At 40.7% G+C, this 288358-nt stretch overlaps 5 protein-coding genes and 3 long non-coding RNA genes across 14 annotated transcripts; 5 read left to right on the top strand and 3 right to left on the bottom strand.

Moving 5' to 3' along the window:
* The first annotated feature begins 29791 nt into the window (after positions 1-29791).
* MYH2 (myosin heavy chain 2) lies at positions 29792-58418 on the top strand. Of its 2 annotated transcripts, none has more exons than XM_019013357.4 (40): positions 29792-29865; positions 30083-30125; positions 31560-31783; positions 31882-32025; positions 34025-34181; positions 35396-35423; positions 35507-35621; positions 35720-35812; positions 36362-36425; positions 36550-36648; positions 38831-38934; positions 39460-39598; positions 39964-40082; positions 40172-40321; positions 41694-41864; positions 41987-42296; positions 42923-42999; positions 44166-44253; positions 44341-44458; positions 45900-46023; positions 46111-46247; positions 47645-47900; positions 49478-49720; positions 49812-49988; positions 50071-50216; positions 50300-50390; positions 50473-50862; positions 51676-51802; positions 52494-52612; positions 52755-52951; positions 53682-53865; positions 53942-54107; positions 54210-54334; positions 54492-54800; positions 54888-55091; positions 55672-55797; positions 55896-56066; positions 56150-56254; positions 56377-56472; positions 58134-58418. In XM_019013357.4, the coding sequence occupies exons 3-40, from the start codon at positions 31580-31582 to the stop codon at positions 58284-58286; spliced, it is 5826 nt and encodes a 1941-aa protein (XP_018868902.2). In that variant the 5' UTR covers positions 29792-29865; positions 30083-30125; positions 31560-31579; the 3' UTR covers positions 58287-58418. The 2 variants fall into 2 exon arrangements, with proteins under 2 accessions (XP_018868902.2, XP_018868903.2); XM_019013358.3 differs by having other exon boundaries at positions 29843-29942.
* On the bottom strand, positions 41667-53728 carry LOC129527855 (uncharacterized). Its single transcript, XR_008672955.2, has 3 exons — positions 53453-53728; positions 46045-46208; positions 41667-41879 (listed from the first exon to the last, which is right to left on the bottom strand). It is a non-coding gene; the product is annotated as an uncharacterized lncRNA (long non-coding RNA).
* Positions 58419-62923: 4505 nt separating the features above from the next.
* Positions 62924-87271, top strand: MYH1 (myosin heavy chain 1). Its single transcript, XM_063700631.1, has 38 exons — positions 62924-63127; positions 63224-63367; positions 63484-63640; positions 64670-64697; positions 65442-65556; positions 65655-65747; positions 65879-65942; positions 66603-66701; positions 66784-66887; positions 67022-67160; positions 67376-67494; positions 67580-67729; positions 69912-70082; positions 70883-71192; positions 71586-71656; positions 73443-73530; positions 73613-73730; positions 74031-74154; positions 74243-74379; positions 74477-74732; positions 76290-76532; positions 76624-76800; positions 77623-77768; positions 77854-77944; positions 78039-78428; positions 78786-78912; positions 80494-80612; positions 80764-80960; positions 81674-81857; positions 82141-82306; positions 82400-82524; positions 83044-83352; positions 83440-83643; positions 84287-84412; positions 84503-84673; positions 84930-85034; positions 85154-85249; positions 87014-87271. Exons 1-38 carry the CDS (start codon positions 62924-62926, stop codon positions 87164-87166), a joined length of 5820 nt encoding a protein of 1939 aa, XP_063556701.1. The 3' UTR covers positions 87167-87271.
* Positions 81713-196177, bottom strand: LOC129527856 (uncharacterized). 2 transcript variants are annotated; one of them, XR_008672956.2, is made up of 4 exons: positions 196096-196177; positions 173010-173139; positions 86958-87115; positions 81713-81827 (listed from the first exon to the last, which is right to left on the bottom strand). It is a non-coding gene; the product is annotated as an uncharacterized lncRNA (long non-coding RNA). The 2 variants fall into 2 exon arrangements; XR_008672957.2 differs by lacking the exon at positions 81713-81827 and adding an exon at positions 86649-86710.
* On the top strand, positions 110024-136020 carry MYH4 (myosin-4). 3 transcript variants are annotated; one of them, XM_004058586.4, is made up of 40 exons: positions 110024-110046; positions 110247-110295; positions 112797-113039; positions 113165-113308; positions 113671-113827; positions 114561-114588; positions 114683-114797; positions 115626-115718; positions 115868-115931; positions 116082-116180; positions 116302-116405; positions 118214-118352; positions 118949-119067; positions 119169-119318; positions 119872-120042; positions 121560-121869; positions 122734-122804; positions 123388-123475; positions 123558-123675; positions 123995-124118; positions 124213-124349; positions 124480-124735; positions 125405-125647; positions 125962-126138; positions 126358-126503; positions 126784-126874; positions 126960-127349; positions 127839-127965; positions 128396-128514; positions 128642-128838; positions 130237-130420; positions 130500-130665; positions 130763-130887; positions 131157-131465; positions 132067-132270; positions 133924-134049; positions 134140-134310; positions 134387-134491; positions 134587-134682; positions 135761-136020. In XM_004058586.4, the coding sequence occupies exons 3-40, from the start codon at positions 112836-112838 to the stop codon at positions 135911-135913; spliced, it is 5820 nt and encodes a 1939-aa protein (XP_004058634.3). In that variant the 5' UTR covers positions 110024-110046; positions 110247-110295; positions 112797-112835; the 3' UTR covers positions 135914-136020. The 3 variants fall into 3 exon arrangements, with proteins under 3 accessions (XP_004058634.3, XP_018868908.3, XP_018868907.3); XM_019013363.3 differs by lacking the exons at positions 110024-110046; positions 110247-110295 and having other exon boundaries at positions 112836-113039; positions 114683-114790; positions 115622-115718; positions 135761-135949; XM_019013362.3 differs by lacking the exons at positions 110024-110046; positions 110247-110295 and having other exon boundaries at positions 112836-113039; positions 121560-121874; positions 122736-122804; positions 135761-135949.
* Positions 157308-188978, top strand: MYH8 (myosin heavy chain 8). Of its 3 annotated transcripts, XM_019013364.4 has the most exons (40): positions 157308-157328; positions 157552-157595; positions 159006-159245; positions 160234-160377; positions 160463-160619; positions 163559-163586; positions 163687-163795; positions 163883-163975; positions 164088-164151; positions 164783-164881; positions 164972-165075; positions 165227-165365; positions 166544-166662; positions 166753-166902; positions 168328-168498; positions 169699-170008; positions 170121-170188; positions 172308-172395; positions 172480-172597; positions 172890-173013; positions 173110-173246; positions 174708-174963; positions 177509-177751; positions 177843-178019; positions 178104-178249; positions 178336-178426; positions 178517-178906; positions 179628-179754; positions 180422-180540; positions 180668-180864; positions 182325-182508; positions 182593-182758; positions 182857-182981; positions 183870-184178; positions 184859-185062; positions 186090-186215; positions 186299-186469; positions 186654-186758; positions 187323-187418; positions 188697-188978. In XM_019013364.4, the coding sequence occupies exons 3-40, from the start codon at positions 159036-159038 to the stop codon at positions 188844-188846; spliced, it is 5814 nt and encodes a 1937-aa protein (XP_018868909.3). In that variant the 5' UTR covers positions 157308-157328; positions 157552-157595; positions 159006-159035; the 3' UTR covers positions 188847-188978. The 3 variants fall into 3 exon arrangements, with proteins under 3 accessions (XP_018868909.3, XP_063556700.1, XP_063556699.1); XM_063700630.1 differs by lacking the exons at positions 157308-157328; positions 157552-157595 and having other exon boundaries at positions 159036-159245; positions 169699-170003; positions 170113-170188; positions 188697-188870; XM_063700629.1 differs by lacking the exons at positions 157308-157328; positions 157552-157595 and having other exon boundaries at positions 159036-159245; positions 169699-170017; positions 188697-188870.
* Positions 196178-206357: 10180 nt separating the features above from the next.
* MYH13 (myosin heavy chain 13) lies at positions 206358-278370 on the top strand. The gene is made up of 41 exons (XM_019013356.4): positions 206358-206385; positions 208106-208156; positions 215156-215371; positions 217198-217341; positions 217427-217583; positions 219513-219540; positions 219630-219741; positions 221875-221967; positions 224535-224598; positions 224689-224787; positions 224902-225005; positions 228948-229086; positions 232805-232923; positions 233980-234129; positions 234224-234394; positions 235484-235793; positions 239201-239274; positions 239365-239452; positions 246411-246528; positions 247375-247498; positions 249069-249205; positions 251476-251731; positions 254998-255240; positions 257529-257705; positions 258743-258888; positions 258995-259085; positions 260069-260458; positions 263222-263348; positions 263437-263555; positions 265894-266090; positions 266492-266675; positions 267173-267338; positions 268022-268146; positions 269417-269725; positions 269810-270013; positions 272178-272303; positions 272614-272784; positions 275738-275842; positions 275945-276040; positions 277533-277667; positions 278270-278370. The coding sequence occupies exons 3-41, from the start codon at positions 215168-215170 to the stop codon at positions 278282-278284; spliced, it is 5817 nt and encodes a 1938-aa protein (XP_018868901.3). The 5' UTR covers positions 206358-206385; positions 208106-208156; positions 215156-215167; the 3' UTR covers positions 278285-278370.
* LOC129527854 (uncharacterized) lies at positions 238237-287204 on the bottom strand. The gene is made up of 3 exons (XR_008672954.1): positions 287091-287204; positions 258727-258847; positions 238237-238537 (listed from the first exon to the last, which is right to left on the bottom strand). It is a non-coding gene; the product is annotated as an uncharacterized lncRNA (long non-coding RNA).
* Positions 287205-288358: the final 1154 nt, after the last annotated feature.

Here is a 288358-nt window from a genome sequence, read left to right as displayed (position 1 = left end):
CGTTCATCTATCAGGCAGTTCAAGTTCAGGATACCAGAGCCAGTTGCCACAATCTAGTTACCAAGCCACACACCCACTGTCTCTCTCTGTCTAAATCCTTTCTCTTCCCCTCCTCCTCCAGGACGTCTCTAATGAGTTCTAGACGTCAACTCACCCCATCCCCACTTTTCTGCCCTCAAACACACACATATACTCTCTATCTAAAACAAACATTAAAAGCTTACCTCCTTTCAATGGCTTCTCCCCTTGTCTTTGTCAAATGCTTCCCTCTGCACCAGCCAATCCCTCTTCCCCCTTCTCAATACCCTCAGATTTCTGTTTGGGCATCTATACAGTCCCAAGGAAGGTGACTTTCCTCTTGTTACCTCCAGGGATGGATGGGGCATATGGCCTAAGCTACGGTCTTCAGTTTTGTTTTTCCTGCTCATGTGCACCTAAAAGTATAAGTTACAGGACAGAGCTGAGAGGCCAAAAGGATCTGAGCTCTTGATAGTATCACTGAGCTTCCAGATCAAGCCTTGCCTTATGCTAGTCTTCTCTCTGATCCTTCCAGATACATTAGCTGACACATTTAATGTTTTAGCTTCTTTGAGTTGGAATTCCTGGTGCTTTTAACAAAAACATAGCAATTGAAACATTTTAATACGTTTATTTTCTTTTATGTTTTTAGACTGAGTTTCACTCTCGTTGCCCAGGCTGGAGTGCAATGGCACGATCTCTGCTTACTGAAATCTCTGCCTCCTGGATTCAAGCGATTCTCCTGCCTCAGCCTCCCGAGTAGCTGGGATTACAGGCATGTGCCACCACACCCAGCTAATTTTGTATTCTTAGTAGAGACGGGGTTTCTCCATGTTGGTCAGGCTGGTCTCGAACTCCTGACCTCAGGTGATCCGCCTGCCTCAGCCTCCCAAAGTCCTGGGATTACAGGAGTGAGCCACCGTGCCCCGCCATAAATTTCTCATACAAATAGTCCATGCCACTGGCTCCATTCCCTTATCACTTCCTCTTGACCTATCTAAAATCAGCTTAGCTAAGGGGTAAAGATATGAATCAATTGCCTCTCTACGGGCCCATAGCCTTTCATTTTTTTTCTTTTCTTTTTTTTTTTTTTTTGAGATGGAGTTTCACTCTGTCACCCAGGCTGGAGTGCAGTGGTGCAATTTCAGCTCACTGCAACCTCCGCCTCCCAGGTTCAAGTGATTCTCCTGCCTCAGCCTCCTGAGTAGCTGGGATTATAGGCACACACCACCACACCAAGCTGATTTTTGTATTTTTGGTAGAGACGGAGTTTCATCATGTTGGTCAGGCTGGTCTCCTGACCTCATGTGATCCGCCTGCCTTGGCCTCCCAAAGTGTTGGGATTACAGGCGTGAGCCACAGAGCCCGGCCGTTTTTTTTCTTTTTTTTTCTTTTTTTTTTTTGAGACAGGGTCCCACTCTGTTGCCCAGGCTGGAGTGCCATAGTCTTTTTTACAGTGGCATTTATATCACTTTGTCATGTGTTGTCTAGGTCCACCATCCCTCATCTACAATTCTGAAATCCAAAATGCTTTGAAAAGACAAAATCTTTTTTTTTAAGAAAATAAGTTTTCCCTTTCACCACAAAACTTGACTGAAAGTGGTGTAGAGATATTTATCTCTCTTTATTCCACTTAGTGTGAGTATTTATGTGCAGAGACTCTTTCACTGCAGAAATATGAAGTTGTTTGATTCTGAGGTCCTCTCCCAGATCCTGCTGGGGATACTAGGGAGTATAGATCCACAACTCCAAATCCACAACCTTTGGGGCCAGGTGCATTTGGAACTCAGTATTTTAATAACTTTTGGAAAGTTTTACAGTGCACATCACATATATTACCCTGCTGGGAGTATGACATAATATTCAGTAGTTCTTTAGGGAGAAACTGCCTGCAAAGCAGGAAGAACATTCAAAGCTTCTGGCAGAACAGTGGGAATCCACTGATAACATTACAGAAACAGATATCTGGTAGTCAAAGAAAATTCCTTCATTGATACAGCATTAGTCTACACTGTCTCTGAAAAAGAAATTGATATCTATGTGATACTGTAATGGTGGATGTATGACATTAGTCAAAATCCATAGAATGACCAACACAGAGTGAACTCTAATGTAAGCTATGGACTGTTAAATGTAGACATATCGTATTGGGTAGTATATTGGATCAGATAACTTCAAAGATACCATCTAGCCTGTCCACGATTCCTCTCTGTAAGCCCCCCACTCCTTTAGAATATCTCAGAGTCGGCCGGGCACGGTGGCTCACGCCTGTAATCCCAGCACTTTGGGAGGCCTAGGTGGATGGATCACAAGGTCAGGAGATCGAGACCATCCTGGCAAACACAGTGAAACCCCGTCTCTACTAAAAATACAAAAAATTAGCTGGGCGTGGTGGCGGTCGCCTGTAGTCCCAGCTACTCGGGAGGCTGAGGCAGGAGAACGGCGTGAACCCGGGAGGCGGAGCTTGCAGTGAGCCAAGATCACGCCACTACATTCCAGCCTGGGCGACACAGTGAGACTCCGTCTCAAAAAAAAAAAAAAAAAAAAAAAAAAAAGAATATCTCAGAGTCATCTCATATCTGTAAGCCCTGCCCACACATTCAGTCGAAACTCACACATGCCTCTAATCGCCAGCGTGAACTCTTCTCCCACAGTCTACACTATACTTCCATATTTGCTTCTCTAACCTACGGCATTCTTCTCCCTCCTTTTTCCTCAAGACCTTCAGTGACTTCTATTGCTTACTAAGCCAAGGCCAGAGAGTTCCCCTGGGCATTCAAGGTCTTACTGAATTCAACAGGTATTCCTTTACCCATGCAAACTTTTAGATCACTCTTCCTCCACAGGGGCCCTCTAGTAAGAGAAAATACCTGAGAGAATATTTATCAAAGGGGCCCTGACCCCTTTTCCTCTCACACCTCTCCACCATTTACCACTGACTGATTTGAAATGTGTCCCTTTAGGTTCTTTTTGTCATTAGCACAGTCACTCAATTCTTATGCATTAATCTTCTCTTAGCTCCTCCGAATTGCTCTACCCTTTCAAAAACTTTTTGGTTCTAATCTAACATTTCTCTCATGATCATTGTACTTAACCTAATTAGTGCTCTCTGAGCTTTTAAACATCATTTTCCAAAGGGGAATCCTTGGTGAATTATACTCCCTCTGAGTATCTGATCTGTATAAGAAACTCTAAATTTGCGTTCCACACATTTAACAGTGCCTATTATCAGATTCATCAGTAGGAAAAATTAATTGTCTCATTGTTTTTAATAGAAGATCAGGAAGAGAAGGGATCATTTTCTTGACGTATAAAAGCACCATTCAATCATGAACAATTTAGCTAAAAGAAAAGAATTAACTTGTATTTGAAATATGTCATTTTCTGTCATTCCTGGAACATAGAGAGGGGACTTGTTCTCTGAGATCAAAACTCAGAATGCCATTTTTCTTGATGTTGGTCTATTTTATCTTTCATCTTTGTTACCTATATGTTTTGTTTGCTTTTTGTCAAAGCACATGCCAATAGACTAATATGAAGCTTCAGGCTACTGCAGTGTCTCATCTAAGCATAAACCTAAGATTTCAAAGAGGAATCAACATCCCTCTAGTGTTTAGTTTTTTTTGTTTGTTTGTTTTTGTTTTTGTTTGTTTGTTTGCTTGAGACAAGGTCTTGCTCTATCAACCAGTCTGGAGTGCAGTGGTGTAATCATGGCTCAATGCAGCCTTGAACTGCTAGGCTCAAGCAGTACTCCTGCCTCAGCCTCCCGAGTAGCTAGGACTTCAGACATGAGCCATCGTGTCTGACTCTTTTTTTTTTTTTTTTTGTAGAAATAGGGTCTTGCTTTGTTGCCCAGGTTGGTCTCATATTCTTGGCCTCCAGTGATCCTCCTGCCCTGGCTTGCCAAAGCGCTAGGATTACAGGTGTTAGCCACCATGCCCAGTCCCCAGTCTGTGATTCTATTTATTTTGATTGCCAAAAATAAGCCAGAGGAAAATTACTGTGAAATTTCTTTTAAAGGTCAATCCATTTCTTGAGTGACTTGCTACAGAAGAAGACTTCAGGATTATTCACATCCAATAGCCTCAAGAGAAAAAGAACTTTTCTATAAAATAGCCTGGGCCTTCAGCAATTATCACCGAAACTTTTCCAAGCAAATAAAACCAATGTATTAAGAATTTTGACAATATTGAAGGAAGATCTGACAATGATATACATTGACACAATTAGACGTAAAGTAATGACTTCCTAGATGGGATGGTTAATTTTACGGGTCAGCTTGGCCAGGACCCAGTACCCAGTTTTGGGTCAAGCACCAGTCTAGACATTGTTGTGAAGGGATTTTTATTTTTTGAGACAGTGTCTTGCTCTGTCACCCAGTCTGGAGTGTACTGGTGCAATCATAGCTCACTGAAACCTCAACTTCTTAGGCTCAAGTGATCCTCCTGCCTCAGCCTCCCAAGTAACTGGGACCACAGGCATGTGCACCATGCCTGGGGCTAAAATTTTTTGTTTTGTAAGGACGGGGTCTCACTATGTTGCCCAGGCTGGTCTCTAACTCCTAGGCTCAAGCTATCCTCCCACCTTTGCCTCCCAAAGTGCTGGAATTATAGGCAGCAGCCCCCATGCCGAGCCAAAGAGATTTTTTAAGGATGTGATTAATATTTAAATCAGTAGACTTCAAGTAAAGCAGATTACTCTCTATTATGTGGGAGGGCCTCATTCAATCAGTTGAAGGTCTCAAAAGACTGAAGTCACCAAAGGACTTAAGACTACAACATCAACTGTTTCCTGGCTCTTCAGCCTGCTAACCCTGCTCTGCTGATTTCAAATTGCCAGCCTCACAACAGTGTGAGCCAATTCCTTCAAATAAATCTCTCGCTTTCCCTCTGTGTGTGTGTGTGTGCACACGTGCGTTTGACTCCTTGGAGAATCGTGACTAATAAAGCAGATATGCATATTTACAGTTGAGGCATACAAGTGAGAACATGGCAATGTGATACAGAACAAACAAATAGTAGTGCTTACAAATAGGAAAATTTCTTGAACTCATCCCCTTCTCCTCCAGCGAAGGTCCAAACTTTGCTACTATGACAGTACATTAGTTCATAAAATAATAAGTATATGAAATTATTATAAAAACTGGAAAGATCTCTTCAAATCAGCAAATCTGCTGCATCTCAATTTCCAGGTTCATATTGCTTGCTCAGATACTGCCCCAAGTCACCTTTGGGCTAGCACTAGACTGTCACTGAGTCAAATTTTGCAGCTTCTGGAATGTAGGAATTTACTTGGTGAGACACAAGTCTGGGTTTTCAAGTTGTGGATTAATGGACCAAAGGAAAATCAAGAAATGAAAGAACACCAAACTTGTAAATTCAATAACTAGAGGTGAGAGGAATGGAGACAAAATCTGTTGTCAGTAATTGGCAGTTTGTCAAAAAAATACGCATTTGGAAGTGAAGGTGATTATCTCAGTTTTTAACATGAGATAGATGTCCTGGAAAAGTCTACACAAAATTGGGAGTACAGGCAGAAACAGCAAGTATAGTAGGCACAAGCTTTTTATCTGCTCAGGATTTCTTTAGGCAACTACCCTTCCCCCATTCCCAGTCCCCATCATTCTGAGACTGACTCAATCTCCAGGATTCAGGAGTCTGTCATCCTTTTGGCCACAGGTGGTTGGCATAGGAATTAGGTTGCCAAGTTCAGCAAATAAAAATACAGGATGTTCAGTTACATTTTAATTTCAGATAAATACAATTTTTTTAGTATAAGCATGTCTCAAATATTGCATAAGGCATACTTACAGTAAAAAAAAATTTGTTTTTCTGAAATTCACATATAACTGGGAGTTCTCTATTTTATCTGGGATTCCTATTTAGTGATGAAAATGTGACATTAACCCGGCCAATCAGAGCCCTTCCAGAATTGGTACCGGAACTCCTGGGAAAAGTCTTTCTCTTTTCCTTAGACTATCAGGACAGTGAAAACCTAGAGCTGCCACGGACTAGATTTCCCACCACAGAGAGGGAGCTTGTTGCAGGTATGAAGCCAATACAGAGAAAAGCACAGTCAAGAAATGGAGAAAAAGAGCAATTCCTGGAGGTGTCATTTTAATCCCAAGATTGAAGCCAGAATACATTTTGTTTGTTTGCATTACATTGATTTGAGTTTCCATCACAACCAAGATGTCCTAACTGCAGGGTAAGAAGCCAGGGTTAGAAAAGATTTTAAAACTCATTGATGTTGATGGAAGCTGCCAGGCATAGCAAGTTCTTGAACTGAAAGAGCCCTTGGGCTTCTAGATCTGGGAGTGGTTGCCTTTGGGGATGGCTATTGTAGGTCTATACCAGGAAAAAATATAAATGCTTTCTGTCTCTGGTGGGCTTCTCAAGAACTTCATGGTCTTTTCACCTCTGAGTGTATGTTTCTCTTTCCTGATTTTATAGCCCTGCTCTGTCTTGACCTTCAGCTTTTGGGGATTCACTGGCTTCCAGTTTTTGTCCTGGCTATACACAAACTCTTCTCAGCTTGCTTTGGAACCCTCTTCCCACCTTTTAAACATTTTTTTGGTTCTCCTTATCCTGGATTATTGCCATTTTTATGAATGCACTGTAGGGGTGAAAGGAATTTTCCTTCTCTGTCCCCCCCACCTTAAAGTTTTGGTAATTTAAATCTACAAAACAAAATTATAATAGATAAACGGGAGAAAAGGCATACAAATTTACTATAAGCACGTGTACACAGAAGCCACTCAAAATATGAGACTCAAGGGAGGGTCAGATGACTGAAGTTTTTTTTTTGTTTTTTGTTTTTTGTTTTTGAGACGGAGTCTGGCTTTGTTGCCCAGGCTGGAGTGCAGTGGCGCTGTCTCGGCTCACTCCAAGCTCCGCCTCCCCGGTTCACGCCATTCTCCTGCCTCAGCCTCCCGAGTAGCTGGGGCTACAGGCACCTGCCGCCGCGCCCGGCTAATTTTTTTGTATTTTTAGTAGAAAAGGGGTTTCACCGTGTTAGCCAGGATGGTCTCAATCTCCTGACCTCGTGATCTGCCCGCCTCGGCCTCCCAAAGTGCTGGGATTACAGGCGTGAGCCACCGCGCCCGGCCGACTGAAGGTTTTATACTGTACAGAAAGGGACAGGGGCTTGGGGCTCCCAGAAGGAGGTGACAGTAGGTCATGGGATGGTGAGGGAGGAAATACACTGTAAACAAAAGTAGTTGTCTTATGCAAATGAAGCCACTCGGCTGACAGTCCTCAGAAAGAATAGATGGTAGGCTATGTACAAGTTTCTCTGTCAGACCTTTAAAATGTCAGAGTTCCGTCTCCTTTTCCTCTGAGTTAATCTCTCCTAGATCCGGATAAGGAGAACTCAGAGAAAGCCTCTGCATCCGCTGTTTACTTCACTAATGTAGATTTCCTCTACAGATGCAAATCTCCCCCACAAAAGGATAGCTTTTCAGAGCTATTCCTGTGTCTGCGGCCCCTCTGAATAGCCATCTTGAAATATGCCAAAAGAAGCGTACTTTGGGTGTCAGATTTTAATCTCCCACACCAGAGTTCCCTATAATCTAATTCAGGGGCATATTAAAGGACTAGTTAGTTCCTTATTAGAAATTAATCAGGACTAAGCAGCTAGCCCTAATTCAAGGACAGATTAAGATTCTAGAGGCTAAGCATTGAAAAAAAATAGAAGTCCTTTCTATATAATTTAAATAAAAGGAAAAACAGAGGGCACCCAATATAAGTGTGCTTCTTTTAAGGGGAAGGATTCACACAGACCCCTTTGAATCCTAGCTCTGCCTCTTTAAACTGGGCAGCATTGAACAAGTTATTGAACCTCTCTAGGCTTTAGTAGCATAGTGAAAAAAATCAAGAAAATGATGCCCGGCAGAGTGAAAATCAGGGGAAAGCCTGGGTCTGAAGGACCTGCTATCTGGTAGTTATTCAGTAAATGTCAGTTTGACTTGAGTCTCACAGTTTGCTTCAACCTTATTGGCTTTTCTTCATTTAAGTGATTGCTCCTTGCAAAACATGTATCTGACAGAGAACTTAGTGTGTGTATATATATATATATATATATGTGTGTATATATATATATGTATACACATATACATATATATGCCATTTAAAAAAATAGACAAAGATTTTAAAAGAGAACTTCCTAAAAAAAGATAAACAAATGGCCAAGAGTGCCTTAAAAGATGCTCAACATAATGAGTCTACAGGGAAATGCAAATTAAAACCACAATGAGATACTTCTTTAAGCCTAGCAGATAAAGCTAAAGCTGAAATTAGTAAGACTAACAGTTCTTAGTGTTGGTGAGGATGTGGAGAAACTGGAGTTCTCATACCTTGGAGGTGCAACTATAAAATGACAAAATCAGTTTAAAAAGGTGTTTGACAACTTATTATAAAGGTAAATATATACATACCCTATGACCCAGCAATTCCACTCTATTTATCCCAAAGAAATAAAAATATAAGTCCATACAAAGACTCTTACATATATGTTCATAGACTCTTTCTATAATAGTAACAAATTAGAAACAACCCAAATGTCTGTCAACAGGAGAATGAATAAACAAACTGTGTTCTTTTTTGTTTTTTTGGGAAGAAGTCTCACTCTGTCACCCAGGGTGGAGCGCAGTGGCGCGATCTCAGCTCACCGCAACCTCCGCCTCCTGGGTTCAAGCCATTCTCCTGCCTCAGCCTCCCGAGTAGCTGGGATTACAGGTACATGCCACCGTGCCTGGCTAATTTTTTGTATTTTTAGTAGAGACGCGGTTTCACCATGTTGGCCAGGCTGGTCTTGAACGCCTGACCTCAGGTGATCCACCTGCCTTGGCCTCCCAAAGTGCTGGGATTACAGGCGTGGGCCACCGTGCCCGGCCCAATCTTGTTATATTTTTAAAATAGAATGCTACTCAATGATTTTTAAGAAGATCAAAGTACTGATATATGCCACGACATGGGTAAATCTCAAAAACATTATGCTGAATTACCAGAGGTTGGGAAGGGAAGTGGGGATAAAGAGAAGTTGGTTTAAGAGAATAAAAATATAGTTAAAAGGATTAAGTTCCACTATTCAATAATACAGTAGGGAAATTATAATTAACAATTTATTGTATATTTCAAAATAGCTAGAGAGAAGAACTGTAATGTTCCTAACATACAGAAATGATCAATGTTTGAGGTGATGGATATCCATCCCAATTACCCTATTTGATCGTTATACATTGTAATACATACAACTATGATAAATTAATTAAAAAGTGTTTTTCCTTCACCTTACTCCAATACCATTTGATTCATTTACTCACTACATATTTACTGAGCACCTACTATGTGCCAAATATTAACCAGATAAAGATTCTTACCATGAGCAATCTTACATTCTAGGGAAAGGAAGAGAAACATATGATACATAATAAACATAATAAATAAGTAAATATATAAAATGTAAGAAGACATTAAGTGCTATGAAAAATGAAAATGCAGAACAGGGGAACGAGATGAGTAACATGGAGGGGAAGGAGCAAGTGACAATTTTCAAACATGGAGGTCTAGGTTGGCCTGTTCATAGCTCCCCATTTCAGTACGCTGTCCTTACATGTAATATACATAGGAACACACTTATAGATACAGACTACTTGTGGTTTTTTAAACAAAAATGATAATACTCTTTCAATTGTTTTGATAACTTGCTTTTTTCTCCCTTAACAATGTATCCTGGACATAAGAAAAAAAAAAAGGGAGTCAGACACAAAAGAGAAGAAAGTGAATGATTCCATTTATATAAATCCCAGAACAAATAAAGCTAATTTGTGGTGAAAAAATTCAGAGAGTGGTCACTTCTGTGAATAGAGATTAAGTGGGACAGGACACAAGAAAATTATGAGATAGCAAAATGTTTTAAATCTTAATCTGGATGATGATTACATAGGTGTATACATAAGTGGAATTTCATTGATCTTATTACTCACTGATTTTATTATAACTCAATAAAACAATTTTTAAAAATGATTGTGACACAGAATCAAAACTTTACTTGTATTATATAATTAAAAATTAAAATACCATATTTCATCAATATCAAGACAAAATTTTTTCCACATTCTAACATTTCTAAAGTCAGGATGTGCCTTAGAATCAATGGCATTTCAGAGTTTAATTGGCACATTTTTTCTTTTTTAAAAGTATGTCAAATAATGTAAAATAAAATGATTTTCATTAAAAATTGGCAGCTTCTTTCTAAACATTTTTTTATTTTGAAAAATTCTTGTTAAATTCACCAGAACTCAATGTTTCTTGTAGAGTCATTGCTTTGGTAATGCTCTAAACTTATACTTAAGCTACTCAGTAGTCTAGGATTATCCTGATTTTAGAATTTATGTCCTGTTAAATGCATTCTCTCTCGGAGTCTCACTCTGTCACCCAGGCTGGAGTGCAGTGGCACGATCTTGGCTCACTGCAACCTCCATCACCCCGGTTCAAGTGATTCTTCTGCCTCAGCCTCCCAAGTAGCTGGGATTACAGGCATGTGCCACCACGCCCAGATAATTTTTGCATTTTTAGTAGAGACAGGGTTTCACCATATCGGCCAGGCTGGCTGGTGGCCAGGCTCCTGATCTCAAGTGATCCACCTGCCTTGGCCTCTCAAAGTGCCGGGATTACAGGAGTGAGCCACCATACCCGGCCTGAAATGCATTCTTTAATAACTACATCTTTGAGTCATTGAAGTCAAATTAAAACGGCTCTCTGGCTGCAGCCCCACATTGTTCCAGCACCTACAGCTGGAGCCTTAGCCTCCACTCTTAGGCCCAGCCAGGTCCCAGCCTTAGGCATCACCAAGCCAGAGGCAGGAGAACACAAGTGCTGCTATGGCATGGCCATTCAGTAGTTATTCCACCAGTCCCACTCTCTTCCCTAAGGACTGGTTTCACAGAATGGAGAAATGTATCAAGTGAAGTTTCTCTTTTCCCCAAGTTAGTGTGAACGATACTCTATGTTGGCTCACTCCACATCTATTCCCAACCTCATCATCCCATGTCATCCTCAATTATGGAGGTTGGAAAGCCAAATGCTAGCTTTTCCAACCTCTCTTGGTACTTGTGGTATCCACGTGATACAATTCTGACCAGTGAGATACAGCTGGAAGTCGGGTTGTAAGGGTAAGGGGCAAAAGGATCTGGGAAACCTCTTGCTTTTTGCTATCCTGCCTCCCAGTGTTTGGCCTTGAGCTTAGATGTGATGGCTGAAGACAGAGAAGCTCTCTCACAACTGTTAGCAAGGATAAAGAGCCACATGCCGAAAAGGGCAGAGTGGGAAAATACAAATAGCCTTGAAAATATAGCCAAGGATTTTACGAGTGCTAATGATATTGTGCCTACTTTTCTAGGAGTCTTTATCTTTTCGTGATCCATACTGAAATATTTATAGATTAAATGTAATGTTTACAACTTGCTTCAAAATAGCCCAGGGGTGCTACTGGGAAAGTAGATGGAGGTATAGATGAAATAAAATCAATAATTGTTGAAACTGGATATAGATACATAGGGGTTAACTATATTGTTTTCTCTACTTTTGTGCATGTTTCAAATTCTCCATAATAAAAAGACTAAAAGATCAGTGATCAAGTTTAACATTACCAGCTGACTATCACAAGGTTAACATCACTAGTGATAAGTCCTTCTGATAGCAGGACACCTGGCAATGAGTAGGGCACTCCACCCCAGTGGTATTCCCTGCCAACCCACAACTCCAGTCTAATTATGAGAAATCACCAGATGAGCTCAAACTGAAGGACATTCTACAAAATACCTGAGCAGTAGTCCTCAAAAGTGTCAAGACCATGAAAATCAAGTGAAGATCAAGAAACTGTCACAGCCAAGGGATGCCTATGGAGACATTAGAACGAATTGGTACCCTGGATTAGATTCTGAAACAGGACAAGGATAAGAGAGGAACAATGGATGAAATCCCAATGAAGTCTGTACTTTAGTTAATAGTAATGTACCAATATTAATTTCCACTTTTGACACATGTACCAAAGTTATGTAAGATGTTAACATGAGAAAAAAACTGGGTGAAGGGTATGTGAGATGCCTGTACTGTCTTTGCAACTTTCCTATGGATCTAAAGTTATTCCAAAATAAAAAGTTTGCTTGGAAAAAAAGTCTGAAAGAAAAGAAAAACTTGGGTTCCTAGTGGCATTACTGAACCACTGAGCTGACATCAGCAATGGTCTACCCCAAGATTTCTTGTTATGTGAAAAAAATAAAACACATTTTTAAAAGCAAATGTCACTAAACTAGTCTGTTACTTGCAGCTGAATGAGTATCTACTGATAAAATGTGTTTATCTTTATCTTATTTTTTTTCTGATGCAATTAGCTCTTAAAACCCACAGCTGAGAACAATGGCACCAAGTACCTAACAGCAAATGGTACCCTTTTCCTACCCTCAGGCTGTCCAGAGGGGTCATTTCAGCAGAACTCTCATAACTGACCACCACTCCACTCCAATCCCCTAGTTTTTATAAGGGAAAGGCAGGAAGTGAGGAGGAAAGCACGGTCTCTTCCAGAACCTGCCTAAAAGCAAACAGTTTGTAAGACCCTTTAGTAACGAGTTCTATACAAAATCAACACCCCAAAGCAACAGTTTTCTTTTCAACCTCAATTCATCTTCAGTTATTTCTTTTCAACTTCAATCTACTACAATGAATTAGTAAATACAATAGAAAACAAATCTCGTTCAAATAGCAAAAAAAGGTACAAAATACCTAGGAATAAACCAGGACAAAAGTGCAAGAAATATAGGAATAAAACCATAAACTTTATAGGACACAAAAGACTTGAATAAATAAAAAAAGTATTATCATGTTTCTAGACATAAAGATGCTACATTGTAAAAATGTCAGTTCTTCCTAAATTAATCTATAACTTAAATCTCTTGCCAATCAAAGTTTCAATGTAAAACCTAAATCTCATAAACGATACAAAAATTAACTCCAAATGGATGATATATCTTAATGTGAAACAAAGCAGTAACAATTTTACAAGAAAACAGGAGTGAAAATCTTCATGATCAAAGAGTTCTTGGACATGACACCAAAAGTGCAATCCAACAAAGAAAAAATTGATAAACTGGACCTTATCAAAGTTGAAAACTTTGTTCTGGGAAAAACACTACTAAGGGTATGGAAAGACAAGCTAGCACTGTGAACGTATATTTGCAAATTGCATATCCAACAGACAGGACCAGCTACGTAATTTATGGGGCTAAGTACAAAATGAAAATGTGGGACCTCCTTGTTGAAAAATTATTAAGAATTTCAAGACTGCAACTGTAGAACATTGAACAAAGCTCTGGGTCCCTTTGAGTGTGGAACCCTGTACAGCTGCACAGGTCACACTCCCATGAAGATGTCCCTGCTCACAAAGGATTTGTATCCAGAATATATAAAAGACTCTCAAAGTTCAAAAGTAAAAAACAAATAGCCCCTTTTAATAATGCACAAAGGATTTGAACAGACACTTTACCAAATGAAAACATGTTTAACATTATTAGCCATTAGAGAAATGCATATTAAAATCAACATGAGACACGACTATACACTGCTCAGAATGATAAAATTAAAAATATACTGACCATATTGAGTGCTGTTAAGGATATCGAGGAGCTGGCACTCTTATACACCTCTGGGGGAATGCAAAATTGTACAGCTACTCTAAAAATGTTTTGCAGTTTCTTATGAAGTTATATCTATGCTTATCATTTAACCCAGCAACCCCACTCCTTGGAATTTACTCAAGAAAAATGAACTTGCATTCATACAAAAACCTGTACATGAATGTTTAAGACAGCTCTATTCATAATGATCCAACGCTGCAGAAACCTAAGTGTCCTTCAGCAGGAGAGAATGAATAAACTGTGGGACCTCCATACAGTGCAATACTACTTACCAAAAAAAAATAGGAACTACTGATACTGTCAAGAACTTGGACGAATCTCAGGGCATTTTGCTGAGTGAAAGAACAGTCTCGGCCAGGTGCGGTGGCTCACTCCTGTAATCCCAGCACGATCTCGGCTCGCTGCAACCTCCGCCTCCTGGGTTCAAGCGATTCTCCTGCCTCAGCCTCCCAAGCAGCTGGGATTACAGGTGCCTGCCACCACACGTGGCTAATTTTTGTATTTTTGGTAGAGACGGAGTTTCACCATGTTGGCCAGGCTGGTCTCAAGCTCCTGACCTCAGGTGATCCGCCCACCTTGGCCTCCCAAAGTGCTGAGATTACAGGGGTAAGCCACCTCGCCTGGCCTAGATATCCGTTTTTTAAAGTAAAGTTAAATTTTTACATCACGTTACATATAAAAATAAATTTTACCTGCATTAAACAACCAATTGTATAAAACAAGATTATAAAAGTATCCTCCAGATATATATGTGCATATGTGTATGTGTTTGAGTATAGAACAGAGTGTTTGTTGGTGCATTGTTTGTAATAGCAAAAAAAGAGAGAAGAAGAGAAAGAAAGGAATGTTCATCGGAAGTTAAATAACATATTTATATTACGGAATAGATATATCAATATATGTTCGGACATGAAAAGATTTTTGAGATGTAGAACAAAATGTACAGAATGATCTCTTTATTACATTTTTTTGTATGTGCATATTAAAACTGCATACAAATTGATCCGAAAGGCCATGCTCCAAACTGCTAAGAGTGGCATGAAGGGGAGAGAGGGAAAGGAGGACGTTCACTTTTTAACTCTATATGCTTATATACTTAATTTTTACAATGTTATCACTGCATATAGCAAGGTATTATTTATTGCAAAAAACCCTAAGTAACTTCCCCACCACATAATCCCAGAAAGAGGTCTGAATAAAGGGCCATGTCCGACTGGAGAAAGGCTTAGTGGAGTCTGTGAGAGGCTGTCACAAGAGAAGGGACATTTGTGCTAGGTCACTGCCAGATCCCTCTTGGACAGCAGGGCATTTTGCTCAGACCTGTCCTTTTGCCATCCAAGGCTCCAGTTCCCCAGTTAAGAAATAGTTGTCAAGGAATAAGAGGATTCTTCTAGCTAAAATTCAGAGTCAGTAAGTGTTTACCAATTTGTATTTTCCAATACTTTCTATTAAAAAAGAAAAGCAAAAAGCAAGACAGTGTTAAACTGTGAAAAGAATATCTTTGCTTTCAAATATGAAGACCAATCATATTCAGTCTTACTAGCAGAGGCTTAGAGAGTGAATAACTAATGACTAGGTCCACTGAAATGCTTTGATAACCATTTCCTGTGGGATTTATAAAAGCAAGCCATTAAAGAATATCAGCAGCAATAACTTACATATATGCATATATTATATAATATAGATATGTATACAGTCATGCACCACATAACGTTTCAGTCAACAATGGACCACATATACAGTGGTGGTCCCATAAGATTATAATGGTGCTGGCCGGGCAGGGTGGCTCATGCCTGTAATCCCAGCACCTTGGGAGACCGAGGCAGGTGGATCACAAAGTCAGAAGTTTAAGACCAGCCTGACCAACATAGTGAAACCCCGTCTCTACTAAAAATACCAAAAAAAAAAAAAAAAAAAATTAGCCACACGTGGTTGTGCATGCCTGTAATCCCAGCTACTCAGGAGGCTGAGGAAGGAGAATCACTTGAACCCGGGAGGCAGAGGTTGCAGTGAGCTGAGATTGTACCACTGCACTCCAGCCTGGGCAATAGAGCCAGACTCCATCTCAGAAAAAAAAAAAAAAGATTATAATGGCACTGACAAATTTGTATTGCCTAGTGACATTGTAGACCTTCTAGTGGGACAAGATGTGGAGATGGCAGACAGTGATACTAATGATCCTGTGTAGGCCTAGGCTAATGTGTGGGTTTATGTCTCAGTATTCAACAAAAAAGTTTTAAAAGTCAAAAGAAATTAATTTTAAAAATAGAAAAAAGCTTTAAGAAAATATTTTTTTTCAAAGCTATACAATGTGTTTTGTGTTTTAAGCTGTGCTATTACCAAATAATACAATGTGTTTTGTGTTTTAAGCTGTGCTATTACCAAATAGTCAAAAAATTATAAAGTAAAAATGTTATGGTGAGTTAAGGTTAATTTATAACTGGAGAAAAATACGTTTTTATAAATTTTATGTAGCATAAGTGTAGAGTGTTTATAAAGTCTGCAATAGTATACAGTAATGTCCTAGGCCTTCACGTTCACTCCTACTCACTCATTGACTCACCCAGGGCGACTTCCGGTCCTGCAAGCTCCATTCATGTAAGTATCCTATATTGGTCTGCCATTTTTAAATCTTTTATATCATATTTTTACTGTACTGTTTCTACATTTAGATGTTTACATACATGAATATTTCCCATTGTGTTACAATTGCCTCCAGTATTCAGTATCGTAACATGCACGTAACAGGTTTGTAGCCTAGGAGCAATAGGCTAGACCATATAGCCTAGGCATGTAGTAGGCTATACCATCTAGGTTTGTGTAAGTACACTCTATGATGTTTGCACAGTGAAGAAATTGCCTAATGACATATTTATCAGAATGTATCCCCATTGTTAAGTGATGCATGGCTGTATATGTATATATATACTTATACATATATAGTGTTTAGTGTTATGCTGATAGAGTGCTACTATATATATATATATATATATATATATATATATATATATGCTGTTATACATACACACATGCATAGGTATATATAGTTTTTCCACTTACGAAACCCTTTGTCTTTTGCTGTTTCATGTTATAACAGTATATCCCAGATTGGATAATTTATGAATAAGAGAAATTTATTTTTCACAGTTCTAGAGGCTGTGAAGTTCAATATCAAAGCACTAGCATCTACTGAAAATCTTCTTGCTTGTCATTCCATTGTGGAAGACAGAAGTGGAGGAAATCAGGAGAGAAGAAGGGAAGAAGATGTCCAACTTATCTCATTCTTTTATTAGGAACCCACTCTTGCAATAACAGCGTGAATCCATTCATGAAGGAAGGGCCCTCGTGTCCTAATCACCTCTTAAATATCCCACTTCTCAATCCTGTTGCACTGGGAATTAGGTTTCCAATACATGAACTTTGGAGGACACAGTCAAATCACAGCACCCTTATACACAATTTTTTATTTGATCTGTAAGCAGGACAGGTGTTACAATTCTGACCTTACATATAGGGCATTGGAAGCTTGGAGAGTTTCATGATTTAGCAATTCTCTCACCAGGTCTCATGGCTGTCCCAGGTGGGTGGCTAGGCATCTCACCACCAGAAGATACATCTCCCAGAACACATGAGAAAGAACCTTGCAGCTTATTTAGAAAAACTCATAGAAAAGACCATCTCATCTCAGCAATGGGAAGAAAAAGTTTGAAAAACATGGTTCTAAAAATATTTATTTAGTGACTATATAAATATAACATATATATTTATACATACACATAAAAACTTTTTGTTAGAATTATTGAAGCCTAAAATAATAAGAATGGAATTTAAAATTACTTCAACTGACTAATCAATAATACTAGTAAGGTAAATAAGTCTTGCCTTGTGTTTTGAAGTTATTCTCAGTCACTTTAATTTTACTTGTAAACCCAAGGAGGAAATTCCTTTAGCTGTGCTCCTAATTTTAAAAGTCCTTTAATAATGCTTGGGTAAATTGGAGCTATATTTGGAAGTCATGGTGAGTTAATTATCACAAGGTTGTTGGGTAAAATTATCCTCTTATGAAAAGTTAGTTTACCACTTTGAGGGAGCTAACACAGCTTTCTACAAAAATAACAATAAGAAAATAAATTTAATGTAACATGTATAGTTTCTCATAAAAATATTTGTAATTTCAAGGTTATAAGCGAGCAGTCCTTGGAATTAGTAAAATATATTTTTCAATATTACGGGACATTTTTTGGCTTATCTTAAATAATAGACTTAGAGAGAAATTAAACTTCAGGTGAGGCAATACAGAGTTAAGTATCACGATGGAGGGGCAGCAGAAACTGTCAAAAGTTAAGCAATGTGGTTAAAAGCACACAGCCGCAAGTTTCAGAACCAAGACTTGAACCCCGCAGATCCATGTGAATCCAGAGCATGGGTCCTCATCAGAGAACACGAAAATAAATGCCTCAGAGTGGGATCTAATTTTTTTTTTTTTTTTTTTTTTTTTTTTTTTGAGATGGAGTGTCGCTCTGTCGCCCAGGCTGGAATGCAGTGGCACGATCTTGGCTGACTGCAATCTCTGCCTCCTGGATTCAAGTGATTCTCCTGCTTCAGCCTCTGGAGTAGCTGGGACTACAGGCACGTGCCACCAGGTCCGGCTAATTTTTGTATTTTTAGTAGAGACGGGGTTTCACCATATTGGTCAGGCTGGTCTTGAACTCCTGACCTCATGATCTGCCTGCCTTGGCCTCCCAAAGTGCTGGGATTACAGGCGTGAGCCACCACGCCCGGTGGGATCTAATATTTTCAAAGTAGTAATTCATGTGTTTAACTTTGTGTTTCCTTCCCCAGCATTCCATTTAAGAAATATTTATTGCGTCCACCAGCACCAGGAAATATCCTCAGTGCCAGTCAGATGTGGTGGTAAATGAGATTTCCTTGACTTATGTTCTAGTGAGGAGGGAAGACAACAGATAAATAAAGAAAAACATTGGAAAGGGCTCTGTCGAGTACTAAAGAGGATAAAGAGGGACTGCAGTTATTTGTATTCCCTGCTCTCGTTTCTCTTCTGTGTTGTGAGCTCTTTGAGAGAAGGAACACTTTTCAGCATTCTCTGTTTTGTCTTTACACCACAATTTGCACGTAGTAGAATCAATGCATCGATGGCACGCTATTTAAAGAGCAAAGTACACTATCTGACAACTTGCTATTTGAATATACATAATGGTCTTTTGGAAATCGTAGTCTGCTGTAGCTTTAGTTTATTCTACCTATATTTTGAAGGTGAAATGCAGAAGAATTTTCTTTCTTTATTCTGTAGAGTATAAGAGCTCATATTGTCCTCCCCGTAGTCAAGAAGATCAGAAAACCCCAAAATGCTCAACGCGGCAAGTGCTCCTGATAGAACAAAAAAATGCAGGCCGGGCAGGGTGGCTCACGTCTGTAATCCCAGCACTTTGGGAGGCCAAGGTGGGTGGATCCTCTGAGGTCAGGAGTTTGAGACCAGGCTGGCCAACATGGTGAAACCCTGTCTCTAGTAATAATACAAATAATACAGGTGGTGGGCACCTGTAATCCCAGGTACTCAGGAGGCTGAGGCAGGAGAATTGCTTGAACCCAGGAGGTGGAGGTTGCAATGAGCTGAGATCGTGCCACTGCATTCCAGCCTGGCCAACAAGAGTGAAACTCTGTCAAAAAGAGAGAGAAAAAAGCAAAGTTTCCTTTAATTTGGTAAAGGCATTTAGGTTTCTAAACGCTGACCTTTTTGCTTGTTTTACAAAACTCTCTCATAAGCCAAATCACTAGTTGGAGCTACTAGATGAACAACAAGTGCATCATTTGTTAAATAATTGATGTCTTGCAATAAATGGCACCTTCAAAGGGAATATTTATCTTCCAAAGGACTTGTATCTAATTTCTATAAAAGTCAGCAGACACTGAAAAATACAGTTGCACAATACGTAGGCCTCACAAATTGCATTTCTTTCTTTTCATTCAACAAATAGTTTCTAGTCCAGACCATCTGTCAGGCACTAAGACAGGCCCTTGAGGTATAACGGTGAGCAAAATTGGACCCTACCTTTGACCTCATGGAATTTACCAGATAATGGTACTTTTTCCATGAAGTTTTCTGAATTCCGCTCCATTTCTTCAGAATCAGAGTCCTTAGGGCAGTGATTCTGAAATTTTAGTGCATTCCAAAATCATAGACTGTGGGGCCCTACCCCCAGAGTTTCTGATTGTGTTGGCTGTAGGTAGGGCTTGATAAGTTGCATTTCTAAGAAATTCTCAGGTGATACTGAAGCTGCTGGTCTGGGGATCACACTTAACGAACCACTGGCATGGGAAATAGAACCCAAGCATCTGCAGGTTATTCTGATGTGTGTTCAGGGTTGAGAACCACTGGAATACCAGGCTCCCATCAGTATGCCGGTTGCAGTTGAGGCAGGGAATTTCAAAATAAGCAGAAGTCCAGTCCCTGCTTCCAAGAAACCTACACCGATAAAGGAGAGATGAAACACAAAGTTGAAATGTTATGAACAATTGAAGCAGCTTGCTGGGTGTTATTATTATATGGACACAAATGCTTCAGAAATGTGGAGTCTCAGTGGGGATTGTAATGGGTGGAGAAATCTGCTGGTTCTTGAAAAGTGAGCAGCCTTTGGACTGGGAAAATATGAAGTTATTAAGAAACAATTAACCTGCAGTTCATTTCCTTCAAATATGGTGTGGGAAACAAACCCAAGTACTAGTAGTAGTGCTTGTGACTTTGTCACTTTATCAGTCACGGTTCTCCAGAGAAACAGAAACAACTGAATATATGTGTGTGTGTATATATCTATATCTGTATCTCCTTGGCCCCGTCAATTTGACGCATTAAATTAACCATCACAGTCACCAAGATAGATATTCATATCATATTTCAGTAGTTGTAAATATTTTATTTTATTTTTTTGATAGAGCCTTGCTCTGTTGCCTAGGCTGGAGTACAGTGGCATGATCTCAGCTCACTGCAGCCTGTGCCTCCTGGGTTTAAGCGATTCTCCTGCCTCAGCCTCCCAAGTAGCTGAGATTACAGTGCCCACCACCATGCCCGGCTAATTTTTGTATTTTTAGTAAAGACAGGATTTTACCATGTTGGCCAGGCTGATCTTCAACTCCTGACCTCAAGTGATCCACCCACCTTGGCTTCCCAAAGTGCTGGGATTACAGGCGTGCCCAGCCAGTAGTTGTAGATATTTAAAAATATTATTTATAGGCATCAACACTTTGAAACTATAATACAGTCATGCACCAAGCAATGGCACTTCAGTCAGCTGATAAAAACTTTCTGTTCCTAAGTTTTTGCCTGCGGGATCTGAGTAGCTCAGCCAACATCACGAGATTCAATTGAAGATAATTTCCAGAAATTCAGTTTCTTTATTTCACTTATTGATTTTCCTGAATGCCAAGTTAGAATCGTTTGCTTTGGTAAGATCTTAGCAGGGAGCACTTATCTATCTAAACACCCAGCTACCCCCTGATGAGTCTGAATCATCCAAGAACAGTAAGTAGCTCCACCGTTCCTGCCTTTCTCCTAATTGCAAAGGGCACTTTTAGTTAAGTACATGTATGAATGCTAGGCACACATAAACACACAGTGCACCCACATGAAGTACATGCATGAATGCTGGGCACACATAAACACACAGTGCACCCACATGTACACACGCCAGCATCTGATCTTTGTTTCATCCATTCTTCCCATAATTTTTACTTTGAAGACTGTTCAAGATTGGCCAGCTAATATTTTCCTACAAGGATATGATATATCTTGGAGGTTTCCAATGATCATTTTTGTTCTTATTGCTCAAAGAAGAAATAATTTAGAACATTAAGCTAGAGTCTTCCACAGGGCAATCAAAACAAAGCAAATGCCTGTGTTCATGAAGGTTTATAAAAGGGGCAAACGATGAGAAAATCCATGAAAATGTCTGCCATCATGTTTTTCAAATAGACCAGAAGAACAACTGGGTCTCCAGCATTTGGCTTCCTGAAGCTTGGCCTTTGGCCGCATTCCTTTTGAAGTGCTTCTTGAGACATGCCAAGTAGCAGCTTCTGCACAGGACTAGTACTTTGGATGACATTACCATCCTTTCCTTCAAAAAAAAAAAATTCTTCCTCAAGATCTAAAAATACTCTTCAGCCTTGGAACACAGCCTTGTTTTAATCAACTCCTGTCCACTGGACCAGTTGCTTGACCTGGGACAAGCCAAAACCACAAAGAAAAAGCAGCAGTTTTGAGGAAGTTGATCCACATTTGGGTTTCTTTAAAATGTCCAGCTCACAGAATAGCAAAAATCTTTCCTCCCTCAACTATGAGAATTCCATTCCCACCCTAATTCATACTTCTATTTTTCTTTTCTCTTTTGAGATTTGGGTTTGCACTTGTTTGTTTGTTTGTTTGTGGGGGCATAATTTTGGCAGGACAAGATGAAAATTATTTTAATCCAGTTTTTATTCTTGCAACTGAGAGAAGGAAAACAGAATTGGGTTAATTGAATACTTTTTCCATTCCTAAAAATTGACTTTAAAAAGCATCATAGTCAAGTAAAATTAAAATTCCTCAAAAAATGTTGGTAGATTTTATTTTAAAGTAAGCATGAGATAATTTTGGTCCTCAATGATACAGCATTCTAAATTCATGGAAGTGTTGTTTTGGCTAATAGCCCCATATTTATGGGTTAACTTTTAATTTTAATTTTTGTAGAGATTGGGGTCTCATTATGTTGCCCAGGCTGGTCTTGAACTCCTGGACTCAAACAATCCTCCCACCTTGGTCTTCCAGAGTGCTGGAATTACAGATGTCAGTCACCGTGCCCAAGCCAAGAGGGTTAAATATTTTATTCAAGTCAAACCCTGGTGCCAAGCATTCAAGGCTCGTTGTTGTCACAAGCTGAGTGGGCTTGGCAGGGCAGGAAAAACAACCCATAACTGTTTCCAGCTTCCACAGGCATCAGCAGGAGGAAGGACGTTGGTCACAGAAGTAGGAGAGGGGTTAAGTGCCCTGACTAATAGGATCAAGTATGGTCAAGGGTGGGAGATCATGAGCAAAAGGAGGCCAAAGGAGGAGGCCAAAGTGGCCGTGTGGATATGGGGGATGGAAAACTAATCTGAGAGTGTAGAACCGAGTGAAAAATAAGGAAAGAAGGGGTCTGTGGTCTGAGAACAAAGATAAAAAGAAGCTGCTGTGGTCAGCCTCATTTGGAGTTCTGGGCCAGAACATTCCTTCTTAATGAGTGAGGCCTGACAACAGCTTCTGATGCATCTGGTTCCAACTGTCTCCCTAGACTTCTTCCTTACACTTATGTTAGACTCCAGTCAGACAAGACTGCTCTCTCCTCCTCAAACAGACTTCAAATTTTCTTCCTGCCACTTCAGTTCTTTCAGTTTCTGTTCTTGCACCTAGAACTTCTTTCTTCCTGGATCTCCATCTGTTAAATCCTACCCATTCCTTCATGGACCATCTCAGATGACACTTCTACAAGGCCTTCCCTGATCCTTCAACAAAATGCTACTTCTTCGTTAAAGAAATCTGCCTATACTCTCACAGTCAGTGTGCTAATTTTGAAGAGACTGAGCAAACAGGATAGCAAAGGGTTTGTGGGGAATGCCCTCTCCTTTGGGGATTTACACTTAATATTTTCTACATCCTGGAATAACTATTGGCATATTTATCATTTTATCTTCCTCACAATATTGTAAGAAGCCTGAGTAAGGCTAGCAGTTTATGAATGCACATCCTAATAGTCAACCTAAAGGCGTTAGAGCAATTCTGGAGTGAACAGTACTCAGGGTTAAATATATTAGGCATTAAAATCAATGGAGAATGGGGCAAGAAATCTTTGAGCTCCGCCCTGATTAGGTAAGCCGTATAATACCCCTTTAGATCATGGTTTCTTAGAAAACAAAGAAGAGAAGAGAATTTATCTGTGCTATCCGTACTTCAGAGCTGTTGAAAGAGGCTCACTTTACAGGCTATAAAATGCCAGGTAAGTAGTGGCATTATCAGAATAACGCTTATTCCTTTGTCATCCAACCAACACGTATTGATGCCTAATATTTGACAGGCATGAGGACTATAGAGTTTATATACATACTGATTGTGCCTCTTAATTACATAATCAAATTAACCTAATGAAAGATGGTAAGCAAATGTTGAAATGTGCAGAAATGAATGCATTTTTTTCTACACTCACTAGTAAGAAATCATTTCTCTTAACTTTCATTCTTTTGTTGTGCTTTTTCCAAATTTCTAGAATATCCATGTACCAATTTTACTTTTGTGGATAGAAAAACAAACACACGTTAATTTAGTCTTAAGGGAGTTAGTTTTGCTTCTCCCAAATTTTTCCATGAAGGATCACCAAACTCCCTTATTTACATGCAGATTATGTGCTTTGTGCTGGTGGAACTGCTGAGAGCTAGGCCCATCTTCCTCTCTCCTAAGCACTTAATAGAATGCTTTACATACAGCAAGTCTTTGGATTCTTGGATTTTGATATAGCACCCCCTCCAGCAACTTCCTGTACAATTCTACCCATGAGTGCAAACAAATTTTCCTTTTTCCACTTATTTCAAATTAGGACTAAATAATGTATTCTTTGAAAGCTAAATCTGGAACTAAAAAGAGTAATGTAATATATGATAAAAATTATATTTGTAATTTATATATAAATATATTTAAATAAGTACATAAATTTGAATATGTGTATATATTTTTATTCAAATTATAAATGGCTCTGAATTATGTCTCTCAATAACTTCAAATTATGAGCTCTCCTACAGGCCCCTTACTAGCCAATTTTTTTCTTTATAAAGCAAATTTTCAGAAAGTTCTATGACTAGACATTTGGAAGTAGAGCTCTCTATCGATGGGGCTTTATACGTGTGGGTTACTGGTGCAAAGGTACCAAGTTTGAAACAGAAAACCAATGCATTCCTAGAAAACAATATCAACACTCATTAACAATGTGGATTGATGGGCCTGGAGTTTAGTCCATGGAAAAAACACAGAAGCGGTCACTGGGAAACTTTCATCTTGAGTCCTGACTCTTCTAGGGCTTAATCTGGCATCTCTTTAATTCTTCTTTTAATCCCATCTGTTCTTTTCTTCCAATGTTTAGAGGAGATCCTGTTTTGGCAAATCATCACTTTTAATTTTTAAAGCAATAATACATGCACCCAGCATAAAATTCTGAAAATACAAAAATGGTATGGTATGAAACGTCAGTCTCCCCTCCACCAAGTTACCTAACACTCAGTTCCCCTCTCCAAAGATCACCTGTTAACCAATTTCTTGATCAGTTATCTACTTCCACCACCAACTACCTAGCCTGGGCCCTCATTTCTTCATATCTTTCTTTTTTTTTTTTTGAGACGGATCTCACTCTGTCACCAGGCTGGAGTGCAATGGCGCCATCTTGGTTCACTGCAACCTCCACCCCCTGGGTTCAAAAGTGATTCTCAAAGAAGACATTTATGCAGCCAAAAAACACATGAAAAAATGCTCATCATCACTGGTCATCAGAGAAATGCAAATCAAAACCACAATGAGATACCATCTCACACCAGTTAGAATGGCAATCATTAAAAAGTCAGGAAACAACAGGTGCTGGAGAGGATGTGGAGAAATAGGAACACTTTTACACTGTTGGTGGGACTGTAAACTAGTTCAACCATTGTGGAAGTCAGTGTGGTGATTCCTCAGGGATCTAGAACTAGAAATACCATTTGACCCAGCCATCCCATTACTGGATATAAACACAAAGGATTATAAATCATGCTGCTATAAAGACACATGCACACGTATGTTTATTGCGGCACTATTCACAATAGCAAAGACTTGGAACCAACCCAAATGTCCAACAATGATAGACTGGATTAAGAAAATGTGGCACATATACACCATGGAATACTATGCAGCCATAAAAAATGTAGAGTTCATGTCCTTTGTAGGGACATGGATGAAACTGGAAACCATCATTCTCAGCAAACTATCGCAAGGACAAAAAACCAAACACCGCATATTCTCACTCATAGGTGGGAATTGAACAATGAGAACACATGGACACAGGAAGGGGAACATCACACTCTGGGGAGTGTTGTGGGGTGGGGGGAGTGGGGAGGGATAGCATTAGGAGATATACCTAATGCTAAATGACGAGTTAATGGGTGCGGCACACCAACATGGCACATGTATACATATGTAACAAACCTGCATGTTGTGCACATGTACCCTAAAACTTAAAGTATAATAATAATAAAATTTTAAAAAAATTAAAAAAAAAAAGTGATTCTCCTGCCTCAGCCTTCCGAATAGCTGGGATTACAGGCGCCAGCGATCACACCCGGCTCATTTTTGTATTTTTAGTAGAGACGGGGTTTCACCATGTTGGCCAGGCTGGTCTCAAACTCCTGACCTCAGGTGATCCACCCATCTCAATCTCCCAAAGTGCTGGGATTACACGTGTGAGCCACCACGACCAGCCTCTTCTTACACCACACCTTTCTTCATGTAACAGCTAATGCCAGTTTGTCTCTCTGCGCAGGCCAAACTGTCTTTTCTCTATCTGATGGAATAACTGAGAAAATGTCTGAATAAGAGCTGAGCTGGATTTTGATATAATTAAACAATAATATGAAAGAGAGGAGGGCATTCCATGGTGGCAGTGGGGAGTTTACCCGAGAGCCTGCCGTATAGTCATGCTGTGCAAATGTGTATTGAGTAACTGAAATGATCAAGGGAGCATGTCTTGTTATAGAGATCAGAAAGAAAACTAGCTTCACTTCTGCAGAGACTTCAGAATAAGAACTAACAAACTGTGGGGGGCAATAGTAATCACAGTTGTTAATATCAGTTGAATGAGTGATGGGTACCAGGCACTGTTTTCAGCTTCTAAGCACTTTCGTGTCTTGTTTACTCCTCACAAACCCCTATGAGGTAGCACTTATCCCTTTTATAGAGCAGGAAGCTGAGTCTTGAGAAGGTTTAGTAAATTTCCAAGGATATCCAGCTGGTATGCAGCCAAAAATTAAATCCAGGTCCCAATTTCAGTTATTGGGGACAAGAATGATTAGGATAAAGAAACCCAGGGCATCTGAGAATTTATAAACTAGAATTTCAGAGCACTTTCTACATGTCAGCACTATCCTAAGTGTTGATGAGGATCAAGTAGATGCAGAAAATATGGATCCTTTTCTGCAAAGGATTTACACACTGTAACTTTTAAAGGCCGCCGTCATGTTGTTCTGAAGGTGACTTGAGCCATCTATTAGTGCTCTCCCGATTTCTCAGATTGTAACCTTCCTGAAGACCAGATCAGTGGCTGCTACTCTCTCTGAATCTCCTTGCATGGCATAGACAATGCAAGGAGATTCAGAGAGAGTATCAGCACTCTTTAACTAGCTCATTCCCAAGCTGTCACCACACCAAAACGTGACAGATAGTCCCAGGTGTGAGCAATGCAAAGTAGAAAGCCTCTGACTTATTGCAGCAGTGGTAAAAATACAATGAAATCAAGAAAAGGACACAAAGTGAATGTATGTCTTTGACCTGTTTACATAGTGGAAAAGATGATCCCGAATGACATATTCCTTAAGCTCTCGTTCTCAGAGAACATTTAACAGTCACAGATCCTGAGCCAAGTGGCATGGGAACAATTAAGGTGTGTCTCTTAATTACTGGGAACAAGGCTTTGCATTTTCTTCTTTATAGTCAAAAACAATGTATTAGACAGCGGCTACCTATAGAACACAGTATTCACTGAAGGAGTTTACCAAATGAGGAAACAGAATATAGAACCATGGATTGACTTAAAATTGAAGATCAGGCTGGGCGCGGTAGCTCACACCAGTAATCCCAGCACTTTGGGAGGCCGAGGCGGGTGTATCACGAGGTCAGGAGATTGAGACCATCCTGGCTAACATGGTGAAACCCCATCTCTACTAAAAATACAAAAAAATTAGCCGGGCGTGGTGGCATGTGCCTGTAGTCCCACCTACTTGGGAGGCTGAGGCAGGAGAATTGCTTGAACCCGGGAGGCAGAGGTTGCAGTGAGCCGGGATCATGCCACTGCATTCCAGCCTGGGTGACAGAGTGAGACTCCGTCTCAAAAAAAAAAAAAAAAAAAAAAAAGTGGAGATCATTTTGTAAATAACATAAAATAAGAAATATTTAATAAAACATAAGGAAAATGCCCATTGGCAGCAGAGATGGAACAAGAGAATATTAAACTATTGCTGTGGGCACTAAAAATGGCTGTTTAGTTTGAAAAAACAGCTCAACAGCTCACCTTAAAACAGAGCTTCCCAACCACTGTGTCTTGGCATCAAAAAGGTAACTGATGTGCCATAAAATGTTGATCTCTTCAGTCTCAGAATGGCTGGATGGGCAGGGGGGACCACAGCCTTGGGAGGTGTCTCCTAGCTGGGAGAAGGCTGACTAAGGGTTCCTCAGAGTGTTGACTGGGCTGCATTCGAGTTTGACAGTATAACCTATGATCCCTACAGGAGGCAAGCACAATGGTGGTATTTGCCATGTGCTGGATGGAACCAAGAAGGACTTCAGCAGCCAGCTGAGAATGTAATGCTGTCTTCTGCAGTCAAGAGACCCCTGGAATTGCTGGGAGGGTTGGTGTTCCAGGATGCCTGGGACAAGGCATGCAGCCCAGAGAGCATCCAGCCAGAGTAAAGGTGCCAGAAGGCTAAGCAGGTTGTACTGGAAGAGGTAGCTCACAGTAATAGCTCCAAACCTTAGACTTTGAATAGATCAGGTACTTGTGTGTATTTGTGACTGGTGTGCTCTTTGACCAATGCTGATGACTCCTTTAACCCATGAAGTTTTTGAAGACTAGAGCTTCATTATCCTTTGAAATATTTGATATGAAAGAGAGAGTTTAAATGGATTAAAAACTTATTTTCACTGTATGAGAATATTCAACATTATATTTTTCATTGAAGGAGAAAGAAGAACTGGTGAATTTTTAAAATACTCCAACAGTTGTAAATTACTTGGTTTTCCATTTTCATCCCTCCTTCTTGGACAAAAATCCCCGCTATGGTAATTATCAAGAACACAGATACTGTTTGTATCATTTTTGAAAATTTGATCTGGAAATTCATGTCATATTTCAAGAATAAAGTCAGAAACAAACAAGTTTTATTTGTAGGATATAGCTCAAATTTTTCCTTAGGATTTTCAAGAAGATATTATTTGTAAGTTTCTGACATATTCAGTATTTAATATTTTCCTTAATGCTATGTGTATCATAGTTATTATATTTATATTACATAAAGGAATGTAAAAAAATTAAAAATATTCTCCCCAAGCCCTTTACAGATATAGACAAATCCCTTCCCCATTACTCTAGCATGCTACACTAATATTGTCATTTTTTTCTCAGCGGGCTATGACACGAAAAAATGTTGAAAAGTACTCTCTAAAAACACCTCTGCTACTAGAAAATATTCAACCTTTTTTATTGCAGGCAAGTCAAATGGGTAGGGGGACAGGAAATGGTGTGCTAAGTAGAGGGAACAACTTTGGCAAAAGCAAAAAGGTGAGCGAGCAAGGAAATTCCTGAAACTACAGGAATATTGGAATAACAGAGAGGACCTTCTGTCTCTTTAAGTTGTTGAAGGCACATTGCTTAATTTTGCAGGGCTGGAAAGAAAGGATCAACAGGTAAAAATTAACTGTCACAAAATTAAAATACATATTTGTATTTTATTTATGTGACTTAACACGTGAAATATGCGAAGGTGATGCGAGGCAAGCCCGAATGGTGTGCCCAGCAAAGCCAAAAAGAATTTCCGAGGGAAGCCAGGTATCCTGGCTGCCCAGCCACTGCCTTTATCCACCAGCTTGACTCTTTCAGATCATCTTCTCAAATTATCCATAGGAGATTTATCCACATACTCAATAAGAAAAATATTTCTAATTATATCCAACCATTCTTAATATGAATGAGAATTATGCGGGGACGCTAGATTGCCAAGAGGTATTTTGCCAAACAATTCCTTTTGACTTAAGAAAGAAGAGGCAGCTGCATTGTTTCCATAGCTATCCATATAAAAGAGCCCTTGGAATGAGGCTGACTCGTCCTGCTTTAAAAAGCTCCAAGGTAAGTGGGAGCAGGACGGGCCTTTCAAGAGGGACACTGGTCACACCGCCCAGTGTCAGCAGCAGCTGCTAGTTCTGGTACTGCTCCTTCTGGAACTGCACGTTTTACCTCTATGAATTTTGTTACTTCTGTTTACAATAGCAAGCCATGCCATAAATGGGATTTTTCCCCCTCTTTTTGGTCAACTAATCAAGTGCTTTTCCCTTTTCTTTTATAGAACTGTCTCACTCCCAGGCTACATCTTCTCACTTGCTAACAAGGTAAGATTTGGACTAACCAGTTCCTGGAGGAGAATGCAAGAGGCTCTGGGATGGATTTCTGTCACTTAGCAACCTTTCAGAAAGTGCTTGTCTCAGTAAATACCCTTTAACAACTGTGCTTCAGGAAAGCGGTGAGAAAGGGAGGACTGTCCTTTCAGGACAATGCACACATCCTCATTTACGGCTCAAGCATTGGTGGGGTGACATTTGAGCAGGGGAATCGCTTTGAATAAATATATTGTCTGTGCAGGAAAAAAAGAGTCTACCCTCAGATTCCCTGGCTAAAAATCTCAAATTTGATAAAAATGTATCCTGCTGTTAGAATTCATTTAGTAAACATAATATCCAACAATGTAAAATGGAAGTAAGACAATCCTTCCTTTAAACTTCTTAAAGCCCTCGTAAAAAGTCACCTTACACAATGCTGAGTGCTGTGGCATTTTTCTTATATATAATAGAGGTATTAATCTGCCCTCCCACTACTTACTGCATTTCTAAAGGGAGAGACTAGGAGAGATGATTCAAATGAGTTTCAAGTTATTTGATCATGTAATGACTGCGGTAGAATTATTTGCCAAACCTTTCATTCTACTGATACCACTGGCAACCTACAGATCACATAGAATGGAGCAAACAGGGCCTGCATGCTTCAAAGGAAAATTTGGAATAGTAAAGGGAGCCCTTAGATGTAGAAGAATGAGGTTAACGTTGGCTACTGTTTTTATCCCTAATTAGTTTAAGGGGGTTAAACTGATGAACTGTATTTAATATGCAAAAAATTATGTCAGAGAAACTATACTAAGCACCTAACCTAAAAGAAAAAAAGGTAAACAAAATTATAATCTCCAATAAGCCACTGAACTTCAACAAATCTGGCTGAACAGGTAAAGGAGGAAATAAAGTTCTTCTACATTACATTCAAGACATGGAATTTTGTGACATGATAATTCATGACATCTCATATATAAATGGTGGCCTGAACAATTTCAAATTACTTTCTCAGTCATCATTTAAACCTCTTTTTCGAAGTATCTTCACATATATCATGGGCTGTGAATTTAGATAGGCAGAATTTATAATCCCTATTCTAAAGATGGAGTCACTTAGGCTCAAAAATATCAAGTGACATACCCAAGGTCACAAGCTACTTGACAGCAGCACTGGACTGTAATTCAGTTCCCAATGAGAATGTGAGTCCTGGAGGATGAAATAAGACAATGGATGCAAAGCCCTAAATACGGCATTGGGTACACAGAGACCACCTGATGCATTTTCGTTCTTGTGATTATGTTTGTCTCAGTAACTATAGTATGGTGAACAGCAGACCTGTCTAGTGGAATTTCCAACTGGGCCTATGAAATACAATAAATATTAAGATTTATTGGTATACATGGCAATCCAGACTCTCTAATGTGAAAGTTTTATCTCCTTTAGGACCTCTGAGTTCAGCAGCCATGAGTTCAGACTCAGAATTGGCTGTTTTTGGGGAGGCTGCTCCTTTCCTCCGAAAGTCTGAAAGGGAGCGCATTGAGGCCCAGAATAGGCCCTTTGATGCCAAAACATCTGTCTTTGTGGCGGAGCCCAAAGAATCCTTTGTCAAAGGGACCATCCAGAGCAGAGAAGGAGGAAAAGTGACGGTGAAGACTGAGGGAGGAGCAGTGAGTAGAATCCCAGGAGCTTGCCACATTTTATTGATTTTTGTTGTTGTTGTTTGGTCACTCAATTAATGTAAACGGTTATCTTTCCCGTTTACCAGACTCTGACAGTGAAGGATGATCAGGTCTTCCCCATGAACCCTCCCAAATATGACAAGATCGAGGACATGGCCATGATGACTCATCTGCATGAGCCTGCTGTGCTGTACAACCTCAAAGAGCGTTATGCAGCCTGGATGATCTACGTGAGTGTCCCCTGCCAGTGCTCTGTATAATCATCCTCATGTACCCTACCATCCTGCTTCTTCCACTGAGCATAAATAGGTCACAGGTAGTGACCCATTTCACTTTCATTGCAGCATAACTAGTTAAAAGGCTTCATGATTGCTATCGTAAAGCACAGCTCAACAGCCAGCACTTCCTTGTTTTCCCATCCAAAGCTGGGGAAGGCCGCTGTCCACGTTGACTGGGTTTGCCCAGAAACCCTTCAACAGGCATTTGAGCAGTTACTGCTTATATTTCAATCACATGTAATTTTCCCCATTCCTTTTCCCCACTCCAGCCGCAGAATCATCCAGAGTGAAAAGATAAACATGTTTTAACACTTTAAACTATTTTAATTTTTTTTTTTTTGAGACAGAGTCTTGCTCCGTGTCCCAGGCTGGAGTGCAGTGGTGCGATCTCGGCTCACTGCAACCTCTGCCTCGTGGGTTCAAGCGATTCTTGTGCCTCAGCCTCCAGAGTAGCTGGGATTACAGGCATGTGCCACCATGCCCGGCTATTTTTTGTTGTTGTTGTATTTTTTTTTTAAGCAGAGACAGAGTTTCACTATGTTGCCCAGACTGGTCTTGAACTCCTGGGCTCAAACGATCCACCTGCCTTGGCCTCCCAAAGTGCTGGGATTACAGGCATAAGCCATCATGCCTGGCCTAAATTTTTTTTTTTTTTTAAACAAATTTCACTCATTTTCACTCCCCTGAAATAACAGCAATTTGTATCTCTGTGTTCCGGTCCCTTCTATCTGGAATGTCACCTCCTCGATGAAACCTCTCCCACTTCCCCAAGCAGTGAGATGTTCTGTCCTTTCATTTCTGTCCCTGCCTTAACACTAACCATGTTTCTCCTTGATCATTCATTTACATGACTGTCTCCTACATAGACTGGGGATTCCTCAAGGGATATCATCTCATTTATCTGGTCTCATTTATATACTGTCTGGCAAAGGCCTGCACATAATAAACATGCAGTAAATATTTTTAAATCAAATTTATTATACTATATTCATATTTTTGCGTAGTTTAGCCAGTGCTGTTATTTAGCTAGGCAACACCTATACAAGTGTACCTAGAGTTGATGGTCAGCATCCAGTTTAACTAGTTGGTGCTTGTCTTGAACCAATTGTCAAAGATTTTTTAAATCCCCCTATTGTAATCATGATGTATATATATATATATATATATATATATATATATATATATATATATATATATCATTTCGTGTCCTGTTTCCTTATAACTTAAAAACGTTTTGTAAATATTTCCTGAGTGTTGCTGTATACTTTCATGTTTACTTTTTTAAATGCCTGCATCAAATTGTCTTAGAAGATTTACCATAGTTCACCTAACCATTCCCTTACTGTTGGCCACTTAGCTTATGTCCAAATTTATGTTCTCATAAATTTGAATTATCTTAATGCTGCAAAGAAAATATAAACCATTTCCATAAAACAATAAAAGTTTCACAGCACATGTGTTTAATAACATGTACTTCTTCTTCTGCTATGTAAAAATCACTGTGAAAAGCCCTGAGGAGAGCAATAAGAAAGCTGAATTGTAGTCACTTCCCTCAGGATTCTGCTATCACATTGTTGAACTTGCCAACTAGTTTTCACGCTGATGCCTTGAAGAAATAAGAGTACTCACTTAAAGTGCTCCTTTTTGTTAAAATTCAATTAATTTCCAGACCAGCCTGGGCAACAAAGTGAGACTTTAGCTCTACAAAAAGCACGTACAAAATTAGCTGGGCATGGTGATGCATGCCTGTAGTACCAGCTACTTGGAAGGGTGAGGTGGGAGGATTGCTTGAGCCCGGGAGATTGGGGCTGCAGGGAGCTGAGGTAGCACCACTGCACTCCAGCCTGGGTGACAGAGCAAGACCCTGTCTCAAAAAAACATTCAATTAATAAGTTAATTTCACAAATAACAGGAAAGGTCTTTGGGTACTTATTCTTTTTCCTTCTCATAGACCTATTCAGGTCTCTTCTGTGTCACTGTCAACCCCTACAAGTGGCTGCCAGTGTACAAGCACGAGGTGGTGACAGCCTACCGAGGCAAAAAGCGCCAGGAGGCCCCGCCCCACATCTTCTCCATCTCTGACAACGCCTATCAGTTCATGCTGACTGGTGAGTGAGCCGAATGCTTTGCAAGTGTGGAAACCTTTAGAGCAGAACCATAGGAGAAAGAGACTCGAGGCAATCTCAACACATTCCTTGAGATCGTCCCATTTAGTTGAGGCTGGTGTATTTATGAAGGAGAAGGTCCAGGAAGGGGAGAAAGGCTGATTTGTAATGCGTAATATTACATAATTGCTAATGATCTCTTAAATTTTGAAAAGTTCAACAGAGGCTGGCCATGGTTAGTTAGTATACTTTTGAATGACTCAGAAACTCAAATAAATATGAGCAAAAATACAAATATTTCTGTGTATGTATACACACACACACACACACACTCATGCACACACAATCACACATACAAACTGTGTCTCCGTTACTATGAGCCAAAAAATGGAAGAGTAAAACTTGTCTCTGTAGTTTCAGCCTCAGCATCCTAAACTGTGACAGATTAAACAGTCTCTATATGAAGGACGGCACAATGCTATCGCCCTTTGCCCAGAACCAACCTGAACAGGCTCCAGATTTAAGGTGTATTTGGTATTAAAACAGTTAGATGTTGAATCTGCTTCCTACAATATTGTCTTGGCTAGACCAATCTAAACTACTTGTGGCATCTTGAGAAGGGGCTTAGAGAATTCCTCTTCAGAGACAGTAAAACATCAAAACAAAATTTTACCTTTTCCTAAAAATATGACCAAAGCCGTATTTCTAAAACTATCACCTTTACTGTACTTACTCCTTTTCACACATTAAAAATATCTCTAATGCTCATTCTTCATTATGTCTTGCACCCACAGTATATATGTCCCTAACTTAAATCAGCAACTAAACCTAACCAAAGAGCCAAGTCTACTTTTGGTGTTTATTTAGTGATAGAGTATTAAAAAGAAAAAGTCTGGTGCTTCAGGAATACACAGCCACGTGGTCATCACTTATAGAGTGGCATTCAAACATTTTCCTTCCTCTTAGAATTTTTTTCCTCGAAGGAAATATTTCTTGGAAGATTTGAATATAAAACCAATAAAAGTAGTGGTGTTCTGTTTAAATGGGTGGATGTGTGCTAAGGTTGGGGAGGGAGAAAGTGGTAGGTCTAAAGCCTGCCAAGCCCTAAAGGTTGCAAAGTCCAGACTGAATAATACTAAGTTCATTCCATTTTACTTTACTTATCATTTACAAATATGTAAGAAAACAGTATTAAATGTCTACAATTTCTTTTGTAGACCGAGAGAATCAGTCAATCCTGATCACGTAAGTAGATTTTATGCTTTCTTTACATGGCTGTGATAGCTGCTAGGTTTGAGACCACATCTGATTGAGTTTTGATTTGACAGTGGAGAATCTGGTGCAGGGAAGACTGTGAACACCAAGCGTGTCATCCAGTACTTTGCAACAATTGCAGTTACCGGGGAGAAGAAGAAGGAAGAAATTACTTCTGGCAAAATACAGGTGAGTCTGATTGTCACAGTCAGAATCCAGACTCTGTCGGGACTCTCAGGTAGGAAATTCCCAAGCCCCAGATGCAAGGACTGCTCTTGCCTTTGCAGGGGACTCTGGAAGATCAAATCATCAGTGCCAACCCCCTACTGGAGGCCTTTGGCAACGCCAAGACCGTGAGGAATGACAACTCCTCTCGCTTTGTAAGTCTCTTGGACACGCTAATAGATGCTGTTCACTGGTCAAAATTTATGAGATGTTTGTAATTACATTCTCTGAATCTTTTTCATTCCCATTCTATTACATCATTGTTCTTTCCTTTTCCTCTGAGCGTGTAATAACATGGATCAAAGCCCCATCTTGAAGGATATATGGCCTTTTTCCTGAGTTCTTTCTTATCTGTCATGATCTACACTTACTCACAATTTTAAAAATTTTATTTTTAATTTACAAATAATAATTGTACTTACAAAATACAATGTGATGTTTTGATATATGTTATGTGTATATTATGGAATGATTAACATGCTAATTAACATATCCATTACTTCACATACTTAATAAATATTTACAATTTTTAAATGAAAGATAAAACTCTTCTACTTATAAAATAGGAGATACACCTTTTTCTACCTGATACAAATACTCTCTGAATTGATTTAATATTAAAGTACCAGCATCAAATGTTTGGAATTTCTCAAAGATTTAATATTATATAAAAACAAGGTAGTAATATTAGCTTTTATTTCAAGGGTAAATTCATCAGAATCCACTTTGGCACTACTGGAAAACTGGCATCTGCTGATATTGAAACATGTAAGTGTTCAGATATCTTTAAAATCATTTCTGATTCAAATGACCTAAAAAACTGACCAAAAATCAAATTCGCATGTCACATGAATTTTTACAATTTTCTTATTTGTTATTTGTTTCCTTCCAGATCTGCTAGAGAAGTCTAGAGTTGTTTTCCAGCTTAAGGCTGAGAGAAGTTATCATATTTTTTACCAGATTACATCAAATAAGAAACCAGAACTTATTGGTAAGAAATGTCATAATTCTTTTCCAGAATTACTGCATCAGTACCTATCAATGCACAGTCCAACCTAGTATTCTATGACTGAATTTTGTCAAGTTTATGTGCCTTTTTATTTTTTAAATAGCTTTGTGAGTTTGGTAAAAATTTATATGTGCTCATTAGAAAAATTCAAAGGAAATCAAAAGGAAAACTGAAAATAACATCTCTAATTCCTACTACTATGAAATAACCACCATGAACACTTGGATGAATATCTCTCTAGTCATTTTCTGTATACATATCTCTACATATAGATACATACATACAATTTTCATAACTGAAATCATGGTTACCTGCTCTCCTGTAATCTACTTTTTTACTGAGCAATTATGTATCATAGCTTTTTCCATGTCACTAAATATAGCTCCACATCATTATTTCCAATGGTTGCATAGTGTTCTATTCTAGAAATAAGCACAATTTACTTAACCATACCCTCTTTACAGATAGATTATTTCCAATTCTGGATTGTATATAATCAACACTATAGTGATACAACTTTTCCCATTATGTGATTATCCTCTTTGGATTACAATAGTTTTGTTTGTTTGTTTGTTTGTTTGTTTGTTTGTTGAGATGGAGTCTCACTTTGTCACCCAGGCCAGAGTGCAATGGCGAAATCTCAGCTCACAGCTACCTCCACCTCCCAGGTTCAAGCGATTCTCCCTGCCCCAGCCTCCCAAGTAGCTGGGATTACAGGCATGCGCCACCATGCCTGGCTAATATTTGTGTTTTAGTAGAGATGGGGTTTCACCATGTTGTCCAGGCTGGTCTCGAACTCCTGACCTCAGGTGATCTGCCCACCTTGGCCTCTCAAAGTGATGGGATTATGGGCAAGAGACACTGTGCCCGGCCATTTTTTTTTAATAAGGATTTATAAGAGCACCATGACATCAACTTCAAGGTGTTTGCGATGGTGCCTAATATCCTTTAAACGCCTCTCCAGTGCCCATCAGTCATCAACCAAGCATCATGTGATATCGGGGGAACCCACCCCCAATAATTCAATGTTATTTCACATAGGTTCTTTTCTATTTCCTAAGTGCTGGCTGGTCTGAGAAATAAAGGGGAAGAGTACAAAAGAGAGAAATTTTAAAGCTGGGTATCTGGGGGAGACATCATATGTCGGCAGATTCTGTGATGCCCCCCAAGCCACAAAACCAGCAAGTTTTTATTAGTGATTTTCAAAGGGGAGGGAGTGTACGAATAGGGTGTGGGTCACAGAGATCACATGCTTCACAAGGTAATAAAATATTACAAGGCAAATGGAGGCAGGGCGAGATCACAGGATCGGGGTGAAATTAAAATTGCTAATAAAGTTTTGGGCACCCATTGTCAGTGATAACATCTTATCACGAGGCAGGGTTTGAGAGCAGACAACCGGTCTGATTAAAATTTACTAGGCGGGATTTCCTCGTCCTAATAGGCCTGGGAGCGCTAAAGGAGACCAGACTTATTTCAACCCTTATCTACAACTGTGAAAGACAACATTCCCAGAGCAGCCATTTTAGAGACCTCCCCCTAGGAACGCATACTCTTTCTCAGGGCTGTTCCTTGCTGAGAAAAAGAATTCAGTGATATTTCTTCTATTTGCTTTTGAAAGAGAGAAATATGGCTGTGTTCCACCCGGCTCTCAGGCAGCCAGACCTAATGGTTATCTCCCTTGTTCCCTGAACACCGCTGTTATCCTGTTCTTTTTTCAAGGTGCCCAGATTTCATATTGTTTAAACACACATGCTTTACGAACAATTTGTGCAGTTAACGCAGTCATCACAGGGTCCTGAGGCAACATTCATCCTCAGTTTATGAAGATGACAGGATTAAGAGATTAAAGTAAAGACAGGCATAGGAAATCACAAGAGTATTGATTGGGGAAGTGATAAATGTCCATGAAATCGTCATAATTTATGTTCAGAGAATGCAGTAAAGACAGGCGTAAGAAATTATAAAAGTATTAATTTGGGGAACTAATAAATGTCCATGAAATCTTCACAACTTATGTTCTTCCACCATGGCTTCAGCCGGTCCCTCTGTTTGGGGTCCCTGAGTTCCCACAACAATATAGTGCCTCACAATTTGTCTAGAAAGCTCTTGTTTTAATGAAGAAGATAATTATGCTTATCTTTGTTCTGTTTCCTGTACTTAGAAATGCTTCTGATTACCACGAACCCATATGATTACCCATTTGTCAGTCAAGGGGAGATCAGTGTGGCCAGCATCGATGATCAGGAAGAACTGATGGCCACAGATGTAAGTAGAACACAAGAAAATTGGAATTATTATGGTGGGTCAGAGTAATGGTGATCCAGATAAATATTCAGTGTCTAGTAGAAATGGCAAAGGAAGATTCCAGGATGCAAATGGACATGCCCCTTGGAGTCAAATGAAAAGAGTATGATGTGCCCCTATAGCATTTTACTTACCCCTTACATTCTTCTAAAGATCTATCATTTCTGAAAATTTCTAAACTATTTTTTTTTTTGCAATTGACTTGCATTAGATTCCTACCATCTCTCAAAATAACAAGTTCCTTAGATTTACTATCTTTGTTCTCTGTTCTAAGTTCCCGTTTTGAATCTTCAGAGGGTATGCACCTATAATTCTAATGCTCTGTGCTGGCCTTTGGTTGACCAACTCTCTATATACCCAATCTAAGGGGTTCCTTGTCTCCCATTAGCACTGGTAGTTTCCTCAGGCCAGCAATGGGAATGTGCAGTATTAACAGTAAGCGTGTGGATCACAACCTAACAGCTATCCTATTGGTTATATTGACAGAGTGCTATTGATATTTTGGGCTTTACTAATGAAGAAAAGGTCTCCATTTACAAGCTCACGGGGGCTGTGATGCATTATGGGAACCTAAAATTTAAGCAAAAGCAGCGTGAGGAGCAAGCAGAGCCAGATGGCACAGAAGGTATCAACTAAGTCACTCCCATGATTTTGCATTTGTTTGAAAATCACATTCTTAACTTGTTACCCAGGAATTTTCCTAGGGAAGGTAAATTCACTTTTAAGAATTAAGTTTTAAAGTATCTGTATACCTAAATAATGTGCAATGGGAAACGTAAGCACTAGGTAGGTGTTTCCTATAATTATTGAAGTTCTTCAGGGCAAACTACCCCACAATCAAAAACTTGAACTTAATGAACAAATGGGTAAGGATACTCAGAAAGAGATATTTGAAACACTGCACAAAATACTTGCAGTTTAAAAAATATTTTTAAGGAAGTGGGTTTCTTTGGGCCACAATAACATTGCTCTACTCTTTCTTCTTTTTAGTTGCTGACAAGGCGGCCTACCTCCAGAGTCTGAACTCTGCAGATCTGCTCAAAGCTCTCTGCTACCCCAGGGTCAAGGTCGGCAATGAGTATGTCACCAAAGGCCAGACTGTAGAACAGGTAGGTGCATAATTCAAATTAACTGCCAGGGATGAAAGCATTTTCACAGGCCTCTAATAACTTCGAGAGTTATAATTTTGTCTTTTAAGGTGACCAACGCAGTAGGTGCTCTGGCCAAAGCCGTCTACGAGAAGATGTTCCTGTGGATGGTCGCCCGCATCAACCAGCAGCTGGACACCAAGCAGCCCAGGCAGTACTTCATCGGGGTCTTGGACATTGCTGGTTTTGAGATTTTTGATGTGAGTTTGTAGCTGGTTGGTGAGAGGATTTTACAGTAAGGCAATGGAAATATCTATATGAAGGAATTAGTGAAGACTACGACCTTTTCTTACCACTGTCAAAATTATTTTAAGCCTTAAAAGAGAGTAACTGGGCAGTTATTGTAGTACCAATTCCACTTCTATAAAAAACAACAATGCACTTAATAAGGACTCCCCAACTTGTTATTGATACAAAGGGAGTTCTGAATTAGCTTAGTACAGTGGGATTGAAGGTCTATTTTAAGAAATACTTAGAGACAATAAGAGCTGAGAAACGTTAACAATTTAGAGTCAGCAGTAACAAATGCAATTAGCTTTTAAGACTCATTAGTATGATATCATGAAATAAAAATTCATATTTGATTACGAAATATATTTTTCTTGATTATAGTTTTCAAGAAGTTTAATTGTTTTTTTCTAATTATACAAGCAAAACTTAGGGCATTGCAGAGGATATAGAAGGTCCCAAGGAAAAAGATTCCACATAATTCTACTATTTATATATAATGTTAACATTTTGGTGATTTTTTTTTTTTTTTTTTTGAGACGGAGTCTCACTCTGTTGCCCAGGCTGGAGTGCAGCGGCATGATCTCGGCTCACTGCAAGCTCCACCTCCTGGGTTCACGCCATTCTCCTGCCTCAGCCTCCTGAATAGCTGGGACTACAGGTGCCTGCCACCACACCCGGCTAATGTTTTTGTATTTTTTTTAGTAGAGACGAGGTTTCACCGTGTTAGCCAGAATGGTCTCGATCTTCTGACCTTGTGATCCACCCACCTCGGCCTCTCAAAGTGCTGTTTGGGGAATTTTTAAAAATACAAATGTATATTGTCATACTTTATATAATACTTGGTATCTTGATCTTTTTTTTTTTCATTTCACATTAAAGAATAACAGGGGTGGCAAATTATTGTTCACTTGCCATGCTGACCATGTGATTGCCACGCAAGATAGACTCCTCCCAGCCAGCTTCTCATGGGTTGCAAGTTGGCTCCTAAATGAGTCAACAGAAAACTGTAAACCTTCTGGAAAATGTAGAAGATAGTGGGAATAAACACAGGATGATTAAGTAGGTACTCAGGAAAATACCTGAATAAACTTAAGCAAATGCAGGAAAAGAATATCATAATGGTAGGATTTTCTACAAAATGACAGCAGAAAAATAGTAGCTTCCACATGCCCTCAAACCTTCCATACTTTTCACCTTTTATTTCAAAGTCTCTTTAACCCAGTGATTTTAACATCTGTAATATAAAGGCTCTTGGACACATATTTTTAAAATGGAAAAGTTCTGTATTTTAAAAAATACTCAATTTGCTTAAGAGAGAAGTAAACATATCTATTTATTTAGTTCAACAGCCTGGAGCAGCTGTGCATCAACTTCACCAATGAGAAACTGCAACAGTTTTTCAACCACCACATGTTCGTGCTGGAGCAGGAGGAGTACAAGAAGGAAGGCATCGAGTGGACGTTCATCGACTTCGGGATGGACCTGGCTGCCTGCATCGAGCTCATCGAGAAGGTTGGTTTTGCATTTCTGAAACCATATTTTGCGGCAACTATATTATTCACTGCTTTTTATTTTAATTCTATAGACAGAAAAAAAAATAGAAGTACAATTTTGTGTTGTGGTCTGCTTTTTAGCCTATGGGCATCTTCTCCATCCTGGAAGAGGAGTGCATGTTCCCTAAGGCAACAGACACCTCCTTCAAGAACAAGCTGTATGACCAGCACCTGGGCAAGTCTGCCAACTTCCAGAAGCCCAAGGTGGTCAAAGGCAAGGCCGAGGCCCATTTCTCTCTGATTCACTATGCTGGTGTTGTGGACTACAACATTACTGGCTGGCTGGAGAAGAACAAGGACCCCCTGAATGAGACCGTGGTTGGACTGTACCAGAAGTCTGCAATGAAAACTCTAGCTCACCTCTTCTCTGGGACTCAAACTGCTGAAGGAGGTAATGCTCAAATGTTAATAATACTCTCTAGGTATTACAAAATGTGATGTTAAATTGAAGCTAGTGATCTCTTAGGTCTGGCAGAAGGGTTGCAGACCAAGCCCCTAGTTCCTCCAAGTATTGAATAGATAGGCAGCCTTGTAATTACACATTTGCGGCTCACTCCACTACTGACAGGAGCCCTATTGCAGAGTCAGAGAGGATTATCAGGCTCTCGACCAATGAAAAGCCTCAGCTTCTATGATTCTCTCCTACTTCTTCCTCCACATCTGCAGGATATATAGAGTATCTGAGGGTATAAATCTTAGGCAACAGAGTGACAAACTTCCACCTCTCAGTACTAGCTTCTATTGATGATTTTTGAAGTTAGCTCCTCACATGTCCTAATATTAGGGAATCCCTCTCTATACGGTCAGGTGAATATCCCTGGCCCCATTTCCCACTGGAGAAAGAATCACAGATAAGTGGCTGCAAACTTAGTTGAAAAATAAGATTCATTCAGGCTCAATCAGAGAGGCCAGCTGGGTAGAAAAAAGGCTCCACTCGATGAACACAGAAATCAGCAAATACGCAAGAAGTAGCCCTGCCAATTCAAAACTGCATTTCTTTTCTTCCTTTTTCTTCAGAGGGAGCTGGTGGAGGGGCCAAGAAAGGTGGTAAGAAGAAGGGCTCTTCTTTCCAGACAGTGTCTGCCCTTTTCAGAGTAAGGAAGAAATTGTTTTTGACATTCTCCAATTACTTTGGGATTTTTTTTTAACATGGGTCTGTTTTTCTGAACTTCTATTTTTGTTCTAAGGATATATTTATCTATTCATATACTAATGTCACATTACATTTATTAAAATTACTTTGTAATATGCTTTGACATCTCGCTGGGCAAAATTCCCCTCGTCTTTTCTTTTTTAAAATTTATTTTTTATTTCAATAGGTTTTGGGGAACAGGTGGTGTTGGGTTACATGCATAAGTTCTTTAGTGGTGATTTCTGAGATTTTGGTGCACCCATTACCAGAGCAGTGTACACTGTACCCAATGCATAAAATTTGCTTTTAAAAGTACAAGATCATTCCATGAGTAGTTTAGAAAAGGACTGATAGTAACTAGTGACTCTGTTGATCTAACTTTGGAAAGAAGGGATTTAAATTACTCAGAAATTATTAGTTCACTTTTCATGCTAAGTCAAATAATGAGAAATATTTTATAGAAAATCTTATAGACCATAATACTCTGCCATTCATAATCTAGCTGAGCCATGAAAAAGAGCAATGACATGAACTCAGAGAGACTAAAAGACATCAGTATGGCTAATGAACTCATGAATTCTAGCAGCAAATCTGCAGTGCAGCTAATATGGTATCCTTGCTCTTAATTGAGTCAATTTTCAATTATAATTGGTAGGATTATGCCCCTGTAGATAATCTCTATCCCCTAAAAATTGATAGAGCTGGAAAAGAGGAGCTGTATTATAAGGAAAACGTCCAAATGTGGTGCAGGCTTCCATTTCCTTATTGGAGAACTATGGAATTTAGTAGAAGAAAGAGCGATCATCTCGCATGGGAAGCCAATGGCCTTGTAAATGTATGTGTATGGCCAGGGACCAGGGTAGAAAGGATGGTGTTGGCATAAACTGAAAAGAAGCACATGCCAGGGTGCTTTCCTTGTTCTGTGTGTAACTCTCGGAAACTCAAGTGCAGAAAGATCTATTGAGGAGGAAAAAGCATCTCAGAAGAAGCATTCAAAGTGTTGCCTTATATGAACTCAGTCCATACTGGTCATTCAACTCAGCTATAGATATTGATTTTATAGACACCAATGACTGCTCATATCCATGTCTAGAGCCTAAAATGACAGGATTTTTCCTGATTTTACAGGAGAATTTGAACAAGCTGATGACCAACCTCAGGAGTACCCATCCTCACTTTGTGAGGTGTATCATCCCCAATGAGACAAAAACTCCTGGTAAGAAATTCTATAATTAAAGTGCAAAGGATGACTGCCACACCTCCTTTTCAACAGCTCTGCAGTGAAATAAATATGCATTTTTAGGTGCCATGGAGCATGAGCTTGTCCTGCACCAGCTGAGGTGTAACGGTGTGCTGGAAGGCATCCGCATCTGTAGGAAAGGATTTCCAAGCAGAATCCTTTATGCAGACTTCAAACAGAGGTCAGTTTCTCCTGATTATGGTGTATTCTGAAGTTTAATATGAACAAGTTTAATGCAAGCAAAACAATTTAGTGAAACATATGCCTCTACTTGTTAGTTTTGTCACAAAAAGAAGTAAAAAAATTACAAGTCTCAAGTCTCGAACACTTTTGTTTTGAGACAAAGTCTTGCTCTGTCACCCAGGCTGGAGTGCAATGGCGTGATCTCAGCTCACTGCAACCTCTGCCTCCTGGGTTCAAGCGATTCTCCTGCCTCAGCCTCCCAAGTAGCTGGGACTACAGGCATATGCCACCACGCCCAGCTAATTTTTGCATTTTTAGTACAGATGGGGTTTCACCATGTTGGCCAGGCTAGTCTCAAACTCCTGACCTCAGGTCATCCGCCAGCCTCGGCCTCCAAAAGTTTTGGGATTACAGGCATGAGCCACCATGCCCAGCCTCAAATACTTTTAAAATATAAATATACAACATTTTAAGCACCTTGTGGAATTTTCATTGGATTTATCAGGCACTTAGCTTAGCTCATAGATGTACACGTTAACTCCAATAATAATTAAGAACGACCTTTTTGAGTGCTTAATATGTTTAGATTATCTTGTTTAATCCTCGCAAAAACACAGTAGAGGTAGGTACTATTAAGACTTCACTTTATAGATGAATAAGCTGAGGCTCAGGGAAATTAAGGTACTTGCCCAAAGTCACAGTTATTAAGTGGTTGAGTTAGAAACTCTTCCATACAAACATAGCTATTCATTTTCTCTCATTTCCTTTGGTATCATCTATGTTCGCCTTTTTCTCCCACATATTAGACTCCCAGGGTTTCCTGGAGGCAGAGGGAACATGTCACAATGACTGTTCCTCAGGTCCCTTTTCTCCTCTCTAGAATAAGCCCATCTTGAGAATCAAAGAAAAGGCAGAGGTGGGGAAGGACTGGGTAGCAGCTGCTAGGAGCTGATCTCTCCCAGGTCTGGGTCAGGTGGCACTGACAGAGGATTCCAGGGCTCAAGATCCAAAGCATGTCTAAGTTTGATTTTAGGTGATTAGGATAGTTCTGAATACCTAAAGTGTACTGTCTACCAAATTCTTCAATGAAAAGTAGCTCTCTTGGATTCAGGGCCTTAAAAAGCAAATGCATCTAGTAAAGATAACAGATTACATTTTATTGGTTAGGCACACCATAATGTGTGCCTTTCTTAAGGCAGAACCCTTTTCTAAGAACAGGGTCTGATGAGACAGAAAGGAAAGTTGCAACTGCGAGGGAAAGGCAAATGGAATAAAAATTGGTTGCCAAAGCGTTGACCATTCAAATAAACAATGTTCTCCTTGTGAACAAAGAATAATATTTTTTTAAAGCTCTGCTTTAAAAAATGAATCATTTAATGTTTAGCTAGTATTTGTGTCATCAGTAAACTAGTTGTTAAAAGCTATATGTACTTCAACAGATACAAGGTATTAAATGCAAGTGCAATCCCTGAAGGGCAATTCATTGATAGCAAGAAGGCCTCTGAGAAGCTCCTTGCATCCATCGACATTGACCACACCCAGTATAAATTTGGGCACACCAAGGTAATTTTCTGTAAATCCTACCTGATGCTATTCCTGTCCCTTTGAACTTTATTAAAGCTTGTGATCTGCAACTCTTTCCATTCACAGGTCTTTTTCAAAGCTGGTCTTCTGGGGCTCCTAGAGGAGATGCGAGATGACAAGCTGGCCCAGCTGATTACCCGAACCCAGGCCAGGTGCAGAGGGTTCTTGGCAAGAGTGGAGTACCAGAGGATGGTGGAGAGAAGGTATAAAAAATATGTTTATTCACATATTCCATCTTCAAAAACATATTTGAAATGGCTTACAGTTAAGACTCAGCTTATGATAAGGACACTAAAGAAGAAATGAATAAGAGTCCTATAATGAAGTGGGAATATACATGTACCAGAAAACTTAAGGAAGGAACCATCACCATCTGATTGTATGGGTAAAAACTTGAGAAGTTAGGTAAGAAGTGTGTACTTCTTATCTAATAAGATAAAATACACCAGTGAGTAAGCAGAAGCAAACTTTTGCCCTAGCACCTGTTTCTGATATGAATTTATTGGACAGATCATTAGATAAGGGACATTGACCTGCAAAACAGACAGTATACTCAAGAGTGGTTTTACACAGGCTGTAGAGACAACTTTTTCCCTCTGATCATTTATATTATCAAACTATCATGATTTAAAATATTAGGGGCCATTTATCTGTGAAATACTTTTTGCAGTAAGTTAACACAATGCATCAGGGAATGTAGCTATTTGGTGATCTAATTTGATGCAAGGACAGAGTTCAAAGACTATAGAGCCAGGTATCTCAAAGTACAGGATGTATGTGATCAGGACCATTTCTCCATGTTGAGAAAGGCATTTTACATTGCCACCTATACATCTACACATATACATATGTGTATGCAGATATATAAATAATTTACATGAAGAAAATTTTATTTTTACCACTTGTAATTATGCTAATATTTTCAACTATATTCCATTTCATTAAAAATAATAAATTTTGGTCATGATCCACGATATATATATATTTGGGTAATTGTCTATATATGGGGTAATTAGCTGTAAAAATCATTTAGATGAAAACAAAAGTGGTATTAGAGAATAGAATACAAAATTCACACAACATTAACATATAAAGCCAGAGATTTTCTAAGAAATTCTGAGTTTTTAATATCTCATGCCCCATATACCCCTAAAGAGCTGTGTTCCCCCTTCACTGCCCTTAGTGGTGTTTTACTAGCAATGTTTGAGAAGCACTGACATACAGCAAGGCTTCTCAAAGGGTGCTCATTGGACTTGCAACATCAGCATTTCTTGCAAACTTGTTAAAAGTGCCAATTTTCAGGCTCCACCCTAGATCTTCTGAATCTGAATCTGAATCTATGGAGGTGAGGTTCAGGAGTCAGTATTTTAACAAGCCCTTCAGGTGATTCTTATGCATGCCAAAGTTTGAGAAGCAGTGATGTAGAGAAATGAGTGACCTTAGCAAGACCTTGACCATCATCCCGAAATAGAATTTTTTTCATCTGCGTGTTTGAAAGCAGAGTAGGAACAAGGTGAAGCAGAACGTCCAACTCTCACTGTCAAGGTTTCATCCCATTGCATCAACCACACAATACTAATTTGCATCAATTAAATTTCAGGGAGGCCATCTTCTGTATCCAGTACAATATCAGATCCTTCATGAATGTCAAGCACTGGCCCTGGATGAAACTCTTCTTCAAGATCAAGCCTCTGCTGAAGAGTGCAGAAACTGAGAAGGAGATGGCCACCATGAAGGAAGAATTTCAGAAAATTAAAGACGAACTTGCCAAGTCAGAGGCAAAAAGGAAGGAACTGGAAGAAAAGATGGTGACGCTGTTGAAAGAAAAAAATGACTTGCAGCTCCAAGTTCAGGCTGTGAGTTGGAATATCACCCTTGGTATCACTAACCAGGATGCAGGGGCTAGAACTTTGGCCATTGTGGGCCATGAGTTGGGTAATCGCAAGGGAGACACTCATTGGAAGGAAAAGGTTAAAACACTCCAATGGCACAAAAAGGTCTAAACATTCCTCCATTGCCCAATAACCCTCAACAAACCAGCACCAGGGCAGTGAGGTAGAAATATCCCTCATTTTCCATTGTACACAATTTCATCAAACTACAAGATTTTTGACTTATTTTCTCTTTAAATACAGTCCATAAAAATGATTTTAATATGACACAATCCCAAATAAAATATGAAGGGGAGGATAGCATGGAGAGAGTAATATTTTTCTGAAACTTCCTTGAACTTCTAGATGTCCACGGGTCTTAAATTATAATAGGAACAGCTGACACATGACAGCACTCTCATCAAATTTTACTGAATTATCATGTGATATTGATCTCAAAAACTCAGACTCCCTCTTTCTAACCTGTCTCCACAGTCAGTGTCCCATCATGTCACACCCACATTGCTGCATCAGCACCAAAGTTGCTCAGCCTACTTCCCAATTGTCTCTTCTTCCATCCAGCCTGCTCACTGCCCTCTCCTGAACCAATCATTTTAGAACTGCTTCCATCAACTTCAGACTATAATTTATAAGACTATGTTTTATTTGGAGTGAATTGAATTGGTCTACTTATCATAAAGTCATATTTTTTTCTGTTAAGACTGGTCTCTCTGTCAACGTTGAGCAGTGTAATAACTCCGAGCAGTGTAATAACTCCTTCTAGATTACAGAAGGAAAAAGCCCTCCAAATCTACCCTGTATTCTCTTCTGTTATCCCCAGAGATTTATGCAGAATCTGTACTAAACCACTGTATTCATTACACAGTTATATACAGCACCCTGCATTCCTTAATGTAGTCAAAGGCTGATATGGAGGATTACTGATGAGTATATATTCCAGTGTCTCCTTCATTTCCTGCCTGCCCTGACCCCCTTAATTGGAAACAGCAGGTTGCCAGGAATTTCTTGATTACTTTATGTTTCAACTTGAATTTAGTACATCATAATCAGGAGCATCCTCCAGTACTACAAAAAAAAAAAAATAAGTAGCAGCTGTATCTTGAATTTGTCCTGCTAGAATGCTTCCCCACAACCCTCCTGCTCCTCTCCACAATAAGTTGATTTCTGCAAAAGCAAATCCTACCCCTCTCTCAAGGCCCAAATCAAATAGCAATTCTTTCATGAAACCATCTCTGATCCAACTTCTCTGATCTGTTATGTCACTAATTGCTTTCTACATTAATGGTAGCTTTTGGGAAATAGGTTTTCTAATCTACTGTAGAATACATTCTTTTAGGGGAACAAAACGACAACTGGTACATTTTGGCTTACCCACATGTGGAAAATGTACACAGTAGGGTGGTTCATGAAACAAAAATTTGTGAAGGAGTAAACAAATGAATATAGGAAATTCAAAAGATCAAATGCAGAAACATACACTCTTATCCGTTGTGAAGTATTTCATTCTTTCTTCCCAATTTTGATCTTGTTTCCAACTTAAGGAAGCTGAAGGCTTGGCTGATGCAGAGGAAAGGTGTGACCAGCTAATCAAAACCAAAATCCAGCTAGAGGCCAAAATCAAAGAGGTGACTGAGAGAGCTGAGGATGAGGAAGAGATCAATGCTGAGCTGACAGCCAAGAAGAGGAAACTGGAGGATGAATGTTCAGAACTCAAGAAAGACATTGATGACCTTGAGCTGACACTGGCCAAGGTTGAGAAGGAGAAACATGCCACAGAAAACAAGGTATCAATCATATTCTACAGTACTGTATAGAGGTTCTGCCACCCAACAAAGGTGCTTTATAGCAACTAAGCTGCTTTCTTCACCTTTGTAGGTGAAAAACCTCACAGAAGAGATGGCAGGTCTGGATGAAACCATTGCTAAGCTGACCAAGGAGAAGAAGGCTCTCCAGGAGGCCCACCAGCAGACCCTGGATGACCTGCAGGCAGAGGAGGACAAAGTCAACACCCTGACCAAAGCTAAAATCAAACTTGAACAACAAGTGGATGATGTAAGTCTCGTATCATCAAGGACATTCTTTTCTTCTAAAGGAAGATAAGCATTCCTTCTGATTCAACATTATTTATATTTAGCTCGAAGGGTCCTTGGAGCAAGAAAAGAAACTTCGCATGGACCTAGAAAGGGCTAAGAGGAAACTTGAGGGTGACTTGAAGTTGGCCCAAGAATCCATAATGGACATTGAAAATGAGAAACAGCAACTTGATGAAAAGCTCAAAAAGTAAGTAAGAAAGAATTGCTTATGGATTTGCTTCCAACATTAGATACGGACTAAATTGTTGTCCTTTGCTACTTTTCTAAAAGGAAAGAGTTTGAAATCAGCAATCTGCAAAGCAAGATTGAAGATGAACAGGCACTTGGCATTCAATTGCAGAAGAAAATTAAAGAATTGCAAGTAAGTACATGATTTTCATCAGTCTGGCTCGGAGGCAGTTATGACACAAAGAAGCTGAGTTTGTATTTTCCACCATTCCCAGGCCCGCATTGAGGAGCTGGAGGAGGAAATCGAGGCAGAGCGGGCCTCCCGGGCCAAAGCAGAGAAGCAGCGCTCTGACCTCTCCCGGGAGCTGGAGGAGATCAGCGAGAGGCTGGAAGAAGCCGGTGGGGCCACTTCAGCCCAGATTGAGATGAACAAGAAGCGGGAGGCTGAGTTCCAGAAAATGCGCAGGGACCTGGAGGAGGCCACCCTACAGCATGAAGCCACAGCGGCCACCCTGAGGAAGAAGCATGCAGATAGTGTGGCCGAGCTTGGGGAGCAGATTGACAACCTGCAGCGAGTGAAGCAGAAGCTGGAGAAGGAGAAGAGTGAGATGAAGATGGAGATTGATGACCTTGCTAGTAATGTAGAAACGGTCTCCAAAGCCAAGGTACTACAAATTCTGGGAAATTGTTATTGAAAATAATGCATTATGGACACATCATAGTTTGCACAGGGCACTTTTTACACATTAAGTCATTTGTTACCTGCAGTAATTCAGGGAAGTAAGCACAAAAAATCAGCATTTTTTATTATTTCAGCTTAACAAATAAAGGATCAGAAATTCAAAGAGGCCAAGCACTTTGACCCATCATGCCATTAATAAACGACAAAACCAGCTTTTGAACATAAGCCATCTGTGTTCTCCAAGTCTCCAGTTATAGAACAAAGGTCTCCAATTATTTCAAGGAAATTGAAATAAGGAAAGTTTCATCATACATAAAGGCAATGAAGTATTTTAGAACATGCTTTTAGAAAATGTACACTATACAATTCTAACAAAATATTAAAATTAGAATATAACCTTAACATTTTCATATTAATATTGAACAGAGCTTCATGATTAGCTTTCATAAAATATAAGAAAAATCAGCCAGGCGTGGTGGCGCGCACCTATAGTCCCAGCTATTCAGGAGGCTGAGGCAAGAGAATTGCTTGAACCCGGGAGGCGGAGGTTGCAGTGAGTCGAGATCATGCCACTGCACTCCAGCCTGGGGACAGAGCAAGACTCTGTCTCAAAAAAAAAAAAAAAAAGAAAGAAAAATTTTTATGCATTACATTACATATAAGATAATTTGGTTTATTTTCTATATTAAGATAAATATTGTATTTTTTATTTTGGGGAGAAGTTACAGCAACTGCAAAGGTGATTATTATTCGCTTAAAAGGTCTCTGTTTTCTTCTTTTACTTTTTCTTCTATAGGGAAACCTAGAGAAAATGTGCCGGACTCTAGAGGACCAACTGAGTGAACTGAAATCAAAGGAAGAGGAGCAGCAGCGGCTGATCAATGACCTGACTGCGCAGAGGGGGCGCCTGCAGACTGAATCCGGTAACTCTCCCCTATTCTGTGCAGCTTCAGGGTGGAGAGGATGTGATTAAGAACAATGGACTGATTTGGTGATGTGGGAGCCTAATAAAACAGCTGAGAACATGTCTGATTCACTGAACAGCTCAGACACCTGACCTATGTGCAAGGTCATCTTGGGACAATGCTGGAGATAAAGGTTTCAATAGGACAAAATCAAGCTCTGTTCCAGAATGGCCTTGAGTATTTGCTCATTGTGAGGATGCTGGGATTAGCGGTTAATCCAGCATGAGTTCAGGGCTTCTCTTTCAGGCCAAGTTTCTCTTTATTTATATGAGGGCCAACTGACTTCCAGAATGGGGCAATGAATATCCCAGTCTCTCAAAAGTCCTATGGAATGGGGACTCTGTAGAATTAGACATTTTAGCTTACTCATTTGACAGTCCTCACCAGATTTTGCACAATATCATATAATTCTGAAAGAATTAGTTATGGAAAGGACAAAAGGAATTTAAGCTGTATTTATTCATTCCGATTGATCTGAAAGTTTCACCATAAAAACTGAAAACCTGCATTGAGCATGAAGATATCAGTATAGAATTCAACCATCTGAGCACTCAGTTTGGGAAAATAAGAGTCAAAATTTCTTTCTAACATGGGCTTGCAGAATCTTGTTTTTCACTTAAAAAATGGTGCCATTTCTTTTGTCCATCAGGTGAGTTTTCACGCCAGCTTGATGAAAAGGAAGCTCTGGTGTCTCAGTTATCAAGAGGCAAACAAGCCTTTACTCAACAGATTGAAGAATTAAAGAGGCAACTTGAAGAGGAGATAAAAGTAATTATGATTCTAAGACTGATTTTTTCCCTCATGAGCTGATTCTACATGGAGCCTGTTATACCAGCTTTCAAAAGGTTTTGAAAGTTAAGAGTTAAATATTTAAATATCCAGTAAAATGAAGGTGTAACTGCCTCCATAGGCCAAGAATGCCCTGGCGCATGCCCTGCAGTCTTCCCGCCACGACTGTGACCTGCTGCGGGAACAGTATGAGGAGGAGCAGGAATCCAAGGCCGAGCTGCAGAGGGCACTGTCCAAGGCCAACACCGAGGTTGCCCAGTGGAGGACCAAATACGAGACGGACGCCATCCAGCGCACAGAGGAGCTGGAGGAGGCCAAGTATGTGCACAGATATGAGAGAATGAGCAGAAAACTTTGCATATTGAATCAGAAAGACATGACCTTTGAAGATTCAGTGAATTAGTCCACAAATGCTCATTAATCTGCTTTTATGTGCCAGTCACAATCAGGCCCTGAGAATAAGACATGAATAAATCAAATATGGTCCCTGCCTTACGATCCTAAAATCTAGTTAAGAAAACAAAGAAGAGCAAATAATTACACTGATAATTAGGGGCCTCATTGCTGTTTGTCAAGCACAATGAGCTCATCGCTGCATCAGGGGCTTGTACCTGCTGTTCTCTCTGTCTGAAATACCCTCTCCACAGACTTCCCTTTGGCTCTCTGACTTCTTTTAGCTCTTGACTCAAATATCTCTTCATGGAGGCCTTCACTGAATATCTAGAGTAGTTGCCCACCATTTACTCTATTTTATTTTGCTTCATTGCACTTGTATCTGTAAGGTATTATTACGGATGTTCTGATTTACTTATTGTTTACCTCTCTCACTTGTTTGTGGTCTTCATGAAGCAGAGATCTTTTTTGTCTTGGTCACTGCTGCGTCGCCAGTGTCTGGTTCATAAAAGGGGCTCATCAATATTTGTTGAAAGAATGAAAGGTGGCTGGGCAGCATTAATGTGAAGTTTCTAATACTCTTCATCGTGTGTGGTAATAGCTCATAATTCATACTATGGTTCACTTCTCTCTGAAAACATGTATAATATTCAAGGAAGAAGTTGGCCCAGCGGCTGCAGGCGGCTGAGGAACATGTAGAAGCTGTGAACGCCAAATGTGCTTCCCTCGAAAAGACGAAGCAGCGGCTGCAGAATGAGGTCGAGGACCTCATGCTTGACGTGGAGAGGACAAATGCCGCCTGTGCTGCCCTTGACAAAAAGCAAAGGAACTTCGATAAGGTAATTCCTCCAGCATCTTCTGCTCTTTACTCTACTCTTTTGTCTTTGCAGCAGGTAACAGGTCTTGGTTTTTCAGATCCTGGCAGAATGGAAACAGAAATGTGAGGAAACGCATGCTGAGCTTGAGGCCTCCCAGAAGGAGGCCCGTTCCCTTGGCACTGAGCTGTTCAAGATAAAGAATGCCTACGAGGAATCTTTGGATCAGCTAGAAACCCTGAAGCGAGAGAACAAAAACTTACAGCGTGAGTCCCTATCATATTCAATAATATTCATAACTTGGAAGAATCTCTCCCTTACGTCACATGTTTAACCAAATCCCTACCTGTCTTTTACTCAAACAACAGAGGAGATTTCTGACCTCACGGAGCAGATTGCAGAAGGAGGGAAACGTATCCATGAACTGGAGAAAATAAAGAAACAAGTGGAACAAGAAAAGTGTGAACTTCAGGCTGCTTTAGAAGAAGCAGAGGTACATGTAAAATTGTGCATTATAAAAAATTTGGAAAATAATTAGGTACATCTGCACAGAGTGAATAAAAAGACACATGGCACAAAATTATTGCTGTGCAGAAAAACTTCATAAAGCTTTTGGTTCCTTGCTAATGTCACCTCTTGCTGTCATTAAGGCATCTCTTGAACATGAAGAGGGAAAGATCCTGCGCATCCAGCTTGAGTTGAACCAAGTCAAGTCTGAGGTTGATAGGAAAATTGCTGAAAAAGATGAGGAAATTGACCAGATGAAGAGAAACCACATTAGAATCGTGGAGTCCATGCAGAGCACGCTGGATGCTGAGATCAGGAGCAGGAATGATGCCATTAGGCTCAAGAAGAAGATGGAGGGAGACCTCAATGAAATGGAAATCCAGCTGAACCATGCCAACCGCATGGCTGCTGAGGCCCTGAGGAACTACAGGAACACCCAAGGCATCCTCAAGGTAAATATGTCCAAGAGATGGTCCCAGGACTATTGGGGTGCCTGCAACCCTGAGAACATGATGTCTCAATGATGGTTTGTTTCACAGGATACCCAGATCCACCTGGATGATGCTCTCCGGAGCCAGGAGGACCTGAAGGAGCAGCTGGCCATGGTGGAGCGCAGAGCCAACCTGCTGCAGGCTGAGATCGAGGAGCTGCGGGCCACTCTGGAACAGACAGAGAGGAGCAGGAAAATCGCAGAACAGGAGCTCCTGGATGCCAGTGAGCGTGTTCAGCTCCTGCACACCCAGGTGGGAGTCAGCACAAAGAACTCTCCTTAGTAAATTTTATATGTCCCAGAATAGATAAGCCTGAGTTTTCATAAGACAGCTAGACCTAATATGTCTATCAAATTTTCTTTTCAAATAATACAGAATAGTAATTCTGCATTATTGAGAAAGCTTTCACTGTTTTGCTTTGAAAAACTATTGTTGATTTGCTTCATATAATATTCTAAGGCTGCCCGCATATTCTATTGTGTTAATATCTTTATTGGCCCTCATTATCAGTATTCACATTTCATTCTGGAGAAATGGAATGTTATGAGAAAGTCCATTATACTTTTATCCCTGTGAATGGTCTATTGGTAAATGATAATTATAAAATTATAGAGCTACTTGGTCTGCTTGTGACCTATACACTTGAAGATGCTGAATATTCTATAACATTTCTATTTTATTTAATCATATTACATAACACAATCCTTTAATTCTTTAATATTAAAAGGCATTTTTGACTTGCAAATTTTTATCTGAATTTTTTTCAAGAAGTGGTTACCAATAAATACTTTGGTAACACAATTTTTTAAATGTACAAATTCTTTTTAAACAGAACACCAGCCTGATCAACACCAAGAAGAAGCTGGAGACAGATATTTCCCAAATGCAAGGAGAGATGGAGGACATTCTCCAGGAAGCCCGCAATGCAGAAGAAAAGGCCAAGAAGGCCATCACTGATGTGAGTCCGAGTGGCAGGCACACTTGTCCACTGATTTAGCAGTAAGATTTCCTGACATCTATAACTTTCTTGGTTTTCTTGATTTATTTGTTATTTAGGCCGCCATGATGGCTGAGGAGCTGAAGAAGGAGCAGGACACCAGCGCCCACCTTGAGCGGATGAAGAAGAACATGGAGCAGACCGTGAAGGACCTGCAGCTCCGTCTGGATGAGGCTGAGCAGCTGGCCCTGAAGGGTGGGAAGAAGCAGATCCAGAAACTGGAGGCCAGGGTGGGTCTCCCAATATCTGTCTATTTCCATCTGCTTTCAGTGCCTTATTGGATCAAAGTTCTTAAGAGCCTACTTATTTGCAGGTACGGGAGCTGGAAGGAGAGGTTGAGAGTGAGCAAAAGCGTAATGCTGAGGCTGTCAAAGGTCTGCGCAAACATGAGAGGCGAGTGAAGGAACTCACTTACCAGGTACAGCCAGTAGTTTTTAGCGGCTAAGCACTGGTCGAAGTCTATGTGAAATACTCATATTCAATGATGCAATAGTCATGTGCTTTAGTAATTAAGGTCCTGGACTTTTTATAATCTTTCAGACGGAAGAAGATAGAAAGAATATTCTCAGGCTTCAAGATTTGGTAGATAAACTTCAGGCAAAAGTGAAATCTTATAAGAGACAAGCTGAGGAGGCTGTAAGTATTTTTAAGATTGAAGTCCTCAAATTAAGCTAATAAATAATTACTACCTCTTGTAGTAGTAAACAAGCTGTTTGCTTTATAGACTACTGCATGCGTATTTAACATTTGTTTTTGTACAATAATTATTGTGTATCATTTGTAATATCAGTAGCTTCATTTTAAAAGTAAACTTTCAATCCACCAAGAAACCTGAAAAAAATTAAAAGCAGAAATAATACAGGCCATATTCTCCGGCCACAGTATGACGGAGTTGTAAAGTGATGACAAAATATAAGCAAAAATTCTTGGGTACTTAAATATTAAAAAACCTAACTTTCTTAAATAACTCTTGGTTTAAAGTAAAAATAAAAACATAATTACTAAATAATTATTAATTATAAGTAAAATCACAAGGAAGATGCACCTTTTACAAACCTACAGAATGTAGTCAAAGCTGTGCTTGGAGGCTAATTCGTTGCTTTAAATGCTTTCATTATGAACCAAAAGTAAAAATAAACAGACAGTCCAATAAATAAATTATAAATAATAATAAAACAGTAGAAGTAAGAAGTACTGTTAAAAATAAAAGTAGAAATTGGTGAATTAGAGTATAATATTTTCTATTTGATAACTTCAGTAATATTTGTAACTTCTGGGGAATTAATAAAATAATGTATTATAACTAGTTTAATCAAGGAAAATAAGAGAGAAAATATAAACAACATTAGAAATGAGAAAGGGAATAAGCTATATACATAGAGGATTATTTTTTAATATAAAACACATCTATCAATAGAGTTGAAACCCTGAAAAAAATTGATGATTTTTCTAGGAGGATATAAATTACTAAGTTGGCTGAATTACTTCTGGAAATGGACCCAAGTCCAGATAGTTCTTTCAAAATTTCAAGGAACAGATAATCCCCCAGCTATGTAGCTGTTCAAGAGCATGGGAAAAGATGGAAAGCTGTCCAGTTCATTTTAAGAAGCTCACATAACCCTCATACCAAAGCCTGCCCAAGAGAGGACAGAGGGAGAAAAACTAAAGGCAATTTTACTCATAAAGACAGTTACAGCAAAGATAAATTACTAAGTAGTAAAAGTCTTACTTTTTTAAAGGAATTGTCTTCCAGTGATTAAATAAGGTTAATTCTTACAATGTAAAGATTACCTAATATTAGGTTATCTGTCAACAGAATCATTACATCCAATGCAGGAGGAAAAAAGTAACCATTTTGAAATGTGCCAGAATGATACATGACAAAATCCAATATTTATTTCAATTTTTAAAAACTTAATAAGTTCATTCTTAATATGATAAAAAAATCTAACTCAAGGGAAAATCATCATCTTATAGCAAGCATTAACAACTATGACTTTAATATTCTTGCCTTCCTCTCTAAGCTTATATTTTTCTTCTTATTCTACTTGTGGTACATATATTTTATGTGTTTTGGTTGCCAAAATAGGAATGTGAGATTATGTATGTGTGTGTGTGTGTGTGTGTGTGTGTGTGTATATATATATATGACATCAATAAACAAATCTTAAAATTAATTTCAAAGGTAATCCCTAGATGTTGCTTCTCCATAGATGCCAAGTCCTTTCTTCTATTAGGTCTAAAGAGTCTAGAAAGATGCAAGTATGAGTTCCTTACAATTCCATTTTTATTCTCAGGAGGAACAATCCAACACCAATCTAGCTAAATTCCGCAAGCTCCAGCATGAGCTGGAGGAGGCCGAGGAACGGGCTGACATTGCTGAGTCCCAGGTCAACAAACTGCGGGTGAAGAGCCGGGAGGTTCACACAAAAGTCATAAGTGAAGAGTGATCATGTCCTGATGCCATGGAATGACTGAAGACAGGCACAAAATGTGACATCTTTGGTCATTTCCCTCTGTAATTATTGTGTATTCTACCCTGTTGCAAAGGAAATAAAGCATAGGGTAGTTTGCAAACAATATCCTTAGACTGGTCTTGTCTTTTCTCTTTCCTGAAGCCATGTCAAAGTGTGAATAGTCACAGAGTTGTCAAACAATCACATTCAATTGGCGACTTTTTGGGGGGTCTACGGCAACACTTTAAGGCTGTAAAGATGTCACTTATCCAGAAAGACTGTTCTAATGAACAGAAATCTGGAAGTCTATTTTATTTCTTTCTAACCTTTCCTGATATCTGAGTACAGTAAAATCTTAGAAAGCTCCTGCTTCCCCTAACATGAACCTTTTTCAGGATAGTACTAGCTATATTCTCACATAGGGGATTCAAACTGAATTGTATCATTAATTCTCTTTGTTGAATAACTGTTATCAAGAATATAAATACAAAATATTCTTAATTAGCCCATGGATATTTACATTATCAATTCCAATGTACCATATGCCCACAGTAGGTGCACTGGGTAATGGGTTTGACATGACCTTGTTCTTCATGAAGCAAGTTGCAAAATTAAATTAAATATGACTCTTCTCCCTATGAAAACTACAGGGTGTCTATCAAATCTGGAGACATAGAGAATACTATTTTTACGTTATAATGTAGTATCCATGAGCTATTAGCTTATGTTTCCAATCTTTATGGTCTCCCGTATAATCATATAAAGAGCCAAAATAAATGACTAAAAGTGTCAAGAAAATATGATCTCAAAGTAGGTTATTCAAATCTATATTCAACACACATAATGATGGGTATGAGTTTGGTACAAAAAGTAGATATCATAGCAATCTGGACCACTCAGAGACGTTTTCCTAGAGGATCAAGATTTTTAAACTGGATGCAGCTGAGATGCATAGCCAAAAATATAACCTTCCTCGACAGAATAAAGGAAGAGCTAAATGGTAACTTCCCATCAAATAGAAAGCAAGAGTATCTTGGTCTAAATGACACTGTGTGAAAATGATGTAAATTAGACATGGTAGTTTAACAGGTAAGTTGGATTCACACTGTCGCACTGGCCTTAGAAAGGGTGTGGAATTGCTCTTCTCGCTGCATAAGCCCCTCTTTCACTTTGTTCCTGTATCACCTGGAATTGCTTAAGTGCTTTATAACGTGGCAGTAATAAACAAAAACAATATCTTACTTCCTACTTATTGAAAAGTTTATCCAGAGCAAGACAAAAGGTTGTCTGAAGATTCCCATCAAATCCTATCGAGAGCATTATTAAAATGTTCTATCTTCCTGAAAATCATTACCCACATTTTGCAGGTGCCTAGTAAAGAAACAGACATGTAAGAAAGTAAAATTAGGTACCTGTGGCAACAAAGCAGGCTAATAGATGGCTAGGAAAGGCCCTCTCAGATGCACATCCCTGCAATACCCTTCCTGATGGCTTTAATCTACCCCAGGTAGAAGAGTGTCACAAGTGAGTACGATGGACCGCAAGTCAGATGACCAGAGTCTAAACTGCTGTGTGATTTGCGGAGATTCTCTTCTATTTTTTGGATCTCAGTTGCTTTATTAGTAAAATGAGAAAGATGAATTAGATGATCCCTTATGGTAATAAAACTATGTGACCTTTACAACTAGTATATCCAGATATCTCCTTTCATAAGGCAAGCTATAGCCATTAAATCAATTGAGATATAAGTACAATAATACAGATGTGGGTGCAAAACCAGGTATATTAAGCAAATATTGTCCCAGTCCTAGCCAGACAATGCTGACAGACAGAGACGTGAGGCCACAAAGACAGTAAAATAAACTTTTTTAAAAAATTAAAATAGAAAACAATATTCAGGTATTGTTTGTAAGCAAAATACTGAATATATCCCATGGACTGCTGATAGAGGAAAAATCATCGATGCTGCATATTAGACAGAGAAATACCCTGTTTCCAATATTTTCTTATGTTGAGTTTCATAGAGGAAACAAGATTTCACAAGCAACTTGGGCACCAAAAAAATATGAGAGAAGCAGGACATCTCTGTTTGGAAGGCAATGCAATTTCGGAGCAAGTCCGAAGTGCCGGTGGAATGATTTGACAATGAATAAGAGGCGACTGATTGAAGGAAACAAAAGAAGCTATCTTTGGCTGCTCTTCATGAAGCAAGTTTCAAAATTAAATTTCCAAGCAACTTTGAAAAAGCACAATAAATTGCAAAAAAAAAAAAAAAAGGAAATCTTTTTGAGAGAAAGCAACGTTTTTATAACCCTCTGCTAAAGTGCTAAAGAGCAGAAGTTTTCCTCCCGAGTACACTATCTGTAACTGTGCAGGCAGTTGAAAAGACTTCACACAGGCGACTCTGTGAAACAGAAGAGCAGTAGGCAACAAAGTCCAGGGATTCCAGAACTTAGCTGTCTTTGAAACAACACCTTACATTCCAAAGGCCAACAACTTTAAGATTGCCAACGACTCAAATTATTTATAGGAGATTGATTCATATACTTAACCCAATATGAGAGGAAATATTTCTAATTATATCCAAACATCTTTAATATGAGGGGAATTAGGCTTGGAGACCTTCAATGCCAAAAACATGTTTTGCCAAATATGTTTTAAGAAAGAGGAGGAGGTTACGTGTTTTCCATATTTGAGCCTATAAAAGTACCCTTGGAATGAGTATGACTTGTCTCTCCTCATAAAGCTTCAAGGTAAGTGTGTGTGAGGACAGGGCTCTGTCTGGAGGACGGTAAGGGATGTCTGGCTGCCCGCGTGCATGCCACACATCCTGGCTCCCACTGTCCCTGGCAGCCCTGCCAGTGAAGCACCAGCTTACTCCGTAGCAATTTTAATTAGATGTTGTAGTCTTCCCAGTCATTTCCTGGTTCTCAGTTAAGAATTATTCTATAATCGGGAATTGTTATAATTTAATCAGAAGAGGTTTGCTCTTTTTCTTACAGTTCTGATCCACTTTAAGGTCGCATCTCTACGGTAAGATTCTGATTTTTTTTTTTTTCTCATTCCTCACAGAGTGCAAGGAATCTTCTGCAGTGGTTTGGACAGTGGTGGGGGGCGGGGTGAGGGGAGTGACAAAAAAACATTTCCATTTCATGGTTGATCACGCTTCTCTTAAAAAATGGAGAATGACTTTAGAAACTGGTTCTCCTTAACTCATATCCCTTGCAATATATGAAAATGCTTTCTCAGAGTCTTTGGGAATTTTATTCACAATAGTGAATTTCATTCATTATTTCCAGCATTGTAGTTTATCTTTTAAATGACTGCATTACAATATGCAGTGTAACATTTCAAAGTGTTACTCAATTATAGAGAAAATTTAAATTTTCTATACCATGGCTTTTCCTCAGCACTATAAATATAAAAACCTATGAGAGATGATGTCTAATTGGATAAATAGAATGGTCTGAATCTTTGCCTTGGAAAAAGTTGCTTAACTGCATGTTGTTTCACAATCTATAAAATAAAAATTAACAAATATATATATATACACACACACACACACGTATATATACGCACACACAATACGAAACATGATTGTCAGCATATTCAGCAAGATGAAGCATTTTAATTATGTTATCTGAGTCAACATAGTTTCAGTGGGAGAAATGTATCCAAATGAGCTTCCCTGGAAAAGGTATCTTTATTATTACAAAGTAGAATATACATGAAGATTATTGACAGCATTAATGAATGCTAGCTAATGTGGCAAGAGGGGGATCCTGAAAAGAACAAGTTTTGTGAAATTGTTATAAAAATGTTAATAATAGAGCAAGAAAACATAGGTAATAATGTTTTATAATAAATATTTAAGAAATGCTAAGATCAGTGAAGAAGTTGAGTTTGTCAAAATTATTATACAGAGACAACAGAAATTGATGGATAACAGAACATTTTTTAACAATGCAAAACAAAAAGCCACACATTTCTGCTTTCCTGTATATTAGGAAGTCTTCGTAACTCCCAAGTTTATAATGAAAATATTTCTGTCATGTACAGAATAGTTCCTAAAATTATAGCAACATATTCCTATTGTTCTTTCAATTCACCAAGCCAGCTTTGAGCCTTTCTCTGTGTCCAGCATTTGTTCTAAGAGGTGTGAAGGATACCATAAAAAGAAGAGTGCTCCCTGCCTGCAAGGTGCTTATAATCCAGTTGGGAAGATAAAAGCTATAAGTGAAAGAACTGGAGACTATCCTGCCACCATTATAGCTTTATGTTCTCCATAAGCCAATGATAGGCAGCTTATAAAGATTAATATACCTAACAAATGAAACAGAGAAAGCAGCTAAGAGACTGCAATAGGTGAGCCAGAAACAACAGTCTCTTTCCAAATGCATGATTAAGTGTCTGTCAGCACTGGCACAGAACAAGGAGACTGACATTTTATCCTCAACCAAGCCAGGGAGGTGGTCATACCCAATGCAATGTTAAGCACTCAATTGGTCAGTAAATTTTTTTTTAAAGTTTTAAATGTGAATCTAATGGTCCAGTTTCTTAATTTCTACAATTTCTTTTCTTCCTCTCCCAGCCAGGGTCCTTAACTGGGCTGCCATCAATAACCTGCAGCCATGAGTTCCGACTCTGAGATGGCCATTTTTGGGGAGGCTGCTCCTTTCCTCCGAAAGTCTGAAAGGGAGCGAATTGAAGCCCAGAACAAGCCTTTTGATGCCAAGACATCAGTCTTTGTGGTGGACCCTAAGGAGTCCTTTGTGAAAGCAACAGTGCAGAGCAGGGAAGGGGGGAAGGTGACAGCTAAGACCGAAGCTGGAGCTGTGAGTAAAAACACCTGGAGCTGATTAGACTCTGCCTCATTTTGGGTTAAGTTAGCACTTACTTTTTGATCTGGCCTCTCTTGTTTGACTGGACAGACTGTAACAGTGAAAGATGACCAAGTCTTCCCCATGAACCCTCCCAAATATGACAAGATCGAGGACATGGCCATGATGACTCATCTACACGAGCCTGCTGTGCTGTACAACCTCAAAGAGCGCTACGCAGCCTGGATGATCTACGTGAGTTCTTTCTCACGGTCTTCTACTCATGAGAGTAGTTAATAGTTTTTGAAAAGTAGTAGATGATTAAGGTCCCCATCAAATAATTCTGTTCCTCCCTTTTGTTTTGGGTGCAGACCTACTCAGGCTTGTTCTGTGTCACTGTCAACCCCTACAAGTGGTTGCCAGTGTATAATGCAGAGGTGGTGACAGCCTACCGAGGCAAAAAGCGTCAGGAGGCCCCACCCCACATCTTCTCCATCTCTGACAATGCCTATCAGTTCATGCTGACTGGTGAGTGGCTCAGCTGGTTTTCATATGAATTATTTTACCATCCATAATCACAAAACATTAGAACTAAAAAAAGGCCTTTAGAAAAAAACCAATTCACGCCCCTGGTTGTTCAGCAGAGGTGACTAAAGCACAGAGAAGTATATACTGTCAAAGCTCGTATTAAAACACAGCTCTCCTGATTACACCTCCCTGACTTTACTAGGCCATGCTATTACTCCATCCCATTAAGTTTAATTTGTTTATGGTCTCCTTGCTTGGAAACACACAATTTATTTTATATATTTAAGTAATAAGAGCCAAGATTAAGTAATAACTGAATCATATAAATCATGTATTATCTGAATAGAAATGAAAAATAGGAGTTCAATCCTTTTGGTGCCTCAGTTTCTTGTTAATTATAAATTAGATTCTTTTACAAGTACTGCCATCTCTTTAAAGTTATCAGAGTACATCTCAGAGACAATATCCTCTGTTTGAATGAAGATGATGTTTTGGGGCTACACACATATAAACAGAAATTGTTTTCCCCCCTTAGAAAGATTTTATTTTGATTGAGACATCCTCTCTTACCTCATCTTTCTTTAACACAATGGTACACTTTGGGGAAGGCTGATCGAAGTTAGGGCTATATTGAAGTTAGTCTGTGGCCATAAGATAGTAAATTTTTTCTCTTTGTGAAGTCATCTGACACATTTAGAAACAAAATCTCAGTCATGGCTTGATTAACACTATTTCAATCTATTAAATGACAGTCCAAGCCTTTAGCATATTATGCATTTTTCAGCTATATGCATTAATTAGCAGATAGCATGCCATTGAAATCTACAGATGATAACTACGGAATGTATCTAGCTTTGGAGAATACTGCTCTTTATATTAAACCAACAGGACACACCCATAACTTTACCATAATATATTGAAAAACCCCACTGAATACATAACACTTATACTCAAATGCCCTGTTTCCCTATAGAAAGTTTTGTTTGTGTAACTGATACATATGCTGATTTTCCACTGTTTTTCTTCTAGATCGGGAGAATCAGTCTATCTTGATCACGTATGTATTCCTATTCTGAGATTTATTGGCAGTTTGTTCTTACTGGAAAAATGACAAACCAAAAAAAGAAATTAGTTAATGTTCCCTACTAAAGCACTGAATGATCAACCTGGAACTAGATATTGGTTTAGCTTTATTATAAGGTTTACATTGCATTAGAATGTAAAAAAATAATGTTCTAAATCACCTCATTTGCTGGTCTTGAAAGTTCCACAGAACTTTTTGGTGTGTAGAAAGTGTAAAATGAGCTGGGCTGGAACCCAGTATAGTGCAATGAGCAGCATACAGCCTTCAAAAGGTACAACAGTTTGGAAATATTACTAGCGGTTCATTTTTAAGGCCCACTTAGAGAATGTCTGTTCCTTCAAAGACCAAACTTGAGCCATGTCTCTAGTCCGAGGAAACGGAAAAACACATGCACGTTTCATAGAGTTTCCTACTAATTGTTCCATTCACTACAGAGGTGCTGAGTAGCTGCTTTTCAGACCCCTCAAGCCCAGGCCTCAGCACCCAGAAAAAAAGCTGACACATTATAAACACTCAAGAAATACGTGTTAAATGAATAATGACTGATTTTTTCTACTTCTTGCCAGTGCAAAGCAAAAGAAATAATACGAGCTATATGTAGGCTGAAAAGAAAGATGTTAAAAGGCTCTCTAATAGAGATATAAAGACAAAGTCATGAGGTAGTTGTAGTTTCATTTGTCACAGTGCTTAATTTCTCATATGTTTGGTCTTTGACAGCGGAGAATCTGGTGCAGGGAAGACTGTGAACACCAAGCGTGTCATCCAGTACTTTGCAACAATTGCAGTTACTGGGGAGAAGAAGAAGGAAGAAGTTACTTCTGGCAAAATGCAGGTGAGTCTGATTGTTACAGTCAGAATCCAGGCTCTGTCGGGACTCTCAGGTAGGAAATTCCCAAGCCCCAGATGCAAGGACTGCTCTTGCCTTTGCAGGGGACTCTGGAAGATCAAATCATCAGTGCCAACCCCCTACTGGAGGCCTTTGGCAACGCCAAGACCGTGAGGAATGACAACTCCTCTCGCTTTGTAAGTCTCTTGGTTGCCAAAGGGTCTTCTCTGCCTTTAGATGCCAGAGAAAGCATGTCTGAATTATTTCAGTGGCATCCCCACTACGTACTTCAAGCTTTGGGTATAACATCATTTTTTTTACTTACAAGGGTAAATTCATCAGGATCCACTTCGGTACCACAGGGAAACTGGCTTCTGCTGATATTGAAACATGTGAGTAACAGGACCTCCTAAATAGAATCCAAGAATGACAAATATTGGTTTGGAGGAACACTTTGCAGCTCCTGCTGAACATGGAGCTTGTAAAGCACCAGTCTGCTGCCAAACATGCTTCTGGTTAATGTCAGTCTTATCCATAGCCCACAGTATGCTTTACCCACTCCAGTCATGAGGTAATGCTTCTGTGGGAACTGCCAGGAACTGCTGGGCATGTCCAAAGTATTCTAGCCTCAGAATGATTTCAATTTTTTTTTTAAGAAAAAACTAACACTAGAAGTAAACAAGTTGTCCAGGGATTGAGGATATGTGATTTATTCCTAGTCTGAGCTTTAATACTGTTGCTTTTAGTAGTCCCTCTATTATATGGCAACAGGACCCTGCAGAGGGAGTCTCAGGACTCAATTATATTCCAAATGTCAAGGATCTTCTGTATGAGAAGTGAATATCTTGAGCCAAGTATATTTCACTTTTTTCCCAGGAGGCAGGAGGAACTGCAATAGTGTTTGTAGAGACATAATATGTGGTACTTCACAGGAACATTCAGTTGAAATCTCAAGAGGCCAGTGAGATTTAGCTAATGATCCCAAGTCCCCAAATCACTCCAGGACATTGTGTAATTTTTCCCCATAATCTGATGTCTACTATCCGTTGCAGATCTTCTGGAGAAGTCTAGAGTTACTTTCCAGCTAAAGGCTGAAAGAAGCTATCATATTTTTTATCAGATCATGTCTAACAAGAAGCCAGATCTAATTGGTAAGAAATAAATTCATAGCTAGAAGATTGTCCCTGTACTATCTTCTAATGTAAAACACATGCCCTGAATTCTGTGACCCAGAAATGCTCCTGATCACCACCAACCCATACGACTATGCCTTCGTCAGTCAAGGGGAGATCACAGTGCCCAGCATTGATGACCAAGAAGAGTTGATGGCTACAGATGTAAGTTATACATGAATTTTAATTTAAAATCCATTATGCATGGGAATGGCAATAACAGCCATCTATATGTGTGTAAAGGATACAGTATAAATTCTCTTGTGCCCTAATCTTTGTCTTCTCATCTCTCATGGTAGAGTGCCATTGAAATTCTGGGCTTCACTTCAGATGAAAGAGTGTCCATCTATAAGCTCACAGGGGCTGTGATGCATTATGGGAACATGAAATTCAAGCAAAAGCAGCGTGAGGAGCAAGCTGAGCCAGATGGCACTGAAGGTACCAAATGAATCTCCATCTGGGTTTAATGAGAGAATATAGGCAAAAATGTCCATTCCAAAACTCAAGTCTTCTTTACAGCTGAGCTCCTGATGGACATACTCAGATGTACCCACACACAGACTTTCTACAAAGTTATTTACTCAATACCATGCCCCTTTGAACTGTGGGTCCCAGAGTAAGTCATATTAGGTATCTGAATTATGTTTCTGCAGTTGCTGACAAGGCAGCCTATCTCCAAAATCTGAACTCTGCAGATCTGCTCAAAGCCCTCTGCTACCCTAGGGTCAAGGTCGGCAATGAGTATGTCACCAAAGGTCAAACCGTGCAGCAGGTAAGTGCATGACCTCAATGAATCACACGCATCCCAGGCCTTCATGACATGTCTTTAATAACACCAACAAACTTTATCTGTGAAGGTGTACAATGCAGTGGGTGCTCTGGCCAAAGCTGTCTACGATAAGATGTTCTTGTGGATGGTCACCCGCATCAACCAGCAGCTGGACACCAAGCAGCCCAGGCAGTACTTCATTGGGGTCTTGGACATTGCTGGCTTTGAGATCTTTGATGTGAGTTAGCAGAAAAATTGTACCAAAAAAGTTTCCAACAAGCAAGCTTGTTGCTGCAGTCATACAGCATACCTGTAGTCACTTATGGAAGGGTCTATGAAAAATAGCTGCACTATAAACTTAACTGACACATGAAAGAGCACCAAAAGACCGTGAAAGGAAGTGAACTTTGGAATGAGACAGGCCTGGATTCAAACTCCTGCTCTGCCAATTACTAGCTGTGTAATAATGAGAATTGTACCTGATTGATCATTGGGCAAATTCAACTAGGACCCGTAGGTAAAGCACTTAACATTCCAGATCACAGACTCACTTCTGAGATCTGTCTGCTAGTTTCAAGATTTCTGAGTTTTCAGCCCTTAACACAGTCCCCAAGCATGCAGGCAGCACTCAGTAAACAGTAAGATACTGAGGGCAACGATAGAATCAAAGATAGCAGTGGAGAAGACAAAGTCTTTAAAAGAAAGACTTTGAGATTCTGTTTGCCGAGAAATGAAATGTGTTTAATTATTAGGATAACCTCTGCAATACCCAGGTATTGAGTATAGAAATGGCATCGTAAATAAACTCAAATTTGTCTGCCTAAGAAAGAATACCTGCTACACAGCTTAGGAAATAGGGCTACTGCAATCCTCCACTTGACAGCAGTATCTCGGATGTGTCTCATTTAGAGGTCCCAATTCTAAACTTTTATCTGTGTACGGACTGATTGAAACTGGATGAAATTTTAGAAACGGAAGCACTTCCAGACATTTCCAAGCCAACGTGGAAAGAAAGGAATAATCTGTCATCAAGCAGGAACAGAAAAAGCAATCCACACTTTTTAAAATAAGAGAACTAATGACAGGGTACTTGCAATCATTTTGAGCTTCTTTTTTTTTTTTTTTTTGAAGTAACAGCTTTATCGAGATATAGTTAACATATCATACAATTCACCTATTTAAAGTATAAAATTCAATGGTTTTTAGTATATTCACAGGTACATGCTATCATCATAACAATTTCAGAACATTTTCATCATCCCAACAGGAAATTCTATTTTGTCCTCCCCCTAGGCCACAGAAACCCCTAATCTACTTTCTGTCTCTGGTTTTGGCTGTTCTGGACATGTCTTATAATGGAATCGGATAATATGTGGTCTTTGTGACTGGCTTCTTGCACTTCGCATATGCTTGCCAGATTCATCCCCCTCATAGAATTCCTTTGACTTTTGTGTATGGTGATAGTGCCCTTAAACAAGGGCATCCTCAATTGTGTTTCTATGTAGGTGTCCCGAATAATAAAGCAGGGCAGGTCTACTCAAGTTCTAGGAGTAGTTACAAACACTGGCTCTGGCATCAAAATGTTGGGGTTCCTGCCATGACCCTTACTACCATGGTCTTACACAAGTTACTTAGCCTCCCTCATAGTGTTTCCTCACCCATGAAATGAGCAAATGATACCACCTACAAAGGTAGCTGTGAGGATTAAATGCAGTAACTTATACAAGGCACTCAGAATAGTGTCTACTGTAGAGTAAATGTTCACCAAATATTAGCTGTTGAATTTTTATTATTAAGGACAACATACAGACCATAATGGCTCAGATCTAGCAAATTTAGCTAGTTTACAACATAATCATAATCATTAAGAAATCTCTGACTAACAAAAACAAATACTATAAAAACCAAACAACTTTTTTAAAAAAACTTTTAAGTTCAGGGGTCCATGTGAAGGTTTGTGACATAGGTAAGCTGTGTCGCCCACGTATGAAGCCTAGTACCCATAAGTTATTTTTTCTGATCCCCTCCCTCCTCCCACTCTCCACCCTCCAATAGGCCCCAGTGTGTGCTGTTTCCCTCTATGTGTCCATGTGTTCTCATCATTTAGCTCCCACTTATATGTGAGAACATACAGTATTTGGTTTTCTGTTCCTGCGTTAGTTTGCTAAGAATAATGGCCTCCAGCTCCAAACAACTTTTTTTTACTGCATAGGAAAGCATCATTCAGAGCTTGTTGACAGGTGTTGAAGAGACAATTTTAACAAGTATGCTAACAGCAGCAAAAACTTCATTGTGTAGGTATAGGTAGGACAAAACGATACCATCCTAAGAGGGCAATTTGGCTAACTAAAAAAACACCCCTTTCAAAGAGAAGATTTCATTATAAATTGAATGCTAATTTGTATTTTCAACTCATTTAGTTCAACAGCCTGGAGCAGCTGTGCATCAACTTCACCAATGAGAAACTGCAACAGTTTTTCAACCACCACATGTTCGTGCTGGAGCAGGAGGAGTACAAGAAGGAAGGCATTGAGTGGACGTTCATTGACTTTGGGATGGACCTGGCTGCCTGCATCGAGCTCATCGAGAAGGTTGGCTTGCTTTTTGCAGACCACAGTACAGTATTTAAAAGAAAATCATAAAATATTGATATAGGCAATGGCTAAATATTTCTACTTGTGAAAAACATGAGGAGAATTCCTTATTTTGCCAACTCTGAAGTAGATATTCTGTTAAAAGGAGATTAAATATTTTCTATAGAGTCCAGAACACAACACTTACCCACAGTTTGCAATACAAAGTCTTACATTTAAAGTCATCTTTCCTTACAAAAAGTGCACTGACTAGAATATTTTTTACTTACTGTTTTTTGTCATCCTAAAGTCATTATTACTGCATTCGAAGTATGAATTTCTACTACTGTACGTTAAAGCAGAGGCTTTTAAAATCCAGTGTTTGAAAGACTCACCAAGAATACTTGGTACAATTGCAGGTTTCCCTTGTCTCACCCCTAGAAATATTTTCTGGTAAGTGTAGGATGAAACATCGGAATCCTCATTTTGAGCAAGTGATTCTGATGCAGCTAATTCGCAAGTCACACTTGGAGAAATATTGCTTTCAGGTCTTTGGGGTAAAGACACAAACTCCACAGGAGCACAGCCCTCATCTGTCTTACTCTGTCATATCCCAGAGCCTGACACAGCACGTGGCTCCTGATCAGCACCCAATAAATATTTGTGAAGTTAATGACTTCTGACCAAAGGAACGAGTTTTCGTTAACTCTGTAGAATTAAAGGATGAATTTACTCAGATGGGATAATTATTAATGTTAAATGTTATTTCTATAAGCAGACAGAATTCAAGTGGCATTTATTTCTTTTCATTCTTCCAGCCTATGGGCATCTTCTCCATCCTGGAAGAGGAGTGCATGTTCCCCAAGGCGACAGACACCTCCTTCAAGAACAAGTTGTATGAACAACATCTTGGAAAATCCAATAACTTCCAGAAGCCCAAGCCTGCCAAAGGCAAGCCTGAGGCCCACTTCTCTTTGATTCACTATGCTGGCACCGTGGACTACAACATTGCCGGCTGGCTCGACAAGAACAAGGACCCCCTGAATGAGACTGTGGTGGGGCTGTACCAGAAGTCTGCAATGAAGACTCTGGCTCTCCTCTTTGTTGGGGCAACGGGAGCGGAAGCAGGTAATTATCAATATAATTAATCTTTTACCTAATGTATAAAACATAACCAGAGGCCAGACACGGTGCCTGTAATCCCAGCATTTTGGGAGGCCAAGGTGGGTAGATTGCCTGAGGTCAGGAGTTCAAGACCAGCCCGGTCAACATAGCAAAACCCCGTCTCTACTAAAAATGCAAAAATTAGCCGGGCATGGTGGCAGGTGCCTATAATCCCAGCTACTCGGGAGGCTGAGGCAGGAGAATCGCTTGAACCCGGGAGGTGGAGGTTGCAGTGAGCCGAGATCATGCCACTGCACTCCAGTCTGGGCAACCAAGAGTGAAACTTCGTCAAAAAAAAAAAAAAAAAACCATAACCAGAGAAAGGCTGTCCTATGATTGCTTTCTTTTTCCCCTCAGAGGCTGGCGGTGGAAAGAAAGGTGGTAAGAAGAAGGGTTCTTCTTTCCAGACTGTGTCTGCTCTCTTCAGGGTACAAACTTCATTTTCTCTGTCTAATTAGATTTAGGATATTAAATGTACTCTATGGTGTGGGGGAAAAAACTAACCTTGCAAGGATTCTAGAACTGATGTGACTCAACGAGATAGTTCAGCTGGTAGTGGTAAAACTGAGTTTTAGGGAGCTTGAGGATAGTTTGGAAGAGGGGATAGTTTGGAAGAGATACCTCACTATTCAGAAGACACAGGACTCAGGAGAGATGAAAGCGAATTGCAGAAGTCAGTATTAGACGGCAAAATTCGATTCTGGGGCCTGAGAATGAGGTCATTTAACACTTAAAAGACTCCAGTGGGATAGGATTAAGTAAAGCTGAGACTTGCTTGAGGCTTTGGGAGCCTCCAAGTGATTTAGGTGCTTAAAGATACATTGGTATAGAACCGAAATGAGTAGATTTTGAAAGCTAAAGATAGAACAGTGGTGGGAATTGGAGCCCGAGTCAAAAGAAGGAAATAAGAAACCAGATGTGATAATAAATAGCACTTAAAAAAAAATTACGGCCAAGCACAGTTGCTCACGCCTGTAATCCCAGCAATTTGAGAAGCCAAGGAAGGCAGATCACTTGAGGCCAGGAGTTCGAGACTAGCCTGGCCAACATGATGAAACCCCGTCTCTACCAAAAATATAAAAATTAGCCAGGCATGGTGGTGCACACCTGTAATCCCAGCTACTCAGGAGGCTGGGCATGAGAATCGCTTGAACCCACGAGGCGGAGGTTGCCGTGAGCTGAGATCATGTCACTGTACTCCAGCCTGGGTGACAGAGCAAGACTCCATCTCAAGGAAAAAAAGAAAAGTCTATTTTTCTTTTGGCAATCCCATTTCTGATTCCATCTCTAATAACTGATGCTGTAGATATTCAGAAAAACCAGGATTTTCAAAAGATGGAAAACTTTACACGCTTGGTAACATGGCTGTCAGTTTTCTACCAATTCCCAGAATAGGCATTAATAAAGGCCACTTTCTGTGGAATAAGCAGGAGGACACAGCTCTGTATCTATGGCAAGGAATACACATTTGATAGACACACAGATACAAGTGAAAGTCAGGTAAAGAAAGAAGTGAGTGTGACTGGGCACCATGGCTCATGCCTGTAATCCCAGCACTTTGGGAGGCTAAGGCGGGTGGATCACTTGAGGTCAGGAGTTCGAGACCAGCCTGGCCAACATGGTGAAACCCCGTCTCTACCAAAAATACAAAAATTAGCTGGGGGTGGTGGCATGTGCCTGTAATCCCAGCTACTCAGGAGGCTAAGGCAGGAGAATTGTTTGAACCCGGGAGGCAGAGGTTACCGTGAGCCAAGATTGCGCCACTGTACTTCAGCCTGGGCAACAGAGCAAGACTCCATCTCAGAAAAGAAAAAAAAGAAGAAGAAGAAAAGACAAAGAAAAAAGTGGGAGAATTAGAGGAAGGCATTGATTAGTAGTAAAATCAGACCATGTATCTAGGCAAAAAAAGAATGGGTAGAGTATTTCCATATATTTAGAGTGTCATAATGAATTTAAAACATATACTAGGAAATTAAACAGCAGCGAACAGTCACTTCAACAGCAAGTAGAAAACTATGCTTCTAATGCACACCAACAGAAAACAGGGGGACATATTAGGAATGTGGAAATTCCAGAGATGACTCTTTGAAAATTTTCATCTTGATACTATTCATTAGAATTAAACCACTGTCATAGATCTCAATAATTATGTCTATAAATATGAATGTAGAAAACAGTACATTTTTTAAAGTATAAACTCACATGGTTCCACAGGAGAATTTGAATAAGCTGATGACCAACTTGAGGAGCACTCACCCCCACTTTGTGCGGTGCATCATCCCCAATGAAACTAAAACTCCTGGTAAGACATTTCTGATATCCAGACAAGCTCCACTGTGTGTGTGATAGACCACGAAGTATGGCATGTGGATTCATTCTTTTAGGTGCCATGGAGCATGAGCTTGTCCTGCATCAGCTGAGGTGTAACGGTGTGCTGGAAGGCATCCGCATCTGCAGGAAAGGCTTCCCAAGCAGAATCCTTTATGCAGACTTCAAACAGAGGTCAGACATTTTTGCTGTAAATTATTTTAAGAGGGTTTTATTACTTTTTAAACATTTTTCAATGAAAGAATCCTTTATACCTCCTCTTAAAATTGAAGAGAAGATAAACGCACTTAACAAACTCCATATTGACATAAGAAAACTCTGAAGTCCTTTGAATAAACAGAGGATAGATAAAGGGGTAGATATGATTTCTTGTTTATTTCAGATTACCCAGTGGCTATGTTGTTTCTATAGCCAGACAGGAAGATTTCTTGTCTGTGACAACAGCCATATCATTTTTTTGTCTGGCTTAAACAGATACAAGGTGTTAAATGCAAGTGCTATCCCTGAAGGACAATTCATCGATAGCAAGAAGGCTTCAGAGAAGCTCCTGGGGTCCATTGACATTGACCACACCCAGTATAAATTTGGTCACACCAAGGTAATATTCTGTAAATCCTACCTGATGCTATTCCTGTCCCTTTGAACTTTATGTAAATTTTCTGATCTGAAATTCTTCCCACACATAGGTCTTTTTCAAAGCTGGTCTTCTGGGGCTCCTAGAGGAGATGCGAGATGAGAAGCTGGCCCAGCTGATTACCCGAACCCAGGCCATGTGCAGAGGGTTCTTGGCAAGAGTGGAGTACCAGAAAATGGTGGAAAGAAGGTATTAATAAGAATTCTTTACTTAACCTCATCATCTTAGGTGTTTTAATTCTGCTTCTTATTATAATCTGATTTGGACATTTCTGTTCCTATGACAGAGAGTCCATCTTCTGCATCCAGTACAATGTCCGTGCCTTCATGAATGTGAAGCACTGGCCCTGGATGAAGCTGTATTTCAAGATCAAACCCCTCCTCAAAAGTGCAGAGACAGAGAAGGAGATGGCCAACATGAAGGAAGAATTTGAGAAAACCAAAGAAGAGCTGGCTAAGACCGAGGCAAAAAGGAAAGAGCTGGAAGAAAAAATGGTTACTCTGATGCAAGAAAAAAATGACTTGCAACTCCAGGTTCAAGCTGTGAGTATCCCGAAGTCATTTCCTGCAATCTGATGCTAAAACTTCAGCTCAGTGGTCACTAAGGAGAGATCTAGATTCTACCAAATAAGGGACAGATTATGAATCTTTAATAATCCACAACTCCTTAGAATGTTCCATAGAATTCCCTACACAATATTACTAAAAATCACTGTGGTAGGATTCTTTGATGTCAAGAAGGGAAAAATAAAAGCATTTTTCCTTCCCCTCTGTTGTTTTCCACAACAGAATGTGAACAGGAAATAAAGTGAGCTTTGCTCCCTAAATTCTCCCTACTGAAAAATGCAAATAAGAGCTGTGAAAAAGAAAAATATTGTCAGTGAAGAGGAAGGAGACTTTGATGAAAACACATTAACTTGAAATCAATATTCTGAGTTTTGTATCTACAATCCCCGAGCAACTTTGTGCTCAACTTTATTTTTAGAAACTTTTAGTACCTGAAAGAGTAGGATTATGGCAAGAATAATGGCAATGCTTTCTGTAAGGATAATGGCAATGCCTTCCACAGATAATGTCTATTTTTATGCAAAGTATGAGAGATAGGGTTGATATTCTTATTCTAATGTCCCAGTAACTATCCAGAGGCTTGGAGAGAAATATTTGATCAAAAGCCACTATCTAACCCATTTTTGTAACCCAAATAACAAGACAGTTCAATTGCTGCCACCAAAACCAACAGCAGAAACATTAAAAGTTACCCTCCCAGTTCTCTGAATTCAGAAAGGGAATTGACTAGTCCCATTGTGCCTACAAGTTTGGGACACATATTTAGAAAATCTAAAGAATGATGAATTGCAAATACCTAGGTTGGTACTGTGACTTTCCTGTACTTTGTATAGATCAGGGTTTTCCACATTGAGGAGTGGTTCATCGTGCCTTCAAGAAACAGGAGATACTCTATCCAAGAATACTCCTCTCCTTTGAGGATAGTATTATAAAACTTCTGTTTAACAATATTCTATCAACGATCCACTAATAAATATTGGGTGAAGTCCCAGACGGGGATGTAAGTTTGAATGAGAGACATGGTCCTTCCCTCACAGTTTATCTCAACTCCTATTTCTTCTTATGAGAAATATGCTTGCTACTTCTCTAAGCATCACCTTGAACATGTTCCATTCCGTTTGTCTACTCTGTCACTGGATGACATTTCTTCCTGTTAAGGCACTTTTCTGATAGTACCCTTCTCTCCCAGCAACCTGCTAGAAACCCAATCCTTTTGTCTATTGGTTTTTCATATATTGAATGCTCCTGAAAATAAATATTAAATAAAGAAAATTGGCTGACCCGAAATTATATACCAACATATTATATATGTTATAACAAATATAATTGTAACATAATTTCACCAGGAACTATGACTTAAGTTCCTTTTTTTATTACCAGACTCATAAGTGCCCAATATTTACTGAATGGTAGAAAGCTAATAAAAATTAACCTGAAGCCTTAAAACAATTTACTTGTTTGGTTTCAAAATATTAATAAAATCTGAAAATGTCTAGGAAACTAAAATCTAAAATATCTATTGCCTCTTCTCAGGAAGCTGACAGCTTGGCTGATGCAGAGGAAAGGTGTGACCAGCTAATCAAAACCAAAATCCAGCTAGAGGCCAAAATCAAAGAGGTGACTGAGAGAGCTGAGGATGAGGAAGAGATCAATGCTGAGCTGACAGCCAAGAAGAGGAAACTGGAGGATGAATGTTCAGAACTCAAGAAAGACATTGATGACCTTGAGCTGACACTGGCCAAGGTTGAGAAGGAGAAACATGCCACAGAAAACAAGGTATCAGTCATATTCTACAGTACTGTATAGAGGTTCTGCCACCCAACAAAGGTGCTTTATAGCAACTAAGCTGCTTTCTTCACCTTTGTAGGTGAAAAACCTCACAGAAGAGATGGCAGGTCTGGATGAAACCATTGCTAAGCTGACCAAGGAGAAGAAGGCTCTCCAGGAGGCCCACCAGCAGACCCTGGATGACCTGCAGGCAGAGGAGGACAAAGTCAACACCCTGACCAAAGCTAAAATCAAACTTGAACAACAAGTGGATGATGTAAGCCTAACATTATATAAAAATGATTTTTTAAATTTTGTAACAAACTAAGCATAAGTTTATGTTGTTATGATATAGTGAGTACTTATCAAGTGCCTCCTATCAATGAGGAATATGGAACATCATCCCTATTACAAGGTCTAAGATGTACACACAATAAAGTTTTTAAAATCAATAAAGAAAGTTAACTGTGAATAATAGACAATATGGGTAAAAAGAATTGATGGAAAGGAAGGTTAATGTGTTCACAAAGAAAAGCTATACAAGCAAAACAGGTCTTTCGCTGGGCTTGAAAGACAAGGGGCTATGTGCAAAAAGAAAGAAGAGGGAGGGTGTTCTAAGAAGGCAGCATAGCAGCAGCAAAGAAGTTGTAATGATCAATAAGGTTTTCTCTCACAGAAACAAAGGACACTCAGAATTAGGAATGTGGAAGATAAATTTGGCTTTAAACATGATCTGATATCTAATAGAGAACCCACTGAAAATGCCTGAGTAAGGGAGGCATTAAAAAAGTTCATGGTTTGGAAGTATTAGCATGGTGTCCATCCCAGCTGGAAAAGTATTGGATTCCAGTGGGGAGATGCAGAAGGCATAATGTCTCACTAGTAACTTATTGTAACAACGTGACAAAGAGGCACATTTTACCTTTTAAACAATGACTTTTTCGACTAGGTAAATACCAAGGAGAATGGAATCAATGGGACAAATCTGCCTAATTCATAGAAAAATAGTTTGCTGAATAGATATAATGTTTAAAAATTTCATCTGGGACAAAAGGTGCTACCATTCTAAGAACCATATTCATGGATTATTAACTTTTAGCTTGAAGGATCTTTGGAACAAGAAAAGAAAATCCGGATGGATCTAGAAAGAGCAAAGAGAAAACTAGAGGGAGACCTAAAATTGGCTCAAGAATCTACAATGGATATAGAAAATGACAAACAACAACTTGATGAAAAGCTTAAAAAGTAAGCAGTTTTATTTAGGTCAACAGTTTTGTGGGGAAATTACTCTTAATATTTCTGAGACTGACATAAAGGGCTTTTCTAATAGGAAAGAGTTTGAAATGAGCGGTCTGCAAAGCAAGATTGAAGATGAACAAGCCCTTGGTATGCAGCTGCAGAAGAAAATCAAGGAGTTACAAGTACGTTAAATGATTTTCGCCAGGCTAATTTAACATCGAAAAGTTACTGACACCAAGAAGTTGAGTTCGTATTAATATTTTTCACCATTCCCAGGCCCGCATTGAGGAGCTGGAGGAGGAAATCGAGGCAGAGCGGGCCTCCCGGGCCAAAGCAGAGAAGCAGCGCTCTGACCTCTCCCGGGAGCTGGAGGAGATCAGCGAGAGGCTGGAAGAAGCCGGTGGGGCCACCTCAGCCCAGATTGAGATGAACAAGAAGCGGGAGGCTGAGTTCCAGAAAATGCGCAGGGACCTGGAGGAGGCCACCCTACAGCATGAAGCCACGGCGGCCACTCTGAGGAAGAAGCATGCAGATAGTGTGGCCGAGCTTGGGGAGCAGATTGACAACCTGCAGCGAGTGAAGCAGAAGCTGGAGAAGGAGAAGAGTGAGATGAAGATGGAGATCGATGACCTTGCTAGTAACATGGAGACTGTCTCCAAAGCCAAGGTACAATCAACACTTCACATTGATTATTTGGTTTTTTGTTTTTCCCTTTAGCACAAATATGATTTGTATCTCAAAAACGTCTCATGAACTAAATCAGGCACCCTTTTTCTCGTATCACAGATAGTACAACTTAGTAAAGTAGTTAGATTAACAAGTAATTCAGTGGCTGTATGCTTGGACTATGTATCTTATTAGTCTTTCCATTCACAATCTAAGACCTTTGCTGGTTTTGTTTGTAAAGATAGTTTCTTCTCAAAATAAATGAGTACTGCAGCTCATATGGAATGTTTAGATTACTGAAACTTTCTTTGGTCCAACTACTTACTTGAGATGCCTTCTACCACTTTTTGAATGCAGGGAAACCTTGAAAAGATGTGCCGCACTCTAGAAGATCAACTGAGTGAAATTAAGACCAAGGAAGAGGAGCAGCAGCGGCTGATCAATGACCTCACAGCACAGAGAGCACGCCTGCAGACAGAATCAGGTGGGCCATGTACCAGTACTGACCTTGAATGACAAATTCACCATGCATGTGTAATCCGCTGAAAAACTCTGCATTTATTTAGTTGAGGTCATATACTACCTCCCTGGGAGATCCCCACTAACATGAACACATTATTGACCACTGGCATGAGGTTGCTTTCTTTCATATATATACGAGAGAAATACATGTGTATATATATGAAACATATATATACATATATATAATATATTATATATATCCATATATAATATATGTATATATATCCATATATATATTATATATATATCCATATATATATAATATATATATATATAGAGAGAGAGAGAGATAAATAGAATCAGGCCCTTTTATTTTTGAAGACTTTAAGGGAGACTTGGCTTTAATCAAAAAGTTATCAAAAACAAAGTGCATCCTTACAGTACCTCTTTTCACTTTTCAAAATGCTTTCGCAAGCTATGTATTACTTTATTTTCCTCATTAGTCTGTGTAATACTATCCCCATTTTAAAGACAGTGGATTATGGTAGTGATGAAGCGACTTGTCCAAGAATGTTTACTCCAGTCTTTTTCCTGAAGTCTTGCCAATTACTGGTAACTAACACGGTTAAGTAGGGAAATATTCAAGACCACAATCCAGCTGAGAAGCATTCAAGTAAGATTTGTAGATTTTTGATTAGAGAAATTGGAAAGTCTCGCATTTATTCCCCCTCCTACTGACTTGTCCAACTTTCTACCAAAGTTGTATCTCCCCAAGTAGAGGTAACAAAATGGAAATTGTTTTATGGGTAATTTAGGCTATTAAAGTAATAGGCAGGTTAAAGTGTTGGAAAATCACTCTACACTTTTGGTATTCAAATACTGTTCTTTCTATAACAAAGTTCAGAATAAATATTTATTATAATTCTTATTAAATGCCAGAGATAAAGTTCAAGATAACTAGTATAAAAATGGTGTGGAAAAGTTTTACTATCTTTCTAACATAATGTAGTGCATTTTCTGCATTATGGTGCTTAAAAAATTGAAGACATGTGTAAATGCCATTTAGTTTGGAAAGTACTTATCCAGAAACCAATTCATTCTGGGGATGGGAGACCACTTAATCATTTCTTAATATAAAAATCTTTCCAGAATTTCTCTTGACTATCATTTCTGCTTACAGAAGACATTGCCCAAAGTCTCTTATTTTCCACAGTATAAATCCTTTGTTTCAACCAACTTTCAATGGAAGGCAAATTAGACAACACTACTGCCTTACATAAAATAAAAAGTACTAGAATATTTTGTTGGCTTGATTTACATTTTTTTCACGTTTCTTCATCAATTTTGACTATGATCAAATAATCGTAAATATCTCTTGAAATCTTTTGTGCTGTTCACAAGCATGTAATCTGCCTCAAATTTCTCCGTGCTTCTAATTTTTACATGGATCTGCTTATCAGGGTTAAAGTGGATGTTGGTGGTTTGTTGTCACCCATGCCCTCCATCAAGTTTCAAACTCGGCTCCCTTTCCCTGCTCAAGTTTTTATTTTAGAGTTTTAATTTCCAAAGTAAGGTTGAGTTTTCTGGACTTGGTCTTTTATAGGTGAATATTCACGCCAGCTAGATGAAAAGGACACACTAGTTTCACAGCTCTCGAGGGGCAAACAAGCCTTTACACAACAGATTGAGGAACTGAAAAGGCAACTTGAAGAGGAGATAAAGGTAAGCTCCACTTGTCGTTCTTGTCATTATTGTTCTTGTTAATTGTTTTTCGCTTACTTTTACAGACTTTCTTCTGGTGGCCTATAGGAGATCAGGAATCAAACATCACTTTAAATATATAAAATTAAGTCATCAATCTCTATGTTCTCAGGCCAAGAGTGCCCTGGCACATGCCCTGCAGTCCTCCCGCCATGACTGTGACCTGCTGCGGGAACAGTATGAGGAGGAGCAGGAAGCCAAGGCCGAGCTACAGAGAGCAATGTCCAAGGCCAACAGTGAGGTTGCCCAGTGGAGGACCAAATACGAGACAGACGCCATCCAGCGCACAGAGGAGCTGGAGGAGGCCAAGTATGTTCCAGACTTAGTCAAAATGGAACTATAAGTTTGCTTGCTCCCAAAACATATGAAAAACTAGGGAAAAAACATTCTGGGACCATATACAGCCATATTGTTGGAATTAATGTTTTGGTAGATGCCTTAGAAGAGATTCTGAGAGGAGTTCTCGATGCAAAATGTATATTGATGTGGGAAAGCTTCTTTATTATTAATGGATTAATTAAAAACTAGCACAAATAAGGGATACAATTAGACAGACAAAATCAAGTATATTTCATTTGAATTCAATTTATCCAACATTTGAGCCCTTAATATGTTGGACAGCCTACAAGAATACAAAGATTAGTACAGTACAGACTCTCCCTCTGGGGATTAAAATTATGTGGAGACACAGAAAAACAAACCAGTAATTCAAGGTAGATATTAATATTCTATGGAAGAGGAATAAGCCAGCTACCTGGAAGGGTAAAGTGTTAGTTCATGCTTGTCATGGATGGCCTTAAAGCCACTCTATGAAGTATGGCAATACCAAAACTGGGGTTGTTTTTGGTATTTGGTGGTAGGATAATGGGAATGAGTTAATATAGAACTGGACCTACAAAACAAGCTTGAGAAGCAAAGTATTAAAGAAGTCTGATTGTGGAATTCACTCTCTTGTACCCACTTTGAAACACCCAATTCAGTTGACAGCCATTCACTTTTATTGCCCATATTTCACTTTTTAGGAAGAAGCTGGCTCAGCGTCTGCAGGATGCTGAGGAACACGTAGAAGCTGTGAATGCCAAATGTGCTTCCCTTGAGAAGACGAAGCAGAGGCTCCAGAATGAAGTTGAGGACCTCATGATTGATGTTGAGAGGACAAATGCTGCCTGTGCCGCCCTGGACAAAAAGCAAAGGAACTTTGATAAGGTATTCTCTCCAGTTTTTGCTTCAACTTTCAACACAGAATTAACAATAGCCTGCTACCTTCAGTGTGCCCAATTCAAACCATCTGAGAGCTGTTCTCAGTAGCTCTTAACCCATCAGCAGCTGTCTGTGGAGAGGGGAAGTGCTCCTATGGTTTCTATTCTTCTCATTCGTAATTTTTTTTTTCAGTCCCAGAACACCTCAACTCTGAGAAGTGCTAGAATAGATGGTTTTTATCTCATCAAATTTTGTCCACTAAATTTCTTGTCCATTCCTTGACCTTCAGATCCTAGCAGAATGGAAACAGAAGTGTGAAGAAACTCATGCTGAACTTGAAGCTTCTCAAAAGGAATCCCGCTCACTCAGCACAGAACTATTTAAGATTAAGAATGCTTATGAGGAATCTTTAGACCAACTTGAAACCTTGAAGCGGGAAAATAAGAATTTGCAACGTGAGAACATTTTACCTTTTCTTTAACAATAAAAGATTTGAAAGAATCTTTTCCATCTATAAACAAATTTCTATGTTTTTTGTTCACCAACAGAGGAGATTTCTGATCTCACTGAACAGATTGCAGAAGGAGGAAAGCGTATCCATGAACTGGAAAAAATAAAGAAGCAAGTTGAGCAAGAAAAGTCTGAACTTCAGGCTGCTTTAGAGGAGGCAGAGGTAAGCATTTTATTGCATACTCTAAAACAATTAGAAGAGGAATTGGGGTCTATTAAATGTAAGGAATGGTGAATCAAGAGAAACGAAAAATAATTTTTGCTCCATGAACTAGGGATGAGAATGGAGAACTGATCATGCATACAACCAACATAACCATATGTCAGGAACTGTGCTACACACTGAGCAAACAAAGATGAATCAGTTAAAGGCCCTGCTTTCAAGGGCACAATCTACCTAGGGAGATAAAAGCATATAAAATCAACAATAACATTCAATAATTTGTAGAAATGTCTAAAACAACAAAATAAAAATGTATGATGGCAGCACAAAGGCAGACAGTGTGTGTGTTAGAGAATAGCAAGAAAATGCAAACGCATGAAAATGACACTCTTGCTTGAATCTTACTACTACTTAGAAATCTATTTATAAATAAGGTTTCATGAACGATAAATCATTCTTATCTCTAGAATACTACACACTTCCATTACCCTACTAATGTCACCTCTTGCTGTCATTAAGGCATCTCTTGAACATGAAGAGGGAAAGATCCTGCGCATCCAGCTTGAGTTGAACCAAGTCAAGTCTGAGGTTGATAGGAAAATTGCTGAAAAAGATGAGGAAATTGACCAGATGAAGAGAAACCACATAAGAATCGTGGAGTCCATGCAGAGCACGCTGGATGCTGAGATCAGGAGCAGGAATGATGCCATTAGGCTCAAGAAGAAGATGGAGGGAGACCTCAATGAAATGGAAATCCAGCTGAACCATGCCAACCGCATGGCTGCTGAGGCCCTGAGGAACTATAGGAACACCCAAGCCATCCTCAAGGTAAATATGTCCAACAGATGATCCCAGGACAATTGGGGTGACTGCAACCCTGAATACATGGTGTCTCAATGACGATTTGTTCCACAGGATACCCAGCTCCACCTGGATGATGCTCTCCGGAGCCAGGAGGACCTGAAGGAGCAGCTGGCTATGGTGGAGCGCAGAGCCAACCTGCTGCAGGCTGAGATCGAGGAGCTGCGGGCCACTCTGGAACAGACAGAGAGGAGCAGGAAAATCGCAGAACAGGAGCTCCTGGATGCCAGTGAGCGTGTTCAGCTCCTGCACACCCAGGTGCATGTAATAGAATAGTAACAAATACAAGGGTATGAAAATGACATTCTTGCTGAAATCGTGGTACTATTAAGAAATCTATTTATAAGATTTCATGAAGGATAAAGTTTAAAACATTTTATTTTTTTGATTATCTATATTTTTGTTTATCTGAACTATAACATCCATAGTTGATTGTATTTTTTTTTTTTTTTTTTTTTGAGACGGAGTCTCGCTCTGTCGCTCAGGGTGGAGTGCAGTGGCGCAACCTCGGCTCGCTGCAAGCTCCACCTCCCTGGTTCATGCCATTCTCCTGCCTCAGTCTCCGGAGTACCTGGGACTACAGGCGCCCGCCACCACGCCCGGCTAATTTTTTGTATTTTTAGTGGAGATGGGGTTTCACCGTGTTAGCCAGGATGGTCTTGATCTCCTGATCTCGTAATCCACTCGCCTCGGCCTCCCATAGTGCTGGGATTACAAGCATGAGCCACCGCGCCCGGCCAGTTGATTGTCTTTTAAACATATGTCAACTCAGATAATTTATGAAACAAGGAGGAATATTAATGAATTCATTTAGTTAATTAGTTTATGGTTCATTAGAACATGAGGTTTCCTAATTTTTCTCTCATGTGCCTAATATTTCTAAATTTCACATTTTAAACAGAACACCAGCCTGATCAACACCAAGAAGAAGCTGGAGACAGACATTTCCCAAATCCAGGGAGAGATGGAAGACATCATCCAGGAAGCCCGCAATGCAGAAGAGAAGGCCAAGAAGGCCATCACTGATGTGAGTGAAGGGTAACACAGTGGTGGTCAAACTTAAATCTTCATATGCTGTCTTAGCTGTCTTAACCCACTCTGTTTTACTGCTAATTAGGCTGCCATGATGGCTGAGGAGCTGAAGAAGGAACAGGACACCAGCGCCCATCTGGAGCGGATGAAGAAGAACCTGGAACAGACGGTGAAGGACCTGCAGCATCGTCTGGATGAGGCTGAGCAGCTGGCCCTGAAGGGCGGGAAGAAGCAGATCCAGAAACTGGAGGCCAGGGTGGGTCTCCTAATCAGCATGTATTCCTATCTCATTCCAATCCAACACACGATTCTGAATACCTAGCACTGCTAGATGATGTGGGGCATACTGAGATGAGGGAGAGCTATTCCCTCATGCCCAAAAGCTCATAATAAGGAAAACTGAACTAGGGCATTAAAAACTACATATAAAGCAGAGTAAAAAAGTATGTGGGTCATGTGAAGAAGTAGAAATTCGTCAAATGAATGTCCTTAAAATGTCCATCTTCTTGTAGGTTCGTGAACTTGAAGGTGAAGTTGAAAGTGAACAGAAGCGCAATGTTGAAGCTGTCAAGGGTCTACGCAAACATGAGAGAAAAGTGAAGGAACTCACTTACCAAGTAAGGAAAATGGCCTGTCTAGGTTTTCACTTTAGTCTACATGGGATTAAAAGTCATATGTATGACAAAATGTAATATTTGTACTTTCAAGAAACTTACTCTTGAAAACATTATTTCAGACTGAGGAAGACCGCAAGAATATTCTCAGGCTCCAGGACCTGGTGGACAAACTGCAAGCAAAGGTGAAATCCTACAAAAGACAAGCTGAAGAAGCGGTGAGTTCACAACCCCTTGGGGTGATTTTTCTCAGACATGACCAGGCCAGTTTAGTTAAAGTGACAAAAGAAAAGATGAGTAAAATGAGGAAGGATCAAAAGAAAACAAATGGCTACATGGAGGTCCAAGGCTGAGGTAAAACCAACCACCTGACAAGCCAGCAGAAGATGTTCTAGAGATGTGGAAGAGCAAATGCAAAGCTTTTGAGTGGGAAAGAGTCTGGCTCAAGAAGCAGACAAAAAAAGGAGGAAAGCACCACAACAGGGACTGGAGAGCCAGGCAGGAGGCAGCTCATAGGGTCTTCTAGGCCATGGTAAGAACAATAAGGTACTGGGAAGCCAGGGTGGGTCAGTCACTACCTGATCTATATTTTTTAAAAAGAGCATTTGGGATACTATGTAAAGAATCGGTTACTGGGTAACACAAGTGGGTGCAGAGAGACATGTTAGGAAGCTTTTCAGGTCGGTTCTGTGGCTTGGATAAGAGAGTGGAGCAGAGAGAAGTGGAGAAATTCAGGACATATTTTGGAGGTAGAAACTACAAGATTGCTAATAGGTTGCACTTGGGAGATGAAAGAAAGGCAATTAAGAGTAATTTATCAAGTTTATGGTTTGAGTAACCAAGTGGATGATGTAACACTTAAGTGGGGAACAAAGGGAAGAACAGAATTGCAGGGCAAGAAAGAAACAGGAATTCTGTTTTAGATACATAATACCATATATACACAAGTGAACATGTCAAGTAAATAGTTAAATATAAGATTCTGAAACTCAGAAGGTCTTGGTTATGTTCAAATCAGTAGATTCTTAACACTCCACTTTATCTCATTTCCGTATCCCATGATTCATCTGGATTAATAATCAAATAGTTTCAACTTCCTACATATAAATATTCATAGTTACATATCACAAATGAGTTCCTCTGTTCATTGATGATTTTTATTTTACCCCTGACATCTAAGGTAAGAGAGAGAGAAAGATGGGAATGGAGGGGAATGAGGGAGGGAGAGAAAACAAACACACTTGTGTGCACGGACACACACACACACTACTGTCCATACCTCGGACAAATTGCTTAATCTTTCTCCAGTTCCTACTTTCCTCATCTGTAAGAGGAAAAGCTGAGGTTTTTTCTCAAGCTATACTATTTAATGATTCTAAGCTTTATGTCTGTTCTAAATTTGAATGCCACATTTTGGAGGTTCTTACTGAGACTTTTAAATAAGAATGATTACCAGAGACTAAACTAGAACTGACCTGCTCAAATTCTCTGCTATATATTTAAGTATAATCAGAGACAGCTCAGACTATTTTGGGAAACAAACTTCTTGCTTAATTTCTAAACTTAAGTGGCAATAATTTATACTCACAGGGCAATAACTTATATTCAAGCTTAATGGTTTGGTTTGGTATAGATTGCATACTTGCACTCTTAAAAGGTTTGGTTCCATTCTCAGGATTCTGAAAAAAACAAACAAACAAACAAAAAAGCTGGACACCTGGCATATTTAGTAGTAGCTCTAGGATGTTCTGCTGTTCTAAAAGTTCAGATACAAAGGTCACCTGTCCTTCCTTGTTATCTATGAGTTCAAGAAGCTAATGCAAAAATAAAAAAAAATAAAAATTCAAGAGCATTTCTCTAGGTTTCTTAAAATATCTGCTAGAGTGAATCATTTTTAAGTAAAAAGGAAATTCAAGATCCACTGACCTAAGAATGGAAAAATTCTGAACTTTCTTCCCTCATAAATGGATTTCCATTCACAGGAGGAACAATCCAACGTCAACCTCTCCAAATTCCGCAGGATCCAGCACGAGCTGGAGGAGGCCGAGGAACGGGCTGACATTGCTGAGTCCCAGGTCAACAAGCTGAGGGTGAAGAGCAGGGAGGTTCACACAAAAATCATAAGTGAAGAGTAATTTATCTAACTGCTGAAAGGTGACCAAAGAAATGCACAAAATGTGAAAATCTTTGTCACTCCATTTTGTACTTATGACTTTTGGAGATAAAAAATTTATCTGCCAAAAACTTGTGAGTCTCTTTTTCCCCTCTATGTCAATTTGTCTTTAGAAGTACCGAGAAAAGAAAAACGTCTCAACATTTTGGTTACATTTTACAGAAAAGTGCTTAGTCACCAATATTAAGACATGATAGAGAGCAGCTAGGCAGACCCGGTAAGTGCCACCATATGCGTCCCTATAGGAAGTAGGTGAACCTAAAGGTATACCACAGGCCATAAAACATAGAATATTTGGTAAACCTTACTTGACAAAACATAGCTAGTTTCTGTCAATGAAATTATTGATTTTCTTCATAAAATGATAGGAAATCCTTCATCCTAAGGCTGAGTAAAAATAAATTAAAACATGTTATTTACATAAAATGAGAAAAATTTAAAAATTAGGTTTAAGTACTGTCAAAAATATTTAAAATGCAAACTCTTCACTATAACTATATGAACCATTTAATTGGGATTAGAATCCCTTGAGAGGGAAGCATGTTCTGTAGGTTTTCTGGCCCTTTGTAAATACAAGAGATTTTTAGTTTTTTGTTATCTACAGATGTTTAGTTTGCTGGATTGTGCCCCCTCCTTGGTTATCACAATCAAATGGTAACCAGGAGTTAAAAATTGTTAAGAAATATGTTTCTATTATGTCTTCTATCTCTTTGGCTACTTCTGTATTTTACAAAGATTTCTTCCTTGTAAGTGTATTGATAGCAATAGGTCACTTCATATTTTTTAAAGTCACTACCCTACTCTCATTACTTTATATTTAGATGTCTGTATTGTGCCTTTCCACAGTGCTATGGCAATTATTGTCATCATTGTTGTAACCGTGGTATTACTACTACAGGTTTACCTGTACTGAGGGTAGCATGGGCCTTCCACCTGTGTCAATTTTTCATACAACATGAGCAAGTAAAATAGCAAGTATCTCATCCATTAAAGACATAACAAAGGTCTTGGAGAATAGTACCCAGTCTACTTAAAAGGAACAATATACAATTAAATGTTTCTAATCTTATGATCCAGTAGGTTAAAATATCCAGTCATACATCTCTGGACCTCAGTTCCTGGGGAAGATTCTCTCTGGGTCATTATGCACCTCCACTTATTTTCTATTGATTATTGGAAACAACTCGCTATTGTAATGCTATATCTTGGGTTGGACTTTAAAATAATTTTAATAGACTTTAATATCCAGTTTTCTCCCAAACTTTATATCCTAATATTCGAATTACACATTGCCATTTCCTTTGGTTATTCACAATGAGAAAAACGATAAATAAATGGGCATATGTTAAGCAAAGGGTCAGGAAAAGACGGAAGGATCTGATTATGGTAGCAAATCTTAGCTGTACCCTCACTTAATATTTACCCTCCTGGAAAACATGAGATCTCTTATGCTCTTTGGAATATTCCCCTCAACCCATTTCTTGGTTTAAATTGAAATCTGCCTCCCCCTGATAAAAATCCTTCCCTGTAAGTCTTCTTAAGAGGTGGCCATTATTCTCTCATGGTTCAAGAACTCCTTAGTCCTAAGCTAGAAATAATACCCCTCTCAATTCCCCTTGTTGCTTATCCTCCTATAGAAGACTCTTCCTTCTTTGAAGTTCATATTATTTAGCTATTCCACATACCTACTGTGGTCATTTACTAACTTTTCATTCATCAAAGATTTTGGCACCTGCTTTTCCTTTCCACCCAATCCTTACCACATTCCTGGGAGATTTCAATGTCCACACGGATGATTCATAGAATATACTGACTTCCACCTCGACTACCTTCTCTGCCACTACCCCTCTTCCATAGTCTCATCTCACTCTAGAAAATATCACAAAACTGCCCAATCTCCATTCTCCAAACTAACTACATAAAGCATCTCCTTTCTGATTTTCTACCTTACTTGTTGGACTATTCCCGACATAACATTTCTTCAACCCCATTAGCACCTGAATATTTGGTCTCTTTACTTCTTAACTAAATCAGCCTCTTTTTTATCTTTATTTCTCTTCCCATTTAAGGAAAAATTCATAACCTATCTTTATAGCCATTCTCTTGACAACTCCCTAAATTTCTCTGCCATTCTCTATACCCTATTACATTTGAGTGGACAGAACTAAACCTGAATAAACTCAGACACCAATGCAGGACTACACAGATAACAAAGGATCATGTAAACACGACACCACCAAATGAAACTAATAAAGCTCCAATAACCAACCCCAAAGAAATGGAGATCTATAAACTGCATGAAAAAGAATTCAAATAATAATATTAAAGAAGCTCAATGAGAAGCAAGAAAACCAAAATAGACAACTAAACAAAATTAGGAAAATAATATGAACAAAGTGAAAAGTTTAACAAAGAAATAGAAATCATAGTAAAGACAAAAAAAAAACCCAGAAATCCTGGAGCTGAATAATACAATAAAAGATAGAAAAATTCAATAAAAAGTTTCAACAACTGACTCAATCATGCAAAAGAAAGAATTAGTGAATTCAAAGATCTGTCATCAGAAATTAGTCAATTAGAGGATCAAAAAAGGAAAAAGAAAAAGCATAAAGGACTATGGACACCATCAAGCATACAAATATATAAATTATGAGAATGTCAGAAGGAGAAGAGAGAAAAAGGGACAAAAAGCTTATTTAAAGAAATACTAGCTAAAAATTCCCAAATCTTGAAAAGGATATACATATCCAGATTCATGAAACTCAAAGAATCACAAGACAAATTAACCCAAAAAAAGAATATTCCAAGATATTGTAATAAAATTGTGAAAGTCAAAGATGGAAAATTTTGAAAGAAGCAAGAGAAAAGCAGCTCATCACATACAAGGGAACCTACATAAAGCTAACAGTGGACTTCTCAACAGAAACCCTGCAAGTCAGAAAGGAGTGGGATGACATATTCAAAGTGCTGAAATAAAACACTACAAGCAAAAATACTGTACTTGGCAAAGGTATCCTTCAGAAATGAAAAAGCAATAAAGACATTCCCAGACAAACAAGAGCTCAGAGAGCTCACCACTACAAGACCTGCCTAACAAAAAATGCTAAAGGGAATTCTTCAGATTGAAATGAAAGAATGCTAAGTACGACATGAAAACATATGAGGTCGGAGATGGTGGTTCACGCTGGTAATCTCAGCATTTTAGGAGGCCAAGGCAAGTGGATCAATTGAGGGCAGGAGTTTGAGACCAGCCTAGCCAACAAGTTGAAACCCCATTTTGTGCCTATAGTCCCAGCTACTCAGCAGAATTGCTTGATTCTCCCTCAGGCAGGAGAATCGCTTGAACCCAGGAGGCAGAGGTTACAGTGAGCTGAGATCATGCCACTTCACTCCAGCCTAGGCAGCAGAGCAAGACAAGAAAGAAAGAAAGATAAGAAAGAAAGAAAGAAAGAAAGAAAGAAAGAAAGAAAGAAAGAAAGAAAGAGAAGAGAAGGAAAGAAAGAAAAGAAAAGAAGGAAGAGAGAGAGAGAAAGAAAGAAAGAAAAGAAAAGAAAAAGAAAGAAAGAAAATAGGAGAGAGGAAGGAAGGAAGGAAAAGAGAAAACATATGAAAGTATAAAACTCATAGGGAAAGTTAAATACACAGTCAAAATCAGAATACTCTAATATTGTAATAGTGGTGTGTATTTCACTTCCAATTCTAGTATAAAAGCTAAAATACAAAAAGATTTTAAAACTATAGCTATAATAATTTAATATAAACTAATATATATAAATTTTATACACAACATAAAAATATGTAAACTGTGGCATAAAACATGGAGAAAAATAAAAGTGTAGAGTTTTTGTATATGATTAAAGTTGTTATCCACTAAAAAGAGAAGGTTATGTAAGCCCCACGTTAACCACAAAAATAACCCCTATGGTAGATGCACAAAAGATAAATAGAAAAAAAATCAACATGTACCACTAAGAAAACCCAAAAAATCACAAAGACAGCAAGAAAGAAGAAGGAAACAAAAGATCTACAAAACAATCAGAAAACAATTAACAATTAAAAGGCAATAGTAAGTCCTTTCAATAATTACTTACAATGTAAATAGACTAAATTCTCCAATCGAAAGAAACAGAGTGGCTGAATGGATTTAAAAGACAAGATCCAAAAATATGCTGTCTACAAGAGACTCACTTTTGTCTGAAGGACATAGGTAGACAGAAAGTAGAGATAGACAAAGTTATTCCATGCAAATGGTAACCAAAAAATAACATGAGTGGCTACACTTATATTAATTTCAGTCAAATTCTGTCATGAAACAAAGTAGGTCACTATGTAATGATAAAAGAATCAATCCATTAAGAGGATATAATTGTAATTATATATGCACCCAACATTAGAGCACCTAAATACATAAAGTAAATATTAACAAAACTAAGGGAAGAAATAGACAGCAATATAATAGTAGAAGACTTCAATATCCCACTTTTAACAATGGAGAGACCATCCAGACAGAAAATCAGAAGGGAAACTGCAGACTTAATAACAATATAGACCAAATGGGTCTAACAGACATATATGGACCATTCCATCCCAAAACAACAGAATATATATTCTTCTTAAATGCACCTGAACATTTTCTAGGACAGATTACATATTTGGCCACAAAACAAGTCTTAACAAGTTTAAAAATATTAAGATCAAGTATTATTTCTAACCACAATGGTATAATACTAAAAATAAATAACAAGAACATTTTGAAAAATTCACAAATATGTGAAAGTTAAACAACACACTCCTGAACAACCAATGGATCAAAAAAGAAATCAAAGAGGGAAATAAAAAAAATCTTGAGACAAATAAAAATGAAAATACAACATACTCAAATTTATGGGATGCTGAAAAAGCAGTTATAAGAGGGAAATTTATAGTGATAAATACCAACATTAAGAAAAAAAAAGACTTCAAATAAACTACCTAACTTCACACCCCAAGAAATCAGAAAAAAATAAACTAAGGTCAAAGTCAGAAGAAGGAATGAGAAAGAAATAAAGATTAGGGCAGAAATAAATGAATCAGAGACTATAAAGAGAGTAGAAAAGGTCAACAAAACTATGACTTGGTTTTGTCAAAAGATAAAAAACATTGGCAATTCTTCAGCTAAACTAACCAAGAAAAAAAGAGGACTCAGATACATAAAATTATAAATGAAAAAGAAACATTACAACTCATATTACAGAAATATAAAGGATCATAGGGACTATTATGAACAGCTATAGTCAATACATTGAATAACCTAGAAGAAATAGATAAATTCCTAGAAATAGACAACCTACCAAGACTGAAGCATAAATAAAAAGTCTGAACAGACCAATAATGAGCAAGGAAAATGAATCAGTAATCAAAAAGTCCCAACAAAGAATAGCCCATGACCAGATGGCTTCACAAGTGAATTCCACCAAGCAATGAAACAATTAATGGCAATAATTCTCAAACTATTCCAAAAGAATGAAGAGAAGAGAACATTTCCAATCTCATTTGTTTGAAACCAGCCTTACTCTCATACCAAAGCCAGATATGAACACTATAAGAAAATAGAATCACAGGTCAATATCCCTGATGAACACAGATACAAAAATCCTCAAGAAAATACTAGCAAACTGAATTCAACAACACATTAAAAGGATCATATGCCATGATCAACTGAGATTTATTCCTATAATTCAAGGATGGTTCAATATATACATATCAATAAATGTAGCATACTACATTAACAGAAAGAAGGATGGATTAAAATCATATTATCATCTCAGTCATGCAGAAAAAGCATTTAATATAATTCAAAATTCTTTCATAATAAAAACAACGACATAGATATAGACAGAAGGAATGTTCTTCAACACAATTAAGACCATATATGACAACCCCACAGCTAACATACTCAATGGTGAAAAGTTGAAGGTTTTTGCTCTAAGATCAAGAGCGAGATAAGGTTACCCACTCTCACTACTTCTTTTCAACATAGTGCTGGAAGTCCTAGCCAGAACAATTATGCAAGTAAAAAAAAAATAAAAAGCCATCTAAATAAAAAAGGAAAAAGTGAAATTGTCTCTGTTTGCTGATGACATAATCTTATATATAAAAAGCCCTAAGGATACCACCAAAAAACTGTTAGAACTAGCAAAGAAATTCTGCTAAGTTGCAAGATACGAAATTAACATACAAAAATCAGCAGTGTATACCACTGATTCTGTACACAAACAACTATCTTTTAAAAATTAGGAAATAATCCCATTTACAATAGCATCTAAAAACAAATACACATAGAAGTTAATATGGTTTCTGTTGTGGGAAGTCAGGGACCCCAAATGGAGGGACCGGCTGAAGCCATGGCAGAACATAAATTGTGAAGATTTCATGGACATTTATTAGTTCCCCAAATTAATACTTTTATAATTTCTTACACCTGTCTTTACTGCAATCTCTGAACATAAATTGTGATGATTTCATGGACATTTATCACTTCCCCAATCAATACTCTTGTGATTTCCTATGCCTGTCTTTACTTTAATCTCTTAATCCCATCATCTTCGTAAACTGAGGATGTATGTCACCTCAGGACCCTGTGATGATTGCATTAACTGCACAAATTGTTTGTAGAGCATGTGTGTTTGAACAATATGAAATCTGGGCACCTTAAGAACAGGATTAACAGCGATTTTCAGGGAAAAAGGAAGATAACCTTAAAGTCTGGCTGCTTGTGGGCTGAGCAGGACAGAGCCATATTTCTCTTATTACCAAAAACGGGTAAGAGAAATATCGCTGAATTCTTTTCCCAGTAAGGAATATTAATAATTAACAGCCCTGGGAAAAGAATGCACTCCCAGGGTGGGGCCTCTAAAATGGCTGCCCTGGGAATGTCTGCCTTATGCAGATGTAGACAGGGATGAAACACGCCCTAGTCTCCTGCAGCACCCCCAGGCTTGCTAGGATTAGGAAATTCCAGCCTGGCAAATTCTAGTCAGATCGGTCCTCTGCTCTTGAACCCTGTTAAGATGTCTATCAATGACAATGCATACACAGTGGGATGTGGAAGTTCATTAGTGATTCTAGTTTCCCCCTGACCTTGTGATCTCACCCTGACCTTCTGCCTTGTGATCTTTTGTTGCCCTTAAAGCATATGATCTCTGTGACCTACGCCCTATTCGTACACTCCCTCCCCTTTGAAAATTGCTAATAAAAACTTGCTGGTTTTACGGCTCAGGGGGCATCACGGAACCTGCCGACATGTGATGTCTCCCCCAGACACCCAGCTTTAAAATTTCTCTCTCATACTCTTTCCCTTTATTTCTCAGACCAGCCGACACTTAGAGAAAATAGAAAAGAACCTATGTTGACTTATCGGGGGCTGGTTCCCCTGATAGGTTTCAATCTGTGTCCCCACCCAGATCTCATGTTCAATTGTAATACCCCAGTGTCAGAGGTGGGGCCTGCTGGGGGAGGGGTGGATCCTTCATAAATGGTTTAGCACTATCCCCTTGGTGTTGTTTTGTAATAGAGTTCTCACAATATCTGGTCATTTAAAAATGTGTAGCACCTCCCCACCTCTCTCTTCCTCTTGCTCCAGCCATGTAAGACGCTCTTGCTTCCCCATCACCTTCTGCCATGATTGTAAATTTCCTGAGGCCTCCTCAAAAGAAGCCACTATACTTCCTGTACAGCCTGTGAAAGTATAAGCCAATTAAACCTCTTTTCTTTATAAATTACCCAGTCTCAGGTATTTCTTTATAGCAGAGTGAGAACAGACTAATACAGGAGTAAATTTAACCAACAAAGTGAAATATGTGTTTACCAAAAACCATAAAACATTAATGAAAGAAATTGAAGATGACACAAATAGATGGAATGATATCTTATGTTCATAGATTGGAAGAATAAATTTTGTTAAAATGTCCATACTACCCAAAGTGATCTACAGAGTCGATGCAATTCCTATAAAAATTCCAATGTCATTCTTTATAGAAATAGAAAAAAAAATCCTAAAATTTGTATGGAAGCACAAAAGACCCCAAATAGTCACAGCAATTTTGATCAAAATGAACAACGTTGAAGGCATCACACTACCACATTTCAAAATACATTACAGAGTTATATGATATGGTTTGGATTTGTGTCCCTGCCCAAATCTCATGTCAAATTGGATGAGGGAGCTGGTGGGAGGTGACTGGATCATGGGGGCGGATTTCCACTTTGCTGTTCTCATGATAGTGAGTGAGTTCTCATGATATCTGATAGTTTAAAAGTGTGTTGGATCATGGGGGTGGATTTACCCTTTGCTGTTCTTGTGATAATAAGTGAGTTCTCATGAGATCTGATGGCTTAAAAGTGTGTGGCACTTTCTCTCTCTCTCTCTCTCTCTGTCTCTCTGTCTCCCTCCTACCACTGTGTAAAAAAGGTCCTTGCTTCCCCTTTGCCTTCTGCCATGATTGTAAGTTTCCTGAGGCCTCCCAGCCATGCTTCCTAAGCCTATGGAGCTGAGTCAATTAAACCTCTTTTCTTCATAAATTGCCCAGTTCCAGGTAGTTCTTTATAGCAGTGTGAAAATGAACAAATACACTATAGTAATCAAAATAGCATGGTAGTTACATGAAAACAGATGCACTGACCAATGGAATAAGAATAGAAAGCCCAGAAATAAACTTGCACATCTACAGTCAATTGATTTTTGACAAAGATGCCAAGAATACACAATAGGGAAAGGATAGTCTCTTCAATAGTGGTGGAAAAATTGAGTACCCACATGCATAAGAGTGAAATAGACCCTTATCTCATCATTTATAGAAGAACTAACTCAAAATGGAATAAAGACTTAAACATAATACCTGAAGCTGTAAAACTACTAGAAGAAAACATGGGGAAAAAATCTCCATGACAATGGTATGGGCAGTGATTTCTTTGGTATGACCCCAAGAGCATGGAAAACAAAAGCAAAAATAAACAAATGAGACTGCATCAAGTTAAAAGGCTTTTCTGTACAGCAAAGGAAAGTTAATGGCGTGAAGAGCCAACCCACAGATTGGGAGTGATATGCTTTGACTGTGTCCCCACCCAAATCTCATCTTGCATTGTAGTTCCCATAATCCCCACACGTCATGGAAGGCACCCAGTGGGAGGTGACTGAATCACAGGGGCAGTTACCTTCATGCTGTTCTCATGATAGTGAGTTCTCATGAGATCTGATGGTTTCATAAGCGAATTTTCCACCTTTTGCTTGGTACTTCTTGCTGCTAGCATGTGAAGAAGCACGTGTTTGCTTCCCCTTCAGCCATGACTGTAAGTTTCCTGAGGTCTCCCCAGCCATGCTGAACTGTGAGTCAATTAAACCTCTTTCCTTTATAAATCACCCAGTCTCAGGTATGTCTTTATTAGCAGTGTAAGAATTGACTAATACAGTAAATTGGTACCACAGAGAGTGGGGTGCTGCTGTAAGGATGTCGAAAAATGTGAAAGCAACTTTGGAAATCGGTAACAGGCAGAGGTTGGAACAGTTTAGAGGGCTCAGAACAAGACAGGAAAATGTGGGAAAGTCTGGAACTTCCTAGAGACTTGGAGGGCTCAGAAGACAGGAAGATGTGAGAAGTTTGGAACTTCCTAGAGACTTGTTGAATGGCTTTGACTAAAATGCTGATAGTGATATGGACAATGAAGTCCAGGCTGAGGTGGTCTCAGATGGAGATGAGAAACTTGTTGGGAACTGGATTAAAGGTGAATCTTGCTATGGAAAGAGACTAGTGGCATTTTGACCCTGCCTTAGAGATCTGTGGAACTTTGAACTTGAGAGAGATGACTTAGGGTATCTGGTGGAAGAAATTTTTAAGCAGCAAAGCATTCAAGAGGAAGCAGAGCATAAAAGTTTGGAAAATTTGCAACCTGATGATGCAATAGTAAAGAAAACTCCATTTTCTGGAGAGAAATTCAAGCTGGCTGCAGAAATTTGCAAAAGTAATAAGAAGCCAAATGTTAATCACTAAGACATTGGGTAAAATGTCTCCATGGAAGGTCAGAGACCTTCACACCAGCTCCTCCCATCACAGGCCTGGAGGCCTAGGAGGGAAAAAATGGTTTTGTGGGGTGGGCTCAGGCCCCCCTGCTCTATGCAGCCTTAGGACATGGTGCACTGCATTCCAGCTGCTTCAGCTCCAGCCATGACTAAACAGGGAACAGGGCCAAGGTACAGCTTGGCCATTGCTTCAGAGGATGCAAGCCCCAAGTCTTGGCAGCTGACTCATGGTGTCAGGCTTGCAAGTGCACAGAAGTCAAGAATTGAAATTGGGGAACCTCTGCCTGGATTTCAGAAGATGTATGGAAATGCCTGGGTGTCCAGGCAGAAGTTTGCTGCAGGGGCAGAGCCCTCATAGAGAACCTCTACTAGGGCAGCATGGAAAGGAAATGGGGGTGCAGAGCCCACACAGAGTTCCCACTGGGGCACTGCCTAGTGGAGCTGTGAGAAGAGGGCCATTGTCCTCCAGACCCCAGAATGGTAGATCCACCAACAGCTTGCACCATGCCCCTGGAAAAGCTGCAGACACTCAATGCCAAGCCATGAATGCAGCCAGGTGGCAGGCTGTATCCTGCAAAGCCATGGGGGCAAAGCTGCCTAAAGCCATGGGGGCCTACCACTTATATCAGCATGACCTGATATAAGTCTCACTTATATCTGTGAGACATGGAGTCAAAAGAGATTATTTCAAAGCTTTAAGATTTAATTCCTGCCCTATTGGATTTCAGACTTGCATGGGACCAGTAGCCCCCATTTTTTGGCCGATTTCTCCTGTTTGGAACAGATATACTTACCCAATCCATGTACCTCCATTGTATCAAGGAAGTAACTAACTTGCTTTTGATTTTACACGCTGATCGGCAGAAGGGAGCTGCCTTGTCTCAGATGAGACTTTGGACTTGGACTTTGGAGTTAATGCTGGAATAAGTTAAGACTTTGGGGGACTGTTGGAAGGGCATGATTTTGGTTTGAAATGTGAAGACATGAGATTTGGGAGGGGCCAGGAACAGAATGACATGGTTTGGCTGTGTCCCCACCCAAATCTCATCTTGAATTGTAGTTCCCATAATCCCCACATGTCATGGGAGAAACCTGGCGAGAAGTAATTTAATCATAAGGGTGGTTACCCTATGCTGTTCTTGTGATAGTGAGTGAGTTCTCATGAGATCTGATGGTTTTATAAGGGGCTTTTCCCCCTTTTGCTCAGCACTTCTCCTTGCTGCCACCACGCAAAGAAGAACATGTTTGCTTCCCCTTCTGCCATGATTGTAAGTTTCCTGAGGCCTTGCCAGCCATGCTGAACTGAGTCAATTAAACCGTTTTCCTTTATAACTTACCCAGTCTCGGGTATGTCTTTATTAGGAGTGTAAGAATGGACTAATACAGGGATAAAATGTTTACAAATCATAAATTGGATAGGGAGCTAATATCCAAAATGTAAAAGGAACTCAAACTACTCAAAAACAAGAAAACAAATAACCCTATTTAAAAATGGGCAAAGGACTTAAATTTCTTAAAAGAAGACATACAAATGGCCAGCCAATATATGAAAAGGTGCTCAATATCTCTAATCAGAAAAATTCAAATCAAAACCACAATGTCACTTCACGTGTGTTAGGATGGCTATTATCAAAAAGAGAAGAGATAGTAAGTATTTGGCAAGGCTATAGAGAACAGGGAACCCTTGTATATTGTTCCTGGGCATGCGAATTGGTATAGCCATTTTGGAAAACAGTATTGAGGTCCTTTAAAGAATTAAAAATAAAACAGCAATTCCACTTCTGAGCATACAAAGGAGATTAAATCAGTATCTTAAAGAGACACCAGCACTCCCATATTTACTGCAGAATTATTCACAACAGCCAAGATATGGAAACAACCTAAGTGTCTATCAATGGGTGAGTGGATAAAGAAAATGTAACACACACACATACACACACAAATGTTATTCAACCATATAAAAGAAGATAATCTTGCCATTTACAATGACATGGATGAACCATAAGGACATTATGCTAAGTGAAATAAGCCAGTCTCAGAAAACCAAATACCACATGATCTCATTTATATGGTGGAATCCAAAAAGTTGAACTCACAGAAGCAGAGAGTAAAACAGTGGTTGCCAGGGGCTGAGAGTGGGGGGAATCAAAAAGATGTTGATTAAAGGGTAAAAAATTTCACATATAAGAGAACTAAATGCTGGAGATCTAACATACAGCATGGGTAGTGATGGATGTGTTAATTTAATTGATGTAATCATTACACAATGTATATGTATAGCAAATCATCAAGCTGTACACCTTGAAAATATACAATTTGTCAATTAAATATTTTAAATTAAAAAAAGAAAAAAATAGATGTCACCAAAAGGAAATGGGCTCACGTTTATACTGCCAAGCCATCTTGCTCAAAAGGAAATGGACTCACATTTACACTGTCAAACCATCTTCCTCCTTCCAGTGAGGAGGTGTCTCCTCCAATTTAAGGCCATCTTCTCTGCTTGGAACTAAATCTCCCTCCCTCCCTCCTTTCTTTTTTGGAAGATTTATGTAATAGACTACTTCTCTTTCATTTTCATCCCCAATATCTCCCACTGTACTGGATCCTTTCTTAAACTCTCTCTTGATCCTATTTCTTTCTCCAGATTTTGTCTCACTTCTCAACTTTACAACAAAGTGTCTGAAAAGAATTGTGTATACACGCTGTTTTCATTTCCTCACCTCCCACCTACTCTTTAATTCATTTCAAAATAGTTTTTGCTCCCTCACTGAAATGGATCTCACTATGATTCAGTGATTCATTTGTTGCTAAATCAAATGGACACTTCTCAAGCCTTAACTAACATAACCTTCCAATTACATTTTATACATCTGACAATTCTTTCTTTCTGAAATTGATCTCTTCACCTGATTTCCAAGACTTTTTCCTGCCCTGGTTTTCTTCAGAGCTTTGGCTCTCTAGTCTCTCCTTCTCTCTCCTTTGTCAGTTCAACTTCCTCTCTGTAACCTTCAAGTGTTTATGTGAGCTCAATGTGATATGACTCAAGGTCCCATCTTAGACCCCCATCTCTTCTCACTTAACATTTTCTCCCTAAATGATTTCATCTACTCCCTTAGCTTCTATTGCCATTCATAACCTATGAATTCCAACTTTATATCCCAAGCCTAATTCTCTCCCCTGAGAGTCAGACTCAATCTCACTACTAATAGGCACTTCAAACACAACACAGCCAAGATGAATTCATGACCTTCCCCTCCTCTCTTTAAAACTTGCTTTTGTTCCCATACCACTCTATCATAGTGGATGGCAACATTATCTACATAGTTGGCTCAAGCTAAAAGCTAGGAATCAGCCTTGAAATCTACATGTCCTTCATTCCCCCATATCCAATCAATCATTAACTTTTTTTTACTACTCCTAAACATCTTTCAAGACCATCGATTTCTCTTTATCTTTACTGTCATCTTCCTTGTCCAAACAACTATCATCTACTGCCTGGTCTTCCACATACCTATTCTTACTTCACAAATCTATTCTAAACTGCAGGCAGAGAGAGCTTTTTAAAAATAATAGGCTGATCACATCACTCTGTAGCTTAAAGCCATCCCTTTGCTCTTAGCATAAAGGCCAAAACCCTAAAGAAGTCCTTTCGCACCTTGGAAGCTTCGCCTTGTGATACTCTTCACTTCCTAGTCCCTCCAGAACAGTTAAGATGTCCCTGTTATATGATATCATCATTTATTACTTATAATAACTATAATAATGTCTTTCTCTCTGATTAAAATACAAGCTACATGAGTGTAACTTGGGGGTCTTACTTGTTCATCCTTGTATCCTTCCACTTGGGATTGTGCCTTGAACAGTTTATGCTCAATGCTTGTATTTTGAAAGTATAAGTAAATGAATATCTCCAATTTTTACCCAACTTTCATGCTTTCTTTAGGCATCAAAGTATTCACTTTTATAAATTCGATGATACCCAGGTAGACTGAAGTGCTGCCTTTCCCATATTTTAATATCACAGTCATATTCTTCTTTCTCCTGTTGTAATGCTTTTTCTCCTCTTTGCAAGTCCACCCTACTCATCCTTCAATGTTACCAGCTTCAGAAAGCATTCCCTAGTAGGAAGGAGAATCAGTCTGTAATAAGCTAATATTTTCCCCCTTTCAGTTATTACTTCCTATCTTACATCTCCTATTGATTTACTCCATCCTGATTATCTTTCCTGTTCAGTTATTGCATCCAGTCTTATGTCTCCTGCTTAGTTATTGCATCCTGTCTTAACTTTCCAATCCAGATATTCCACTCTTTCTTATTTCTCCTGCCCTTTTATTGCATCCTATCTTATCTTTCCATTTCACTTACTGCATCCTGTCTTATCTCTTCTGACCAGTTACTCCTGCTTGTCTTATCTTTCCTATTTAGTTATTTCATCCTGTCTTATCTTTCCTGCTCATTTACTACATGCATCCTGTCTTATCACTCCAGTTCACTTACTGTATCCTGTCTTATCTCTCTTTTTCATTTATTGTGTCATGTTATCTTTTGCATTGAGTTATTCCATCTTGTCTCTTCCACTCATTTTGTACCCTGTGTTATCTCACCTGCTCATGTACTGCATCCTGTCTCACCTCTCATATCCATTTATTGCATCCTGTCTTCTCTCTCTTTCTCTCTCATTTGTTGTACCTGTCTGATCTCTCCCTCTCATTTATTACATCCTGTCTTGTCTTTTTCATTTATCACATCCTTTCTTCTCTCTCCTCTCCAATCCCTGTATCTTGTCTTATCTCTCCCATTCAATTATTATATCCTGTCTTATCCCTCGTGTTCAGTTATTCCATCCTGTCTTATCTTTTACCTTCAGTTATTGCATCCTGACTTGCCTCTCCTCTTCAATTATTGCATCCTGTCTTATTTCTCCTGTTATTCAAAGCAAATCCAGATTTCAGATTGATACATTCATTTTACTTGTTCAAAGAAAAATATCTGTATTTATCCACATTTTACTTCTGCATTTTCCCCAGCTACAACCTATGTTTAAGAAACAATTATTTTTTCAATCTTTTCTCTTAGTTTCAACACTGTCAAAATCAACAGGCTACTGTTTACCCAGTAAAATTTATAAAAATCCAAAGTACTCACAAACAACTAGTACATGAAAAAGAAAACATTTAATCCATTTTCCCAACATAACTGCCTCTTATCTTTTTACAGTTATCTTTCATTGCTATTCCACAACTTGGAAACAGAGTGTATTCTCTTCCTATCTCTAATGCCAACTCTACAGGAGATGCTAGCTGTTGGCAGGAACAGCAGTGACTTCCCGGTACTTCTTTTCTTGATTAAAGGTATCTTAGCGCCATACCCAAAACTTGAACACAAATAAAATTCCTGAAAGGAAGCATGACTTTTAACATAAAAGTCCACCTCCTGGAGCAAGATGCCTAAGCAAGTCTTGCTCTCTAACTGGAACTGAGGAAGAGGTGAGAATTTAAGGAAATCGAAGATATAATTAAATTTGTCCACTGATTTATTTGTACTACTGTTCATCAATACTTGGAAAATCAGATTCTCAAATAGTAAGTATTAATGTTGCCTGAGCAGTGGAGCTAGCATATGATTTTTCATACCTTAGGGTAGAAATGTCAGATAACAACAAGGAAGGAAAATAAGAGTAAGCCGCACAAATAAGTATCGACCCTTGGGAATCCAGGTCCTAAATAATAACACGGAATAACTAGAAAGAGTTGAAAGATTCTCTCTCTCCAATTTTTTTCCCATTGAGACTTGCTTGCCCAAGAAAATGAGTGCCTCTGAGTTATTATAACATCACATTTACACTTCTCTATTCATACAATGGAAGAAGTAAGAGGAAAGGTGTAGACAGCCAGGAGGGGTAAGTGGTGAGTGAGCAAAACTGTTTCGTGTATTGGGGCCAAATGATGAATATGTCACCAAGATAGAATTTTTGAAAAACAGGTTCAAGTCTCTACTTATATCCTGTAGTAAAGAAAACATAAGTCTCTATACGTTTCTATCTTTCAGAGTCATGTAATTTCCATATTTCTATGTGTCATGATTTTAATTTATTTGTGGCATCCTGGTTTTGAATATGTCTGCTTCTGGTGGATAAGAATTATGGTATGTTCAACAACCGGATACCATAACATCACATGAAGTTCCCATACATGTAGGTTTTCATAAAGTGTAAGTCATTTTACAGGAGGTCCCTCACTTATTATCCTGTTAGCTTTTTACTTCTGGCATTGCCTTTACTGTGTCAATAAAATACCACATTAGATAAATATAGAATCTTTGAGTTGGAAGGGCCCTTAGAGGCCATACAGTAAAAGGATAGGCAATGCACCAGGCATGGTGGCTCACACCTGTAATCTCAGCACTTTGGGAGACTGAGGCATGTGGATTGCCTGAGCTCAGGAGTTCAAGACCAGCCTGGGAAACTTGGCAAAACCCTGTCTCTACCAAAAATACAAACAATTAGCTGGGCATGGTGGTGCGTGCCTGTGGTCAGCTACTCAGGAGACTGAGGTGGGAGGATAGCGTGAACCTGGGAGGCAGAGGTTGCAGTGAGCCGAGATAGTGCCACTGCACTCAAACCTGGGTAACAGAGTGAGAGCCCATCTCAGAAAAAAAGTGAGGGGAAGGGAAGGGAAGGGGAGGGAAGGAAAGGAGAGGCAAGGGGAGGCAAAGGGAGGGGAGGGGAGGGGAGGGGAGGGAAAAAAGGATATGCCATGGTCTCTGGGGTAAACCTGCCTGAGCTGAGCACTAACTCTACCACACACCAGAGTTATGTGGCCTGGGCAATTTACTTACTCAGACTGTGGCTCAATTCCTTTTCAGTATATGGTAATAATAGTACTTTCTACTCTTCGGGTTTGTGTGAGGATAACATGAAGCAACGTATATCAAATGTTTAGAATACACACATGGTTTGTAGTAGGCATTCAAAACACGGAGCTATTTTTTTCTCACTCACTTCCCCCAAATTTTCCCTACCTGGAATGCTCTTCATTTAGATTTTTGCATGGCTAATTATTTCACATTATTCAAGTCACAGCTGAAAGAAGCCTACCTCTTGTGGTCCTCTCCCCACATCAATCTCTATCTCGTTACTCTAATTTATACCTTCCATGGTCTAGCACTTGGAATATGAAATTCTTCTTTAAGTATTTTTATGAGCATATTGTCTCCACTACCACCCCCATCAAAATGTAAATTCTATCAGAGCAAGCACTTTGGTTTTTAAACCATTGTATATCTGCTCAATAAATACCAATTGAACGAGTGAATACTAACATGGAAAGAAGCTCAAAATACAGTATAATGAAAAAAAAACATCCGTATAATACAATCCCATTTGTATAACACAATCCCATTTGTATAAACACCATCCGTATAATACAATCCCATTTGTATAAATATATACACTATATATGTGTGCACAAAAATGTGTTTGCATGTATAGAAAATGGCCTCTGGGACTCCCCAGAGTTTAGATTCAGCACATAGTCATCCTTGACTTAATCATCATCACTGTGTGTGTACCTTCTCCAAAACCTCAATTTCAATCATACTATTCAGCCTCTGCACAAACTTGCATAAGGAGAAGCAGATAATCTAAATAGGACTATATCTATTGCGGAAGTTGAATCAAGAATTCCCTAAAAAAGCACCAAGCTCAGATGGTTTCACTGGTGAATTCCACGAAACATTTAAGGAAGAAATAATACTAATTATCCACAATAATTTCAGGAACATAAAAGCAGAGAAAATATTTTCTGACTTATTCTTTGAGGCCAGCATGACCCATACCAAAACCAAATAAAGATGTTATAAGAAAGAAAAAATACACACCAATATCTCTCATAAACATAGATGCAAAAATCCTCAACAAAATCTTAGCAAATCAAATCCAACAGTGTATAAAAAGAGTTACACATCACAACCAATTGGGACTTATTACAATCAATCTCTATCCAATACCTTCTGTTCTTCCAGCTCACCTACTCCAGATTTTCCTCCCTACAATTTCTTTGATATCATCAAGACCTTCTATCCATTGATGCCCCTCCACTTTTTCATTGTTCTGGTGTGTCCCCTCATATTCTCACTTCCTTCCTTATTCAAGCTTAAATTTTATGGCACATTATTACAATTACACACTTGAAAAGATTCTTAGCTCCCTTGCCCATCTCTCCCTCTATTGCACTTACCCGATAAACTCTTACCTTGGTTAAACCCAAATATTCATCTTTTCTGTGGACACATCCAAGCAAACAAAGTTGTGGGAAAAAAGCAGGTAACTTTGCTAAACAGGACTCACTTTAATTTCATGATAATCACTCAGTACTCTGGGGACATGTAGTATACCTCTCACTCTCCAAAATGAACACTTCACATCTTCTCTCTATATACCCACTACATCTCCTCCCCTGCCTTCCACTCAGTCAATGACTTTGCTGCATACGTCACTGAGAAAACAGAATCAAGCAGAATTCCTTCCTAAAATTCTCAATGGCTTCCCATATCACTCAGATTAAAAGCCAAAGTCCCTATTGTCCCATAAGTACCAACTCCCTCATCTTTTCAGCATCAAATCTACTAAGCTAAAACTTGCCTTCACTCTCAGTCTTCTTTCCTAATACACAAAGTGTTCCTGTTCCCATCAGAGTCCAACCCTTCCATTTAGCCTCTGGATTCTAGCCCCTCCATCTTTTGCATTATCAATTTGTTTAACTCACAGAATTTTTCTCCCCAACACAAATATATTTAATCTTGCCCATCTTTTAACAATATGCTTAGTTTCTCCTATCTTGACCCCATGTCTGCCTCCAGATACCACTTCATTTATTTGTTATCCTTCTCAACAATCCTTTTTTTCTCTAACCATTATTATAAGACAAAGTACTTGTCCCTAGGTGTTGAATCACCCCCCGGGATTTGGGATCTTAGGGGCCCCAGATACTGGAGAACAGAGAGAACACTGTGTCCTTTCCAAATTATTGACCCACAGAATGCATGTGCCTACTAAAATGGCTGTTTTAATCCACCATATTTGGGGTAATTTGTTATGCAGCTATAGTTACTAGGACACAGTCCAAGCCATTACTCTATTCCATCTGCATTGTGGCAATGCCTATCTATCCTTGGCCCTGCTGCCCACTGTTGGCCTACCCTTGATGCCTGCAGTCTACACTCAACATAGAAAGCAGAGTGATTTTTACATTCTGTCAGATTTTATTGCTTCTCTTCCTAAAATTCTCACTGGCTTCCCATATTACTCAGATTAAAAGCCAAAAAGTCCCTATAGTCCCATAAGGACCTACGTTACCTGACCCTTCCTAACTCATCTCCTGCCACTCTCCTCTTTTCCCATTTTGCTCCTGTTACAGGTTTTCTTGCTGCTTTTTTTAATTGACAAATAAAAATTATATATATTTACACATATCATGGTGTACAACATGATGTTTTAAAATAAGTATACATTCTGGAATAGCTAAATTTAACTAATTAACATATGCATTACCTCACATACTTATTTGTTGTGGTGATAACACTTAAAATCAACTTTCTTACCAATTTTCAAGTATACATTGTTATTAATTATAGTTATGATGCAGTACAATAGATCTCTTGAACTTATTCCTCCTAACTGAAATTGTATATCGTTTAACCAACATCTAATTCCTTCTCCCAACCCTCAATCCCTGGTAATCACTATTCTATTCTGCTTCCGTGAATTCAACTTCAGATTCTACTTATAGGTGAAATCATGTTGTATGTGTCTTTCTGTGCCTGGCTTATTTCATTAATATAATATTCTCAAGGTTCATATGTGTTATCACAAATCAGACACTTTAGGCGTACTCCTACTTTAGAGACTTGGTACTTTGTGCTCCCTCTGTCTGAAAATTCTTCTTCCAGATATTCATATGGCCTGCTCCTTCACTTCTCTCAAACTTCTACTCAAATGACACCTTAATACAGAAGCCCATCCAGGTCACTCCCCTTGGTGCAGTATTCCCTTTACTCCTTACTCTGCTTTATTGTTCCTTTTATAGTAGTTAATACCATCTGACATGCTACATATTTACTTGTTTATTTGTTTATGTATATCCACCCCTGCTGACTGAAATTGCCATAAGGGCAGGGCTTTGCCAGTTTTTTGCATTATCCCCTGTGCTATAACAACAGCTGACACATAGCGGACACTCTGTAAGTATGTATTGAGCAAACAAGTAAGTCAATGACCTACCCACATGATGAAATATAACTATGTAGAATGTAATAAAAGTAGTTGACTTGAAAGTGACTATACAACCTCTTTTCAGTAGTGATGGCCCTTTGGAGTCTCAGAGAAATTTAAAAGAAGACAAACACCAGTCTGACTTGCTGAATCTTAAGGGTTTTTTTAATTAATGTCATGCTGCCACGCTGGACACTATAGAAGCTAAGACATGAACATCTCCAACCTAGGTCCCAACTGTATTTTTAAACAAAATTTATAAAAGAAAAAAATAATCTTGTTCATTAGACATTTCCTATCTACCATCTATCTTCAGCTCTTTACTACCACTTTAACTCCCTGGGTATATTTGGGAGAAATACCAGCAAGCCATTGTGACCTTCATCTCTAGTGAAGAAATGTTTGCTTCAGCTGCCCCTGGTGACACTATCCTAAGCAGTTTACATACGTGAGTGTATGAATTACATAAGATTACATATAATAAAGTATATATAATCTCCCATATGTGATATAATAATATAATTTCTGATACCTATATATATAAAATCTAATTTAATTCATACAACCCCGTAAGGTGAAGGCAGTATTTGATTTTCACCACATTTATGTTTTTAATAGATAAGGAAATGCAAGGTTATAGAAGCCTATAATATTTCTTAATCTGAGGAAAATAGAGAGTGAGCAGCTTTTACACAGACTGCTTAAAGACAGTTTCCAAAATAATTCTCCTTATTTAGATTGGAGCCATTCTTCCCACTCATATCTAATCACAAAGAACCATACAAATACAAAAGCCTTCGCATTAATCTCCTGTGTTTTCTATGTAGACAATCCTTTAAGAAGCAAGTCTAAGGGAAATGTGTACTCCCTCACTCAGTGCTGCTTCTCTTCTTTCCTTGTCCAAGCTCTGCAAGGTTCTCTGATCCACTCCTGGTGGCCCATAATAGGGGTCCCACTAGAATATTATGGTCTTGTTTCAGAGCTTTCAAAATCTGAGTGATCAGTCTATCTGTAATTGATCAGAGTTTTAACTATTATGTAAAGAGTCCTCACTATCTGTAATCCTATAACTCATCCTATGTATCTTGGTCTCATTCATATTTTCTTCTTTCATCTTTCAACTTCAAATACAGTAAATATAATACATACTTATAATGTCTGCAAGTCAGATGTTAAGTTCCAAAAGAAGTAAAAATAAATGAGTTGTGAAAATCTGAGAGAAAAAATAGAACAAGTTTCCTTCTGGCCTAGAGCCTAGCACTTTGGGTAAGTCGCTAGACTTCGGTGAGTTATTTTCATGGAGATTTTGTTTTTAACGCTTGACGACCTATTTCATAGGATTTTATCAAAATAAATTTTTAAAGTATAAAAGATTCAATCTATCAATGTGTCAAAGATAAATTCTAAGTCAACAGAATTATAAAAACAGTGATCTCATTAATTAGTAATTTAAGCCAGCTAATGATAGTTGAAAATATCTCACCAGAGCTCAGTTAGGGTCACACTTAGAGTAGGTATATTTCCTGCCATATTCAGTAACAGCTGTGTATGTAGCAAAACCATCAAAAGCCAATTTATGAGTATTATGGGCATATGTGATGGCCCACCCATCTTTTCAATCCACAGGGAGAATATTGTGGATACCATGACTTTCCTCCCACCTTAAATAAAAATATGCGGTACCCACCTCATTAGAGCTATAGCTAGTCATGAGAGTCTGCCCATGAACTAGGAATGCATGTTTGTGTCTCCTTCCATTATGCAGAGGAAACATGCATGGAACATCACACAGCATCCTGTTGTTCCTTCAGTGAAAACATACAAGCTGGAGATATCCATGGAAAGTCCTCCAGAAAAAGAACAGAAGCGTTTATATCTATTCTAAATCCCTTATGCCTCCCCCAGTGGTCCATCACCACTGCCTAATCTGAGAATTCACTTTCACCTTCATATTTAGACTTTCAGACTTTAAAAGAATCTATCGCCAGTCTTTCTAAAATCCAGACTGTGGCTAGGAATGTTGTCTTAATATCCATCGCTCACTGCTTCCAATCATAGTGTCAGGTCTAAAATTCATTCCAGGCTCCTTAACGGCTCTAAGAACCAACAAATTTATTAATCCTAAATTCCTCACATCAGACTCATTCTGTTGGACCAATTTTATAGGCAGAGGAGTAAGTGGGAATCTGGCTTTGAATTCTGTGATGAATGATGCAACAGCCAAACTGGAGAAACAGTGTTAGAAGCCCTGAATCCCCCCCTTCCATCCCCTATCAAATGCCTATAAAGAACCCTAGATCATCCTCTGTTAAATTATTTATGGGTGTCAAGAAATATTTCTAATTATATCCATTCACAGCCACAGTCAGTGAATATTGTGCAAAGAGATTGCCAAAAACGGTTTTGCCAAGTAGGTTCCCAGCTAGGACAGCTGAGGTGGCTGCTGTGTTTGCAGAATGGTCTCTATAAAAGTGGAGCTGAGATGCCTCTGTCCCATCCTTCCTCAAAATTCTTGAAGGTATGTATATGTGGAAGAACACTTACTTTTACATTCCTGATGATGACGATTTTTCATTTAAGGGATATCTACTGCTTCCCAAATTTTAATTATTCTTTCCAACATTCTTAAGGACGACATTGTACACAACATAGTTACTAGTATTTTGTGATTAAATGGGGAAAAAAAAGCATCCCACATTCTCTTTTTTCTTTCAACAGTAGTTGTCTGCTTTGAGCCTGCCACCTTCTTCATCTGATAATACAAGAGGTAAGAATAATTTATTATTACACTCTAAAGAACAAAGGAATCTCTATATTGCTACATCTTAATGAGCTACCATTTTATTTCCTAGTTTAGTATTGGGAATAGGATATCGGGGCAGCTGTTCTTTAAAAATGCCTTCTCATAAAATTTTGACTTTTCAGGCCACTTAATCAAACAAAGCTTAATGAAACTTCTCTTTCACATGTTGTTAGAACTTCAGAAAGAATGCAGCCATCATATGTAATATTTAATGTGAACTACTACTCCAACTTAACCCATAAAGATATATCAGAGAGACCGCATGATAAAATCAAGGTGTGTTTATCTGGAAGTCGATATTTCTAGGTGCCAATCCAGGCTTTTCACTGATTCTATTTGCCTGGGTCAAGCCAGTTAGCCTTTATGTGTCTCGAAATACAGTGTGTTGCAGTGGAATTAACAAACCTGCATTTAGCGGAACAGGACTCATGTCCCAGTACCGCCACTTATCACCCACCTCTATGACACTGAATGACCCTTAACCTTTCTAGGCCTTAGTTTCCTCATCAGTAAACGAGGAGGCTGGATTCTATTGACTGCTAAGGTCCTGCCAGCTCTTGCCAACTGTGATTGAAGTCAGTGGTTTTCAAGGACTCCTCCACAGAATCAAAACATTTAATGGAACCCTGCTAATGGAGAATCAAAACTAATGGAATCCTGCTAATTGTTCATGTGGAGACATGTACTTTTAGTATTATGTTAAGGATATATATAATCATGAAAACCTATTCTACACTTAAGAATTATTTTAAATGAGTTTATATTTAACATAGCAGCTATATTCATTTAGAAAAGAAAAGAAAACACTGTTCATGTGGAAATGTTCCTTCCTTAAACTTGAGGCAATGATCACTGTGTGGGTGGATTCAAGAACCCCCTGCAACAACCTGAGGCTCTATGGGGGCTTGATCCCCAAGTTGGGAAACAATTAATCTATAATAAGACAGGAGATGGGAAGGGTAGCAATCATCTTTCTGTGTTTCCTGGATACACTGCATTATAGTAACCTCCACGTGGTAGTGTGTTGTTAATTCAAGTTGCCTGGTGTAAAAACAAACAAAGAAACAAAATATAATGTAATATAAATAACATTTCTTCTTCAAAGAAAAAAAACCTGACATTAAATGTTCCAATATATATCCCCTGAAAATATGTCTAAGTTTCACAGTGTCATCAGGACACTGTTACAGGTAAGACTGATTTTGAAAACAGAGTATGTGGAAATTCCATAGCTAACATTTTAAGTTGAGGGAAAGTTAATGCTGATGACAAAAGATCAAGACTCTGGAAAGCCTACAGAAGGTGGTGGCTATTGCTGTTGTTGTCGCCATCATTGCTGTCATTGTCATTGGCAACCAAGACACTTCTGCTCCACAGAGGTCACCTTCTTTTATTCTGGCCACTCACCCTGTCCTTGCCATCAGGACAGCAGGACTTATTTTATTTTCTCATAATTAATTTGTCAGTAGGGAAAATTTTTTAAGTTCATTTTGGCTTGAAACTTTATACTGGCTATCCATTTCAGAAAAATATTTAGAAGACTGGTTGGTATTTTTAAAAAGAGGAGAAGAAAGAACGAGATTATAAACCTAAGAAAATAAGAATCAGATTTTAAAATATGTTAGGTTGAAATCCAACTAAAAACAAAGAGAAATACAGACTCAACACATACAATCACTATAAAATTTTATTAAAAATTAAGAAGTTCTTTTTCTCCAAGAATCTTTTAAAGATGTTTTTGGTTTAGATACTACTTCTGACTTTCAAACAACTTCAAAACTAATAAAGGAGATTTTAATTTTAACTTAGGGCAAAATTATATGTTGGATATTCAGCTTTCATTGTAGTTATTTTTTCCTTTACTTACCTAATACCTGTCAGTTAACTAGGTGTTTATTTGTAATGATTAGATCTGGACTTATGTCCTGAAAGAACAGGTGTATCTGTCTACATTCAATTTTAGTAAATCTGACATCCAATTTTAATAATTTGGGATGAGAGGAAAATTTGCCTAAAGATCTGTATTTGAGTTTTTAAGACAGGTTCATTTATATTGTAAAGCCAGTGGAAACAGTTATTGTCCATTTCTTTGTATCATCACGATGTTAAGAGGGGGAAGTTGGAAATAAGAAAGAAAAGCAGCAAGAAAAAGAAAAAATTCTGAACATGCTTGGAGCATCACAAATGTTGCTGATTGAATGTTGATTCCTCCACATTTCTCAACTAAGGTTTACAACATAGAGGATGGAACTTAGGCTTAAAGTATCACAAAAATTAAGCTATCAACATAGTGCTTTCAAATCAATGAGCTGATCTCTCAGCTCCTTGACATAGTACACAGGAGTGGTCCCTAAAGGCAGGAGTGAGGAAACAAGCATGGAAAATTAAGCACATTAATATGAAATCAACAGAACAATTCTCCACCCCAACCCTGAATCATCATTTGGCTCTGTTTCTTCCTCTAGGTATACCTAGTCCAGTATTGCCATCAATAACCTGCAGCCATGAGTTCCGACTCTGAGATGGCCATTTTTGGGGAGGCTGCTCCTTTCCTCCGAAAGTCTGAAAAGGAGCGAATTGAAGCTCAGAACAAGCCTTTTGATGCCAAGACATCAGTCTTTGTGGTGGACCCTAAGGAGTCCTATGTGAAAGCAGTAGTGCAGAGCAGGGAAGAGGGGAAGGTGACAGCCAAGACCGAAGCTGGAGCTGTGAGTAAAAACACCTGGAGCTGATTAGACTCTGCCTCATTTTGGGTTAATTTAGGTGACATTTTTTTGACCTTGCCTTTTCTGCTACTTATTTGATATGCACTGGCTCTTTCTTTTCTTAACAGACTGTAACTGTGAAAGAAGACCAAGTCTTCTCCATGAACCCTCCCAAATATGACAAGATCGAGGACATGGCCATGATGACTCACCTGCATGAGCCTGCTGTGCTGTATAACCTCAAAGAGCGTTACGCAGCCTGGATGATCTACGTGAGCACCCTTTCAACGCTATTTCTCACTCACTCCACATTCTACACATGTTAGCTAAAATAAATTAAGGGCTTTCAATACATTTGGCTATTGCACTGTTCTTTTATGACCAATTGTTTGGTTAATGTTGTAAACTCTGATATGTTTTAAAATGTACATGTGGAAAACCATTTACTTAACTGAATTAGTTGAAAAACTGAAGCATTTTGTGCAGCAGCAATGATGGAGGGAGGCAACAAATGAATGAAACTTTATGAGAACTAACACAGTACTTAGGTCCTGCTCTACTTGCCCTTAAACAGTATTTCCAAGATAGATAAACAAGGTGATTGCTGATCAAGCAACCCCATCCTTTCCCACAGACCTACTCGGGCCTCTTCTGTGTCACCGTCAACCCCTACAAGTGGCTGCCGGTGTACAACCCTGAGGTGGTGACAGCCTACCGAGGCAAAAAGCGCCAGGAGGCCCCACCCCATATCTTCTCCATCTCTGACAATGCCTATCAGTTCATGCTAACTGGTGAGTGAGAATTACAATTTCCATAGCCGTTTGTAAAATAGTTGTATACTGATATCAGAAAAAACATAGGGCTAGTATTCTGAGAATAAATGTTCAGCACAAACATGATAACAGAAATAATAAAATTAGGGAAATATATTTAGAATAAAATGTACTAGTTCCAAACATAGAAGAAGTTTTGCTTAGATTTCTATGCTAAGCACTAGTTCCAAAAATAGAGGAAATTTTGCTTAGATTTCTATGCTAAAATCCAAATTAACTAATGCTAGCTCCACCTCAAAATTAATTAAATTTAGGCATCAACTCTGCATTTGAATTATAGATAATACATAATCTCTCCTAAAAAGTAAGTTTTGAAGACTCACAGTGACAAGTTATCACAAGCACAGTACAAAACTTTAAATTGGACATTGACATAATTTTGTACTATGAACCAGGTGACTGGATGGGACACAAAATTGTTATTAATCTGATATTGATAGATTATTCTCATGGATAAAATGGTAAAATGATGCATTACATAGTCTATACATTAGAAAGGTAATGGGATTATTAATTAGCACATCTTTGATACTTATTTTTAGAAAAACCTTATGAGAAGCAAAGCACAAATTCATATAGTTATTTTTGCAAATGGGGAGTTTTAAAAGACAATTTTGAGTTTATAAGTACTGCGTTGACCTATGTGTTAAGTGTGTTTTTCTAAATATTATCTTTGGCTTCTCTTTTACAGATCGTGAAAACCAGTCAATCCTGATTACGTATGTAGATTTCGTTACTTTCTTTCTGTTTTGATCATTGTAGTAGCTACTACTACCTTAGATTCTGACCTTTTCTTCTGTTTGAACTTGATAGTGGAGAATCTGGTGCAGGGAAGACTGTGAACACAAAGCGTGTCATCCAGTACTTTGCAACAATTGCAGTTACTGGAGAGAAGAAAAAAGAGGAACCTGCCTCTGGCAAAATGCAGGTGGGCATGATATTCATCTAAGGACAGAATAACATATTTTAAAATCTAACCACGTGCACATCAACAGTAGACTGTATAAAGAAAATGTAGTATGTATACACCATGGAATACTATGCAGCCTTAAAAAAGATCAAAATCATATTTTTTGCAGCAACATGAGGAGGCCATTGTCCTAAGCGAATTAATGCAGGAACAGAAAACCAAATACAGCATGTTCTGTTATAAGTGAGAGCTAGACATTGAGCATGAATGGGCATAAAGATGGGAAGAATAGACACTGGAGACTACTAGATGGGGAAGGGTAGGAGGGAGGCAAGAGCCAAAAAACTACCTATTGGGTACTATCTATGCTCATTACCTGGATGACAGGATCATCCATACCCTAAATCTCAGTGTCATGCAATATACCCACGTACAAACTTGCACATGTATCCCCTGAATCCAAAATAAAGGTTAATTTTTTTAATTGACTGTGGTGCTTCAAAATCATAGCAGCCAATTGCAAGTGATGCCAGAATTTGGAAAATAACTCTTGGAAGAGCTCATGAGAATGAGATGAATAGGGCAATGTATTGGCAAGTATAATAGGCAAAAATTCTCACAATCATTTTTTAGGTGCTTTTCTGGGCCTGGGGGATGCAGAAATCAAGACCACATCACTGGAGTGTCCCACTCTCCTTCCCAGTTTACCTTCTTTTTAACTCATTTTAGAATGCCTTTCCCAAAGTTACAGAATACTGTGCAGGGGCAATGGGGAAGGGAAAGAGGTCAATGGGAAATTATTTACTGCAACTTTTTTCTTTGTCTGTCTTATTCATTTCTCTTAAGGGGACCCTTGAAGATCAAATCATCAGTGCTAACCCCCTACTGGAAGCCTTCGGCAATGCCAAGACCGTGAGGAATGACAACTCCTCACGCTTTGTAAGTCTCTTGATCTTCATTTTCATGAGGATCAGCACTGACTCTTGTGTGCATGTGGTGTCAATATTTTTTCCACCTGTTTGGTCCACAGCTAAAGAAATAGTTTCTGATTTTAATGTGTACAATAATCCCTCCTTTTCTTTTTTAAGGGTAAATTCATCAGGATCCATTTTGGTGCCACAGGCAAACTGGCTTCTGCAGATATTGAAACATGTAAGTTAATAAATATTAGTGATTGAGAATCTTTTTCTTTGTGGGTACATATTAGAAAATCTTGTACTTATTTCTGTTGTGTGAAATTTTCAAACACTTAATTTTTCACTGTGGTATCTTCTTTTAAATGAGCTTAATCTGACTTTCCAGATCTGCTAGAGAAGTCCCGAGTTACTTTTCAGCTAAAGGCTGAAAGAAGCTACCACATATTTTATCAAATCATGTCCAATAAGAAACCAGAGCTCATTGGTAAGACACGTCTTTGATTTATTTCTACCAAAGAATAACAGCCCTTCTAAGAAGCCTCTCTGAAATGTTTTTGATGACCAAAGCAATGCTGTCTATATATTGTTCTTTTCCATGTGTTCAGAAATGCTTCTGATCACCACCAACCCATACGACTTCGCATTTGTCAGCCAAGGGGAAATTACTGTGCCCAGCATTGATGACCAGGAAGAGCTGATGGCCACAGATGTAAGTAATAGGTACAAAGTAGTAAAAAGTAAATTCATTTTCCAGTGTACAACACTCTCCTCTATTAGGGTGGAAAGCAGTGGCAGAAAGACTATAAATAGGTAATACAACCCTTTGGGCTTTCTTACTTTTGGAAAAAAATTGTAGGATATTTCAATACCCTCCCCCTACATGTGTTAAAAAGCTTTCACTGCCTGTAATAAATGTTGGGTCTTTAGTATTCCTTAGCTAGTGGGCTCCTTTCATTCTATCTTTCTTATTAGTCATTTTTGGTTGATATTTATGCTCCAATATTACTGTTTCTCTGCTATTTTATGCCAGACCTCACACCCAAGATTCTGGGAAGGAACTGCAATATTATTACAACTAAACATGGAACTCCCACTGTTCTTCTACAGTCACACGTAAACATAAGCCTTATTTTGAATAAACCTCTGTAGGCTAATGATATATCCCTCTCTACTCCCTAAGCAGCATTAGAAGAAGTGGGTTGTCTACTTCAAAAACACTCATTTTGGGGACTCCATAAGCCTTTATATTTATTTTTGAAACAACGCACTCTCTCCCCACCATCACCTCTTTTTTAAGGATTATTGCTTTTTGGCTTACTTTCTTTATATGTAAACTTTATGTATATTTCATGTTTTCTTTTGATTTCTGAATAATCTTCCTTATTTTTAACTTTAATATCAGTGGTACTATCCCAATACCCCCAAGTTAGGGTTGACAGTGCTTGCAAAACTGCTTTTTCTATTAAAATATTATTTTCAAGAAGTCAATAATTCATTTGTGTGGCTTTATATTATAAATATCAGCTTGTACTCTCTACAACTTATTATTATCTTTGTATGTCCAAAAGTGATAGGGAGTTAAGAAACACACCCTGGTCTGCGAGGTTAAAAAAATGTAGCAGTCTTGCTCTAAGACTTCCGTAATAATGTCTAGTTTCTGTAAATAGGTAGAGTTAGTGAGCTGGAAGTGGAAGTCAATAATCTGGGAAAAGAGTCTTAGGTAAGAATGGTATAAACATACTTTCCTCTGCCTGCTCTGAATCCTGCCCCCATTTATAAGCCTTTTCAAAGCCTATGTGGGCAACTAAAAAGGTAATCAAAATTTGATAGAGAAAAAAGACACAGAAATATTACACTAAACGGCAAAATTCCTTCTTTTCATAAATGTCTCTTCTCTGCATGAGAAATAAATGACTAGGTAAAGTTTGCTACCCCAGGCATCTTGTGGTCACTGAGCTGTGGCTTGCTATCAGAGAGGCATGTGGAGAAAGACTCACAACCATTGCTGTTCTCCTCATACCCTCTTTCCAACTTTATCACTCATGCCCATTAGCAGGGGAAGGTAGACTGGGATTATGTATTAGGATAGGACAAATAGGAGAAGAAGGAGCAACAGAGAGACTCGTGAGACTGGAGAAAAGAAACAAAAATAGCCAAAAGACCAAGAGGAGCATGTGCCTGAGAAGCAAAGGGGGGCTGGGGTGGAGAAAAGGGGCAAAGCACTGGCCTTGGCATCAAAAGTCATGGCTCTTAGTCCTGGTTCAGTGAGTGTGGACAAGTCACATCATATGCTGTAACCAAATGGACTCATGACTCAAATGGAAAGACTGATGCATACCTCTTGGTGTTGCCATGTGGATCAAAAGGTAAAGCATATGAGTACCTTTTGAAGATGGCAAAGTGCTAGTCAAATATAAGGCAAGGCGTAATGAGAAAAAAGTGGGAGACAGTCCCAGTGTTCTGAGGGATTCTTCCATGGTGCTAATTGGGGATGAGCAAATTCAACTCTTTTGACAGAGTGCTGTGGACATCCTGGGTTTCACTGCTGATGAAAAGGTGGCCATTTACAAGCTCACTGGAGCCGTGATGCATTACGGGAACATGAAATTCAAGCAAAAGCAAAGGGAAGAGCAGGCAGAGCCAGATGGCACGGAAGGTACCACCCCCTGTTGGTATCTTCCACTTGACAAAGCTGACATAGTGAACTTTTCAGAGGCAGGGACCATGTTTTTACTTTCTCTGACCTAGCTTGTGAAGGGCAAAAGTATTACGAGAAGGAAATTACACACTGCCTGATGTTTTACATTATTGAGCAGATTTGTGATTTCTGCTCATTCCATTATTCGTTGGCTTTTCGTAAGCTCATATTTGCTATTTGACTAAAACATATTTTATTTCAGTGGATAATCTGTGTGCCCACAGGCACTGAAAGAAACAGAGATCTGAATATTTCTGTCACTACTCCTGTAGGTTAGGGTTTCTCAAATTATTTTTATCTGTGGTCTACTTTTGCCAGGTTAAATATCACAGACAGCATCAATTCCCCAACCTCCAATTTATCATCACAAGAAATGACTAAAATTAGTGCAAGTGGTGGCAATGCTTTTGAGGCAATATGAACAAATGAAAAGGTTTCAATGACATTTGCACATCTTACTTTTTGAGTGAAACCTTTTTTCTTTGTCATCATCATTTACATTTTAAATTGTGTAAGCCATGGTCAGTTTCACCATTCTCACCTTGTTCACACAGTTGCTGACAAAGCTGCTTATCTGACAAGTCTGAACTCTGCTGACCTGCTCAAATCTCTCTGCTATCCCAGAGTCAAGGTCGGCAATGAGTTCGTCACCAAAGGCCAGACTGTGCGGCAGGTAAACATGACTTAAATTCTCTGATTTATTTGAACTGCAAGTGACTCAGGAGTTCATCACTGTTTTCAATTTAAAAAACTAAACTATCACTTCTGTTGAAGGTGTACAACGCAGTGGGTGCTCTGGCCAAAGCCATCTACGAGAAGATGTTCCTGTGGATGGTCACCCGCATCAACCAGCAGCTGGACACCAAGCAGCCCAGGCAGTACTTCATCGGGGTCTTGGACATTGCTGGCTTTGAGATCTTTGATGTGAGTAGTGAACTGACAGAAAATTAGCAAGTGCAAATCCTCAGTCATTTTATCAATCTTGTTAGAGCCTACAAAATCACATTTACAAAATGTACCTTACAAAATATACAAATGTAATTAATTCCTACTGAAAAGAGTCTTTGAAAAAGATATGAAAAGTAAACAGGTATAAATAGGAAAAGAGAAAATTCTATTCTTTTGAGTCTAGAAGTCTCAAAATTTGATCCCTGAGAGGTTAAAATAGTCAAAATCTATCCTGGATCCAAGCAGATGAGCATGAAAACACCTTTTTAAAATTACTCTAAGGAAATATTTCAGAGTCCTCATTTAACAGTATTTTGCCTAGTATGCATGATCTCATGCAGTTACTTGGAAAATAAGTATTCAAAGAATCAATTCTACTTTGTTTACAACTATATAATAGGAAAACAATCTGAAGGTTTATAATTTAATAAACCAAAATGCCTTAAATTCAGAAGAAAATACTAATAGATACTCTGTAGATAGAATACTTAAGTTATGTGTAATTTCCTATATTTATCTTGTCCTGTAGTTCAACAGCCTGGAGCAGCTGTGCATCAACTTCACCAACGAGAAACTGCAACAGTTTTTCAACCACCACATGTTTGTGCTGGAGCAGGAGGAGTACAAGAAGGAAGGCATTGAGTGGGAGTTCATTGACTTCGGGATGGACCTGGCTGCCTGCATCGAGCTCATCGAGAAGGTTCATATCACTTTTCTAGCTTTCAAAACATGAAAACCAAATTGCTTGCCTCCCTGTGCTTAATCACACTCCCTGTTCTCAAAGAACAAGCAGTGCCGTTTCCTGACACACTCATATATTCTGATTGGTTGTGAGGTATGTTCCAAGTGATCTATTAATAAGTAGAGCAGTTTGTAGAAAAATGTTTATCACTCACACACATATGGATTCGCATTTATCCCTCTAAAAACTTAATTCTCTCCCACTTTTCTTCCTACACGATTTCATGCATATGGGAGAAAGGGATGAAATTACAGCTATTCCTCTGGGTTGTGTAATTAACCCTGGTGTACCCATGACAGTGTATTGTGCATTTATCATCATCCCTCATGTGTAACAAGGCAGGCTATGTCAACATGTCTTAAAGATTGGAAGGTTAGTCCTTCAACTGTTGCAGTCATTAAGTCTTTCTCCGTTCATGATAACTACTGAATAAACACCAAACCTCTGTATCACTTACCTAGAAAATGGGCCCTGAATTCCCCATTACTAAGCGGGTGGAGCAACAGTTACATCAGATCTAGATATGTTAACACTCATCAAGCAATCGTTAAACACTTCCAAAAGTATCTTGGGAGCTTGTCATATACTTATTGATATCAATAAAGTGTAGTGTGAACCTTACCCTAAACAGTGGGAAGGGAAGAGTAAATGCAATTGCCACCTAGGAAAACTTAAAATACTCAGGTTAAAATTCACAAAAATATGAAAGATAAGAGTTTAAAACCAGACTAGGTCTGCACAATTTGGGGAAAAGATATGTTAATTTGGTGATATAATATCTCTACTATTCATGAAAACTTTATGGTCCTCAGAAAAGGCATTTATTTTATTCTCTAGTATTTCAGTTTCTGTATCACCAAAATAGTCTTAGGGGTACAATTTGTGAATTTGTTAAATCATCAATGTTGAATTTTCTTTCAGTCTTTCCTATCAAATACATTAAGAAAAAAGCCAAACTCTTAGAAAGCAAAACCAAATTACTATCACTTCACTCCACAGTGGTAGAGAATATAGGTTAAAGTACAGAATTTTAATGATACAATATAAGACGCAATTTTCTCCTAGGAATGCATCATTTTTAGTCCTTACACATAATCTCTCTTCCCTTCATACTTCTGTCACCTCTAGATTCGAGGTAAAGGAAGTTATATTGTCAGTAGGAAAGAAAGTAGTCAGATATATACATTTATGGAATAAAGAATTCAATTGTGAAGTGATGTTTTCAGAATCTGATTTTATACACTGAACATAAAGTGTGCCAAATAGCTCAGATGTATTTTTTTTAACTGAGTCTTTCTAGCAAGTATATTTCCCATATGTTCTGGGTACATAATGATTGCTTCACATGTCATGCCTATTTAATTTATCATTCAAAGTCTTCTTCTGAAACATTGTATTTTCAGTTTTCCATCAATTACATGGAGCATAACTTTCTGAGGGACTCATCATTATTATCCCTTTTTTCCTCTTCTTAGCCTATGGGCATCTTCTCCATCCTAGAAGAGGAGTGCATGTTCCCCAAGGCAACAGACACCTCCTTCAAGAACAAGCTGTATGAACAACATCTTGGAAAATCCAACAACTTCCAGAAGCCCAAGCCTGCCAAAGGCAAGCCTGAGGCTCACTTCTCACTGGTGCACTATGCCGGCACCGTGGACTACAACATCGCCGGCTGGCTGGACAAAAACAAGGACCCCCTGAATGAGACTGTGGTGGGGCTGTACCAGAAGTCTGCAATGAAGACTCTGGCTTTCCTCTTCTCTGGGGCACAAACTGCTGAAGCAGGTCATGTTTAATAGCATTAATATGTTACAAGAGTCACAAAATAGATATACACTGTTCAACAGAGACAAATGTAGTTACAGCAAAACCTGACACGAAAACACTGGCCAATACATGCCTAATGAAAGAAAGTGTATTTAACAACTGTGATACAGTCTTACAGTCACAGACTTTCAGAGCTAAGTGACACTATGGAGTATTTAGCCCACAGCCTGATTTCACTCATGAGAAAACAAGAATCTCAGAGAGGTTAAGTGATTTGCTCAGGATCATAAAACTCATTTCTATCATTTTAATAGTATTGGTTCTTTCAAGGTTCTCCAGCTAGGCTGGAGATAAGGAAATCCTTTGTCAGGGCCCTAGTGCTTGGGGAACTGAAGTTCTGTTCTCTTAAGTGTTCTAAGACCAGATGTGCAAGTAACACCATGGAAGCACAGGCAAATGGGAGCCACGATTTCCCTGCAGGTGAGCAGAGGCTCACCTACCTGGGACCAAGTGTGCAACTCTGCCTGTTGTCCAAGTGAGGCCTGCACTAACAAGGCATTACTACTCTGTCTCCTTGGCCCTTCCTTCAGAGAACAGACATTGCTGACTTGGAGTAGGGGAGTCCCATCCCCTACCCACGTCTACCCCTTACACTCACAATTCTTTTGTTGTTGGTTTTTTCCTGAATGCCTATAAAGTCAGCCAAATCTTAGACTTTCTTAATCTACAATTGAGGGAGGAGAGATACGGAAAGAATAGGAATGATGCAAGTGAATGAGTGCAAATTTAAATTCTAAAGGGAATTTTGGCAGTCCTGATGTTTATGGATAGTACTTAAAAGGCAGTTGCAAATAACTTTATTTTTTCCATTTTGTTTTTTAGAGGGTGGTGGTGGAAAGAAAGGTGGCAAAAAGAAGGGTTCTTCTTTCCAGACAGTGTCAGCTCTTTTCAGGGTACAGTATATTCTTGAATTACAGATAAATACTTTCATTAAAAAACTAAACTATCAAAACAGAAAAATTTTTTAAAGATATTTATGGTGAAAGTGAATAAAGTAGTATAGTATACTTTTTAGTATACTACTAAAGGTTTTGTAAACTTTTTAAATGGCTTAGGAAAAAAAATTAGCACAAAAAAACAAACTATGTATCTCTTCACATCAATCTTTATGATACGTGAACCATTGCCCCTGAGCCCTACATCCAAGAGATGTGGTATTGTACAAATTTCACATGAAATCAAATGCTCTTTTAAAAATAACCACTGTATTCAATTACATCTCCTTCATGTGACAAAAATCTCAATACAAAGTTTCTCTGACTGGTGGTGCTTGAGAATAACAAACTGAAATTAACTGATTTTGTGTAATCTGTAATTTCCTACCTGTGTCTCACTTATATGATTCCTCTCTGTTATGATAATTTGTTTTTCCTTGAGACAGCTCATTAAAATGTGAAATGAAAGACAAACATTGATAGGGACTCTCATGTCGATGCAACTAGAAATGATTTTAAAACTTTTCATATGGTTCCACAGGAGAATTTGAATAAGCTGATGACCAACTTGAGGAGCACTCACCCCCACTTTGTGCGGTGCATCATCCCCAATGAAACTAAAACTCCTGGTAAGACATTTCTGATATCCAGACAAGCTCCAGTGTGTGTGTGATAGACCACGAAGTATGGCATGTGGATTCATTCTTTTAGGTGCCATGGAGCATGAGCTTGTCCTGCATCAGCTGAGGTGTAACGGTGTGCTGGAAGGCATCCGCATCTGTAGGAAAGGCTTCCCAAGCAGAATCCTTTATGCAGACTTCAAACAGAGGTTTGTGTCTCATTATTTTTCCCTTCCAATGTCTTAGTCTACACAAAATCACTATATAATTGCAACATTTTTAAACTTTTCCTTGAAAAATGACATGTAATTATTTGAAAATTGGTCATAAAGAAAGAAGCTTAGGTTTATATTATCATAAGTTTTTCATCATATCTTCCGAAGTTTTAAATAAAGCACTGACTTTTTAAATGGCATTTTGTTCACCAAAACTTAATCTATCATCTTTTCAATGATAGCTACCAAATGTTCTACTGTTTTTTTTTCAGTGAAGAAAAACCACATTTTTATATTCTTTTTATTCTGACAGATACAAGGTTCTAAATGCGAGTGCTATCCCAGAGGGTCAGTTCATTGACAGCAAGAAGGCTTCTGAGAAACTTCTAGGGTCTATTGAAATTGACCACACCCAGTACAAATTCGGTCATACCAAGGTATCACCAGTCCAAATTTCTATCTGTCATAATTCTATCACTTTCAGACTTTGCTGTAAGTGGAAATAACATATTTAACTTGTTCTTTCATAAGGTTTTCTTTAAAGCTGGCCTGCTGGGAACTCTAGAGGAAATGCGAGATGAAAAGCTAGCTCAACTCATCACGCGCACTCAAGCCATATGCAGAGGGTTCCTGATGAGAGTGGAGTTCAGAAAGATGATGGAGAGGAGGTGAGAGCCCACACACAAGTCTTCCTGCTCCACACTTTCATAAATGAATCCACTGCAGTCATTACTTTTGTTGAGTGATGATCACTTTCCACATTATTCTCCATTTGCATCTTTTTTTCTTTTCCTACAGAGAGTCCATCTTCTGCATTCAGTACAACATCCGTGCTTTCATGAATGTGAAGCACTGGCCCTGGATGAAGCTGTATTTCAAGATCAAGCCCCTCCTCAAGAGTGCAGAGACAGAGAAGGAGATGGCCAACATGAAGGAAGAATTTGAGAAAACCAAAGAAGAGCTGGCTAAGACAGAGGCAAAAAGGAAAGAACTAGAAGAAAAGATGGTGACACTAATGCAAGAGAAAAATGACTTACAACTCCAAGTTCAAGCTGTAAGTATTATACATTGCAGTTCAGCCACATCTTATTACTTTTAACGTTTTAAAATGAATGGTTTCCACTGAAACATTTATTCTGATTGTTTGCTGTTCAAAAACACCAAGACTCGGGCATAAAGAAGCAATAGATGCAAAGTCACATATCATGCTGCACACATTCATATGTGCATTCACACACAGTTTGGTCATCAGTGAGCAAATTCATAAAAATATCAGTAGACATTTTCCTTTATTTATGGAACTTTCTCTCAGATCAGATTATTCTTTCTTTAGTGTATTTTTGTGCATAAAATAGAAGTTATGTTGTTTTTATCAGGGCAGAGAAATGGCTAAGTTAATCCCCTCTTAAATGTGAGAAAACTGAGTCCTACAATGAACAAGTGACTTTTCCAAAGTTGCAAAGGTTAGTAAAGTGGCAGATTTTTGCCAAAGGGCTAGTTTTCCTGATTTGGCCTTCCACACATGAATATCTGAAGGAAATTTGTTATTATACTTGATCAGTAGATAACAGTATTAACATTTTGTCTGTTTCATTTTAAAAGTTAGCAACTGGTATACATGTTGACCAAACTGGTAGTCACTGAAATTTCCACCTTATAATAAATTATTGTGTGCTTGTAGATATAGCTCAGACAAATGAAAATGCTTAATTTCTCCCTTTAGGAAGCAGATGCCTTGGCTGATGCAGAGGAAAGATGTGATCAGTTGATTAAAACCAAAATCCAACTTGAGGCCAAAATCAAAGAGGTAACTGAAAGAGCTGAGGATGAGGAAGAGATCAATGCTGAGCTGACAGCCAAGAAGAGGAAACTGGAGGATGAATGTTCAGAGCTCAAGAAAGACATCGATGACCTTGAGCTGACACTGGCCAAGGTTGAGAAGGAGAAACATGCCACAGAGAACAAGGTACAAATTATGATCCATTTTAGAATATTTATAAGTACCTTCATACTGAAGTATTTTAATTAAAAATTTAATCTTAAGATGATTGAATATAAAAAATACCACTGTCATAACTATGTCATCTCTTTAGTCTTCACCACCTCAATCTACTTACTTGACCTTTACCTCCTATTTTTTCAGCCATTATAGGCCTGGGTTAGCTCCTGGTTCTCATTTTCCATCTTAGGCTGACATTATCCTAAGATACTACAGCATCATGTTTTTCATCAAGATAATAGGTTGTCATTGGCATTCCGGTCATCTGTTCTAATCTAAAGGTGAAAAACCTCACAGAAGAGATGGCAGGCCTGGATGAAAACATTGCAAAGCTGACCAAGGAGAAGAAGGCTCTCCAGGAGGCCCACCAGCAGACCCTGGATGACCTGCAGGTGGAGGAGGACAAAGTCAACACCCTGACCAAAGCTAAAACCAAGCTAGAACAGCAAGTGGATGATGTAGGTGTGAAAAAGAAAATGTTTCCCCTTGCAATGAAATAAACAATTGTGACATGAAACCAGCACTGATAGTCATAAGCCTTTAACGCTTGGTCTGTGAATAAAGTTTTTGTGCTATTTGTTGTATCTTTAAATTTTTTTCTTATGTATCTTTGAAGGCTACTAGCATAGGGTTCAGTGCTTAAGAGCTGAAATAAATAAAATGCATCATAAATTTAGCTTGAAGGATCTCTGGAACAAGAAAAGAAACTTCGCATGGACTTAGAAAGAGCCAAGAGAAAACTGGAGGGTGACCTAAAATTGGCCCAAGAATCCACAATGGATATAGAAAATGACAAACAGCAACTTAATGAGAAACTCAAAAAGTAAGTATGGTATAATTCAGCTATAACCTGCTTGTTGTATGTCAATGCAAATGAAACATACGCTAAAAAGATCTCCAAAATGTTACATCATGACATATGGAAAAAAATAATGACATCTTTGACCTTTTTATTTAATTAAACTAATACAATTATTAATCTGTAAAACATTGTACTACTCACTCCTTCAACACCAGCAGTATAAAAAAAGTCTTAGATTATACATAGAAAAGAAGATTGGTAAGAGAAGTGATTATAAGCTAATGTGTTGCTCTTCTAATAGGAAAGAGTTTGAAATGAGCAATCTGCAAGGCAAGATTGAAGATGAACAAGCCCTTGCAATGCAGCTACAAAAGAAGATCAAAGAGTTACAGGTAAGTTATAACCTCCACCTTTTCTGGGCATTACAGGAAACAAAACTGACATAAATTCACATTAATGTTGACATATCACAACCAGGCCCGCATTGAGGAGCTGGAGGAGGAAACCGAGGCAGAGCGGGCCTCCCGGGCCAAAGCAGAGAAGCAGCGCTCTGACCTCTCCCGGGAGCTGGAGGAGATCAGTGAGAGGCTGGAAGAAGCCGGTGGGGCCACCTCAGCCCAGATTGAGATGAACAAGAAGCGGGAGGCTGAGTTCCAGAAAATGCGCAGGGACCTGGAAGAGTCCACCCTGCAGCACGAAGCCACGGCAGCTGCTCTTCGGAAGAAGCACGCAGATAGTGTGGCTGAGCTTGGGGAGCAGATTGACAACCTTCAGCGGGTCAAGCAGAAGCTGGAGAAGGAAAAGAGTGAGCTGAAGATGGAGATCGATGACCTTGCTAGTAACATGGAGACTGTCTCCAAAGCCAAGGTCTTCATTAACTTGTGCCCTTTTCATCTTTATTTGCAACAATTCAAAATGACCAAGTTTATATATGACTATTTTTAGCCAAATTACACAAACATTAGATGGCATCTGAAGCTTAAACTTACTCCTAGTACACATTATTGTATTGAATCACTTAAGTTCTCTTAACTTCTTTGTAGAAAACACTTTAACCTTTGATACTATTACCATGAAAAAAATATGTAATTACAAAAAAGGTTTATCTAAAAACCATACTCTAAATGATGCAGAATTTAAATGATGTTCACACTTTCAAAGAGAATATAATTTTGATAATCATGTGTTCATTATTTAGCCAAATTAAATGCCTCTACTACTTTATAGCCACCATGCAAGATTGATAGAAAAGTAAATAAAAATCAGCCCCTTTCCACAGGTAGTTACAGATCTCTAAATCCCAGCCTCTGGAATAAAAATGTATTCTCTCTTCCTGTTTTCTACCTCTCACCCCAGGCAAACTTTGAGAAAATGTGCCGCACCCTAGAGGACCAGCTTAGTGAAATAAAAACAAAGGAAGAAGAGCAACAACGCTTAATAAATGAGTTGTCAGCCCAGAAGGCACGTTTACACACAGAATCAGGTCAGTAAATAAATAGCATCAGCCTTCGGAGAGGTGACGAATGAAAGACAAGCCTTTACCTACCTATCAAATACAAGTAATTTCTCAAGCTCTGTACATTCATTTATCATGTCTTACTTATTCCTCCATCTTTTTATTATGAGACAGTAAAATGCAATGATTCTAAGCTACAATTGGGGAAAAGAATTAAGCTCCCTGGGCTCAGGAGATTTTTTGTGACTCAGCATTACTCAAAAGTTCTCGAATTCTAAAATATCAAAGAAAACTCATACATTTTTTAAAAAGCAAGAAATAACCTTCTCAACAGCACTGAAAATCTTGAGGGGTTTTTTCATCATATGAAATAAGAGGGTTACAATGTCATTCCATTCTTTAAATTATTGTTTACCTAGACAACAGAACTAAATCATTGATGTTTTGTCTTCCACAGGTGAGTTTTCACGACAGCTAGATGAAAAAGATGCTATGGTTTCTCAGCTATCCCGAGGCAAACAAGCATTTACACAACAGATTGAAGAATTAAAGAGGCAGCTAGAAGAGGAGACTAAGGTGAGAATTCTCCAGCTGATACTTTCAATCACTTGAACTGTGCAACATAACACACTATTGAACTTTGCATAGAGAATTTCAATGATCAGAAGATAAACTTATATCACATAGTTTTTGGTTGGTCTAGGCCAAGAGCACTCTGGCCCATGCCCTGCAGTCAGCCCGCCATGACTGTGACCTGCTGCGGGAACAGTATGAGGAGGATCAGGAAGCCAAGGCTGAGCTGCAGAGGGGAATGTCCAAGGCCAACAGTGAGGTTGCCCAGTGGAGGACCAAGTACGAGACGGACGCCATCCAGCGCACAGAGGAGCTGGAGGAGGCCAAGTATGCGCTTTTAGTGCAGGGGGGCAGGAAGAAATAAAAGTAAAGGCAGTGAAGGAAAAATAGAAGAAAGAGAATATTCCAGGCTTGGGGACACATGAAAGACTTCAGCTTATTTTATTATAGGTTGGTGGATTCCACCATATTCTTCTTCTTAAAGCCCAGTGTATGTCCACTGGAGAATGGAATGAGACCAGATCCCTCCACCCATTCTGGTCCAGAAGCATCTTAAATTTCTTTCCACCAAGATGGATTATTAATTATCAGAATATTATTTATGAATTAAATAGAATTAGTATCTTTTAATAGAAGGAAAAATTGAGACATTGAGACTCTCTGGTAAATTACTATGAGTATTACAATTAACAATAATCAGTTTTTCCTTACCTGGAGTATTGAATGTTTATATTAAGGTTGTCATATGCTGTCATTATTTCAACTAACAACCTATATCAATGGATGTATTCACTAATTACACGTACTGTTTGTGGACTACAAGTCATGAGATTCACAGATTTACACACAGAAGGAAAAAAAGCATTATACTCCTAGTGAAAGAAGCCTTTCTAAATTTAATTTATCTCAGTAGTTGTTAAGAGTTAAACAGGATGAAAGAGTTTGTAGCAAGCATTTCCAGAGAGAGTTCTAGATAAGAGTGTGGGCTGGGAAAGGTCATGAATTACATAGGTTGGTGAAGAGTAGCAGATAAGATTTTAGAGGAAATTTGGGAAATGCAATAATGCAGTAATATTTATTATCAAAGGCCACCAAATCCAGAAAGTTACTGATTGATTGTATGACCCTGAACATATCACTCTGGGCCGCAGTTTCCTCATTTGCAAAATAAACAGAACCATACTAGAAAATGCTTAAAGATACTACTCAATGCTACCATTCCTTGGTGATATGCTTCCTGTTTATGGTTGCCATTTCTTCCTCAAAGTAAATAAAACTCAGCCCTTTTCCTCAAGTAGTTACAGATCTCTAAATCCCAGGTTTCAAAAGAGAAATGTATTGTCTCTTCCTGTTTTCTACTTCTCACCCCAGGCAAAGTTCAAGAAAATGTGCCACACTATAAAGGACCAGCTTAGTGAAATAAAAACAAAGAAAGAGGAGCAAATTTTCACATTGCTCACTCAGCTCTAGTGCTAACTTATATTCTCTTTCTCTCATACACACACATACACGTGCTTCGTAAATATGTTTGGCAATACCTGAGATGGATAAAAATAAGAACTCAACAGGGAAAACAGAATTCTAAGAGAGTGAAAATGTTTAGAAAAATTCAACAACTTGTAGACAACTCTTGGGGAAATATGCTTTCCTAGTCAGCAGTTTTATAAAGGGCACTGTGGTGACTCTGAGTCTGCTCTTGGTCACTCATACTGACCTAATTTTCAGGAAGAAGCTGGCCCAGCGTCTGCAGGATGCAGAAGAACATGTAGAAGCTGTGAATTCCAAATGTGCTTCTCTTGAAAAGACAAAGCAGAGGCTACAGAATGAAGTAGAGGACCTCATGATTGATGTGGAACAATCTAATGCTGCCTGCATAGCTCTCGATAAGAAGCAAAGAAACTTTGACAAGGTGGTCCACAGTACCAGCTCCCCCGGGGGAAACTGACATCATTCTTGGTTTCAGAGGCTTATTTTCTATATACTTCCAGGTTCTGGCAGAATGGAAACAGAAGTATGAGGAAACTCAGGCTGAACTTGAGGCCTCCCAGAAGGAGTCGCGTTCTCTCAGCACTGAGCTGTTCAAGGTGAAGAATGCCTACGAGGAATCCCTGGATCATCTTGAAACTCTAAAGCGAGAGAATAAGAACTTACAACGTGAGTCACTGTAATCATTCTATTTCAAAAATGGTAGGGAGATATCTTTTCAATTTTTCTTTCTACTCAACTGAAATTTCGTACTTTATTATTACAGAGGAGATTTCTGACCTGACAGAGCAAATTGCAGAGGGTGGAAAGCATATCCACGAACTGGAGAAAGTAAAGAAACAACTTGATCATGAGAAGAGTGAACTACAGACTTCCCTAGAGGAAGCAGAGGTACATTTTTCATTTGCTTAGCTCTGCATTATAAATAAATTGAAAATTAATAGCAACTGAGATCTCTATCATGTTGCAAATCTTTAGGGAATAACACATGTAATTCAGTGAAAAATACTGAATTGTACCTTGAGAATGCAGAGCTAATAGGCTACATTAAGACGTATGATAGTTTATGGGTTTTTTAATGCCTTCTTGGGGAAATTATCATAATGTGAAAGAAATAAAAAGCTCTTTAGGTAACCTAAATAAATGTTGCTTTTATTAAGGCATCTCTTGAGCATGAAGAAGGCAAAATTCTTCGCATTCAACTTGAGCTAAATCAGGTGAAATCTGAGATTGACCGAAAAATTGCTGAAAAAGATGAAGAACTCGATCAGCTAAAGAGGAACCATCTCAGAGTTGTGGAGTCAATGCAGAGTACACTGGATGCTGAGATCAGGAGCAGAAATGATGCTCTGAGGATCAAGAAGAAGATGGAGGGAGATCTTAATGAAATGGAAATCCAGCTGAACCATGCCAACCGCCAGGCTGCTGAGGCACTAAGGAATCTTAGAAACACACAAGGAATACTGAAGGTATGCTGGGGTAAATACACATAGTGTTGTACAGTCTCAGTGCTACTGTGTAACTCAAATTTTAATGTTTTACGAGGACTATGTGTCATAAATCACCTAAGCAACATGGTAATCAGTTCAAAGTTCAAAGTTATACACACACAACTGAAAAAGAGCTTAATTCTGGAAGGCCCAGGACAGAGTTTGCTTTGCTATCTGCAGAGAAGCACTGTGGTGAGGGGTAGGGAGATAGAGGAAGTGATGAAAGAGTTTGGCTACATGCCACTGCTTAAATCACTTCATTAATCTGGACTTCATTTGCTTAATATGTAAAATAGCACCACTGGATTCGCTGAAGTCTAAGGATACTTTCCTGATCCAAAATTTTGTAGAGCTAGCCATGGTATTTTTTAATGATTCAGGGTCTAAAATAATAAAACACCATGTTCTTTTGAGTAGAACTGCAACCCTCAGCTACAAAGAATTTATTATTAAAGGTACTTGCCGATTGCTTCTATCTAATTATACTCTAAGTCATTAAGATCAAAGAGTGTACATGACCATAAGTTTGCATTTGCTTTAAGTGCAGCATGAGTAAGAGGCTTTTTCTCTTTCTGTGTAGGACACTCAGCTACATTTGGATGATGCCATCAGAGGCCAAGATGACCTTAAGGAACAACTGGCAATGGTTGAGCGCAGAGCTAACCTGATGCAGGCTGAAGTTGAAGAGCTCAGGGCATCCCTGGAACAGACTGAGAGAAGCAGGAAAATGGCAGAGCAAGAGCTTCTGGATGCCAGTGAACGTGTGCAACTTCTGCACACTCAGGTGAGGTTCTAGACTATGGTTTAGAAAATGTACTCCCTGAAGCTGAAGATAATTTGAGAAGATAAGCTTGTTTATAAAGTAAAAAGTAGTCTTCGTCCCTTCCTGGAGCTCTGGAAAATGTACAGGGTGCTGTAAGGATTTACTGGGACCTAGCTGGTTCACAAGTATATTTATGGGCTGGCATAATCATGTTGAGTTGAAATAATCTGGAATTCTAGAAACTTTTATTTAAAAAGCACAGAAGACCATCTACAAATAAACATACACACAACATTTGTAGCTGTCTTGTCTTATGCAACTCTAAGCTACAAAAAGATAGGCAAATAAAATAGAGGAGAAAAACAAAAAGCCACTAAATAATATTTACGTATCACATATGCACAGAATGCTAACCTCATGGGATACAAAGAGAAGCTCTTTAGTTCAAATTCATGGAGGCCATTATTAATACTAGTTAGCATTTGTTGTATATAGTGAATTTGTTAAATAAATGGTGGTATATCCTCACAATGGCTAATATGTAACCACTGTAGTATGAATTTATTGCCATGGGAAGATGTTTATATTATAGTAAGTTAAAAAAGCAACTTAAAAATAATATAGGCTGTGTGATCTTTTTTCCCGTATAAACATATAGGAAACATCCAGAAGGATAAATAGAAGTTTATCCTTTATTTCTGGTGAGAGCACAGTAATTATTTTTTGTTTCTTGTCTGCTAATTTGTATGTTCTACTATCTTTTACAATAAATATATAGTACTGTATACTTCAGAAAGTTGCACTATATAAACATAACTATTGTAGAAGTGTTAAAATCACATGCTTTATATAATTTTAAAATCAAATTAATATGCAACATTTTTCTTATTAACAGTATCTGAAGTTGACTATTCCAAACACCATCAACTTGCCAAAAACAGAAGGGATTCTTGGCTCATTTTTATCCCAACAAGACTACTATTTTTTTTTTTTTTTTTTTTTTTTTTTTGAGAAGGGGTCTCACTCTGTCGCCCAGGCTGGAGTGCAGTGGTGCGATCTCGGCTCACAGCAAGCTCTGACTCCCGGGTTCACGCCATTCTCCTGCCTCAGCCTCCTGAGTAGCTGGGACTACAGGCGCCCGCCACCACACTCGACTAATTTTTTGTATTTTTAGTAGAGACGGGGTTTCACCGTGTTAGCCAGGATGGTCTCGATCTCCTGACCCCGTGATCTGCCCACCTCGGCCTCCCAAAGTGCTGGGATTACAGGCATGAGCCACTGCGCCCAGCCAACAAGACAACTATTTATGCATTTATAAATATGGAGCCAACCAACATGAGTTAATAGCTAAAAATTACTGATTCATTTTAAATGAGCTGTGGTGTGGTGCTCCATGGTACAGCACTTTGAGTTTTGTGGGCTGTGTTTCATGCTTACAAATGGCAATGGTAATAGTTGAATATGTTTGACATCAAAAATTAAATTTAGAAGTTTGATTAAAGAGCTATATATAGAAAGGAGAAAAGGCATAAACTTAGAATTATCTTCTAATTTGGTTTTTATTCTAAACATTTCTTATGATCAATAATTTTTGCCTGTGTACACTAGGTAAAATGACAATGTGAATTGTTATAAGTAAATGTGCTTCTCTTCTCTTTCATTAATTTGAAACAGAACACCAGCCTGATCAACACCAAGAAGAAGCTGGAAACAGACATTTCCCAAATCCAGGGAGAGATGGAGGACATCGTCCAGGAAGCCCACAATGCAGAGGAGAAGGCCAAGAAGGCCATCACTGATGTAAGCAAGATGAGCATTTGTCTTACTGACACATGCATGCTGCCTGCTATTATCAGAATTCATTATTTTCAAAATTTATTTGCTAACTAGGCTGCCATGATGGCTGAGGAGCTGAAGAAGGAACAGGACACCAGCGCCCACCTGGAGCGGATGAAGAAGAACATGGAGCAGACCGTGAAGGACCTGCAGCACCGTCTGGATGAGGCTGAGCAGCTGGCGCTGAAGGGTGGGAAGAAGCAGATCCAGAAACTGGAGGCCAGGGTGGGTCTCCACAACCTCACTCAATTCCTTGTGGCCAGTTACAGCCAAACTGGTAAACATCTTTGTTCCCTTCCAGGTGAGAGAGCTTGAAAGTGAGGTGGAAAGTGAACAGAAGCGCAATGTTGAGGCTGTCAAGGGTCTTCGCAAACATGAGAGAAGAGTGAAGGAACTCACTTACCAGGTGACCAGTGTTTTCATATCTTCCAGGCCTATAGTTTTCAAGAAAATCATGAGTTGTTTTAAAATAATGGCACTATCTACTTGCACCTCTTTCAGACTGAGGAGGACCGCAAGAATATTCTCAGGCTGCAGGACTTGGTGGACAAATTGCAAACCAAAGTCAAAGCTTACAAGAGACAAGCTGAAGAGGCTGTGAGTATCTCCACAGTGGAAATGAAAGGTTCAGATGCACATCCAGGTTTTTTGGGGCCTAAAGTTTATAGAATTTAGGGGGGTTTCTTTAAATTGGGAATACATAATTAGGTATGAACATGAATATTTAGAATGAGAAAAATGAACCAAAAATTACTGGAGCCTTACAGATTTGAGTTTATTTCTTCTGAGACCTCTTTAAGCAATTTTCCAGACATGTTAACATACAAATGTTTCTTGGTTGCAATCCACTTCCCTCCCTATCTAGAACATTCTACAACCCCCAGCACTCATATGGACCTGTGCAAATGAGAGTATGAATTCTAAGCTTCATTTAACTTCATGATAAATCCATCTTGGGACTTTTTTTTTTCAATTCGGCTGCAGTTATCTTTTTCATTCTGTTAATTCTGAAACCTTCTTTAGGGTTCTTGGCACCAAATGCCACTACTGCACCTATTTTTTTAAAGTTTCTTTTTTAGAAACAAGATTGAATTCAGATCCCTGCTACTTTGTTCTTCCAGTTATCGCTGCAGCCTCTTCAGTTTGCCAGAAAGAGAGTCAAGTGAGAGAGAGACTTGAGGAGGGTCATAAGCACATTCATTTACATAGGCGAGTTTGTGGGATGCCTTGCTCTCAAATAACTATGTTACTAAATAATAATGCCTTTTTCTCTTCTTTTTTTTTTTTTCGAGGCAGAGTTTCGCTCTTGTTGCCCAGGCTGGAGTGCAATGGCACAATCTCAGCTCACTGCAATCTCTGCCTCCTGGGTCCAAGAGATTCTCCTGCCTCAGCCTCCTGAGTAGCTGGAATTACAGGCATCCACCACTACGCTGGGCTAATTTTAGTAAAGACGGGGGTGTCACCATGTTGGCCAGGCTGGTCTCGAATTCCTGACCTCAGGTGATCCACCCGCCTCAGCCTCCCAGAGTGCTGGGATTACAGGTGTGAGCCACCATGCCTGGACAACGGAGCCTTTTTCTTTCTCATTCATGAGGCAAATCCTGAAGTAACAAAAGCAATAACAATCAGGAAATGTCCAATTTTCTTGTTATCTCAAATGCATCTCTGTTTTCAGGAGGAACAATCCAATGTCAACCTTGCCAAGTTCCGCAAGCTCCAGCACGAGCTGGAGGAGGCTGAGGAACGGGCTGACATTGCTGAGTCCCAAGTCAACAAGCTGAGAGTGAAGAGTCGGCAGGTTCACACAAAAGTCATAAGTGAAGAGTAATTCATTCTAATGAAAGAAAATGTGACCAAAGAAATGCACAAAATGTGAAGTTCTTTGTCACTGTCCTGTATATCAAGGAAATAAAATCTTTAGATAATTTTGCATCTAAAAATACATTTGTCTCTTAATTATAAGCTCTTTAGTGCTATTAGAACTAATTCCTTTATTCAACATTTGTGGAGTTCCTAATATGTGCAATCAGAGATAATAACAAAAATGAATGTAGGCAGTGAACCCAACTTTAATAGAAGGTAAATGAAATAAGGTGCTCTGAGAAGACATGAAGGTGACAAATGCACTCTCAATTCCATTCAACCAATTTTACTGAGTATCAACTATATGTCTGGTACAGAAATGGACACGAAAGATGTGACAGTTATCCCTGTCTTTGAGAAGTTCAATCCAGTGTGGAAGACGGCAGTTCAAAAAGATATATGCTGTATGTATGTGCAACATACATACTCTGACATAAGTGTGAAAAACAAATGTGGCAATAACATAGAGTGAGCTGCTAACTTTGGAAATCCAGAAAGCCTTCTCAAAGGAGACTATGAGCTGATTCCTAAAAGAGGACCAGACAGTTATCAGGTGAAAGAGAAAAAAAATTATGATCATTCTAAGAAAAGAAAACAAGCATGAGATTTCAGCATAGTTTTAGCACAGGCTTCATGAGCAAACGGGAGCAGATGAGGCCAGATATGGAAGTTAAGGCCTGATTGTGAAGGGTATGTCCTCGTATGTAGTGCTAAGGAACAAGGACACACATCAAATTGGTCCAATTTCTTGAAGAGGAGAATTGACACAATTATGGCAGCAGTATGGAGGAATGAGTAAGGTGGGAAAGATCAAAGCCTTCAAAGACTGTTTAGGAGGCTATTAAAATGGTCAAAATTAGAGATGATGGTGATGGAAATAAACAAGAATGCAGAAGGAAAGCACAGTTCTAACACAGTATAAAGAAAAGGGCTTGAAAGAATGGAAGAAGTTAAACAGTTTCACAGCATTCAAACATCCCAGTTACTTTGTGGTTACAGATTTCATTTCCTTTCGGAAGAAGTTATTTTCCTCTGAACTTTCTCCTTCTACAAGAAAAACAGAACTTTTTAGATAAATCTTTCTGTTGACCTTCTAATTCTACATACAGTTCTGCTTACTTATGAGGAATACTTCACCTAGGCCATGATGAAGATGAAGTTCTGTTTACTGTAAGGTCAACAGAAAGATTTATCCAAAAATCTAACGGTATGTAGAATTAGAAGGTCAACAGAAAGATTTATCCAAAAAGTTCTGTCCATTTTTGCTCCAGAAAAGGAGCCTGACTTTTCTCAGTATCTTGCATATTTTAAGGAGGAACCATAAAGGAAATCTAATTCTTAATTTCAAAAACAGTATTTCCAAAATTTTATCATAGCCATTGCCATAGTGTTCTTTTCTTTGATATTTTCTTAGTTTAAAATTTTGCTTCTTCCAAAAATAAGAGAATACCAATTTATTCTTTATAGTGGTGCTGTCTTTTCAAACTTAGTCTTTTCTAGTGGAGGAGCTGCTTTGGGAAATCTTCTTCCCCATTGTGGGAATCCTAACTAGTAGTGAGAAGTTTGCTTCGTAAGAGGAGAATTTTAAAGGAGTAGAAAATAATTATCAGGAATACTTCACCTAGGCCATGATGAAGACTAATGAAATATCCTCCCTAGAGCAAGCATTTATTATCGCTTTTTAATTAAGCTCTGTAGAGTTAATCTACTGACCTCAAAAGCACTGGGCAATTGCTTTATTATTCTGACTCCTAACTTAAATAATTGCTTATGTAGACAGTCAAGAGTGTATTCTATTATATATGGGTCAATTATTATGGGTTTCCTGATTAAAGGAGCAAGCATATAGAGTCACAGTTATTCTGGTCAATATTCTTCCTCATCTTCCTCACAGACTAGCTGATTTACAGACGTATTTCCTTATCTACTAAAATAAAGCCACACATAATAATCTAGGACAGCTTATAGCACTCTTCAACTTTCCTTTAATTGATACGAGGTATTAGTGAGATTTGGTGACTGTTTCTAATCTAGTGCTGCTGGATCTGAGAACCTAAACAGGATGCATGCAAGGAGAAGGCAGAGGCTGTCTCCAAGAACACACAAGTCTGAATTAGGACAAATAGAGGTAGTTTAAGTTCAATTCCTACCTGATTGTAACACTAACACTTAGTGTGACAGAAAGAAAACGAGACTGGAAAAAGACTTCGAAATGTTAAAAAAGGCAAGGGACATCTTCTCTAACTTACAGATAAAACTATTTAAAGTGTACACACAGAGAACTAGGCAAAGATGACCACACCCTAGTGTTTTTGGTAAGTCAAGCATCATGACGCTAATAAAACCTAAGAATCTTGGCCGGGCGTGGTGGCTCATGCCTGTAATCCCAGCACTTTTGGAGGCCAAGGCGGGTGGATCACGAGGTCAGGAGATCCAGACCATCCTGGCGAACACGGTGAAACCCCGTCTCTACTAAAAATACAAAAAAATAAGCCGGGCGTGGTGGCGGGCGCCTGTAGTCCCAGCTACACCCGGAGGCTAAGGCAGGAGAATGGCGTGAACCCGGGAGGTAGAGCTTGCTGTGAGCCGAGATCGCGCCACTGCACTCCAGCCTGGGCAACAGAGTAAGACATCGTCTCAAAAAAAAAAAGAATCTGTAATAAGGCCAATCCCTTTTTTTCTCTATGTTCTGAGAACTTAAAAACCACGGTTACTAGAAGCAAATTCTGTGACTGATACTAGAAATATCATAAATCTTCTTTCCACTCCATTCATAAGTGTTCAAATAACCAAACAGGTGTTAAGAATAGGAGAAATCTCAGGATCCTTCTACTCCAGAGTATTACCTCTTCTATGTGTCTTATATCCAAATCTCCTATTAGAATCTGAATTCTTGGGACCCTAAAGGATGGTCATTTTATTTACTCTCTTATTAATCTGAAGATGTAGTAATTTCAACTAACACCCTGACTAGAGTTATTGGCCAAATAACTAAGAAAGCATCTAAGGAAAGAGGTTCCTTGAGATGTGCCTGAAGAAAAGGTAACCCTGAAGCAGGAAAAGAGGGAAGATTTTTAAATGCCCCTACAAAGGCCATTTAATCACAATTTTGCTGAAGGCTCACCCTGGGCATTAAATTCTCCAGTGTCATTCTTTATGAGTGAAGGGGTTTGTGAACCTCCCTATTAATCAATGGTTCTCAAATTTAGCAAGCACCAGAATCATCTGGAGGGCTTGTTAAAACACAGACTGCTGGGCCCCATCTCCAGAATTTCTGACTCAGTAGGTATAGATTGGAGCCAAAGAATGTGTATGTATTTCTAACAATTCTCTACGTGATGCTGATGCAGGGACCACATTCTGAAAACCACAGCTTTATATTACCATTTTTTTTCACAAAGAAATCAGATGCTATATTCTATAGCCCCATATTTTCATCTATAAATTAGGCTGCAGTTCCTCTGGGCTTGTTTCTTTAGCCATGAAATTAGGAGGTTGAGCTAAAAATAATCTCTAAAATCTAATCTAAATGTTTTTGATTCCAAGTTAGATAGCACTGGCAGTAATAATGATGCAATCATAATATCTTATATCTATAGAACCCTTTGCTTCATTTGTAAAATGCTTTTTCATGTGCAATTTGTCAGTCACTGAATTCTCACAACCATGTGAGATAACAGAATCCTTTGGAAAATGAGGTACAAAGAAGATTGTGCTTTGTCAAAAGTTGTATGACTAATAGATGGGAAAGCCAGACCTAGGGCATGATCATCTAATTCTTCCTTCTGGAAACAATACACTGTTCTGAGTTCCACCGTACCCTGACAAGCAAAAGGTTCTGATGACATTCTTCCCTTACAAATAAGGTCAGTAATCTGTCATTTCACCAAAGCAGAGGCTCTTCACCCAGATATCCATGTGGCTTGCTCCTTAATGTCTTTAGGATTCTGGTCAAATTACACCTTATTAGAGAGACCTTCCCTGTCCACCCAGTATAAAAAAACAACCATTTCTCCCTACCCTGCCAGTTATGCTTCTTATCTCCTTGATTTGCTTCATATCTGTCCATGGCACCACTTAACTAGTAATTTATTTGTTTAATATCTGTCTCCTTCTGCTAAAATGTAAGTTCCATAAGGGCAGGGACTTTGTTATGCTCACTGTTGAATATCTGATGAACATTGCCTGACATGTAATGGGTGCTCAAGAAATATCTGTTGGGTGAATGAATAATAAGAACTTAACCTGTGCCATGCACAGTGCTAGGTATCTTACACATACGATCCATAAGTAAATCCTAAAGCAGTGTATATTTTAACACCTTTTCCTCAGTAATTGATGGAACTACAAAAAAAATCTACAAGGAATCTTCCACTTCTAGGAAGATAGAGTATTTGTACTTTTCCCTATTCCTCTCATTAAGTACAACAAAAAAACCCTGGGCATTATACATAAAACTTACATAAGAGATTCTGGAAGATGGAGAAAAGATGGAAAAGCCAGGGACCTGATATGGTTTGGCTGTGTCCCCACCCAAATCTCATATTGAATTGTAGTTCCCATAATCCCCACGTGCCATGGGAGGGAGGTAATTGAATCATGGGGGTGGTTACTCCCATGCTGCTGTTCTTGTGATAGTGAGTGGGTTCTCATGAGATCTGATGGTTTTCTGAGGGGTTTTCCTCCTTTTGCTTAGCACTTACCCCTGCTGTCACCATGTGAAGGACATGTTTGCTTCCCCTTCTGCCACAATTGTAAGTTTCCTGAGGGAAAAATGGTTTCCTGGACTGGGTCCAGGGCCCTGCTGTGTGCAGCCTTGGAACTTAGTGCCCAGTGTGCCAGTCACTCCAGCCATGGCTAAAAGGAGCCAAAGTACAGCTAAGGATGTTGCTTCAGAGGGTGCAAGCCCTAATCCTGCAGAACTGTGAGTCAATTAAACCTCTTTCCTTTATAAATTACCCAGTCTCTGATATGTCTTTATTAGCAGCATGAGGATGAACTAATACAGGACCTCAGGACCCAAAGAATGACATAAATTCCCTGAGTTTTCTTTTTGACTTATATGCCCCAGACTTGGAACTGAAGAAGCAGACAATAGAGAAACCCAAGTGGACGAAGATTTTTAAAGCCCAACAAAGGCCTTTCTCTTTAGCCAGAGGACAAAGAAACAGGCAGCCTAGCAAGACAGAAAACTTAGACAATAGCTTTTTAGACAATAGCTTCTCTAGTGGAATCAAACAAAAGAGAATAAGACTGTGACCCCTCCCCACCCCCAGCAAAAGATGAGTGGAAAGCCTATACTTCTGCCTTTATGAGGCTATAATAAGATGCCCAACACCTGCACTAGAGGATGATGATGCCAACCAAGCAGGAAAATGGGATTTTCATCCCTGCTGGTCAGTAATGCCCTCCTACTCTATATCAGTAGTGACAACATTGGGATCTTTGACTCCCATGCACTGGGAGTAACAAGGCACCCCTTGTCCTTCCCACCATCAGAGGAGGCCTAGAGGAAAGTCAGCACTTTCACTGTTGCTCAGTAGTAATGAGCTTACCCCCATGCAACAGTAATGAAAAGATACTCCCCATTCAAGTGCTAACAGAAGGGAAACTGGACTTTCAACTCTATCTGGAAGCAGTAAGGTAGCATCACCAGCCCTGCTTCCTGTATTAGTCTGTTCTCACATTGCTGATAAAGGCATACCCAAGACTGGATAATTCATAAAGGAAAGAGGTTTAACTGACTCACAGTTCCACGTGGCTGGGGAGGCCTCACAATCATGGCAGAAGGCAAATGAGGAGCAAAGTCATGTCTTACATGGCAGCAGGCAAGACAGTTTGTGCAGAGCAACTCCCATTTATAAAAACCATCAGATCTCATGAGACTTATTCACTACCACAAGAACAGTATGGGGGAAACCAACCCCATGATTCAATTATCTCCACCTGGCCCTGACCTTGACATGTGGGGATTATTACAATTCAAAGTGAGATTTGAGTGGGGACACAGCAAACCATATCACTTCCCTTATTAGAGAAGTGTAATAGAAAGCCAATTAAAGGGTTTAAATAAGATCCAGATTCCAAGAACAGTACAAAAATGCCCAAGTTTCAACTTAAAATCACTCATTATGCCAAGAAAATCTCACACTGAATGAAAAGAAGATAAATGAGTTAAAAAAGCCAAAACCAAGATGATAGAGATGTTAAATTATCTGACAAAGATTTTAAATCAGACATAACAAAAGTGCTTCAAAGAGCAACTATGAACATGCTTGAAACAAATGGAAAAACAGAAAGCCTCAGCAAATAAAAAGAAGACATTAAAAAAAGTGGAAATTTTAGAACAGAAAAATACAATAACTGAATTAAAAAGCTCAGTGGGTGGGCTCAACAGGAAAAAGAAGAGGACAGAGAAATCAGTGAGTTGGAATAAGAATAATCGAAATAATCCAACCTGAACAACTGAAAGCAGTAGATGAAAAAAATAGTAGACAGAACCTTAAAACAAATGATCTAACATTCATGTTATTAAAGTGCTGGAAGAAGAGGGTGGGGCTGAAAAGTACTTAAAGAAATAATGGCTGAAAACTTACAAATTTGCTAGGAAACATAAACCTACAGATTCAAGAAGGAGTTTATCTACACAAGATAAACTCAAAGAAATCGACACCCAGGCATATCATTAACTTCTAAATACTAAAAGTAAAGCAAAATCTTAGAAGCAGCCAGAGAAAAATGACATCTTGCCTATAGGAGAAAAACAGTTTAGATGACAGGGGATTTCTCATCAGAAATCATGAAGGACAGAAATAAATGGTACAATATTTTTCAGTAGCTGAAAAAAAAAGTCAACCCAGAATCTTATGTCCAGAAAAAATAAGCTCCAGGAATGAAAGGGAGATCAAGACATTCTTAGATTAAGACTATTTTAAGTCTTAAACCTAAGTCTTAGATCAAGACTATGAGAATTGTCACCAGCAGACCTACCCTAAAAGAATGGCTAAAGGAAAGTCTCTAAGCAGAAAGGAAAAAAGTGAATAAATAAACCTTAGAACATCAAAGAGGAAAAAAATATATAAGCAAAAATAAAAGTAGGTATAAAAGGTTTTTTGTTCTTGAGTTTCCTAAATTATGTCTGATGATTGAAACAAAAATTATATCACCTTCTGGTGTGGTTCTAAAAGTATACAGAGGAAATATTTAAGACAATTACAAACTGGGAGGGTAAAAGGACTTCCAGGGAGGTAAAATTTCTATGTTTCACTTGAACTGATAACATGACAATAGAAGACAGTGATGAGACACACATAATGTAATACCTAAAGCAAACTACTAAAAATGACATACAAAGAAACACACACACACATACACACACGTGCTATAAGGAGGATTGACTTCCAGCATGACAGCATGAGGAGCTCCACCGATCCTCTTCCCAGTGAAATAGGTGAAAATTATCTTAAACAAAACAACATTTAAAGTCTCTGTAAATGGTTCTAAAGAAACAGAAAAGGAAAAAACATCTATCAAGAAAATCCACGCAAATTCAGTAAGAAAGGTAAGGTTCTGTGGTATTGAACCAAAATCACTTCCTGCCTCTTACCATCCCAGCAGAGAGGTGGGACTCCACTCCAGATTGCTACAGCCAACCACAGGATTTCCTTTCCCTCGAGCTCCCAGTCAGAGGGCTTTCTTTCTAGAAAGCGCAAGACATTAATATTTTTCATCTACCTCCAGCTACCCGTTTCTGAGGCTAAGACCCGAGCAAATGTGATTGAAAGGCTTAGGCTCTCTTTTCTGCCCAGCTACCACTCAGGGAACAGAAGCTCTACCTCAGGTGCTGAGAATATTGGGGCCCTGATCACCCTTGACCTGACTTATGAGGTGGAGGTTCCACACCAGGAGAGACAAGCCAAGAGGACCTTAGGCTGCCGCTCATCCCCACCAAGTGCTCAGTTCCCAGAATGGAGGTGTCAATCAGAAGATTAAAATTGTCTCCACCACCAGCTCCAAAGCCCTGGCTCGGATTTTGCCTGAGGGGAGAAGTGAGTCATAAAACAGAGCTCCTAATCTTTGCCCAAAGGAACTGATTTCATTTGCAACAGAAGGCAGAGAAATTAAAACCCAAGTGCACTTTCAACAACAGGGCACATTATGGTAAAAACAAACTGCCATGAAATTAAAGATATAGGCTAAACTGTATGCCAGCTAGTTTTTAGGAGAGAACCAGGTAATAAGATAGCTGGGAGAAGTCCCCCTGGGATCAAAACAAATATTAAACACTGACCTCAGAAATTATGTTTTCAAAGGAGGCAGAATTTGATTGGATTAGTTCATAGAACAATTTATGCCCAAAGGAATTATTAAAATCAATAAAGCTATCGGCCACCAAGTAGTGGAGTTTGACATCTGGGTGTGGTCAGGGAAAGAGAGGAAGAGAGCCCTCTCAAAACCACTGTCATCACAGGGTGGCTGTGGGCATACCAAAGCTGCACCTCCCTGAGGAGCAATATCAGAAGCTTTAAACTGTGGGTGGGAAACAAACTTCACTAAAATAAACCAGCCAATTAAAAACAAATATTCTTGTGCTGACAAGAATAAGTTCCAGTGTTTGATAACAAAGGAGGCTGACTCTAATTAACAACAGTATACTGTATATTTCAAAATAGCTAGAATAAAAAAATGGAAATGTTCCCAATGCAAAGAAATGATAAATATTTGAGGTGATGGATATCCCAAATACCTTGACTGGACCATCACACAGTGTATTCATGTATCAAAATATCACATGTACTCCATAAACATGTACAAATATTATGCACTAATTTTAAAAATAATTAAAATTTTTAAAAATAATAAAGGTAATAAAGAAATTGTTTAATAACAAATAAGTAAGAAAATAAAACTGACAATCCCTGGAGAGGGCAACACTACCCAAGGTTGCTATAATACATTATCTAAAATGTCCAGTTTCCAACAAAAAATTATGATACCTGCAAAGAAATAAGAGAGCATAATCCATACGCTGAAAAAAGCAGGCAACAGAAACTGCTTGTGACAGCAATCAATGTTGAATTTAACAGAAAAAGATATCAAACTAGTTATCATAAACATTTTCACAAAAATAAAGAGAATATGATGAAAGATGTAAAGGAAGGCATAATGACAATGTCAGACCAAATAATGTCTATCAATAAAAACGCAGAAATTATTTTAAAAAAACAGAATTGTCGAGTTGAAAGTATAATAAATGAAATTTTAAAATTCACTAGAGGAGCTCAACAGGAAATTTGAACTGGCAGAAGAAAGAATAAGTGAACTTGAAGAGAGATTGATAAAGCTTATGAAAGCCAAAGAATTGAGAGGGAAAAAAGAATAATAAAAAATGAAAGAGCCTCAAAGAAATGTAGGACACAATTAAGTACACCGATATATACACAGTGAGAATACCAGAAGGAGAGGACAAAGAGAAAGGAGCAGAAAAAATATTCAAATGTATAATGGATGAAAACTCCCTGAATTTATTGAAAAACAATTATCTATACATCCAGATAACTCGATGAACACCAACTAGGATACATGCAAATAGATCTATAGATACATCATAGTAAAAATGCTAAAAATTAAAGACAGGGAGAAAATCTTGAAAGCAGTGAGAGAAAAATGACTCATTACTTGTAAGAGAACAGTATGATTAACAGCTGACTTCTCAGCCAAAATAATAGAGGCCAGGAGAAATAACATATTCAAAGTGGTCAAAGACACATACACACACACACACACACACACACACACACACACACACACACACATCAACCAAAAAATCTTATATCCAGCAAATCTATCTTTTAAAAGTGAAGGTGAAATAAACAGTTTTCCAGATAAAAACTGAGAGTATTTGCTGATAGCAAACCTGCTTGATAAGAAATACTAAAGGAAATTCTTCAAGCTGATGGCAAGTAACTCCAGACAGGAATTCATATCCACACAAAAAAAGGAGTACCAGAAAATGTAAGTATGTAATTACAAGACAGTATAAATGCATATTTTTTTCTCCTTTCTTCTCTTAACTGACTTAAAAAGCAATTGTATAAAATAATACATATACATTGTATGGTTGGGCCTGTAACATAAAGAAATGTAATATATGTGTAACATACTTGCCAATACAGCATAAAGGAGTTGTGTGGGAACAAAGCTGTATTGGGCTAAGGAAATGACTATAAATAGTAAAATAATAACTTTAACAATGTACTGCTGGGTTTGTAACATTAAAAGCTACAGGTAACAGTAATATGACAAAAATGGGGAAAAATGGAATAGAGCTATGTAGAAGTAACTTTTCTATATGTCGCTAGAATAAAACTAGTATGAATCTGAAACTGGTTCTGATAAGTTAAGGTTTACAGTATATGGTAAACTCTACGGTATCTATTAAAAAAATACAGTGAAAGGAGTGGGCATGGTGGCTCATGCCTGTAATCTCAGCATGTTAGAAGGCCAATGCGGGAGGGTTGCTGGAAGCCAGGAGTTCAAGACCAGCATAGGAAATAAAGTGAGAACCCATCTCTACAGAAAAATTTCAAAATAAAATAAAAATATAGTGAAAGAATTACTAAAAAGTTAAAATGCTACATTAGAAAATTTTCAATGCAAAATGAAGCAGTAAGAAAGAAAGGAGGAACAAAAAAGGCATGGGACATACAAGAAATAATTATAACTATACCAATAACAGCACTAAATGTGAATCATTGTGAATGTGAATTAAGCAGTCCAATCAAAACCCAGAGATTGTCATAATGTATAAAAATATATGGTCAAACTATGTGCTGTCTACAGAAGCCACAAATATAAGTAAAAAGATGAAAAAATACATTATCTAGCAAACAGGAACCATAATAAAATGGAATGGCTATACTGATAGGAGACAAAACAGACTTAAAAAAAAGTTACCAGAGATAAGGAGAAACATTTTATAATGAAAAAATAATAAAAGAATAAGCCCATCAGGAAGACATAATACTTATACATATATTTGCGCCTAATAGCAGAGGCACCAAAACATATGAATCAAAAACTGACAGAAATAAAGGGAGAAACTGACAATTCCACAATAATGATTGAAGATGTCAATAACCCACTTTCAATAATGGATGTAACAATTAATGAAGATCAATAAGAAAAAAAGGAAGACTTGAAAAACACTATAAACCAAATAGGCCTAACAGATATCTATAGAACACACCACCCAGTAACAACATAATATACATCCTTCTCAAGTTCAAATGTAACATTCTCCAGGACAGACCACATGCTAGGCTATAAAACAAACTTCAGTAAACTTAGAAGGATAGGCATGATACAAAGTATGTTCTCTGACCACAATGGAATGAAATTAGAAATCAATACTAGGAAAAAAATTGAGACAATCACAGATTTGTGGAAATTAAACAACACACTCCTAAATAATCATGTGTCAAAGAAAAAATCGAAAGGGAAACCAGAAAGTACTTTGAGATGAATGAACATGAAGATACAATATACAATATACAAAAACATATGGGATGCAGCTAAAGCAGTGCTTAGACAGAACTTTATAGTTGTAAATGTCTATATAAAGAGAGAAGAAAGAGCTCAAATAATAACCTAATTTTCCACCTAAGGCACAGCAGGTGGGAAAAACAAATGAAATCTAAAGCAAGTAGAAGAAAGGACATAATTGAGGCTAGAGGAGAAATTAATGAAATCGAGAATAGAAAAGCAATATAGAAAATTATAGTCCAATATCCCTAATAGATGCAAAAATCCTTAACAAAATTTTGGCAAGTCAAATCCAACAACGTCTAACAATATAGTCGTGTGTTGCTTACCAATGGGGATATGTTCTGAAATATGCATCATTAGACAATTTCCTCATTGTACAAATATCACAGAGTGTACTTACACAAACCTAGACAGTATAGCCTACTACACACCTGGGCTATGTGGTATAGCCTACTGCTCCTAGGCTACAAACCTGGACAGTATGTTGCTGTACAGAATACTGTACGTAACTGTAGCAGAATGGTATTTGTGTATCTAAACATATCTAAATATAGAAAAGGTACAGGAAAAATACAGTATTATAATCTTATGGGACCACCATCATACATGCAGTCCGCTGTCAACCAAAATGTCATTATGCAGTGCCTACTATATATGAAAACAATATTAACAACAACAATAATAATAATAAATCATGACCAAATGGAATTTATCACAGGAATGCAAGGTAGGTTTAATATTCAAAAATCAGGTAATTCATAACATTCACAGAATAAAAAAGAAAATCATATAACTATCTCAACAGATGAAGTAAAGCATTTGACAATATCCAACACCCATCCATGAAAAAAAACCTCTCAGCAAACAAGCAATAAAAGAAAACTTTCTCAATTTAGTAAGAGGCACCTACAAATAAAGCACAGCTAAGATATCTTGCTTAATAATAAAACAGTGAACACTTTCTGTCAAAAAATGGGACTAAAAGAGAGGGGAGAGAGAGACACCATGTTCTTGGACTGAAGTCTCAATATTGTAAATCTGTCAGTTTTCCACAAATTGATCTATAGTTTTAGTGTAACCCTAATCAAAATCCTATCAAGCTTTTTTTTTGGTAGAAGTTGGCAGTTTGATATTAAAATGCATATAAGTATATAAAGTACCTACAGTAGCCAAAGAAGACTTAAAAAGTAAGTAGTACAAAATTGGAGAACTTACTCTACAGACTTTAAAATTTATTACAAAGCTACAGTAATTAAGATAGTGTGGTATTAGTGTAAGGGTAGAAGAATACTTGAATGGAACAGAATAGAGTAGAATGGAGAGTCTGGAAATAGATCCAATATGTATATAGTGGACTTTTTACTAAGTTGCTAATGCAATTCAACGTGGAAAGAAAAGTCTCTGCAACAAATGATGATGGATCAATTAGACATCTGTACGGAAAAAAATAATAACGCATATACAACAATTAATTCAAGGTAAACAACAGATTTAAATGTTAATACTAAAATTATACATCTCCTAGAAGAAAATATAGGAGAGTATCTTTGTAATCTCACGCAAAATTTCTTAAACAGAACACAGCAAGCACTAAATATGAAAGAAAAAATGATAAAACTGGTCCTCTTCAAAGTTAAAGCTACTGTTCATCAAGGTACTGTTAAGAACACAAAAAGGCAAGCCACCTACTAAAAAAAAATATGCAATACATATACTGAAAAAATGACTTATAAAGAACACAAACAAAACAATATTCTTTAAAAATAATCCAACAAAAATGGGCAAAACACAGACATTTCATCAAGAGAATACATGAAAGCTTAATAACAAAACTAAAAGTTGCTCAATATCATTGTCTAGGGACATACATTTTAAAACCACAAAGAGATTCCACTACAAACCAACAAGAATGGCTAAATTTATAAAGACTAATGACACTGAGCAACCACATTGCTCATATATCACTAGCGAGGATGTAAAACAGTACAGTTACTAGACACCTACCTGTTGATCCAACAATTCCACTCCTTGTTATTTAACTGAAAGATATGAAAGATATGTCTATAAAAAGATAAAAAATATATACCAGCAAGAGAACAGATGAATAAAATATGGTACATCCTCACAACGGAGTACTACTCACCAATAAAAAGAAATGAACTACTGATACATGCAAGAATGTGGATGAATCTAAATAACATTCCTCTTTGGCATGAGTCATATGAAAGGTCAGTTGTTTCCTTTGGTTGAAGAGAATATAATTACAGAGTTTTAGAAAAGGTAGAGATGTCTTAAAGTGGCTGTAATTCATCTGCTTTTACTCACTGCAGAGAGAAAATAGAGGAACTCTTAGGGCAGAGGAAATCTTAGGAATTGTAAGCTAATTTCTGGCAAGGACTCTTAGAGCAGAAGGGTCATTGGATACAGTAACTTAATGTTCACCCTGGGCTTAATTGTAAGTGGATACTAGCAAGAAGAGCAAGGACAAGGGATGTAAGCCAGACCTTGGAAGGGCCTTTACTCTAAGTTAAAATAAATGAGTTGTCACACAAGAATGGTAGAAGAGATATCTGTACATTACAGAAGGGTTGAAATATACTAATAATTAGGCTTTAGCAAAATATATCTCCCAGTTTAGTATTCTTATATATGTTACCTATAAAAACTCTTTACTTCATTGTTTATTGTTATTTTAAATAAGATTTTCAGTTATCAGTATATCTCAAAGAGAACCAGTGGAAAATGCATTATGCTGATCCAAATCTTAGATTAAGGCGAGTTTCAAGTTTCAACCACTGACCACATCATTGGAGCACCACCACTTAACAGGTGGCCACTTAATTAACTTACAAGCAACTGAATTGACAGTTGTTTCCAAAATTTTGCTATTAGAAGAAATGTTAAATGTACAGTCTTGAGCATCCTTCCTATTTCAGTGTGCTTCTGCAGGAAAGAAAGTGAGAAGTGAAATCACTGCAATTTTAAATTTCAAAAGATACAACAAATTGCCCTGGAAATTTACACCTTTACTCACAACATATTACATTCACCTCTCTGCACCACCATTTGCTACCATTATTATTTTTTTTTTGCCAACTTGATGGGTAAAATACACTAGCTCTTTGTTATTTTATTTTGTACCTCTTGAGATTGAGCATGTTTTCATGTTTATTAGCCATATGTATTGCATCTTCCATGAATTATCTATTTCTATCTTTTGGCTATTTTTTCCTACTTGCTTGTATCTCCCTTTCTTTTCTATTTGAAAGAGATGTGTGTGTGTGTGTGTGTGTGTGTGTGTGTGTGTGTGTGTGTTGAATATAACTTCTTTATTTAAGTTGCTAATAGTTTGTCCAAGCCTGCCACTTGTCTTTCAATTTGTTTGTGTAGATTTTTTTAATCATTGAGAAGTTTTACATTTTGATGTGGTCAAATGTCTGATCTTTTTGCCTTATTAAAGATCTCCCCCTACTCCGACAGTATCAATATATTCTCCTATAATTTCTTCAATACTTCTGTTTTTATGCCTAAGATGTTAATTCATCTAGAACTTATTTTTATAAATGGTGTCAGCCAAGGAAGTAATTTAATTTTTTTTCAAATTGTTAAGTCTCAATTTTAATTCACTGAATTGTTCTTCCCTTCCTCTAGCGAATCAGAAACGCACCTTTATCTTATACTAACTTGCTATACATACAAGAGTCCATTTCTGGACTATATTATGTTCTACTCTTATACTTATCTACATTAATTATATATTGTTTTAATCCCATATTTTAAAGATGTGTTTTGATGTCAAGTAGGATGGCTTGTTAATTCATTGGGTGGTAAAAGCTTTTTATTCCTGGAAACTTGCTTTCTTTTACTTAGAACTCCACTACTGCAATTCTCCAACCAGAATAGATGCAATATCTTTTGTCTGCTACTTCCCAGTCTGGCCATTTCTTATAATATCCAACATCTATTCCTGGAAAACAAACCAATAAAAACAAATGTCTGAACAACAACTTATGTGGAATGTTAATAACAGCATTATTTATAAAAGCCAAAAGCTAGGAAGAATTCAAATGTCCATCAACTGGTGAATGGATAAAAAAAAATGTGGTACTTCTAGACAATGGACTACCACATATACATTCATAAAAAGAAATGAATTACTGACACATAAAACAGCATATAGAGGAAATTCAAAAAATTGAATTTCCTTCTAGGATACGAACACACAACAACCAAACACACTCACAAAAGATAAAAAGTTAATAGCTAGATAAAATCTGCCTCCCCAGCACCCAACTTTCTACACCTGGAAGTTTAAAAAATAAAATAATTTGGGAGTTGAAATGAAAATGCTAAGGGAAAGAAGCCAGACACGAAAAATTGCCTATTGTAGGATTCCATTTCTATACGATTTCTTAAGAAGGCAAAATTGTAGAGACAAAAAGCACATCAGTGGTTCCCCAAGGTTTGGGGTTGAATGGGAATTAACAGCAAATGAGCAAAAGGAAACTTTTTGGATTGATAAAAGTGTTCTAAAACTAGATTGTGGTGATGACTGCACAACTTTATAATTTTACTAAAATTCATTAACTGTATAATTAAAATGGATGACATTTAAGGTATGTAAAATTCTACCTAAATAAAGATGTTTAAAAAAAATACCCTGATATATGAACAAAGCCATAAAAGAAATGTCAACTAATTCTAAAATGAGATATCATACAGGTGACAGTCACTGTTCATCATGCAATCAATCAATCAATAAACTACAGCCAAAAACTGGGAACAACCCAAAAATTTGTCTGCAGTAGAATGAATAAATAATCATATTATCAGACAAGGTAATACTGTACACAATGAATATAAAACACAGTTACATGCAACTTCATGGAAAAATCTCACAACAATAATTTTGGGCAAAAGAAGTAAGATACTAAAAAATAAATTCAGTTGTATTCACATGAAGTTCAAAACCAGCAAAACTAAACTAGGGATGCATATACAAATTTTAAAACATTAAGAAATGCAGAGAAATAATTATCATAAAAATAAATTCATAGTAACCTTTTAAGGAAGGAAAATATGAGTTATAATACAGAAGATCATGAGAGTTTCGTGGGGTATTGGATACTATTTGAATTGTTTTATGACTTACATCCACACATACAAACACAATCACAGGAACCATAATCCTCATTCCCATTGGGCGTACTAGGATATGAACACACCACAACCACACACACTCACAAAAGATAAAAATAATTAACGGCTAGATGAAATCCGCCTGCCCAACACCCAAATTCATACACCTGGAAGTTTAAAAAACAAAATGCTTTAAATAATTTGGGAGTTGAAACAAGAATCAAAATTTTAAACTAATTATAATTAATCAAAACAAATCTAAGGAAATAAAGCAATTGATAAAACTAAAAGAAAATAAGAAGTTAGAAAATAAAAGCTATCAGTAAAACTAAATGAAAAAGATAAAACTTTGGCAAATCTGATTTAAAATAAAAAGAAGAACAAAATTAATATAAATAATGAAACAGATTACTAAACTGAGATTTTTTATTATAAAGAGATATGCACAAAAAAGACCCAAAAATATAAAAACTCACACAAAATAAGTAATTTTATAAGAAAATATAAATCATCCAAATGGGCCAAAAGACAAGTAGAAACTCTACAAAGACTAATCAATAATCATAAAAAAACTCAATAAGAGTAAAAAAATTATATTCCACAAAGGCTAGAGGTCAAAAGAATTCCATGGAGGAACTCTATCAAACCATCATGGAACAGATAATTCACATCTCAAACGCAATGTTACAGAAAACACAAACAAATGGGAAGCTGCTCAGTTTATTTTACAAGACTAATATGATCCTAATATCAAAACAAGAAAATGATAGCACAAGAAAACTTTGACCTAGTCATATATGAACTCAGATTTTAAAATTCCAATAAAAAATTAGAAAACTGAAAGCAGCAGAGAATTAAACAATATTATATCAATAGCTTTTATTTCATGAATTCGAGGGTGGTAAAGGTGAGAAAAACCTACCATATAATTCACTCCATTGATAGGTCAGGGGAGAAAAACAGTAATTTCAACAGATATAAAAAAATTGGTAAAATTCAACCCATTATTTGTAGACATAATTTACATACCATAAAATTCACAATTTAAAGTATATAATTCAGTGGTTTTTATTAGATTCACAAAGTTATGCAACCATCACTATTAATTCCAGAATGTTTTCATCACCCCAAAAAGAAACTCCATGTCCATTTTCAGTCACTCCCCAATTCTCTTCTCTCCACATCCTCTGGCAATCACTAATCTATTTTCTTTCTCTATGGATTTGCCTATTCTGGGCATTTTAGATCTACAGAATCATCAAATATGGGCCCTTTGTGTCAGGCTTCTTTCACTTAACATAATATTTTTAGGTTCACCCATATAGTAGCATCTAACTTCATTCCTTTTTATGGCTGAATAATATTTCATTGCATTAATAGAGTCCATTATAGGATAAACAGGATTTTGCTTATCTACCTGGTGCCCGATGGACATCTGATTGTTCCCACTTTTTGGCTATTATAGATAACGTTGCTATAAACTTTATGTTCAAGTTTTTATATAAACATGTTTTCAATTCTCTCGGGCATATACCTAGAAATAGAACTATTTAACTCATTTTTATGATCAAAATAATTAGCAAACTAGATACAAAGTATACAGTAAATATTATGTTTGGTGAAACATCAGATGCAATCCAATAAAAGTCAAGAACAAGATAAGGATGCCCTTATCTTGCACAGGATATGTACACAAGTATCTCTGTATTAATACTATATTAATACTATTCAACATTGTCCTAAATGTCATAGACAATGTAATAAGAGAAGGGAAAAAAATAACATATAAATGACAAGAGAAAGAAGACACAAATTGTGATTATTTGCGCATGACACATTGAAAATCCAAGAGCATCAAATAAATTATTAGAGGTGGTAAGAGAGTTCGGCAAGAGGGCCAGATAACAGTTAACACAGAAAAGTCAGTAACTTTCTGAAACACCGTGTATGTTAGGGATTGTGTTTGAACGTAACAAAAAAAACCTGAGTAAACAATGCCTCAAAAAATTAGTGCTTTACTTTTTTCTTCACACAGTGAAATTCAGCTCACAGGTGTCAAGGCTAAGGTCTCCAAAAATCTCTTGACCTTTCTTTTAAGGCTATAGTTCTAGCCATTACATCTGTGTTCTACGTAGGAGAAAGATAGAGATAGGAAAGCAAAAGGTAGTATGAGCAAAGTCTACCCTCTTTTAGAAAAGAGCTTTTCTGGAAGCTCCACCCAGCAACTTCTGCTTGCATTTCATTAGCCAAAACAGTGTCATATGGTTACCCTATGCTGAAAGTCTGAATATAATAATATATAGTTTGGCATACTACTGCCACAAACAAAAGTGAAGCTCTGATTATGCAAACTTGTCTGCCACGTGCCAGTAGTAACCAAGTAGAAAGTGTAATAGAAAAAATAATCCTATTCAACATATCAACAGAAAACTCTAAAATTTGTAGGAATATACCGAACAAGGAATATAAGATCATTATGGAAAAAACTTTTAAAAATGACTAAAAAGTATTTTTGAAAAGGACTTGGAACAAACAGGAAAATATATCATCCTTATAAACTGAAAGACTCACTTTTATAAAGCTATCAACTCTTATCAAATTAATCTATTAAATCAATTTAATCAAAATCAAAATCCCAATAGAATTTTCCATAACCTGAAAAACATGATTCTAAAACTCATATAGTAGAAGGTAAAAATTAACAGGACAACTTTGAATAATTAGGGAAAATTGGCCCTACTGGTCATCAAAACCTATGCTATTGGCATAGAAATACGGTACAAAATATGGAATCCAGAAACAGATTACATACACACAAACACACACACAGCTGGATTACAAATCTCACTATTTTTTAAGCATCAGATTGAAAATACAGGATTACACATCTCACTATTTCGTAAGCATTAGATTGAAAATACAGAAGAATATATGTATGACTCTGAGTTCTTGAGTTAGAGAAAGTTTTTCTTATACAATACACACAAAAAACCAAAAATATAAAAGAAAATTTTTTATAACTCTGACTACCTAAAGATGTAAAACTTCTAGAAGATTGAGATCACATAGTAAAGATCATTATTAAATCAGGAGAAACTTTTTAGAACTTGTATAAACAAAATTATTACAATCTTAAACCTATGGAATTTTACACAGAAATTTAAAAATGAGTAATATCAAAATAATCCAGTGATAGAGAGAATGGTGAGAATATATAAGAAACAAGACTGACCATGAACTGATAATTATCAGTGCTGGATGATGAATATACTAGGTTCATTATGCTACCCCCTCTACTTTTGCATATGTTTGAAATGTTTTCATATTATTATTTATGTACTAACATGGCAAATGATCCAAGAGTGTAGAATGAAAAAAGAAAGTTTGTAAATAAATAATCATACTATCTATATTTTAAACATCTATATTATATATTATACATTTTCTATGGCCCAATTTCCTTAGACCAGTTTTACTAATTTATATTTTCCCAGAAAATACATATGTAAATGTACAGAAAAGGTCTGCAATATTACAAACCAAACGGGTACCTATAGTTACCTTGGGAGAAAAGGGAGATACCAGCATTGTGAGTGTTCATCAAAGGGAAAATTTAGCCTAATCTCTAAGGCTTTAATTTTTATGTAATTACAGCGTAAGAGGTTACACACCTGCATATATTTATCAAACCCATAGGCCTGGAATTGTTCTGCATCCTATCTGTGGTGGTAGCTACATGAATCAACACGTGTATAAAAACTCATAGAATCATACAACAAAAGAAGTAAATTTTATTATAAAGTTTAAAAATTTTTAAAAATAAAAGCAAAAAACCTCATAAAACTGTCACTTTAAAAGGGTGAATTTGACTCTATGTAAATTATACCTCAATATATCTGACCTTAAAAAAAGGAAAGAGTTTAATTTAAAAAAATCATAATTTATTTAAAGAATAGGGTATAAATTACATTAGTGATATATTAATTATTAAAGCATATTACAAGGCATACATGTACTATATATGCATCTATAATATGATCCCACTTATATGCCTCTATCTTATTTCTGCATTAGAGATTACAGAGACTTTTTTTACTTACCTGTATTTTTTTCTGTAATAAACATATTATTTTCTACTAATAATGTTTTTCAAAGTTAGATGAGTGGGCACTGGCCCAGTGGTGGAGACTCAAGGTAGAATCTCTGCTGTCTAAGCCTGGACTTCAAGAGTGAGCATCTGTAGTGGCCCAAGGGAATGCAGTGGGGGGTTCGTGTGGTAACAAATAAGGAAACGTGCTTAAGGCCCTGACAGCCGTGTGCCCCGGGTATCTGATCATTTGGCTACCACAGGCGTGCATGAAAGAGTTTGCCAAATTGAATATAGCTCTTAAGAACTTACTCTGAGGCCCCATCAGGCACTGTCAAAGATTCCCTTCCCAGCACACTAGAAAGCATTCTCTGCTGGCAGATCGGTCTCTGTCAAATTATTTATAGGAGATTGGTTTGCATACTCAAAATGATATGAATACTTCTAATTATATCCAAACATGACAAATGTCACTACAAACTATGCTGATGGTTCATGTTGCCAAATGTCTTGCCCTAACAAAGAGGAGGTAGTTGCAGCATCAGCACATTAGTTCCTATATAAGCAGGACTGACCCTTGTGCCTTATTTCCACCAAGAACCCAGAGGTAAGTGATGAAGGCCTTGGAACTCGAAAAACCCCAGGTGGGGAAAAGAGCTGACCTCGTAGTTATCTGTGAGCATTAAACTGCTCTCTCAATCTTAACTTTTGTCTTCATAGAACCAAGCTTTAGGGTAGGGAAACTTCAATTCTGTAACTATAATAACAATTCTGTAACTATAATATTGGAATTTCGGAGCATCACTAATAAGAAGCTTGTTGTTTTACAGAGTGGAACACTTCTGAACCTGCATTTTTATCTGGAACTCCAGAGGTAAGACTTGGCTTTATTAATTTATTGATGACAGAGGGGATATAGTCTAATGAAGCTGTGAACAATCCTGAATTATACACCATTTCCATGTTTTTGCAGTTATATCAGGAAAGAGTGTTTCCGAATGAGTGTTTATAAATGCTAGAAAATAACTTTTTCAAAATGTCTTCTTCTCAGAGACTATCCTCATTTGAGTTCCAAGATTCAAACACCGTTTAGGACAGAATTAGCTTTGACAGTGAGTTCTCAGCTGTGCTTAGAACTGTCCAGTGGCAATAGACTAGTCCATGCCAGTCTTCTTCTATGGCAAAGCATTGAGGACTTAGGACATTTTATAGACATTTTTAAAGACTTCAGAAAGATTTTTACCTAGAAATATAAATACAAATATTTTAGCTACCTTTGATTATTTGTTATTTGTTGTTAGAAAGACTTATTATTATTTACTTAACAGGTCGCAAGTATTACATCCACCGGGTGTTAAATACCATGACTAATTTAAGAGGAATCCTGCCCTTCCCTAAGTTAACTTTCTAATTGAAAATAAAGGAAAAACTCAACCAATCTAACATGTCCACATTGCAGAGGCCTATCTATTAATCAGAAGACAATGGCTTACATGCATGTGATGTACTCTTAAAACTTTTTTCTCTGTTTTCTGGGTGGAAAGAAAAGAACCCCATGGAATTTATGTGGGAAGAAAGGCCTTTGTGCTGAAGCTCTCATTCCTCTGTGGTTAGATCTGTTAACTGACAGCTGAAATCTCTTATGTCAAAAAAGATTTTGGAATCAAGGCAATGCTAAGTCTGTTGGGAACAACCCAAATTACAAAAAATCCAGAGTATTAGAATGTATTATGTTCTTCTAACAGTCCACTGAGAGATACAACACCAAATATCAACATAAAGATGTTAAAAATAATTATTTGCTTTATCAGAGAAAATGGCCATCTTTTTTAAAAGGCAAAGATTTTTTGATAGCTTTGAAAATATGAACCTTCATTTGAACAAGACAAACTTTCTTTTCTCACTATATGATTGTCCTGGCATATGGCATAGACAAACATTATGCAGAAAGAGGAGAGGAAATTAAATAATGACAGTTGCTATAAAACAATCCATCAATAGTTTTAGCTGTAGAGGTTTCATTCTAATTCAATTGTAGGTACCCTATCCCTGAGGATCAAGATATGTGATCTGAAAAGGAAATTCACAGTCCTAAAAATGAAATCTCAAATTACAGTCTCACTCCAAACTTGTCCTTTAGACTATGTTAGAACACTGGGGAGTGCCATTTTGGAGGAATAGTTACAGCACAGGCTATGTTCAACATTTCTTTCATTTCAAATCCTAACTCACATTTGTGACTTCTGCTTTTTATTTCTCTCTCTCCCGTTTCTCTCCTCCCTAGGCAGAATCCTTTGCTAAATAAATCGCAGCCATGAGTGCGAGCTCAGACGCTGAGATGGCTGTTTTTGGCGAAGCTGCTCCCTATCTTCGAAAATCAGAAAAGGAGAGGATTGAGGCCCAAAACAAGCCGTTTGATGCTAAAACATCTGTCTTTGTGGCGGAGCCCAAGGAATCCTATGTGAAGAGCACTATACAAAGCAAAGAAGGAGGGAAAGTAACTGTAAAGACTGAAGGTGGAGCAGTAAGTGAAAACAGGGAGAAAATTCTCCCCATTTTATTTCTTGGTTCAAAAGTTGAAGCCTAACTTACTGGGAATCTCCAAGCCTGTTGCGAATGCAAACACCCTTCTAGTCAGTGTTGAGACATTAGATGTGGAAGGCAAAAGAAATTCACAGCAGTACCTTCATGTCTTCCCTTCCCAACTTCGCACAGGACCTCACCCCACTATGTATGGCCTTCACCATTTCCCTTCAATTCCCCACTTCCTAGTCTGAATCTCCAAACTTGAGAGAAATGAAAACAAGCTCCTCCTATCAGAAGTTAAATATTTACTTAGTTAAATAATGTATTAATATCCCCATTACTTCCAAAAACATGAAGTTTCTTAATGAAGGAAAGAAAAAAATAAAAATTTAGCCTACTAAAATAAGAAAAAAAGGATATAAACTGATAAATCTGGGATAAGACAATGTGGGAGGAAAAAAATCTTTTAAAAAGATAGTGTCCTAGCTCATCATAGGAAACAGGTTTTCTTAACATTAAACTCTGAAATAAATATATTTCATGCCTTTTTTAAGAGGACATTAAATAATATAATGAGAAGTACGTGTGATTATAGTTTTGTACCAAAATATACAGGCAAACATAAACCCTACCTCCAACCATTAAAACAAACTGGTCTTAGCCAGGCGCAGTGGCTCACGCCTGTAATCCCAGCACTTTGGGAGGCTGAGGCAGGTGGATCACCTGAGATCAGGAGTTCGAGACCAGCCTGGCCAACATGACGAAATCCTGTCTCTACTAAAAATACAAAATTAGCTGGGCATGGTGATGGGCGCTTGCAATCCCAGCTACTCAGGAGGCTGAGGCAGGACAATCACTTGAAGCAGGAGGGCGGAGGTTGCAGTGAGCTGAGATCGCGCCACTGCACTCCAGCCTGGGCAAAAAAAGCAAAACTCTATCTCAAACAAACAAAACAAAAACGAACTGGTTTCTTGCTTACTCACCAGACTCTAACTGTCAGGGAAGACCAAGTCTTCCCTATGAACCCTCCGAAATATGACAAAATTGAGGACATGGCCATGATGACTCATCTACACGAGCCTGGAGTGCTGTACAACCTCAAAGAGCGCTATGCAGCCTGGATGATCTACGTGAGTGTCTGTAAACACCTTTTTATTTCATGTCTCTCTCTGAGTAAAAACGAGATCCAAATGATAAATGTTCTGATCTTCCCAGACCTACTCAGGCCTCTTCTGTGTCACCGTCAACCCCTACAAGTGGCTGCCGGTGTACAAGCCCGAGGTGGTGGCTGCCTACAGAGGCAAAAAGCGCCAGGAGGCCCCGCCCCACATCTTCTCCATCTCTGACAATGCCTATCAGTTCATGTTGACTGGTGAGTGAGTGAGGCATCTATTTACAGAAATGTGTCAATAGAATCTTTGCAGAACAGACAGACCTCTTCCGAGCCTCTTTATGTTATAATAATACATTCTAGCCACATGGGGCTTCACTGTTTTCAAAAAACTTTCACAGCTGTGACATCTTATGCTCTTCCCAGCAGCTACCTCCATTTTACAGATGAGTAAAGTGAAGCTCACTGAATTCACTGTCCTTCCCAAGCTAACACAGATAGTTAAGTGGAAGCCTAGCTGAAACAATTACTAGACCACTGTAAACATATTTATTGTTTTCCATATTTTGTTACTTTCCAATTTGGATAGAAAAAAGTGTTCAAACAGACTTTTTAAAAATACCCAGGCTCACAGCAATCAACGAAAAGAGTTATCAGCCACAGCTGGAAAACTTTATGAATTCTTTTGTTTATTTTTGAATGACACAGCTAATATTACCAGCCTTTAAGGGTAAAACATGAGTAAAGAAAGCTATGATTTTCCTCCCAAAGATTTGAAGCACTTTCCTATTACAATGAAAGGAAAAAATCTTTTCTGAGAAAAATGTTTAAATTGTATCAAAGTCTGTTACTCCTGCCTTATCAAGGCATAAACAACCAGCTTTGATACGCATTATAGGCCCAAATACAGCATTAAAACCTTTTATCTTCACACACCAAATGCACTGCCTTTGGAAATACTTTCTATTCCTGAGTTTCCTGTTGTTCCATGGAATTTTGGAAACTAAGGTGTTTTTTTCTTTCTTTTTGGTTTGTTTTTTTGCACTTGTTTTTAAATTGTCTTTTCGAGGGGGAGAATAAAGAGGAAGGAATAAAATAGGAATCTCCCATTACAAATTGGCCATCAATTCTTACAAGGATTCTATGCCAGTAAACTGTTCTTTGATTGTCAACAGAAGCTAACTACCTCCCAGAAATTATCCAAACGCTGGCTCATTTCAGAGGTTTTAATACTCAACAGCTGCATTTACACAGCTATGTACACCACCCCTGTCCTCCCACTCAGCAAGCTCCCCACTCCCCAAGGTTTGGGGCTGCTCCAAATTCAAGGTTACTTATGGCTCCCAAACATGATTTTTGTACAAAATGGTACAGAGCTCTAGCCTTTGAGCTGGTGAATGTTATTTTAGCATTGCCAAGAGACCAGAACATTGTTTCCTTATCTGTGCTTCCACTAGATGTGATATAATCTTCCACGGTTTTGCTTATACTAGAAAACAAATCTATCTGAATACGATGCAAAATCTGCATCGACTTCCCTGAAGAGAAGGCTAAAGTTTTCTAAAGTCTATGTCTATATCTACATCTAAATAACATCCAGATTTGTATCTATTTTCCCTGAATAGATTTTTAGGTTTTAGAATTCTCTAAAATCTATAATCTAACACTATAGAATTAGAGATTTAACAAATCAGTAAATTGATGTAAATACAACATATCAGTCACATAATTAGTGACATTTGTTTTTATTATTTAGAAATGCATATAAGATTAAAAGGAAAATAAAACAGATGAACACAAATATTCACAATTCCAGACCCCTTCCTTATTTAGTATTGCCAGAAGTCAAATTAGTGACATCAAAAGCTGGGAAGAGGCCAGGAGGATATATTTGACCTTAACTAGCTATGTACTTAATATTAGAAAAGTCACTTCCTCCTTTAGAGGTCTCGGTTTCTTTATCCCTTAAATGTAAGAGTTGGCCTAAGCAATTTCTAAGATCTTTTATGCCTTCAAAATTCTGTAATTCTAATTGAAGTATTTATAAATATAATTATAAGATTCTGGGATTTTCTTTAAAATAATTCAGTGAGATTGGGATGAGGTATAGATGATATAAAATTGGCCAAATGTTAATAACCATTGCATCTGTATGATGGGCACATGGGGATTCATTATATTATTGTCTCTACTTCTGTATATGTTTGAATTTTCCATAATAAATGTTTTAAAAATTAATCAAATATGTACCTTACACTCATTAGGATGTTTACTATCAAAAAATCAGAAAATAACAAGTTTTGACAAGAACTGGAGAAATTAGAACTCTTGTACACTGTTAGTGATCATGTAAAATGATCAGCCACTGTGGAAACAGTATGGCAGTTCCTCAACAAATTAGAAATAGAATTACAGTATGATCCCGCAATTCTACTTCTGAGTATATCCCCAAAAGAACTGGAAGCAGGGTCTGGAAGAGACATTTGTACAACTGTGTTAATAGCAGCATTATTTACAATAGCAAAAACATGGAAGCAACCCAAGTGTCCATCAACAGATGAATGGATAAGCAAAATGTGGTATATACATGCAATAAGATATCCTGCCTTTAAAGGGAAGGAAATTCTGACATATGCTAAAATATGAATGAACCTTGAGGACATCATGCTGAGTGAAATAAGCCAGTCACAAAAAAGACAAATATTCTATGATTCCTCTTACATGAGGTACCTAGAGTAGTCAAATTCACAGAGGCAGAAAGTAGAATGGTGGGCGCCAGGGAAAGGGAGGAGTAGGAGATGGGGAGTTAAGAGTTTAAGGGACACAGAGTTTCAGTTTGACAAGATGAAAAGAATTACGGAGATGAAGGGTGATGATGATTTTACAACTTTATGAATGTACTTACTGCCAGTGATCTCTACACTTAAAAATGGTTAAGACGGTAAATTTTATGTTATGTGTATCTCATCGCAATTAAAAATTAATAAATACAAAAAGGAAGAGATGATTCTTTGCTTTCATTTTCACAAATTTTACACTGAGAAGCAATTGGCTATTTTGGAGGATAAACACAAAACCAAAACCAAAGGTGACATCTTCAAAAAGTTAAAAAGAACAAGCTGTGTTTGATCTGAACTGATTCAATACTCTTCACATTAAATATGCATTTTTTTAACGGATGATTTTGAATTCTTTCACAGATCGAGAGAATCAGTCCATCCTGATCACGTATGTGATTTTTTTTCTTCTCTGATTTGCAAGGATTGTCTTAGATGTTGACAATGCAGGCCATAGTTCTCTGATCTCTTCTCTGATTTCTGTTTGACAGCGGAGAATCTGGTGCCGGAAAGACTGTGAACACCAAGCGTGTCATCCAATACTTTGCAACAATTGCAGTTACTGGAGAGAAGAAGAAGGATGAATCTGGCAAAATGCAGGTAGGTCTGATAGCCAGAGTCAAAACCTCTGTCAAGGCTCTCAGACATCTGGAGTCCCAGATGTGAGAACTGCTCCTTCCTTTGCAGGGGACTCTGGAAGATCAAATCATCAGCGCCAATCCCCTACTGGAGGCCTTTGGCAATGCCAAAACCGTGAGGAATGACAACTCCTCTCGCTTTGTGAGTCTCTTGGTCTCAACCCCTAACTTCCAGAGTAGCCACGTCTGAATTATTATTTCATTTGCATCTCTCTTTGTGTTTCAGTTTTCTAATACTAAATATTCTTTTCAAGGGTAAATTCATTAGAATCCACTTTGGTACTACGGGGAAGCTGGCATCTGCTGATATAGAAACATGTGAGTAACAGGACCATTGAAAATCAAAACAGAGAGACAAGTGATTTCATTTGCAGGGATATTTTGCCACCCTTGCTGTGCATGAAGCCTGTTAAAAGGGTAGTCTGCTGCCAGTACTGCCTGTAAGCTAATGCTAGGCTTACCCATAATCCACTGACTGTTCCCTTTATCTCAATCTCAGACTTGATGGTTCTGTAACACATCCTAGAGAAATTCCTGCCTCAGAAGCAACTATGATTTTTTTCCAGGACAAAAACTGAGCTACTTATGGGTTTCCAATACATCTCTGTGGTTTGCTCCTGATCTGAGTTTTGGTAGATGTTTCCAAGGTAGCCCCTCACCACCCAGAGTGAATCCTAGGTGATCCAAAGAAAGAGGGGATATTAGGGATCAACTAAAATACAGAGGTCATGGATCCTTCATGTGAAAAATATATTTGTCCTAGAGCAGGTATGCTTCAGTTGCTGCCCTTAGACAGTGAGAATCACTGTCCATCTGCAATCGGTCATCAAGTTGAAATCTCATTGGCGCCAAATGTAATGCTCCAAATTTGACCAAAGACGTGAGGTTCATTTACTATCTCAGAAGCATTGATACTTTTTTCAGACTCGATATCTATTTCCCTCTCCAGATCTTTTAGAAAAGTCCAGAGTTACTTTCCAGCTAAAGGCGGAAAGAAGCTACCATATTTTTTATCAGATCACATCCAATAAGAAGCCAGATCTAATTGGTAAGAAAGAACTTAAAGTCATAGATAGAAGTTAATATTTTTATTAACAATGTCTAATGTAAAATGTATGCCCTGAATTCTGTGACCCAGAAATGCTCCTGATCACCACCAACCCATACGACTATGCCTTCGTCAGTCAGGGGGAGATCACAGTTCCCAGTATTGATGACCAAGAAGAGTTGATGGCCACTGATGTAAGTCAAAAACACTAATTTTAAAAATCCATTATGTATGGAAATGACAATAGCAAACTACTGTAGGTGTGGTTACCTTAGGATATGTATAAATTCTCTTGTAAGTTAGTCTCTTCAGCCCTAACTTTTGTCCTCTCATTTTTCCTGGTAGAGTGCCATTGACATCCTGGGCTTCACTCCTGAAGAGAAAGTGTCCATCTATAAACTCACAGGGGCTGTGATGCATTATGGGAACATGAAATTCAAGCAAAAGCAGCGTGAGGAGCAAGCTGAGCCAGATGGCACAGAAGGTACCAAATGAAACTTTATCTGGGTTTAATGAGAGAATGTAGCAAAAAAAAAAAAAAATCCTATTTTACACTCACATCTCCTTTGTGGCTGGACTTGTGACTTGTGAAGGGCATATACACATTTACACACACTGCATGCTTTCCTCACCCCCTCTCTTCCTTACATCTCCATGTCTCCATCATTTCCATCCAGCCCAAATAAGTCACAAACAAACCCCAATAGCCACTTATAAGCACAAACTATGAGATAGAATGAGGTATAATAGTGCTCCTGGTTGGCCTTGGCAATGAAGGTGGGTATATGTAGATAACTGTAGACTGCTCTATTTCAGCACTAGATAGGAAGACCCTAGGAACTGACAGCAGAGAATCTGCCCAAATACAGGGCTGGGGAGAAAGATACCTCTAGAGTCATCTGTAAGCAAGTGTGCATTGTCTGTATATAAATCCATAGACAATATAGGCAGCAAGTAAGATTTAAAAAAAGGAATTCAGAAAAAAAGATCATATATTCTACGTATGGAAAGAGCACGCAATATACAGGATCTACCCCAGAAAGACAGTTATCGCTCCTTAAAGCCTTTCCTGACCACCTCGAATTGACATTCTTTCTTCCTCCTCTAAATGTTTCAGCAGTTACTGGTGTACCTGACATGTGGCATTTATTTACATTATAGTCAACGACAGAATTTTAGAAAGGGACTCTGTAGGGATCACCCAGTAAAATTTAATCTCCACATTTGTAGATAAAGAAATTAATCCAGCAAGGTTTAATAGGGAGGTGAAAAACTAAGATAAGAATCAAAGTATTCTGACTTTTACCGTCTCTAACAGTGAATATTTATCTTATCCTTCCAACTACACCTAATGTGTCTTAAAAACAGGGACTATGGCTTTTACTTACAAAAAACTGCAAGACGGCAATAAATACTACATATGTTTACGGTTGATGAAAAATTTCTTAAAAACTACTTGTAATAAATCACTAAAGATCAGTATAACCAATCAACCATTTACTGGCAACCACATGCTCTAAGGTTAGAAAACCTCATTTGGCCTTTTATAGAATTATTTAAGCTTTTTATTTAAATAATAGATTGAATTGGAGAAAAATGGAAAGATTAGGTAAAAGAGGATATCCTTCATGAAACAACATGTCCTGAACTGTGTCTCTGCAGTTGCTGACAAGGCAGCCTATCTCCAGAGTCTGAACTCTGCAGACCTACTCAAAGCCCTCTGCTACCCTAGGGTCAAGGTTGGCAATGAGTATGTCACCAAAGGCCAGACTGTGCAGCAGGTAAGTGCATGACCTCAATGAATCACACATATCTCAGGCCTTCATGGCACGTCTTTAACAATATCAACAAACATTACTCTATCTGTGAAGGTGTACAATGCGGTGGGTGCTCTGGCCAAAGCCGTCTACGAGAAGATGTTCCTGTGGATGGTCACCCGCATCAACCAGCAGCTGGACACCAAGCAGCCCAGGCAGTACTTCATCGGGGTCTTGGACATTGCTGGCTTTGAAATCTTTGATGTGAGTTATCTTAACAAGAATTAAGAAGGAGGCAATTGTGGGCTTTGATATATTAGGTATTATCATTATTCATCCACATTTATAGCGTCCATATTACTTGCTCCAACACTGCACCTAGAACAAAGGTTATCTCCAAAATAGGAGGTAACATAATGTACTACCAATAATAGCTAACGCTCACTGGGCCAGCAGTGTACACTAGGGACTTCAAAACATTACCTTATTTAATCTTCAAAACAACCCAAGGAGTAGCTAATATTCCCCCAACTTATATAGAAGAAACTAGGATGCAGGGAAATCAAAACACTAGCTAAAGATCCCACAGGTGCATAAGACAAATCCAGGACAGCAACCCAGATCTACAGCATTTGATCCATACACAAGGCTTCTTCATAGAGAAGAAAAGGCCCAAAGGTAGAAGCCTAGAGACAGATGATAGTCTGTCTCTCCTCTTCCAGATTTGTCTTACATAAACTATTTTACCTCCAGGGCATCAGTTCACCATCTATAAAATAAAGGAGTAAATTATTACAAAGACCTTTTAGATCTTCAACTGCTATACTGTATCAGGTCCCTGCTTTCACACACCTGACAAGGGGGATTTGCTAAATGTCAGATATAAATAGAAGAGAAATTACCATAATGATTTCACTTTATACACCAAGACCTCTATATTAAAGGTCTTAAGATCAGCTTTCCTTAATAATGTAACAGCCAAAGGTGAAAATGTGAACTTTATTTTGAATTGGAGAGTGGGAGTGGTGAAAGAAGTGAGAATTTCCAATAAACTCCTTTCCCTTTTACCTTTGAATCGAAACCATAACACAGGACCATGGTTGAACTTTTAAAGTATATTCTTGCCCATGCAATCTTAGAGGAGAAAAGGTAAATTCTACCAGAACTCTTGTTCTAACATTGATATCTGGGACCCTCAACAATGCCTGGAATTCATGAGAAAGGCTCATGTGAATAATGATTTTTTTTTTTTTTTTTTCTGAGACAGGGTCTCGCCCAGCCGCCCAGGCTGGAGTGCAGTGGCACAATCTCGGCTCACTGCAACCTCCACCTCCAGGGTTCAAGCAATTTTCCTGCCTCAGCCTCCCGAGTAGCTGGGACTACAGGTGCACGCCACCACACCCAGATAATTTTTTGTATTTTCAGTAGAGACAGGGTTTCACCATGTTGGCCAGGATGGTCTCAATCTCTTGACCTCATGATCCACCCACCACGGCCTCCCAAAGTGCTGGGATTACAGGTGTGAGCCACTGTGCCCGGCCAATGATCATTTTTTGAAGGAACAACGTTAGTTTTAATTGTATCTCATTACTACATTCCACATTTTTTCAATAAAAGAATTTTTTCAGTAATGAATTTTACTACTATAAAAACTCATTTGATGTTGGAAATCTCTATTATTTTGTGAAGTTTAACAGCCTGGAGCAGCTGTGCATCAACTTCACCAACGAGAAACTGCAACAGTTTTTCAACCACCACATGTTTGTGCTAGAGCAGGAGGAGTACAAGAAGGAAGGCATCGAGTGGACGTTCATTGACTTTGGGATGGACCTGGCTGCCTGCATTGAGCTCATTGAGAAGGTCGGTTTGGTTTCCAAAGAAGGGCAGACTGTGAGGATCACTTTCCAGAAATCTTAAGCAATTCTAGAAAGTATTACTGTAATCTCAAATGTTTTGTGATCTGAACAAACTGGAAAATTACTATTTAGAAATTACTTCCTCTTTTTAACTTCTACATAAGAAAGATCTGACAGTGTTTACTTTTATTCTGTTCTAACCATTCTTATTCTGACGCTGGATCAAATCCAACTTTAACACAGCACTGAAAACTCTATTTGAGATGTTCTGCTTTACTACAACTACTGTCCTCATTAGTTCTTGATCTATCTCCATTATGATCCATGATGTCCACAATAAAAATATTTTTCTATATAAAAATTAATGCACACATGACACAGTTAGTGCTTTCATGAAAGCTAATCTGTTCAAAGTCAAGAAGTCAAACTGCATATGCTACTTCATAATCTATTTTATTTATTTATTTATTTATTTATTTATTTATTTATTGAGACAGGGCCTCACTCTGTCGCCCAGGCTGAAGTGCAGTGGTGCAATCACAGCTCACTGAAGCCTCAACCCCGAGGCTCAAGTAATCCTCTCACCTCAGCCTCCCGAGTAGCTGGGACCACAGGCATGTGCCACTACGCTTAGCTAATTTTTGTATTCTTTGTAGAGACGGTGTTTTGCCATGGTCCCCAAGCTGGTCTTGAACTCCTGAGTTCAAGTGATCCTCCTGTCTTGGCCTCCCGAAGTGTTGGGATTACAGGCATGAGCCACTGTGCTCAGCCTATAATCTATTTTAAAGAAATTAAATACCCAAAATATCTTGAATAAAATTTGGTTGTTTATACTGTTTAATTACTGCATAGAGTCAACATCATAAGTCAGTAAGCTCTTTTCATAGCGAAGAAAAACTCTGACAATAGATTTATTCACTGAATAGGAAAAAAGTGTAATAACACATAACATTTTAACATGCGGTGTTGAGGAAGTTTGTATCCAGCTATTCTTTTAATTGAAAGTAATGCTACAGATTGAATGTGAGAAGAATAGTGGCAAAGTCATTCTAGTGATAACAAGGGACTTCTTCGAGCTGTGACCCTGGTTTATTTCATACATATATTTAATTGGGGTGCTCATAATTCAATCAAATGACAGCCACCATGTCTCTATCTTTTGAAAGAAGTTAGGTTGAAACCAATGTTACTTTTCTGAATTCAGCCACTGGGCATCTTCTCCATCCTGGAAGAGGAGTGCATGTTCCCTAAGGCAACGGACACCTCCTTCAAGAACAAGCTGTATGACCAGCACCTGGGCAAGTCTGCCAACTTCCAGAAGCCCAAGGTGGTCAAAGGCAAGGCTGAGGCCCACTTCTCTCTGATTCACTATGCTGGCACTGTGGACTACAACATTACTGGTTGGCTGGACAAAAATAAGGACCCCCTGAATGATACTGTGGTTGGGCTGTACCAGAAGTCTGCAATGAAGACTCTAGCCAGTCTCTTTTCCACGTATGCTAGTGCTGAAGCAGGTACTTTCTGTCCTTAATCTAAATTAAATCCATTCTCACATAATGTTATAATACATGTTCATATAAGCCTCTGGTATTCTATTCTTATTCATGGGTTTTCTTTCTACCTCAGATAGCGGCGCGAAGAAAAGTGCTAAGAAAAAGGGCTCTTCTTTCCAGACTGTGTCTGCCCTTTTCAGGGTAAAGTACAAATTTAATTTGAAATATCTACTCAGTTTCTATGAATTATCATAATTAAGGATTTAGAAAAAATTATGAGGCAATAAAATGTTAATAGGAATCACTTCAAATATCAGCTCTCATCAGAGTATAGCCAAAGAAATACTACTCCTGTAGGAACGGATGCTTTACCCATTATTCCTTATTATGATTATCTAATGTATTCAGGATGGCCAAAATGTCCTTAGAAACTTTCTCATTATATAATGAGGCTGATTTCTAAAGAAGTACAGCTAAACTTCAAAGCTGTCCCTGTGGAAGGCCACATTCTTATTCCGCTTTGTATGTTGCCCTTTGAAAATGTTCCTGAGTTCCTCTTTGAGAATGAGCCTCAGATACACTCTTTATGACATCTTTCACCAAAACATATCTTTGTCCTCTGAGGTGAATTTAAATTTTCATTACAGCTGAAAATCATCTAAAGCCAAGCCCAGTGACTTAAATGGATCATTAAGATACGAAATATCTCTTGAGATTAAAGAATAATAATTTCACTGCAAAGTAATGTGATTTTCCTATGTAGCTTACAAACTGGTTCTTATATATGGACTAATAATGGCTTTTTAATCAAAATGTGTATGGCTAAGTCTCATTCCTTATAAAACTAAAATACAGACACGACGTATGACCTATGACCTAAACAAGAAAACTACTCTTGTTCTTTTTCTTTCTCACAACCAATTTGCATTATCTTACCAAATAGACTTTTGTTTTATCAACTTGTTTTCATACATGTTTTCAAAATTAGGAACTCACATTACTTATTTTCTTCATTTCCTAATGGTTAACTGAGCTGTGGGAAAACAAATCTGCCTTCTTGGCCGGGCGCAGTGGCTCACACCTGTAATCCCAGCACTTTGGGAGGCTGAGGCAGGCAGATCACGAGGTCAGGAATTCAACACCAGCCTGGCCAATATGGTGAAACCCCATCTTTACTAAGAATATAAAAATTAGCCGGGCGTAGTGGTGCACGCCTATAGTCCCAGCTACTCGGGAGGCTGAGGCAGAAGATTCGCTTGCACCCAGGAGGTAGAGGTTGCAGTGGACCGAGATTGCACCACTGTACTCCAGCCTGGGCAACAGAGCGAGATTCTGTCAAAAAAAAAAAAAAAATCTGCCTTCTTAAGAGTATATCTAGTCTCAGGTACCCAACACCCACCAACCCAAGGTTATATAGTTTCATAATTTTATTATTTTTTATTTTTTTATTTTTTTTTTCGAGACAGAGTCTTGCTCTGTCACCCAGGCTGTAGTGCAGTGACACAATCTCAGCTCACTGCAAACTCCGCCTCCTGGGTTCAGGTAATTCTCCTGCCTCAGCCTCCCGAGTAGCTGGTATTACAGGCGCCCGTCACCAGACCTGGCTAATTTTTGTATTTTTAGTAGAGATGGGGTTTCACTACGTTGCCCAGGCTGGTCTCGAACTCCTGACCTCATGATCCGCCCGCTTCGGCCTCCCAAGGTGCTGGGATTACAGGCGTGAGCCACCATGCCTGGCCAGTTTCACAATTTTAGACTCTTCAAAAACCAAAAGAAAACAAGAGGTTAAGAGGTCCCAGGAAATATTACACTCAAGGAAGGAAAGGCAAAAGTTAGGACAATTGCTAACTTAGGTTACCACTGTAAACTGCTACTGTGAAAATTATTAGCACTGAGAGAGATGAAAGAGACCTCACAAACAATCTCAACTATTCTCAGATAATGCCCAGAGAAACAAAATGGATTTTATACAGTCAGGCAGTTCATCAGTGGCATAGCAAAGCCATCATGTTTTGTCTTGTGATTCTCGGTTGAGAACCCTTCCTTGTACATCACAAGGTTACTGAATTGCAATTTGTTTATGAGACAGATCCCTGGTGTTACAAAGGAATACCTTGGAGATGTGCATTCCTTCCAAGCACTTTGGCCTTTTTGTTATTTGGCAGGCTAGAACTCTTGAGACCCTCAAAATACAGAGCAATTGAAGCCTCACAGATGCATGCCTAGTAGTTAAAGGACTGTCTAGGTTCATTCCATATAATTACAAAAAACAACCTGAAATAGAACTTTTTCATCAAGTCCTTTCTGTCTGGTTTTCTAGGAAAATTTAAATAAATTGATGACGAATCTGAGGAGCACACACCCTCACTTCGTACGGTGTATCATTCCCAATGAAACCAAAACTCCTGGTAAGACACAGAGAGTGAAATAATCAAACAGGCACAGGTTTGAAAGTTAAATGCCCACTAATAAGTACTGTTCTATATTTTTAGGGGCAATGGAACATGAACTTGTGTTGCACCAGCTGAGGTGTAATGGTGTGCTGGAAGGCATCCGCATCTGTAGGAAAGGATTCCCAAGCAGAATCTTATATGGCGATTTCAAACAAAGGTCAGTCTTCTTTGTTGTATTTCATTAACACTGTGAATTAGTATATATTAAAAAATTAAGAAGTTGAATAATATAGTCTTGTGGTGGTAGGATAATACAACAGGTTAGAAGGATAACAGGAAGCAGGCATGCAACAGAAAATCATATTGTTTTACTATCTGTCCTTAAACGGCAGTTGGATTTTCTACTTTTATTTCTACTCTCAGATGTTTGTTGATATTTCTTTTTGGTGTCATTTTGTTGGCATGTGGTCACATTTTCCTAACCATTCTTTCTTTCTTTAACTGAGCAGATACAAGGTTTTAAATGCAAGTGCTATTCCAGAGGGACAGTTCATTGACAGCAAGAAGGCTTCTGAGAAACTTCTTGCATCTATAGATATTGATCATACTCAATATAAATTTGGACATACCAAGGTATATCGTTATTTATTTACACCTGATCCAAGTACCTTCTGCCATTTCTGCGTCTCCTGCAGTATGGAGATGATTTGTGACTCTCTCTTTCTCCAGGTTTTCTTCAAAGCTGGACTTCTGGGTCTTCTGGAAGAAATGAGAGATGAAAAATTAGCCCAAATTATAACAAGAACACAAGCTGTCTGTAGGGGATTCCTAATGAGGGTAGAATATCAGAAGATGTTGCAAAGGAGGTAACAATCATTCAGAATATCAGAATTATAAGGTCCCTTAAGGACTATCAATCAGTCTTCTTCACTCATTAATTCTTTCATTTGGTGGCTAATAGTTCCTCTCACCCAATTCAGAACTCACTCCTACAACACAGCAGCCTTTGCTTCAGCTCTCACACTTGGATTCCTTTCAAAACTTCTCTCCTACCTCCAGCCATCTCACATACAGCCACAGGAATAGTTTGCAGTAAGCAGTATTTTCATCAAGCCAGTTGCTTGCTTGCCTGTCAAGGCCCTCTCTATTCCCCACCTCATCTATCATTTCCAAGCACATAGCCTTTTCCAGCCAGGCTAAACAATTTGCTTATCTACTAATCTCTCATTTGCTTATCTTCTTATCTCATCTCTCCCCTCATCCTAATTTATCTATTTACCAATTTAAAACTTTAATTTCCCCTTTCTGTAACTAATCTCACCCAGTTTATCTACCCAACACTACTGCATTCCCTTTACTTACACACACACTGTGCATTCATTTTTCTTATCTGTAATCATTTAGGCCTGCACTGGAAGTGTTCCTGAGTCTTTCCCACGTGTGAACGTTATGGTTTGTGTCAAGGTATCTGCTTTCACAGAGTTACAAGTCTTAAAAACTGGACCTATAGAGATAGAATTTCCATTTTAACAAGCTTGAAGAAACATACACATTGCTACAAGTAGTCAAACCTAGCCAGTCTATGGCTATAGTTTGCAGTAGGGGTAACTTTTATTACTATTTTTCACTTTATTTCAATAAAATAAATTTTAGAGCTCAACAGATGCTGAATGCCTCGCAAATATTAACAATCCAATTAATCAGTTAAGACTGAGGCACTTGAAAGAATTTGAGATAAGCCAGTGTATTATCTGAAGAAGCTAGCAAAAAAAGTTTATAGAGTGGATAATTCAGTGTTGTTCAAAATAAGAGGAGCAACTTCAAGGAAGAGATGACAAATCATTCGCTCAGTTTAGGTGGGCCATTCAGAAGGCAACCTATGTCATTTCACAGTTCTCATCCATATGCCCACAGACAGGCAGCACAATCAACATGCAATCGCCATGCCCACCCTCAAATCACTAATACTGCCATATGTCAAATAGTATGTGCTGATCATACATTCAAAATATTCACCCTTAAAGTCACTCTCTTTGCTAGTTTGATAGGGATTGAGAACACAGAAGATGTGCTCAATATGAACAGTACTCATATTAGCAAAGTGGTTATACTGAGGGCTACTGACCATGAGTGTGAGCGCGAGAATGTGTGTACACGTGTATGTGTGTGTGTGTGTGTGTGTGTGTAAAGCCTGCATATAATATATAGAGAATGTGACATATTTATTTGTGAGGGGCATTCATTAAAAGGGAAATTTGTGTGTGATAAGTAACAATAACATTGGCTCTGATGGATCAGTCTACACTGATATTTTCACGTCATCGCAGAGAAGCACTTTTCTGCATCCAGTATAATGTCCGTGCCTTCATGAACGTCAAGCACTGGCCCTGGATGAAACTCTTTTTCAAGATTAAGCCCCTCCTCAAGAGTGCAGAGACCGAGAAAGAGATGGCCACCATGAAGGAAGAATTCCAGAAAACCAAAGATGAACTTGCCAAGTCAGAGGCAAAAAGGAAGGAGCTAGAGGAAAAAATGGTCACTCTCTTAAAAGAGAAAAATGACCTGCAACTCCAGGTTCAATCTGTGAGTACTCCATATTCTGAATGCACCATGTTACTGAAGCTTTTTTGAAACACACATATACTTTGGATTTACAAATGATCTCTACTTGAAAAAAAATCTCAAGTTGCTGTTTTTAATACCTCATTTATCTTTTAATATTCTATGGGGAAGAAAAGGCACAATTATGTCCAAGTTACAATGGGAAAAGGAAAGACTGAAGAATTTGTTTAAATAATATCACAAAATTTAACAGCCATGAAGGAAGTAGCTTAAAGCCAATCCCCCAAGTCTCAGTCAAATATTTTACCCCTTTGCCTGGGCTACTTTAGCCCAGCATTAAAAGTATACCCCTATTTTCTAAATGCAAGTCTATGAGATTGTATTTAAATTCAAACTTCTTTATTTCTGTTTCTCCTTTCCCCAACCCCCAAGATTTAGTTCAATAAATCTATCTGTATTTAATGGAACTGAACTACCAGCATGTCAGGCAGAGCAATGTGTCCTCCTGATTCTTCCTCTGATACAAATCTCTAGTTCTTAGGGTCTGTTTATTGGTGCAGGAAGGAGGGGCAGTTGGGGTGGGGAGTAGGTTTGGCATGAGCACTGTGGTCAAAGGTAACCTCCCATTTCCTTGGTTGAACAAACCTAACAATATCATAAACTAACCTGTGAAAAGGATAGTTTTCCCACTTTTTTTTCAGCAACTTTCAATTTTTCCTTCTGATACCTTCATTTATATGAAGGTTACATTTTTCCAAAAGCACAGGACCATGGCCTCTCTATCTTACCATCTTTTCACAGTTATCATTAGTCAGTGAGTAAATATGTATTGAGTGTATCACTATTAAAAATAAATATATTAAGCAGTAAAGCTCAAAAAAAGAAAAAAGAAAAGAATCCCCCAATAAGTTCCCATTATATTCCATTTAAACGTTTTTTAAACTCAAGAACAAAACAAACACTGGAAAGTTAAAAAATATTCCCCAGGCCAAGGTAACCTAATAAATTAGACTGGATTGATTTTTATTTCAATCCTTTCATTAGTCACTTATAAAAACTTTATTGAGCTATACAGTTTCTGAGAATTACATTTTCTCATATATTCTAAAATTCATTTTGATAATTATGGGGGGAGAGGACAGGGCCACAGATGGAATGGACAAGGCAAATGTGGCATAACTTAGCAACTGGTAAATCTAGGTTCATAACATATCACTGTTCATTCTATTTTTTTTTCCTAACTTGACATATGGGTTTGAACATTTTCAAAATTTCAGGGGCTCAACATAGACTTTCCACATTAACCAGATTTAGGAGGGAATGGGAAAACAAAAGCAAACAAAAACACAAAAGCAGAAAGGGCTAAGAACAGTTCATCAATCTTTCCTTAACTAGAACTGTCCTGGGCATGAGAACCTCTAGCCTAGTCAATGGTACAACTCTCTGAAAATTATGTTGCAGTTTAGGCCTATTGCCCATGTTGTGTATAAAAATAAAACAATGAAACCACAAAACTTAAAGAACATTTTTGTTACACTGGGGAAATCTGAATATAGACTGTATATTAGATAATATTATTGTATCAGTGATTAATATTTTCATTTGTAATAACAGTATTGTAGTTATATAGGAGAATGTTCATGTTCTTAGGAGAGAAATGCTAAAATATGATATCTGCCATTTACTTTCAAATGATTTAGGAGAGTGTGTGTGTGTGTGCGCACACATGTGCATATATATGTGTCTATGTGTGTGTTTAGAGAGAGAAAAAACAGTAAAATGTTAAAAATATGAGGATTTAGGTAAATGGTATATGGCAATTTATTGTATTATTCATACAGCTATTCGGTAAGTTTAACAGTTTTCAAAATAAAAGTTGGGGTAAAAGTTCCAAAAAATAAAATTCACCTTAAGACTAATCTGTAATTCTTTAAATGGAAATGTAAATTTTGAACAATTATAGCACTGTATGAACTACCAGGAAGGTTTTAGTGTATTAAAAAATACTACATGGAAATGTATTTAAATTATTTTTCTTCTTTTTCTTTCTTCAATACAGCCTAGCAATTATTGGTTTGAGGGGGACAGGGAATGATCAAAACCAAAACTAACCAATTTAACTAAATCAAAATCTTTAAATATTACAGCTGAAAAGCTCTTGGCAATCATTTATTCCAACCCATATATATATATATACACAAAATTGAGAATAAAAGGAATAAAGCAATTTGCCCAAAGTCATACATATGCAAACAATATTGGGACAAGAACCCAGGCTTCCTTTTGCCCGATTTAGAGGTCTTTCCACTCTTCTACAAATTATTTTTTAAATAATCAATAGCTCCAATCCAATAGCTTTGCAAACTAGTTTGCTTCTAAAGCTATAGTCTCACTTCCAATAAGCTTCATTTCTCCAGACCATGTAATAATGTTCGATTAAATTAAATTTATATTCATACTGAAAAATTCAACAGAATTCAATAAAACACTATTATTTTTGCGCAAAAAAACACCAAGTTTCAAAATAAGTAACAGACTCTAAGTATCTGAATGAATCTCTCCATAGGAAGCAGATAGCTTGGCTGATGCAGAGGAAAGGTGTGAGCAACTGATTAAAAACAAAATCCAACTTGAGGCCAAAATCAAAGAGGTGACTGAAAGAGCTGAGGAGGAGGAAGAGATCAATGCTGAGCTGACAGCCAAGAAGAGAAAACTGGAGGATGAATGTTCAGAACTCAAGAAAGACATTGATGACCTTGAGCTGACACTGGCCAAGGTTGAGAAGGAGAAACATGCCACGGAGAACAAGGTATCAGTCATATTTTACAATACTGTATAGAGGTTCTGCCACCAACTAAATTGCTTTATAGGAGAAATAATCTCTTTCTTAACCTTTGTAGGTGAAAAATCTTACAGAAGAGATGGCAGGCCTGGATGAAACCATTGCAAAACTGTCCAAGGAGAAGAAGGCTCTCCAAGAGACCCACCAGCGGACCCTGGATGACCTGCAGGCAGAGGAGGACAAAGTAAACATCCTGACCAAAGCTAAAACCAAGCTAGAACAGCAAGTGGATGATGTAAGCACATTTTAAATATCCCTTTGAAAGATTTTTTTAAAAAATATATACTTTCAATTTTTACCATATTTACTTTCTTATTAGCTTGAAGGGTCTCTGGAACAAGAAAAGAAGCTTCGAATGGATCTAGAAAGAGCAAAGCGGAAACTGGAGGGTGACCTCAAATTGGCCCAAGAATCCACAATGGATATGGAAAATGACAAACAGCAACTTGATGAAAAGCTTGAAAAGTAGGAGCCTTTTAGAAAAAAACTTCTATGTGATATCATCTTTCAATTCACATGAGTATTAATACGTCTTGCTCTTCTGTCTAAAGGAAAGAATTTGAAATTAGCAATTTGATAAGCAAAATTGAAGATGAGCAAGCTGTAGAAATTCAACTACAGAAGAAGATCAAAGAGTTGCAGGTGAGTCATCTCACCTCTATTTTTTCTGCACACCAAAAAAAACACTGAAGTTGAGATGAGTTTATGTTTATGTGCTTCTTTCGTTCCCAGGCCCGCATTGAGGAGCTGGGGGAAGAAATCGAGGCAGAGAGGGCGTCCCGAGCCAAAGCGGAGAAGCAGCGCTCTGACCTCTCCCGGGAACTGGAGGAGATCAGCGAGAGGCTGGAAGAAGCCGGTGGGGCAACTTCTGCTCAGGTGGAATTGAACAAGAAGCGGGAGGCTGAGTTTCAGAAACTGCGCAGGGACCTGGAGGAGGCCACCCTGCAGCATGAAGCTATGGTGGCTGCTCTTCGGAAGAAGCACGCAGACAGTATGGCTGAGCTTGGGGAGCAGATTGACAACCTGCAGCGGGTCAAACAGAAGCTGGAGAAGGAGAAGAGTGAGCTGAAGATGGAGACTGATGACCTCAGCAGTAACGCAGAGGCCATTTCCAAAGCCAAGGTACCCAATACTGTCTCTAAATGAAGGTAATCATCTGTAAGAACACCCATTATTCTCTATCACTAAACATTGTTTGCAGGCATTTTACAGCACTACTCAAATATTTTCTAACCAAATATATCCCATTCTATGGTATTTTTTAAAATGCTGGTTATGATCTATTAAGATGATTTTTTTTTTGGAGCAGGGGGATGGAGTCTCACTCTGTCGCCCAGGCTGAAGTGCAGTGGCGCGATCTCGGCTCACTGCAAGCTCCGCCTCCCGGGTTCACACCACTCTCCTGCCTCAGCCTCCCCAGTAGCTGGGACTACAGGCGCCCGCCAGCACGCCTGGCTAATTTTTTGTATTTTTAGTAGAGACGGGGTTTCACCGTGTTAGCCAGGATGGTCTCGATCTCCTAACCTCATGATCCGCCCGCCTCGGCCTCCCAAAGTGCTGGGATTACAGGCATGAGCCACCGCTCCCGGCCTATTAAGATGATTTCAAAATCCACTTTAAGCAAGCGTCAATATCATTGGAATAAATGGTCTCCAACAATGACCAGTTTAGGCACACTATGCACTCGCCATGCCTAAATTCTTGCATGTTCCACAGAGTTGATGTCCTAACTTTCTACTCACACTTGACATGAATTTATTTACTCTACAAATATTTTAAGAATCAAGTTTTAACCTTTTTATTGCATTCAATGTCTCATCTTTCATTGCTACATATCCTGTAGGGAAACCTTGAAAAGATGTGCCGCTCTCTAGAAGATCAAGTGAGTGAGCTTAAGACCAAGGAAGAGGAGCAGCAGCGGCTGATCAATGACCTCACAGCACAGAGAGCGCGCCTGCAGACAGAAGCGGGTAAAGACATCTTCTCTGGGTCCCAACACCATGGACTAAATAAAATGGATTCTAGGGGTTCTAATAAATAGCAATATTCCCACTTTAGAGAAAGATAAACAAATGATCAGAGTTTGCTAAGAAGGTCAAAAAGGAAAGAAGTCAAGACTGAGCAGACAAGTTTACTTACAACACTTCTATGGCAATGCTGCTTTTAAATCTCCGGTTCTAACCAGTGCTAAAAAAAATACTTAGAAGCAGATGAAGTGTAGATTAAACACATCACACACAAACAGACACACACACACACACACACAGGTTGAGTATCCCTAATCTGAAAATCAAAAATCTGAAATGCTCCAAAATTCAAAACTGAGGGCTGACATGATGTCAGTCCTTTGGACCATGTCCAAAGGAAATGGTCACTGCAGCATTTCAGATTTTAGATTTTCGGATTAGGGATGCTGAACTGGCAAGTGTAATGCAAATATTCTAAAATCAAACAAAAATCTGAAATCTGAAACACTTCTGGTCCCAAGCATTTCACGTAAGGTATATACAACTTGTATATATATATATATACACACACACATATATACATATATATACACACACACATATATAAATGTAAAAGGTTTAGGCTTATTTTTATGCCAGTAAAAAATTCACTTATGTCTATTATTCCTAGGTGAATATTCTCGACAATTAGATGAGAAAGATGCTTTAGTCTCTCAGCTTTCAAGGAGCAAGCAAGCATCTACTCAGCAGATTGAAGAGCTGAAACATCAACTAGAGGAAGAAACTAAAGTGAGTTTTGCCAAGGATTTTTTTGACTAACCAAATCTAAACCTGCCCAGTTAGGCTCTACTTGGGATGTGTAAGTTAAATATCACTTAATACATGAATTTATGTCACTGAACTGCTACTTCTGCAGGCCAAGAACGCCCTGGCGCACGCCCTGCAGTCCTCCCGCCATGACTGCGACCTGCTGCGGGAACAGTATGAGGAAGAGCAGGAAGGCAAAGCTGAGCTGCAGAGGGCGCTGTCCAAGGCCAACAGTGAGGTTGCCCAGTGGAGAACCAAATACGAGACGGACGCCATCCAGCGCACAGAGGAGCTGGAGGAGGCCAAGTATGTGCTGTGAACTCTAGAAGAGGAACTCCCAGAAGCAGCTGTGATATTTATGATGATGATAACATAACAATAGCAAAAGCTAACATTTATTGAGTGCATACTGTGTCAAGTATTATATATATATAATGTATGCATGTATATCAGCTTATTTACCTTCATAACAATATTATATTGGTATCATTATTCTAATCCCCATTTTACAGATGAGGAAGTTGAGGCTATAAGTTGTTAACCAACTAACCCAAAGGTATCTGCTTAATAAATGATACAGCTGGGTTTGGAGCCTGTCATTCTGATTCTACAGCCCACCTTCTTAAGCACTGAGTAGAAGACATACCTCTTAAAACTCACGTTGGAGGCCACCAAACCATACATAATGTTTAGGGTTGGCCTAAATAAAGTGAAGCCTTAGTCTGCATATGGACAAACGGAGACCTTCAAGTAGATCTCCCTGGGCATCAAGCCAAAGGTTTTTCACTACCATAAGGATGTGTACTTGGCACACAACTGAAAATGAACTGAGAATGTAGAGAATTCAGGAGGGAAAAAAACCTGCCTTTGTTTAAACTGCATGAATTGTCCTGATTTATGTATCAGTTTCTTTCCCAGGAGAGACTGTCCAACTATAACGATTAGAAGAAACTGGCTATTCTCTAGGAAAAAAACACATAAAATGGAATGGAAAGTCTGAGAAAGCAAATGAATATGTTCAGTATATTTCTGGCCAGTAAAATATCTAGTTAACCTCAAATCCATATTGGAGTGAGAATGGATATATAAGTCAAACAACAAGATTGTCCCGGCTAATAATTTTCCACAGTCATACTCAATCAGAAGTCTTGAAAATCCTGAGTTACTTAGGTAGTAAGGCGCATACAATGGCAGCACTAACAGCAGCCTCTTAGAATTCTATAATATTCCAAGGACTTGTTTCCAACTCTTCGCCACTTTGGATCTTTCCATACAGTTTACCAATCTAGAAAGTAGTTCTGGCTGCCACCGTTTTGAAAATCATATGCCATTTGCCAATATAGAAACAGGACCATGGCCAGGCACAGTGGCTCACACCTGTAATCCCAGCACTTTGGGAGGCCAAGGCGGGCGGATCACCTGAGGTCAGGAGTTCAAGACCAGCTTGGCCAACATATGGTGAAACCCTGTCTCTATTTAAAAAAAAAAATATATATATATATACAAAAATTAGCTGGGCATGGTGGTGCACATCTGTAATCCCAGCTACTTGGGAAACTGAGGCAGGAGAATCGCTTGAACCCGGGAGGTCGCAGTGACCGAGATTGCACCACTGCACTCCAGCATGGGCGACAGAGCGAGACTCCGTCTCTCAAAAAAAGAAACAAAAGAAAAGAAAAGAAACAGGACTGTGAAAAGGGACCAAGGAGGTTATCACTTTGCTTCTGGTCTTGGCCATTCTCCTGACTGCCTGGCTAACTTTTCAGGAAGAAGTTGGCCCAGCGCCTGCAAGAAGCTGAGGAACATGTAGAAGCTGTGAACGCCAAATGTGCTTCCCTTGAGAAGACGAAGCAGCGGCTCCAGAATGAAGTTGAAGACCTCATGCTTGATGTGGAAAGGTCTAATGCAGCCTGTGCAGCTCTTGATAAGAAGCAAAGGAACTTTGACAAGGTGGCCCAGACTGCTTAAACTTTAAGAGTGTTTTACTTGGTCTTCCTTTCTCCTTGGATCAACTCATGATTTATTGCTTTTCAGGTCCTATCAGAATGGAAGCAGAAGTATGAGGAAACTCAGGCTGAACTTGAGGCCTCCCAGAAGGAGTCACGTTCTCTTAGCACTGAGCTGTTCAAGGTGAAGAATGTCTATGAGGAATCCCTGGATCAACTCGAAACGCTAAGAAGAGAAAATAAGAACTTGCAACGTGAGTCCTCACAGTCCTCCCTACTCCATATATCCCTGGGAGGACCTTTCCATGTTGCCATCTTTCTGACCATTTCTCTCCTGTCTGTTCAACCACAGAGGAGATTTCTGACCTCACTGAGCAGATTGCAGAGGGAGGAAAGCAAATTCATGAATTGGAGAAAATAAAGAAGCAAGTAGAACAAGAGAAATGTGAAATTCAGGCTGCTTTAGAGGAAGCAGAGGTACATATTACCTTGTATTATGTTATGGAAAAACAAAGACAAACATCAGTTTAAAAAAAGTGGGGCTAGTGATAATTTAAACTCACAGGATCTTTATGAAGGACAACTTGGCAATAGTTATCAAAATCCTTAAAAATGTAAATACTCTGACCTATCAATTCTATTTCTAAGATTTTATCACCCAAAAGATGTCAAATGGAGTAAAGCTTTAAGGCAAAAATGTCCAATCTAAGAACAAAAGTAAGCAAATCACAGAACAGTCATGTGATGAAATTTTATATAGCCATGAAATATGATTATTTTGGAAAAATATTTTACGGTAGACAGTAATTTTAAAGACACAAATTTGCATATACAATATAATTTTGATTATGTAAAAATATATAGAAGTAGGAAAAAAGACTAGAAAAAATACACCATATTAAAATGTTTATCTCTTTACTGGGGGAACAACAGCTAGGTTTTCTTTTGTTTTTATGTATTGCCTCCACATTATACAATGAACATTTATTATGTAATCGGAAAAAAAATTAACATTTTAAAACTGATAGTTTCTAGTTCAGGGGCTAGTATATCACACAAGAACATTTTAATTTCTAAAACAGATTGACAATTTATATTTACTATACATGAATTTAATTATATAATTTTATTAGTATTAATATGAACAATATTTGTATAGCACAATGCACCTTTATTGCAGAGCTGCCCTATATAATCTGTCACTAAATAAACAAAATAATGATTTACCTAGAAGATTCGCAGAACTACTGTATTATACTTTGTAAAATTAGACAAACTGATATTGACAAGAGTTTGGCTCACGAGGGAATATACTCCAAATACTCAGGTTCTTCTCCATTATTAATTGATCACTGTTTTGTTAAGGCATCTCTTGAACATGAAGAAGGAAAGATTCTGCGTATCCAGCTTGAGTTAAACCAAGTCAAGTCTGAAGTTGATAGAAAAATCGCAGAAAAGGATGAGGAAATTGACCAGCTGAAGAGAAACCACACTAGAGTCGTGGAGACAATGCAGAGCACGCTGGATGCAGAGATTAGAAGCAGAAATGATGCTCTGAGAGTCAAGAAGAAAATGGAAGGAGATCTGAATGAAATGGAAATCCAGCTGAACCATGCCAATCGCTTAGCTGCAGAGAGTTTAAGGAACTACAGGAACACCCAAGGAATCCTGAAGGTAAACAGGTCCACATTCGCCTCCCAGATGAAGCAGGGAAAGTACCTGTCTTCCATTTCCCAAACACCTTGTTAAACGATCCTTTTTTTCTCTTAACAAATTATACAGCTGACCGCACAAAGGTAACTGAATTAAATACACATAGAACGTATTATTTTTAAGAAAATGTTATGTAGAAGAACAAACAGATGCCTAGGCATTACAGTATGATATGAAAGAAAGTGAACAGACTTGGGCACCAGACAGGCCTGAGGTTGAGTCTTAGTTTTGTCATTTACTAGCTGCCTGATTTTAAGCAAATTACTTAACCTCTCAGAACCTCTGTTCCTTCTTCAAAATAAGAATGAAACTACCCACCTCACTGAGTTACTGTGAAGATCAAATGAAATAACAGATGTCAAGTCCTGATAGAGCATATGGAAACTGCTCCACAAATGACAGACATTAGTGACTCACACATGACACAGTAACCAGTTAATGGTAGAAATAGAACAAGAATCTATGTCTCCTGATAATTCTCTCTCACCCTAAGCAAATGACCTAACCATAATCAGATGCATTCAAATGACAGGCATATGTCATCTTCTGTTCCTGTCACCAGTACAATCTCCCAGTTCATCTCCTGGGATCTTCAAATCCTCTTCAGAACACTTAAGGCCTTTCTGTTTTTCACTTATTAGGAAACCCAGCTCCACCTGGATGATGCTCTCCGGGGCCAGGAGGACCTCAAGGAACAGCTGGCAATTGTGGAGCGCAGAGCCAACCTGCTGCAGGCTGAGATCGAGGAGCTGCGGGCCACTCTGGAACAGACAGAGAGAAGCAGGAAAATCGCAGAACAGGAGCTCCTGGATGCCAGTGAGCGTGTCCAGCTCCTCCACACCCAGGTGAGACCCTCACATCAAACAAATGCTGGTGTACTGGTAGCTGATGCATTCGAATTATAACATGAAAGTACTCAATTTGTATAAATATGTGTATGTAAACATGGATGGGGGATATGCTCAAAAATACTCATTGCTATTATCTTAGGGTAATTGGTGGATTATGGGTGATTTTTTTTTTGTTTTTTTGGTGTGTGTTCCTGTTTCTTTCTTGGGGTTTCTACCCCTCACCAAAAAAAAAAAAAAAAAGCTATTACTTTTTTATTTAAAAATAAGATTTGGCTATTTAGATTATTTTGGAAACCATGAGGTAGAATACTATTGAGTAAAGATACCTGTTGCCTCCAAAATCTGAAAATGTTCCATGCAGTGTTTCTCATTGGTAGCACTTAAGCATTTAGCACTGCTGTGTTCACTGTCCCCATGCCTTACAGCTCATTTAGCATTCCTAACCTGCCCAGGCATTAAATGCAGTAGCACCCCCTAGTCATTTTGACAACCAAAAATATCTGCCCCTAAACATTTTCAAATACCTGTTGAGACGATATTGCTTCTCTCTAGAAACACTGAGTTGAAATCTTAAGAACATGTTTTCATAAGACAAATTCAGTGCTCTCCGACAGAACAAATCATAAAAATTCAGAGAGAATAGATTCTTTCAAAGCAAGAAACTCTCAGTGCCTGCCACTCACAAAACGAATCTATTCTTTTCTATTTCCAACCTTCCAGAGAGAGAATAACTAGTGATGTCTGACTGAAATATAATTAAAAGAACAATTAACTAATGTGTGCCAATAAAGGCATTCTCAAACCTCAGAAGTCCTTATGCATAAATCAGGTGGACACTGGGGAAGTTGGGGGAAAGGAGTTCCTACCTGGCAAATAATTAACATTTTCCACTGAACAAATAATTAAAGTTTAGTGAAATGTTGCCAGCAGATCCCCTGCACGAACCAACAAGTAAGACACTTGTAAAATCCCAAGAGGGCAAACTGCAAATTTTGTAAATTTCCACGACTACTTTTAACAGAATACCAGTCTCATTAACACCAAGAAGAAATTAGAAAATGACGTTTCCCAACTCCAAAGTGAAGTGGAAGAAGTAATCCAAGAATCACGCAATGCAGAAGAGAAAGCCAAGAAGGCCATCACTGATGTAAGATGAACATTTGGCCTACTGACACGTATGCACCTGCTATCATCAAGTTTCATTACTTTCTTAATTTATTTCCTAAATAGGCTGCCATGATGGCTGAGGAGCTGAAGAAGGAACAGGACACCAGCGCCCACCTGGAGCGGATGAAGAAGAACCTGGAGCAGACGGTGAAGGACCTGCAGCATCGTCTAGATGAGGCCGAGCAGCTGGCGCTGAAGGGTGGGAAGAAGCAGATCCAGAAACTGGAGGCCAGGGTGGGTGTCTCAATCTCTCTAAATCTGGGAAGGGAAAAAGGGCACTCTCTCTACCCTTCTCTCTTCCTACACAAGACTCCCATCCTGTCCTGGGGCTGGGAACACCCACCCCATGCCTTCAGTAGGTCTTGGGCTAATTAATATCCCCCAAGACTGACTGCGTAAGTATTTTTCTTGGCTGCAGGTACGTGAGCTTGAAGGAGAGGTTGAAAATGAACAGAAACGTAATGCAGAGGCTGTTAAAGGTTTACGGAAACATGAGCGACGAGTAAAAGAACTCACCTACCAGGTAAAGGGAATAGCCTTCCAGAATATCCACCCTTCCTGCCCAGAAGGAAATTGAAAACCTTATGACTATTTATTTATATGCCACTCACAAACAAATACGCATTAACTTGGTACATGTAAGGAGTAAAGACAGTTGCTTATCACAGACCTATACTAAAACTTAGGGAGGCCTTCAGATTTCTAAAGTTTAGAAAATAGCATGAGAGTAAAGAACACAGATTTTAAAGGCAGATTAACTGGGTATTAGTCCTAGTTTGGCCTCTCTTGCTTCTTGAACTTAACACTCTAAACCTCAGTTTCTTCACCTGTAAAATAGAGATAACAGTGTCTATTTTCCCGGATGGGGAGGTAAGGACTGGAGAAGATGTGTGCAATTCTCTAATACAGTGCCTGCACACTGGAAACATTTACCAAGAGTGCTACTGTTAATTCTATGAAGAAAATCTCAGAGTTGATCAAGTTTACCCCAGGCCCACCTGCCATCATGCCAAATGATTTTATTTTAGTACCCAGAGTAACCTTATCTCTTCGGAATGAATGCAGATTATTTTTTTCAAACTTTCAGACTGAAGAAGATCGCAAGAATGTTCTCAGGCTGCAGGACTTGGTAGATAAATTACAGGCAAAGGTGAAATCATACAAGAGACAAGCTGAGGAGGCTGTAAGTATCTTTAAGCCCTTGAGGAAAGAAGGAAATTTCTTTTGCAGTAGAAAGTGTTTTAAGAGAATGCGTCAATAAGGAAGAAGACAAAGTGAAAATCTACCACTCATTTTAAGAGGGATGATTTTATAAATATGAATTTGTCCCGCCAAATCCAAATTACAGAATAAGACTTCAAAAGATTTATTTATTTATTTATTTTGACACAGAGCCTCGCTGTGTCACCCAGGTTGGAGTGCAGTGGTGTGATCTTGGCTCACTGCAACCTCTGCCTCCCAAGCTCAAGCGATTCTTATGCCTCAGCCTCTCCAGTAGCTGGGACAACAGGCGTGCACCACCACACCTGGCTGGTTTTTGTATTTTTAGTACAGACAGGGCTTCACCGTGTTGGCCAGGCTGGTCTCGAACTCCTGGCCTCAAGTGATCCACCCACCTCAGCCTCCCAAAGTGCTGGGATTACAGGCATGAGCCACCACGCCCAGCCAAGATATTTTTATTATTAAGCAATTTGTAAGGGTTGAGGGGGGCAAGTTCTAAACAGCTCACTTACTTGATAGCTACAAATGATATACAGTAGAAATTCTAATTAATACCATCATAAATATTCCTCTCCCTCTAGACATAGAAAAAATCAAGTTCTCAAAAGCCAAACATCAATCATTTACCCCACCTGACTTCTTCACTCACCACTAGTGTCATCAGTGGGGGCTCTTGCCCCCACGTTTGCTGTAGCTAATATAAGAACATGTTAGAAGATTCTGTACCTATACCCTTCCTGGTTATCCCTCCACTCTTCCAGACACATGTGATAGGTAGGAAGTAAATAGGAAGAAAAGGAAAGAAAAAAGGGAGAGGCATAAATGGCAATGAGTCAATTAACAGAGGAGACTTTCTGTCTAGTCCCATCTTTTCCCTTTCTTTATATACTAGAATCAAAATATATATTAAGTGGTATTTCCCCAATTATAATTTGGCCTTACATTTACTTACTGATGTCTATAAGGGTACATAGGTCTCTTCCTCCTTTCCACACAGAACATAAATCATAAAAGGATGTATGGGCTTTATATGAGGCTGTCTCCTCCACTTCAAAACTCTCCTTTCATTCTTTAAAGTAAAAATTGTAGTTGAAGTTATAAACTCTGTTTAGATTTGAAGTTGGATATGCTAAATAGACCATAAGAAGGAAATACCTGATTTGAGGAACTAATCCTGTCTGGTGATAAGTGCAATGAGAACCACACAGTCTAATTCTCACAATTTTATTTCTATTCTTAGGAGGAACAATCCAATGCTAATCTATCTAAATTCCGCAAACTCCAGCATGAGCTGGAGGAGGCCGAGGAACGGGCTGACATTGCTGAGTCCCAGGTCAACAAATTGCGAGTGAAGAGCCGAGAGGTTCACACAAAAATCAGTGCAGAGTAAACACACCTGCCTGATGCTATCAAGAGGCTGAAGAAAGGCACAAAATGTGCTATTTTTGGTCACTTGCTTTATGACGTTTATTTTCCTGTTAAAGCTGAATAAATAAAAACTACAGTAAATGTATACATTAAACCGGACTTTCATTTTTTCACTTGCAAAGCTATTCATGCTCACAGTTCTCACCTAGCTATTAATATCTTAATATTATATATGGCTTTGCAGAGCATTCAATATTTTATACCTTCAGCACCACCCAACAGTCCCTTTCCCACCTCTTCACCCCCCACCAACATACACACAAATATCTTTTGCTGAGCTTGTTTTTATTATATCTCTCTAGATTGTTACAAATTACTAAGAAAAACACTCCCTGAGGCTGCCCTCTGTATGGGCCCATTCATTTACTCCACAAATGATATTGAGCATCTACTATGTGCATCAATATAATAAATCAATAAATAGTGCCAGCCACTATTTAAGTTTTGTGTGAACAAAATATAGTTTCTGCTCTCTAGAAGCTTATATTCCACAACGAAAGAAAAGCAATAAATCAATTCATAACTATGTAATGAGCCAGATTATAAGTACTAACGGGAAATTAGAAAGTAGGAGGGAAGCATTTACTATTTTTTTTTTTGCGAGACAGAGTCTCACTCAGTCGCCCAGGCTGGAGTGCAGTGGCGCGATCTCGGCTCACTGCAAGCTCCGCCTCCCGGGTTCACGCCATTCTCCTGCCTCGGCCTCCGGAGTAGCTGGGACTACAGGTGCCCGCCACCACGCCCGGCTAATTTTTTGTATTTTTAGTAGAGACGGGGTTTCGCCGTCTCAGCCAGGATGGTCTCGATCTCCTGACCTCGTGATCCACCCGCCTTGGCCTCCCAAAGTGCTGGGATTACAGGCGTGAGCCACCGCGCCCGGCCGCATTTACTATTTTATAGACAGTAGTCAAGGAAGGCATCTCTGGTAAGAAGACACTTGAGCAGTGACCTGAAGGAGGCAAGAGGGTAAGCCAAGTGGGTATATGGGCGCACAGCACGTCCAGGCAGAGAAAACAGAAAATGCAAAGGCCCTAAGGCAAGGGCAGGTAGGGAATGTTAGAGGGGCAGGGAGGAGGTCAAGCAGGGCAGGAAGAGACTGAACAAGATGAGACGGTTAAGGCATAAGAGAGGAACTGAGAGACCAGATCATGTAGGGCCCCTTGGCCACTCTAAGGACTTTTGCCTTTACTCAGAGTGAAGTGGGAAAGCGTTGGAGGGTTTTGAGCAGGGTGATATTAACAAACATTTTAAAAGAATCACTCTGGCTGCTGTGTTGAGAATAAACTAAGGGAGCAAAGATGGACACTGGGAAACTAGTTAGGAGCCTACTGAAAAATAAAGGTTAAAAGATGACAGTGGCAGTTGGGCGCGGTGGCTCACACCTGGAATCCCAACACTTTGGGAGGTCGAGGTGGGCAGATCACTTGAGCCCGAGAGTTCGAGACCAGCCTAGGCAACATAGCAAAACCCCATCTCTACTAAAAATAGAAAAAAAGAAAAAAATTAGCAGGGCATAGTGGCACATGCCTGTAGTCCCAGCTACGGGGGAGGCTAAGGTGGGAGAATCACCTGAGCCCAGGAAGTCAAGGCTGCAATAAACCAAGATCGCACCACTGCACTCCAGCCTGGGAGACAGAGTGAGACCCTGTCTCAAAAAAAACAAAAAACAAAAAAACTAACAACAACAACAACAATAAAAACCATGACAGTGGCTTAGGGCAGAAAAATAACAACGGGAGACAAAGAGAAGTAGATGGATTCCAGATTTATTGAAGGTAGCTAGCATACATAGGATTGTCAGATAGATTGGATGAGAGACAAAGTGAAAGAATGAACTTATAAAAGAGGGACAGAAAATAAGACCAAAAAAAGACTTGATGGAGTAGAACCTCCAGAAAGAGAGGAAGCAGCAGAACAAAAATGAAATCTAGACAAAGACTGTACTTTATTCACTCCTTCCTCTACCTTCTAACATTTACTCTCCCCCAACCTCTAAACCCCTATCAGCCTCAATCTTTTCATTATAAATTGTGTAGACCGCAATCTCAAATGTGTCTAAGTTAATAACAAAAGTTTAAAACAAAAAAGAGAAAAAAAATGTTAAATAATCTCCAAAAAACAAAATTTTGGATCAAAGAGGAAATCAAAACTACAATCATAAGAACATGTAGAAAGAAACAAAAGAAAAAATCTTTGTGACCTCAGCTTAGGCAAAGATGTCTTAGATATGACACCAAAGACACAGGCCACAAAAGAAAAAATTGATCAATTGTACATCATCAAAATGTAAAGCTTCTGCTCTTTGAAAAACACTGTTATAGAGAGAATGAAAAGACAAGCCACAGATTGAAAGTATTTACAACTTATATCCCTGATGAAAGATTTATATTCAGAATATATAAACAAATCTAAAAATCCAGGGAAAAGGTAACAACATAATACTTTAAAAGGCAAAAGGTTTAGACAAACATTTCACTAAACATACAGATGATAAAAAGGCATCTGAAAATCATTCAACATCATGAATCATGAGAAAAATATCAATTAAAACACAGTAAGATACCACAACACACTTACTACAATGACTAAAAGACCAAAGTGTTGGCCAAGAGTCATAATGTAAAATGATACAATGACTTATGAAAACAGTTTGGCAACTTCTTTAAAAGTTAACAAATTATCTATATGATCTAGCCATTCTATTCCTAGGTATTTACCAAAGAGAAATGAAAGCGTATGTCCACATGAAGACTTGTACACAAATGTTTATGGCACATTTATTTGTAATAGGGGCAAAAACCAAAAAGAAAAACCAAAATATCCATCAACAAATGAATGGGTAACAAATTATGGTATATCCATACAATGAAATACTACTCAGCAATCAAAAGAAACCATTAACACTAAAAAGGGTGAATCTCAAGATAATTACGTTGATTGAAAGCAGCAGCCCCTCCAAAAAGTACATACTATATTATTCTATTTATATAAAATTCTAGAAAATGAAAACTACAGTGATAGAAAGTGGACCAGCAGTTGGCTAGTGATGCAGAGGGAGGGTTTGTAGGGGGCACAAAGAAAGGGTGGAGGGGATTACAAGGGAGCAGGAGGAAATTTGGGAGGGGGGTCCATGAACATGTTCATTATCTTGATTGAGATGATGGTTTCACAGGCATCTATGTATGTAAAAACCTATCAAACTGTGCACTTTTAATATGTGCAGTTTTAAATGTCAATTATACCTCCATAAATTTAAAATTCTGCATTAGGGGAAATACCACAATTACAGTACTCTGGGAAGATAATTAGTAATTAGAATACTATATGCCAAACTTTAAAGCCAGAGTTATACTTTTTCACAGAAATTGCATGAAGCCTGTTTATCAGTTTGTTGACATATTTACTATGTTGAATCTTCCAATTCTTAACTACAGTCTGTTTCATTTAATTAGATCTTCTTTTATTTCTTTCATCAGTGTTTGGTAGTTTTCAGCATACAAGCCATATACAAATTTTGTTAGATCTATGTCAAACTTTTTTTTTTTTTTTTTTTTTGAGACGGAGTCTCACTCTGTTGCCCAGACTGGAGTGCAGTGGCACAATCTTAGCTCACTGCAACCTCCACCTCCCGGGTTCAAGCCATTCTCCTGCCTCAGCCTCCTGAGTAGCTGGGATTACAGGCGTGCACCACCATGTCTGGCTAATTTTTGTATTTTTAGTAGAGGCAGGGTTTCACCACGTTGGTCAGGTTGGTCTCAAACTCCTGACCTCATGATCCGCCCACCTTGGCCTCCCAAAGTTCTAGGATTACAGCCGTGAGCCACCGTTCCCGGCCTGTCTAACTTCTTTCTTTTTTTAAGTGACTGTAAATGGCATTATATTTCTAATTTTGCTGTCTACATGTTCACTGCTAACATACAGAAAAACAATTGATTTTCTCTTTTTTTCTGTTTTTGTTTGTTGTTGTTGTTGTTGTTGTTGTTGTTGTGGTTTTTGTTTGAGACGGAGTCTTACTGTGTCACCAGGCTGAGAGCAGTGGCTCACTGCAAACTCCACCTCCCAGGTTCAAGTGATTCTCCTGCCTCAGCCTCCTGCGTAGCTGGGATTACAGGCACGTGCCACCATGCCCAGCTAATTTTTGTATTTGTAGTAGAGACAAGGTTTTACCATATTGGCCAGGATGGTCTCAATCTCTTGACCTCGTGATCTGCCTGCCTCGGCCTCCCAAAGTGTTGGGATTACGGGCGTGAGCCACGGTGCCCAGCCTTCTGTTGCATTTCTTAAGATTTAGATCATAATTGCAACTCTGCTATTCTTAGAACAAAGAATGAGTAAATGTTGCAGTTGGGACAAAAGGGACAGATTTCTCACAGTCGTATGTGATAACATAATATGACATCCTTTAAGTTTTGCAATGCAATAATAAAATACATCCTTTTTCACAAAAATGCATGACTTCATCAATATTTTTAAGAGCCTTCCTAATCCTTTGATCCTGAATTCATTCTTGGGAAACATCTATTGGGTCATCATTTTTGTCCATTTTCAGTTCTTCAGTTGTTACCTAGTTCAACACTGCTGAATGCACGCTGGTCAATGGCTTTGCAAAACTCAAGCCAATTTTTTTTACTACTTTCACTGACTTCACTAAATTCTGCAACTGTTCCAAGATTTCTCATTTTACTTTGCATTCAACTTAAATTGATTATTGCATATTTACAATACATAATGATCAACAAGATCATTAGTGAATACTTTTTGTTTTCCTATGCAATATCATTATTGTGAAGGCTCCAATAACAGGGATTTCACTATTGCAAACTGAAAACTATCTTTAGCCTTTGCCCAGAAAGTCTATTCTATAGATTTAACAATTAAAGATATGCATAAGCATTTATGTACACATATATACTTAGCAGAATATTTTAAAGAACAGAAACTTAGAGCACCCTAAATGCCCAATAATAGAAAATTTGTTATATAAATTATGTTATCTTCAAAGCATGGTACACTACGTAACTATTAAAAATCATAATCTAAAAGAATAGTTAATATCATGAGAAAATTTTAAAATGTGTTCTAAAAGCAGAATACAAAACAGTGCTTGCAGACTGATATCTCAATTGTGTATGTGTTTAAGAATACATAAAAATTGGCCAGGCGTGGTGGCACATGCCTGTAATCCCAGCACCTTGGGAAGCCAAGGTGGGCGGATCATGAGGTCACGAGATCGAGACCATCCTGGCCAACATGGTGAAACCCCATCTCTACTAAAAATACAAAAATTAGCTGGGCATGGTGACACACCTGCAGTCCCAGCTGCTCCAGAGGCTGAGGCAGGAGAATCACTTGAATCTGGGAGGCAGAGGTTGCAGTGAGCCGAGATCGCACCACTGCATTCCAGGCTGGCGACAGAGCGAGACTCCATCTAAAAAAAAAAAAAAAAAAAAGGAGCTGGATACCATCCCGGCCAACATGGTAAAACCCCGTTTCTACTAAAAAATACTAAAATTAGCTGGGCATGGTGGCACTCGCCTGTAGTCCCAGGTACAGGGGAGGCTGAGGCAGGAGAAACACTTGAACCCAGGAGGTGGAGGTTGTAGTGAGCCAAGATCGCGCCACTGCACTCCAGCCTAGCAAGAGAATGAGACTCCGTCTCAAAAAAAAAAAAAAAGAAAGAAAGAAAAAAGGATACATAAAAACATGGAAAAAAATGTGAAAGGATTTAAACCAAAATTTAGGTAGAGATGACTTCTATGCTAAAATTTTAGGCAAGATTTAAAATTTTCCTTCAGTATGTTTGATTATGTTTTTCAATGTGTGTACTATTTTTGGAATTCTTTTAAAGGCTCATGTTTGTAAAATAAATAAAAGTAACCTGCCTCTTAAGATTTCATATCCACTTCTCATCAAAGACATGGATATAACTGACAACAGTAAGGTGAAGAGAGGGTCGTTTGATGGATGAGACCATTAGCACAGCTGCTAAAAGCTGTTGCCTGTCATCCAAGCTCTCTGTAAGGATTAACATTCCAGGACTGACACACAGCAGCTGTCAGTAAGCAAACTTAAATTCTGCCTCCTGGCTGTGGCAGAGGTTTGGGCACATGTTCCACATATCGGTGTCCCTAGGAACCGTCATCGCAGACTCCATCGGTCACATTTTCCAAAGCGAGAAGCTGAAGAATCAGCCGTGGGCAGATGGAAAGAACCTTGCTTAAGGATGGAATTTGCCAGCCTGATTCCTCCCTCCTAGTTCCAAGGGCCACTAAGATGCCGCTTCCGGAGGCCGCAAGAAAAAAGAAAGCCTCTCCATGGTGACGGAGAAAAACATCTCCCTTGGGGAACACACCCAAAACAGGGCTTCTCTTAGATTCCAATAGCCTGACCTTCACAAGAGGGCAAACTATCTTCTCAGCTCCTCACAGAAACTATGGCTTGTGGCTTTCCTGGAGAAACTGAGGTACTGCGCAGTGTGAAGGCTCAAATTATGAGAAATTATGTTTAAAACATGGATGGGAAAGGTAGTACCTTCTGAGCAACAAAATCATCACTTTTTCCACTATTTGGAAAAATAATTCAATTGGTACCCACGGATTTGAGTATCTGAACCTGACTTTATATAAGAATATATGTGTGGCCGGGTGCGGTGGCTCATGCCTGTAATCCCAGCACTTTGGGAGGCCGAGGCGGGCGGATCACCTGAGGTCAGGAGTTTGAGACCAGCCTGGCCAACATGGCGAAACCCGGTCTCTACTAAAAGTACAAAAATTAGCCAGGCGTGGTGGCAGGTGCCTGTAATCCCAGCTACTCAGGAGGCTGAGGCAGGAGAATCACTTGAACCCGGGAGGTGGAGGTCGCAGTGAACCCAGATCACGCCACAGCACTCCAGCCTGGCGACAAGAGTGCTACTCCATCTCAGAAAAAAAAAAAAAAAAGGAATATTTACGTGTACCACATGTACAACATAATAATATGGCTATGTATGCACTGAAAATTTTCAAACGGGCTTTGTTGACAAGAATTTTAAATTTTCTGTCTGGCCCAGTCAGTCATGGGACTTGCCCTCAAATGCCCTCTCCACACTCAATTTCATACCCTCCCCCCCACACAGTCCTTCACGGATCTACTGTCTGGAATTACACAGCACAAATAAATCGCGGGGACGAACAAGGTCCTGCTCACTCGCAAACTCTTAAATGCACACTTACTGGCCAGGTCCCAGTACGGCCTCCAGGCCTGCCGCAGCTACGGCAGGAGTCACTTCCGGCCTTTCCTTCCCACAGACTGACCCTTCCCATGATGCCCTGGGACGCACCGGAAGTGACTCCCCTCCTCTCTGGACAATTGAAAACATCGTTTCTCTCCTGTAGTGCCAGGGTGTCTCCTTCAAAGCACACTGCGGCTATCTTTTTTTTTTTTTTTTTTTTGAGACAGTTTCGCTCTTATTGCCCGGGCTGGGGTGCAATGGCGCGATCTCGACTCACCGCAACCTCCGCGATTACAAGCATGCGCCACCACGCCCGGCTAATTTTTGTATTTTCAGTAGAGACTTGGCGTTTCTCCATGTTGGTCGGCTGGTCTCGAACTCCCGACCTCAGGTGATCCGCCGCCTCGGCCTCCCAAACTGCTGGATTACAGGCGTGAGCCACCGCGCTCGGCGCACGGCTGCCGTCTTTTGACGCATTATCAGCACTTTGACCCACTCCCTCCCTCCCCACAACTAGATCATAGTTGTTGAGAAAACAAACTTTCTCTTCAGTTCCTGAAAAAATGTCTTCATTAGCCTTCTGTTGAATGAAGAGCAGACATTCAATAAATTTTGTTGGACAGAATGAACCAATATTGAGTAGAAAAAGAGCAGTTAACAGATCCAACACTCAACACAGAAAAAGGAGGAAAAAAACAGCCTTTATAACAACAGCTGACATTTGAAACCCGAAGTCCTTACCTTAATTTCCAAGGCTCTAAACCATCTGGCTCTTGCCTACCTCTGCCACTACATTCCCTACTACTGGTTCACTCTGCCCCACTGGCCCACCATCTCCCAGAGCGTTTGCATTTGTTTCCTCTGCCTGAAATACTGTCGCCCTTTGATATTTTCATGGCTTACTCATTCACTTCACTAGGTGTCTGCTCAAATATCACCTCTTCAGAGAAACTTCCCCACACAGCCACTGTTTCCTTATCCTGCTTTTCTTTCCTTCAGAGCATTTATCTTTAATTGATATATCTGTTTGTGACTTTATCTATTTTGTTCTCCAGTACTTAAAGTCCTCCCAGCATATGGTAAGGTTTCAACGAATGTTGAATGAATGAATGCATGTTTACAATGTTGCTAGCTCTCTGCTAAGCCCTATGTATGTATTACAGCTTTGCAATTAACAGTTCCAGGTGGGAATTTCATCATCATTGTAGCTTGGATCATTCTAGAAGATCTCAAACTGATTCCATCTATCCTTGTCTTGGTCAGGCTTGTCTTGTCAGGAGGTTGCAGTGAGCCGAGATCGTGCCATTGTACTCCAGCCTAGTGACAGAGTGAGACTCCGTCTCAAACAAACAAACAAAAAAGAATACATAAAAACATGGAAAAAAATGTGAAAAGATTTAAACCAAAATTTAGGTAGAGATTTTGAGGACTTTGCCATGATACCCTCCAACAACCTATCAGGTATAGTGATGAATTTACCACCACTTGCCCAAGACAATCCTGGTTTTAAAATGGAAAGTTTCAAGAACTCCCTTAGCCCCAAACAAACTGGCATGGTTGGTCACCTACTTTCAGATATCCAGGCTCCTATCTTCCTTGTTTTGTTTTACTGCTATGTGGGGAGGAATGAATCTACACAGAAAATTGGCTACATATACTGGGTAGAATGAGAGGACTAAAAAGACAGTGGACAGGCTTTGGCAGCTGGTGGGCCTCACCAGACAGCAGCATCAAAGACATGAACAACATTGGAGACATTGACTTGGCTCCCAAAGCCCTCTGCCACTGTCAGTGGTTGGTGCGTTCACCAAAGAAAGCTCATGTTTTTCAAAATCACAAGGTTCTCTGTTGACATAGCCTCAACCACTCTCCCCTTTCCCAAACTATCATGTCACATCCAAATAGTACCCTGCCATGCGTTCATTAATTCACTTAATTGCCACAAGAACCTCCTGAGTTATTGTTAACATTCCCATTCTACAGGTGAGAAAACTGAGGCTGACAAAGATTAAGTAACTTGCCCAAATTCAAGTAGCTTAAATAGTGAAGTCAGAATTTGAGACCCAGCATTCTGATTGTCAAGGTCCATTCTTAGTGACTGCATTATCATGCAGATTTTAATGATATAAGTACATACTTTTACTGCATCCAACAAGCTTTTTTAGGACACATTAAGACCTCAGTGGTAGTAGTTAAAAGTAATCAATCATGCTTTCCTTAGCTCTAATGAGGTTTTAAGCAGCTGAAGTAACCAAAACACAGCAAATAGACCCCGAGATAGGAAGCAAACAGCAGGAGATCCTAACTCTCACAGACATGAGTCAAAGCTATGAAGCCAGGCTGGAAAGTCTCCAGGTTACTGAACAGACCTAGCTGGTAGGATTTTTTCTCTGAACACAATGTTCTCAGGTCATCCACACAATCTCTTCATGTTATTTTCGGTGAAGGATGCCTAGTTTATGTGCAATTCTGAGAAGCATGTGTAATTCTGAGAAGCATGTATAATTCTGATAGCATTAGTGTCTTACAGGATCTTGTAAAGCCAGAAGCAACTGTCTTCAAGTGAAAATACAAACTGGACTTGGAGTCAAAAGATGTTTGTTTTAGCTCTCACTCTGCCACTTATTAGCCGTATGGTTAGTCATTTATCCTCACCAAGCCTCAGTTTTCCCACCTACAAAACTGTGATAAGTCTCTCTTCTCATTGACATTGAATAATCAATTTAAATAATGCTTTTGATAACCCCTATGAACTTTTTGCTTTGCACATTTTCAGTATATAAATACCAGCAGTGAAGAAGTTTATATATTCCATTTGAAAGAGTTCCAAACTTGCTCTGTTGAGTTTGAGAGTAGAACGGAGAGGTGTCTAATTTTATGCTTAGCATGAATTAGATAAACTGTCCAGAACCTCAATTTCTGATTCTGTGAGGTAGGAGTTACTTTAGACAATATTCAAAGCCTCATTTAGTTCCAGAATCTATATTATCATTCAAATCTTTAGCTAGGCAATTCAAATATGAATGGGGGCCATTCACCAATGTGACTTTCACTCAGAAATTTCTGTTCCTGGCTGGGAAACGTCCTGCTGCTTTTTGAAATTTCATCTGTTACATAAGCCCTGAGATAGCCTGAGTTGTAAGGGGTGAGGTATGATCCCACTATTAGCACAGTTAATTGCCCTTTCTTCTCAAGTAGCCTTCTGAGGAGTGACCTCAATCACACTTTTTTCCTAGTCTTATTTGGCCTTGCTACTGCCTCCTTCTTCCCACTGCGCTATCCACATTGACATTTCCTCTGAATGCATCTTAAATAGTGATTTGTGAAGAGATTTGTCCCTAGGAAAATCAGAAAAACTTTTTCCTCCTCCTTAACACCTGCTCATTCCTTAATCCCTTGCTGCCACCCCCACCATCCTGCTGACATTGCTGTCAGGATCACCTCCCTGGCCAATCCAATGCCCTGTTCCTGGTCCTCTCTTTCTCCAGCTTCTCTGTAGCACTCTTCATGATAGCCTCTCTCTTGAAAATATCACTTCCCTTGACTTATTTTGACACTAATAATAAAGTTACCTTCACTTTTGAGTAGACGAAATGATTTTGTAATAAGACTGAAGAAAATTTCCAGTCATAGAACTCCTCTCAGGTTTGAGAGAGGTGGGCTGATAGTGTGGGGTGGGAGCTGTGGACTTGGGGGAATAGTGATGAAATAGAGATGATGAAACCCCAAAACAAGGAATCTCTCAGAGGTGATGGATATGACTATTACCTTGATTATGGTATATGCATATGTCCAGACTCATCAAATTGTGTGCTTAAGTGTGTATAGCTTTTTGTATATCAATTATGTTTCAATACAGCTGTAAAAAAAAGAAAGAAAAAGATGAGTCCCTTTCCCCCTGAAAAAGGGCCTATATGAATAAAAATAGGTGGTGACCAAACTTGTTTCTAAAGATGAAAGTGGTCTTCTTTATTTGATGACTTTTATGTTGCTGAGTAACCAGAAGAGTAGAAATGCATGTCTATGGCAGAGCTAAATGATTCCACATAATAGAGGAACAACTGAGTACCCTAGGGGTGCAGAGAAATTCCTGAAAGGAAGAAAGGAAAAGACACCAAGCATCAGTGTAAAGAAAAAATGGACTTTGTAGAACAGACATTTCTGATGGAAACAGATAATGTATTCTGAGGTATGTAATATAATCCTCTTCTATGTCTCCCCTAAAATATCTTTGGTAAATTCTGCATTGCTCATTTAGATTTTGGGGGATGGTGGATTATATGCTGAGACCAGGTCAGGGTGGGTGGACATGAAAATATACAGTTTGGCATGGGATAGAAGCAGACTGCACACAGAGATAGCCACATCTAGATGGCATAGACAGGATTTCATTAGGTCCCTGCATCATTCTCGTGACTTGGACAGAAACAGAAAAATTTTTTCTGATTTTGCAGCTGAAGGGGAAAGACTCCAGAGTTGCTAAGAGAAGGGAGGGGGGCTCACCCCAGTCAGAAAATGGCAGAAGTAAGCTGGGGACTCTCTCAGGTCTTCTGACTCCAGCAAGATCTTACTGCTTCTCACTTGGTATTTGCTTACTTGCAGAATGAACCTCATTTATTTTTATTTACTTTTTTCCTCTTTTTCTGCTTTCATTTCCTCTTCCCATGTCCGCAACACCTAGCCTTCCTGTGAGCGCTAAACTTTCACAAGAGTTTAAATTATCACCTCCAGACAAATGATATCCCCCAACATAGAGGATGACATTCTAGCCTTGACATCTCCTTTCAACTTTGAACCCTTATCTCTGCCACATCATCTCACGCTCAATATGTCCAAACTCGACACTCATCTTTCTCCACTTCAGTGTCTCCTCTGGGCTGGTGTCATGGCCCTAGATTCCAGGCTGAAATGAGATCTGCATGACAGGCAGGATCCTTTGACGACTCCTCGCCCCTCAAACTCGGCAGTCATCAAAGCCCTTTGGGTCCTGCCTTTAGGGGACCTCTTGAGTTTTCTCTCCTTCCTTTTGAACTTCATTTTTATTCTCTGTAATTGAGGCCCTCTTCATTTTACACCAATTTTTTAAAAATTTTTTCTGCAAACACTTAACTATGATGACTTAACCATGATTTTTTTTTTTTTTTTTTGAGACGGCGTCTCGCTCTGTCTCCCAGGCTGGAATACAGTGGCATGATCTCCACTTACTGCAAGCTCTGCCTCCCGAGTTCACACCATTCTCCTGCCTCAGCCTCCTGAGTAGCTGGGACTACAGGTGCCTGCCACCACGCCCGGCTAATTTTTTTGTGTGTGTATTTTTAGTAGAGATGGGGTTTCACCTTGTTAGCCAGAATGGTCTCGATCTCCTGACCTCGTGATCCGCCCGCCTAGGCCTCCCAAAGTGCTGGGATTACAGGCATGAGCCACCGCACCTGGCCGATTATTTTTTATATTCAGTGTAAGTGATTGTTAATATACACCAAGTAGATTTTAATATATTGATATAATATGGGGTAGAGCCTCAAAAAATAAGCCTAGAACTCACAAAGGTCTTAAATGGGCCCTAATATATACCTCTTTTTTTTATTTTTTTGAGATGGAGTCTTGCTCTGTCACCCAGGCTGGAGTGCAGTGGTGCAATCTCTGGCTCACTGCCACCTCCATCTCCCAGGTTCAAGAGATTCTCCTGCCTCAGCCTCCCAAGTAGCTGGGATTACAGGCACTTGCCACCATGCCCAGCTAATTTTTGTATGTTTAGTAGAGACGGGGTTTCACCATGTTGGCCAGGCTGGTATCGAACTTCTGACCTCAAGTGATACACCTGCCTTAGCCTCCCAAAGTGCTAGGATTACAGGTGTGAACCACCACACTTGGTCCCTAATACACACTTCTTTTACCACTTCGGGTTTGAAATTTCACTGTTCCTGCTTTGCCTAAATGGGACAGTGTAGAAGAAAAACTACAAGCCCACGCAATTCTCTTCTCCCTGACTCTGCATGGCAGAATCAGAGCCACCAGGGCTGGACTCAGAACCACCAGCCACCAGGACTCGAAACCACTGCGAAAGCCACCCTGCGGTGCTGTGGGGAATTTTAACACAGATCTGAAAGCGCAGGGGCATTGAGGGGTAAAGTCTAAGCATCTAACAGCCTGCCTGCCCCCACGAGTCATCAGAACCTGTCCAATCATCTAGGGAAGTTTTACACCAAGATTTTTTCAATAGTCACAACTTGCTTCTAGGCCGCCAGGTTCTCTTGCCACCATTACATCATATCACCAGTTCTAGACTCATCTTCAAATACATATGTGTGTGTGTGCGTGAGTGTGCATGTGTGCGTGTGTGTGTGTGTGTGTGTGTAATCTGCCCACTTTCCTGCTCACAAACCTCAAAAGGCCTCCCAGTGATCTCGGAATAATGCCTGACTCCTTTCCTGGGCACTGAAAATCCATCACAAATAAGCACAGCCCACTTCTGCCTTCACCTCCGTATTACCCCCGACCCCACCCCAGTCCTGTGCTGTGGCCTGGCTCTCCCAGTTGACCTTCCTAAAATATCCTGGGAAGACTTGTTTCCAAGCCATGATCCCTCAGTTCCCTAAGCCTAGAACTTCCTTCCTGTTCCCCTCACCCAGTTAAAAGTCTGCCTCCTTTAAGAGACAGGAGAGACTAGGGGAAAAGGCATGGCTTTGGAATCAGAAATCCTGGATTTCAGTTCTGGTTCAATTGCGTACTAGCTGTGGGGCCTTTTAGCCAATCCCTTACCCTTTTAGGCCTCAGTTTCCCCATTTAGACCATGGGAATAATAATAATATGAATCATATAAACCTCTCAGCCTGGTAGAGAAAAATAAACATAATAAAATATATAAAATCGTCATCTAAACCAAAAAGTACTAAAAGATTATTATTATCTACAGTCACTACTCCCGTCCAGATCTTTTCCCCCCTTCAAAACAAATAAAATGTTATTATTATAACAATTCTGCTAATATTTTATATATACAACACACTTTATGGTTTTTCAAATACCTTGTACATACGTCAAATCCACTGTCCACAATCCAATCAGTTTAGGATAGTTTCATCTGGGAAAGTGATTTATCCTTTTCATGTCTATGCACTTCTCTTCCCATCTGCATTTGTCAGCTCCTTTGGGGCAGTGATCTTAGCTCATACCCCTGTTCCCCATTCCCAGCACAGAGTCTAATACCAAGTAGGCACTCAAACATGATGCATTTCCAAAAACGAGATGTTACAGGCATAGGCTCTAGAGCCAGAGAGCACTTGAAACTCATTTCAGCTGCTGACTAGTTGTATGGCCTTGGGCAGATTGCTTAAACTCTCAGTAGTTGTATAATAGAAATGATATTAGCACCTACCTCACAGGACTATTATAAAGCTTCAGTGAATCAATATGGATAAAGCCTGGCATGTGGTGAGTTCTTAAGTCTTTTTTCTTTTCTTTCTTTCTTTTTTTTTTTTTATGTGAGATGGAGTCTTTCTCTGTTGCCCAGACTAGAGTGCAACGGTGCCATCTTCGCTCACTGCAACTTCCACCTCCTGGGTTCACGCGATTCTCCTGCCTCAGCCTCCCAAGTAGCTGGGATTGCAGGTGTGCACCACCACGCCTGGCTAATTTTATTGGATTTTTAGTAGAGATGGGGTTTCACCATGCTGGCCAGGCTGATGTCAAACTACTGACTTCAAGTGATCCACCCGGCTCGGCCTCCCAAAGTGCTGGGATTACAGGTGGGAGCCACTGCACCCAGCCTAGTTCTTAAGTCTTAATTATTACCATTAAATGAAACTCAGAGTATGATTCCATTCTTTTCTTATCACTTCAGGCCTTTCAACACATGAGTCAGGATGACTCCCTATGAGTCATCTTGATTCATTTATTCACCAGGACGAACATTTACTGAGCATCTGCTATATGCAAAAGGCTGCACCTCAAATAAAAGCAACTGTGCTTCTGGCTGATCACTCTCGGTTGCTTTCTTCTGGGCCAGAACTTTGCTATGGATTATGTCCTTCAGCCTTTCCTCTCTTGTTTTCTGGAACAGGAAATAAATAAGTTTGTGTTCCAACATCAAATCACCTAGGGAAGTTCCAGGTCTAAAAAAAAAGTATTCATATTTCTTTACTGAAGGGCTTCTCACATCCCTTAATATGCTAATATTTATGATGAATCTCTAACAGGAGGGAATAGAGTTTAACACATTTCTTAAGCTCATTTAACCACAGGACCATTTATTTCGAAGTGACCCTCCCAATCTGCATTCTGTCAAATCTACTTTAGAAAATACTTTGTGGAAGCCAGGCTCATGCCTGTAATCCCAGCACTTTGGGAGGCCAAGGCAGGCGGATCACCTGAGGTCGGGAGTTCGAGACCAGCCTGACCAACATGGTGAAACCCCGTCTCTATTAAAAATACAAAATTAGCTGGGCCTGGTGGCACATGCCTGTAATCCCAGCTACTCGGGAGGCTGAGGCAGGAAAATCGCTTGAACCCACAAGGCGGAGGTTGTGGTGGGCGGAGGTCGCGCCATTGCAATCCAGCCTGGGCAACAAGAGCAAAACTCTGTCTCAAAAAAAAAAAAAAAAAAAAAAGAAAGAGAAAGAAAGAAAGAGAGAAAGAGAGAGAGAGAGAAAGAAAGAAAGGAAAGAAAGAAGGAAGGAAGGAGGAAGGAAGGAAGGAGGGAGGAAGGAAGGAGGGAGGGAGGGAAGGAAGGAAGGAAGGAAGAGAAAATACTTTGTGGAAGTCCTATCTCTACCTACTCCTCCTCTGGTCTAAAATTCACTTTGATTAATGCAAACTATCTTTTGGAAATGCCCTACCTACATGAAATTCTACCCACTGGAGACTGATTAAGGAAACTTTGATTCAGCAAACACTGATTAGATACAATTTAAACAGATCACACTGTATTGCAGTAAATGGCTCTAACTTCTGCATATACAGTTGTTCCTACATAGTCAAACATCACTTATATTTTAGCAAAAAATTTAAAAATCTCCTAAGTAACTATAATAATTGTCACAACGTCCATGTATTTTCATTAGAACCCACTAGAGCTGCACTCAGAACTTATTTACTCTTACTTTAGCCTGATCTTAATTTTGTAATCTCTTTCCCAATCGATAATACAATATCAGGCTAGTAAAGACAAACTTACCACAGAAAGAAATTATACCTGAGAGGCTGGCCATGAAGGCAAAGACAGAAAATCTAAAAAGTAAGGCCAAGTGTGGTGGCTCACACTTGTAATCCCAGCATTTTGGGAGGCCGAGGCGGGAGGATCACTTGAGGTCAGGAGTTCGAAACCACCCTGGTCAACATGGTGAAACCCTGTCTCTACTAAAAATATAAAAATTAGCTGGGCGATTATAGCACATGCCTATATATAACACATGGGATTATAGCACATGCCTATATATAACACATGGGATTATAGCACATGCCTATAATCCCAACTACTTGGTAGGCTGAGACAAGAGAATTGCTTGAACCCGGGAAATGGAGTTTGCAGCAAACCAAGATCACACCACTGCACTCCAGCCTAGAGGAGAGAGCAAGACTCTGTCTCAATAATAATAATAATAATAAATAAAAGTATACACCAAAATTCACAGCAGGAACAATTAGTGCAGGCATGATCCACTAAGAACCAGATCCTTGATGACTTTATTATATCATCTCCCAGACCCCCCAAAGTGATCAAGAAAAGCTTAAATTCTATTCAAGATAGTAGGTTACACAGAGCAGGATAATGTAAAATACATTTTGGAAAGCTTTTCTTCCGGTAGATTTTTAAACAAACAAATACATAAATAAGACTGGATGTGTTAAAAGGTCAACCTTAAATTTCCAGAGATTTCTCAGACGAGAAGCACACTATCCCATACCAATGCTGGGTAAATGAGGTGTAGTTACTGTCCACACTATTGATCACCCATCGCTTGACAAAGCATCCTGTGGTTCTGCCCTTCAGTGACCTTCTTAGCACACTCTGCTCCAGTTCCACTCAACCCCTAGGACTCTCTAAGTCTCAAAGATCTGTGTCCAACGTCAAAATCCCTACGCAGCTGACTTGGCATTATGCAGCCTCCGCTGGTCATTTATCCAAGTAACTTAACAAGAGTGAGAGATCAGGGCTACGACGCATTTACATCTAACAAGTAAATGGTGCTCCCCCAAATATAGCCAAGTTAGAGTGCTGGGCTGGCAGATTTGGGAGTATAAAGAGAGCTGGGGGGTCACACTCCTGAAATTGCTGTGACCGCAGCATCTCTAGGTAAGTGCTCACAAGTGCTCACTTTTTTGCTCAAAGTAGCTATAGTTGCACCTGATCAGGTTACCAGTCAAGGGGGGAAGACAATAAAGTAGCCTTTATGGAGGGCCTACTAAGTGCAAGGTCTTGTGTTGAGGGCAAGGTTGGAGACAAGATGGAAAGACAAGACAACTGCCTTTCAAGAAACTTTTACAAGGGGTGAAAAGACAAGAATATAAGCAATTATAAGACAAAAAATATTCACCTGCAGAACAAAACTGAGTATAATGCATGATTCCTCCTCTGATTATTTAGGTCGATGTTATACTGTTCAGTTAGCAAATTAACTTGGTAACTTGTGGTATCTCTTCTGTGATTGCTTAAGCTATTATTTGAAATTTTTATGGTTATTTAATTTGTTTCCCATGTCAGGATTTCTGAAAAATGGTTGTGGGAAGAAATAATCCCAAGCATCTTGCCCATCTTACAAAGTGTCATAGTCTGATATGAATTGACTGGTTTGCAGACTGTTCTCACATGGCATATTTTATGGACTTGGGACTGGATTGTGTCTGACAGTGCAATAGCATCCCTCAGAGACTTGTGATACTTTGAATTCAGGCCACCATCTCTACGGAGAACTTTCTGTTATAGACTCATAGGGCTGAAAGGAATCTTGGAGATTTTCTGGTGCATCTGATTCATTTTACAGAAGGAAACAGAAACCCAAAGAAATCATACCAGCTACTTAACAGAACTGATATTAGAATTTCTGTAGCTCTGCCTCCATATTTTTTTAAATTGAGGATTCAGAATATAGTATGTAATACTTTAATTTTTTAAGAAATTGTGAGAATTTTAGGATATAGCTGGAGATTATGTAAGATGCATTAAAGACAGAGAAGGAAGGAGGCAACAAGCATAGTAAACCAAATCCTAAGTGTCTGTTCCTGCCTAAATAGGGCTTCATGAAATATTCCCCTGGCTCCATAAAAGCACTGAATGGTAATTGGGAAGTTTGCTTAGATTACGTTTGATATTGAAAATTTTTCAGACACTCATGCCTCCTTGAGATAGCCACGTAGTTTATAAACTCCTAGAGCTGAGATTCCTTAGTCCCAGGTGACTTTTCAGCTGCCCTACCTTCATCATCTGCAGGAGGAATTTAGAGCATTGAAGAGAATAAAGAAGTCTTTGTCCACAATTTATAACTTTTCTCCTATTGCCAAAAAAAGGTGACTGCCCCTAAGCATCCAAGCTGCAATCTGGAGCATTCCCCTCCCTACTTTCTTTCTTCCCTGACCCCTCACAGCCCCCCAGTCAGAAGCGGTTTCTCTAAGTTCCCATAGTACTTTGTTTAGACTCCTTAAAAATTTGTCTTAATCCTGTTCAAAGACTTAGTTGAGCATTCTCTTATCCCTTACTAACTTTTGCATTCCTATAGGGCAGATACTGTACTTTCTTCTTCATACCCCCTTAAGGAGCTGACACAGTACATTGTACACACAGAAGTTTCTCAAGAGAGTATTAATTAAATGTTGTAATTAACCAACTATTTAAATAATAATGATTTTAATCAAAAGTAAAAATTCAAAACAGCAAATTCATTTCATTCCACATCGTCTACTGTGTATCTATTTAAGGTAGATAAACTGGAACAAACATGGTTTCTATATTTATTTAAACTCTTTGTAGCTCATTTGGGTTTTTTTGGTTTGTTTTTTGTTTCTCAAATTATCCCCAGGAAGACGCTTTATTCCTGAAGGACACTGACTGTCACTTGGGAACCAAGAAGGTAAGGGTTATTTTCAGCTTGATCATGAATGCAATCATTGAAATTAGCAAACATCATTTTACACGTTCTCATTCTTGCCACACTCATAAGAAGACGAAATTGATGAGTTTGAAACCAATAACTTAACTATTCTTAAAGGTAGATTTTAAAATATATACAGGTTTTACCAAAGGAAGAACGGCTTCTCCTATTTGCTCATTACACTGAAATGTACGAAATATAATGCAGAATTTTGACATACAAGCTCCAAGTGAATACACAGTACTTAGTTGGCACAGAACATGATGTTCATAGGGTCCAAATGCAGTCTTCACACAAAGGCTAACTTTGCTGCTCCTTGAGCAGAGTCTGCACCCATGAATCCACACAGCTGCACCTTCCCTCACGTGTAATACTGAAGGAATGGGGAGGGATCCGTTCAATCCTATGCCCGGTGTGGTAATAAAAACCCTATCCCCTTAAAACGTGTGTTTATTAGAGGTAATTCTAGATGAATTGGGACCAAAAAAGCCAAGCTGTCATTGAATCATGAGCACATCATTGCTGACAAGACACAGTAGCGGTGAAATTCCCAGGAGAGGGATGAAAGTTGAGAGTAGTGTCCTGGTACACAGAGGGTAAACAGAGAGAGAGGGGCCCTCACAAGTGGGTGATGGAGATTAGGCAGGCGGGGGTAGTCATCTCAATTAGAAGGCCCTTAAAGACAGGAACAGAGTGGTTGAAGGGGCACAGCTATGCAACGTTGGAAGCAGGTCCTGCTCTTGGAACAGAGAAGAGGCTAATTAAGGAAACTCTAGAGGGTGGTGCTCAGTGGGCAGCATGAGTCATGCCTACAGACTTGGGTCAGATCTAACAAGGTGAAGTTTATCAGTCAAAAATGAATGGTCTTCCCCTGGGTCCCAACTCACAGTTGCACAAATATAGGGAGAAGATCTGACTTAGCAACTGCATGCACGGAGAGTACTGAGGGGCTTTGCTTGACACGGAGTGGTGCGTCAGCAGTGTGAGACGTGGCTGCCAACAGGCAATCACCACCTCAAGCATGACACCTAGGTCAAGAGAGGTGAGGGCACACTCCAGTGGAGGGTGACATGTGGTTTGGATATCACACTTTAAAAGATTAACAGGAGTGGGTTCAGGGAAGAGTGACTGAGATGGTAAGGGATTCAAAAGCACATCATAGAAGAACCAGTGGAAGTTGAGGCTATTTAGCATGGAGAAGATAAAGCTAAGCAGAACACAGAACAGCCATCAAAAGGGTGAAGAGTTGTCACGTAGGAAGGTTTGAACTCTTTCTGCTGTTACCAAGGGGTGGAATGAGAAACTGTTGTCCTGAAGTTATGGAGAGCCAGATTTTAATTTAAAGCAAGAAGAATCTTTGGCCTATCAAACCTGCCCCAAAGGGAAAAGAGTTGTGCCTAAAAGTATCCAACTAGGTTAGATGCACCATTGCAGGAATATGGAGGGATAACTCAAACATCATCTAGGTAATACTACTAGGAGATACTGGGTTCTGAGTCACGGTTAGAGTAAATGAAGGGAGAAAAATCTCTACTTGAAAACTGTCAGTGAGGCCCACATGGAAAAGCCTTGTTTTTCCAGGAGGACTAAAAATATGGCTCAACTATCAGCTATGGCAGCCTTTCCCTGACTTCAGACTTTATTCTCCTATTGCCATCACAAGTTTTGCAATAGCCATGTTAACACCAATACTGTCAATTTACTTAATATTTGTATTTACATTGATTCATTTTCTTTTCTTATTTGTTTTTAAAGTTACCTTATATTCTTGCTGTATCAGCATTAGCTGAGAAATTTGTAAGATATTTAAAAGCTCAAACCCAACTCCAGACCTAGTGAATATTCACAGTAGGATTCATATGCCCATTTAAGTTTGACAAACACTGATTTATATCATAGAATACATGGATATAGCACGCTTCCTAAGTGTTAAACAAATATTACCCTATTTCCATCAATTCTGATTTTTTTATATTTTTTACAAATTTATCCCTGAAATGAGGATGCATATTACAATCTATGAAAGAAGCATTGCAGTTTAAATTAGCTGCATTTTTTTTATTTGTGGAAGTTATAATTGATGGCACATTTTGATAAAATAAGGTAATAGGCTTTAAAATAAGCATACAAATATTAAATTAAGAAACATTTGCCTAAAATTATTTTGTGTACAAGCAATGAGACTGTGCCATGGTTTTGGCTTTAGAAAAACAGAGTAGTTTCATACAAGCAAAGTAATGCTTTAAATCAGTAGTTCCCAAACATCTCTCTGAGGACCTTATCAAAAAATCAGATTCCCTGGTCCCAGCCACAGAGATTATGTTGCAGAGGGTTTTGAAGTAAATCATCTTCCAACACTTTTGGGTATTATGCTTAACGCTAAGTCAAGCTACATATTATAAGGTCGTAAACCTGTAACCAGTCAGGATTCCCTTATGCAATAGGGCAGCCATTCTCAAAGTGTGGTCTGTGGGTTCTTGTAGAGTCCCAAGAACTTTTTAGGAGGCACATGAGGCTAAAACTCTTTCACAATAATACCCAGCTGTTATTTGCCATTTTCACTGCGTGAGTGATGCAAAAGCAAGGATGAATAAATGGCTGGTACCTTATTACAAACCAAGGCACCGCATCAAACTGTATTAGTAATTACTGTATTCTTCACTACCATACACTTGCACTAAAAAGTTTCATTAACAATTTTATGTGATGAAATGGGAAGTCCACCAAAGTTTGACGGATGTCTCCTGGAAAAGCACATGTGCATTTGTGTGAGTTGCAAGCTGAACTAGCCATTTTATTCATAAAGCACCATTTTTATTTAAAAGCCCAACTAGCAGACAAGCTATGGTTATTCAGACTTGGATATTTGGCAAACATGTTCTCCAAAAGGAACAATGTGGTTGTCGTCTTGCGGAAAAAACTGACAGCATTTGTTATAAATCACAACTTTGAGCCTTCAAGTATAAATGAGAATGCATACAGGAAAACATGTATTTGCCACCATTAGCTTGACAACTTCCTAGTACTGAAAGAATTTTCAAATGATATCACAGTGGTGATATTGATGATTGTAATTTTTTTAATATTGTGTAAGAAAATGTGTCCACATTTGGAAGTACTATATAATTCAGTGAACCAGCATTTTCCAAACAACCAATGTATGAAATTCACATATGGGAAAAGAAGATCCACTCAAAATGCAAGGCAGACTAGTGGATTATAATGTAACAGAGTACAAAATGTTTATTGATATGGCTTCAGATTCCGCATTGCAACTAGCCTTTAAGAAACTACCACTTGTCAAGTTTGGTAGAGTATCTGAGAAAAAAATTCACAATTACTTGAAAAGGTGACTAAAATACTCTTTCCTTTTCTGAATTACATAGCTAAATATTTTATATTTACTTTCACCAAACATACAGCAATGGCATGAATACAGAAGCAGATATGAGAATCCAACAGTCTTCCATTAAGGAGACATTAAAGAGATTTGCAAAAAATGAAAACACTACCCTTCTCACTAGTCTTTTTGTTTTGGAAAATATGGTAATTTTTTTTTATTATACTTTAAGTTTTAGGGTACATGTGCACATTGTGCAGGTTAGTTACATATGTATACATGTGCCATGCTGGTGCGCTGCACCCACTAACTCGTCATCTAGCATTAGGTATATCTCCCAATGCTATCCCTCCCCCCTCCCCCCACCCCACCACAGTCCCCAGAGTGTGATATTCCCCTTCCTGTGTCCATGTGATCTCATTGTTCAATTCCCACCTATGAGTGAGAATATGCGGTGTTTGGTTTTTTGTTCTTGCGATAGTTTACTGAGAATGATGAAGGAAAATATGGTAATTTTTATTAAAATATTTATGTTGGCCAGGCACGGCGGCTCACGCCTTTAATCCCAGCACTTTGGGAAGCTGAGGCGGGAGGATCACTTGAGGTCAGGAGTTCAAGACCAGCCTGGCCAACATGGTGAAAACCTGTCTGTACTAAAAATACAAAAATTAGCTGGGCATGGTGGTGGGCACCTATAATCCCAGCTACTCAGGAGGCTGAGGCAGGAGAATCACTTGAACCCAGGAGGTGGAGGTTGCAGTGAGCTGAGATTGTGCCACTATACTCTAGCCTGGATGACACATTGAGACTCCATCTCAATAAAATAATAAAATAAAATGTTTATGTTAATGTAATGAATTTGACAGTAATTTTTAGTTAATGAATAAATATTTTTTAATTTCTCAATTTTAATTTTCAATATGGTAAATATCAATAGATATGACTTACATAAACCAAATCTTATGGGGCTCTCAGTCATTTAGTTTTAAGAGTGCGAAGGCGTCCTGAAACCACACAGTTTGAGAACTGCTGCTGTAGTGAAATCCACCTAAGCCATTACATTAGGGACTATCTTCAAAGAAATGAGAGAAGAAAGCCATGTGGATGAATTCTTTCTCATCCTCCAGGTGGTAACTGAGAGACTCTAAACCAGCATGATGGCTGCAGGCCAAGAGTCTTATTTGTGGGTGCTGCATTTGAATTCCAGTCCCTTACTATGAAAACCTAACCATGAACCCACAGATGGTTCAGCAGAGCCACTGGACAAAGTATAACTAAAATGCAACTTATCTGAATAAGGCCCCATGGGAAGTGGATGCTTTTCTTTCTGTAAGACAGAACCCCACAGAATCACAGGAAAGGATATTTCAACAATGGCCAGTTACCAATAAAGAGAGCAACTTCATAAAGGCTAAGATGGGGGAGAGAACTATAACATGTTCAACTTTCCCACTATAAAAAGAGGACATAAAAGACCTTATTCAAAAAATATGATGTATTTCAGGCGGGGCATGGAGGCTTACACCTGTAATCCCAGCACTTTGGGAGGCCAAGATGGGCGGATCACCTGAGGTCAGGAGTTCAAGACCAGCCTGACTAACATGGCAAAACCCCATCTCTACTAAGAATACAAAAATTAGCCGGGTGTGGTGGTGGGCGCCTGTAATCCCAACTACTCGAGAGGCTGAAGCAGGAGAATTGCTCGAACCCAGGAGGTGGAGGTTGCAGTGAACCGAGATTGTGCCATTACACTCCAGCCTGGGAGACAGAGCAAGACTCCATCTCAAAAAAAAAAAAACAGATTTATTTCTTAAGAGAGATATGGAGAGATATGTGTGGGTGTGCATGTGTGTGTGTATGACTTGACTCCATTTTATGTCAGTTACAGAATTAAGTGGGAAGGAAAAGAGGAGAGAAGGGAAGGAAAGAGGAAAGAGACTTGAGGAAAATAGGTAGTGGAGTAGAGGGAAGAGGTGCAGAGGAGGAATGGGAGAAGCAAATTCTGAGAAGAGGAACAGTCCACACAGGACTTACAGGAACCTTAGACAGGAGTGAGGCTGGCTTCTCCCTTATAAGTGGGAAGAGGCTGTGGACCAGAGAGCTTAAGTGGTTTGATCAGTGCTAGGACTTTAAGATGAATTTTCTGCATTCTAAGCAGGGACAATGCATTACATAAAAGAAGGAAAAAATACATAAAGAGAAGAGCAAGAAAGGCAGCAAAGGGAGATAGTTTAGGAGAAAGTGATACAAGGGATGAGAGAGACCAATACCCCCTACACACACACACCCCCATACACACACACACACACACACACACACACACACACACACACACACACCATGCAGCAAGTTCTAAGGTGGGTATTAATCTAACTAAACAATATTTGTCACACCCTGACACCGCTACGCACAAAGTTTAGAGACCGCGTTTAGAGTTTAGAGGCCCAGTACTTCCCCATCTCCTATGCATAGAAATTACCTGGGGATCTTGTTAAAAAGCAGGTGCTGATCCCATTGTCTTGGGTGGGTCTGAGATTCTGCATTTCTTAATGAAGTCCTGCATGAAGCTGCTGCATTTCAAGGACCACCCTGGGAACAGGAAGGCACTATGCCAGCCATCCTCAGTGTGGTCCCTGGATCAGCAGCATCTGCATCACCTGGGAACTTGCTAGAAATGCCCATTTTTGGGCCCCACTTCAGGCCTACTGAATCAGAAACCATGGGGATAGGGCCCGTAATCTGTGCTTTAACAACCCCTCAAGGGGATTCTGGCATGTTAAAGTTTGGGACCATTGCCCTGGGCCATTTTGCCTCCCATCATCTTGTTATTTAAACAAATGTGACAAATCTTCATGTTCAAGTCATTCACTTTTCACGGGGCTAACCAAAATGTCTATTAAGAATTATCAGCATTCCAGTGACGATTTTCAAATATTCTTAAGATTTTAAAATGACACTGAGATCACAGGCTCAAACACGATGAGCGATTTAGAAAGTGCTTCCTAGGATGGAGGCGGTGGCTCACGCCTGTAATCCCAGCACTTTGGGAGGTCAAGGCGGGCAGATTACCTGAGGTCAGGAGTTCAAGACCAGCCTGGCCAACATGGTTAAACCCTCTCTCTACTAAAAATATAAAAAAATAGCTGGGTGTGGTGGTGGGCACCTGTGATCCCAGCTACTCAGGAGGGGAGGGAGGAGAATCGCTTGAACCTGGGAGGCGGAGGTTGCAGAGCCGAGATCGAGCCATTGCACTCCAGCCTGGGTGACAAGAGCAAAACTCTGTCTCAAAAGAAAGAAAGAAAGAAAGTGCTTCCTGAAGCCTCTTTTATTGAGTTCACCATGGCTCTAATTGATTCAGACATGCACACATGGGACTGAACTAAAATATTCCCAAAATCGACACTCAGAGGATAAAAAAAAAAACCTTCATACTTTTTTGTTAGAATAAAATATCCCCTTTAGCTTATTCCCACTTGCACACTTTAAGCTCCTAGACCTGGCCATAGATCCCTCGGGACCTATGTTCAATCTAGGAGCCTTTGAATCTGGCCCCCTGTTTGAATAGAATAAGGGTAGGGGCCCTGCAGCTTCAGCAGTCACCCAAGCACAAGACTCAGCAGTCCCTCTGGTCTTCCCAGCCCTCTGCAGTCATGAGCTCTGACGCAGAAATGGCCATTTTTGGAGAAGCAGCTCCCTACCTCCGGAAACCAGAGAAGGAGAGAATCGAGGCTCAAAATCGTCCATTCGATTCCAAGAAAGCCTGCTTTGTAGCGGATGATAAGGAAATGTATGTGAAAGGCATGATCCAGACTAGGGAAAATGACAAAGTCATAGTCAAGACCCTCGATGACCGGGTGAGTGTTGATTCCAGATGTCTTTGATAATATGGGCATGCTCATTTTTCTTTGGAGAAGAATATTAGAAATTGCATGCTGGTCCTTCGGAATCTGAAGACAGAACGAAACTTAGTTTATCTGTTCTGAGGTGAAGTAGCAGATGAAAGCTGCTATTACATGCATCTTCACTCTTGCCTCTTTCCTTCTCCAAGGACTTGGGCTTTGAGGGGTTTTGTGGTGTTTGCTTTAGAGGAAAGCAGCAGGTGAGGGCAGAAAAGGTTGGTCTATTTAAGGAAGAGGCTGATACTGGATGGGCCGACCAATTATACCTCTCTGGGCTGCAGAGTGGCTGCTACAGAGGAAGCCCAGGAGCCATTGACTCGTTTAATGTGGAGAATTATCATGTACCATTCAGTACTTACTGGACATCCACCAGGTCTAGGTCATAGCGCTGATCGCTTTGCAAATATAAGCATACCTCTGCACCTGCTTTCCCAAAGTTTCCCAAAGACGTATATGGCAGGTATGAATCTCATTTCACAAACTCAGGCATATGAGACAGACCTTGCTTTTATTTTTTGTTATTAAACTTCACCTCTAATTCCAGTCCTTTTTCAGTGGGCTGGGAAAAAATGTGTTCAGTCACTCTTGGGGTGCCCTCACCACCGCCTCAGGAATATGTCACATTTTCAGAACCTTACACATCAGTACACGGGGGACTCACAGCCTCCCTGGAGGATCTATTAAGAAACAAGTCCCAGTCCTTAAAGATTCAGGATACATAGACTTTTCTACCTCCCCTTTGGCTTCCTTGGGTGTCTGTCTCTCTTTTTCTAGTCTTGGGTGGTGGAGTGGAAGGGCTTTCCTTCCTCAAAAAATTTGGTCTATACCAGCAAAACTCCTTCCTTTTATCTTTTCTGTGAAACCCTCAAAGTTTTCCTAAGGACTTAGGCTTTTGGCAAACAAAATCCAGGAAGTATTACAAGCTCTTTTTCTTTTCTTGCCCTTTTTTTTTTTTTTTTTTTTTTTTTTTGAGACAGAGTCTCGCTCTGTCGCCCAGGCTGGAGTGCAGTGGCATGATCTCGGCTCACTGCAAGCTCCGCCTCCCGGATTCATGCCATTCTCCTGCCTCAGCCTCCCTAGTAGCTGTTCTTGCCCTATTTTCTGTCTCTCCTGAGCCATGGAGTGCAGAGCCAGCTTGAATGGGGGAGAGAGGTGGGAAAAAAACAGAGGGAAAAAAAATTAAATAATATTCTGAAAATATTCAGCAAAGAACCATGATGCACCCCCAAATGTTTGAACTATTAGAGCCGAGGTACAAATAATTATGGGAGCCTTGAAGCAATAGGGGAGAGAGGAGATGGGTCATGGAAGAGTTGGTGCTGGAGCTGAGCTTTGAAGGTTTCTAAACAAAATTTTCATGAAGACATTCCAGCTGAAGGAACCCTCATGAGCAGAGATTTTGAGGTGGAAAAACACAGAACACTTTGGAGCAGTTCTTTGTAACCTTCCAACCTTTGTCTCATCACAGCACTCACAACAAATAGGGTAAACAGAGGCAAAGGGCTCCAAAGCTCTGCACACCTGTAACCCACTCCTGGTACACACGACAGCAGGATGACTGAGGGGCATCAGACCAGAATTGGTTACATAGTTTGACCAGAATCAGATTCTTCAAGAACTGTTATTTATGGATCATGTTGGGGCATGGAAATGATCCATAAAATTATCCATCACAAGGGGTAATTGCTCCACAATATCTCACTACTTCCACCACACCAGTAAAGTGCAATGTGGGCACTTGGCTCACCCATTTATTACCTGCTTTTCCTCTCAATACCCAGACGCTCACTCTGAACAATGACCAGGTCTTCCCCATGAACCCTCCCAAATTTGACAAGATCGAGGACATGGCCATGATGACTCACCTGCATGAACCTGCTGTTCTGTACAACCTCAAAGAGCGCTATGCAGCCTGGATGATCTACGTGAGTGTCTGTAAACACCTTTTTACTTCATGTCTCTCTCTGAGTAAAAACGAGATCCAAATGATAAATGTTCTGATCTTCCCAGACCTACTCAGGCCTCTTCTGTGTCACTGTCAACCCCTACAAGTGGCTGCCGGTGTACAAGCCCGAGGTGGTGGCTGCCTACAGAGGCAAAAAGCGCCAGGAGGCCCCGCCCCACATCTTCTCCATCTCCGACAATGCCTATCAGTTCATGCTGACTGGTGAGTAATTTCTTTGATTCATATTTTTTGAAGCCATCCTTAGTTAATTTTTCAAGCTTTTGATGGGCATTGGCCATCTGAATGGTGCAATAATCAAAGGATCTTCGGAGAGTCAGATGATTTGGGGATGAAAAGCAAAGGGTACAACATCTTCCATTGCCAGTCACAGTGCATGACAAGGCCTGTGATTATGGCTGAAGCTACACTGAGCTCTTGCTTATTTGGGAGAATGTGGAACACAAGGAGATGCCCTACCTTTGTCCCCAGGGAACCCCCAATCCAGGTGTACTTTGAAGAGAAACCATATCAGTAGCCACTCAGGGAATGCTACGTTGGAGAAATGGGTAAAGCAGTGTTCCTGCGTTCTTCCCCAAACTCAGGCTCCCCTTCACCTCCTTTAATTTCCAGAATGACCTGGGGAGTAAGGACATGGTAACACTGTCATGCCATGATGCCTAATATCAAGTCTGTCTGTTCAACCTTCACCTGACTTGACTTGGAACAGATGCTAGAAGTAGAAGCAAGGCTGGGTGCGGTGGCTCACACCTGTAATCCCAGCACTTTGGGAGGCCGAAGCAGGTGGATCACCTGAGGTCAGGAGTTCGGGGCCAGCCTGGCCAACATGATGAAACCTTCTCTCTAGTAAAAATACAAAAAAATTAGCCAGTCATGGTAGTGGGTGCCTGTAATCCCAGCTACTCAGGAGGCTGAGGCAGGACAATTGCTTGCACCTGGGAGGAGGAGGTTGCGGTGAGCTGAGATCTCGCCACTGCACTTCAGCCTGGGCAAAAAGAGCGAAACTCCGTCTCAAAAAAAAAAAAAAAAGAGTCTAGCATCTGAATCTGAGACCTGTAGATGCTTAAAAATCATCTAATGCAATGGTGTCCAAACTTCTGTCATTTCTGTCTCACAATCACAATCCTTGCCATGTCTGCAAACTTAATATTTTTCTTGAAATTAGTTCGTGTTACATTAATTTTAAAGGGAAGACTAATACCACAATTTATATTAGTTTGCTATGGCTGCTCCAGTATCACAGACTGGGGGGCTTACACAATAGAAATGTACTGTCCCACAGTTCTAGAGGATTGAAGTCCAAAGTCAAGGTGTCATCAGGATTGGTTAGTCTGAGGACGCTGAGACAGAATCTGGCCCATGTCTCTCTCTCCTAGCTTCTGTGGTTTGCTAGCAGAAATCTTTGTTGTTTTTTATTTGTAGAAGCATCACCCTGATCCCTGCCTTAATCTTCATATGGCATTCTCCCCATGTGCTTGTGTGTCTCCAAATTTCTTCTGTTTATAAGGATACCAGTCATATTAGATCAGGGGCTTGCCCTACTCCAGCGTGACCTCATCTTGAGTAATTACCCCTGCATCTTGTTTACATCTTATTTCCAAATAAGGTCACATTCTGAGGTACTAGGGGTTAGAAATTCAATATGTGAATTTTAGGAGGACACAGTTCAATCCATGCTCTACTGTAAATGAAAAACCAGTATCACTTTTCACAAGTAGAAGGTAAAGGTAAAAGAAAAATGCAATAAAACCAACGAGCATCTATAAATGCTGATAAAAAGCTGTGGCCCCACAAGCTCTGAACCTGACACTTGCTTTCTTTATGGAAAAGGGCGATGGGAAAGGACTAGCAGGGAGTTAAAGATCTATAAACACGAGTAACTTCTACACTGAGGGATTCACTACAGTGAGTAGAGAATCATTCACCTCCCAGGCTGGTCATGTTGCACATCCCACATTTGAGAAATCTGCCTAAATTGTCCCAAAGAAGATTAGACATGCCCAAATCATACCAGTGGTTAATGGCAAAGACATTAACTAGAGCCTATGTTCTCCAACCACCCCCAATGTTACTTTATTTTCATATTCTGTTTGTTGTTTATTTGTTTTGTTTTGCTTCCCTCTGCATTTCTAGATCGAGACAACCAGTCTATCCTCATCACGTGAGTAACATCTCTTTGTACCATCATGACTTGGAAACCAGTGCCCTCCCTTCCACTCTCCTTTATCCCGTTTACTTTTAAATTGGCAGCGGAGAATCCGGGGCTGGGAAGACTGTGAACACCAAGCGTGTCATCCAGTATTTTGCAACAATTGCAGTTACTGGGGACAAGAAGAAGGAGACACAGCCAGGCAAAATGCAGGTGAGCAGCCCCACCTGCATCCGGAGGCTTACTGGAATAAGTATACTTTAAAGCGTGGATGAGCACCAAGTGTATGCAGGGTATGCGCTCAGTAGAAATGGCAAATAGTAAAAACTCTTTCTTTCCTGTCTGCATCCCCACACAGAACTTGTCTGCCATCAAATGTATGGGGTTTTTCCATGCCAAACAATTCTCCAATTCTCTGCAGACACCAACTGGGTGTCCTGCAATTCAATTCAATTCTGATACTAACTACCTAGAGAAAGCGTCAAATCACACAAGTTAAGGGCTCAGTCCCGCAAAACTGACCCCACTTTGGATACCAGGGACCAGTACAGGCCTCCTGAACTTCTAAGCAAGCAGCTATTAATTGGGAGGATCTCACGAACCCCGTCTCAGGTTTGATAATTACCTAGAATGCTTCACAGAACTCAGAGAAACACTTTGCTTACATTTGCCAGTTTGTTATAAAGGATGTTACAAAGGATGCAGAAGAAAAGCCAAGTGGAAAAGATGTTTAGGGCAAGGTATGGGGGAGGGGCAGGGTCTCTGCAGGTGACATCCTCCCAGTACCTCCAGGTGTTCATCAACCTGGAACCTCTCTGAGGCCTTCTGTGTAGGGTTTTTATAGAGGTTGCATTACATGAGCATGATTAATTAAATCACTGGCCATTGATGATTGACTCAACCTCCAGCCCTTCTTTCCTTCCCAGGGGTCAGGAATAGGGCTGAAAGTTCCAACTCTCTAATCACGCGGTTGGTTCCCTGGCAACCAGCCCCCATCCTGAGCTGTCCAGGACCCCGAAGCCACCAATCATCTCATTAGCACACAAAAAGACATTTATCACTTCAGATATTCCAAGGGTTTTAGGAGCTGTGTACCAGGAAACTGGAAAAAGACCAAAATATACCATTCCTATTATATCACAGTATCACATGGAGCAAAGCAGGAAGTGGTTCCACCAGAATGGACTTGAGTTCTAGCACCAGCTCCAACAGCTACAGCTGAGGGACCTTGACCAACTCCACATCCTCCTCTGGAGAAGGAATGTTTACACCAGTGGTTTTCAAACTGGAGTACACATCAGAATCAACAGGAGAGATTCTTAACAAAGGGCGGCAGAACCCAGGCCCAGAACTCCTGATTGTGTAGATCTAGGGTGGGACCTCATAGTTTGCATCTTTTTTTCCTTTTTATTTTGTAGAGACAGGGTCTCACTCTGTCACCCAGGCTGGAGTGCAGTGGCACACCATCATAGCTCACTGTGACTTCAAACTCCTGGGCTCAAGCGATCATCCTTCAGCCTTCCGAGTAGCTAGGACTACAGGAACCACCATGCCTGGCTAGTTTTTTTTTTAATTTTTTGTAGAGATGGAGTCTCACTATCTTTCCCAGGCTGGTATCAGACCGTTGGCCTCAAGTAATCCTCCTGCCTCAGCCTTCCAAAGTGCTAATTACGAGTGTGAACTACCATACCTGGCATTTCTCATATATTCCCAGGTAGTGTTCATGCTGCTGGTCCAGGGACCACACTTTGAGAACCACTAGGTTTGACAGTAGTTTCTAAATTGCTCTGGGCCCAGAAGGATAAAGCAGTCATGGAGGTGAAGGTGAAAACTCTGCTTTCTGTAGTGGATTTCTGAATAATCATTCTCATAAGTTTTTGCTACATAAAAAACCTTTTTGAGAACCACTGTTGTTATTGTATCATCCCCTGGGTCGCTTGCTTTGCTCACATTCTATTTCTCCTTCTGAACACAAATATCTATATTAGGTGGGTCATATTACATGCAATAACAGAGGTGCATGTTATAAAAATCCATGATTTAAAATGAAATGTTATCAGAAAGGCAGTCTGGATGTTCTGATGGAGGGAGTAATATTCCTGCCTAGAACCTGGCATGACCAGAAGTCACTTCAGTGCTATGCTAATCAGAGCCTGTCTAGGATGGTACCTTGAAGATGCCTCAGGTCTGGTGGGGGTGGGGGTGTGGGTACTGCACTGACCACCAGGTGGAGCTGGTCGACATCTCTACCTGAACCTGCCCAGAGTACCCACCATTTTAGTCATCAAGGGGCTACTTTAGAAAGCCATCCAAAGTCCTCTTTTTCCTCTTCTTGTTTATTATTAGGGAACCCTAGAGGATCAGATCATCCAGGCCAACCCACTGCTGGAGGCCTTTGGAAATGCCAAGACTGTGAGGAATGACAACTCCTCAAGATTTGTAAGACCCAGCCCAATTTTCAAGTATCCTCCCAAAACCATACCCTCTCCTGAAATGCTGGATATGAAAAACTGCCCCATAAACTGGAATATATGGGGGCTTTTTTCTACCCCCAAGTGATTGAGATCAATCTACCCACCTGGAATATTTTGATACACTTTGAGGAAGGTGTTGGCTTGGTCCTGGCAGAGGGAGGATTTGCCGTCCTACCCTAACTAGGCAATGTCACCTCACAGCATCCTGAAGTCACTCACATGATTCAAATCCCACAATTAGAGATCAACTTTATGCTAAATGAGTCTCTCTGTGTGGAAACATTTTAAAATATTAACGTCCATTAAGCCATATCTATTGGTCTAGCCACGGAAACCTTAGTGTGAATTAAGTTAGCAGATTTGACCTCTTCCAACTCAGTAGGGACTGGGAGCAGGGAAAACCTAGTGAAGGCAGAAGAGCTCAAAAATTTGAAATAGTCTGGGCGCGGTGGCTCACGCCTGTAATCCCAGCACTTTGGGAGGCTGAGGGGGGCGGATCACTTGAGACCAGGAGTTTGAGACGAGCCTGGCCAGCATGACGAAACCCCATCTCTACTAAAAATACAAAAAATTAGCTGGGCATGGTGGCACATGCCTGTAATCCCAGCTACTTGGGAGGCTGAGGCAGGAGAATCGCTTGAACCCGGGAGGTGGAGGTTGCAGGGAGCCGAAGTTGCAACACTGCACTCCAGCCTGGGCAACAGAGGGCGACTCTGTCTCAAAAAAAAGAAAAAAATATTGGAATAGATTCATACTGAAGATATTGAAGGATATATGCCATCCTTCAACTTTTTACTTAGGTTTGGCTTAATCAAAAAGACATTTACTTCCCATCAGAAATAAACACACATCCAGCCCTCTATTTCATTTCACTGGCCAGTGGAGCAAGTACTCAGAGGCGAAGCCATCATTTGTGCCTATGGTTGCAAAAGTACATTAAAACTTCACACATCTTAATAGTTCGATAGTCTCAAACTTGTATTTCGTCGCCTGAAAGATAAAATGATTATCAATGAGGAAGTAGATAATCCATCAAGGACCATGGCTCTGAGCCTTGACTTTTGTTTCCTTGGATATGTTCTTTGTACCCTGTGCACTGCCAGTTTGCACCTGTATCCTCCCCAGTGCCCAAATAAACTCTTCTTCCTTGTGGAAGATCTGGGCACATGTTACATGGCAGAGGTATGTTACCCATGCCTGGACCAAGTTAGTTATTGCACTGGCCTGACACCAGCTTAAAGTGAAAGACAATACCTTCAGGCACTCCCTCTTCTCATTCCCATTTACTTAGTTCATGGGCCTCTACTCTTAGCCCTGACCCAGAAGTCACAATCATTCTAATTATTTTGTCCTCTTTCCACCCTCCAAATATTTGCAGGCTAGGGATGACTTCCATTGTCTTCCATTAAGCAGCTAAATATACCGAAGACACAGCACTTACAGTGCACATGTGCCTTTACTGATCCTTCACTAACTTTTCCTAGGGTTCATTCAGAAAATATTGAGGCTAGTACTAAGTACCATCCACATTTCAGACACTGTGGGTGAAAAAGCAAGAAAACATTTTTTGTCCTCAAATTTGCGCACAGTGTCGTTGAGGACCAATTAAGCAGATAATGTATGAAGCAGGTGCATACACACAAACACGCATATGAAATTTTACCTCCCACTCCCCAGAAAGTGGGCCACCTGGACCCTGAGTTGTTCTTTTGGCAGCCAGGGAGCCAGGCCTGAGCCTGAGCCTGGGCCTCTGAGCCAGATTTGTCTGTAGTCAGCCATATGTGAAACTCAGGCAAGAAATCTCAGAAGTAGCATCTATTAAAATACAAGCAAAAAAAAAAAAAAAAAAAAAGTCAGACAGAAGAATCCAACCAGTCACAATTAAAAGGTGTTACGAAGATTTAAGAATCCAGGTATAAGAGAACAGGATGAAAACCAGGCAGGCAGTCAAGAATGGAGTAGTCCCAAGAAGGGAGCTGGAGAAGGAGCCTGTGGGCATCCCTGAGTTGTGGGAACAGGGACAGGTGCTTGGGTAGAGCTACCTGAGTCCTTGCTGACCCAGCTTGGGAGCACTGGGCACCAGGTGGAGAGGTGCCCATGTTCCGGCATCCCTTCCTTCTGAGCCAAGGAGAGGTCACGGTGGCCAGTATCAATGACAGTGAAGAATTGTTGGCGACAGATGTAAGCATGCCATTTATTTGCTTGTTTACGGACAGAATTATTGAGTTTATGAACTGAGAGACACGTTAGTGAGCTAATGGGAAAACTGAAATCCAGGGATACTAAGTGATTAGACTCAAGATCTCAGAGATCAAGAGCTCAGAGAATCAGCACAGATTGGCCCCTCCCTACTCAGCTCCTCCTCACAGCATTCCAAAATGCAAATCCAGAAGGTTCACCAAAGCAGGCCTTCAGTTCTGTTCTCTAGCATTTCTGCATATATAATTTATCTGTGGCAGCACCTATCTAAGGCCAGCCACAAAACCATATAAATCAAATAACTGTAACATTTGTCCACTTGTTATTGGACAGGGGAAGTTCATTCGGATTCATTTTGGAGCCACAGGAAAGCTGGCATCGGCAGACATTGAAACTTGTGAGTCCAAACACTCTATAAATCCGTTGGTGTTTTGGCCACAAAAGCATCTCTTGGGAGCCTGAAATCACGTTATTTTTGTTATCTTAGATCTGTTAGAAAAATCCAGAGTGACGTTTCAGTTATCCAGTGAGAGAAGCTATCATATTTTCTACCAAATTATGTCAAATAAGAAGCCAGAACTAATTGGTAAGCTCTTGGAATACCTTTCTTATGTTCCAAATCGGTGACGTTGGGAAAAAAAAAAAAACAACCCAGAGTAAGTTATGCATAAGCCATTAAAGGGATATCTGTGTTTCACAGACCTGCTTCTGATCTCCACCAACCCCTTCGACTTCCCCTTCGTGAGCCAAGGAGAGGTCACGGTGGCCAGTATCGATGACAGTGAAGAACTGCTGGCGACAGATGTAAGCATGCCATTTATTTGTCTGTTTATGCACAGAATTATTGAGTTTATGAACTGAGAGACACGTTAGTGAGCTAATGGGAAAGCTGAAATCCAGGGATACTAAGTGATTAGACTCAAGATCTCAGAGATCAAGAGCTCAGAGAATTAGCACAGATTGGCCCCTCCCTACTCAGCTCCACCTCACAGCATTCCAAAATGAAAATCGAGAAGGTTCACCAAAGCAGGCCTTCAGTTCTGTTCTCTAACATTTTAACTGGAATGCATTTTTGCATTTATAAGATCTTTAACCTAACATTCGTTGAAAGTTTTCATGTTGCAAAACCATCTACATGGTTCTTCAAGAAAATTTAGAAAATATAAAAAAGTATAAAGCAGAAAACCAACCCCACTCTGGAATAGCCTCTCTATTTTTCTTTCTGCCTTTCACTTTAGGCTCACCTTAGACACCCAGCTCCTCAGTACACCTGTCAGGCCTGTGGTGTTTATTTTGGGGCAGTACCTGTAGGATTAATAATCATAATAACAATAATAACCAAATATATTGAGCACTTACATGTGCCAGGCACTGAGATAAGTGGCTTTACCTGCATTATCTCATTATAGTCTCAAAATTATGTCATTATTGTCTCCATTTTACAAATGTGGAAGCTGATTCTTAAAATACATATAATTTTCTGGAAGACACAATTCGTCAATGACAGAGTCTTTCCCTTCCTTCCTTCCTTCCTTCTTTCCTTCCTTCCTTCCTCTCTCTCTCTTTCTTTCTTCTCTTCTTTTCTTTCTTTTTTCAGACAGAGTCTCACTCTGTCACCCAGGCTGGAGTGCAATGGCATGATCTCAGCTCACTGCAACCTCCGCCTCCTGGGTTCAAGAGATTCTCTTCCCTCAGCCTCCCAAGTAGCTGGAACTACAAGGCATGCACCACCATGCCTGGCTAATTTTGTGTGTGTGTATTTTTAGTAGAATTGGGGTTTCACCATGTTGGCCAGGCTGGTCTCAAACTCCTGATCTCTGGTGATCCGCCCAGCTTAGCCTCCCAAAGTGCTGGGATTACAAGCCTGAGCCACTGCACCAGGCCCAATGACAGAGTATTTAAACACAGGTCTGCCTAACTACAGAGCTTACATTTTTAATTAAAGTATACCGTCTGTGAGCAATTCATCTCCACCCTTGTTGGCTCCACCCATACAAAAGCTGCAAGAGCTTGCGAAAAGGGGTCTTGTCCATCATCCTAGAGACACTGCCCCATGACCAGCTTCTTAGCCTTCATTTGGTGACATTTCCAGCTGATACTAATTATTTTAACACAAATAGAACAATTTTCATGATCAAATAAACTTGTTATCTTAGGTCTAATAGTGTTAAAAGAAAAATTTTAGACAAATTTAGCAGAGTTTATTTGAGCAAAGAACGATTCATGAGTTGGACCACACTCAGCACCTGGAGAGGCTCAGAGAGCTCCACCCAGCAACATGGCAGGCAGTATTTATAGGCAGAAAAACGAAGTGACATACAGAAACAGCTTGATTGGTTACAGGTCTGCCTTTGCCTTATCTGCAGGTGGTGTGATGAAGCATTTGTGTTACATGCACAATGGCCCATCAGTTTGGCAGCCTGTGATTGGCTGAAGCTCAGCTGCTGTGATTGGCTGAGACTCAGCTGCTGTGATTGGCTGAAGCTCAGCTGCTGTGACTGGCAGAGACTCAGCTATTTGTTACAAGAATATACTCTTAGGTTGCAGTTTGTTTACATACTAATTTAGGTTATAGTTTGCTATGTATGGAGGCAGTTTTAGACCAAATTTAATTTAAGTTGTTATATATTTTTAATGAGGTTTCCCCAGTCTTCACTAACTTGTAAGCACAGAAAGGGCCAGGCTAATGACTACTACAAGGCCCCCATCCACTGAGAAAGGCCCACCTAAGGAATTCTAAAAGTCACCTTACCTAAGTCATATCCTCACCGAGATGCCTTCTGCCAGATGCGGCTGTTGCTCCTTCCTCTCACGGAGCCTTTTTTTGGTTTTTGGTTTTTTGTTTTTTTGAGATGGAGTCTCGCTCTGTCCCCAGGCTGGAGTGCAGTGGTGCGATCTCGGCTCACTGCAACTTCTGCCTCCCAGGTTCAAGCAATTCTCTGCCTCAGCCTCCCAAGTAGCTGGGATGACAGGCACCTGTCACCACGCTCGGCTAATTTTTGTATTTTTAGTAGAGAAGGGGTTTCCCCATGTTGGCCAGGCTGGTCTTGAACTCCTAACCTTGTGATCCACCCACCTCGGCCTTCCAAAGTGCTGGGATTACAGATGTGAGCTACCGCGCCTGGCCTCACGGAGCTTTTATAGCCTGCCTGGTATAGTCTCCCTTTTTATGAACTCAAAGTCAACTGATTGGTAACCTCATAATGGGAGTGACATCCCATCATACACCCAGGTTCCACCTGCACGCCTTTGGAGATGACATTCTCCAAAAGGGTCCCCAGGCAGTGACGCTTTCACCTACTCCTTTTAGTGGTTTTGAAAGAGTTCTTTCTTTTTTAACCTACAACGACCCCTCCCTAGGACAGAGATATGCATCCCTGAAATGGGATATGGATTCAAGGGATGGCCATCATGGCCTCGGAATCTCTCCTCCCCATATATCCCAGCTCCTGGCATAGGCTCATTCTCCACTAAAGGGGGTGCCACTCCAAGAATGCTTGACTCTCCAGTATCATCCTGCTGGTGTTGGCCTACTGGGTCTATCCTACCTGCTCACCAAACACGTCCAAACATGTTTCAATCCTACCAATGGACACTCTACAGGCTCAGGCTGCAAACCCTACTGCATAATCAATATGTGTACCCCAGAGAAGGATTTCTTTTTGTTGAAACCTTTGTGGTGGAAGACAGGCAACATGATTATAAAACCAAACCAGCAATGACCCTAGGTTTTGAAGGGACCAAGACCTAACTCCAGTCCCAGTCTTATCACACCCTCCCTGTATGACAGGCTACTTACCAACTAGACCCTCAATTCTTCATCCAGAAATCTGGAAAAACCTGCACAGCTAAAGGGGCTTCTTGGGGATTTAATAACATACAGATGATGCCTACCCAATGTCTAGCACATAGAAAGAGCTCTGCAAAAGCTTGCCCCTTTCTCATTTGGGAAATGATGATGCCGTCTTTGATGATCTTCCCTTCCAGATCTAATATTCCATAATGCATATTGTCTTCAGTCTGAACAACGCTGGAACTCCTGGATTACAATGCCAAACTCTTAAGCCATTAAACATTATTTCCCAGTCATTCTCCATGACATTCCCAGCTCTCAGTATCATACAATGGTTCCCAATCGCCTCATCCAGAAAACTGCTCCCCCAAATCTATGTACAGTGAGAAAAGATCATAATCAGTTTTTTTTTTTTTTTTTTTTTTGAGATGGAGTCTCACTCTATCTCCCAGGCTGGAGTGCAATGGTGCAATCTTGGCTCACTCCAACCTCTGCCTCCCAGGTTCAAGTGATTCTCCTGCCTCAGCATCCTGAGTAGCTGGGACTACAGGTGCCAGCCACCATGCCTGACTAATTTTTTGTATTTTTAGTAGAGATGGAGCTTCACCATGTTGGCCAGGATGGTCTCAAACTCCTGACCTCGTAATCTGCCTGCCTTGGCCTCTCAAAGTGCTGGGATTACAGGCGTGAGCCACCGCGCCCGACTGTAATCAGTTCTTATTTGATGGAAGGAAACAGACAATTCACATCTTTTTCCCACAGTCTCCACCCACCCACACAAACACGTGAAACAAATGGTTTCTAATTTACCACATCCCCACCTGTCATCCACTTATTTGGGCAAATGCTGTCTCATATGCTATACACAAAAAAGAGGTAAGGTCTTTGCCAAGAAAAGGCTGCATATGGATCCCTGATTCCTGCTACGACAGTTGTCCTTTTTTTCTTTCCAGAATGCCATTGACATCCTGGGCTTCAGCTCAGAGGAGAAAGTCGGGATCTACAAACTGACGGGAGCCGTGATGCATTACGGGAACATGAAGTTCAAGCAGAAGCAGCGTGAGGAGCAGGCGGAGCCAGACGGCACCGAAGGTAACTGCATCTGGGAAAGGGATGCGATTGGGTCCATCTATGTTCATGTGCGGGCGAGGCCCGTGTGAGATAAACTGCATTCATTTCAAGAGCTGTTCTTCCAAAACTGCATAAATCAAATCTGGGTTTCCTGAAGCTCATTGTAGCATGCACTAGGAAGTCTGCTCACTCAGTCAAGGACTCCCAGAGTAGTGAATTCTTGAAAAACAAAAAGCATCATTCTTGTAAATGAATAATCACCACCCACTCCACTATCTTTCACCATCTAAATGTGCCTGTTTTTTTTAAGGTGGACTTTTTTGAGACAATATTGTTAGGTGAACTTCTCTTCTCTCCACCAGAATGCAGTCTTAATCACTCAGGCCTAAAATGAGGCCTTTGGTAAAGTGGGAGCCAAGTTTTGTTCCTCCCATTGCCTCCACCCCAGCATCTGTTGAACTTGACCCTGAACCAAGAATGGTGAACGGTTCTTCCTCCCCATAACTCTCACCTAGCTGATCCTACCGCCACCCTCTGCCCCATCCCTAAGAGGCCTGGAACTAGAGCACAGGGCAGCAGGAAGGGCTGAGCAGTGACTGACTCCCCCCCATACGTCCTGCTCATTAGACTTCTTAGCTCTCACGATGCTTCTTACAAGTTCCTTGAATTAAAGCCTGGCAACATGGATCGTTCTTGATAATTCTGCCTTGTGATTACAGCCCCACAGTGTGTGAAGCAGTGCGTTTTAAACTCTCAAGTAATAAAAAGGAAGTGCGGCCATAAATTAAAGGGTGGGAAAATCTACATAACCTTATCAGTGTCCCATAAATGCTTACCAGCCTTCTATCCTAGGCCTGCCTGGGATAATTCTCCCTTTTTGTTAACTCAAAGTCAACTGATTGGTCACCGCATCATGGGAGTTGTACAGGTTCCACTGCACTCAAGTAAAGGAGGTTATACAAGGCATGTACACCAGGGGGCACACCTTGGGTGCCATCCTAGAATCCTGCCCATCACAGTGGAGGGGACTCCAAGTCTTCACACAGGAAACACTTCTGACTGGGGCAATCAGGGAAGGCTTCCTGATAGAAGGGGCACTGACTTGGACTTTGAGGCATGAGTAGGATTCTGGAAAATTGGGGGAGAGATCAGTTCAAGCAGAAGAAATGTCATGAGCAGGCCGGGCACAGCAGCTCACACCTGTAATCCCAGCACTTTGGGAGGCCAAGGTGGGTGGATCATCTGAGGTTAGAGGTCAAGACCAGCCTGGCCAACATGGTAAAACCCCTTCTTTACTAAAAATACAAATTAGCTGGGCATAATGGTGCCTGCCTGTATTCCCAGCTACTCGGGAGACTGAGGCAGGAGAATCACTTGATCCCAGGAGGCGGAGGTTGCAGTGAGCCAAGATTGTACCACTGCACTTCAGCCTGGGTGAAAATCGTGAAACTCCATGAAATAAAGAGAAAGAAAGAAAGAGAAAGGGGGGGGGAGAAGGGAAGGGAAGGGAAAGGAAGGGAAGGGAAGGGAGAAGGAAGGGAAGGGAAGGGAGAAGGAAGGAAGGGTCATGTGCAAGGGGGCAGAGGATGAACTGTGATGGGGATGGAGGCACAGTGAGTGGTCCACTTTGCCTACAGAACAGGATATAAGCAGTGGATTTGTAAGAAATGAGAATTTTAAAGTAACAATTTTTGCATCAGTTTGGGAAGATCTTGAGTGTCAGGATGAATGGTTTAGAATATATGGCAGGCCACGGAAGCCGCTGTCCAAGTAGCAGGGGAAGTACATGCAGACAACCTGAAATTAATCTGTCAGCAGCCAGGCTCACCAAAAGTGGGAAAACTTGAAAAGAAAAAAAAAAAGAGTATCAGGCTCCTCAGCAACAGTGGACTGCATTGATACACGTATTGATATACCTCAGTAGGGTCCCAGGCCCTCTTCCAGCCCTAGCAGCTGTGTGTGTGCAGTGCTTAGGAGCAGAAAGTGGAGGGCTATAATCAAGGCCAGTGCTCCAATGATATCAATGACGATACCAACCCAAGCTAATATTTGCTGGGCGCTCACTAGTCACCAGGCATGCTTCACGACAACCCTATAACATGAGTACTGTCACTGTCTCCCATTTTACAGACAAAACTGAGGCACAAAGAAGCAAAACCAAAACCTAAACCTAGAGCAGTCCGACTCTAGAGCCCAGGCTCTTGGCCACTATAACTGCTGGAAGCAGTGGAGAGGCCAGGCATTTTGAGAGTGAAATAAGCAGGACTTGGTGCCTGTCTGAACAAAGGAATGTCAGGGGCAAGAGACAGAAGGATGTATCATCCCTTTCAAGTTTAAATGACAAGAAGAAGAATAATGGTACCATCTACCTGAATGGGCAAAGCAAGAAAAGGAGATAATTTGAGGAGAGAGTAAAGCACGCATCTGGCCTCTGATTAAGTACTTAACATAGACTGCCCTAGATTTTTATTAACTCATCTCCCCACCCAGCAATGAAGCAAGGGTCCCAACCAAGAAGTTGTCCCTGGGGGCTGGGCACGGTGGCTCACACCTGTAACCCCAGCACTTTGGGAGGTGGGCGGATCACAAGGTCAGGAGATCAAGACCATCCCGGCCAACATGGTGAAACCCCATCTCTACTAAAATAAAAAAAAATTAGCCGGGCGTGGTGGTGGGTGCCTGTAATCCCAGCTACTCGGGAGGTGAGGCAGGAGAATGGCGTGAACCCAGGAGGCGGAGCTTGCAGTGAGCTGAGATCACGCCACTGCACTCCAGCCTGGGCAACATTGCGAAACTCTGTCTCCAAAAAAAAAACAAAAAAAAGAAGTAGTCCCTGGGGAGCAGCATTTCTCTGCCTTTTTGATGAGCTCAATGCAGGCCACCAGGTCCTTCTCAAAGTCAATGAACGTCTGCTGAAATATATGAAAATATATAACCCATGAACTGTAGGAAACAGCCAAAAGTCAACTGCTTTTGACCATCTCCAAACATTTGAAGGCAGGGTCAAGTTTTGTACTTCTCTTTCAACTATGAGCATGGTACTTTGCTTAAATTAGGAAGGTGCCTCATGCATATTGTCAACTGTCCAAGTGGTGGCTCCTTTACTCATATAACATTTTAACGTATTGTCAGACTCCAACATAACTATGTAATTAATTAATTTTTTTTTTTTGAGTCGGAGTCTTGCTCTTGTCACCCAGGCTGGAGTTCAATGGCACGATCTTGGCTCACTGCAACCTCTGCCTCCTAGGTTCAAGTGATTCTCCTTCCTCAGCCTCCCGAGTAGCTGGGACTACAGGCGCCTGCCACAATGCTTGGCTAATTTTTGTATTTTTAGTAGAGACGGGGCCATGTTGGCCAGGCTGATCTCGAACTCCTGACCTCAGGTGATCCACCCGCCTTAGCCTCCCAAAATGCTGGGATTACAGGCATGAACCACCGTGCCTGGCCTGTAATTAACATTTTTTTATGAAATCGAAATATCAGTAGGTCAAAATTGGCCACGGAGTATCTTATTGTTAAAACTGCATCTAGGAGGCAAATTGGAAGTTCCTGAGAACCATGAGCCCCTGGATATGGGATTAAAGCTTCAGTGAACAAGTCCAGACCTGGTACAGATATGACAACATGAAAACATTTAAGAAAATTACAGAAAACACTTCTGGGAGAAGCCAGGGGCTGACTGGACACTTTAGCAGCTACTGTTTTTGCATGATGCCATTTTTTTCTCTTCCTTCAGTGGCTGACAAAGCCGGATACCTGATGGGGCTGAATTCTGCAGAAATGCTGAAGGGCCTGTGCTGTCCAAGGGTGAAGGTTGGCAATGAATATGTCACTAAAGGGCAAAATGTCCAGCAGGTAATGGAGATGCTCTGAATCCAGTTGATTGAGATCTTTTGCTATTTGAGCCATTATCTTAAAGCTCCTTCAGTTGCAGGTATCAGAAATGCACATGAAATCAGCTTTCACATTAAGAGGTTCATTTTTAGGCTTCAGAGGCAACTGAAGGAATGCAAATCATTAAGTGCCCATTGGACGCCATGAGGACCTGGAATTAGAAAGTGAAGAGCCCTCTGGAGCCAGGCAGCCTCCCTCCAGCTCCTCTGGGATTCCTGGGCTGTTGAGTCTCTCCTCTGTTGTGTCCTTGCTAGGCAGATAAGTTTCCTGGACCTCTCTTGCCCGTGGCCACCCCATAGCTCCCAAGTTTATATCTCTGTGTTTCCAGCCTCACCCTGAGACTGAGACCAGTGTCTTTTGATCCCTATTCCAAATTCTTAGGAGAGATACTCAATTAATCCAATCTGGATCAAGTGTTCACCTCTGGTCTAATTAAGTGTGGCCAGGGGCTGGAGTCATGTGCTATAACCATGTTGTTAGAAAAACATCTTTGTGAATAGGATAGTTCTCAAAGAAAGGTGAAAAGCATGAGCTGGGCAAACACCTCATAAAATATTTAATATTACATTGAATGATCTGAAATTGCCAATATTCAACTGCTTTTGATTTTCTTTTATTCTTTTGTTTTTTTTTTTTTTTTTTGAGATAGAGTCTCGCTATGTCACCAGGCTGGAGTGCAGTGGCACGATCTTGGCTCACTGCAACCTCCACCTCCCAAGTTCAAGTGATTCTCCTGCCTCAGCCTCCCAAATAGCTGGGACTACAGGCGCCTGCCACGACACCTGGCTAATTTTTGTGTTTTTAGTAGAGACGGGGTTTCACCATGTTGGCCAGGATGGTCTTGAACTCCTGACCTCGTGATCCGCCCACCTTGGCCTCCCAAAGTGCTGGGATTACAGGTGTGAGCCACCACGCCTAGCCAACAGCTTTTGATTTTCAAGTCAATTTCATATGTTTCAACTTAATGCAGCCATAGAAACACTAACTCAAGGGTTGAGTGGGTGATCCTTTTTCAAGGTGACCAATTCGGTGGGTGCTCTGGCCAAAGCCGTCTACGAGAAGATGTTCCTGTGGATGGTCACCCGCATCAACCAGCAGCTGGACACCAAGCAGCCCAGGCAGTACTTCATCGGGGTCTTGGACATTGCTGGCTTTGAGATCTTTGATGTGAGTTGTGACCTTCTACTTTCTTGTCTGCTTTGCTGAATCTCCAATGTATTTTCCAAGCTCACTCAAATTCTTTGGTATTTGAATCACCCAGTTCAACAGCCTGGAGCAGCTGTGCATCAACTTCACCAATGAGAAACTGCAACAGTTTTTCAACCACCACATGTTTGTACTGGAGCAGGAGGAGTACAAGAAGGAAGGCATCGAGTGGGAGTTCATTGACTTCGGGATGGACCTGGCTGCCTGCATCGAGCTCATCGAGAAGGTAGAGAGATACTGCTCCCTGGGACAGCTCCTCCTTATTGGGGGCCCTCCCCTTCTTGCTCTGATTCTTTTCTGCTCACAGATTGGTGCCCCCAGCCCCCAGGCTGCAAGCCTTCAGATAGATAACTGAATGCCTATTTGCAAAGAGAATGAATGTCCTAAATCTGTTCTGACACTTAAAGAGGTTTACGGGTCATTAAAATCCAAGGGCTCAGTTATCTCCAAGAATGTGATGGAACCCCAGTAAGGACTGTGGCATTTCTTACCTATTTGACTTACCCAAAGACCCAAGGAGGCAGAACCATGGAGCAGTGTGGCTCTTGGAGGGATGTTAATATGAAAACAGGAATGGATATTAACTTTTTTTTTTTTTTTTTTGAGACGGAGTCTTGCTCTGTCACCCAGGCTGGAGTGCAGTGGTGCAGTCTCAGCTCACTGCAACCTCCACCTCCCAGGTTCAAGCGATCCTCCTGCCTCCACCTCCTGAATAGTTGGGACTACAGGTGCCCACCACCACGCCCAGATAATTTTTTTTTTTGTAGAGACGGGGTTTCACCATGTTGGCCAGGCTGGTCTCAAACTCCTGACCTTGTGATCCGCCCACCTCAGCCTCCCAAAGTACTGGGATTACAGATGTGAACCACCACGCCCGGCCAACATTAACTTTTTAAAAAGGAATTCCCATAATATTTGAGCACTGCTCATGTTGGAATGAGTATATCTTCCTAAGGTGGCTACTGAGAAATTGGGACATTATTGTTCAAAATATTACTCACATTACTTTATGGCTATATATGGAACTTTACTTTTTTGTACACCTATTGAAAAAAGTATGCTAGGTTTATACACACATAATTTTATCCTATATTCTTTTGTTCAGCAAATATTAATTAAGCACATACTCTATGCCTAGCACTTTCTGGTCATCCCCCAAACAGACCAAGAGTCTTGCTCTCACCGAGCGTACATGCCAGCATTCCTGGTACCAGAGTGAAAGCACCAAAGAAGGTTTTTTTGGCTTCTCCAGACCATGAAGCATGGGTATGCACTATTATATGTGGAGGTGTAGACTCTTTTATCCTCTTTCCAGCCTATGGGCATCTTCTCCATCCTGGAAGAGGAGTGCATGTTCCCCAAGGCAACAGACACCTCCTTCAAGAACAAGCTGTATGACCAGCATCTTGGAAAATCCAACAACTTCCAGAAGCCCAAGCCTGCCAAAGGCAAGGCCGAGGCTCACTTCTCGCTGGTGCACTATGCCGGCACCGTGGACTACAACATTGCCGGCTGGCTGGACAAGAACAAGGACCCCCTGAACGAGACTGTGGTGGGGCTGTACCAGAAGTCTTCGCTGAAGCTTCTCTCCTTCCTTTTTTCCAACTATGCTGGTGCAGAGACAGGTAAAATTCTATCATTTCTTTCCCTCTGTGGGACGTTCTATGTAATGACTCCTAACCCAGAGCTGCTTGTGAAGAACCAGTAATCAGACATGAGCTTCAGCTGAGTATGATGTTTCTCTTTCAGCTCCATTTTTCTTCCTCCTGCTCTTATTCTTCCTCTTCTGTAAGAGATTGAGCTCTATGGAGGTAAACAGGACCTCTCAGTGGCCAAGATAGTCAACATCACATTGTTTAATAGTTTTCTACTGAGGTATAATTCACATATAATAAAATTCACCCTTAAATCTATTTAGTGGTTTTGGCCAGGCATGGTGGCTCAGGCCTGTAATCCCAGCTCTTTGGGAGGCCAAGGCAGGGGCCGATCACTTGAGGTCAGGAGTTTGAGACCAGCCTGGCCAACATGGTGAAACCCCGTCTCTACTAAAAATACAAAAATTAGCCGAGTGTGGTGGCACACACCTGTAGTCCCAGATACTCAGGAGGCTGAGGCCGGAGAATTGCTTTAACCTAGGAAGCAGAGGTTACAGTGAATGGAGTTTGCATCACTGCCCTCCAGCCTGGGTGACAGAGTGAGACTCTATTTAAAAAAAAAAAATTAGTGGTTTTTAGGATATTCACAATGTTGTGTGGCCATCACCACTGTGGAATTTGAGAACATTTTTCACACCCCTGTAACCCATGAGCAGATTTCTTTTTTTTTTTTTTTTTTTTTTTTTTTTTTTTTTGAGACAGACTCTTGCTCTGTCTCCAGGCTCGAGTGCAGTGGTGCAATCTCGGCTCACTGCAGGCTCTGCCTCCTGGGTTCAAGCGATTCCCCTGCCTCAGCCTCCCAAGTAGCTGGGACTACAGGCGCACGCCACCACGCCCGGCTAATTTTTTGTATTTTTAGTAGAGACAGGGTTCCATCATGGTGGCCAGGATGGTCTCGATCTCCTGACCTTGTGATCCACCCGCCTCGACCTCCCAAAGTGCTGGGATTATAGGCATGAGCCATCATGCCTGTCCCCATGAGCAGATTTCTGTCCCTAGCCTCTGGCAACCACTCATCAACTTTCTGTCCCTGTAGATTTGCCTATCTGGGCATTTCATGTAAATGGAATTATATACTGGATGCTCTTTTGTGTCTGGCTTCTTTCTCTCAGGTTACTGTTCTCAAGGTCTGGCCCTGTTGTAGCATGTATCAGGACTTTGTTCTTTCTTATGGACAAATAATAGTTCATTGTATGAATATATCACATTTTGTCTGCACATTCATCAGCCGATGAACTTTTTGGCTACTGTGCATGATGTTGCTATGAACATTTGTATAGAAGTTTATAGGTGAACATATATTGGCAATTCTTTTGGGTATACACGGTATATATATACGGTACCTAGGAGTAGAGTTGCTGGGTCATATGATAACTGTGTTCAAAATTTTGAGTAACTTCTGAACTCTTTTCCAGAGTGGTTACACAGGGGCCAGGCGTGGTGGCCCACACCTGTAATCCCAACACTTTGGGACGCTGAGGCAGAAGGATCATTTGAGGCCAGGAGTTCAAGACCAGTGTGGGCAACATAGAGATCCTGTCTCTAAAACAAAATAAAATAAGATAAAATAAAATAATTAGCCAGAAGTGGTGGTGCACACCTGTAGTCCAGCTACTTGGGAGCCTGAGCTGGGAGGACCACATGAGACTGCGTGGCTGAAATTGCAGTGAGCCGTGGTTGGGCCACTGTACTCCAGCCCGGATGACAGAGGGAGACCCTATCTCAAATAAATAAATAAGTAACACAAGCCAGTAACACTTTTTAAGATTACCAGTAAATATACTTTTAAATAGTAGCCAACATAGAGTTTTAACATTATATGCCATTTTAAATGCATACATTTAATAAATTAATAAAATATATGAAATAATTATATTCATTAGATAATGAGATCATTTTTTAAAAATGAAAGCCTAATATCCTCTGGGCCAGGGAATGTAATAAATAGGAAATGGGCACATGCATAAACCTCAATGATGAAAATCATTTTCTTTGAATCTAATCACAATGTCTCTGTAACTACATTGCATAACCTCGCCTAGAGATAACATCAACTCTAACATAAGACCCTGTGTGGATGCGGATTTGGGGAAGCGACTTTCCTGCCTTCCCTTCCCCAATCCAAACACACAGTCATGCTAGACCCCGGGGACAAAGTGGGATGAAGGGAAAGGAAGATGGGGGAGACTGGGACATGACATTTTCCCCCAAGGCTGCATCTTGATTAAGTATCAGAGAAAATTGAGTCATTCAGAAAAAGTAGACTCCAAATTAAGATGGCAAATTGGGTTGTTTCCTGTAGGAAAGAAAAAGAAATCAACTTATAAAATATTGTTGAGAAAATTCCGTTTTATTACTTTCAGTTACTTACTCTTTAGAGATAAGCAGGGATTAAAGAATAAAAGGAGGCAAATTCATGAAAGAAACTACAAACATTGCCAGGCACGGTGGCTCACGCCTGTAATCCCAGCACTTTGAGAGGCCAAGGTGGGCGGATCACTTGAAGTCAGGAGTTCAAGACCAGCCTGGCCAATATGGTGAAACCCATCTCTACTAAAAATACAAAAATTAGCCAGGCATGGTGACGCTCGCCTGTAGTCCCAGATACTTGGGAGGCTGAGGCAGGAGAATTGCTTAAACCCGGGAAACGAAGGTTGCAGTGAGCCGAGATTGCACCATTGCACTCCAGCCTGGGCATCGCAGCGAGACTCCATCTTAAAACAAACAAACAACAACAACAAAAAGAATGAAAAAAAAAAAAGAAACTACAAACATTAAGAGGGACATCTCAATCTTGCAAATTATTCAGTTTGCTTTCAGCTCTGATTTCTAAAGGAAAGGACTCCCCTTTTCTACTGAGAGTTGAAGTTATACTCCCAGTTAAATGCTACCCACACCCCATTCCCACCCCATTCCCACAATGATAAAGCTGAGGGTTCTTAATCCTGGGTAGTTTGGGGGCATTTTAAAAACAAACAGCCCAGGCACGGTGGCTCATGCCTATAATCCCAGGACTTTGGGAGGCCAAAGTCAGGAGTTCGAGACTAGCCTGGCCAACATGGTGAAACCTCATCTCTACTAAAAATACAAAAATTAGCCAGGCATGGTAGCACACGCCTGTAGTCTCAGCTACTTGCGAGGCTGAGGCAAGAGAATGGCTTGAACCCGGGAGGTGGAGGTTGCAGTGAGTTGAGATGGTGCCATTGCACTCCAGCCTGGACAACAGAGCAACACTCCGTCTAAAACAAACAAACAAAACCTCAGGTCTCTTATGTCAAAAGGAAACCAGAACTCGGGGCTGGGAACGGGTGGTTCAGGAAGCCCACTGCTGGGTCCTCTGGGATGCATCTAACACGCTCTTCTGTGTCTGTCTCCAGGCGACTCCGTAGGAAGCAAGAAGGGCGGGAAGAAGAAGGGCTCCTCTTTCCAGACCGTGTCGGCCCTGTTCAGGGTTGGTCTTTTGGCAGCTTCCATATTCACTTGTTTTTCTGCCCAGTGAAATGGCATTTGCTAAATGTGCTTGTTTTGGTTTATGTCCCAGGAAAATTTAAACAAATTGATGACTAACTTAAGGAGCACCCACCCTCACTTTGTACGATGTCTGATTCCCAATGAGACCAAGACTCCTGGTGAGTACCAGCAGATCTTGCCAAGTATTTGAACAGAACAGGACGCCCTGAGATAAATGCAAAATTCTGTGGGTGTGAGTTTGGAAAGAGTGATGGTCTGTATCACTTCTGAAAGTAGTCTCTGAAATAGGGTTGCCAGATTTAGCAGATAAAAATACCGGATGTACCCAACACAAAGAAATGATAAATGTTTGAGGTGACAGATATCCCAATTATGCAGATATGATCTTTACACATTTCACGCTTGTATCAAAATATCATGTGTACCCCATAAATATGTTCAACTATTATGTAACCACAAAAATGCTAAAAACCAAATGCCATATTAAATGTTATTAAATTTCAATTTCAGTTAAACAATGAAAAACATCTTAGTATAAGTGTGACCTATGCAATATTTGGAATATACTTCCTCTAAAAAAGTATTCATTGTTTATCTGAAATTCACATTCAACAGGGCATCTGTATCTTATCTGGCACCCCTACTATGAAATCATATTCAAAATATTGTGTGTATGTATATAGGCACATCAGAGCCACAGCTTTCATAAGATAAAAGCTCTGTTTACCCCAAAGTTAAATACCACTACATTTGGCAAATAATCATCTTAGGTATCCCATAATCAAAATAGCATCAATAACAACTGTTTGAAGCCATACTGCGTGCCAATCACTTTGTTATATTACCTCGAATCCTTGCAACAGTTCTCTGCAAGATACACGTATTGATCTCCAGTTTATAAATGAGAAAACTGAGAATCAGAGACTATATATAAATACAGAACCCTGTGCAATAGAGACTATATATAAATACAGAACCCTGTGCAATAGAGGACTCCTTTAACTGTCACTTCATCCTGATTTGCGAATATTCTTGGAGTCTAGCTTTTTCAGTGTCATTTGTCACAAAAAGGAAAACAAACTGTCACACGGAGCTGTGGCTATGGGGTAGCTCACTCACCAGCTGAGCTGTTCTATGCCCAACACGGGCCTCCCAGCTCAGGATTAAACATTCTGCCTCTGCAACATTATGAGTGAACAGAGGTATACGTTGTCGGGGGGGCGGGGGGGAAAGTTCACCTATTACCACGTGATCCTAAGCAGAGTATTTGAGCACTTTCTGCCTCAGCTTTCTTGTCCATAAAACAAGGATAGGCCCAGCACGGTGGCTCACGCCTGTAATCCCAGCACTTTGGGTGGCCGAGTCGGGCGGATCATGAGGTGAGGAGATCGAGACCATCCTGGCTAACATGGTGAAACCCTGTCTCTACTAAAAATGCAAACAAATTAGCTGGGCGTGGTGGCGGGCACCTGTAGTCCCAGCTACTCGGGAGGCTAAGGCAGGAGAATGGCGTGAACCCGGGAGACGGAGCTTGCAGTGAGCCGAGATCGCGCCACTGCACTCCAGCCTGGGCGACAGAGCGAAACTCCGTCTCAAAAAAAACAAACAAAAAAAAAAACAAGGATAAAAGTAGCATTTTAATCTATTATTTACTTCTTTAATAAGCACTCATAAAGTGGTTACTCACTTTGCAAATATTAGCTCATTTAACCCACCTTAGAGGGTTGTCGTGAGGGTTCAATGAGTAAGTGCAAGTCAAGCATCTACAACAGGGCTGAGCACATTGTGAACACCCAGCAAATGTTGGATGCTAATTATTATTATTATTATTATTATCACTCAGAACTAGAAACTTTAAATCCCCAATAGCCAGGTGTGTTATAGTTAGTGAAACTGCATCTTCCATGAAAGTTAGGTTCTAAAGTCTAAGTCAAAAGCAATAACCAACTACATCATTGTGATATGCATTATCTGGGGCATCCTGCAGCCTCCTGACCAGTGAGCCAGCTTCTCCAGTTTTGGGAAGAGTGGTTTCTTTGGTTAAGAATCACACGAAATCATTGGCTTGTATGTAGGTCTTGGAAAAAATCCATTTCTGTTACTGTCGTCGCTGAGTACCTGCTTGCATAAATCAAACATGCTTGTGGCCTGACTCCTCTCTAAGCAGATGGCCTGCAAGGTGGTGGGGGATGGCTTCAAACTGTGCCTCTGGGAGGAATGCTTTTGGTAATCCACTGGCTTACTTTTTTTTCTTTTTTTGAGACAGAGTCTCGCTCTGTCGCCAGGCCGGAGTGTAGTGGCACGATCTCGGCTCACTGCAACCTCCAACTCCCTGGTTCAAGCTATTCTCCTGCCTCAGCCTCCTGAGTAGCTGGGACTACAGGCACATACCACCATGCCCAGCTAATTTTTGTATTTTTAGTAGAGATGGGGTTTCACCATGTTGGCCAGGATGGTCTCGATCTCCTGACCTCGTGATATGCCCACCTCAGCCTCCCAAAGTGCTGGGATTACAGGCGTGAGCCACCGCGCCTGGCCCTACATTTTCTTTGGGAAGGTAAAGGTTGCTGAAATGTCTGTCCTTTCCTGTTGCATTTGCTTCTCCTTAGCTCTGGCATCTACCTCTCTGTTTTCATGTCAATTTCCGGGAATAGCCCAACACTGATACAGAAGCCTGGTGACACCTTAGAAAGCACCTACTGTGCCCTCTTTATTTTCTAGAAGACTAGAAACTATGGAGATTTCCATGCCTTACCCCAGGGCACCTAGAGCAGGGGCTGGGAGTCACGATCCATGATCAAATCACAAGTCCCTCCCCACCCACAGGCACATATGGGGCTTGCTAGTTGTTCTCCCGAATCCTCTAGGGCTTCACGGGCACAGGTCCTCTGCTCGCCTGCTGAACAAGGGCCCCTCGGGAGCAGGCTCCAGCCTCTACTCCTCTCGTTCTCCTCTTGCAGCAAACCCGGAGCCTGCTAAGTCTGTGCTGCTGAGTCACCAAAAGCTGGCTTGCTGCTGTTTTTAAATGTAGGTTTTATTATTGTTAAGGGATGGTGAGGCCAACAGACCAGAAGATGGTTACCATTAAAAAGACAGTCACGGCCAGGCATGGTGGCTCATGCCTGTAATCCCAATACTTTGGGAGGCTGAGGTGGGTGGATCACCTGAGGTCAGGAGTTTGAGACTAGCCTAACATGGCGAAACCCTGTCTCAACTAAAAATACAAAAATTAGCCTGGCGTGGTGGTGCATGCCTGTAATCCCAGCTACTTGGGAGGCTGAAGCAGAATTGCTTGTACCCAGGAGGCGGCGGGTGTAGTGAGCCGAGACTGCGCCACTGCACTCCAGCCTCAGTGACAGAGGGAGACTCCATCTCAAAAAAAAAAAAAAAAGACACAGTGCTCAAGAGGAGGGGGCCTGCCACAGAGGGCCACGAGGGGAAGCACCAGGGCTAGGTTTGGGGTTGGGGGAGTAAGGAGAAATCACAGGCCAGAGCCTCGAGGGTCATTCCCATGGGATGGAGCAGGTGAGGCAGCATGAACAGGCCAAGCAGGTTCAGCATTGCCAAGTTTGAATGGTTTCAGCAGGCTTCGAAATGTAGGGACTTTCTCAAGTTGGCCGGTACCCGGGGCCCTGAGGTGACCAGGACAGGGAAGTATTGGCCCAGAGTGTAAGAGCCCTGTGAGAGCCTGATAAAGGTAGGGGTTGGGGGTTAAGGGCTTTGGATGGCTGGTTTGCATGTGAAAGACGTGCTTGCAGGAGACTTTTTTGCCATTTCCTGGAATGGCTAGCCCCGGGAAGGGCAATCTCTCCTGAGCCAGCGAGGAGGCCCCATGATGCCAGATCATCATAAGATACAGCATATTTCAAAAGCATGGCTAATAACACTGCCCACGGAGGCCAAGATGGCTGGAGAAAGGAGTGGGATGGAAGTGATACACTTGGAGAAATAAAGAGGAAAAACCCTTCAGCGGCTGGAGCAGAAGGATGAGAGAATAGCTCAGGGGAATTTTTAGAAGTTTTACGCATTGGTACAAAAGCAAAGGAGGCCCTTTACGTGGACCTGATAGAAAACATCTCAGGTCAGGTTTAAGGAAAAACAAAGCAAGCCCTAAGAGAACCAGCTCAGGATTCTGAGTCTGCACAAACCAGAGGGGCCCTGTGAGAGAGAAGAGTGCCATCTCGGCTCTGCTACAGCTTTGCAAAGCCCTTCACCTCTCTGGGCCTCAGTCTCCCCCAGTGCCCCGCCACCCCATAGGATGCCTCTGCGGGAATTAGAAAAGATCTCCCAGTCCAAGTCGGACACAACCCCTAACAGGATGGACAGCCTGGCAAGCATGGTGGCATCTCTGGCCTCCCCACTGTAAAATGATGGTCCTTTCAGCTTTCTTCTGGCTCTAGAAGCTTCAATTCTCTTGTAACTATGCCTTTTTCTCTCTGCTCCCGGTGCTTAAGAAGAAAGAGGCCTCAGCCACATGGTTAAAGCAAGTGTTAATCATGCCTGCTTTCACCATTTTAACCTTTGTACTCATCTTTTCTCTCTCTCTCTTTTTTTTTTCAAGACAGGGTCTCACTCTGTCGCTCAGGCTGGAGTGCAGTGGCGCCATCTCAGCTCACTGCAACCTCTGCCTCCCCAGTTTAAGCAATCCTCCTGCCTCAGCCTCCCGAGTAACTGGAATTACAGGGACGCACCACCACACCCAGCTAAGTTTTCGTATTTTTAGCAGAGAAGAGGTTTCACCATGTTGGCCAGGGTGGTCTCGAACTCCTGACCTCAGGCGATCCGCCCACCTCGGCCTCCCAAAGTGCTGGGATTACAGGCGTGAGCCATCGCACCAGGCCTGTACTCATCTTAACTCATGTAATCCTCAACCGCCTGATGAAGCAGATACTACAGGTTGATTATCCCTTTATCTGAAATGCTTGGGACCACGAGTGTTATGAATTTTAAATTTCTGTGGATATTGGAATATTTGTATGTGCCTAATGAGATATCTTGGGGATGGGACCAAGTCTAAACACAAAATTCATCTGTTTCATATGGGTCTTATACACATAGCCCTAAGGTAATTTTATACAATATTTTAAATAATTTTGTACGTGAAAAGTTTTGGCTGCGACCTGCCTCATGAGGTCAGTCGTGGAATTCTCCACTTGTGGCATCAGGTTGGAGCTGAAAAGTTTTCAGGTTTTGAGTTTTCTGATTCAGGATGCTCAACCTACATTATTATCCTTATTTTACAAATAAAGAAATTGAGGCAGAGACAGGCCAAGTCCGCGAAGCTAGTAAACAGCACAGCTGGGATCTTAACCACACAGAATCATCATCTGAGAGCTCATGGGAGTCGAATTAGACCATTTCTAAGGTTCTCTCCACATCGGCGGTTCTATGAATTTTTTAATTATTGTATTTATTTATTTATTTATTTGAGACTGAGTCTTGCTCTGTCACCCAGGTTGGAGTGCAGTGGCACCATCTCGGCTCACTGCAACCTCCGCCTCCCAGGTTCAAGCGATTCTCTTGACGCAGCCTCCCAAGTAGCTGAGACTACAGGCACCTGCCACCACGCCCAGCTAAGTTTTGTATTTTTAGTAGAGATGCAGTTTCACCATGTTGGCCAGGCTGGTCTCAAACTCCTGACCTCAGGTGATCCACCCACCTCGACCTCCCAAGTGCTGTGATTACAGGCGTGAGCCACTGCACCTGGCCAGTTCTCTGAATGTCTGAGACATTTTCTCCTTGCTCTCAACCATGTTTTCTCTAGAGAATCACCATCTGATAGGACTTTCAGAAATGATTAAATGCCCCATGTCTGCACTATTCAATAGGGTGGCCACCGTTACATGAAATGTTTACATTTACATGAAAAGTTTTAAAATGTTAATTAATTTTTAATTTTAATGAATTTAAATGTAAATAGCCACATGTGGCTGGTCACTACTGTATCTGACAGTGCAGCTCTACCAAAGCCTTAAAAATCATCTAATTGTATAGTGATGTCTCCCCACAGCTACCAGGGAACCACGTGGGCATTCTAGAAGCTTCCCTAAGGTTAAGTCAAAGCCAGCCTTGGCCCCACCACTCCCACCCCAGCAACTTAGGGAGCCCACAAAGAGAAGCCATCAGGTTGCCGTAGCCCCTGTCCTCTAACCCCTCACGCAGACCTGAGACAGAATTTTCTCCATCCTAGTTTCATTTGTGCCTGACCCAGGCTGGTTACCACGAGCACCCACATTACCTCCCCAAAGGGGTTTGCCCCTCTAGCTCCTCTCCTTCCAGCCAAGCTCCATTTCTCCCCCAATTCCTACAGCAGGGGCTGAGTGGTCAGCAGATGACCGCCGCCCTACCTTCAACCCCCTTCTGGGTCCCCTCCCACGGCCTCTTCTTTTTTTTTTTTTTTGAGGTGGAATTTCACTCTTCTTGCCTAGACTGGAGTGCAATGGCTCAATCTCAGCTCACTGCAACCCCCGCCTCCTGTGTTCAAGTGATTCTGCTGCCTCAGCCTCCCAAGTAGCTGGGATTACAAGTGTGTGCCACCACATCTGGCTAATTTTTGTATTTTTCTGTAGAGACTGGGTTTCACCATGTTGGCCAGGCTGGTCTCGAGCTCCTGACCTCAGGCGATACACCCACCTCGGCCTCCCAAAGTGCTGGGATTATAGGCATGAGCCACCACGCCCAGCCGGCCTCCTCTTCTTTGCTGGGTTACTCTTCTGCAGCCACAGCCTGCAGATTTTTCCATCCCCATCCTTGTGTAGATGCAAGAAGACATCTCGGGTTATCCCATGGGAAGCCCAAGTGCACCCTGTACTCACTCTGCAGCTTTTGCAGCCTTGCTGCAGAGTCAGGGCTGAGGACAGAAAGCACAATGCTTTGGCTCTTACTGCCATGGTTATGGGGTGCTAGCACTCCCCAAGAGGGTGGGATTATTTCACTGCGGGACCTGCAGGCAGGCTCTAGCCACCCCCAGCCCTCTACCTTGGAGCTGGCACTGACTCTCCCACTCACTGACTCTCCCACTCAAGTGTGGATGTGTTGGAGGGTCTCATGGTGCCTCAGACCATCAACAACAAATGAAGGGGTCACAGCCACACCCCCGGGACGTTCTCTCTCCAGGTGTGATGGACCACTACTTGGTCATGCACCAGCTGCGCTGTAACGGGGTCCTCGAGGGCATCCGGATTTGCAGGAAGGGATTCCCCAGCCGGATCCTCTATGCTGACTTCAAGCAGCGGTAGGTTCCCTCTCTCCTGTGCATCTCTCTCCTTCCGAGGGCACCTTTTGCATTTCCCTAAGACATTTCTTGACCTGGGTATTTGGTGAGCTCCCAAGTCCCCCAGAGTTTCCACAGACTTCATCTCTTGCTAGAGGAACTGATCCCATGCCCACAGTGAGTGGGCCAGCCCAAGTGGTTCCAAATTCAGAGCCCAGACCCTCTAGCCTGATTGTGACTCTAGACCAGGATGTCTTAACTTCTGCACTATGGACATTCAGGCTAGATCGTCCTTTATTGTGGAGGCTGTGCTGGGTGTGGGAGCATTTTAGCAGTAACCCTGCCCTCTACTCAGAGATGTGGTAGCAAACCACACCCCTCCCCACTGAGCTGTGACAATCAAAACTCTCTAGACATTGCCAAATCACACCCAGCTGAGGCCTGCAGCTCTAGACTCTCTCCTCTGAGCCACCATCGGGTTGCACAAGTCTGGGCCTTGTCCAGGATGGAGGACAGGAGAGGACCTTCCAGAAGTAGGAGAACCAGGGCCTACAGGTCACAGTTGATTTCAAGGCCTCTTTTAAGCCAGAGAAGAACCATTTCCTCTGAAAGCAAACTTCCCGCCATGCACTCAGCTGGGCTCCCTTCTTTCATGCTTCTCTCCCACCCACCTTGCTTCTCTCCCAAGGGGGCTGATTCAAGCCCCCTTGCTAGAATCAGTCCCTAGCTATTCCCATCTCCCAGACCAGCTGTACAGTATTCCACTTCCTCCTAAGGCTTGAGCAGGAGACGATTCTGGAAGGCTGGTCTCAGCTATGAAGCCTTTCGGGGATTGGAATCCATTCGGGAAATGTCCTCTCTCCTTAGGTACCGGATCCTCAATGCCAGTGCTATCCCTGAAGGGCAGTTCATTGACAGCAAAAATGCCTCAGAGAAGCTCCTCAACTCCATCGATGTGGACCGGGAGCAGTTCAGGTTCGGCAACACCAAGGTGAGCACAGGTGAGGCTGGGACTCCCCTAGTAACCCCACAGCCCTGGGCTGCTTGTTAGCTGATCAGAAAAAGGGTCCCCTTCTCCTTCTGGTCCACCTGACTGTCCTTGCCCAGTCGCCCAGGTAAGGGGAGCTCTGTGTCTAGGTAGACAGAGCTTGTCTCCCTGTTGGTTTGTAAGTGGCTGAAAGCTTAGATTGGAAGCCTGAGCCCCACCATGCAGCAAGGATAGGAAAAGCCAATGGGGAACTCTAGTGTCCCAGAGGTAAGAAAGAGCTGAAGAGAGAGGAGAACGTAGAGAGGACTCCAGGGACACTGAGGCCTTGAGGAGAATGACTATAAACAATAAAATCAGCTACCAAGCGGGGCACAGTGGTTCATGCCTTTAATCCCGTGCTTTTGGGAGGCTGAAGTAGGATTTCTTGAGGCCAGGAGATGGAGGCTGCAGTGCGATTGATCATACTGCTGCACTCCAGCCTGGGCAACAAAGTGAAGCCCTGTCTCAGAAAACAAAAACAAAGACAAACTAGCTGCCATTTATTGAGCACGTGAGTATCAGCCCTGTGAGAAGCCTCCTGCACGTACTTCACTGACTCCTCACTAACCAGCGAGGTAGGAGTGATGGTGATAAGGGTGGCACTTACTCATCAGGTTCTTGGGAGGTCGAGAAACTTACTCAAGGTCACACCTGGATAGATAGTAAGTGGCAAAGGTCAGCTTCAAATCCTGGCCTGACTCCAAAGATCCACATCTCAGAAACGGGCAGGCTGGGGGTCTCCACCAAGGAAGAGCCTGCTGGCCCCAGAGGGTGCTTAGTTTCCCTGGAATGTTATGGAGGGAGTGGGCGAAGTGGGCCTGAGCGTGGAACCAACCTTCCCAGATGGACAGAAGAAGAGGGTGAAGCCAACACATCTGTGAATCTCTCTGATCTGGGCACAATTGCGTCCCATGGTTTCTTTCTGGACTCGTCTTTGTTTCCTGTATGTGAGCTCTGTCAGAACTGGTCTCTGTGGGTTGGTGGGGCCTGGAACACACGTTGTTTTTGTCGTTGTTGTTGTTGTTTTGTTTGTTTTGTTTTGAGACAGAGTCTTGCTCTGTCACCCAGGCTGGAGTGCAATGGCGCAATCTCTGCTCACTGCAACCTCCACCTCCCAGGCTCAAGTGATGCTCCTGCCTCAGCCTCCTGAGTATCTGGGATTACAGGTCCCCACCACCACGCCCGGATAATTTTTGTATTTTTAGTAGAGACAGGGTTTCACCATGTTGGCCAGGCTGGTCTCGAACTCCTGACCTCAAATGATCGCCTGCCTCGGCCTCCCAAAGAGCTGGGATTACAGGCATGAGCCACCATGACCAGCTTGGAACAGACTCTGGACCAGGCTGCCTCACTGCCCAGGAGGAGCCACTGAGGAGACCAGAGCCGCCGAGAAGCAAGTCCGGGAAACAGAATTGCTGCCCCTGCCGTGCTCTGAGAGTTGAGCCTCAGAGTTGAGCAGAAACAGGCCCCCTCAAGGGCCCGGCTGAACACCTGATGGGGAAAAAGATCAAGGCTCCTCTGTCTTTTAATGCAGGTGTTTTTCAAAGCTGGGCTCCTGGGACTTTTGGAGGAGATGAGAGACGAGAAGCTGGTGACGCTGATGACACACACACAGGCGGTGTGCAGGGGGTACCTGATGCGGGTGGAGTTCAAGAAGATGATGGAGAGGAGGTGACACAGACCCTCACCTCCACCTTATCCTGCCCTCTCTGCTTAGCAGCTGATTGTCACTTCCTGCTTTTAGTCTTGGGATTTCCATGTGCTTGCTCTCTTTCCTTCATTTGTTTAACCCACATCTACTGAGCGGCAATCCTGGGCTGGGTGCTCTGCATGGCGCTGGGGAGACAGAAATGAACCCTCCCTCACGGGGTCACAAAGGAGTGGGAAGCAGATGCATGTATGGCTGGTTTTAATGCCTGTGACAAGCTCAATGTTCGAGTTATAGTCGGGGGATAGGGAACTGGCAAGAATAAGCCCCCAGCCTGATTAGGGGGTTGGAGTTGGCATGAAGGTGTCAGCAAGAAGAAAGCACTTTCTTTTTCCCTTTTTTTTTTTTTTTTAGACAGAGTCTTGCTCTGTCATCCAGGCTGGAGTGCAGTGGCACAATCTCGGCTCACTGCAATCTCCACCTTCCAGGTTCAAGCGATTCTCCCGCCTCAGCCTCCCTAGTAGCTGGGATTACAGGCGTGCACCACCACGCCCAGCTATTTTGTTTTTTGTTTGTTTGTTTTGTTTTGTTTTAGAGATGGGGTTTCACCATGTTGGCCAGGCGGGTCTTGAACTCCTGACCTCAGGTGATCCGCCCGCCTTGGCCTCCCACATTGCTGGGATTACAGGCGTAAGCCACTGCGTCCAGCTGAAGAAAGCACTTTCTGAAGCAAGCTATACATAACCTGAGAGTGGGTGGTCTGGGAGGAAGCCCGACAAGCAGGTGGCTGTCATTGGAATAGAGAGCAAGAGGCAGGTAGTGGAGGTCCCCGTGTGTCACATTCAGAAACCCAGGCTGCACCCTGTCATTGATGGAGAGCCGTAGAAGGTGTGTGCAGAGACAAGGGGTAGGATTGCATCACTCTGGCAGCTAGGAGAGTGAACACAAAGGCTATGACGGGGCAAGGCCACAGTGTGGTAGAAGTCCAAATAAGGGATGACAAGGACCTGAAGTAGGACATAGTTGATGGGTGAGAGAGGACGGCATGGATTAAAGGAATGTTTAATCCATTTAAGTCTTTTTCCTTTGATAATTCAAGAGAAGGAATAGCAGCATTGATGACTAGTCACCTGCAGGGACTGGAGGGAGAGGGGAGTGTGGGAGGGAGCCTGTTCTCCCTAGTTCCCTGATCCCCTGTGTGGCTCTAACTGTCAGAGCCATAATGAACCGCCACCACGTATGCGTCAGGAATCACTCCCAGGCATCGAGCTTGGTGAAGCAAATGGAAGCCAGCACAGAGATGAAAAGAATCTCAAGAAGGGAAAGAGAAGCCAGTGTTCAGGAATCCATAAGCTATGTAAATATAAAGCTGTGGAGGGTGAAGGGGAGATCATGTGGGTGACACTGGGATGAAAACAGCAGTAGAAATTAGGAATACAGGCTGGTTGTGGTGGCTCACGCTTGTAACCCTAGCACTTTGGGAGGCCAAGGTGGGCAGATCACCTGAGGTCAGGAGTTCAAGACCAGCCTGGCCAACATGGTGAAACCCAGTCTTTACTAAAAATACAAAAATTAGCCAGGCATGGTGGCGCATACCTGTAATCCCAGCTACTTGGGAGGCTGAGCCAGAAGAATTGCTTGAACCTAGGAGGCGGAGGTTGCAGTGAGCCGAGATTGCACCATTGCACTCTAGCTTGGGCAACAGAGCAAGACTCCATCTCAAAAAAAAAAAAAAAAGAATAGAAAAGAAAGAAATTGGGAAGACAGATCAACTCTACCAGGGCAAGAGACTGGGAAATGACCAAGGACAAGTCCTGGGTTTCTTCAGCAGGAAGAGGAACCCCATATGGCAAAATACAATGAAACAGGAAAAATGTGGATGGAATTTAAGGCAGAGAAAGTTTCAAAAGTTAAGAGCTGATTAATACATCAAACATGGGAGAAAGACCCAATAGAATAGGAATGAAAGCTATTCCTTGCATTGAGCATTAGGAGGTCACCGACGCCCTCAGGCAGGGCACTCTCAGTAGGGTGGTGGAAAGGGCAGCCAGGTGACCAGGAGCCCGCAGGTAGCTCCACGCCCTCTCCTACCTTCCAACCTGTGCACGTGCCTTTGTTTCCTCTGCCCCTCATTTGCAGACCTACTCTGGATCCAGAGGATCTGCCAAGCTTGGCTGCACCTCCTTCCCACCTAACCGAGAAGGATGGAGGATGGGGTCCGTCGGGGACAGGTGGGGGGTGCAGAGACCAGACCTTGCTGGATTTATTAATTTGAGTCCTAATGGGTGTACAGGGACTCCATCTTCTGCATCCAGTACAACATCCGCTCTTTTATGAACGTCAAGCACTGGCCCTGGATGAACCTGTTCTTCAAAATCAAGCCCCTGCTGAAGAGTGCAGAGGCCGAGAAGGAGATGGCCACCATGAAGGAAGACTTTGAGAGGACCAAGGAAGAACTGGCCCGATCCGAGGCTCGCCGGAAGGAGCTGGAGGAGAAAATGGTCTCCCTCCTGCAGGAGAAGAATGACCTCCAATTGCAGGTCCAGTCTGTAAGTACCTTCCACTTGAGAATGCAAAACACAGACTCTGGAGGACAGAAAAGGGGGAGGAACATTGAGGGCGCCATCAGGTGTCTATTCGAGAGACAGTGGTGCCACCCAGTGGTCATGTGGAGTATTGCAGCACCACCTCGCTCGTAAAAGGATGCCTGGTCCCGGGCTTAGCAAAGCAGTGAGTGCCGGAAATTATGTCTGCAAAGAGAATTTGTGCTCTCCCTGATTTCTCCCCGTCATCGCAGAGTTAGATATATTTTGCTGTGGGCATGAGGGATATATATGTGTCATATGTATATGCACCACAGCTTTTAAAAATCAATAAAAATAAAAATAATCAAAATTAAATAACCCAATTCAAAGTAGCAAGAGTAATTTTCTATATATTATTTACAATAATATGTAAAAAGTGCTTTAGGCCGGGCGCGGTAGCTCACGCCTGTAAGCCCAACACTTTGGGAGGCCGAGGTGGGAGGATCGCTTGAGCCCAGGAGTTCAAGACCAGCCTGGGTATCATGGCAAAACCCCATCTCTGTAAAAAAATTTTAAAAACTAGCAGGCATGGTGGTGCATGTCTCTAGTCCAAGATACTCAGAAGGCTGAGGTGGGAGGATCACCTGAGCCCAGGTAGTCGAGGTTGCAGTGAGCTGAGAACATGCCACTGCACTCCAGCCTGGGCAACACAGTGAGACCCCGATCTCAAAAAAAAAAAAAGTGCTTTAAAGATACATTGTTTTATCAAAGAAATGGGGCAGTATAGGCTGGACGCGGTGGCTCACACCTGTAATCCCAGCAGTGTGGGAGACCGAGGTGGGCAGATCACAAGGTCAGGAGATTAAGGCCATCTTGGCTAACATGGTAAAACGCCATCTCTACTAAGCATACAAAAAAAAATTAGCCAGGTGTGGTGGCACACGCCGGTAGTGCCAGCTACTCAGGAGGCTGAGGCAGGAGAATCGCTTGAACCCAGGAGGTGGAGGTTGCAGTGAGCCGAGATAGTGCCACTGCACTCCAGCCTGGCAACAGAGCAAGACTCCGTCTCAAAAAAAAGAAAAAAGAAAGAAAGAAAGAAAAAGAAAAGAAATGGGGCAGTATAATTGTCTCTTTCACAGAGTGAAGGCATTTACAATTTTCCCTTTTTAATAAATCCCCAAATACTTTTACCTTTTGTTTTTATACAGAGCATTTTCCGCTCCCCTTTTCACTTTCCCAATCGCTATAGTGAGTTAATAGGAGCACTTTCCCAGGTACAGCGGACAAGAGAACAGTTCTTGGAACAAGATAACTGGGTTTCTATCCCAGATGCTCCATCTGATAGCTGTGTGACCTTGGACGAGCTACATATCCTCTTTGTGCTTCTGTTGTCTCGTCTGTAAAATGGGCATAGTCAGAGTACTCACCTCATCCAGCTATTGAAAAATCAGAGTGGTTAATGCCTGTAAAATGCCTGGCACACAGCTCATGTTTATAGATGTTCAGTAAACATTAGCATGCATGCTTGCCAGTCTCCTCCCATGCATTACCCTGCAGTGTGTGTCTTAAAATACTCTTATATGGGCTGGGCGTGGTGGCTCACGCCTGTAATCCCAGCACTTTGGGAGGCCAAGGCGGGTGGATCATGAGGTCAAGAGATCGAAACCATCCTGGCCAACATGGTGAAACCCCCTCTCTTCTAAAAATACAAAAATTAGCTGGGCGTGGTGGTGGGCACCTGTAGTCCCAGCTACTCAGTAGGCTGAGGCAGGAGAATCACTTGAACCCAGGAGGCGGAGGTTGCAGTGAGCCGAGATCGCACCACTGCACTCCAGCCTGGCAACAGAGTGAGACTCTGTCTCAATAAATAAACAAATATATAAATAAATACTCTTATATGGGAAGATATAGCCCGATTTAGAACAGAAGTAGCTGATCTTGGTCTGTCCAAGAGACTCACTGCAGCATCTTCTGGGACATATGTATTCAATCACGAATTCTTGGGTGTTTTTAATTTTCTGTTCTGTGGTTCGAGGAGGCACAGCTAAGGAGACATAGGCAGAACTTTTCTGTTGAAAGGACCAGGCCTGGTGGCTCATGCCTATAATCCCAACACTTTCAGAAGCCAAGGCAGGAGGATCACTTGAGCTCAGAAGCTTGAGACCAGCCTGGGCAACATAGTGAGACCTTATCTCTAGAAAATAAATAAATCCATATATTTAAAAATAAATTTAATGAAAGTTAAAAGATAGTAATGTTTTGAAACTATTTTGTCAGCTTGAGATAACAGAGTAGATGAGTCATTTTTCAACTGGTGGTAGCAGGAAGAGTGAGATAACCAGCTGTTCAAATGTGGCAAATTTCTAGAGGCTTCATTCTTTAAAATGAACTTGTAATTTCACAAACTCCTCTGTTTGAAATTATTGTAAGTGAGGCCAGGCATGGTGGCTCACACTTGTAGTCCCAGCACTTTGGGAGGCTGAGGCAGGAGGATCACTTGAGGCTAAAAGTTTGAGGCAAGCCTGGGAAACACATGGAGGCCCCATCTGTACACACACCAAAAAAAAAGCCAGTCATGATGGCACATCCCTTGTAGTTCCAGCTACTTGGGAGGCTGAGGTGGGAGGATCACTTGAGCACAGGAGTGTAAGGATGCAGTGGGCTACACTCAAGCCACTGCACTTTAGCTTGGGCAACAGAGCAAGCCCTTGTCTCTAAAGAAATAAATGAACAAATTATTATATGCGAATTTCTATAAGCAATGTCCTTGCTAGTTAAAAAAAAAAAAAAAAAAAAAAACATGTATATGGGCCAGGTGCAGTGACTCATGCCTGTAATCCCAGCACTTTGGGAGGCCGAGGCGGAAGGATCACCTGAGGTCAGGAGTTTGAGACCAGCCTGGCCAACATGGTGAAATCCCATCTCTACAAAAAAATACAAAGATTAGCCAGGCATGGTAGCACACGCCTGTAATCCCAGCAACTCAGGAGGCTGAGGCAGGGAATCGCTAGAATCTGGGAGGCAGAGGTTGCAGTGAGCAAAGATCATGCCGCTACACTCCAGCCTGGGCCACAGAGAGAAACTCCATCTAAAAAGAAAAAATGTGTTTATGGGTGATATCTAAGTTTATGTACACGTGTGTGTGCAGTGTGTGCACATGTGCGTGCATGTGTGTGCATGACCCATTTCTTGGCTTAGGTGTAGATAATAAGCTTTTAGAGGGTGATACCCTTTCTTTGTAGCATTTTCAAAGAGGCCAATCAAAACATAAAATGACCTGGTTCTTTCAGGAAACAGAAAATCTGATGGACGCTGAGGAACGGTGTGAAGGACTCATCAAAAGCAAGATCCTACTGGAAGCAAAAGTCAAGGAGCTGACGGAGAGATTGGAAGAGGAAGAGGAGATGAATTCTGAATTGGTTGCCAAGAAGAGGAATCTGGAAGATAAATGCTCCTCTCTCAAGAGAGACATTGATGACCTGGAGCTGACCTTGACGAAAGTTGAAAAGGAGAAGCATGCCACAGAGAACAAGGTGAGCAAACCCAAGGGACTCCCACAGTGTCTTAACAGGCTTCACTCTCTCTCTCTCTGTAAGGAGGAGAAAGGGTGGCATAGGAATCCAGTCAATATAACATTGCCCAGAAATGAGAGGCTGGTGTCGAGGTGAAGGGTAGTTAAGTCCCAACAAGTTCTGTCCTCTGCTGTCTTTTCTACCCATAGACTCTTCTTCTTCTTTTTTTTTTTTTTTTTTTTTTTTTTTGTGAGACAGAGTCTTCCTCTATTGCCCAGGCAGATCTCGCTACAGTGGTGCCATCTCGGCTCACTGCAACCTCCGCCTCCCAGGTTCAAGCAATTCTCCTGCCTCAGCCTCCCAAGTAGCTGGGATTACAGGCACACACCACCATGCCCAGCTAATTTTTTGTATTTTTAGTAGACACGGAGTTTCACCATGTTGGCCAAGCTGGTCTCGAACTCCTAACCTCAGGTGATCCACCCACCTCGGCCTCTCAAAGTGCTTGGATTACAGGTGTGAGCCCGGCCCCATAGGCTCTTCTCAACCCTCCCTGGCTGTATCACAAACTTCTAGCATTTCTTTGAGAGGAAGGACTGTTTCATATTCTTCTTCAGTTCCCATAGCACCAAGCACAGGGATTGCAAACAAGAAGGCCTACAGGGGTCAGGCAGATAGTGAAGGAGGCAGAAGACTGGATAACACCAAGGATTGACTGAGAGGAGCGGGTACCAGCAGGACAGAGACTGATGCAGCCTTTGGGAAAGTTATTTGGAATTACTCAGTCAAATTAAGAATCCAGATACCCTACGACCCAGCAATTCTGCTCCTGGGTGTATAGATCAAGGAATTCTTCCACCTGTCCACAAGGCGACATGTCCTAGGGTGTTTGTAGTGGCATTGCTTGCGGGAGACAGCCGGAGGCAGTGCCAGGGTCCACCACGGGGAAAACGGAGAACTAAAATGTAGTAGATAACACAGCAGGGAGCACTACGTAGCCATTAGGAGTAATGGGGTGTGCACACCAAATATTAAATACCTACTGCTAAACGGTGGGAAAATGTAAGAAAATGAAATATAGGGCCAGGTGCAGTGGCTTATGCCTGTAATCCCAGCACTTTGGGAGGCCAAGGTGAGCAGACCACGAGGTCAGGAGATCGAGACCATCCTGGCTAACATGGTGAAACCCCGTCTCTACTAAAAATACAAAAAATTAGCCGGGCGTGGTGGCGGACGCCTGTAGTCCCAGCTACTCAGGAGGCTGAGGCAGGAGAATGGCGTGAACCCGGGAGGCGGAGCTTGCAGTGAGCTGAGACTGCGCCACTGCACTCCAGCCTGGGCGACAGAGTGAGACTCCCTCTCAAAAAAAAAAAAAAAAAAAAACAACTGTAACATTGTAAATGATAACATTGTAAACTACTATGTGGACTAAAGAAAATATGGCCAGATTCAGCCCATAGATTAGGAGTTAGCAACTTCTGATCTGGAAGCCTGTTGGATGTGGAAAAAGGTTTCACTTACTTCCTTCAAGTTCCGTGTTGGGTGCCCTCCTCCTGCTTCCCGATAACACAGCACTCCCGTTCTGAATTTTCTTTCTTTCTTTCTGTCTTTATTTTTGAGACGGAGTCTCGCTCTGTCACCAGGCTAGAGTGCAGTGGTGCAATCTCAGCTCACTGCAACCTCTGCCTCCTGGTTTCAAGCGATTCTCCTGTTTCAGCCTCCTGAGTAGCTGGGACTACAGGTGCCCACCACCATGCCTGGCTAATTTTTTTTTTTTTTTTGTATTTTTAGTAGAGACGAGGTTTCACCATGTTAGTCAGGATGGTCTCGATCTCCTGACCTCATGATCCGTCCGCCTCGGCCTCCCAAAGTGCTGGGATTACAGGCGTGAGCCACCGCGCCCGGTGTGAATTTTCTTGCGTAGCACCTCACACCTCTCCTCCCCTTCCTGCCTCATTCTAAACCCTATTCAGCCAACCTAACAAACACATTTCCACAGACATATTATGAGCGAATATAGATTGATGTTTTACCCTTCAGAGGTAGCACATTTGCATTTTAAAAGTGCCCTTCCTTGTAAAATATAATGCCCTCCTTAAATGAATAATCCTAATGGGAGAATTTGAGGCACCATGATAGACCGTTAAGGAAGATAAAGAACTGAGAGTCTGTCAATTCTAGGAGGTAAAAAAGTAGTAGCCAAAAAGAAAAGGGAAAAAGGAAAGATGAGCAAAGAAGCAATAGCTTTTGTTGATGGAAGCTTCTGGCATAATCGTTTCCATATTAAATCGGTGTTAATATTGTCCCAGGTAAAGAATCTTTCCGAAGAAATGACAGCACTTGAAGAAAACATTTCCAAATTGACCAAAGAAAAGAAATCTCTACAGGAGGCCCATCAGCAAACACTGGATGATCTTCAGGTTGAAGGAGATAAAGTCAATGGTCTAATCAAAATAAATGCCAAGCTTGAACAGCAAACAGATGATGTGAGGATATTTTACTACTATGCTTTAGCATTTATCACTTGTGGAAGCACAGACAAGAGACAGTCTAACTAGGACACAGGGCTTGAGAGGTCAGACTCTGGAATCAGCATCCCTAAATTCAGATCTCAGCCCCACCCTGACCCTGAAGGAGTCTGGGATACTGAGCAAGCTGCTTGCCCTTGCAAAGCCTCAGTTTGTGCCTTGTGAAATGGCGATGTAAATAGCTCCATCTCAGAGGGTTTTCACAGAGAGCTCAGCACACAGAAAGTGTTCAGTAAAACATAGCTGCTACTATTGCTATCATCACCATCATCATTATTATTAGCATCCACTTGTAGGTCCTTTGGGTTCCAAAACCTCCAATCCTGTTGTAACGTTACTAAAGATGAGTTCCATTTGTGGCCATGAAAATTACTATTTCCGCCCCCGTCACATGACATTATTGTTCTTGATGTAAGAGCCACGTTTGAAGTTTTCAGGTTTTACTCACTATTGTGGCTAGAGATTTTCTAGATAACTTTAATGTTTCTGAGCCCAGGGTAGGTGTGCTCCTCCTCTACACCTGTTTCCTGTTCCTATGTATGCATGTGTGTGTGTGTGCACACACATACACACACACGAATTCCTTGCCTCCCATGGTTGCATAATGTTAGCAGGCAAGGCGTGATGGTGTGCAGCACAGACCTTCACAGTGCTGTCCACAGAAGCCCCCATTTGTATTGTCTGTGCAAGAGTGTGCACCCATGGGTACCATACCCCTACAGGGAACATAGTCTGGGCCAGGCCAAGTGGGAATCAGCTGAGAGAGGCACCAGGAGGCCCCTGAGGGATCCAGCCCCACCCTGGGTAGTCTTTTCTGGAAGACAGAAGAGAGGGGAGGTAGGGGCAAGACTTGCTTCCTCCTGGGGCCAGAGGCTTGCAGCCAGTACCCTACACGAGCCCCAGGAAGCCCCAGGCCACGTGTATGGCTACACTGGATAAACGGGGCAAACACTTCCCCAGCAGGGGCTTAATTTTCTACCTGTGTGTCTTCTCAGCTTGAGGGTTCCTTAGAGCAGGAGAAGAAACTGCGGGCGGACTTGGAAAGGGCGAAGAGGAAGCTGGAAGGAGATCTGAAAATGTCCCAGGAATCCATTATGGATCTAGAAAATGACAAGCAGCAAATAGAAGAGAAATTGAAAAAGTAGATATTTCTTTTATCACCTCTGTGTCTCAGCCTAAAAGCCAACTTTCACCGCCTCCAAGAGGCTTGTATTTCATGTTCTTTATCTTTTTTAATCTATTTGCAGGAAGGAGTTTGAACTCAGTCAGTTACAAGCCAAAATAGATGACGAACAAGTCCACAGTTTGCAGTTTCAAAAGAAGATTAAAGAACTGCAAGTAAAAGCATCAAAACCTTCCCAATCATGACAATCCCTTTGCAAGCGCGCCCCTCCTCACTCCTTCCCCCTTGTTTATTTAGCTGCTTCTTTCCTTCCTCCTGCTAAAGCTAGAGAAGATGTCCTGTCATTTCCTTTAGTTTTTGAAAATAATATTTTAATGTTCTGAATAACCCATAAACATACTTCCTTGCAAAGGCTCAAAATAGGCCCAGTAAAGCTAAATATTATTGATAAGTGTGCTTTGATCATCCCTAAGCCCAGTGCCCTCCCCGTCTTCTGAGAATTAATTGCCAATTTCAGTGGGATATGCATCTTTCTGCCTCTTTTGCTATGTGTTTTTGTACACATTTAAGACTCCCCAAAAAATATATAGTACACATACAGAAAAGGTTCTTGTTTCTCCATATTCTTAGCATATCATACTGAGAGTATCACTCTGCAACTTGCTCCTTTCTTTTGGCAACATGATCTGCAGAGCTATCCATGATAGACGTGGATTGGTGTCTACCTGCTCCATAGACTTCTAGAACAAGTCTCCATCACAATCGATTTGTGCATTCTCTTATCCATGGACACTTAGGTTGTTTCCAAGTTTTTTCACCAATTTAATGTTATAATGTATTCTTTTTTTTTTTTTTTTTTTTTTTTTTTTGAGACCGAGTCTTGCTCTGTCACCCAGGCTGGAGCACAGTGGCACAATCTCAGCTCACTGCAACTTCCACCTCCCAGGTTCAAGCTATTCTCCTGCCTCGGCCTCCCGAGTAGCTGGGACTACAGGCGCCCACCACCACACCCGGCTAATTTTTGTATTTTTAGTAGAGGCGGAGTTTCACCATGTTGGCTAGGCTGGTTTCAAACTCCTGACCTCAAATGACCCACCCGCCTTATGCTGCCTACCCGCAATTCCTCGACACCCAGCCCCTCTCAAAGGGGGCTGCCCCCTCCTCCACAATAACATTCCTGATAGAGTAATCCTTTCAGGCCCGCATAGAAGAGCTGGAGGAGGAAATTGAAGCGGAACACACGCTCAGAGCCAAGATTGAGAAGCAGCGCTCAGATCTGGCCAGAGAACTGGAGGAGATCAGTGAGAGGCTGGAAGAAGCCAGTGGGGCCACTTCAGCCCAGATTGAGATGAACAAGAAGCGGGAGGCTGAGTTCCAGAAAATGCGCAGGGACCTGGAGGAGGCCACCCTACAGCATGAAGCCACGGCGGCCACCCTGAGGAAGAAGCATGCAGATAGTGTGGCCGAGCTTGGGGAGCAGATTGACAACCTGCAGCGGGTGAAGCAGAAGCTGGAGAAGGAGAAGAGCGAGCTGAAGATGGAGATCGACGACATGGCCAGCAACATCGAGGCTCTCTCCAAGTCAAAGGTACCTGACTGGCCCTTCTGCTCTTGGAGAATGCAAGGTAGCCGACAGCCACCTGCCCCTGGGCACGTGTAATTTGATGCCTCCAAACCACTGCATGTTCTACACTGAAACCCTCTTCCCTATTTCTGCCTGTTTCCAGTTCCTTAAATTCACTCACGTCCTTTGTCTTATCCATTTGTGCTTCTGTAACAAAATATTTTAGACTGGGTAATTTATAAACAACAGAAATTTATCACTCGCAATTTTGGAGGCTGGGAAGTCCAAGATCAAAGTGCCCGCAAATTCGGTGTCTGTCAAAGGCCTGTTCCTCACAGATGGTGCCTTCTCATTGCATCCTCATGTGGTAGAAGGGGTGAACAAGTTCTCTCAGGCCTCTATTATAAGAACACTAATCCCATTCATAAGGGCTCCACCCCCACGACCTTATCACCTCCCAAAAGCCCCACCCCCCCAACATCACTGGACTAGAAATTATGAATTTTGGGGGGACACAAACTTTCAGACCAAAGCATCAAGATCACTTGATTCAAGCACAATTGGATGATCTGGCACCACTGTTTCGCTCTTGTTCCCCAGGCTGGATTGCAGTGGTGCCATCTCAGCTCACTGCAACCTCTACCTCCCAGGTTCAAGCAATTCTCCTGCCTCAGCCTCCCAAGTAGCTGGGATTACAGGCACACGCCACCAGACCTGGCTAATTTTTGTATTTTTGGTAGAGATGGGGTTTCACCATGTTGGCCAGGCTGGTCTTGAACTCCTGGCCTCAGGTGATCCACCCACCTCAGCCTCCCAGAGTGCTGGGATTACAGGCATGAGCCACTGTGCCTGGCCGATTGGGGCTCTTTAAGAAAAAAGTATATAAACTTATAAAAATTAGGCATGAAAGTTGATATTTATAATGAGACAAAAAAGTCACAGGTTACCTTGAAGACTCAAGTTCTTTTCTCCTGAGGCCTCTTTGGGCCATTTGCCAGAAATGCCTTCTAGAATATTCTGCTTGTGATGGCTCCTCTTCCCTTGAACCTTCTGCAGCTCCCAGACTCTCTGTGGCCCATGCAAATGCGGGCCCTGAAGCTTATTTCACAAGCTTCATAGTGAACCCACCTCTGTGCATGGCCTCAAAGCAAAGAATTCCTCGTGGAGCATGTGTGCTCCTCGATTTAACACGTGCCCTCCTTGCAGGGTGCTCTGAGCTGTACTAGGAGCTGTTTGGCTAGACTGGAAGAAGCAGTGGTGACCCTAGAAGCGAGGCTGTGGGCCTCTCACCGAGGGTTTCCCGGAAGGTCAGGGCATCTGTCCAGAAAAGGAAGGGAGATATGGATCAGAGAACTAGAGTGGTCTCTCCAGCGCCCCCTGCTGCCAGTGTTTAGGGTCTGCGTCCACGCAGCCCTGTGCCTCCTTGATTGCTTCTTCACTCCGCGACTGCAGCCTCTGGCTCCGGCTGATGACTCCTTTTCTCTTTCTTTCCTGCTTTCCCATGTGTTTGCCCTTTTTCCCTTGGTTTTCTTTCTTCCTCTAAGAACTTGGTTCTGTAAATGTTCCCCTCCCACACCTCTCTCTCGGCGAGCCAGGCCAGCCTGCAGGGGTAGCTGGGTAGGAAGGGCCTCCAGCATCCCCCATACACTATGCCTATAAACAGCCCCCACTCCAGCCTCCCTATCTCCAGAATTGCCGTGTGCTGCTCTCTGTTCTCAATTTTAACATCCAGGGGAAGCAGCACTTCATGTCTCTTAACGCTTTTTCAGTTGTCCCCTTTGACGGTTCTCCTTGCAAGCTGCCATCGCGTTTCAACTCTCCCTGCTTTGATTCCCTCATGTTTGCGTGTCATCTTCTCAAAGAGATCCTAAGCTCCTCCAGGACGCCCGTGGAATTAGTGTCCCTGCTTCCTCCACTGCCATCTCATACTCACCATTCTAAAGAAAAACATATGCTCTATACATTTTATTTTCTATTTTATGGAGCAGCAGGAGGAGAGAAAGGTCAACACACACAAGGGTTTTGAACAAACTTCACAAAAATACAGGCCAACTGGAAGCCAGAGAGGTGAATCCCTTCATACTGCCTGCACCATGGGGAACCTTCTGTGTTATTGAATGAAATGCTTAACACTGTCATCTGAATATATTGTTGCAAATATTCACAGGCTTGTATTGCTTGCAATTATTCACGAATCACTTATATTACAAGAGGATCCGAAAGATCCACTTAAAAGTGACATCTTCTCAAAGGGTTGTTTACAAATCATTAAATACTTATCTACCTGATGTTCCAAGTGATTGGTGATTGAGCTGCATTCACAAATCTGAAATAATTATGATTTTTTTTTTGAGACGGAGTTTCACTCTTGCCGCCAAGGCTAGAGTGCAATGGCATGATCTCGGCTCACTGCAACCTCCGCCTCCCGAGTTCAAGCGATTCTCCTGCCTCGGCCTCCCGAGTAGCTGGGATTACAGGCATGCGCCACCACGTCTGGCTAATTTCTGTATTTTTAGTAGAGATAAGGTTTCACCATGTTGGTCAGGCTGGTCTCAAACTCCTGACCTCAGGTGATCCACCCTCCTCGGCCTCCCGAAGTGCTGGGATTATAGGCATGAGCCACTGCGCCTGGCCGATTATGATTTTTTTGAAACTGAACTTTTTTTTGTTCTGTACTTTTATTTTTATTTTACCTGACAAGAAACTAAATGATTACACTGTTCAGTTCAATGCTGGGCACTAGGAATCCATTTCTTCCCATTCATGTTGACTTTCTGTTTGTTAAAGAGTAACATAGAAAGAACGTGCCGGACGGTAGAAGATCAATTTAGTGAAATCAAAGCCAAGGACGAGCAACAGACACAGTTGATCCATGATCTGAACATGCAGAAAGCAAGACTGCAGACCCAAAATGGTGAGAATGGGCAGGGCTCTGGGGTCCAGCCGGACCATGGGAGAGGGTGGTCAGTAACACTGACGTGGGGGCCACATCTGTTTGGTAGGGGAGCTGAGCCACCGAGTGGAAGAGAAGGAGTCTCTGATTTCACAGCTGACCAAAAGCAAGCAGGCCCTCACCCAGCAGCTGGAGGAGCTTAAGAGGCAAATGGAAGAAGAAACCAAGGTAAAGATATAGAGTCAGACTGAACCTGAGAAGCCAGGCTATATGACCACTTCACCCGTGAAGCTGGTCGGAGCAGTGCTACATCAAGAAATCTGCTGCGGCTGGGCACGGTGACTCACACCTGTAATCCCAGCACTTTGGGAGGCCAAGGCAGGTGGATCACGATATCAGGAGTTCAAGACCAGCCTGGCCAAGATGGCGAAACCCCGTCTCTACTAAAAATACAAAAAAAATTAGCTGGGTGTACTGGCAGGTGCCCGTAATCCCAGCTACTCGGGAGGCTGAGGCAGACAATTCCTTGAACCCAGGGGGCGGAGGTGGCAGTGAGCTGAGATCACACCACTGCACTCCAGCCTGGAAGACAGAGCGAGACTCCATTAAAGAAAGAAAGAAAGAAACCTGTTGCTTCTCCTGTCTGCCTTGCAGCATGGTGGGAACCTGTCCTTTAAGGTTAGAGGGCCTTGGCACTGGATCTCCTTCTTCAGGAATAGAAAACCATACCTATGGTGGCCCATCCCCTGGCCTCCTCTGTCCCCCGCAGGGTGGTCTGAGAAACTCCCCTCTCCAGCCAGGGCACCTCCTCCCCATCACTGCACACACTTGATCATTCTGCCCAGCAATTCATCCTGGCCACCTGAAATCCCCCTCCTCTTTCTTCTTCATTATTCCTGATGTGTCACCTCCTATACCACCCGATTTTAAGCTCCCCTCCTCCAAGAAGGCTCCATGGTTTTGGGAGCACCCTTGAGACAGTTGCATAAACATGAACATCATCACCTTCTTGATTTCAATGTCTAGATATTGTGTTTATAATACATGTCTCCCCACAGATCTATAAACTCATGGAGGGCAAGAATAGTTTGTCCTCACTGTACCTACTGTGCCTAGCAGAACAGTGCACACAGTAGGTACTTGGTGCTGCCAATTCATATTCAAGTATCAGAATAGGTGACTAAGAGTCCAAAAAACTGCATGAATGGAATTCCGAGGTTGCTGTACACTGGCTAAGACTTATAGGGCAATCTTTTGGAATTTTCCCAAGCTCCACCTTTTTCTTCTGAAAAAGGACAAGCGCCATATTTGTCTCCCATCTTTCTGTTGTATGGTAAAGATCTTTGGTAGATGGGGGGAAAGGGGAAGTGGTGAGAACCCAAGCCTGAACAAGTACTGAGAAGGGCCACTGCAGGAGCGGGCTGTCCTTTGGCAAGAATACAGCAACAGCTGAGTTTTCCTTCTTAGGCAAAGTTTGTCGTTTATTGCCTTTTTTTTTTTTTTTTTTTTTTTGAGATGGATTTTCACTCTTGTTGGTCAGGCTGGAGTGCAATGGCGCGATCTTGGCTCACCACAACCTCTGCCTCCTGGGTTCAAGTGATTCTCCTGCCTCAGCCTCCCAAGTAGCTGGGATTACATGCATGTGCCACCATGCCCGGTTTTGTATTTTTAGTAGTGACAGGGTTTCTCCATGTTGATCAGGCTGGTCTCAAACTCCTGACCTCAGGTGATCCGCCCATCTCAGCCTCCCAAACTGCTAGGATTACAGGCATGAGCCACCACACTTGGTCTATTGCATTTTTAAAAAGATGAAAATGCACAAATTACTGAAGTGGGCTGACAGAACTCGCTCTTTGATGGTGGCACCAGAGGGCGTCTTGTGGCCATTATAGTCGGAGCTAAACTGTTGCCCTTACATCCCTCCAATGGGAGGGAGTGAGGGACGGAGGCCTCTAGGCATGTCTTCTCTGCCTAGGAGGAAGTCCAGCTGTGGAAACAGCAAAGCTCACATCAGCAATCCCCAGTGTGGGGACATAGCCCAGTGGTGACATCAAAAGATGCTTTCAGGCTTCTCCTGGTCACAGCATTCCATACCATTGCATCAAGTAGTGAGAAAATTATTCCCTTTTTAATTGTTCCAATCCTTCTGATTATATCAAGGAAAAGGCCTCAGTGTGAACCATACTTCCTTAGCGTTTGCTTATTTACCCTATTAAGAAATAGAGGGTAGACCCCAGGCATGGAGTCCCAGCAGGCAACAGTACCTAGCTAGACATGATAACATTGCTTTATTTCCACTGCACTTATGGTTATCTTCTGTTTATGGCAAATGTCAATGGTTTTCCACTTACTTTCCTGTGACAGTTTACTCTTTTGTTAAATATATTTAAATATAATTAAGGAGTCCACTTGAAAAAAAATTAAACCAGGTGATATGCTGATAGGGCAAAATTGGTGAAGACAGCATAGGGGTAATTCAAGTTGGGGGAAAGTGATTTAAATGAAAATACCTGAACTTGGAAAAGGGTCAAATGTTTTTGCAATTTGTCACCGCTGTCATTCCCAGGCCAAGAACGCCATGGCGCATGCCCTGCAGTCCTCCCGCCACGACTGTGACCTGCTGCGGGAACAGTATGAGGAAGAACAGGAAGCCAAGGCCGAGCTGCAGAGGGCACTCTCCAAGGCCAACAGTGAGGTTGCCCAGTGGAGGACCAAATACGAGACGGACGCCATTCAGCGCACAGAGGAGCTGGAGGAGGCCAAGTAGGGGCTCCAGGGTGGCAATAGCAGAGGGGGCCCGAGGATACAAGCCAAGGGACCAGGAGTCTTCATATCTTGAGAGATTCTTTCCTGCCCATGCCTTTGTGGTTTCTGAAACATTCGGATTGTACCCCCCACCCTCTGGGGGTCTCCCTGTCCTTCTTCTCGGGAACTGTCCATTCCACCTAGCTCCCTGGAGGTGCTCCTTAGGGACCTGCTTTGCCACCAAGCATTTTGAGAGTCTCTCTGTGACACTTGGATCCTCCCCACTCACCAAATACTAGGTCTTGGTCTCATCAAACACCAGTCCCTTCCACGCTATTCATTTCTCTTCCCATCTGACAGTTACCTTCTGAAATATTCCACCTTTGCGAAGGGGAAAAAAAAAAATCTGGTTTTCGTAGGAAAAAACTGGCCCAGAGGCTCCAGGAAGCAGAGGAGAACACGGAGACGGCGAACTCCAAGTGCGCGTCGCTGGAGAAAACCAAGCAGAGGCTGCAGGGAGAGGTGGATGATCTGATGCGGGATCTGGAGCGCTCCCACACTGCCTGTGCCACACTGGACAAGAAGCAGAGGAACTTCGACAAGGTCCTTCCCCAGCCGCTTTCTTTGTGAAGATGGCATGAGGATAATTCAAGTTGGGGAAATGCTATTTACATGAAAATACCTGAATTTGGAAAAGGGACAAATGTTTTGCAGTGGCAGTGGTGAAAACAACAGTTTCACACTTAGATGTGTGAGATACCTGCACATCCTAGAGCGCCCCCAGCTGGAGCATCATTTGCCAGTTTCAGGGACCTGAGGTGTCTTCTTGACTACTGTGACAGTCCCTCCAAAGGCAATTTTATTTTTAGTGAAAGCTAATTCCGTTCCATTGAGATTATAATGTCTGTGAGAATGCAGCAGAGGGTCTGCAGGGATATCACAGTTTGGGGTCCCTGATCTAGAACAGTGCTCCTCCTCCTTCTTCAGTCCCTAAGGATGGAAGGGCAAAACGTTGGTGTTACTGACAGCCCTTGTTTGCATGAACTCTTCTGAGTCACCCCTGCTTTCTGCTTCTCCCATGTCCCTTTGTCATCTCCCAGGTCCTTGCAGAGTGGAAGCAAAAGCTGGACGAAAGCCAGGCTGAGTTGGAAGCTGCTCAGAAGGAGTCCAGGTCACTCAGCACTGAACTCTTCAAGATGAGGAATGCCTATGAGGAGGTGGTGGACCAGTTAGAGACACTGAGGCGAGAGAACAAAAATCTGCAAGGTGAGCTGTCTCCACCACCGGTGTGTGCTATGTCCCCCTCTCCTCCTGCCAACCCCTTCCCCATTTGGCCACAGCCATCTCCAGACACCTCCTTCCCACTTCCCCACACGATCCTCACCCATCATGCCTCACATTGACTCAATTTGCCCCAAGGCCCAAACCTTTTTAATGTAAGGCACGGCAGCAGCTAAGTCTCATTTTTGAGAACTGAAGGAACAGTGGGTTGCTGAGCCCACTGCTCCGTTAGAGAAGACCCTTCAGTGCTTCTGTCTCTAAGTGGCTTTGTATTCTTGCACATGCCACTGAATCCCTTAGGACCTCAGATTTCTGCTCTACAAAATCAGAAGACCACACCCAACACTTTCCAAAGCCCCTTCTGGTTCTGCAGACTATGATTCTATGCGTTTTCCCCACAGTTGTTTTCTCTGGTCTTCTCTATGACCGTTTTGTATATGGTACTTTTGAAGTTTTAAGTTTCTATTCTTTACTTGTGGTTCCTGTCTGCCTAGTGCAGGTGAGGCAACACATCCCTGTCTTGCCAACACCTCATCTGAACGGCTGCCCTGTATTCTCTCCTGTATAAATGTCATGAATGAATCGCCCATCCCTGAATTGCCTGGCAAATGCCTATACTATAAACCGGAGCCTGTTGAAACAGCCTAAATCAAGCCTGTCCTTTGCAGAAGAGATTTCCGACTTAACTGAGCAGATTGCAGAAACTGGCAAGAATCTTCAGGAAGTGGAAAAGACCAAGAAGCTAGTGGAGCAGGAAAAGTCAGATCTGCAGGTCACCTTAGAAGAAGTGGAGGTAAGTGTCTAGGACATGACATTCAGAAATTCAGGAGGACGGGGAACTGAAATTCAGGCTGCCCTTCACCACCCCATGGGGCCCTTCCTGCCAGGAGACCCTGAGTCTCCACTGGGAGTAACATTCAGCCATCCCAGGGGCTGAAACATCCACGGGCTGCTACTTTATCTCCTAGGCGTTCTCTGGCACCGTTCCCCTTTGAAAATAAGTAAATGTGTTCATTATGTTCTTCAATGTCTTCCTCTCAGGAAGCAGAAAATCAATCACCTAACATCCTGAGACCAGTGCAGAATCTCTCAGTTATGTTTAACATAGAGGCACAGACAATCATTTTTGGCTATCAAGAATCCTGTATAATCCAAACACACCCAGCGTCTCCCAATGCAGTAATCGGTGGTGGCCAGGATGGCTGGTGGTTTCTAGGGAAATACGAACCGACACAGGATAACAGGAGAGCAGTTGCCCTGTCATTTTAGAGAATAGGTTGACTCCTGATTTATGGTCACTATTATAATAGATACCCTCAATAAAATTTTCACTAATTAAGAAAGATACTCTATCTCAAGTCATAAAATAATTTGTTCATGAGCGATGCAAAGTTTTAGTCCCAGTTTCATCACTATTAGGGATATTTGGGAGCAAGCCAAATACTCAGACCTCTCTGAATATTGTTCTCTTCATCTATAAAATGGGTATAAGAATACCTATTTGCAGCCGGGCATGGTGGCTCACAACTGTAATCCTAGTACTTTGGGAGGCCGAGGCAGGCAGATCACCTGGAAGGTCAGGAGTTCGAGACCAGCCTAGGCAACATGGTGAAACCCTGTCTTTACCAAAAATACGAAAATTAGCCAGGCACAGTGGTGGGCACCTGTAATCCCAACTACTCGGGAGGCTGAGGCAGGAGAATCGCTTGAACCCAGGGGGTGGAGGTTGCAGTGAGCCGAGACTGTGCCACTGCACTCCAGCCTGGGCAACAGAGGGAGACTCTGTCCAAAAAAAAAAAAACCCCACAAAACCTATTTGGGCTCTGGGCACCATGGCTCACACCTGTAATCCCAACACTTTAGGATGCCAAGGAGAGAGGATCACTGGAGCGCAGGAGTTCAGGACCAGCCTGGGCAACACAGACCCTGTCTCTACCAAAAAAAAAAATTAAATTTAATTTTTTTAAAAAAACGCATACCCATTTGATCGTATGGGGATGAAAATACCCATTCATGAAGATGGCTGTCCACGGCACTCTCAGTCACTCCTTTGCTTTCGTCAGGGTTCCTTGGAACACGAGGAGAGCAAGATCTTGCGCGTGCAGCTAGAGCTGAGCCAGGTGAAATCCGAGCTAGACCGCAAGGTCATTGAGAAAGATGAAGAAATCGAGCAGCTAAAAAGAAACAGCCAGCGGGCAGCAGAGGCCCTGCAGAGCGTGCTGGATGCTGAAATCCGCAGCCGGAACGACGCCCTGAGGCTAAAGAAGAAGATGGAGGGAGACCTCAATGAGATGGAGATTCAGCTGGGCCACTCCAACCGCCAGATGGCAGAGACCCAGAAGCACCTGCGCACGGTCCAGGGCCAGCTCAAGGTGAGCACGGTGGCCGCCTCTGCGTACCTGGACGGGCCCCAGCCTGCCAGGCGGCTCTGGCCTCACTCTGGGTCTCCCCTGCAGGATTCCCAGCTGCACCTGGATGACGCCCTGAGGAGCAATGAGGACCTCAAGGAGCAGCTGGCCATCGTGGAGCGCAGGAATGGCCTCCTGCTGGAGGAGCTGGAGGAAATGAAGGTGGCCCTGGAACAGACGGAGCGGACCCGCAGGCTGTCAGAGCAGGAGCTGCTGGACGCCAGCGACCGCGTGCAGCTCCTGCACTCCCAGGTGCGTCGGCCCTCACTCCTCCGCTGAAGGTCCACCCTGGGGCAGATAGCGCCTTCTGCACCCCGCAGCTGCTTCCGCTATCCCTCCGCTCAGGGCCCACGCCGTGGGAAGGAGCACCCGGTTTCTCCCAGACTAGTGGTCAAGACAAATTTTCTTTTAAGCTTGCTTCTGGAATAACTGACTCTTGATTGACAGATTTCTGAGCTTTCTCTCATCCAAACATTAAACATCTTGCACGTTGTGGGGAAATCAGAGCAACGAAGGATTAATTATTACGTAAGGCACCTGGAAGTACTATTTAAGTGGAAACCTTAGAATATTAAGATTTTATTTCAAAATAATTATTTTTGACCCGGCTCAGCGCCACACCTATACTCCCAGCACTTTGGGAGGCCAAGGTGGGAGGTTTGCTTTAGCCCAGGAGTTGAAGCTGCAATGAACTATGATCATGCCACACTGCACTCCAGCCTGGGCAACAGAGGGAGAACCTGCCAAAAAAATAAACAAACAAACAACAACAACAAAAACACAAAATAATTATTTTTATAAAAGTTTTTAAAACTCCTTTGTTTAAAAAAATAGAAAAAACAAGTAAATACATGGAAGAAAAAAGTCAAGCATATTATTAACATTCTGGGGGTCTCTCATTCTTAGGCCCATTGTGAATTATATAAATATTATATTTTTGCCTCTAATCCCAGGAATTTGGGATTGTTTGATCTCAGGAGTCTGAGACAAGCGTGGGCAATATGGCAAAACCTTGTCTCTACAAAAAAAAAAAAAAGTTTTAATTAAAAATAAATACATGTATATATAGTAAAAGTATGAGCAATCTTTTGCAATCTCTTTTTTGAATTTAACAATCATGAACATATTTTGACATCTTTTTTTTTTTTTTTTTTTGAGACAGAGCAGTGTCTCATTCTGTCACCAGGCTGGAGTGCAGTGGTGCGATCTCAGTTCACTGCAATCTCTGCCTCCTGGGTTCAAGCGATTCTCCTGCCTCAGCCTCCTGAGTAGCTGGGATTACAGGTGCTCATCACCACACCCAGCTAATTTTTGTATTTTTGTAGAGACGGGGTTTCACCATGTTGGCCAGGATTGTCTCGATCTCCTGACTTCAGGTGATCCGCCCGCCTCAGCCTCCCAAAGCGCTGGGATTACAGGCATGAGCCACTGTGCCCAGCTTCGACATCTTTAAATAGTCTTCTATATGATTTTTAATGACAGAAAAGTAGGCTATCCTACTTGTATATTATGGCCCTTTCATTTAATCAATCTTCTGTGGTTATTTTAGATTGTTCTCAATAAAAATTTTACTTTTAGAAAGACTATTTTGATGAACTTCCTCATAACTAAATTTTCATATACTTCTATGATTACTATAATCAATATTTCTAGAAGTAAATAAATTTCTAAAAATGAAATTTCAAGGTCCAAACAGCAAAGGTATTTGTAATATAAATTGTTCTTTAACAAGGTTGTCCCAATTTTTATTTCCACTGGGGAAATGTGTGAGAGTTCTCTTCTATAAATTCTCAAATATTCTAGTTCTTATTTTAAAAATCTTCACCAATTTTATTGCTGAAACATACCTCACTGAGTTTTTAGTATTTTTTTTATTGCTAATGAGGTGGAACATTTTATCACATTTGTTGGCCATTTGAATTTCTTCTAGTATTTTACCCATTTGTAGTTTTTGCCCTTTTTTTAATTGATTTGCCTTATTTATATGTTAAGAAAGGGAATATTTTCTTCTGTAATGTACATTGCAAATGTTTTCCAGTTTGTCGTCACCCCTTACAATTCTATTTATGGCATATTTTGATTATTTAAATTATTTTTCATTTTATATAGTATGTCTATCATCATTTCCTTGTTCCAAGACTTTTTACTGAATAATCTATCCATCCTCAAATATTTGAAATTCTACTTTTATCATTTACTGAATTCTTTGATGTACAATTCTTGGGTCTGTTTCAGGACTTTCTGTTCAGTTAAGAATAAAGAAAGAATGTAGAGTACTGTACCCAGCAGGTCACCCACGTGAAAAATAAGAAATGGAACAGGATCACAATTTACTTCCTTCCCCAGCCAACCCTCTCCCAATTTTTTTAAGCGCCCCAATAGAACCCACACCCCTGATATCTAATTCTTCTTGTAGAACACAAGCCTGATAAATACCAAGAAAAAACTGGAGGCTGACATAGCTCAGTGCCAGGCAGAGGTGGAGAACTCGATCCAGGAGTCCAGGAACGCAGAGGAGAAGGCCAAGAAGGCCATCACGGATGTGAGCTCTGTTCTTCCTTTTCAGAGATGGGGTTTGGAACTGAGAAAGGGGGGCCTCTGAGCCAGGGCGTGGCAAGTATGTTTCATCTCTTATGACAACAATCGGTTAGTGGTGGCTTCCCAGACAGATGTAATGAGGGTACAGTCTCAGCAGTGGCAAAGTGGGAGGGGAGGCTGTGGGCAATCAGCAATGACTGGCCCCAGTCAGACAGGGGAGGCTCAGCACCATGATCCCAGCCTTCGCCTCTTCTGCAAGCTCTGGGTAGGGATGGGCGGACAGGGCCTCTGATGTGTCCTGTGAACTTAACCAGGCTGCCATGATGGCTGAGGAGCTAAAGAAGGAACAGGACACCAGCGCCCACCTGGAGCGGATGAAGAAGAACCTGGAGCAGACGGTGAAGGACCTGCAGCATCGTCTAGATGAGGCTGAACAACTGGCGCTGAAGGGCGGGAAGAAGCAGATCCAGAAACTGGAGAACCGGGTAGAGTTTTTGAGAGGACTGTTACTCTGAAAGTGACAGCCTCGGACAGAACCACAGTCCAGAAACTGAGATGGTGGGAAAAGGCCACTGAATGAATAGATTGCAAATTCAGTTTCAGGACTGCTTGAAAAATGCCCTGTGAGCCTCATTTCTCACCTCTTTCTGTTTCACCTGTTCCTATGCCCCAAAACACACACACACACACACACACACACACGCACACACACATCTATTTTGGTATGCTCACACCTCAGTAAATGTAATATAATGATGTATGTTAATGTTCACATTCCGTTTGCTATGTAGATTCAGATGCACGCACATACATGGAAAAAGCTATTAACATATACTCTACAGTCATAAAATTACTCATTTTGATGCATTTACATTTTGGACCAAGCTTCACTTTGATCAACACGGCCCATCCTACATAAAATCTGCAGTTTCCGTTTTCTCCCAGTCTCAGGTTTCCTTCCCTCCCCAGCTTTTCTCATCTGTCAGTGCAGGCTGCAATTCTGGCACAGGTATGTCTCTTGCTCCAGCCCCAAAAGAGGGCGATCGGGGCTTCTTCCTTTAGCTTGATGCACCAGAAAAGTTCAACCCCCCGACACCTGGACATCCTGCTCTTTCTTTATCTGGCGGCGTATCCTGCAGTTATTGTTCAGTTTCTTTGCTGACTGTTCCCTTTGTTTCCTGTCTCCCTTGCTTTTCCTTTTAGACCCATGTGGTTTATTTCAATCATTTTAAAATGGGCTGCACTAGCGGTTGACATTTTGGAGGAGGGCTCTGCGGAGGAGGCTGTTCGAATGTCTCTTGTCCCAGGGAGACAGGAAATGAAAGAGAGGGAGGAAAGGAGGATGAGGAGGAGGAAAAGAGAAGGAGAGGACTTTTCCCAGCAGGAAAGCCTCCAAATACTGTCATTCTTTATGCAAACCACCCGAGGATATCCTCCCAGGCACATGGTCCCATTAAATGTGAAAGGGTTTTTTTTAGGGGGGTGCTAAAAACAACAAGGCCATAGACTTTTTGAATAACAAAAGTAAACACCAGGGAAGTTAGAACTTCCCCTAAAATTCTTCAATGTTTATTTTCAATTATCCCCAGTCCTATTCCACTACAATGAGTTTAGGCCTGTTCTTCTCATGGATCCCTCCTATGGGAAAAGGATTAGATCTCATGACACCTTCTGCCGTACTTTGATTCCTGGGTTGGCGGGGAGCCCTCGGCCACCCTCCCCCTCCCATGGTGAGGCACCTTGACTGTCCTCCCATCCCCTGCCCAGTTATGTGACTTCCATAAACCTTACAGAAGCCTAGAAAGAATTCCCAGGAAAACAAATGTTTTGTAGAACCTGATGGAAGACATTTCCTGGGTCCAGGAGGTGGAGGGTGGGGAGGTTTTGGGAACAGCACCCAGAGTAAGCCCGTCCGATTGGTAGTTTTCAAGGCTGATCTAGTGAGTCTCCAAGCCCAGAGTCGCCCCTGCTCTGCAGCCACTGGGATTCCCAGTGGAGTGGAGCATGCAGCTGGCTGCTGCCCCTCCCTGGCTTCAATCTCTGGATTGTGGAGTTGGGACCACAGTTGGTGACTTATGTCCTCAGTAGCTGCCCTTTCCCCTCAAGACTTCAAGAAAGGCAGAAGCAACTATGAAATTAACAACACCTGTGTAGTGCTTTGTCATTCTAACAATACTTTCACATACTTTCATTTGATCTCCACATTTGAGGTAGGCTGGGCAGGAAATATTATCTCCATCCTAAATATACAGAAACTCATGCTCAGTGGTGGCGACTGACTTGCTTTGGGTCTATCAAGTGGGCCTGGAGAGTGCTTTGACTACTCCTGGCCCAGGTTCTCTTCGTGATCCCTGCTGCCTTACTTGATCTGTAAGTTCAAGTTACTTGATCTGCTGTAAGTTCAATGAACAGTTGGGCAGGTTTCACCTGCAAGGACAAGTCAGGTTAGCTTTTGCTGCCCTTGCCAAATGACCTGGCTCCACAAAAGGGAGCATCTAAGCAAATCCTGACCCACCAGCTATGCTCTGTGCACCTGAGGCTGCCTCTGCCCAATAAGGGCATCTCATTCTCACTTGCTCAAAGCACCTGCATTGTCAATAAAATGTGGCTCCTGAGACCTAGGAGGAGACATCTTGGCAAAATCCCATTAGGGGATCTTTTTTTGTTCTAACTTTAAGTTCTGGGGTACATGTGCAGAACGTGCAGGTTTATTACATAGGTATAAACGTGCTATGTTGGTTTGCTGCACCCATCAACCCATCATTTACATTAGGTATTACTCCTAATGCTATCCCTCCCCTAGCCCCCTGCCCCTTGACAGGTCCCAGTGTATGATCTTCCCTTTACTGTGACCATGTGTTCTCATTGTTTAACTCCCACTTATGAGTGAGAATATCTGGTGTTTGGTTTTCTGTTCCTGTGTTAGTTTGCTGAGAATGATGGTTTCCAGCTTCATCCATGTCCCTGAAAAGGACATGAACTCATCCTTTTTTATGGCTGCATAGTATTCCATGGTGTATATGTGCCATATTTTCCTTATCCAGTCTACTATTTATGGGCATTTGGGTTGGTTCCAAGGCTTTGCTATTGTGAACGGTGCCTCAGTAAACATATATGTGCATGTGTCTTCATAGAATGATTTATAATGCTTTGGGAATATACCCAATATTGGGATTACTGGGTCAAATGGTATTTCTAATTCTACATCCTTGAGGAATTGCCACACTGTCTTCCACAATGGTTGAACTAATTTACACTCCCACCAACAGTGTAAAAGTGTTCCTATTTCTCCACATCGTCTCCAGCATCTGTTGTTTTCCTGACTTTTTAATGACCATTAGGGGATCTTGAGTTCACTGTAGAATGATTGGCCCATGAGTCCATGAGAGAAGCCTGGGAGAGGAGATTTGAATTCTGTGTTCCTTTCATCCTACTCAGGTGCGGGAGCTGGAAAATGAGCTTGATGTGGAACAGAAGAGGGGAGCTGAAGCCCTGAAGGGAGCCCACAAGTACGAACGCAAAGTCAAGGAGATGACTTACCAGGTAGAGGTCCCAAAAACCTCCTCAGTGAATGCTGTATGGACCAAGCCCCATCAGAAGTGGCCATAGGTTTGCGGGCCCCTGCCACGTGTACTCTGTTTGCAGGCTGAGGAGGACCGCAAGAATATCCTCAGGCTCCAGGACCTGGTGGACAAGCTGCAGGCCAAAGTGAAGTCTTACAAGAGGCAGGCTGAGGAGGCGGTGAGCACAGGAGGTCCCTGGCAGCGCCCACAGACAGACAGTCCCTGGGGCATCCTGGGTGTCCCCGCCATCCTGGTTGGTAAAGTCCCCTGAGCGTCAGGCCTGAGTTTGTATTTGCAGGCTATAAACACAGAGACAGCTGCCCTCTTCCTCTCCTGGTCCATGTTAAGCCTTCACGACCTTCACCATCTCTGTGCCCTCTTGCCTCACCCTACTTGGCCAGCCCCCTCCATCCCCTTCATCCTGCCCACCGTGACTCACTTGACACCCCCTAGAGCATGTCAGCCTACTCTGCTGGCGTTGGATCACCCTGACTCTCCCGAACCACCCCAGTCTACCCTCAAAGCCATTCCTGCTCCCATGACCTGACCTGAGATACCTCATCCTAATTCCCACCATCCTACCACAGCCCACCCTCCTAGGCATCTCCAGCCTTCCTCAGCCCTCCCTAACTCCCTCCACTCCATCCCATCCTTTTTCATCCACCCTTTGATCAAATAGGTGAAATCAATAGGAAAGAAATGGAATGGGCTAAAATCAGTGTTTCCCAAAGTGTCTTCTGAGGACACTGGTTCTGAGGGATGTTAATAGCAGGAAGGTGGGGCTGCCTTGGGGAGGAGCTTATCCTTTTATAGAAAAGAAATCGTTTGGGAAAATCTGAGTTAAACAAAGTTACCCTGGTTGCTTTACTTCAAGGATATCTCAGAGTTTGTAGATGTTGTAGAGTTTGATATGTCATCAACTCTACAAAGTGGAAGAGGGGTTCCAGAATATACCATTTCTCACTCTTCATTGACTTTGGAACCTTGTTATTGTATGCAGAGCATCCCTCAGGGCTACTGTTCTGAGGACCAAAATTTAGGGGAGTCTGCCCTGGACAAATGACTGAGCTTCTCCCATTGCTCTTTTTCCTCCCTTCCCTGGAGCCTGGTTGGTTCAATCCTGACCTCAGGGAAGCAGATTTGAACTGGTTCAATATTGAGAGCAATTCATGCACATGGGATGAGTACAGTCCCAGCAGGATCGGCAGGCTAGAGGGTGCCCAGGAGGACATTTTAGTCAGGAATCCTTGACATTCCCCCAAATAGACCAGTACAGTGGCCTGGCCTTAGACAGATGGTGCTGGGCAGAGGCACAGGACGAGGGAGACTTGGGCCATTGGTCTCTATACCTTCAGGTGCCTTGGGAGAGCTCTGGACTTAGGTCTCCCCCAAAGATCTCTATGGAGCAGATATCATATAGAAGAGATTCAAGGGAACATGTGGAGGTCCTAGAAGGGACAGTAGCACCTGCAAGGTGATCCGAGGCAGTACACATGGTCGTGAGCTGGGAGCCTTGTCCTCACACCCTGGAGAAAGCTTACCTGCCCTCTCTGCCATCAGGGAATCCAGGGCCCTGGTTGCTTAACTCCTCAGAGGCCTTCAGAGACAGGGCACCTCATAATCAGACTGAGAGACTCTACAGCCTCATACCCTCTCTGTCTCCTGTGCAGGAGGAGCAGGCCAACACGCAGCTGTCCAGATGCCGGAGAGTCCAGCATGAGCTAGAGGAGGCCGCGGAGAGGGCAGACATCGCTGAGTCCCAGGTCAACAAGCTGAGGGCCAAGAGCCGAGACGTGGGCAGCCAGGTAAGAGCAGGCACCTGAGATATAGGGGCCAGCTAAGAACAGATATTGAATATGGGGGCCAGGTAAGAGCGAATGCCTGAGTGTCGGAGGCCAGATGAGGGCAGGTACCTGAGATGTGGGGACCAGGTAAGAGCAGGTACCTGAGATGTAGGGGGCCAGGGAAGAGCAAGTACCTGAGTATGGCTTCTTCCCAAGAAATCCCAAGCCCCGGGGGAGTCCCATGGACCACCCAGGGAGAGCTTGGAAGATGACTGTTGATCCTCTCCTTTCTACTGCTGGTTGCACACTCCCACATGCTACTGTTTGAGCAAAGACTCCTGTGGTTCCAGGCTCTTGAAAGAATGAGCAGTGAGGCACGACACTGTCATCCCTGTCTCTCCCTGTTGCTACAGATGCTGCCCATGAAGCCCCTGTTTTACAGGGCGTTTGTCCTGTCGCCAGTAGCTAGATTGATTTGCTTTTACAGTGTTCAAAGGGAAACAATGCCATTCCTTAATATTCCTCTGAAGTTCCAGATTTTCCAGCTGCTTCACTTCAAGATGATGTTCAGTCTCCCATTTAGTTGACTCATTTCCTACGTACAATTATTTTTTCTCCCACAGAAGATGGAAGAATGAGGCTCACCTGATGCTCGTTGCCATGGGACACCTCCGAGAGAGTGGAGGGAAAATGTGTGAGAAATAAATTCTCCTAAATACTCGGATTCCCGGCTCTGCTGTGTTTATTATCATGGTCCATTCCTCTTCTATGAAGCTGATATTTAGATTCTTGCTGCTCTATCGTAAATATAAAATAAGGAATGTGAAAGTGGAGGATCTTTGCTCCAAGTAGAAAACATGGAAATCCAACCCATGGCCAGGTAAATCACTAGCTTACACAAACATTTAAAAATAAAGACCCTATATCACTCTACATCTCTCAGAATAGCTATTATCAGAAAGACGAAAGTGTTGGTGAGGACGTGGAGAAAAGGGAACTCTTGTGCACTGCTGGTGGGAATGCAAATTGGTACAATCTAATAGCAGTTTTTCAAAACCTTAAAAATGGAACTACCATATGATCCAGCCATCCCACTACTGGGCATATATCCAAAGGAAATTGTATCAGGATCTTGAAGAGATATCTACACTTCCATGTTTATTGCATCACTGTTCACAATAGCCACGATGTGGAAACAAACTAAATGTCCATCAATGGATAAATGGATAAAGAAAATGTGTATATACATATATATATATGTATATATCTCGTATATATGTATATATCACCACAATGTGCATATATATGCAAATGTACATCTATATGCAAATTTGAATATATATATTCATATACTATTGGGAATACTATTGGGCCATAAAAAAGAAGGAAATCCTGCAATTTGTGACAACATAGGTGAACTTGGGGGACATTATGCTAAGTGAAATAAGCCAGATGCAGAAAGACAAACACTGCATGACCTCACTTCTATGTGGAATCTAAGATAGTCAAACTCATAGAGGCAAAGAGTAGAATAATGGTTGCCAGAGGCTGGGAGTAGGAGGAAATGGGAAGATGTTTATCAAAGGGTACACATTTTCAGTTACACAAGATGAATACATTCTGGAGATCTGCAGCACCAGGCCTATCTATAGTTAATAATGTATGTATGTATTAAAACATCAATTTGTGTACCTTAAATATATACAATTCCTTTTGTCAATTATACTTCAATAAAGCTGAAAACATCCAAAAGGAAGGAAGAAGAGAAGGAAGGAAGGAAAATAAAGATTCTTTCAGATAACTGTAGTACATTTTCCTCCTAGGAACTCATAATTCTTGCAATTTACTTCCTCGTTTTCTCTCTGAATTTACAGATAGGGACACTGGGGCCCAGATGGATTAAAAACTGTGACTATAGTTGTCTAAGGCAGAGTGGAAATTACACCCTGGAGATCCTAGACTTGCAGGCTGCCAAGCAACTCTGCTTTTCCATCCCATCCCTTTTAAAGGCTTTGTCGTACAATTCTCTCATGCCTACCCACAGTTCCCCTTAACATCTGAGAAGGTAGTAGGTACTGTCAAACTCATTCACTCCTAGGAAGACAGATGCTTTAGAAAAGGTTGGATAGGGGCTCAGGTACCACCTTGCTCCTCCTTCCAGCTAGGGTAACTCCTCCCCACCTGCATGGAGCCTCCTCCTCAGGGTGTTCAGGGCCAAAAGGAAAAGGGAGCAGCTGGGTCCAAAGAGATGTTAACTTTCCAAGTCCAGGACGAGACTGGACCCAGGCACCATTCTCCCTCCCCAGTGGGAAAGAAAACTACTACTAGTTTCACATCTCTCTCTTGGATCTTAAGGATCTCATCCATTCTGATTATGTTGATTTGCTTACCCTGAAGGGGCACAGTAAAATGGAATAAGGACCCTTATGGGTGGATTAGGAGCCAAGACTAAATGTGAGCCTCATCCTGACCACTTAATAGCTGTAGCTGTGTGGCCTTGGGTTGATCACATATATTCTCTGAACCTGAGTTTCCCCATTGGTCAAACTGACCTGTGTGGACAGAAGCACAGGCTTTAGGTTCTGGCAAACCTAGATGGAATCCCAATGCTGTCACATACCAACTGTGTGGTCATGGGCAAGTTATTCTCATTGCTTAGTCTCAATTTCCTTATTCTGTAAGGTGTAGATAACAATAAAAATCATAGCTTTGCCAGGAGGGATGAGGGGGTTGGGGTGACAGCAAGAGGCACAGGGTTTCTTTGGGGATAACGGACGTTCTAAAATTGATTGTGGTGGTGGCAGCATAACTGTGAATATATTAAAAGCCATTCAATTTTACACTTTAAACAGATAAATTGTATGTTGTATGATTACATCTTAATAAAACTGTTTTAAAAATTCATAGCTTCTATTACTTGATAGTAAGTACTGGCTTACTATGTACCAGGCACTGAGATAAGTACACTATTCTTTAACATCTTAGATTATTCCTTCTCTCTGGCCTTCTAGATTCTCCTTTTCATCTCATCACCAGCCCACCCCAAATGCCTTTGACACAGTGGGGTTGGAAATTGAGGAGGATTGGCAGCAGCGGTGGCAGCAGAAAATGATTCTGAGGTCACCTTCCTCTAACTTCACCACTACCATTATTGTGACTGTCATCATCACCATCATCATCATCATCATCACCATCATCATTATCACCATCATCACCTTCATCACTATTAAAATCACCACCATCACTATCACCACTATCACCATCATCCTCATCACCATCACCATCTTCTCAAGATCACCATCATCACCATCATCATCATCACCATCACCATCATCTCAAGATCACCATCATCACCATCATCACTATCACCACTATCACCATCATCATCATCACCATCACCATCTTCTCAAGATCACCATCATCACCATCATCATCATCACCACCATCACCATCATCATCATCACCACCACCATCACCATCACCATCATCACCACCACCATCACCATCATCATCATCACCATCACCATCTTCTCAAGATCACCATCATCACCATCATCATCATCACCACCATCACCATCATCATCATCACCACCACCATCACCATCATCATCATCACCACCACGATCACCATCATCATCATCACCACCACCTTCTCAAGATCACCATCACCATCATCATCATCACCACCACCATCATCATCATCACCGCCACCTTCTCAAGATCACCATCATCACCATCATCTTCTCAAGATCATACCATCATCATCACCACCACCACCATCACCATCATCACCATCACCATCATCATTGCTGAAAGTGTCCACTGAAATGATCTTTTCAATTGCCTCAATCTTCACGGTCAAAAAAATCCAAAGTCAGGAGGGAGAATAATATTATTTCGAACACACAGAACAGCATTGTATGATGCTAAGTTGTCACAGGCCCATTTTTCTCTTTTCCATTCCATCCTCCCAACAAGCCTATTAGAAGACCAAGCAAGTGTAATACCCTCATTTTCTGGAGATGATGCAGACAAGTTATGACTTGCCCAGTGTTTGAGGAGGAGATAAGATTGCAGCTCTTCAGTCTCACTTTGGTGGCTTTTCCCTCTGCAAGGACAGGTGGTCAGGATCCTGAGTCCTAACCTGTCAGGGTCCCAATTCTGCTACCACTCACTAGCTTTGAGACCCTGGGCAAGTTACTTCATGACTTTAAGCCTCTGTTTCCCCAGATGTGAAATAGAGTGTGACAGTTTACTTTATAGGGTTGTTTTAAGAAGCAAATCAGAATACGCAAGAAGCACAGGTGGTATAGAGTGGGTCCCACAGTACGCACTCTGATAACCTGTTATCATGATGCGGAGGGTTGAGACCTGGCCCCAGGAGGTAGGTGGAGTACAAGACAGGGATTCAGTTGGACAACAGTCTGGGGTTTTGGCTGTGTCTCTAAGGGGTTTTCTCTGGTTTGAGAAGTTAACATATGGACTTGGGGGTCATTTTTTAAATCCTGTGGATTCACTTCTCCCTGACACGCCAACAAAACCAAATCTGAATTCCATCTTCTCAAGAACTCCCAGTTCAGTGGGGGCCCTCTAGGATTAAGATACCCCCAAGAAGCTGTGCACTTACCTGGCTCCCATATCCCAGCTCCTGACCCCCAGATCTCTGAGTCAGAAGAGAAAGAACCTTCCTATATCCTTGACAGTACATAACAGAGTCTTACACTTCATCAGAACTCTGATTATTGAAGGAATGAATTAATGAATGAATAAGAGAGACACCAGGTACACCCTGATGGTAAGTAACTAAAGATACATATCTTTTTTCTTTTCTGGGGACTAGAAGAAAGAGAAGAGAGTGAAGCTGAGGTTTGTGTGCTGAGTTTTCTTTCCCAGCCTGTATATATCAAATTTCATCTGGCAGCCGGAAACCAGTCTTAAGCCCTCAGGCTGAGCTGGGTACCTCTGGACCCTCCTACTCTCTTGCAAAATGGAAAAGGAGGTAAAGGGGACCTTGCCTTGGGTCTTCCACATCATAAGATAGAGAGTGCACAGAACAAGAACAAAAGCAAGAAAGCTTGGGTTCCTATCCTGGCACATCAATACTTTCCAGAGGGCCTCAGGCAAGTCAAGAAATGTTCCTGAGCCTCAACATGGGGCTAAAAGTCCTGGCATTACCTACCTACAGGATGCAGTTGTTAAAAGATTCCCATGCGATGCACAAAAATGTTTCCTCAACTATGCAGCATTGCCCAAATTGAAGACGGCATTGTTGCTTCTGTTTTACTAACAATAATGAAAATAATAATGCTGTTGTTGTTGTTGTTGTTACTCAGGAGTAAAACCGAGCCTCCAAACCTGAACTTTCAGCTCTAGGGAGTTGGAGAGCAGTGCCTACCCTGGCCTAACGCCCCCTTCAAAACAGAGCTTTGCTGCCACCTCCTGGCTGTGGAAAGGCATGCTTTTCATTACACAAATAACCTAGAGATGATGAAACTCATAAAATCTTGGATTTGCTCTTCAGAGTCAGAGGTGTCACTGGGAATCATGTTCATCTGGAACAGCCCACTGATTTTGCAAATGACAAAAATCCAGATTAGTGACATGATCTGGTAACCCCTCAAGATATAGCATCAGAATCAGATATCCCAGGTCTTTTGGCTCCCAGACCAGGGCTTCCTCAACTGAGTATCCACAGAAAAGGACCTCGCGGAATCTTGAGATAGAGGGCTAAGACTCACTGGACAGACAAAGAGTGGTCCCTAGTGATGGCCTTGGCAGTAAAGAGTATGACATGGCCAAGGGTCTCTCCCCAAACCTCATGCTCCTCATGCCAGGCTGGAAGAAAAGTGTTGGTCCCAGGGGAGAAGCAGTATATCTACACAAATAGCCTCCTGCCCTTCGCAGGAACAGGTGACCAGACGCTAAATGTTTCTGGGATGAAGGTGGCCCATAGCAATTCCAAAAGCAAGGTTCCCTGGCCCTTTTTCTAGCCCAACACAAAGGACAGGATGTGCACTCCATGGCAGGATACTCAAGGTGCCATTTGACCCGTGAGACCCTTTCCACCTTTCTCCAACGTGCTCAATGCCCCAAGAGGTTGACATCAATGGGATCCCTTGCCCTGGCCTTTGGGTGGGCCTAGCCAATGGGGAGCTGGGCTAGAAGAGCAGAGGGAAGGAGGAGATTGAGAGCAGTATTTATTCCGCATGTCTCTCCCTGTAGTCCAAAATCCCATTCCACGTCAGGTATCCCAGTCCCCCAACCCTTCTGTCTCCAGGTTCTGGTAACCGAGTCCCTCTTACCCCCAGCTTGTACCTCCTTGCAGGCCTAGGGAAGATAATGGAGCCATGAATAGACCTGGAATTCTACTGTACCTCTGTGGTTTTTCTATACCTGCCCACACCTTTGTAGAGAGTCTGTTCCTCAAACACTTCTCATACTATGCTAATTTGGATGTTGACATGGTTTGGATTTGTGTCCCCGCCCAAATCTCATGTCAAATTGTAATCCCCAATGTTGGAGGAGGACCTGATGGGAGGTGATTGGATTATGGGGGTGGATTTTCCCCCCTTGCTGTTCTTGTGATAGTGAGTTCTCATGAGATCTGGTTGTTTAGAAGTGGGTAGCACCTCCCACTTCTCTCTTTTCCTCCTGCTTCAGCCATGTAAGACATTGCCTGCTTCCCCTTGCCTTCTGCCACGATTGTAAGTTTCCTGAGGCTTCCCCAGAACCTGTACAGCCTGCAGAAACATGAACCAACTAAACCTCTTTATAAATTACCTTGTCTCAGGTAGTTCTTTGTAACAGTGGGGGATCAGACTAATACAGATGTGCTATCTGTTTTCTGCAGGTTCAATCTGCCTGATACAGGACTCCTGCCCTACACATCTATTTTACTGCTTTATGGCCCCTTCTACAGAGCAGGACCAGCTGACCATGCAAAGCAAGAGTGCTATCTCACAGCTATTTGTGAATATCTTCAGGTCATAAATTCCATTCAGTAGACAGTAATGTATTCAGTTTCATTGCACACTTCAACTTGGCACTGACCTTCACCAAAATCAAGCTTTCAAGATTACTTTCAGGTCTGTTTTTTAATTCAAGCCAGAGCTTACACTCCTAACTCTTGAAGAAGCAATCATTTCTACCAGGGCACTAGATGAGATCAGTGGTGGCCTAGAACTAGCTCATTCCAGCTCGGAAGAGCCAATTATAAAATTTTCAGGAATTTTGTGAGCCAGTTGTTAAACAGAGATGCTATCAAAATTAAATTATGTAACTTACAATTAAATAAATTATATTAATAAGAAAGGTACTAAATAGTCAAAACTTACAACTTCTTAATTATTTACTACAATGTATCTATAATCTCTTACAGTTACCTACAACTATTAAATCTGTGTGGTGAAAATACTATCTAATCATGTGCTCTTTGTACCTCTTTCCGTCTCTGCATTCAGTGTTGTTATGTTGTTAGCTTGGGATTAGCCATGGCTGGAATATTTGCACCACAGAAATTGACAAACACTACAGAACAGGTTTTTTTCCTTTCTTTGTTAAACATTTGCCAGCACATTACTGAGTGGACCCAGTGAGATCCTAGTAAAAACACAACTGCAGCTCTGTATATAAAAAACTTGGAGGCCGGGCGCAGTGGCTCACATCTGTAATCCCAGCACTTTGGGAGGCCGAGGCAGGTGGATCACCTGAGGTCAGGAGTTCGAGACCAGCCTGGCCAACATGGTGAAACCACATCTCTAGTAAAAATACAAAAGTTAGCCGGGTGTGGAGGCACATGCCTGTAGTCCCAGCTACTCGGGAGCCTAAGGCAGGAGAATCACTTGAACCCGGGAGGCGGAGGTTGCAGTGAGCAGAGATTGCGCCATTGCACTCCAGCCTGGATGACAGAGTAAGACTCTGTTTCTAAATAAATAAATAAATAAAATTTAAAAAGATATTGGAATATGTAGGGCCACCCACTCTTCCTAACCACCACAAGTCCAACTAGGTAAGCTTATACAAGGTAGCAAATTGAGAAATCTTCTCAGGATTAGGGATTTACATACTGCACAGTGCAGGGAAGGGAGTGAAGGCAGAAAGACAAGTGCAAACTCTGCTGACCAAGTCTCAACTTCACTGCTATACTCTATGATAAGAATGCCTTCAGCTGTAACAGAAAGTCAGCTATAAGTCTTTCCGGGGGAAAAAAAAAGGAAAATGTATTGGTTCACCTAAATGAAAATTCCAAGGGTAGTCAATTTTCAGGCTGACTGGATCCATGGATTCATGGTGAGATCTGGGTTTTAAAATGATTTCTTAATTCTTTCTCTATTTCCTTCTCTCAGTTCTGCTTTCCTCTAAATTAACTTTATTCCCAAGAAGGTGACCCCTTTAGGATGACAAAATGGCCAGGCCTCTAACCTATATCTTAAAATCTTAGGAGCCTAAAGATAGTTCCAGCAAAACCCTAGGGCTGATTCTCATTGGCTCTAATTGCCTAGCATGGTCATGTGCACCTGGTCAGAAGTTGGTAGGAGGATGTGGTACTTTGATGAATCATATCTGATTCATGAGCCCACCTCTGAAGCTTTGGGTGGAACCAGCCCCACCCAGACTGCATGAACTGAGAGTCAACAGGGGTGTTTCTTATCCCTCCCACTACTAGGTCAAGTTCCTATTCCCAGAAGAAACAGTGTGGAAAGAGACAAGGAATTCCATGATGAGGGCTCACTAGACTGCACTGAGTCTATTTCTCACTTTTAAATTTCAGCTGGTCATGCCTTCCCGTTGGATTACTGTGTAGACAAAACCACACGATGGCTGCAAACGCCCTCCACCCCTGCCCAAAATAAGCTATCTAAGAATGCCAGTAGGCACTTCCCCCTCTTCTGTACTTATCCTCACTTGTCTTTTTCCCACAAAAGAGACAGCGCTGCTAAGATTCTAAGATGCAGGCCATATCTCTTTCTTCCCTTGCTGTTGAACCAGCTGGCACTCAGACCCAGCAGACACCTCTCGTCCTTCAACTCCTGCTAAGAGTCCAACTTTTCTTAATGAATATAATTCCCCACCCCCACCCCCATGACCCAAATTCCATGAGAGGCCTCTCACTGCTGACAGGAGGAGAAGGAGACCATTGCTCAGAGCCACTGCCCCCAGCCAGGAGTTTCTCGTCCCATGACTCAGGAAGGAGAGATCCGAGTGGCGCCAGACAAAACATCTGGACTTAAAAAATCTGGACATGGCTGGGATCCGGACCCAGGGCCGCCCACAGCAGGTTGGCGGCTCCTGCTGAAGCTAACAGACAACTCATACATTCAACCAGGAGCTGACAGAGGACCTGTGATTTGCCAGGAGCTGTGTATTAGTCTGTTTACATGCTGCTGATAAAGACATACCCGAGAGTGGGCAATTTACAAAAGAAAGGGGCTTAATTGGACTTACAGTTCCACGTGGCTGAGGAAGCCTCACAATCATGGTGGAAGGCAAGGAGGAGCAAGTCCCATCTTACATGGACGGCAGCAGGCGAAGAGAGAAAGAAGACGCAAAAGCGGAAACCCCTGATAAAAGCGTCAGATCTCGTGAGACTTATTCACCACCACGAGAACAGTATGGGGGAGACCTGCCCCCGTGATCCAATTCTCTCCCACTGGGTCCCTCCCACAACACGTGGGAATTATGGGAGTACAATTCAAGATGAAATTTGGGTGGGGACACAGAGCCAAACTATATCAAGCTGTTCCAATCACAGAGAGCACCATAGTGAAATAAATAACAAGAATTTGAAGTGCCTTCGTCTGAAAGATATCCCAAATTCATCTCGTGCATCAACTGTCCCCCTCGACTGGTTCGATTCTGATCTGCCTCACTTGCTCTCTCCCTTCCCTAGGAAATGCTTCCTTTCTGAGCCCTTTGCTGGTTGTAATCATTCTCTTCTCAGATTATCTTGGCATTGTCATTATCGTCTTAATATCTTCTAGTAGACAAGGCAATCCTTACATGGCTACCAGAAAGGATAAAGGTTAACAACAACTTTGTTATAATAAAAAAAACTGCAAATAACCTAAAATGCTTAGAAACAGATGACTGCCTGAATATACTAGTAATAATTATAATTAGAGCAGCTAAAGTTAATTGGGTGCTTATGAGGGGCTGGGTGCTATTTTAGGAGTTTTTGCATGCCTCAGCTTATTTAATTCTCACAAAACCTCTATGCTGTGGGTTCTTATTTTATCCTCATTTTACAGGTTGGGCTCAGAGAGGTTACGAATTTGCCCAGCGTCACACAGCTAGTAAGTGATGGGGCCTGAGTTTACAACCACCATGCTACTCTAGGATTACTTGGAGGGTTATGTACACGTTAAAGGGCAAAAGCACATCCAACGTTTGGCTGCCTTGAGATGTACATATTAACGCATACTAAAAGAAGTTAAACGAAAGAAGTCTACATTAATATACTCACACTAATCATAACCATATGAAATGTATGGACACGTCAGAAAAGCCAACATTCAGGGGAACAAAATGGAAGTTCTAATCTATTTAAGTCTTCATTTCTCTGTAAAGCTGTGTATAATTTTTTTAAGTTATCTACCTATGAGTTTTATGCCCTCTGGGCTAGGCAAATTATTCACTAATTTGACAGATGAATCCTTGCTGAGATGTTAACGAGTGAGACTGGCACAATCCCTTCACGCCTTCCCAGAAAAGAC

This window comes from Gorilla gorilla, chromosome 19, assembly GCF_029281585.2.
Source record: "Gorilla gorilla gorilla isolate KB3781 chromosome 19, NHGRI_mGorGor1-v2.1_pri, whole genome shotgun sequence".
NCBI classification, from domain to species: Eukaryota; Metazoa; Chordata; class Mammalia; order Primates; family Hominidae; genus Gorilla; species Gorilla gorilla.
The sequence above is the reverse complement of the archived record's forward strand: the minus strand, read 5'-3'. Positions and strand labels throughout refer to the sequence as shown.

Excerpts from the sequence above, each read along its gene's own strand:
- MYH1 (XM_063700631.1), top strand. The coding sequence starts at position 62,924 with ATGAGTTCCGACTCTGAGATGGCCATTTTTGGGGAGGCTGCTCCTTTC. Across the intron at positions 73,531-73,612 it reads CAATGAAACTAAAACTCCTG|GTGCCATGGAGCATGAGCTT; the intron begins GTAAGACATTTC and ends TCATTCTTTTAG. Across the intron at positions 78,913-80,493 it reads ACGCCTGCAGACAGAATCAG|GTGAATATTCACGCCAGCTA; the intron begins GTGGGCCATGTA and ends GGTCTTTTATAG.
- MYH2 (XM_019013357.4), top strand. The coding sequence starts at position 31,580 with ATGAGTTCAGACTCAGAATTGGCTGTTTTTGGGGAGGCTGCTCCTTTC. Across the intron at positions 53,866-53,941 it reads AGCAAAGGAACTTCGATAAG|ATCCTGGCAGAATGGAAACA; the intron begins GTAATTCCTCCA and ends TTGGTTTTTCAG. Across the intron at positions 54,801-54,887 it reads ACACCCAAGGCATCCTCAAG|GATACCCAGATCCACCTGGA; the intron begins GTAAATATGTCC and ends TTTGTTTCACAG.
- MYH8 (XM_063700629.1), top strand. The coding sequence starts at position 159,036 with ATGAGTGCGAGCTCAGACGCTGAGATGGCTGTTTTTGGCGAAGCTGCT. Across the intron at positions 163,796-163,882 it reads ATGAATCTGGCAAAATGCAG|GGGACTCTGGAAGATCAAAT; the intron begins GTAGGTCTGATA and ends CTTCCTTTGCAG. Across the intron at positions 187,419-188,696 it reads AGAGACAAGCTGAGGAGGCT|GAGGAACAATCCAATGCTAA; the intron begins GTAAGTATCTTT and ends TTCTATTCTTAG.
- MYH13 (XM_019013356.4), top strand. The coding sequence starts at position 215,168 with ATGAGCTCTGACGCAGAAATGGCCATTTTTGGAGAAGCAGCTCCCTAC. Across the intron at positions 215,372-217,197 it reads TCAAGACCCTCGATGACCGG|ACGCTCACTCTGAACAATGA; the intron begins GTGAGTGTTGAT and ends CTCAATACCCAG. Across the intron at positions 267,339-268,021 it reads AGAGAACAAAAATCTGCAAG|AAGAGATTTCCGACTTAACT; the intron begins GTGAGCTGTCTC and ends TGTCCTTTGCAG.
- MYH4 (XM_019013362.3), top strand. The coding sequence starts at position 112,836 with ATGAGTTCCGACTCTGAGATGGCCATTTTTGGGGAGGCTGCTCCTTTC. Across the intron at positions 114,589-114,682 it reads AACCAGTCAATCCTGATTAC|TGGAGAATCTGGTGCAGGGA; the intron begins GTATGTAGATTT and ends TGAACTTGATAG. Across the intron at positions 115,932-116,081 it reads TTCTGCAGATATTGAAACAT|ATCTGCTAGAGAAGTCCCGA; the intron begins GTAAGTTAATAA and ends CTGACTTTCCAG.